A 288,358-nucleotide genomic window follows, 5' to 3' on the forward strand; every position below is an offset into this window, starting at 1 on the left:
AACTATATATTGTATACTAAACCTGCATTTTAAATATAAAGTCACAGACAGGTAAAGGTAAAAGAATAAAATAATACTATACAAACGTGAATCTGAAAAAAATCTGCAAAACATGTATGTGATAAGAGATTTATATTTAAAATATATAATGAATTCTTATAACTCATTAATAAGAGCAATCAAATTTAAAAATCGGCATTATATATTAATAGATATTTCACCAAAGAAGATATATAGATGGCAAAAAGACACATGAAAAGATGTTCCACATAATTAGTCACTAGGGAAATGCAAATAAAAACCATAATTATACACTCATTAGAATAGCTTAAATTTAAAATGTCTGACAATAGCAAGTATTGAAAAGGTTGCAGAAGAACTGAAACGCTCATATTTTTGTGGTGGAAATGTCAAACAATATATTCCAAACTATTAGAAAATAGTTGGGTGGTTCCTTGAAAACTTATACATACATGAATCTGTATATATATTTTTAAATTATGTATAAAACTTATACATAAACCTGCCCTATGATTCAACAATTCCACTCCCAGGTTATTCCTTTATTTATAATAGGCTAAACTGGAAATAACCCAAACATGCCTCAACTGGTGAGTGGACAAACAAGTGTGTTATAACTATACAATGGAATACTATTCAGCACCAGAAGGGAACAATTCACTGACACAGGCAACCATGTAGGTGAATCTCAAGAGCATTATGCTGTGTGAAAAAAGCCATCTATCTGGAGGATCCAGTTCATATGGAATTTTAGAAGAGGCAAAATTATAGTAATAGAAAGCAGATCAGGTGTTGCCAGGGACTGGGTGCGGAGGGAGGAAATTGAGTACAAAAGGGCACAGAGAACTTTTGGGGAAAATAGAAATATTCTTTATCGTAATTGTGGTGGTGGTTATATGACTGTCTACATTTGTCAAAACTCATCAAATTGTATGCTTAAATTGGTAAATTTTATCATATGTAAATTACACCTAAATTAAACTAAAAATAAAAATACAAAAACAATTTTTAAAAAAGCAATAATCATAAGAAAGCTAGAGTAGCCATATTAATATAAGAGAAAGAAGACTTGACCGGGTGTGGTGGCTCATGCTGGCAGTCCCAGCACTTCAGGAGGCCGAGGTGGGCAGATCAAGAGATCAGGAGTTCAAGACCAGCCTGGCCAACACAGTGAAACCCTGTCTCTACTAAAAATACAGAAATTAGCTGGATGTGGTGATGGGCACCTGTAATCCCAGCTACCCAGGAGGCTGAGGCAGGAGAATCTCTTGAACCCGGGAGGTGGAGATTGCAGTGAACCGAGATCACACCACTACACTCCAGCCTGGGTGACACAGCTAGACTCTGTCTCAAAAGGAAGGAAGGAAGGAAGGAAGGAAGGAAGGAAGGAAGGAAGGAAGGAAGCAAGGAAGGAAGGGAGGGAGGGAGGGAGGGAGGGAAGGAAAAAAGACCTTTGTACAAATCCTTCCCAGGAGACTTTTTGTCACATCTCATTAGCCAGAATTTCCCCATATATTCATGCTTAAGCTGATCACTGAGAAGGAATAAAATTGAGAAGAATTGAAGTTTAGAACCCTATAGTGCTCAGGCATAGGGCACTCAGGAATCGCCACTCAGACTAGGTCTTCAGCCAGTCTCCCTTGAGGCAGATGGCTCAACAGAGGTTGGGTGGACCCCTCAATAACATTGAGGTTCTGTTAGAAAACAGGAGAGGTGGTCAGGTGCAGTGGTTCAGGCATATAATCCCAGCATGCTGGGAGGCTAAGGTGGGAGGATAACTTGAGTCCAGGAGTTCAAGACCAGCCTGGGCAATTAGCAAGACCCTGCCTCTATGACAAAAAAAAAAAAAAAGAAAGAAAATAAAATTCAAAGAAAAGAATTCAAAGAAAAGGGAAGTGTATTACTTAGGGTAGCTGTAGCAGATGTAACAAGTAAGCCCCCACATTTCAGTGTCTTAACAGCATCAAAACTCACTTCTCCCTGCCATAACAGAACAATGCAGATGTTCCTGTTTGGGGGCAGCTTTCTTCCATGTGGAGATTCAGGGACTCTTATTTCTCTTCCATCTTGTGACTCTGTTATCTTAGGCCTCTGCTTCTAACTAGCAGTCCGAGGGAGAAAGTATGGAGAAGCCACACAATTGCTTCTCAACCTGCCCACTATCCAAGTTACACATATAATTTCTCCTCACACTCACTGTCAAGAACCAACCATGCAGCCACATCTAGATGGAAAGGGAGCTGGAAATACAGCCCCTGGCAGGAGAGCTGATTCCTTTGATATCACCACACTGTGGAATGGGACACATTGGTATTCTGGTAGACAGTTGGTTGTCTGCCAAGATGGAGGTAGAGGTGGAAGCAAGTTTGAGAGACAACCCAACAGCTTCTATTACATAAATACTTATTTTATTTTATTTTATTTTGAGATAGGATTTTACTCTGTCACCCAGGCGACAGTGAAGTGGCTGATCAGAGCTCACTGCAGTCTCCTCCTGGGCTCAAGCAATCCTCCTGCCTCAGCCCCCATGTAGCTGGCACTACAGGCACATGCCACCATGCCTGGCTAATTTTTTGTATTTTTAGTAGAGACTGGGTTTTGTCATGTTGCCCAGGCTGGTCTTTAACTTCTGGGCTTAAAGGATCTGTATGCCTCAGCCTCCCAAAGCGCTGGGATTACAGGCATGGGCCACCGTACCTGGCCTACATAAATACTTTTTAAAATCCTTTCTCAGTTATCCCCAGAACCATCTTTTGCCATAAATATTATTATTGTCTCCATTTTATAGACAGGGAAACTGCACACAAAAAGGTTAAATAACTCGCCATAAATATTATTATTGTCTCCATTTTATAGACAGGGAAACTGCACACAAAAAGGTTAAATAACTCGCCCAAGGTCAGCAGCTTTTGTAACTGGCAGAGCCGGGATATTCCCCCAGGGTCTGTGACTCCGCATCTGCTTCTCTCAACCTCTATTCTGCATTGCTTGATGAAAATTTCACCACATCGCTCTTCATCAGTTGGCTCAGGTGAGTGTCAGAAGGAACACTTTAAGAACGGGCCACACAGATGAGGAACAGGTGTCTGCCTCACACTCACCAAGTGCTTTTTCATCATGGCATCAAGGATCATGGAAATGCTACACCAGCCCCTCTTTTCTGGAGCAATGTTGACCCATGTCTGGGCAAATAAGAAAGGTTTCATATGAGTATGTCTGTTCAAATAAATTCTAACTTTCTCACTGGGAAGGAATGACTAGTTCCCACGACTCATAGGACACCACCCCCCTATCCCAATATCAAAAATATCACCTCCTTTTTTTTTATACTAGCACACAGTGAGAAGTGGTACGCTTCTGTTTTTCTCAGTTTTCATCATAAGCTTTGGCTGTCCCTGGCATTCTGTATGCCACACATGTGCCAAATGCTGCAGCACGAGGATGGGCTAGGGGCAGGAAGGCTGCACAGGAAAGGGGGAGGGCTGGGAGAGGACTTTTGTTAGGTCAGTGCAAAAGTAAGTGTGGTTTTTGCCATTAAAAATAATGGCAACCAACCTAACACAATTTATTGAGACAGTAGTACATGCCAGACTTCATTTTTAAATTACAAATGAAAATGCTATTATCCCTATAGCCGCCATGTTAGATGGACAGGTTGGAGGAAGAGAATGCAAAATGAGTTCATTCTGATTCAAAGTTCTTGGTACATTACCTGAAAATGTGTTTACAGCAGGTGAATATCTTCCCCTAGAAGAGAGAGCCTCACTCAAGCCATTCACTTCTTTAATCAGAGCTCAGGAACTTTCCAAGCTAATTTGTTTTAAGCAATTTCCTGGTGAAAATCTAGCACAGAGGTGGTCATACCTTCCATTTGAAGTGCTAATAATTCACATTGTAACTCCAGTCGGCTCCCTTGTCTGCATTTGATGTACTTTGTGAGATCATTTTAATATTCCATAATCACTTTAATATACTGTGTAATCTTGGACAAGTTACTTAGGTTCTCTGAGCCTCAGATGCTTCATCTGTAAAATGAGGGGGTTGGGCTGGATCAGTGATTTTGGATTACTTTTTCCTCAAACAAAATTTTATGTGGCACTCCAATATATAAGAGAGATCAAAGCATAAGTATTGTAAGCATAGCTGAAGCATTTATTAAGCAGACCTACTATGTTTCGAATGTTGTGCTGGGTACCTGGGAAACAAAGCTGATGGAACACAGCCTCCACTTTCATTCTAGTAGAGGAGACAGACACATAAACTAGGACAGATACACAACCCTGAAACAAGCATCAGATGCAGAAGTGGTGACATGGACACGGTGGAGACAGCGGCTGGTGAAATAGGGAGAGCTCTTGGGGGAGTAATGAGTAGTTGTATTCCTCGGCCCCTCCCGGGGTTTCTGTGCAGCCATGTGGACAGTTCAGAGTATGCTGGGGTGGCCCACCTCACACACATCTGTCTCTCTACTTGTCTGCTTCAGGGCTCTAGACTCAGACAGGTGCAGACCGGAGACAAGGAGGAGTGAATGCTGTAGGGACAAAACTCAGCTGTTGAGGCAGAAGAATCAGGGAGTAAATACCTGAGCCTCTTGTCCCCTGAGGGACAGTTCGAAGGCACATTCTACACAGTTTGTTCACAGCTGTGCTTACCTCAATAACATACATTTATTGACTTTCTCTTGTTCCCTGACTTGCTTTCCCATTCCCTCATCATTGCTTTTTGAGATCACTTCCCAGATAAAGAACTCACAGCCAAATCAGTGTCTCACGCTTTGCTTTCAAGGGAACCTAACCTACAGGAGTAGCCATGGGACATGTGAAAGGCATTTCTGAGGGAGGGGACAGCAGGAGATGGCAGAGTACACAGGAGCCATAAGCGACTTGGTGCTGGCTGGACCATACCACCTGAGCTGTTGACTGCATGGAATCGGGCACACTCCCATTCATCTATCCTGGACACACAGGCCACTCCAGCCCTCAACCACTGTGTGCTTAGAGAAAGCAAACGAACCCTAATATTTGCTAACCCAGTGCAGACAGATGAGCAGTGCAGTTTTCTAGGGTTAGGAGAGTCAACTGTCTGCTGCTTTTGGAAACAACATCCTTTCAGGAGCTCCTGTGACTCTGGTGGATGGCAGTGCCCTTTCTCATCACACTCTGCCTTGAGTTCTAGGGCGGCTGACACAGCCTAATCACATTCCAGTCTTTCTCTGGAAGCAGAGCTCATTGTGATTATTACCTCATTGCATTTAATCTGCAAATGAGGAGTTAGAATTTAAAATGTCTCTTGAAGGGCAGGAGGTGTGGACTAGAATTTTACAGTAGGAAGGAGTTCCTGCATTGTGCAATTGCATGAACATAGAAAAGAAATGAAAATGAAAAAAAAAATAGTAAATGAGGGAAAGGGAAAATAAGGATGGCAAGGTAAGGGGGAGCTAGCAGGGAGTTATGCAAAACTCATGCTATAAGTCCTCTTCAAGACTTGGCACTGTGGCTCATGCCTGTAATCACAACATTTTGGGAGGCTGAGGCAGGAGAATTGCTTGAAGCCTGAGTTCAAGACCAGCCTGGGCAATACAGGGAGACCCTGTCTCTACAAAAAAATTTTTTAAAAAATTAACTGAGCATGGTGGTGCATGTCTGCAGTCTTAGCTACTTGGGAGGCTAGGGTGGGAAGATCACTTGAGCCCAGGAGGTTGAGGCTGCAGTGAGCCATGATCATACTACTGCACTCCAGCTTGGGTGACAGTGCAAGACTCTGTCTCAAAAAAAAAAAAAAAAAAAAAAAAGTTTTATTCATTTGCTAGAGGTAGGTCATAGAATTGAACATAACCTTCCCAATCACTACCATGAAAAGGAAAACGCCATCAGTTACGATATTTACAGAATCCATAGGAAAAAAGAAACCAGTCACTAAGGAAAAGCACAACTATTTGTGGTACTGAGATGAGAGTAAAATTCCTCCATGCATCCTAAATAGAGAGGCTGCTGTCTGATTTAATGAAGAGCATCTGTAAACCTGTCCTTCTGGGAAACAAAATGATGAAGTGCACAAAGCTGTTTCTTAGGACATCCCTCAATATAGGCTGATGGTACCATGACAAAATGCAATTCAGTAAAAGCAACTTTATGAGGGTGCCAATATGGTATATCCAGGTACTAAGCTCACTGATGTTCTACTTAATTCATAATTTAGGGATAGATTTTTGGGTGTCTAGAAAAATGCACAGACTGCATTTACTTTAATAATCTTCCATAAATACTGTTTTTCCCAGCTGAGCATTTAAAAAATATTAAGGGGCAGTAAGTTTGAAATCCTCATTTAGATGGTGACTGTTCTAGGTGGGGCCACATTAGGACAGCCAGCTGTGACTCAGGACCCTCAGTGTTTTCATGGGGAGGGCGTCCAAGATTCTCCTCAGAAAGTAACTTTGCCTTCCAACCCAGAGGTCAATGGGTGATTGAAACCTCATCAACTTCATATCATAAAGCATGGATACAATAATTTTAAGCTGGAAAAAATATTAAAGCAGGTGCAACAAACCTGCTTCTGCTGCAGGTGGATGAACAACCATTCATTAAAGTAGCCATGATATGACTGACTATGCAAAATGCCATTCCATGTACACCCTCCAAGACAGACAAAGTTGCAAAATATTGCAAAGTGTACCTGGGCAACAAGTGACTGGCTGAAGGGGATTATGAGTTACAAAGTAGATAAAAAATGTAGCCATGTCTACCAAAATGATGGCTCCGTTTTAGAATAATCGTTCTGTGAGTCCTCTCCAGTGGAGAGTACCTGGTGAGCAGGAGTTGTAATCTCAGATTTCATAATAAAACCATGGCGTCTGTCTATGAGTTTCTCTGTTCTCTAGTGCTGCAGAGCACATCTACGGCTCAGCCTTAAGTTAGAGATGGAGAAGTGTAGCAAGGACAAAGGCTGAACTTTGGAAGATGGACTAGAAAAAAGAATTGGCTGGATTTAGGTAAATCTCAAAATCTTGGGATTGGAAAGGATTTCCTCCAAGGTCAGTTTGTCCATGGCTCCACCTAATGTCCCCTTAGAGGGGCATTAACGCCTTAGAGGTAAGCATTCAACCTCAGGCTGGATGCTTTTTAGAGAGGAGAGGATACCACTGTATAATGTAACTCCCCTTATCGTTGAGCTAAGTGGTTGTTACAAACTAAACCAATTTTGTCTCTTAGCAATTTTTACCCAGTGACTCAGAGTAAGACCTCAAATCAAAATCTACTCCTCCCTTAAAGTGCAACAGTTCAAAAACAACTGAAGACAGCTCCTCAGAGCTCCCTGTTGTCTTCTCCAAGTCTTCCAGAAGAACCTCTTTCCATATAAGGTAACTCTTCTCCTGATGAGGGTTGCCTGATTTCACAGATAAAAATATGGAATGCTCGGTCGAAATTGAGTTTCAGATAAACAAGGAATACATTTTTTAGTATAAGTATGCTCCTGTATTTGGGACATACTTATACTAAAAATGTATTTCTTATTTACCTGAAATTCCAATTTTACTGGGCATTCTGTATTTTCGCCAGGAACCCTCCCTACTCTGGATACATTTTAGTTTGTAAATGTTGTACTTAAAATATAGTGCCTGGAACTTAAGACAATATTCTAGTTGAACCCAGAAGTGCAGCTCACGTGGTGTGAGAAAGGCAAGTGGGGAAATGGTAAAAGGAAGAGGACATCTTCCTCCTCCTCTCCCTCCTTCCCCCTCCTAATTTATGTGTGAAGACTGGGATAAACTCCCTTCCTCTGAGGGGAAAAGGCCTCTCCTGGGCATAGCAGCTCAGAGACAGCGTACAATGTTGACGGGGCACCCTTGGGCTCCATCCTACTTGGCAGCCCTGACCTTAGGTAAAGAACTTACTCCAACATCCACAGTGCCTGCAGCTATTTCTAATGTGTTAGCCTCTCTTTTGCACAAGGGACTGCTGTCTCTGTTCATTTGAGGAGATACTTCCAGCCCAGATGATAGCATATTTGCAGAATACAACACATAATGGCTTGTGCCTCTCTTATCTATTTACCTTTCTTTCAATTCCTTTGCTCTTGTGGTTTCCATCTCCTCCCCATCCTTCACTGTATTCCAGGTTTTTCATGCCAGGTTTTTCATGCATTAAATTAGATGATAAGCCCCTCCAGGGCAAGGGCTCTGTCGGCTCCTAACCCAGGAAATAGCCTCAGTCTTGGGGAGAGCTTTTATTGCCAAAGCCTCACCTCCATCCAATTCCTTATTTTCTCCTCACACTTCTCCAGCGCAGTGTTCCTGCAGGCGTGATGCTATGTGGGGTAGGTTCCCAGGGAGACACTTTTGGCCTGGCGGAGGTGGAATCTGGAACAGTTCTAGGTCATTTAAGAACACTTTCTCCACCATGTTCCACTTCAGTCTTTTAGGGCTGAAGAAAAGATGGGGAGGATTGATAGTTGGGTGGTTATGGAGCAGGACCAGCCCTCAGGCAGGACCCTGCTTAGCCCACACCAAACAGATGAGGTCCCTTGCTGTTTTCAAACTTGTCAGATGAGCATTCTACAGCTTCCCACTAATCTCACCAGTATTGCAGGACTCTCACTCATGGGGAAATAAAGGCCTCCTCTCACCACCCCTCCCTTTTTAACTTCTAATTTCATTTTCTAATTCTGTAATTTAATCCTAAATTTCTTTTTGCTTAGTCATCCCTGTTTAACTTTAACCAGGAAAATATACATCTGGACATGGAACAAGGAAGACTGAGGTGAAAATGATTACTGGAATGAAACGTTGCCATGGAACAACTGTCCCTGAGCCCCTGCTGAAGTAGGTAGGGGTCAGGGTCATTTGGAGACTGTGTGCGTGTGGCAGGGCCAAAAACCCCAAGTCTAGGTGAATCTCAGATCAGCAGTTTCATTCACTGGGAACTTTTTAACATTTTCATTCACAAAGTTAAATAATATGATGATGTTTTTGCCTGATCTCAGCAGGGAAACTTGTTTGGCGTAATAGTATGAGGACTCTTGTAAGGTTTTAGGGGTATCATCTGCAGAAGGACATGTGTAACCAGAAGACCATAAGGTCTGACTGCTATGACCAGTGCCCCTTGGGGGCACTATGGTTGGAGAAAAGAAACCTATGTCGGCACTCTCCTTGGGGGTGGGCGTGAATCAATTAGAATTGCTAGAGAGTGAGTCTTCCTGCCCCAGGCAAGCCTATAGACTAAGACAGGAGAACAACTGGTTGGGGCAAAAGCCTTAGCTGTATAGAAGGTTACTCACTCTGGTAAATAAATATCTTTCATAGTAAAAGCATCATCAGATTCCAGAGTCATGAATTAACAAATTGTGCCAGTCTGCTGTGAGTGCTTCTTCCTTTATCCATTGGTAGTCAGGAATGTGCAAAGGGTGTGGTGGTTATAACCAACAGTCTAGAGTTATCAATTTATGCTTATTTTTTGCTTAAAAAAATGGCTCTTTGGTTAACTCCCATGACAGTTAACTGCCAGCCACCAGCAGGCTACCCACTTCAGTTCTCATTCTACCTGCCTTACCTAGACAATTTTATTTATTCTAATCATTTCAACGGTTAACCACTGTTGTTCCCATGATTGTAAGGTGCACCATTAATTTAATAACACCTGGGCGTGGGTGAGGCAAGAAGAATCTCTATCACACTAAATACACAACATGTATTGTAAGCTTATCCCTACACTCCACAGCTAAAGACCTACCAATTTTTCAAGACTCAATGCATAGTCATGACAGCCTCCTCCTGGACTAGCCGCTCCCTTGTGGTGTCATGACTCTACCTTGCACATGCTATCACAATGCACAAACTGTAGGCTCCTCAAGGGCAGGAACTGTCTGCTTCATCCCTGTACCCCCAGGATCTAGCCCAGTGTGTGCCATTAATTCACTCTATAAATATACATTAGGACCTACCATGTGCTAGGCACAGTTCCTGTCACGCATTGTTTATTAAACAAAAGAGTTTTTAAAACATCTACTCTGCCATAAGGTGGGATACAAGGTGAAAATGTGACAGCTTCTTAGGCCCATGCATTATTAGACAGAGATGGGGGCAGTGTATATGTTTCGCTAAAATGAATGTGACCAAGTGCCACAATGTATGGTTCAGACATTAAGTTTTCTAGGTGGTTAAGAAAAGGAAAGATGAAGGATGAGCTGAAATCTGAGCTGCTGAAGGTGCCAGGCCTCACATTTCTCTGAGGCTCCACTATCTTCCAAGGCCTAACATTAGGCTTGCATTCAAGGTTGATTGAATGAAATTGGAAAACTTCCCTGTAAAATTCTAGGGAAGAATTGGGATGGGGAAGAGAAAGGAATTACAGTGTGTATGAACGGAACCAGGAAAGGCTTGGTGGCAGAAAAAAATTTAAAAAAAATTATTGTATAAAATGTACATAACACAAAATTTACCATTTTAAAATTACAACTTTTTTTTTAGAGACAGTGTCTCACAATGTTGCCCAAGTGGTCTCAAACTTCTAGCCTCAAAAACAAAGAAAAAAGAAAAACAAGAAAAAGTTCTGGCCCAGTGGCTCAGACCTGTAATCCTAGTCCTTTGGGAGGCTGAGGCAGGAAAATCGCTTGAGCCCAGGAGTTCAAGACCCGCCTGGCCAACATAGGGAGACTCCAGTGTCTACAAAAAAATAGAAACAATTAGCTAGAGTGTGGTGGCACACATATGTGGTCCCAGCTATTGAGAGGTGGAGGTGGGAGGATTGCTTGAGCCTGGGAGGTCAAGGCAGCAGTGATCCCTGATCGCACCACTGCACTTCAGCCTGGGTGACAGATCGAGATCCTGTCTCAAAAATGAAATAAAGAAAAAAGACAAAACAAATAAAAACTCCTGGTCTCAAGCAACACCATCCTCGCCCCCGCTCCCGGCCTCCCTCTCCCCCCCGCCCCCGCCCTCAACTTCAGTCTTCTGAGTAGCTAGCATTACAGGCACCAGTTACCATGCCTAGCAATTTTAAACATTTCTAAGTGTACCATTCAGTGCCATTAAGTACAATAACGTTGCACCACCAGGAATGAATTTTTAAGACTCTTTCCAAAGGGTTCATACCTGGCTAATCACACATTTGATAGTGGAAATAAGAAACATTTGTTGGTTGAAAGATGGATGCATGAGAGTAAAAGTAGTGTTCTTCCCCAGTGTGAGTGTGGGCAGTTTCTGCATAAGCATCTGTGATCCGTTTTCCACATGTGAATGAAAGCCCAGTGAGGGGCACTGGGCACCAGTCCTGCTCCTTGCGTGTCTGAATCATGCTTGCTAAGTTTCAAGCAAGGAATGCTCCGTTTCTCCCAATACCCGTGGGGCCTTTTGTATTCAAATCAAAAGCACAAAACTCTATTGTGGGGGGAAGTATGAGTCTTTATTGGCAACCAGTGGTGTCCACTTAGAGCAAGAAATATGAAGTCTTAAGAGTACATTCTATATGAAGTACTATAGCTATTAATACACTTGGGTTTCGTTTGTTTTTTAAATGGGTGTCTTTGTGTGGAGCTGTTCTAATCAGTGCCACAGGCGCTGAGGAGAGGGAGGGTGCTGGGTAAGGAGGAGGCAGGCCCACCCAAATCACCGGGGAGTGGGCAGTCAGGACAGCGGGGTTCTGATTTTGCCTCTTCCCTGTGAATCCTTGGGCACCTCACCGAAACACTTAAGGCCTCTGTATGGTAGACGTTGGAATCCGTGGCCTTCAAAAGTCCTTTCAGCTCCTTCGCTCCCATCTGCGTAATTTTTGGCATAGGCCAAGCGGCTGGTTGCTGGGGTGTTTAGCTCAGGACGAGAGGCTGAACGAGCGGGGAGTTGATTGAGGATAGACTAGACACGCGTGGGTGACTCCAGCGTGATGGAACGCGGGGTGTCCCGGGATAGGGCTAAAGCGAAGGGATTTCCAGACGAGTCTTTCCCAGGCCAACTTTTAAAGGTCGGAGGAAAGTTTCTCGTGGGGTGGGGGCCTAGAGGGGAAGGCAGGGTGGGCTCCGACGCCTCCTCGCCTTTAAGCGGGTGGCCCCTGCGCTTCCTCCGTTACCTGGAGCGGGGAGGGGCTTGGGAAAGTTTGTGTTTGTTGCTGGCAAAGCGCCGGATGGGAGGCGCGGGCGGGCGGGCGCTGCGGTTCTTCCCTTCTGTTTTCGGGAAGCGGTCGGGGCTGCACACTCGGATCGGCGGGGCCGGCTCCCGGGCCCGGCCGGCTGGAGGAGGGAGGGAAGGAGGCGGGAGGGAGCGAGCGGAGCCAGGGGCGCACGTACGCCCCAGCGCTGGGATTTATCGGCTCGCGAGGAGAGCGGAGCAGGCGCGCGGCCCAGGCGGAGGAGCGCCGACTCTGGAGCAGCCGGAGCTGGAGGAGGAGGAGGAGGAGAGGCGGCGGGGAAGGAGGAGGAGGGGGAGAGTCGCTCCCGCCGGGCGAGCATGGGGCGCCTGGCGCCGAGGCCACTGCTGCTGGCGCTCCTGTCGCTGGGTGAGTGTGCGCCGGGCTCGGCGGGGCGCAGGGGGTCTGGCAGGGCCCTGGAGGGCTCGGTGGGGCGCGGCTGCAGCGCGGGGCCTGGGTCACTGAGGGTGCCCGGGCTGCTCCCGGGAAACCCGGCCGGGGTGCGCGGGCTGCTTGGCCCGGCGGGGAGCGGCCGCGGGGCCGCCCGGAGCCTGGCGCGAATCCGCCCGGGCCCCGCGCGCGGGGTGCAAGTGGCGGCTCCGCCAGGCCGAGCCTCGCCCCCAACATGTGCCGGGGGGAGTGGCCCGGGCCGGCTTTCCCCAGCCCTCCCTACCTGTTGGCCGCCGGGAGCCCGGCTCACCTTGAACTCCCGGCCCGGAAGGTGCTGCGGTCCCGGCCCGGGTCCCCCGCTCGAGAGCGGAAATGTGAGCCTTTGATATGCCCCGCCATAGCCGCAGCCGGCCGGGTCTCTCTTCGCCCAGCCCGCGCGGAGTTGCCTTTCCAGGGAAGCGAGAGAATCCTCCAACTTCCTTCCACGAAGGTCACAGGGTGGCCCGGAGCGTTACAATGGAAATCGGCGGGCGAGTCCTGCCGTCATTTTTGTCGTGGCTAGATTGTCTGCCTCAGTCTTTTCTTTTAGCTTTTCTTGAAGCTGCCTAGCTGCGTATTTATACACAAAGACCTAAGAGCCTGGCTTCTCCAACTTTTTCTACCTGTTACTTTTCCTCCCTTACTGTCCCCTCATCTTCCACCCTCTGGAAACCCTCGGTGCCCCGTGAGGTTTTGGCCCAGCGCCCTCCCCCCACCCAAGGAATCTTTTGTGGGTTTTTTCCCTCTCCATTTTCCATTCACTCCATACACAGACACCATCTTCACGTAGATCCACATGGTGATCCTAGCCAGCCACGGAAATATGTTTATTAAGTGCCCACCATGGTACCCCAGGGCCGACTCTTAAATGCTTTGATATTCTTGGATCCTTGTGGTCAGTGTCAACCAGGACAAGATGATTCTTGTGACCTGGCCTGGGGTTCTCTTCCAGGCCCCTAGAGAAGGCAGATCTGAGTCTTTTACAGAGCGCATGGTGTGCGGTGTCCGTCCCATCCAGGTCCCAGCTGCACACAGGGCAAATGACTACTCTGCACTTACGGTCGGAGGGTCCCAGAGAAGGCCTTCTACAGCCACTCCCCTACTGGGGACACCGGGGGCCCACACTGCTCTAAGCCCCGTGACTCCTGCTGCTGGTAAACCAGCCTTGCTAGCTTCTGTGTTTTCTTCCTTCACCTTGAAGAGATTTTCTCAACTGACTCCCTCAGAGAGCTCGTCCAGCCACATTGCTTCAGCTTCAGCCCATGTGCAGGAAGCTTCCAGACTTCCACTTAGTTTTATGGCATCTTTTCTATAGTCCCTGATCCTAGTGCTTTGTTTTTATTTTTGAAACAAAGCCTCACTCTGTCACCCAGTCTGGAGTTCAGTGGCACAACCATAGCTCACTGAAGCCCCAAACTCCTGGGCTCAATTGACTCTCCCACCTGAGCCTCCTGAAGTGCTGGGATTACAGGCATGCTCCACCACACCCGGTGGTAGTGCTTTTAATCTTTACTTTTCACTGCGGGACCCTTGTAAGTTGTATGTTAGTGGTGCACTGCTGTTATAGTCCACACACATTTATTGACTGTGTGTGTCTAGGTCAAGCAGGGCCGTGGCCTGGGTTTGCACAGATTGTGCACTGTGCAACTTCAGGAGCTGCTGTTCACTTTGTAGTCTGTGTGAATGACTCCCCCTAGAGTTGTGCAGTTCGTTGAACAACCCGGGTACCAGTTATGAGGGTGGGATGAGGTAGAACTTTGAAAACTTTGAAAACAATGCCCTTCAGTAATCATAATGAGGGGGGAAGAGGGAAGGGGGCGAAGAGAGACTGACAAAAGCAAAATACAAGTGGGGAAAGCACAGCTTGGGGAAATCTTGATTGTACTCCAGCATATCCTGTCCTGGCTGGATGCCTCCTATGAATTACACTGGGAATTTCTGTGGTGTCACTAGCCGGTGCCTTTTCACCTGACAGTTCTCTGAACCATTGATGACCCTCCTGATAACTCTGCTGCCACAGAATCTCACTTGGCGTGACTTCAGCCTGACCTCTGGGAAGGTCTCCCTGTGTTACACTACTCTAGCACTGTACTGATCCCTGAAATGTAATACATTGATAAGCAAGATCATCTTTCCTCCTAGGGAGTAACTTGAGTATAATCTTGGTATCACTGCTCTTTTTGACCTCCACATTCACATAGTCTCTCAATTCTTGCGTCTCCCCATAGCACAGACTCTAGCTTCTTCCTTTCCTTCCTGTTTCTACGGCTACTGTCTTAGCCCAGGTCCCAATTGTTTCCCACACAATTAGTGTCTTCCTGGTTGGTTATTTCCTCCAGCCTCCCTTTTAAGCTCATCCTTTTCCTAAATGATCATTTTTGGGGCTCCCACCTGTTCTCACTGGGTCCTTATGACTTTCCTCCAAGGAGATGTTGCCCCTAGTGTCCTCCCCTACAGTCTTCTCTGGCTCACACACTTTGTTCTATCTAACCTGTTTGCTCTCCTTTATGTAGACTATATTAAACTTTCCGGCCCCTTCTACTTCTCACCTCTTGCCTGTGTATTAGTATTTCCTTTTTCCCCTAAAACTCACTTTCTCCATGAAGCCTTTCTAAACCCACCTACCATGATCGCACCAGAACCCACCCAGCCACATAGGGCAGGTTTCACATCCATTGCCTGTGTCTGATCTGTCTTGCCCGTCCACTCAGTGTGGCATTTCTTGAGTGGCCACTCAAGAAATGTGCCACATTCACAGAGAGAGTGCCACTCTGTGTGCAACCGTGTGTTCAATACTGGGAGTCCCAGACAAATGACCAAGACACAGCATCTGCCTGAGCGACTGGTGGGTGTGAGTGGACAGAGAATAAAATAGCTAACCACAGGCCTGAATGAAATACCTGACGTGGAAACCAAGTGTGGGAAACAAGGAAGGGGATGATTAATTTTGACTTGGGGGTTGGGGCTGGTTTTGCTGAAGAGGTGACATTTGAGCTGAGCCTTGAGGATAATTAGAATTTTGAAAGAAAGGATAGAAGAGCATTCTAGGCTCTGGGGAAAAGCCTAAAGTGTGGATGAGTGAAAGTACATGGCTCATTCAGAAATGGCACGTAAGTTCTATGTAACTGGGAGGAGGAGGAAATGGGGGTGCAATTATTTGGGGGAGGAGGAAATAATGGGGGAGGAAAGGTGGGTTTGAGATAGATCCTGTAGGTTTTGCGTGCTGTGCTGAGGAGTCTGGACTGGGAGCGGTAGATTTCTTGGCGCTCTGGGTGCTGCCAGGCAGTCTGTGCCCTGTCATCAGAGCATATATTTACTTCATTGTATGTAATTGTCTGTTCCCTACTCTGATTGTTTCCCCTGGGGGCAGGGGCCACATTGGTTTTGTTCACTACAATGTCCCTATTACTAATAGGATATATAACCCATACTGGGTGTTTGTTACGTATTGGCTGACTGAATACTTATAAATATATATGTCGTTTTATCTGTGGGAATGGGTAGCCATTAAAAGTTTGTAGGGTGAGATTAGGAGGACAGGGTGATGTGTTGAGGAGGATAAACCCTCAACTAGTGCAACATAAATTGGAGAGTGGAAGGCACAGAGATTGTAGGGTGGGATTAACACATTTTCTTCATTTATGTCTTTATTTGGGTAAATCTATTGAGATACTTTTTTAAGTGTCAAAAGCATCACATCAGTATTTTAGAATTCAAATAATATAAAAGGACTTTGTATTAATCAGGGAGGCTAAACTGCTCTAACAAACTCAAAGCATAGTGGTTCAGACAATAGATGTGTCTTATATAACAATGTGAGGGAGATGCTTCAGAGGGAAGGGTTGGGTGGGAACCCTGCTTTCCACAGTCATTCTAGCTCCCCAGCTGGTGGCAGTTTCGCTGTCTTCAACTCACAGTTTCTAAGATCACTTTGGTAGTCATCTTCACCATTCCAGCCCCTACAAAGGAGGAAAAGAGTATGGAGTAGAATATATGGAGGCTTTGTGGGTCAGACTTGAAAGTGGCACACGTCATTTCTGCACACGTTCTATTGGAGAGACTTTGGGCCCATGCCACACTAGCTGTAAGGAAAACTGGGAAGCCATGTGCCAGCTACTATGGAAGAAGGGAAGGACAGATTTTGAGGGAACAGCTAGCAGTCTCTGTGTTACTTATAAAGGATACAAGGTCAAAAGAAAAATCTGGGCTAAACATGTCAGCTCATGCCTGCAATCCCAGCACTTTGGGAGGCCAAGGCGGGAGGACTGCTTGAGATCGGGAGATCGAGACCAGCCTGTGCAACATAGTGAGACCCCCATCTCTACTAAAAAATAAGAAAAGTTAGCTGGGTATGGTGGCATGTGCCTGTGGTTCCAGCTACTTGGGAGGCTGAATGGGGAGGATCACTTGAGTCTGGGAGGTCAAGGCTGTAGGGGACCGTGATTGCACCATTGCACTCCAGCTTGGGCAACAAAGTGAGACCCTGTCTCAAAAAAAAAAGAAAAAAAAAGGAAAAAAAGTGTCCACCCTCCTGCCCACGCACAACCACTCCTGTCTAATGTGTGTGTGTCTCTGCATACTGAATATTTTGTTTGTTTTTTTCCCTCATAGCTTCTGTACAAGGCTTTGCACCTAATGGGCACAGACTAATAATAGCTACAATTTCTAGATGGCATATCAAGCGTCAAGCTCTGACATACATTCTGGTATTTATTCCTCAGAGCAATACTTTGAGAAAGTCACTATTATTTTCTCTTTTTTACAGGTAAGGAAACTGATGCCTAGAAAAGTTAGTTAACTTGTCTAGAGTCATACAGATATTCCCTAGAAGACCCAGGATCTGATCTCAGGACTCCATTCTGTCTCTTCTAAGGAAAAGTTGACTTATAGTCGCTAAACCTTATGCTGTGTATTGCTTGAGATTAGCTTAGGTGAAGAAGGATGATAGTGGTTTGAAAGTGAAAGTGCATTTAAAAATAGGAGGATCCAGGATTAGTGCAGCCCAGGCACACTTCCTGAAGGGAAGGATAGTGCCAGCATGTACCTCAGAGGTGTGGCATCCCTGCAACCCTAGCAGGTGGACATGTTGGCTCTGAGGATGGGCCTAAATGCAACTGTCTCTGGAAAGCCTGAAGGAGGAGGAAGGCCAGCGGGAGGAACCCTAGTGAATCCATCCAGCTTTAACAGTCTTTGAAGTGTTGTGGCCTTCAGAGATTCCTTGGCACTCATTTTAGCCTTGTTAACAGAATTCCTGTATCTGCCAAGCTGATTAATGCCTGCCCTGGCTATAATTATTCTTATTAGCCTGCTGAATAGGAACTCTAGTTGTCAGTGATCATTCCTTGCAAGGCAGCAAGCTAGTCGACATTTATGTGGCTATTTTGTTTTAGCGATGAACTGCTTTGCTGATTTTCCACCCATAGATTGAATGTGCATTTTCACATTGGCACTGCGTCTGGCAGTTAAATAAGGTGTGTGCTTGTCTGTCGGTGTGTGTCTGCATCTCACTTTATGAAACGAAGTTGGAGGGATGCTGTCCAGGCAGTTCATAGCTGTTTTCGTTTAATTGCATTGGTCTCTTCAAGGCAGGGTTGCAAGGGTCATTTGACTCTGCTTTGGGAAAATAACTTGAACTGGCAAAAATTCTTCATAATTTATCTTCTGGAAAAGGCGAAGTGCTGCAGTTGGCACAGTCGGTGGTTTTTTCGATCTTGGACTATTTCTCCCCACACCAACTGTAGTCTTTGGGAAGCAACAGAATTCGACCCAGTAGTTAACACTGTCGCGTCCCAGCAATATGCGTTTCCATTAGGCTGGAGATCATGGCTCTGTGTATTTGCTTGTGTTCTTTGAAGGCTGATTTCTCCACAATACTCTGTAAGTGTTTGTGGTAGATTATGGAGTCACTAAGCAGCATGATTCAAGTCTAAGTAAAATGTTCTGGGCCCTTAATTGCATCCTGTTTCACACCTTTACAAGCAGTTGGAATGTGAAAATATTTACATCACTTGGGGTATTTCATAGGAGTGGAGAAGAACCCGTGGCTACTGTTGCTCTGTCTAGGATGAATTTGGCTTAGAATAGTGAAGAGTGAAATTGTGCCTAAGGGTTCCGGGCACATTTCAGAGTGGGTGCTACCTTGGAATCCTAATGAAATAGAGATAGTAGGCAGATAGATGAGTTACTTCTTGGAGCTTAAAAGTGACTCCAAGCCAGGAATATTCTGATAATGGCTCTTCCTTGCTCTTCTTTAGAGCTGGGCTAGACAGAACTTCCCAACTAATGGGCCGCAGTAAGGACCCACATGGGTTTCAGGTGGGTTGTCATGATATTGATACCCACAGTGCAGGGGCTGCCTCTAAATCCAAAGGCCTGCTTACCTGGAGAGCTACACAGATATTATCATTTCCTGTGTGTGCTATGATTTGACGAAGGATGGCAGTTCTCTCCTTCACTTGGTGAACTACAGCCCTTTAGCCCGAGCCTTGGAATGAGCTGTTTGAAGATGCAAGGTGAGAAGCTCAGTAACACGGCTAGCAGCTCATTTATTCAGCAAATATTGAGCAAGCGCCTGCTATTACACGCCGGGCATTGTTCTGAGGATTGCTGTATGAACAGAGCAGACTCAGATCTGCCCTCAAAGGGTCGGACAAAATGCACTAGATGTCAGAAAGTGGACGATTGAGATGAGGGTCAAAGGGCAGGTTCTTGGAAATGCCTGCAGTGAGGAGACAGGAAATGAAAGGGAGAGTGCTAGGAGTAGTCAGGGAAGGGGAGAAGAAGTACCGGGAGAGCACAGCTCTCGGAAGCAAAGCAGAGATGGGTGTGAGTGGACTCGTTAAAGAGGGATTGGTCACATGCTGCTGCAGAACTGGAAGGATAAAGACAGAGAAGCCCTTGGATATGGGCACTGTGAAGTCTGCCCAAACAGTGAAGGAGGAAGGGAAATCACAGAACTTGAGAAGTGGGTGGTGTGGGGAAGGAACTCTGAGTCAGAAACGATCGCCCACCTTTTCAGGTGGTGTGGAGCAGAAGACCACTGTGAGGGTAGTGGCTCGGGGCACGGCAGAACCAGATCAACTTAAACAGGATCCAGGAGTCTCCAAGCAGGCCCACAGGCCAGCTGGGAGACTCTCATGGCAAAGGACAGGCTGAAGAGCAGTGAGCAGCCGTGACTACTGGGTGTGGACTCCAGAGAAGGTGGCATGGGGGGTTGGGGTGCAAATAGAAACCCTAGCCTTGAAAAGCCAGAGAGGAGAGAAAGGAGAGGGAGAGGAGAGCGTGCAGAGAGCAGTGTGGTGCTCTCTGCAGTCTCTGCAGTGCTCTCAGACTGCCCTAAGAGTAGCCCCAAAGCTTCCCCAGATGTGCTAGTTAGAGGTTATCTATATGTTCCCTTGTTCCCTGTCTCTCTCTTTTTAGGACAGGGTCTCACGCTATCACCCCGGCTGGATTACAGTGGTGCAATCACAGCTCATTGCAGCATGAAACTCCTGGGCTCAAGCAGTCCTCCCACCTCAGCCTCCTGAGTAGCTAGGACTGACTACACCACCATGCCTGGCTAATTTTTTATCTTTTTTTAGAGGCAAGGTCTTGCTGTGTTTCTCAGGCTGGTCTCAAACTCCTGGCCTCAAGTGATCCTCCTGCCTCAGCCTCCCAAAATATTGTGAGCCACTGCGCCTGGCCTATATGTTCTTTCTTTCTTTATCTGCACACATATAAAATTTCCTCTGTGTCCCTCTGGATGTCTTCTTCCATGTTGATTGGTGGAATTAACTTACTCTCTGATAGCTTTTTGGTCTTTGGCTGTTAGGCAGAATCTCTAGCAAAGGGACTCTTGCATTTTGTAATCCATCTTTCTCTTATATCAGCTAAGAAGATTTTAATAGTTTGTATTACAAATAAGCCATAACATGTGTGTTTTTAAAACCTACTTCTGTTCTTTATACTCTTCCATCCTTACTTCATCTCCCAGTTAAAAGAGGAAACAATGGGGTTCAGGCTTCAGAATCAGCCTTTCATTTGAATCCTGCCTCCCCTCAGCGTGAACCTTGGACAGATTTTCTAACCTCTTTGAATCTCACTTTCTGTTTCTGTGAAATGGGAATAATACCTCTCTTGAAGGTTTTCCATGAAGATTAAAAACAATATATTTAGAAGAATGCAAACATTAGTGTGTGTAAGTTCCTAGAAATCTGCTACCCCAAGTGTGTTCTGTGGACCACCAGCATTGGCAGCACCTGGGGGAACCTCAGGTCCAACCTTGTGAATCAAAGTTTGTATTTGAACAAGATCCCCAGGGGATTCCAATGCATGCTAAAGTTTGAGAAGCATGTCTGGAGGAGTGTTTGGCACACAAATTACTTGGTAGTCTGGGCTTTCTCAGTGGGACTGAGGCAAAGCCATGGTCAGAGTCAGAGCTGGAGGAGAGTGGGCTGGGGCTGGACCCCATGGGAATGTGACAGACATTCAGTTAGCAATGAAGGATGGAAGACAGCTTAGGTCTGTAGTGGAGGCAGTGGGCCTAGTTTCCTGGCTTTATCCCACCAAGTTTGGCAGCCTAAGAGAGACAGCATCATGTGGTCTCTCCATGGAATGAGGGTGGAAGGAGAAGGGGTAAGGGAACCAAGGGAACTGATGAGAACATCACAGGAAAGAGTAGCCAAGCAGTACAGGTGGGATAGGCAGGTGAGTGGGGCTTCCAGGCCTGATGCACCTGCAGAAGGTTTGAGGGCCTGGAGGGCATGATGAGGGCATAAAAGCAGATTCTGAGGTGCAAGGGAGTGGGTAATCTAGAAAAGTAGGAGGTGAGGGTCAAGAGAGGTAACTTCTGAGTTCCAGGTTTTGGCAGCAGAGATCTAAGAGGTGACAGGCTGGATGGCCGGTAGTGACATAAGCATTTATTCAGAATTTTCGCCTCTTCCACCATTTTGACTGGTTGAGCTAATATCTGACTGGGTTGGGCCTGAATGGATTAGGAGAGAGGGGTGTGACTTAGAAGCATTAGCCCCAGGCATCATGGGGAAAAGGCAGTAACCTATGACTAAGATGAATTGGGGGTTGGGGACCAGGTGTGATGCAGAGAAACCAATATGAGGGTTCGTTCCTTCCCAGGAAATTCCTGTCTACCTTTTTTGTAGCATTTATTTTGTGCCAGGCACTATGCTTTTTTTTTTTTTTTCTTTCCTTTTTTTAGAGAGATGGGGTCTCTGTCACCCAGGCTGGAGTGTAACGTTGCAGTCATAGCCCACTGCAGCCTCAACCTCCCAGACTCAAGTCATCCTCCCACTTCAGCCTCCTGAGCAGCTGAGACCGGCTAATGCACTTTCCATAGATGAACTTATTTAGGAGGCTTCATAGTCCCATGAGGGTAGGCACTATTGTTACCCGTATTTAATAGATGAGCAAACTGAGTCACAGAGAGGTGAAGTCACTTGCTCAGGGTCACAGTGTAAGTGGCAGACCTGGGATTCAAACCCAGATAGTCTGGCTCCAGAGCGTGGGTTCATAACCACAGTACACTAGTATGTCTTTACATGTTAGTCAAAATAGATCTTTGAAAACACTGAAAGGAATTGATATAGTTAGCTAAATTGTGATAACATTTGTTTCCTTGTCTTTCAAGACAGAAGGCTTGGATTTTGGCCCTCGTCCTTCTACTCACTAGTTTTGTGACCTTGGACAAGTTGCTGAATAGCTCTCAGCCCCTATAAAATAAGAGCTGGGCTAGCTGATCCCGAAGGTCTCCCCTTCCATCTCCAGAATTCTTTTGAGTTCAGGCTGACCCGTGCTGTTGGCCATGTGGCCTCTTGGCGCAGCCCTGGCTTCCTGCCCATCTTCCGAGCACTACTTATGATTCTGCAGCCTGTGCCTATTGTCTCTCACCTGCCTGGTGCCTCTTCACAACAGTGGGTTGGTGCCTCTGAGGGCTCTGGAAATTGTTCGGTCCTTGTATAGGCAACTGCTGCCTCATTCCAGCCCATTTCCTGTGCACTAAAGATCTTTCCCTGTGGTTCTCTAGGGTACAGAGGTGTCCCCACCACCAGGCTAACTGGGCTTTCAGGCAGACCTCTGGGGGAAGTCACAGAAACGGTAAAACAATAAGCCATTTCTAGATGACAGACTGTTTCTTATCATTACTGATTTTTTGTGTGTGTGCAAGTTTTGATTGAGGATATCAGCCATGAGTAAGCTGGAGCTGACTAATCAAGCCTCAGCCCTCACAAATGTGACTTGTGTCTTCTCCCTTCAGCCTAGGAAAGAGCCTAGAAGATGCTCCACAGGTTGCCCTTTTCCCAGTGTACCCCAGACCACAATGAGAAGAGACACAGACATCTTTAGATATGTATAAATATTGCCACTACTTTGGATTTTACACCCTTCCTGAAGAGTAGAAGAGTTGAAATACTTTAATTTTTTTGAAGCAGGGTCTTGCTCTGTTGCCCAGGCGGGAGTGCAGTGGTACAGTTTTGGTTCATTGCAACCACTGCCTCCCGGGTTCAAGCAATTCTCATGCCTTGGCCACCCAAGTAGCTGAAATTACAGGGATGTGCCACCACACCAGGCTACTTTTTGTATTTTTAGTAGAGACAGGGTTTTGCCATGTTGGTTAGGCTGGTCTCGAACTCCTGGCCTCAAGTGATCCACCTGCCTCAGCCTCCCAAAGTGCTGGGATTACAGGTGTGAGCCACCATGCCCAGCCGAAGAGTTGAAATTCTGACATCTCCGATCAATAGACTCAGCTGGCCAAAAAGTGTGCTCCTAGCATTTGGGGACTTTCTTCCTTTTCATTGCTTTGGTCTGAACAAGGAAGGTTCAAAATGATGCTGGATAAATACCACCTACTAAAAGGATACATTCTAGAAAGCCGACATATTATAGAAGGAACTTATGTGTATGAGCTCAGTCCTCACTGCATCTTGGCTGCTGCCTGGCCCTCCCTGGCTACTTTAAGGTGCTACTGTTGATGCTGCTGCTAAGCCCAGTGATTTTATCTCAGTGGTTTTGGATGCAGATATTTTTGAGGCTTAACAAGAACTCATGAATTCTGGGCCATGTTTGAAGTAGCTTGCTGTCTTGTTCTGTTTCGGAGGTGTAGGGGTGGATAGTGCTTTGTGAAACCATTGCCCGCTTTAGGATGTACTGAGAAGAGAATATTAGCTGATTTGGTGTCTGTCCAGTGTACACTACTTTGCTTATGTTGCAGTGAGGAGTTAAAAACACAGATTTTTGGCACAATTATTCATTTTTCCATTTTCTGAAAGCTGGCACATCCAAACATTTTCTTATTTATTAGAAGACATTACAGTCCATCATCTTGGGTTGAGAAATCCTTACAGTAAGTTTCAAGTTAAGACCATAGTGTCTAACTCACGGCATGGGCACAGCACAGGGTACTTAGTCACATTAGTCAAAGTAAAAAGTTATAACCCTTGAAGAATTAAATTATTTGTGTCCAATTTTACTCTTCAATACAGGACATTGCTGCTTTTCTTTGTGATCTTATTTTTTTAGTACTTCAACAGCATTAATGGAATGTTAATTGTGTTTCTGACATTGTACAAGATTACAAAGTCCAAAATGGAACGGAACCAGTTACAAGTGAATGGCGGAATGGATCATAGGTGTTTTTTAAAGGCCTGGGTGAATGAGTTATTAGATCACTGTACATATGGGGCTGTCAGAATTATAGAGATGGAACAGAGGCCAGGGGCTGATATTATTGAAAAGCTCCATGGAGCAGGTGGGGCTGAAGAGTCGGGAGCCAGGAGCAGGACATGCGTTTCAGGTATGAAAGTGGGCAGTGCAGTTTCTCAGAGGTGGGAGCAGATACATGTGTACAGGTTGGTGTCCCATTTGGGGATTAGCTAACTTAAGTTGGAAAAATAATAGAGACCTTAGAGGATGTGGATATTAAACTCTGAAGAAGGGAGGTTGCTGGAGAAGAGGAATGTGAGCAAAGTCACCCTGAAAGATGTTGGCAGCATCGCCAGCGCCCACAGAGCAGCTAAGAGCCAGCATGTGTGAGGCTGGAGAGGTCCGCTGGGGCTTACAGGAAGCCAGCCTGCTAAATTAAGGTGATCAGTCAGGCCATAATCCTATTTTTGGTCGTTTCTTATAAGGAAAACAACTCACAGAACAATTACGGATGTTCCCCCCAGATAGTTTATCAGAGTGTTTCTTCAAAGGACTATGACCTGATAAGAGACACATAAGTTTTAGAGCAATGATGGGGAATTTTAGTTGGTTTTCTATGGAAACAAGGTTTATGCAATCATGTGATCTATTCATTGGAGTCCCACTTTCATTACCATTTATCCCACAAACAAGTTTCAGCGGAAACAGTAGTATGAATCCCAGAAAGCCTAGTGTCATACCTGGCTCATAAATAATTGGGGTAGGTACCTTTGTTCGCCCATCTAGGGAGGGCCACAGAGGTAGCAAGGTGGTATACACTGCCCAGTGGTACTCTCAGGGACCCCATGTTCCAGGACGGAGTTAGCTCACACCACAGGCTGAAAGGTAGTTATCATGCAGCAGGATGTGAGTTTGGTTGTTAGAAAACAGCAGTGATGAGGCAAGCTCTGCTTTCTGTCCAGTATGTTCATTTAAGGCATTTGGGCCTCAAGACAAGGAAGTGTGAAAACTGAGCATATAATCAAGTGTTGGTGACCCTTCTTGAGGTTTTCCCAAGTATCCCTCACTCCAGTCCTTAGAAATGACTGTAAGATAGATGCACACAACACCTTCTTTGGTTTACATATCTGTCTTGGAGTTATTTCCAGTTATTTGATTCTTTGGATTTCAAGTAAAGCCTCATTTCTTCAGAGAAATGAGGACATGTTTGGATCCAAGAGTGCTGCCGCCTACAGCATGGGCCGGCCTGCGCCAGCTTTTGGTGATGGGCTGTTACTCAGCCACCTTCCTTCAGAGCACAGCCATTGGTTTGTGATTTATTAGGATGAGGGTTTGTGTGTCTCACCCAACCGTAAGCAGCTCCAAAACAGGATCGTGTCTGTTTTTGCTTACCCCAGCATGTAGGAACTTGAATCTTTGAATAATTGAATTAATGTATGTGCTTAGAAACATGCCTGTAAGATGTATATAGTATATATATTTAAAATTGTGAACCTTAAATTATAAAGGGGGCAGAAGTTATCTATGTGTCCTTACTATCTTTCGTATGTGTGCTTATTTATCTTCTTTCATTTGGAAAGAATTGCATGTGACTCCTCTTCTAAGACAGAGGTTTTTGTGGTAGAGTAGGAGAAAATGAAATCTATACATGAAAAAGAAGGGGTGACTAAAGTCTCCATTCTTCCTCCTGTGTGGATTTTCTCGTTTTTTCCTTGGCAGCTTGGGTGGAAGACAGATGACTCATGAGTTCTCATTATTGTCTCTCCACTGCCTCCACCCCTTCCCTTTGCAGGGTTGATACAACCTGTTCCACCCCAGAATGGCATATGCTCCCTTCTTGGGCTTTGTCCTGGTTGGTCATAGTCTAGAGAAGCAGACTTCTTCAGTCCCAGTATATGCGTCAAGTGTCTTATGGCTGGGTTCATTCAAACCACGGACCGTCCGCTTGTCATCACTGTTCTCGGGAGCAGCCAACACTGAGCCACATCTGAGCAAAGGGGCAGTAGTACTGCCGCCTGTAGCATGGGCCTGGGCTCACTGCCTAGTTCATAACCACTATTTATTATCTGCCCCAGGTCGGGCATTATTCCGGATCTGGGAGCACCTAAAAATGTAGATCAACACAGTCCTTTGACTCCTCCAGCAACCAGCCTAAATGTGGAGGCATGACACACACACAGGAAGAGAGGTGGCATAGACGAAGTGTCATCCGAGGAATGTTAAACAAAGGGGAAACAAACAATATTAGAGAAAAGGGAGAACATTCTGGGAGTACTTTAGGCAGAGGTGCTTTTGCAGAAAAGGTAAGCATGATCTTCTGTACCTGTTTATATCACTACCTATGTCTCATCTCTACCTGTGCATGTATTTTTTATTTTATTTTTTTTTGAGACAGTCTCACTCTGTTGCCCAGGCTGGAGTGCAGTGGCATGATCTCAGCTCACTGTAACCTCTGCCTCCCAGGTTCAAGCAATTCTCTGCCTCAGCCTCCCGAGTAGCTGGGATTACAGGTGCCTGCCACCACGCCCGGCTAATTTTTGTATTTCTAGTAGAGACGGGGTTTCACCATCTTGGCCAGGCTGGTCTTGAACTCCTGACCTTGTGATCCACCTGCCTCAGCCTCCCAAAGGGCTGGGATGACAGACATGAGCCACCGCACCCGATCTGCATGTAGTTGTAAAGGCATTAGTGCCATGTCTGGATTGGGGACTTTTGTAAGGATCCAAAGCACCCAGATAGTTGGTTTTTACTAGCCCCAAAGAAGTGTGTAAACAAAATTGATGTGGTGAGTTTTGAGGTTTAGAATCCTGAGTGTGTCCCTTCCCAGGGTGCTGAGAACTGGTCTCTTGATTGATGCTGTGTGTCACAGTTGCCCCAGCTACATGCTCTGTGCTTTCTGTAATGAGCCTGGTGAAGGGCTATTTTTGAAAATTCATTGATGAAGGACTGTTTCTGAAATTAATGAGATTATGTACTTTTTGTCAACCCCCCCGATGATGATCCGAAGATCAATTCTGGCCCTAACATTCCAGAAGCTCATTGAGATAGGAGTGATCACAGTCACTGCATCAGCAGGCATGCTGATGGGCTGGGGGTGTGGTGATGAGAAGCCCCTTCAGAGCCTCACAGGGAGGCTGACAGGCAGTCGGCTCCAGGTGATCTTGGTGGCAAGCAGACCCTCACTGGGCATCTTCTAAGCTCTGCCTGAGCTGGGGGCTGAGGCGGGGAAGGATCAGGCAGGGAAGGATCAGGAGAGCCTTCAGCAAGCTGGACCCATTTGAGCTCATTAAGTCTTGATGATCAGTAGGTTTTTGCTGGCAGAGAAGGGGTGGGTAGTTTACTTTAGACAGAGAAAAGAGCACAGAGAAAGCGATAAACCGGCTGGCATGGTGGCTCACACCTGTAATCCCAGCACTTTGGGAAGCTGAGGCGGGCAGATCGCTTGAGGCCAGGAGTTCAAGACACCCTGGCCAACATGGTGAAACCCTGTCTTCATTAAAAATGCAACAATTAGCTGGGCATGGTGGTACATACCTGTACTCCTAACTACTCGGAGGCTGAGGCACAAGAATTGCTTGAACCCAGGAGGCAGAGGTTGCATTGGGCTGAGATCATGCCACTGCACTCCAGCATGGGTGACAGAGAGAGACTCCCTCTCAAAAAAAACAAAAAACAAAGAAAAGATAAAACCATTCATAAGAGGATATTGGTTTTTAATAAATGAAGAAAACTTTTTGCAACTGTTGTGGAGGGTTGAGTTGTAGGGTCTTTTAGAGGGAAAGGATTGAGACTGGAGAGAAAGTCCTGAGTGTGAAGAGCCTTGTGTGTCACCTGAAGAAACTTAAGCCTAGCATCATAGATGAATTTGTCTGTTTTTTTCCTGATTCTGCCTTCCCTAAAAAGCTGGAGGTCCCTCCTTTCCTTTATTTACTTGATGTTTTAAAAGGTCCTCATCTTATTGGGGACTCATCTCCTTCCAACTTTTCTATAAGTCAACATACTGTTCTATCTTTATCGACTCTGACACTTGGCCAGGTGTTAGCTCATCAACGGTCCGTGATGATGTGTTCTGCACACAGTAGGCATGCAGCAAAGAAATACTGAATGAAGGAATGAAGTATCAGATTGTAGTTAAAGTGTTCCTTAAAGGATCTTTAAAAAGCCAGGGTCTTTTTAAATTTAATTCCCTGCAAGCCAAACTGTTCAATAACACTGTACTACTTACTAAGCCTCACCAGGGAAGCTTGGCATAGACCCCTCATCACCCATGGCTTCTGGCACTGTGTCTACAAATGAGAAGGGCAGGCTTAAAGTGTTTTTGGGGAGGAGGGATGGCTGAGGCAAAGGAGGAGCAGACAATGGATCTAGGGAATAGTCAAATAAGGGGAGAGAGGACAGAGCTGCCTAAGGAAGGGAGTCACGTTGGTGGGGAGTTTCCCCAATTATCTCGGTTGCCTTTTATGCTCATATGCAAGTTTAAACATAATATGCATCTCTAATTCTCTTAAACTAGAGGCTAAAAGAAGGACCAGGTGTTCACACAGAACTTGGCAGATGATGTTGGCCAGTTTGAACGTGGAGAGGATTGAAAATGGCTGAGCAGGAAGGGATGCTGAGCGGTGCTTGGGCCTCTAGCAGCTGTTAATTTTGTAGAATGCGCTAAAATAAACCTTGTGGATAGATCTTGCCTCAGCCTTTTCTATCTCTGGTCCTTGGACAGAGAATTGTTTAAATCATTTCGTGTTATTGAGTTATTTTGGTTAATCATCAGTACAGATTGCCTCTAAGTGGTTTTTGCATCTTTTTTTATTATCGCTTGGTCACATAACTTCTTGGAACCTCAGTTTCCTTATTTAATACACTCAAGGTTGAATATTAAATCATATGAACAGGATTTGCAAACTATAAAGCAATGCTATGCATGTAAGATGTCTTTTTTTTTTTTGCCAATTACTGAGTCCTTAAGGGGAAATTGTCTACTCAATACTTGGTTTACTGTGTTAGGATTCCATTAGGGAAGCAGAACCCTTATAAATATTGTGGAATAACACATTTATTAGAGGAATTAGACCTTACACAATTATGGAAGGAGTTGGGGAAGTGAAGGCCTAAAAAGGAGAGTTAAAGTATCAGGGAAAAGTCACTAGTGAGCTGTCTTGAAGCACTGGCAGGTGGACAAGTTGAAGCGTGAAGAGGAATCTGGAAGCCAGGCAGAATGGGCTGGTTTAGGGTTCTGAAGAAGGGTAATCACTTAGCTCCGAGATTGCAGCCAAGCATCTAGTGGTCTTGGGGTCATGTTGGTCCAAAAGAATAGCATTTGGGAAGAAAACAGCAGAAAGAGCAAGGACAAACAGGTGCCCACTAGCACCTTCACATCTGTCCCACACTGCCTTTAACAACGAGCCATATACCAAAGTATAATGGCTTCCCCTTGACTTCCACCTCCCAAATCTCACATGAAGTTCTGTTTTGTCCAACCCTAACCCGGAACTACACAGATAAGAGGATTCTGGGATATGTAGTTCCAGCTTAGCCAGGTGACAAAACCTCACAGTTTCATAATGTAGAATTAAAGGTTTGACATGGTTCTGGCCTCCCAGGATCTCTCAAAGGCCACAAAACTGGAAGCAACGTCATAGTTATGTGATCTAGTGCTTCACTAGTAAGAAGGAATTCAGTTAGTTAATGATCCAGTCTTGAAGAAGTACCCTACATTTTTGTTCCTCACTTGTTGGTGGCACTGCATGTCTTTCTGCCTTGCTTGCCATTCTTTTTTTTTTTTTTTTTTTTTTTTTGAGACAGAGTCTCGCCCTGTTCCCTGTTGCCCAGGCTGGAGTGAGTGGTGACATCATGACTCACTGCAACCTTTGCTTCCCAGGCTCAAGCCATCTTCCTGCCTCAGCCTTCCAAATAGCTAGGACCATAGACACATGACACCACGCCCAGCTAATCAAACATTTTTTTTTTTTGTAGAGACGAGATCTGACTATGTTGCCCAGGCTGGTCTCGCACTACTGGCTTCAAGCCATCTTCCCACCTCAGCCTTCCAGAGTGCTGGGATTACAGGTGTGATGCAGGAAGGTAATGGTTGTCTTGGCAGCAAAAACTAAGAAAAGTTGCATTGACTGTGAAGAGTGTGTCAGTACTGATGAAATGCAAAGTCTTTGTCGCCTCCTTTCTAATCTTGTTTGATTTGGAGAACATGTGTATGAAGCCTGAAAGAAGATTTCCAGATATAAATGGCAGGATAGATAACATTAGAGCCAGAACTGTCATGTAAATGTTAATTGGAAACAAGATTTAAGTCTCTGGACCACCCTTGTTACCCCCATGACCTGTTGGTCACACTGCCCCTTCCTCGTGTTTCTGTAGCCAGGCACAGGCTAACAAGGACTCAGAGAGTGCCTGCTATGATAATTTTAGCCCCTGGAAGAAATAACAGACATTGTGAGATTTAATGGCCCCACCTGGGCCTTGTCATCACTTAGTATTCTTTCACCTTTTTGATTGTCAACTCTGATATTTCCCTCTGTGACCACAACCTCCTGCTTTACTCCTTTCAGATTCCCTCCTATGTGTTGAACCTATTCTTCATCCTAATTGTGATTCCCTGATCTTGAACATTCCTCCTTTTCAGTCCACCAGGCCATTCTCACTTTACTTGGCTCCTAATGCAGGGCAGACTCTGGTGGTCAGCATTTCAGCAGTGAGCCTGTTAACAACCTGGGACCCTCTGTCATATTTCCTTGCCAGACCTCACATTGTATTATATTTCAGTAATTCACACCAATCGTAGTTTGTAAGCCTGAGCTTTATGATCTTGCTGGGGAAAATCTCAAAGCCTGCCCATTTGAGATTCCAGCAAAGTCCTGGCATCTTTACCGCAGCTCACCTCTCCTTTGTGTTCCTTTTGTGATGGTTTCCTATTATATTTCTTCTGATGCTTATTCTAAACCTTTGTCAGGATCCTTAGCATCTGAACTCCTTTCTGCTATTTTACTGAGACAATAGAGACCTAGCAAAGAAACCTCAAGCTTTTGCCTCAAAACTTTTAAATAGTTTTACTCATCCTTTTCTCCATCTAACCTGAAAAAAAGTAAGGGCTCTATCTTTGGCTCTTTTTCCTCTCTATGGTATTCTTTCCCTAAGTGACCCCCGGCAACCTGTGGCTTTAAATACTCTGTGTGTGCTGATGACTGTCTAGTGAGTATCTCTAGCTTGGACCTCCCCACTGAGCTCCAGACTTAAACATCCAGCTGCCTACTCCACTGCACTTCTACTTGGTGTCTGATAGGGACCTCACATTTAAAACGACCAGAGGATAACTCTTGCTTTCCTTGGTACAGATTTGCTTCCTTCTAATTACTTGGCTGTCTCAGTAAATGGCATCACCCTGTAGGCCAGATGCTCAAGCCAGAAGCCTGGATCATTCTTGATTGCTCTCTTCTTCATTCCCCACATTCAAAAAGTCAGTTTGTCATTTCATTTATATACAAGTTAAGTCCTGAATCTGACTGACTACTCCTGAGAGTCGCCACCACTGTCAACCAAGGCCGGTGTTCATCAGCTTTTGCTTGGTCTACGGAAACTTCCCCGATACTGGTGTCCTTGCTTCCAAATTGGCCCCATATAATCTATCTTTCCCACAGCAGCCAGACTGAAATTTCTACAAAGAGAGCAGGCTCTCTCATTTTCTCATTTATGTGCTTCCCATTTCAACCAGAATCCAGGGCCCCTGCCCCCTCTTTCATTGTAATAGGTCACAGTGATCTTTTTTTCTGTACTTTAAACACCCAAGCTTGCTCCGTCACGGTACTTTTATATTTGCTGTTCTGTGTCTGGAGCAGTTTTGCCCCAGAGCTTCAATCACTGTCTCTTTCTCATTCTGGTCTAAACTCAGACATGACCCTGTCAGAGAGGCCTTTCCTGACCACACCTCATATTGTCATATTTTAACTGAATAGCATTTGCCAGCGGGTCTACTTCATCACTTTATCACTGTCTCTTTCCTTGAACATAGTTTTCTTGCTGGCAGGGACTGGTGGCCATGTGTCCCCAGTGCCTAGAAGGTGCTTTGGGGGACTGACTGGCTGACTTTGCAGGAGGAACCCCCTGCTTGCTGCTTCAGCGCCTTTTTCATGGTTGTGCCTTCTCTTCCCTACATCTCTGTTCCTTCTCTCCTGGCTCTTACTTTCCAGATCCCATACCCGTCATCGAAAATGCACTTTCCTGGAGGTTGCCAGTGATTACTTAGCCATCAGTTCATTTCTGTTTTCTCAACACCCACCTTCCTTGACTTTTCTGCATGTTTGACATTGTTGTTCATTTTTTTCGAACAAAGGCATACAGTAGGAGCCTGCTGTAGATATTGTACAGGATGCAGATATGGGTAGGAAACAACAACTGCTTTAAAGGAGCTTGCAGTCTGCCGGGAGCAAGTAGATGAGTCTGTCCATAAAAAAACAGTAAGTGTTACTGTAAACCCTTTCTTGAAATTCCTGCATCCCTTGGCTGCTAGGGCATAAGCCTTTCCTGGTTTTCTTCCTAATTGGCTACTATTTCTTTTTTCTGTGCTGACTCTTTTTCTTCTGCTCGTGCCTTAAACATAGGACTTTGCTGTGGTTTTGTCCCATTCCCTCTTTTTTGTACAGTAAACTGTCTCCTGGTGGCCTCATTGGCTCCCACATCTTCACTGCTGGGCAGATTTCCTCTTTACCGCTCCCTCCATGCATGTGACTCCACACTGATGTTAGGCTCAAATATCTTCTAGGGGTTTCCATTCCAGCTGCCTCGTGGACATTTCTACTGGTCAGAATCTTACTGTAAGAAAATAAGCCAGGCGCAGTGGCTCACGCCTGTAATCCCAGCACTTTGGGAGGCCGAGGCAGGCGGATCATCAGGTCAGGAGATCAAGACCATCCTGGCTAACACGGTGAAAACCCGTCTCTACTAAAAATACAAAAAATTAGCCAGGCGTGGTGGCAGGCGCCTGTGGTCCCAGCTACTAGGGAGGCTGAGAGAGGAGAATGGTGTGAACCTGGGAGGTGGAGCTTGCAGTGATCTGAGATCGCGCCACTGCACTCCAGCCTGGGCAACACAGCAAGACTCCATCTCAAAAAAAAATAAATAAATAAAAAATAAATAGAAAATAGATTTCACCAGTGATTAGCTTCCCTTTGGCTTCTCTCTCCCATCACAGGTCTGCTAGCTGTCCATTCCTCTGTTGTGGCTCTCAGGGCTGCTGCCTTTTGATTCCCGTCATTGCCCTTGTTTTCATTCTTACTGCCTCTCCCCGCCATGGGTAGAGGGCCCCTGAATGATCTCTGGGCCTCCACGTCTCCTCTCCAGTCTGTTCTTGATACACTGTTTTAGTCACCCTATCTTTACCACTACCTGCCTGTGTCCCCTTGTGGCCCCTTTAGGTCTTTGTTTATGCTACACCCCTTATCTCTGGTCACTTTCCTCCTTCATGTCTTCTGTTCAACCTCCCCCTCATCCAACCATTTTTCAAAGGCTCAATTCGAATATTGACACTGCATGAAGCTTTTTATGAATCCCTTTGGATGGAAATGTCCTCATTCTCTTTTGACCCCTGAGGCACCTGTTAGTGCCTCTCTTTGATTATTTATATCCTTCCTTATACAGGTTGAGCATCCTTAATCCAAAAATCCAAAATTGGAAATGCTCCAGAATCTGAAACTTTTTGAGCACTGATACGTTGTTCAGAGGTTGTGCTCAGAGGAAATGCTTGTCAGAGCACTTCGGATTTTGGATTTTCAGATTGGGAATCCTTAACTGGTAATAATACAAATATTTGAAAATCTGAAATCCCACTCTGGTCCCAAACATTTTGAATAAAGGATATACAGCCTGTATGACAGTTTCCACTGTTACACACCTCCTGACTCTCGGCATACCATACATGCCTTCAAAGAAGATCCACAAGCTGACTAACCTTTCACTCTCACTTATCATCTAGGACAGGGACTTCTTGCTCAATAGCTGTGGGTTGAATGAGTTATTGTATTTTACATTTGTCTGGTGTATCTCAGTGAGGTCTTAGCTGAACTTTTTTTTTTTTTTATAATGATTATAAGCACTGTTCTGGTAGAACCTTGTTTGCTTCTGGATGGGGTTTTGAAGTTCTGCCATATGTGACTTTATTACACATGCTCTGCTGGCTATAGCTTGTTTAATGTGCCTTGCTGCATTTTTATTACTTAGGGACTGTCTAGATGAAAGTTGGCATGATCTTTTCCTGCCACACCTCTCAGTGGCAGACTTGAGGAGACAAAGGTTTTTCATTTGTTGAGTCAGCTACTCCAATAAAGGCACTATAAGGTTTTATAAGTTTGACTTTCTGTGCATTCATTTCTAGCTCACATGTGGGCTGGGAACTCCATGTGGAAATCCTTAGGCCCTGAGTCTCTCCTAAAAGCCTTTTAAGGACTCAGGAAGTGGGAATTAGGCACCCATTTACAAGGCATGCTGAAAACCATAACCTCGTTAGTTTCAGCATTTCAACTCGCTTGTACCACTGGATTCAATAACTGCTGATACTTATCTTACAAATGGTTCAGATTGGAAAGTCAGATTGTTTGCTTTTAGGCAGCTCAGTGAAATGATAAAATTTGAGCAGTAATAGAAACAATTGCAAGAATTTTTAGCAAATATGCTGTACTCTGCAGGTCTTGATTTACAATAATGTTGATGATAACCTGATAAATAAAATCCATTTCCCATGGATATCAGGAGGAAGTGGAAAAGTGTAGATAAATGAAGTGTAGTCTTCATTGCCTTGTCTTTCTTAATGATTCCTCGTGGTTGCCAGTAGCACTTACTGAAATAAACATTGCAGGAGTAGTTGTTTACCTTGAAGAACTTGCCTTTTTCTACCTGTCCCTATCTATTCCACCTGATAGAAGAAAGTCGAAGGCATTTAATTATCTTCCTGAGTATTCCAGAGATAGGGAAATGGTAATCTGGAAACAACTCCTGGTTCTTAATTTTCTACTGCTGAGAAGTCAGAGCAGAGGGCTTCTAAAAGTCCCTCCTGTATGTATGATTTTGGAATAAAGTTCTCTGCACCATTTTTGAGTATAAATATGTGTGATGTTAAAGTTGGTATCGCTTAAAATAATAAAGGTAGTACATCAGAAAAATGTTTGAAGAAATTTTTAATCCAATTTCTCTTATTTCTCTCATCTATCTACTTCATATTGAAAGTACATAATATTTCTTCTTTCAGTGACTCATTTCTGTGTTACTTTGCTGTCTATCTTGGTTCCATTGCCCATGGAGAATATGAAATATAGGGAATTTTAAGCTGTTTCTTCTTGCTACTCAGATTAAAGACAAAAATCGACAGAGAGTGATAATATATAATGCAGTTGAAGGCAAACTAAATTCAACCTATCTTTGGCTTATGCTGCACTATCAAGTTTGGATTTGAGTCCCTCACATTATAGCTGTTATGACCTTCAGGAGGTAATTCAACTTCTTTGATTCTCAATTTCCTCATATCTATGATAGGGGTGGTAATAGCTACCTTACAGTTGTCTTCTGTGGATTAAGACAATTTGTGGATAGTGCCTGGCTCAGTCAGTCAGTGCATGTCATGTAAGAAACACACAGTACATTATTATTTTTCCTCTTACTCGATCCTAATATTGTTGTGGAGAGAGACTAGGAGACTTGATAGTAAATCAAACTGAATACATCATGAAATAAATACTTTGAGAAATGCTTATATGATTATAGCTGAAACTATGGGGTCTTCGATTAATCAAGTATTTTTTATTCTGCCCTCCCCCACCAATTAGCTTGTTATTCAGTCTTTCATTTTTGTGGTTACTCTAGAGATTAGAACACGCATCAGTGACCTGTTAGTGTCTACTCGTGATCCTTTTAACGCTTCCAGGATAATGAAAGACAACATTTAAGCTCCAGTGTATTCCACCCCCCCTCACTTTTTCTGCTATTGATGTCATATATTTTAATTATGTATATATTTTGAATTCCAGAAGACATTACTAATATTGTATTTATAGTCAATATTCAGTAGGTTTAGCCACATAGTTATTCTTTCTGTTGCTCATTTTGCCTTCTCACATTTCCGTGATTTCAAGTGGGATTATGTTTCTTCTATTTGAAGAACTCCCTTTAGTATTTCTTTTTGGTGCAATTAATTCTTTTTCCCTTGTTGAGAATTGGTTGAAAGCATGTTTATGTTGCCTTCCTATTTGAGGATTTTTTTTCTCTGTACAGAATCCTAGGTTAGCAGTTACTTCCTTTCATCACTTTAAAAATGCCTTTCTATGGTCTTCTCATGAGCATCATTTCTGTTGAAAGTTAGCCATCAGTTGTACTCCTGTTCCTTTCTTTGCCTTTCAGCAGTTTTGCTATGATTTACTGAGGTGTGGTTTTCTTTGTATTTATTCTGTTTATGATACATACCTTATCTTGAATCTGTGGCATGATGTCTTTTGTTGGTTTAATAAAAATCTTAGCCATTAGCTCTTCAAAAATTATGCCTAATTCTACTACAGTCTCTCCCTGTCCTTCTGGACCTCTGTGACACATGTGTTTGGCCTTTTTACCGTGTCTCATAAATTCCTGCTGGCTTTTTTTTTGTTCTTTTTTATACCCTGGGCTTCAGTTTAGATAACTTTTACTGACTTTTGTTTTATTTTGTTTTCTTTTTGTGATCGTTTTGTTTTTCTGAGATAGGGTCTCACTCTGTTGCCCAGGCGGGAGTGCAGTGGCACAGTCATGGCTCACTGCAGCCTCTGTCTCCTGGACTCAAGCAGTCCTCCCACCTCAGCCTCCTGAGTAGCTGGAACTACAGGTGTGTGCCACCATACCTGGCTAATTTTTTTTTTTTTTTTTTGATAGAGACAAGGTCTCACTATGTTGCCCAGGCTGGTCTTGAACCCCTGGGCTCAAGCAGTCCTCCTGTCTCAACCTCCCAGTGTTCTGGGATTATAGGTAAGAACAACTGTGCCTGCCTGCTGACTTCTTTTGTGCTGCATCTCATCTGCTGCCAAACCTGTTTATTGACCTCTTAATTTCAGATACTGTATTTTTTTTTTTTTTGTAGTTCTAAAATATCAGTTTGATTGTTCTAATATATTTCAGTTTGGGTGAAATCCTGTTTTCTATTTCTTTAGTAAATTAATTATAGTTAGTTTACAATCTATGTCTGATAAAACCAATATCTGGATCCCTGCAGGTCTGTTTCTATTTGTCTATTTTTTCTCTTTTGTTTTTACTCATTTGGTTCTGTCATCTGGAATACCTGGTAAGTTTTGATTGAACACTGAAAAATTGTAGTGGCTCTATATGATGTTATCTTCTATCTGAGAAGATTTACTTTTTTCCTAACAGGCCTGTAGAGTAAGAGAAGCTCATCTTTATCCAGTGAGGAACTGAGATGCTTTGAGACTGTCTTTCCGTCTTGATGAGAGCTAGTTGCTTTTTCTGCTTTGCTCTTATTCCAAGAGCATAGCCCTTCCAGGGTTGTAACTGAAAATCTGAGTGTTTACCACCTTCCTTTGTGGACTCAGAATTCTAGTTTTTGTTTCCCCATATTGTGAGATGGTCAAAAATTTTACTTAAGCTTTTAGCCCCCTAGTGTTTATTTTCTGCTTAGCTTCTCAGCCACTTGCCACCTCCCCATACCCTTCAATGTATCTTTCATAATGTCAGTTACCTTGTGGGGAAAGCAATGTAGTATGTCAAGCTCACTTCTCTGCTGTTGCCTTTTTTTTTTCCTAGGATCTTGCTCCTCAAACTCTGACCTTCTTAGTATCCCTGAACTCCAGTTGTCTTCTTGGCCCCACAAGGTGCTGGAAGCTCTGAGTTACTAACTTCTACTTGGTTTCTAGCCTGCACCACTTAAAAATAGCAAATATCTGAAGAGAAAAGGCAGTGGGTATTGTTGAGTCCACCTCAGAATCTTTCTGTGATCTTGGACCCTTGAGCCTGGCTGCCTTGATTGTTCACCACTGCATTCAGTTAGCTTTTATCTGTCTTTTATGGTTTCTGTAGTGGGAGTGAGGGTAGGGGCGGGGGGTGCGGAGTGATCTGATATTAGCTACTCTATCATAGCAAAAAGCAAAAATCTAAAAGTAGAAATCTCAAGTATTGGTCTTTTGAAATTTAAACTCTGCTTACCACCCCCAAATATTTGAGTCAACTTCCAATGAAATACACATACATAGACGGAAACACTGCACAAAGCTGATAATCAAAGTGCCCTTATTTTGTCTTGGGTATCAAAGGTACTCTGAGGCTGTGGTAACTGCCCTGAGAGGTAAGAGAAACCTGTGTAGTTCTTGTTTTTTGGGAAATAATGTACAATGGTCCATCAACAGGTATTTTTTTTTCTGGTATTAAATTTTAATGGAATTTTATTATGTGGATTTTTGTGTCATTGAACCACCCAGTAGTGTCCTCAATAGGACTTTTAAGACTGACAAATGTTTTTCCTATGAAGGTTTCTTATATTGACTCCTGAAAACAAACGAAGCCATAATTCAAGATTGTTACTTAGTAACGATGTTTTTATGGGGATCTAAACTAATACAGTTCAGGTAAAGAAGTGTTTGGGACTTTCAGTTTGAACACTGGTAGAACTTGGAAAAACAGAGAAAAATTTTCTTTTCCTCTTTTTCCCTCAGTTATCAACTGTTACAAAAGGTTTTGACAAAAATTGGCAACATGTGGCTATGTAGATATTCTTTTTGATTTGAAAAGAGCCATATGCTGTATTTTTTCCAAGTTATATTTATTTTTAAATACCATTAGCTGTTATTTAACAATATTACAAGAAATCTGTGCTAAATACCAGATTACTTGGTGGCAATTTGAAATTCTGTTACCAAAATTTAAAATCTTGATTTGCATGGATGAGGGAGGCATCCTAGTTCTGCATGCAAGACATTGCTCAGGTTTATATCTTTTCAGATTAGAATTTGATCTTTCAAGCATCTGTTCATATCTGCTTTACTTTTCCCAGTGGCGCTATCATATAGCCGATGTTGAAGGTACTTTTGCAGGTTGAGTTGGAACGTGAAGGAAGGAATACCTAAGTGATCCTAGGGGAGTTGGGGAAGGCTTCACAGAGGAGGTGGTGCTGCAGCTGCCTCTTGCGAGAGGGTGAAGAGATTGATGAGAGGGTATTCCAGGTGATGGAGGCATGAAAGCAGAGGCCATGAAGCACTAGAGAGCATGGCATTTCCAGAAAGTGAAGAGATGTTTGTTTTGTGGGATAGAAGCATCAGAGAGTGGGAGAACAGTCGGAGATGCAGCTAAAGTAGTAGCCATGAGCCAGATCATGAATGGTCTTGTATGTCTTTTATTCATTCATTCATTCAACAAATATTTATTGAACAACTACTATTTTACCAGGTCCTGTTCTAGGCACTGCCATTCAGCAATGGACAGAACAAAAATCACTACTCATATAGAACTTACATTCTACTAGGGGGAAAAAAAATAGTAAAAACATAAATGTTCATAAAGTATTTTAGTAATAATGGATAAGGAGAAAATTTGGCAGGAGCAAGAATGGGGATGTGCCACTTTAGGGTGGTCAGGAAAGGCCACATTAAGAGGGGACATTAGAATACAGATCTGAAGCTGGTGAAGGAACCAGTGGGATGAATGTCTGAGAGTGTCCTGGACTGAGGAAATGTGCAAGGGCCTTGAGGTTGCAGTGGGTGAAACCTTGGGAGCAGAGCATGGCTGGAGTATAGTGAAGGAAGAGGAATAGACAGGAGATCCAAGAAACAAAAAAGGCCAGGTCCTGTAAGGATTGCCTCTGTAAGGATTTCAGCTTTCATCTGAATGAGATGGGAAGGGATTGGAGACCTCTGACCAGAGTAAGATATAACCCAACTTAAATTTTTCAAAGATCACTTAGCTGTGTTGAGAGTAGAGAACAAGAATGGAAGCCAGGAGACCAGTAAGGGACATTGCAGTAATGCAGATGAGAGGGGTGCTGGCCTGGGCCGGGGTGACAGCGATGGGGGAGGCTGATAGGTTGATTTTGTCCTATAGGTGATAAGGAGCCATTAGAGACTTTTGATCAGTGAAGTGACATTGGATTTGTATGTGGAAAATATGATTTTGGCAGCCCTGTGGAAGGATTAGAGAGTCCAGACAAGGAGATGAATCAGTTTCTAAAGCTCTCATCACTAAGGATAAAGATAGAGACCTTACAAGGATGCAGTCTCATGCTTGTGGATAGGTTGTCCACCCTGGCCAGCTTCTTGACAACAGATAGGAATGGAAAAGATGAGCACATTAGGAAATTCCTCTGTAAACCTAGCCGAGGAAGCAAGGTGAATGATTATGATCAGGTTTATCTTAGAGGTGGCCTGCCCAGCACATAACCGCAGCCCCTTGCCACAGGCCAGGGATCGTGAGTGTTGTAAGTGCATTTCCTCATTTAATCCTTACCACAGCCCTCAGGGAGTGTGGTGACCATGGTCTTCATTTCACACATGAGGAAACTGAGGCACAAGAGGGTTAAGCACAAGGCTGTTTTGCCTCTAAAGAGTCTCCACCATGATGCTTTCTTCTAGAAGATCTCTTTGGGAGATTCAGAATTGTCTGGTTGTCTCAAGAATTAAATGTAAAAAAGTGATCACCTCATTTCTTTGTGAACTGTGGTAATGATGGCTTCAGAGAATTAGTCACTGCTGGGTAGTGATATATTATTTCAATGTTCTTTGAGTTGCCAGTGACAGAAATTACCTTTACTTTAAGAAACGTAAGTAGGCTGGGCTTGGTGGCTGTAATGCTATAATCCCAGCACTCTGGGAGGCCAAGGTGTATTAGTCCGTTTTCACGTTGCTGATAAAGACATACCCAAGACTGGGCAATTTACAAAAGAAAGAGGTTTAATGGACTTATAGTTCTATGTGGCTGGGGAAGCCTCACAATCATGGTGCAAGGCAAGGAGGAGCAAGTGACATCTTACGTGGATGGTGGCAGACAAAGAGAGGAGCACTTGTGCAGGGAAACTCCCCTTTTTATAACCGTCAGATCTCATGAGAGTACTCATTATCATGAGAACAGCACGGGAAAGACCTGCCCCCATGATTCAGTTACCTCCTGCTGGGTCCCTCCCACAACGTGGGAATTCAAGATGAGATTTGGGTGGGGACGTAGCCAAACCATATCATTCTGCCCCTGGCCCCTTCCAAATCTCATGTCCTCACATTTCAAAACCAATCGTGCCTTCCCAACAGTCCCCCAAAGTCTTAACTCATTTCAACATTAACTCACAATTCCACAGTTCAAAGTCTCATTTGAGACAAGGCAAGTCCCTTCTGCCTATGGGCCTGTAAAATCAAATGCAGGTTAGTTACTTCCTAGATACAATGTGGGTACAGGCATTCGGTGAATACAGCTATTCCAAATGGGAGAATTTGGCTAAAACAAAGGGGCTACAGGCCCCATGCAACTCTAAAATCCAGTATGGTAGTCAAATCTTAAAACTCCAGAATGAACTCCGTTGACTCCATGTCTCACATCCAGGTCACGCTAATGCAAGAGGTGGGTTCCGATGGTCTTGGGCAGCTCTGCCCCTGAGGTTTTGCAGGGTACTGCCTCCCTCCCGGCTGCTTTCACAGGCTGGCATTGAGTGTCACTGGCTTCTGCAGGTGAATGGTACAAGCTGTTGGTGGATCTACCGTTCTGGGGTCTGGAGGATGGTGGCCCTCTTCTCACAGCTCCACTAGGCCATGCCCCAGTAGGGACTCTTGTGTGGGGGTACTGGCCCCACATTTCCTTTTCCGCACTGCCCTAGCAGAGGTTCTCCATGAGAGCCCCGCCCCTGCAGCAAACTTACGCCTTTCATCCAGGTGTTTCCATACATCTGAAATTGAGGAGGAGTTTCCGAAACCCTAATTCTTGACTTCTGTGCACTCACAGGCTTGACACCACGTGGAAGCTGCCAAGGCTTGGGGCTTGCACCCTCTGAAGCCGTGTCCCAAGCACTGCATTGGCCCCTTTCAGCCATGGCTGGAGCAGTACCAAGTCCCTAGGCTGCACACAGCACAGGGACCCTGGGCCCGGCCCATGAAACCACTTTTTCTACTCTGGTTTGTAATGGGAGGGGCTGCCATGAAGACCTCTGACATGCCCTGGAGACATTTTCCCCATTGTCTGAGGGATTAACATTAGGCTGCTCGTTACTTATTGCAGATTTCTACAGCTGGCTTGAATTTCTTCTCAGAAAATGGATTTTTCTTTTCTATTACATTGTCAGGTAAATTTTCCAAACTTTTATGCTCTGCTTCCCTTATAAAACTGAATGCCTTTAATAGCACCCAAGCCACCTCTTGAATGCTTTGCTGCTTAGAAATTTCTTCCACCAGATACCCTAAATCATCTCTCTCAAGTTCAAAGTCCCACAGGTCTCTAGGGCAGGGGCAAAATGCTGCCATTCTCTTTGCTAAAACATAACGAGAGTCGCCTTTGCTCCAGTTCCCAACAAGTTCCTAATCTCCATCTGCGACCACCTCACCTGGGACCTTATTGTCCATATCGTTATCAGGCTTTTGGTCAAAGCCGTTCAACAAGTCTCTAGGAAGTTCCAAACTTTCCCACATTTTCCTGTCTTCTTCCGAGCCCTCCAAACTGTTCAACCTCTGCCTGTTATCCAGTTCCAAAATTGCTTCCACATTTTTGGGTATCTTTTCAGCAACACCCCACTCTACTGGTGCCAATTTACTGTATCAGTCCATTTTCATTGCTTCCGTTAAAGACATACTCAAGACTGGGCAATTTACAAAAGAAAGGTTTAATTGGACTTACAGTCCACATGGCTGGGGAAGCCTCACAATCATGGCGGAAGGCAAGGAGGAGCAAGTCCCACCTTACGTGGATGGCGGCAGGCAAAGAGAAAAGGGCTTCTGTAGGGAAACTCCCCTTTTTATAACCATCAGATCTCGTGAGACTTATTCATTATCATGAGAACAGCACGAAAAAGACCTGCCCCCATGATTCAGTTACCTCCCACTGGGTCCCTCCCACAACACATGGGAATTCAAGACGAGATTTGGGTGGGGACATAGCCAAACCATATCACAAGGCCAAGATTTTGAGACCGACCTAGCAAGACCCCATCTCTACAAAAAATTTTTAAAGACTAGCTGGGCATGGTGTTATGGCGCCTTTAGTCCCAGCTGCCCAAGAAGCTGAGGTAGGAAGATCGTTTGAGTCCAGGAGTTGAGTGAGCTACAGTTGTGCCACTACACTCCAGCCTGGGTGACAGAGTGGGACTCTGTTTCAAAACAAACAAAAATTTTAGAAAACAAACATAAGTGGGGATGAATGGAATTGCAATAAACTAAAATGTCCAGGGAAAGGGGTGTGGGGTTGTGTGTATGTGTGGGTGTACATTCTTGCACAAGAGAGTGCGTGTTCGATTGCGTTGGGAATGGTATAGAAGGCATGACTGGATCCAACAGCTCAGATGCTGCCATTCGGCAGTGACTGGGGTGGCTTTCTGACCTCTGTCGTTCAGGTGCTGGGTCCTGGGCCTGGGTCTCTTCTCCTATGGATGACTTCTCCTCATGGTCAGGAGACCCACCTATGTGCAGTTTAGAGTACATCATCTTTATATTACCTTGATTCCACTGGAAGCTAAAGCCTCTAAGAAGCTTCAGCAAAAAAGAGCCAGGAGAATTCTGATTTACCTGGTTTTAGCCCCAGTGCCCATATGTGGGACTGGGGGTACTTGTCAGCCTCATCTAAGACAGTTAAAGCTGGGCAGCCACTGCGGGTCTGCCTCATGGTTGCCAGAATTAACAGGTGTGAGGTCAGGGTGTCATCCTGAGCCACTGAGTTGCCTTAGAAGTAGCATGGGCTAGGTGGGCTGGCTCATGCCTATAATCTCAGCACCGTGGGAGGCCAAGGTTGGAGGATTGCTTGAACCTGGGAGTTTGAGACCAGCCTGGGCGAAATAGCGAGACCCCATCTCTACGAAAAAGTGGAAAAATAGCTGGGTGTGGTGGTGTGCACCTGTGGTCCCAGCTACTCATGAGGCTGAGGTGGGAGGATCGCATTAGCTCAGAAGGTTGAGGCTGCAGGGAGCTGTGATCATGCCACTGCACTCCAGCCTGGGCAACAAAAAAAAAGAAAAAAAAAAAAAAAAGGAAGGAAGGAAGAAGGGAAGAGAAAGGAAGGGAGTAAAAGAAGGGGGAAAGAAAGAAAGAAGGGAAGAAAAGGAAGGAAGGGAAGATAGATGGAAGGAAAGAAAGAAGTATCACATTCCAGCACTACTCCTCAACAGTATGTGGGGTTGGTTCAATCATTCTCTGCAGAAAGATATGTGACCCATAGTTCTTCTAAGTTGCCAGCACCCATAACTTTATTTTATTTTTAGGGAGAGTAATGTGATTTAGGGTTCAGCAACTTTTCTTTGAGCTGGAGTTCAGTCTGGACCTGCCCCCCAGATGGGCTGGGAGGGGAAGGCAGTCAGTTAGCCCCTTCTCAGAACGCACACTCTTCCCCATCACCTTTTTTCTTACATGGATACTTCCTGTTTCGCTTCTCAAAGTAAATAATAATAGGTGGAGAAAACGAGATAGCTTTAACACGGTGATCTTTTTTTTTTAACCGTGACTCAAATTAAGGTATAAGGTTTTCATCATCTTCTGGTACACACATACTTTTGTTAACTTAACAAAATGTAATGAAACAATATTTATCTCTTACTAAATGCAATGTACTAATATTTAGTATTTTCTATTTGGTTTAATTTTGTCTTTAAAAACATGCACATGCTGGTCACGACTACTATAAATTCATTTCACAAGCCACTAAAGGGTGGCAACCCAGAATTTGAAAACATGAATTAAACCCGTGAAAAAACAGTGGCAGTAGTAGATTAGTTTGCTAGAGCTGCCGCAACAAAGTACCATGAACCAGGTTGCTTAAACAGACATTTATTGCCTCACAATGCCAGAAGTCTAAGATCAAGGTGTTGGGGGCGGTTCCTGCAGAGGGCTGACAGGGAGAATCTGTTCCATGCTTCTCCCTTAGCTTCTGGTGGCTTGCTGGCAATTTGTGGCGCTCCTTGGCTTGTAGCCATATCTGCTTAATCTCTGCCTTATCTTCATGTGGCTTTCTCCCTGTGGGCATGTGTGTGTCCAAATTACCCACTTTTTAAGGATACAGTCATATTGGATTAGGGGCTCACCCTATTCCAGTATGACCTCATCACAACTAATTCTATCTGTGACAACCCTGCTGCCAAATATGGTCGCATTCTGGGGTACTGGGGGCTAGAAGTTTCACATAGGAATTTTGGATGGGGACACAGTTCAACCTATAAAAAATGATAAACATACAATATTAATAAAAGGTTCCCGTTTCCTGGAGCCCTTATTACATGGCAGACTCTCACCTAGACATTTTATTTCATTAACTCAGTGAAGCCTTCTTGTCCCAATTCATAGTGGCAGAAGTCAAAGGTAAGAGAGGTCTCAGATTGAAACTTAGGTCTCCTTGATTTCAGACGTACTTTCTCTTTTATATATTGTTGCAAGAACATCAAGAAGGAGCCATATGTGTTTATTTGGTGCAATTGAAATGCTAAACAGGTAGTAAATACACTGCAAAATCATGCTGAAGTTGATTGCAGTGGAGACATCTTAAAGGACTCACAGGTGCCAGTCGTAGGGTCCCTACCAGAGAGGCCTGGGAATTGCACACTCTTAGGGAAGGAAAAGCTAGTGAAGTCTTGTCTGTGTCCACTGGGCTTATCCCTGGCAACCAGCTGCTGCATTCCTAAGAACACCCAGCAACCAGCCTGCCTCTCTCCCTTTGTGCTTCCCCATCCTCATTCTGAATTTAGATCAGAACAAAGAGTAGAGAAGGAAATGAGCCAGAAAATAGAAAATTAATACTTGGTAAAATCATCATATTTTAAAATTAATTTATAGGCAATGTCAGATAACAGGAGTTAAATCATTTTATCAGCAGGCTGCTCTAGGATTTAAAAATTGGCATCCGTCATTGTAAATCAGGTCTCAGGAGCCCCAGGGAATAATGGTCTCTAGGGATGAGGGCTGATATAGGGTGGGCAGAAATGTAAACACTTGACTAGCTGTGCGCTTTTCTTTCACACAAAACCTAAAATATTTTTACATCACATCGAGTGGTTAGGGTGTGTTAAATAGTAACTGGAGGGAAGAAACTATTGAGGTTTACGGTCAACCTGCTTTTAATGCTTATCTTCCTCCCTCTTAGTCCTGGGAAACTGGTTGTGTGAGAGGTGCTCATTTTGAGGTTGCATTCCTGGCTCATTATTTAAGGGACAGGCTTAACCTTCTGCATAGACACATTTTCCCTGGTGGTTTGGCTATCATGTTTCTGCCATGCCTGTGAGCAGGAGCATCCACAGGTTTGCCACATTTGTCCTGAGAAGACTTTCTGTGATTAAAGACCTGCCTTTCATCTCTTATCATTGCAGCTCTTTGTCGAGGCCGTGTGGTGAGAGTCCCCACAGGGACCCTGGTTCGAGTGGTGGGCACTGAGCTGGTCATCCCCTGCAACGTCAGTGACTATGATGGCCCCAGTGAGCAAAACTTTGACTGGAGCTTCTCATCTTTGGGGAGCAGCTTTGTGGAGCTTGCAAGCACCTGGGAGGTGGGGTTCCCAGCCCAGCTGTACCAGGAGCGGCTGCAGAGGGGCGAGATCCTGTTAAGGCGGACTGCCAACGACGCCGTGGAGCTCCACATAAAGAACGTCCAGCCTTCAGACCAAGGCCACTACAAATGTTCAACCCCCAGCACAGATGCCACTGTCCAGGGAAACTATGAGGACACAGTGCAGGTTAAAGGTACAGTCCTCACATGGGCTTGTTATGCCAGGGGCCACACCTTTCTCTGCCCCTGGGCTGTGGTTGACTTTGTCAAGAGACTTAATTTCTCTGAGGCTCTCCTCCCTCCTCTGTCCAGGGGAATAATCATGACTTACCTGATTAAAGGCAGGGATGGGCCAGATGACCTTAGATGGCCCTTTCTCTTCACTCCAGTATGGTTCTGAGCCACCCTATGCCCAGTGAGGTGGAGGCAGCATGATGCAGTGGTGGAGAGCTGGCTCTGGAGTGAGGTTGCCTGTGCTTGTTTAGTCCAGTTGCTGGCTCTACTACTTGTCAGCTGCATGGCTGTGGGCATGTTACATGCCTCAGCTTCCTCCTCTAACCTTAAAGGTTGTGAGGACAGGTGAGTTACCAGGTGTAAAGCCTTAGAGCAGTGCCATGGTAAGCATTCAGTGGTTAGTGACAGGAAGGGGATGGTCATGTTAATGATGCTCAGGTTTGTGGGAATAACAGGCACTTCAAAGTTCATGTCTTTCTCTGTGACTTTCATGATTTAAAAGTACGTGTTTGTACCAGAAGTTGTATGTGTTATATGTAGAGAAAGAAGATGTGGTCTCTACTAGCTTATTGACCTAGCTTTGCAAATAATTACACCTTATGTACCTGGAATGTTTTGGGATTTGTTTTGGGGGTTTTGTTTGTTTGTTTCATTTTCCAAGTCCTTTTAGATGTACTCACACATTCAATTCTCTGAACCCAATCAAAATAGGGCAGAATATTTCCCTAATTTATACATGAGAAAATGGAAGAGCATAGGTTAATTACTTGCCTAAAATCACACAGCTAATTAGTAAACGAGCAAGAACAAATCATTTTAATTTGGGGCTAAGAAAATAGAAACATTATAATTTGTTGTTATTGTTACTTAATTGTGCATTTATTTGTACCCTGCCTTGTTCCCAAAAGGATTTATGTCTGGGTCAGAATGTATGTAATTATCAGAAAGTAGAAAATGCACATGGTGATATAAAAAGCGAGGGTTGATTGAGGCATTCATTCCCTCATGACTTGTACAACCCTACCATAGCTCAGAGACTGTTCCCTCACTAGACTCATCAGGGGATAAAACTGCCATGTCCATTAAAGAAGTAATGAAACACCCAACCTACCTCTTTATTCCTATAGAAAATCCCGGACATGTTTTTTAGAAAAAGACACTCTGGTATTGGAGCTAAATAATGCCACATGCCACCTTTTCGTTAAGCCAGACGCACCCTTGTATCCCCTTGGAGTCTCCTCTTGAGTGGGAGGGATGGTAAGGGGAGAATTCCCCTACCCCCATCCCACTTCCTCCAGTGTCTTTCAGCCTCTTCTGCTGTCTGTGGAAGGCAGGAGACACAAGAGGAGGCCTTTCTTGGGTGAGGAAAGCAATGGATGACCATGAGAGAGACTGACTGCTGCCCAGGTGGAGCCTCTGATGGTTGCCATGTGTGGTCCAGGGTCTGCCTGGCCTGCAGCTTCATGGCTCTTGAAACCATTCATCTGTGCTCTGAGAGATGAGCTGGCCTTGAGAACTGAGTCATATTAGCCAGACTCACAGACTGATATATATATACTAGAAGGTCATTATATTTATTTTGCAGTAGAGATGGGTCTTCGGGATGCGTCCTCCTAAAAATGTAGCAGCTTTTAAATGTTATCTAGAATAGCCCCTTCTCAAGGACACTGAATTAGTTTCTGAGTGTGGAATTGGGGGAAAAAAACCAAAGAGATGATGAATAGTGGTGTTGGAGGGTCCTCTTAGCCAGCTCATCGACAAGCCTGATAGATGTTTCCTGCTCCTTGGTAGTGGCCCCCTTTCTGGTTACCAGAGTAGCAGTATCCATCGCTTACTGCTTTTTTCCTGAATACACCAGCGATACTTACTTGATCACCGCCCCCTTTTTCTAGACTGTAGAAGTGCCTGGGCCGGTTCCTATCATGTGGATATGCTGTGTTCACCCTGGACATTCTTGGTCATTCCCCAGGCTGCAAGCCACAGGCAGCTCATGCCATCCTTTCTCCCCGGTGGATCTTGCTACTTTAAGTCTAGAAGGTCACTTTATCTGCAGATTCTGCGGGCTCCCTACCCTAGCCCTAGTCCTAACCAAAGAAATGTTTGACAGTCATACCCAATGTTTTATCATGACTGCTGAGTGCCAGGCACGGTCCTGGGAACTTGCCCTGTTTAACTTAACTCTCGTGCCAACTCTATGACAAAGGTCCAGCTGTCATACCCCTTTTAGGAAACTGAGGCACAGAGGGGTAAAGTAACTTTCCTTAAGGGTGGCAGAAGCACATCCCATCCCCAAGGCACGACTCCCACAGGGAGTTTTCACCATCCACTTCTAGCATGGGGTTTTTTGGTACCTTTATTTTTCTTTTTCAAGTCAGAAAGTCAATTGAGATTACAGATAAATCCAAATGGGAAAACGTGCCCATCCGGGCCCTGGAATGGGGGAGGAAGGAGGAAATTGTGGTTGCAGCGGTGGACTGGCCCTTGCTGGCTGGGGTCGGTGTGGATGGGCTGCTGACCCAGCTTTGTGTCTCCGCAGTGCTGGCCGACTCCCTGCACGTGGGACCCAGCGCGCGTCCCCCGCCGAGCCTGAGCCTGCGGGAGGGGGAGCCCTTCGAGCTGCGCTGCACCGCCTCCTCCGCCTCGCCGCTGCACACGCACCTGGCGCTGCTGTGGGAGCTGCACCGCGGCCCGGCCCGGCGGAACGTGCTCGCCCTGACCCACGAGGGCAGGTTCCACCCGGGCCTGGGGTATGAGCAGCGCTACCACAGTGGGGACGTGCGCCTCGACACTGTGGGCAGTGACGCCTACCGCCTCTCCGTGTCCCGGGCTCTGTCCGCCGACCAGGGCTCCTACAGGTGTATCGTCAGCGAGTGGATCGCCGAGCAGGGCAACTGGCAGGAAATCCAAGAAAAGGCCGTAGAAGTTGCCACCGTGGTGATCCAGCCGACAGGTGAGCTGGAAACGATGCATTATAGGTGCTGTTATTTTGTGACTAATGATAGTGGTATAAAGAACTGGGCCAGGGAGCCCCATGGCCTTCTGACAACTGTTTCTGCTTCCCATGTGAGGCCTTATTTTTAGGGGAGAAGGGAGTAGGGTGTTGAGAGGCTGGAGGTGTGTATGGGGGTGCATTTGTTTTGTGCTGAGGATGCCTGTTTTGCTTCGCAGCTGTTTTTATCTAAATTCATGTCCGTGGAAAACCACAGCCTGCACGTAACACGAAGGCAGATCTTTCATTCAGAGTTTAGGTGCCGCAGTCCCTCAGCCAGATTAGGTGGGGCTTGGTGTTCAGTGGGGCTTTGGGGTGAAGGTGCCACACCCTGCCCCCTAAGCTTTATCGGATTTGGTGTTTCCTGAGTCCTTGGACCTGCCTTTCTCTGCAGCTGTTGGGGTGTGTGCCTGGCTCATCCCAAAACCTTTCATCTAACTTGTATCCTGTAGGCCTGCCCTTCGGTCCCCTCAGATGTGCCTTTCCTGGTAGTGGAAGGAGCTCTCCAGAGCAGGGCCACTTGCTTTCCTGTGTCATACAGACCACAGGAGCATCCAGTCATGGGGTCTATACAAGAAGCCCTTTGTCCTGTCATCTGTGAATCAGCTTTTTTTTTTTGTTTCCCAACCATCTACTGCAGTTATAGAAGTAATTAAGAAAATACAAAATGCGTTTTAGAAAACACATAAAAATAAAAGGAAAATATGCTATTGTTGACTCATTGTCCAGCCAGCATCAATGGAGAACCTACTGTGTGCTCAGCTCTGTTCTGGGCCCTTAGGTCAGAGGTATTTGAGGCTTGTTCCCATGGACTGTGGAGCTTCAGGCTTCACAGAGACAGTGTATAGAGACCAAGGCAGGGCAATGTCATTGCTCAGGATGAATGGATATCCTTGGTTTTCTGCGAGTCTGACATCTTCAGATCTCAGAGTACTTTGCTGCTGTTGCTGCTGCCTTCTGTTTTTTAAACTGGGAAGACCTTGGTGGACTCATTTCCTGAGCATGAATGTGAATATGTGGCATCTCTGTTGTTCAGACGGGAAGGAAAGCAGGAAACAATATGCAGGGGGAATATTTTGTCTCTGAAGCTGCATTGTCCTGAGCTCTTTACTCTGCACTTATACCACAGCACAGAACCTGGATTTGGAAAAGTGGGTGGTGTAAAAGCAGGTCTGAAGTTCTTGAGTGACTGTGGCCATCGAGGAAAGGAGCTGCTCATTACCGGTCAATCTGGGCTCCAGTGGCTGCAGAAATCGCTTTCCAGATGGACTTAGGTTACCTTCCTGATCAGAAGTGATTGCTCTGGAATCTGCCCTAAGAAACCTCTGTATATTAAACTTGCATCAAACAACTCTTTTAATGAGGCAGAAGAGTTAAGAGTTTCAGCTTTGTAGAAAGTTACACTTTTATGAAAGAATATGAATTGTAAAGACATTTCTTTGTTTCAAACACACCACAAGACCTGTAATATCTACCTAAGAGACTTGAACACTCTGAACTTATTAGGCAGGTAATATCTGGCTCTCAGATGAAACAGCGTTCGTAATCTTTCCGTGCCATGAGACTTTTCGACAGCCTTTTGAAACCTGCAGACCTTTTCTCAGAATTACCATGTTTTAATTCATAAAATACAGTACACAAAATGACAAAGGAAAATAATTATATAGAAAGTTATCAAAATGCTTGTAAAGCAAATTGGTTTTGTAGTAATATTATGTAGCTTTATTAGTGCATTGATAATAAGATAGTGGCAGGCTTAATGACAACTGTACTTTCTGAATAGTAATGAGTATACATGATATTTCAGGATGTCTGCAGCAACTGTAATGTGATGGGAAGGTATCTGTGATTTCTATTTGGGGTAGTCCCAGACACAGGCAATACTATACTGGTTTGTTGCTTACTTTCACAGTGGGAGGAGATGCTATATTTCAGGTGCAGATTAATAAAAACAAAGATGGAGTTTTTTCCCATCCAAGTTCATAGACTCTCTGAATTCTCTTTGTGGACCCCAGGCTAAGAACCGCCACACTAGGCTTATGGTCCTTCTCTTCTTGTGCACACCTGCACTATCCGTAGCTGGCTGCTTATATATTCTTATCACATTGTTATGATAAATGGCACAGAGTGAAGCTGTGCTACCCATGTGGCAGTGAGCCTCCTCTCCAGCCCCTCCTCCCTGTCATGGGAGTGGTCTGGTTACTGCAAACTTTGTGTCTGATTTATGGATTTAGTTATATTCACGGACAGAGAACCTGCCCCACCACAGGCTTTGTCTGAGGTCCCTTCTTTCATTACAAATACTTAGAACTGGTCCTTTATTTTCCTTTAACCTACTCCATCCTATCTCCCAGCAGTAAACTCCCAAATCCAGAATGTGTGGGACCTCTGGTTAGTGATGTGACAAGATATTGAGCCACTTACACAGAGAAAATTACAAAGTGAACTACACAGCTGAAGAGACATCCCTGCCAATATTTTCTGAACCTGAGACTCTGTTTTCTCCATCCAAAGAGTCCACAGCTGCTTGTTAAGTACTTCTTCACTGACCCGACTCCCTCCTGAGTCGTCTTTTACTTCCAGTAGCTGAAGTCCTGGCAGAGGTGACTGCAGCAGGATTCCAGGGTTTCTGGCCACAAGCTTTGACTGTAGAATGGTTCAAACTGCAGAGCCTGGCTAAGGGCAGCAGTTTCCATACTTAGTCCTCTCAAATGATACCCTCAGGTTACTTTTGGCCCCTTTAAAGAGGTGAGGGAGAGAAAGAATAAGACTAGGTGGAAGGAGAAAATGAACTTTTAAATTCCCTTTTCTAATACTGTGCCCACCTCATTTTCTGTCTTCTGTCTAGATGGATCTTGAACTTGACTTGAAATATTTGTTTGAAATATTGTCAGGCTTTGGACATATTCATATGAAAGTAATTTACGCCAAAGAGCATGGGCTTTGGAGTTGGTCTTTTCTGAATTGGGTCCCTGAACTTACTGGGGCCAGTGCAATGCTGTTGATGCCAGCGACTTGCTAGAAGGCCAGGGCCGTGCCTCTGCTTGAATCCCCTGGGAGGTGCTTGGTACTTGTCATCTAAGTAATTGTTCCCGGGCATTTCACAAGTTGATGTTTTTCTACTCAGATTACAGATGCTCTTTTAAAATCTTCTGAATAGAATAAAATGTTTCCACGTGAAAGCTTTGACAGGGGAATGCTGGAACTAGATCTGTCTTGAATCTGTGACACTAAATACTTCATCTAAATATAGTCTGCTTTTAATTATCCACACAAATGAGAAAGGACAGTAGTGCAGATAATCGAAAAATCATCGTATTTTAGTTTTAGGATATGTTTTATGATTGGCTTTTATGTGGGTATAGCTAAGAAATAAATGATACTCTCAGTACATTACATTTTGAAGACTTGACTCAAGGAAAATTGTCTGGTTTCACTTTCCTGGCCCTTCTGTTAGGATTTTTCCCATTTATCCCTTAGACAGTTTCACCCTCACTTCTGCTGCCCTATTCCCTAGCCCCCAGTTAACAATATGTACCAGTCAGAACCAAACCTTCCTTTTCTGTAAAATCACCCAAGTTTCATCATGCACATGGAGAATGTATAATTTTAGTTTTATAGTCTTTTTTTTTTTTTTTTTTTTGAGACAGAGTCTCTGTCACACCCAGGCTGGAGTGCACTGGCGTGATCTCGGCTCACTGCAAGCTCTGCCTCCCAGGTTCACGCCATTCTCCTGCCTCAGCCTCCTGAGTAGCTGGGACTACAGGCGCCCGCCACCAAGCCCAGCTAATTTTTTGTATTTTTTTTAGTAGAGACAAGGTTTCACCATGTTAGCCAAGATGGTCTCGATCTCCTGACCTCGTGATCCACCCGTCTCGGCCTCCCAAAGTGCTGGGATTACAGGCGTGAGCCACCGCGCCCGGCTAGTTTTGTAGTCTTCAGTAGACTGCTTATCAAAAGATAGCGTAACAGTGAAGAGCAGAGTTTCTTTATTATTATTATTATTATTATTATTATTATTATACTTTAAGTTCTAGGGTACATGTGCATAACGTGCAGGTTGGAGCGGAGTTTCTAAAGGCAGATAGCCTGGATTTGGATTCCATCTGTGCCACCTATCAGCTGTGTGACCTTGGGCAAGTTACTTAACTTCTCTGTGCTTCAATTTCCTCATAGTAAAATTAGGATAATAGTAGTACCTATCTCTTAGGGTTCTTTTGAGGATTATTATATGTAAAACACTCAAAACACTGCCTGGCATATATAGCAGGTATATATAAATGTTTGTGGCTATTGTTTTTATAAAATAAAAAGAAATGTGGTATGTTCTGTTAATTTATTCATTAAATAATTCTCAAGCACTTACAACTGTACAAAGCCTTCTAACTTTAATACTGTAAATAAGAACTTAAAAGGAGATGCTCTAAAGAGGGTGGAGAATAGAAGGGGCAAACATAATCGATTACCTAGATGTATTTGTTTTTCATTTTCAAGTTCTGCGAGCAGCTGTGCCCAAGAATGTGTCTGTGGCTGAAGGAAAGGAACTGGACCTGACCTGTAACATCACAACAGACCGAGCAGATGACGTCCGGCCCGAGGTGACATGGTCCTTCAGCAGGACACCTGACAGCACCCTACCTGGCTCCCACGTGTTGGCGCGGCTTGACCGTGATTCCCTGGTGCACAGCTCGCCTCACATTGCTTTGAGTCATGTGGATGCACGCTCCTACCATTTATTGGTTCGGGATGTTAGCAAAGAAAACTCTGGCTACTATTTCTGCCACGTGTCCCTGTGGGCACCCGGACACAACAGGAGCTGGCACAAAGTGGCAGAGGCCGTGTCTTCCCCAGCTGGTGTGGGTGTGACCTGGCTAGGTGAGTGGTTTGGAGAATGACTCTTAACCTCTCCAGCTTAACCCCTCCTCGGAGTTATCTGAAGGAGTTATCTCAGGAGGCTCTGCACTTTGCATTATTTTGACATTATTTCTGTTGGTTCATGCATACTTTGGCCCAGATAGATCCCAAGCTGGGGATGAAATAGAATCTGGCAGGCAAGGGAAATGTTTAGATAATGTGGCCTCAGTTGTCTCAATACCCTCATTTGAGAGTATATAGTTTCCTTTTGTTGTCGACATTTGCAGGGTCAGGGCACTGCTGAATGGCTCTTTGAAATGAATCTTTGTTGGAGGGAGAACGCTGCCATTCTTCGTTTGTTTCTCTTAGACTCCTAGGTGCTCCCTGGCAGGAGCTGGTGCTTTTCCAAAGCCCAGTGCAGAAAGAGAATTCCTTCAGTTATTGGAAAGCGTGTTTTTTTTTTTTTTTTTTTTTTCACGTCACACCCTGGAATCCCACAATATATCTTTATATACCAGTTACAACTAAAGGGCCCGCCTGCTTCTGTTGGCTTGTTTTGTGGGTGCTCTCACTCCGGATTATAATTTCCCCAGTGGAAGAGCAGCGTGGCTCTCAAATGTTGACCACCTTGCCACCCATTTTATAACAACCTGCTGTATATGTGAAGATCTTTGGCATGTCCTCTTATTTTATACTAAGCTCCTCTTCCCCTACCTCTTTTTTCCCTAAATGTTTGCCCTCCCGGCAAAATGTACACTAACTTTTCCTAATTTTTGTTATGCCTTATAATTGCAAGTAATCAAAGGAGGGATGAGGTCAAGCTGGGTGTGGAAAGCTTTGCTCCCCACCTCCATTATTACAGAGATGGGACAGGCCTACCATCACATTCTCCCCCGTTTTGCTCTCTCTACTGTCCATGAGTGCCTGAGCCCTGATGAAGGCATTTGGCATTGCTCTGATTATTAGCAGGCAAAACAGATCTTTAAAGGCCAGGAAACCGTTTCCTCCTTTGTCTGATCCTTCTGCTATGACCTTCAACTCATACTTATCTCTTCCTTATCTCTGCATGGAAATCTGCTTTTGGGTTAGTGGCATATTCACTCTCTTTATTCTCCCCCCTAATAAGCCTTTATTTGGCAAAGATGGGGAGTTGGCCAGTGGAGACAGCGGGGGCAGGGAGAAGAGCAATGAGAGTAAGCAGAAGGGACAATCCGATTCCGATGGAGACGAGGCAGGGTGTTCATCAGCCCTGTTAGCAAAGTGATCCTTTGATATCTGAAAAGAAAGAAGCGGGGTTTATCTGGTGAGCTTTTTATTCCTGCCGTCTGAACCCCGTGCAAGAGAGTCACTATGAAGTACTGAACTGGAACAATGTTGGCCCAGCTAGAACTCTCCTTAGCAACCTTCAAAATAAAACAGATGTTGTCAGCACCAAAAGAAGATTTTTCATCTCTGGAGCTGAATTTGTCTCACAGCTCTGATCCTTGGTGTATTGTATGGTGCTGTCAAATCCCAGCACTGGCTCTCCGTACCCGCTCCCCCTTCAACTTCTGAATCCCAGCTCGAGGACTTTTTTTTTTTTTTTTTTTTTTCATTGAAAGTGCTGCTTGCACTCCAATTTGAGGCTTCTTTGAAGTACTTGTGCATTGATCCCGGCATACCCGGGGGGAAATGCAGGGACTGTCAGACAACAGGAGGGGAGCTCTGGGAGAAATGGGCTCCTTTAACTGGAAGGGATTTGTTGGTAGCTGTGTTCTCCAGAGGGTGAAAAGAAATAAAGCGACTAAATTGTGGAAGAGGCTCAGTTATTATCCAAAGGATCCTGTCATTTGTTTTCCTATGGAGTGCCACTGCCATTGTGAAAGTCATCAGTGTGCTTTTCCCTGACTGATGCTAACAGATATAGAACCTGCATCTTCCCCGGTGCTTTGCACGTAATAAGCACTCAATAAATATTAGCTGAGTGGGTAAATAAACCAGTACCCACACATGAATCTTGTTAAAATTTGTGCATAGGAGAATTAGAATTGCTAGGAAAGCAGTAATGTTCAACTCCTAGGATATTCAGAGATATTTGCCCCTGAGTAAACCTAACGAAAGTGCGAGTGGTATGAAAAACAATTGCGTTCTTCTTTTGTGTTCCTCTTAAATCTTCTCCTCCTTCACTGTGCCTATGACTCAGACCACTGCAGCTGCTTGGACGCTTGTCAGGAGCGGGTAGGGCATGAGCACAGCAGCAGGTCCTTCTCAAAGAATTCCCCGCTGGACTCTGTCCAGAAGCCAGTGAGCCTGGCGTGACACTCCATGGTTGTCTCTAGATACGTAACGTGCACGTATATGCATATGGATACCGTACCACATACAACTTGGGACAAATATAAGGTAATTGAGAAGTGACCAAAAAAGATAGACAACCTGCCAAGCACTCTGTTTATATAGATGGTCTCAGGTCGTGTAACTCTGGACTGTTGTCACAGAAAAGTTCTCGAGAGGGCTGGTTTGCCACACAGGTAAGATGCAAAACTCAGTTTTGCCACTTGGCAGATTAAAATGAGTAATTACGGCCGGGCGCAGTGGCTCAAGCCTGTAATCCCAGCACTTTGGGAGGCTGAGACGGGCAGATCACGAGGTCAGGAGATCGAGACCATCCTGGCTAACCCGGTGAAACCCCGTCTCTACTAAAAAATACAAAATAGCCGGGCGAGGTGGCGGGCGCCTGTAGTCCCAGCTACTGGGGAGGCTGAGGCAGGAGAATGGCGTGAACCCAGGAGGCGGAGCTTGCAGTGAGCTGAGATCCGGCCACCATACTCCAGCCTGGGCGACAGAGCGAGACTCCGTCTCAAAAAAAAAAAAAAAAGTAATTACCATTTATTATCTACTGTGTGCCAGGCACTGGACTAAGGACCTTATATGCATTAAATGTTCAATGTGAAAATATTTTTGGCCTTGGAACTCAGCTTCACTCCTGAAACTCCAGAGCATAGTCCTAAGAGCTGGGTAGTTCTTGGCTTCATTTGCTTGGGGCTTGTGTACTGAGCTAGGTGAGGGGGTTGAAGCTGATTGGGGTCTTCTAGAATTCCACTGTGCTAAGCAGGAAGAGAGGGCGATGACGTGAATGGGTCTGGCAAGTCCAGAGCACTTGCAGCCATTGAGAGGATCATGATAATTTTTTAGAGGGTGAGAAAAAACCTCTTTTACTTAGAGTGTATGTCCTACTTTGAAGGGAAAGAAAAAAGATTTAAGTTGGCTTGCAAAATGAAGTACAATTTAAAGCAGGAAACATAAAAATCAAGATCAAAAGGGTAAAAGAAGAATAGATATTGCAAGGTGGTTGGTATGAATTAGTTATTATATTTGAGCACTGAAATTGCCTCTGAAATTCTGAAGAGTTGAGACAAAAAAAAAAAAAAAAAAAAAAAGATGTGATTATACAGTTCTCCTCTGAGGAAGGAAAACATAAACTCTCTCAGAGAGACAAACTTTCTCTTGGCACTGAATTTATCATGTGCTCTTTCATTCTGGGGCATTGGAAAACATAATGGACAGGGCTTTCAACTGTTCTTTTACAAAGGGCCCTAAATGATTGTTTAAATGGATGTTTCTTATATCCACCCTCTATAAAAGCTGAGGACATAAATCTTAAGTGTGTGAAGGGTTTCTGTAAGAAGTTGAATTACTGTGGGGGACAAATGATGCTTTGTGTTGATCCAATTTAGTACATGTCTAAAACAGAGAACCTAGCAGAATGGCTAGTTAATCTGCACATTAAGCCATCTCCTTCTGCTATCAGATGTCTTAAATGAGCCTTTGGCAAGAGTTGGATACTAATCAGTTCATGGTTGAGCTCTCTGCCCGAAGTACCAGACTTCTGTGGTGTTAATTGGAAGGGGTTCCACAGGCTTTGGATATAAGAGCTGGAGGAGGCAGAGTTGAGTTCTGCTGTTCAGTCTTAAAAACCTGATTTGCATTCTTCCCCACTAAAGGACTGGCCCCTCTTCAGCAGTGCGCCAGCAAGGAAGGTAATTATTTTCTTTAAAAGGAGCTGTTAATTTGCTAAGTACTTAGTAGAAACTTTAGAGTTCTGGGCCATTTATAGGAGATAAAATTTAGACCTGTAGGTTTTTTAAGGATAACTATTATCGGCTGTCTGTCCAGGATTATTCTGGAAGGCAGACGAGCACGTGGCCAAGTGTTGGAGTCAGGAGACCTGTGTTAGTCCTCCTTCACCACCTTCTAGGGATGTTGCCTTGGGTGTGTTGATGAACATTTCCAAGTAAGTTTTGGTTTCCTGGTTTAATATGATAATGCATATAAAGCGCTTAGTACAGTGCCTGGCTCTTAAATGCTCACTGCATTTTCTTGGTGGTGGCGATGATGATTTGTTTGTGTTTGAGGGTCTTCCCCACCAAGTTCTTAACCAGTTAAGACCTAAGAGTTTGTCTTAGGGCACGGAGGAGCCCAGCGTAGAGGACTAGGAACATGTGTGTCCTAAAGGCAGCTGCTCCCAAGAGGAGCTAAAGAAAGGTGTTGAGCTGACCACATCCAGCCCTTTTCCTCCCCGTCAAGGCTGGTAATTCACTTTTCCTTCTCTGGAAGGAGCAAATGAGGATGAAGAAAGAAAAACTTCATGAGTATTTCTTCTTTTTGTTTTTGAGATGGAGTCTTGCTCTGTCGCCCAGGCTGGAGTGCAGTGGTGCAATCTTGGCTCACTGCAACCTCTGCCTCCCGGGTTCAAGCGATTCTCCTGCCCTAGCCTCCTGAGTAGCTGGGACTACAGGCGCCCACCACCATACCCGGCTAATTTTTTTTTTTTTTTTTCAGTAGAGATGGGGTTTCACCGTGTTGGCCAGGCTGGTCTCAAACTCCTGACTTCAGGTGATCCGCCCACCTTGGCCTCCCAAAAGTGCTGGGATTACAGGTGTGAGCCACCGTGCCTGGCCCTTCATGAGTATTTCTTTGGGTGCAGGGAATAGATGTTGCATTCAAATAATGTTATTATTATTGCTCTGAAATGGCTAGTGCTCCACACATCCTCATAATGGTTCTGCCACAGTAAGGTAACGAGTCCCCCCTCCCACCCCCTCCCAACAACAATAGCGCCGTATTTGTAGCCTTCACTCATTAAATGTTGGTGAATATTTAATTGTTATACAAATGATGATCGTGGTGTCATTTTGACAATTGGTCAATATGCTTTAGCTGCCTCTAAAGTACCTACCAATTCAAAATAATAAAACCCTGTCATTAGCAGAGGCTGAGTACTCCTTCTGTTTCTTTTAACTGGTGCATGCAGCCATTCCTATAATTAGCTGTGCCAAGTTAACTAAGTGTCAGAGGGGGTATTAGACCATGGTCCTGTTGTACACAGTTCAGGATTAGTACTTCAGCTGTTGTTATCACTCTTGTCTTCCGGGACGTGGCAGGCTTTGAGAAAGATTAATAACCTGGGTGTGTAAGGAGGTTGCACAATTTGATCATACTAGGAGCCAGGCCATGGAGCCAAAGCCTGTCCTGTAATACTGCTCTCACACACTCTGCAAGGCCTTAGTCTTCTAACTTAGCTCCTCTGGGCTTCATTTTTGCTTTTTGTTTGTTTTTCAATTGGAAGTGTACATGAAAATAGTACCAATTTTATAAGGTTGTTATGGAGATTAACTGAAAACACAAGGAAAGTATATAGCTTGGTGCCTGGCATATAGAAAACCCTTGATAAAAGCTCGTTGTTTAGCATTATTATCATAAAATGGGGATAATACTACCTTCCTTACAAAATTGTCATGAGAGTAAAAGGAGGTATTTTGTGTGAAAGTCTCTAGATCAGGCTCCTGCACATAGTAGGCACACAATACTTGTTTTTAGAAATTAGCCAGTGATTCTGAAAGCTTTTCATTGTTTTGAAAGTTGTGACAAAGGAGTTTAATGAGCCATTATTTTTAAAGCCTTTCTTTCGGGGAGGGTCACTCTTTTGGAGTCTGTGTGTCGCTTGAGAGATGGTGTGGACATGAGCAGACGCCTTCCTGGCATCCAGATTAGGGGGCAGATCCCTGGTTCTCAGAACGTCAGTGATGCCGCACTTGGACTGGCCTCAGTATTCTGTGAGAGGGCTTACAATGTGTGTTGTTGTTTGTTTTTAACTTTCAAAAATAGAAATTTACAAATATTCACAGGGAAGAAATAACCACCAACTTCAACAATAATCAATATTTTGCTGATCTTATTTTATCTCTCTTCCCTATTCCAGACACCAGACACACACAGACACACACACACACAAACACACACTGTTTTCTTCTGGAAGAGTATAAAGTGTATCCCAGACATCATGTCATTTCACTGTTCAACACTTTAGTATGCATCTTTAATGATAAGCAGTTTTTAAACATAACCACCATTGCATTCTTAGCTGATTTCTTGATGAGATCAAGCAGAATGTAGCAGTAATCAGTGGTGAAATGCTTGTGCCCAAAATGAACATTTTAATGCAAAATATTAAATTTAGTTCAATTCAGCCAGTATGTTAGTATTTTTTATGTACAAGGCACTGCATGCACAGCACGTACAGAGAATCAAGGTGGCAGTCCCTGGCCCTGGGAAGAGTCCTGTGGAAGGCCGCTAAGACATACATACAAATAACCAAAGTTCAAGGCAGGATTCACATAAAATCCTTAGAGAGCTGGGAGCTTGGCAGGTGGTGGGATTTGTTGAATATGAAGTAGGAGTGTGACATGCGAGTTCAAAGGAGGCATTCTCCGTTGAGTAGGAGAGGATGCACAGAAGAGGTGTGTACATGACAGGCCTTGAAGAAGGGCACAATCTCTGCGAACCATTTTTAAAATTGTAAAACAATGTTAAAGGACAATCTCTGTCCATGCACCAAAACAAAGAAGAAATCAGAACCCACTCCTACTCCTACCATTCTGACATGGTGGAATCGTATCTCCTCCAGGAGTGTAAGTCTAAAGATGACATGCAAGGCTGGTGGATAGTTCAAATGAACCTGCCCCTCATAAGTTCACAAGCCAAAAATCCACTTGTTTTTGTTTGCCTTTGCATGAAAACTGAGACCTCCTTTTCTGAGGCCTAAGGTTAGTTTTAAGAGACAATGAAGAGACCAACTGTTGAGGTCAATGAAGAGATTATTCTTTCCTTCCAAGCTGGAATTCCTATAGCTAGATGCACACATTGTGCAAGTCCCCCATACTCTCATTCCGCTATGTTTGGATACGGAGGATTCAAACAGATTCATTTCAGGGTGGAGAATGGAGTAGAATGAAAGCATCTCTTCAGTGATTATTTGAACTACTTACTGAGCAGGGCCACACTGAGCAGGTGGCCCAGGTGCTGAGGCAGACAGAACAGCAGGAAGGCAGGCAGAGAAACTGGAAGCATAGGATTAGCTAGGGAATGGTGAGAGGTGCTGTCTGAGTGGAGTTGAGAAGGCAGTGGGTGCTGCGGCTGGGTGCATGCAGTGGAGGGCCTTGAAGCCAGGCTGGGAAAAATTTTCTTAACTCAGTAGGTGGGGGAAGAAGCCACGAGAGGCTTATAGAGCAGATGCCCGAGCAGTCATGTCAGTCATGTCAGTCATGTCAGGTGGCATTGGGAGGTTGTTATTACAGTCTTGGCTAGAGGGAGTGAGGGCCGGGGTGAAGGGGTTCTTCATGAGGTTTTTACTTCTATTTGCAAATATTCATGAAGTGTCTACTCTGCATCAGGCCTGGGAACAAAGAAATGGAAGAGACACTGAGGAGGTAGGATGTGCGAGACTTAAGAACCCTCAGAGTGGAGAGGTGGAAGGGAAGGGAGAGTGTTGAAGACGGCACACCTTTAACACTGAGCGACCTTGAGAATGAATGGCAGGAATGTGGTAGCAGGAATGGTTGTTGAAAAGTTTGGAGGTGGGGCTGGCTGTGTTTGGAGCAAGGTTTTAGCGCTCTCTATCTCTCTCTCTCTCTCTCTCTCTCTCTTGCTTGCTCGCTCTGTGTGTGTGTGTGTGTGTGTGTTTGCAGAGGCAGATGTGGAGTGAGGTGAATTTGGTTGTGAGCATGCTGAGGTTAAGATGCCATGGATGCCCGGTCAGAATGCCGAGACCTCAGCTGAGGCCAGCGTTTGGGTCTGGAGGCTAAGGAAGAGCTGGGTTTTCATGTCTGGGGGAGTGAGCTTTGGGGTGTGAGCAGGCCAGGGAGTGGGAGGAGAGAGAGAGCTGCCCAGGTGGTTGGCACAGGAGCTAGTTTTGACCCCTTTTCTGTGTGTTCTGTGATCTGACCACTAATAGGTGAGTCAAGTCACTCGAACATGTTTTTTTTCATTGACAGATTAAAATTATATGTGTTTATGGTGTATCACATGGTGTTTTGAAATATGTATACATTGTTGAATGGCTAAATCAAGCTAATTAACATATCCATTACCTCATATACTTATAATTTTTTGTGCTGAGAATGTTGAAGATCTATTCTCTTAGCAGTTTCCAAGTATACAATAAATGGTTATTAACTATAGTCACAATGTTGTACAATAGATTTCTGGAACTTATTCCTCCAGTCTAACTGAAATTTTGCATCCTTTGCCTAGCATTCTCCCCTCCCCATCCCCCAGCCTCTGGTAATCACCATTTTACTCTCTGTTTCTATGAGCTCAGCTTTTTGAGCTCCCACATATGAGTGACATTATGTGGTATTTGTCTTTCTGTGCCTGGCTTATTTCACTTAACACTGTCCTCCAGGTTCATCCGTGTTGTTGCAAATAGCAGGATTTTGTTCTTTTTTTTTATGGTTGAATAGTAGTCTATTGTGTATATATACCACATTTTTTTAATCCATTCATCTGTTGATGGACACGGATTGATTCCATATCTTGGCCCTTGTGAATAATGCTGCAATGAGCATCTCGTGTCTTTCATCATAATTTTGACAGCCTTTGAAAAGGTGCCACTTTGAAAGAATCTGCACGGGGGTGGAAGTAAACCATGAAGGATCAAAGGGTCTGTCACCTGTGAGGAGACAGAAGAGGAGTCCCCACAGGCAACTTCATGGTGTTTTGGATCACACTGGTCAGTGAGGCTGAGGCGACGGCCTGCGGCGAGTTGTCTTCTGGGTCAGATTCCCTGTGGCAGTAACTTAGTGTCATGGCAGCACTGCACTCAGCATTCCTAAAAATCATATGTCAGTCAGTGGAACTTAGAAAATACAAAGTTTAGAAGACAGTAGGTTTGGTTCATCTGTGAGCTAAGGATGCACTTGAAAGGTGGGAGAAGATAGGGCTTGGTAGGGCTTCATTCCCATCTGCCAATTTTGAGCTGTGTGGGCCAGTCACTAACTTATTTAAAGGCCTCCCCTCAGAAATGGAAACTGTGAATAATAATCACAAATATATACACGTGTCTGTATATATGAATATGTGTGTACCTGCATACACACACACCAGGCATCAGTCTAGGCATTTTAAGTACAGTATATTTTAACTCTTAACCCTCACAATAACATTATGAGCTAATTACTGTCATCCCCATTTTTATGGGTGAGGCACCAGAGATCTGCGTAATCCACCCAAGGTCAATAGCAAGTAAATGGCAGAACCAGGATTTGAACACAGTCTGACTCCAGACCTCATCACCTCACCACTGTTCTCTGCTGCCTCACAGTTCGCTGTGCAGGGTTATGGTTCTCCAGTCTCCACACAGTCTCATGCCACACAGGAAGGGTCTTATGTGTTGTGCTTGAAGTGGACTTGAGGCTCCATGTAACAGCCACTGCTGGCTGCTGCCTGCAGATAGTTGATGTTCAGTGTTCTGGGGCAGTCTTGCTCTGTGCACAGCTGGTGCAAATCTGCCCTTTCCACATGAGATGGACTTAGTTGTCCTGCTCTGCACCCACATTGCTGCATCCAGAATTCGACATGAAAGTTTAGTTGTGGAGTCATTTGAGCATTCCTTATCTTTTGCATATGATAGTATAAACACAGCTGGGTGGTGTGTGTCCTTCGGTCAGTGTTTGCTAGGGTGATGTGTGGTGTGGTGTGTTAGCACCATGCCCAGGAGCAGGATGTCCCCTAGCAGTGTGACAGCACACGAGCCTGTAAATTGAGCAGTCAGGATGGCCGCTGGATTCCTCTCTAGCCCTGGCAGTCCCACAGCCTGTGGATTTCTCTACGGTGTCCACATCACAGTACAGTGTGCTCCCATGGATGGGTGCAAGCAATTAAATACTTGCGAATATGACATTGGAGGATTTAGGATTTTGAGTTCTTTCCATTTCCTGGCCCACTGAATCATTCTTAGAGAAATCATGATGTTATAAATTCCATTAGAAGTGTAAATCACAAGAAAAGTTCCTTGACCTCAGCAGCTTGTAGTCTGTATGTCATAAATGAAAACAATGTTAAATAAAACTAAACTTTGATCAAGATGATGCAGATAAAGATAGTGTTGATAAATGGAACGTTCTGTTTAGGTAGTGTTATTTTTCTCCCAGAAGGCAAAGTGCTATGGAAGAAAAACGTGTAGCCTTTATAGGCCGGGCGCGGTGGCTCGTTCCTGTAACCCCAGCACTTTGGGAGGCTGAGGTGGGCAGATCACTTGAGGTCAGGAGTTTGAGACCAGCCTGTCCAACATGGCAAAACCCTGTCTCTACTAAAAAAATATAAAAATGAGCTGGGTGTGGTGGTGTGTGCCTGAATTCCCAGCTATTTGGTTGGCTGAGGCATGAGAAATGCTTGAACCTGGGAGGCAGTTGCAGTGAGCTGAGATGGCGCCACTGCACTTCACGTAGGAGACACAGTGAGACTCTGTCCAGAAAAAAAAAAAAAGAAAAGAAAAATGTAGCCTTTTCTAAAAGCCTGAACATTAAGGCAGTAAACATTTACTGAGTGCCTACTGCATAAAAGGCAGTGTATTTGGAGCTTGAGGATGAGACTGTAAGCAAAGAGTCACTGTGGAGTGGGCTAACTGGCATCCAAGGGTGCATAGATGGCTTATGGGAGCACAGAGGACATCCCTTCTGGGGACCCAGGTGACATTGAAGAATAAGTGGAAGTTTGTAGAGCATCCCGAACAGGTCATCACAGTGGCGTGAGACTGTGTGGAGACTGGAGAACCTCAAGTAATCAGGTGTAGAGGAGCTGGGGGAAAGGAGAGGAAACCACAAGAGGATTCCAACACCAGCTCCTTGGCAGGTGTGGAGGAAGTCTTGGGGCCAAGGAGGACAGAACCATGGAGGTGCAGATGGATTAAATTGATGCAATGAAGCCAGAGGAGGGAGGGGTTTTTCTCACAGTGAAAACAGGACTGTGGCGGAGGAAAGGGATTGCTAGGAGAATGCTAGCTTCCCCCCAACCCTTCCCTGCAGGGTCATAGGGTGCCCGCTAGGGCCAGATTCACAGTGACGCAACACAGATTCCACAGAAAAAGGCAGAGGAACAGTAAAACGAGGACAGGAATATGTAGGGGGAATGATGACCTGAGGGCCTTGCATTTGGGGCATGGCCAAGGATGACGGAAGCTGAGCCACTGTGAGACTGATGGGCCTAGTGTTGGGTGGGGTTTTCCAGTACTGCTCCAGTGGGGGCGTTGGAGGTCTGTGGTCTTGCTTGGCATTCCAGAGCAATCTTGGTAGAGGGTGAACACTGACCTTCTTAAGAGATTCTTCTCAGAAGACCTTAACCTCTTGGGGAAACTGACAGCAGACCCAGCGCCATGGAAAGATCAAGACTTTGGCCGAGGACATTAGGCTTCTGCCCTTGGGAGGTTTCCTTGGGGTGGGAGGTATGAGAGGTGGTGTTTTACAGGTTTTGCAAGAACACTGTTATAGGATCCTATCCAATGCAATGACTGATTTCTGTCTCTGTAGTCTGGCAGGAGAAGCTTTTAATTGTCCAAACAAGAGCAGTCCTTGTCTCATTCCTTTTGCTAATTCTTGCTACGTTGCTCTAATTATTTTCCTATCCTGGCCTTTCTGTCTCTCTTGTTCAGAACCAGACTACCAGGTGTACCTGAATGCTTCCAAGGTCCCCGGGTTTGCGGATGACCCCACAGAACTGGCATGCCGGGTGGTGGACACGAAGAGTGGGGAGGCGAATGTCCGATTCACAGTTTCGTGGTACTACAGGATGAACCGGCGCAGCGACGATGTGGTGACCAGCGAGCTGCTTGCAGTCATGGATGGGGACTGGACGCTGAAATACGGAGAGAGGAGCAAGCAGCGGGCCCAGGATGGAGACTTTATTTTTTCTAAGGAACATACAGACACGTTCAGTTTCCGGATCCAAAGGACTACAGAGGAAGACAGAGGCAATTATTACTGTGTCGTGTCTGCCTGGACCAAACAGCGGAACAACAGCTGGGTGAAAAGCAAGGATGTCTTCTCCAAGCCCGTTAACATATTTTGGGCATTAGAAGGTAGGAACTTTTTTCTTGTTATTCATTTTTGTTTTGTGTTTGCTTAAGTCGTGCCTCTATGTGTTTTCAGATGCACAGTCACCCTCTGCAGGTTATCACTTACACTGGGAATGTATGTCCTGGACATTGATCGCCATGCAACCTGCTAGACCTCTTTGGACTCACTATCACCCCTCCTCTATCCCTAAGCCCCAGAGAGGTCCCTCTCCAACTCACTGTCATCAGCCAAGTCTCTTGTTTCCTGAACTTTACCTCTGAATGTTCCTTTTCTCTTTCTTGTGTTGAACCTGATGACTCTGAGGACACTCTTTCCCCTGGAGAAACAGTTACCTCTCTGAGGACAGTTTCCCCGAGAGCCCACCTAAGTGGTGCCCATTTTCTTCCCACAATTCTCATAACTGGGCCTAGAGGTGGGGCAGGTGCCCTCCTTGATCCTCCCTGCAGCTTCCAGGCTGTTTTTGCTCACTCCTAAAAATATCTAGCTCCGAATCTCATGTCATCATCACAGCATACCACCTCTTCTCGTTACTATTGCCTGTTGCCTCCTAGATCCTTCATTCGTTCTTTGAAGATGTTAGCGTTTGTTTCATGGCCACTCTGACACTGCTCCCATCTTGCTAACTTCAGTATCTGTGTAGAGCACCGGGTCACAGTTGGAAGCACCCTAGGAACTTAAAAAAAAATGCTGGTGCTTTGTCCCACCAGAAATTCTCCCATCCAAATACTAACCAGGCCCGACCCTGCTTAGCTTCCAAGATCAGACGAGATCGGGCGGGTCCTACCAGAAATTCTATTTTAGTTGGTCTGAAGTATACGCATTCTGGGCACTGGAATTTTTAAATGCTCCCATAGTGATTTTCATGTGCAGCCAAGATGGCGAACTGTAATATAGTTAATCCTGTCATTCTCAGTTGCTTGTCCTCCTCTCTCTAGTCATCATGTCCTCTATCCTATTTTGGTCCTACACTCCCGTGCTTATATGCTACATTAGACCGTCTCCCTTCTGATAACTGAAACCCCTCCACAGTCTCAATTACAAGCATCCTGTTCTCTAAACAGATCTCAGGTGTCTTTCTACACCGCTCCCTCTAGTACTCCAGCAACAATCCCTGAATCCTACTGGGGCCAACAATCTGTTAATCTTACCACCTGACATCATCCTTCACTCCCATTGTGTCTTCATGTCTCTCTCACTAGGGTGCCCATTTGTAGTCCAGCGTACACCTGGACTGGTGTACATTATGATAGCACCTTCTTTCATTCTCAGAGCTAAGGGTGGGAGGTAGGGGTAAGTTATGTGGTCACCTACTGTTACCTAGCCTAAATTCCCAGTCAGTCTTAATCACTCCCTTGCATACACCCCTAGCTCCCTTCCTTTCTCAGTTTGCATTAGAGTCTGGCCAAACCACAACCCAGTTCAAAGGCAGCTTTCTGCAGCCTCCCTACCCATGCCCACAGAGCTAATGTGGTTGAAGAGAAACATTCAAACATGTTGACTGGTCTCCCTTTAAAGTAGTGGTCACTTGTGACAAGTGGGCTCTCAGCACTGCCTGAGAATTTTCTGCATTTCGTTAGTCTGTTCATCTCCCCACTCTCCTAAGTGATTACTGCACACAACCGTCTGTCTCTGCAAACCTCCTCCCACAGCTTCTTTCTCAGCTGTTGGCCCTGCTTCCTGTTCTCCTAAAAGTAGAAATAATCAGGAGAATACTCATTCATGCTGCCCCAGGGCTGAGACCAGGTCACCCGGCATACGACCTGGCAGAGGCCAGCCGCTCTCACTACTTAGACCATGGCTGCTCTCTCTTACATCTTCAGTAATTCTCTCCCTTCTGGACCTTTCCCATTGGTCTGTCAATGTGCTGTTAGATCCAGGTTTCCTTGGGTTTTTAAGAGGGGGTGGGGAGTGAGGGTTGTGGTATTTTTTGTTGTTTTAGTTTTGTTTTGTTTTTAGGGACAAGGTCTCACTCTGTTGCCCAGGCTGGAGTGCAGTGGTGTGATTGTAGCTCACTGCAGCCTCGACCTCCTGGGCTCCAGTGATCCTCCCACCTTAGCCTCCTGAGCAGCTGGGACTACAGATGCTCACCACCACATACAGCTTATTATTATTATTATTATTTTTGAGACAGGGTCTTGCTCTGTTACCCAGGCTGACTTGCAGTGTCATGATCATGGCTTACTGTAGCTTCAGCCTCCTAGGTAGGTTAAAGTTATCATCCCACCTCAGCCTCCCGAGTAGTTGGAACTAGAGGCACTACAGGCCATTACCATCATGCCTGGCTATTTTTTTAGGGGGTGGGAGTAGAGACAGGGTCTCAGTGTGTTGTCCAGGCTGGTCTTGAACTCCTGGCCTCAAATGATCCTCCTGCCTTGGCCTCCCAAAGTGCTAGAATTACAGGCATGACCCACTGTGCCAGGCCCCCACCTTTTTTATGCTAATCTTGATCTTGCTTCTTCATCCATCTTTCTGTTGCTGACACCCATTTGTCTACTTATTACTTTTTCCTTTTATAACAATAATATTTGATGTATACATACTCAGTGTGTCTGGTTTTTCTCCTTCCATTCTCTCTGGTACCTACTCGAATCAGGCTTTCCCCTCAGCTGCTTGTGGTAAGGTGGCCAGTAATCATCATATTGGAAAATCCTATTGTCAGTTATTTTATTTGACTTAGCAGAATTTAACACAAGTGATTCCCTCCTCCTGGGAATCCTTTGGTTTTTCCCTTGGCTTGTGGGACACTGCCTTCTCAGGGCGTTCTTCCAACTTTATTAGCTATTTCTCAGCCTCCTTTGCTGGCTTCTATTCATTTTTTGAACCCTGGAACATTAGACTACCTCAGGACATAGTCTTTGGACATAGTCCTTGGACTTGGACTTCTTTTCTATTTAACCTCACTTTCTTGGTGATGTCTCTAATCTCATGAATTTAAATACCCCCTAGACACCAGTGACTCCAGATTTACATGTCTACCCCGGACCTCTTTCCAGAACTCCAGACTCAATATTACATTGCGTTCTTGACACTATTTGACTAACAGGCATCTTAAATTTCTGTTCAAAAGGACGCTTCCCATTGCATCTGCCAGCTCTCTTCTCCCAGCCTCCTCCAGCACCATTGTTCTAGTGGCTCAGCCCAAAACCTTCATCCTGGACTCCTCGTTCTTAAAATTGACTTAGAATCTGGCTACTTTTCACACTCTGCCATTTACGGCGCCACCCTTGCCTGGATTACATCCCTGGCCTCCCAGCTTGTCTCCGTGCTCTGCCCTAGCACACGGCAGCTGGAACAATCCTGTTAAATATAAGTCAGGTCCTGCAACTCCTCCGCTCTGAATCTTCAAAGCCTCACTCAGAGCAAAACCCAGAATCCTCTAAGTGGTCTTAGGTGTTCTGTACCAACTCAACTGGTCCCATTACCTTCTGGCCTCACCTAGCACCCTTCCCAGCACCCACTCCACCCAACCACTCTGCCCTTCCAGGCTCCTCAAATATACCAGGTGTGCTCCTGGCTTGTAGCTTTCTGCCTGCTGTTCCATCAGCCTAGAATGCTCTTCCCAAGTAGATAGGACTTGCTCCCTCACCTCCTTCAGGTCCTTTTTATTTATTTAATTTTATTTTTAATTTTAATTTTATTTTTTTAGAATCTTGGGCCTGCTCTCTCACCCAGGCTCTCTCACCCAGGCTGGAGTACAGTGGCACCATCACAACTCATTGTTGCCTCAAACTCCTGGGCTCAAGCCTCCCAAGTAGCTGGGACTATAGGCACATGCTCTGTGCCTGGCTAATTATTTAATTTTATTTTTAGAGACACAGGGTCTTGCTATGTTGTCCAGGTTGATCTCAAACTCCTGACCTCACGCAGTCCTCTCGCCTCAGCCTCTGTAATCACTGAGATTATAGGCGTGAGCCACTACACCCAGCTCAGGTTCTTTTTAAAATGTTGCCTCCTCAGGGAGGACGTCCCTGATCTCTCTATTTACAGTTGCGGCACACACACCTTCCTTCCATATACAAATCCACGCTTTTTCTCTTCCTTGGTTGCTTATCATCTCTTAAACATTTATCACCATCTAACCATACCATATATTTTACTTGTGTATTTCATTTGTCTTCCTTCACTAGCATATAAAGGGAGGGATTTTTGTATTTATTTATTCACCGTTATGTTTCCAGTACCTGCAGTATGGAAGGCTCTCAATAAATACATGTTTAAATTGGTGAATGAATGACCGAACTCACAGGAAAATCAAGAAAGGCTGTGGTGGCTCAGTAGAAGCTCAGCAGTCAGTGGTTCTGGAGAGAGTTCATAATGTATATGCTCTGCTAATCGGTTTGGTAGAACAAGTGTTCCAAAAAATCTAACGTAAAAATCTCATCTTGTAACTGGACGGATTATAGGATTCATCATCTTATTAAAGGATAAAAAGAATGTGTCTAATTCGTTTATTCATCCACTCAACAAATATTTAAGCACCTTCCAAGTGCCTGACATTGTGCTACTATAATAGATGAATTCTAATGTGTACCTGCGTAGGCATTGTTGTTTTGACAGAGACGCAAGGAGTAATCCGCTTAAACCTAAAGTTAGCATAGCCATAGACACCTCTCAAAATGTTTAAATAGCATTTCTGAAATTAAAGTGTAAACCAAGTGGAAATTATTAGATCTGCAAATATATACGCTATAGTCATTTTAGCAATAAATCTGTAATGTCACTATCATATGATTAAACAGAGAGAGCTCATTTCTCCCTTGCTGTATTCCTGCCTGCAGGCTGGCTTAGCTAGGGGCACTTTCCCTGCATTTAGCAGACCCCTGGGGAGGAGAGGCAAATTGTATGGCCAGGAGCCTGGCTTGGAGGTCATGGTGTTGTGTTCAACCATGTCTTTCCCACCTTGCTAGCAGTGCCCTCTGCCTTGCATCTTTTGCAGCACCAGTAGTGGGTTCCCAAACTCTTCCTGGTGAAACTTCTTAAGGACTTAAAAATCCTTAAAACTGGTTCTCACCATAATTTCCTCTCTCCTGACACCCACTGATTAATTTCAGACTCTTACTTCCAATGGGGTGGTTTTAGCCTGTTTATAGATACACATGATTTTCTTTCTGAGTGTCCCGATTTTCATAGGTGCTTTTGTGTGGAAATTTGCAAATAAATTTCTATTTCTTGGTTATTTTGCTTTTAGTTGCATTTTTATTTTAAGTGATCTTGTTGGAAATCACATCCTTCTGGTCCTTCATTCCAGATTCCGTGCTTGTGGTGAAGGCGAGGCAGCCAAAGCCTTTCTTTGCCGCAGGAAATACATTTGAGATGACTTGCAAAGTATCTTCCAAGAATATTAAGTCGCCACGCTACTCTGTTCTCATCACGGCTGAGAAGCCTGTCGGCGACCTCTCCAGTCCCAATGAAACGAAGTACATCATCTCTCTGGACCAGGATTCTGTGGTGAAGCTGGAGAATTGGACAGACGCATCACGGGTGGATGGCGTTGTTTTAGAAAAAGTGCAGGAGGATGAGTTCCGCTATCGAATGTACCAGACTCAGGTCTCAGACGCAGGGCTGTACCGCTGCATGGTGACAGCCTGGTCTCCTGTCAGAGGCAGCCTTTGGCGAGAAGCAGCAACCAGTCTCTCCAATCCTATTGAGATAGACTTCCAAACCTCAGGTGAGCAGGGAGTCCTGTGGAATCATAGATGGAGCTAGAAGAGACCCTAGGGTTTTGATCAGATGCCCTCATTTTTAAAAACAGCTTTGTTAAGATGCAATTCACATGCCGTACAATTACCTGTTTAAAGTACATAATTCAGTGGCTTTTCATATATTCACAAAGTTGTATGACCATCACCACAACCAGTTTTAGAACATTTTCTTGACCCCGAAAGAAACCTGGACCCCTTAGCCAATACCCTCCATTCACACTCCATTACCTACCTCCCATTCTGCAACAACCATGATCTACTTTCTGTCTCTAGACATTTTGCCTATTATGGACATTTCACATAAATGGAATATAATATGTGGCCTTTGTATCTGGCTTCTTTTTTGGAGCAAAATGTTTTCAAGGGTCATCCATATTGTAGCATGTATCAGTGCTTTGTTCATTTTTATGACTGAATAAGATTCCATTGTATGCATATGCCACATTTTGTTTATCCATTCATCAGTTGATGGACATTTGGGTGTTTCCAGTTCTTGGCTATTATAAATAATGCTGCTGTGGACATTCATGTACAAGTTTTTGGATGAATGTATGTTTTCATTTCTGCTTTCATTTTAAGAAAATGAACTGAAGCTCAGCTACTTCAGATACTTTAGGGGACATGGTGGAGTATAAAGAAAGAGAGGAGGGAATCGAGCCTCCCAAGGTGTTAAATGACTTGTCAAAAGTGGAAGATTTTTAACATTCTTTGTGTATGTGTGTGTTTCAGTAGGAAGATGATTTGAAAGTATTTCAACCCCAATCTTATTTAGAATATCAATGCAAAGGATTATCATTTGTGAGTTTAAGACTAAATGTTTTCACTAACTCTGCCCTGGGTTCCTGGGTTTTAATTAGAAATATGTGAATGTATATATTGATACTCCTCTGTAAAAATTCAGGTATCAATTGAATCAGTATAATGACTGCAAGATATTTATTGAATTAAATAATTAGTATTTATATTAAAGATAAGCTAGATTCTAATACAGTTTGTTTTCTATTAATATTATTTGTAGTATTATAACCTTTTATGGTATATAGTGAAATAATCTTCTAACATCTCTTGACCTTTAAATTAAAGGGTAAATATTGATTTAAGCCCTTAGATTTGGAAAGAGCAGAGAAAGCATAGGCTTCCTTTATTGTGTATCTGTTTGTTTTTAATAGCAGCTTTATTGAGATAGAACTCACATACCATAAAATTCACTATATAAAGTGTACAATTTAATGGTTTCTAGTATAGTCACAGAGTTGTGCAACCATCAGCACTATCTAATTCTAGAACATTTTAATCACCTCAAAAAGAAACTCCGCTCTCGTTAGTAATCATTCCCATGCCCCCATGCCCCCGCCCCTGGCAACCACTAATTTACTTGCTGTCTCTATAGATTTGCCTCTTCTGGGTATTTCATATGAATTGAATCATATTATATGTGGACTTTCGTGACTTGCTTTTTTTCACTTAGCATAATGTTTTCAAGGTCCATTCATGTTGTAGCAGGTATCAGTACTTCATTCCTTTCTGTGGCCGAATAATATTTCATTGTATGGATATGCCACGTTTGTTTATCCATTCATCTGTTGATGGACGTTTAGACTATTTCTACTTTTTGGTTATTATGAATAGTGCTGCCATAAACATTGTTATTTGAAAATATCTTCTCCCATTCTGTGTGTTGTCTTTCACTTTCTTAATGATGTCTCTTGAAACACCAAATTTTTAAATTTTGATGAAGTCCAGTTCATCTGCTTTTTTTTTTTTTTTTTCTCCTTTTGCTGCTTGTGTTTTTGCTATGTCTAAGAAATCACTGCCTAATCTAAGGCTGTGAGGATTAACACCTATGTTTTCTTCCCAGAGTTTATAGTTTTAGCTCTTACATTTTAGGCTATGATTCATGTTAATTTTTGTATGTGGTTAAGAGGAAGGGATCCAACTTTTATTATTTTGCAAGGAGATGGCCAGTTGTCCTGGCACCATTTATTGAAAAGTGTGTTATTTCTCCCATTGATTTGTTTTCGTACCCTTGTCAAAAATCATTTAATCATAAATGTAAGGTTTATTTCTAGACTGTCCATTCTATTTCAATGATCTAGATTTCTGTTCTTATAACAGTATCACATTGTTTGATTACTGTAGCTTTGTAGTTAGTTTTGAAATCAAGAAGTTGGAGACTTCCAATTTTGTTCTTTTTCAAGATTGTTTTGGCTATTTTGGATACCTTGCACTTCCATGTGACTTTTAGGATCAGCCTATTAATTTCTACAGTCCAGGCATCTGGGACTTTGATGGGGATTGTGTTAAATCTGTAGATCAATTTGGAAAGCATTGCCATTTAACACTATTGTTTTTCAGTTGATAAACATGGGATATCTTTCCATTTATTTAGGTATTAAATTTTTTCTATGGTGTTTTGTAGTTTTCAGTGTACAAATCATGTTTCTTTTGTTAAATTTATCCTAAGTATTTTATTCTTTTTGATGCTATTGTAAATAGAATTGCTTTCTTAATTTACTTTTCTGCTTGTTTATTCATTGCAGTTTTATAGAAGTACAACTGGCTTTTGTATATTGATCTTGAATCCTGTGACCTTGCTGAACTTGTTTATTAATTCTGATTAATTCTAAAGTTTGGGGACTCATTACAATTTTTAAAATACAAAATTATGTCATCTGTGAATAGAACTAGTTTTACTTCTCCCTTCCAAACTGAATATCTTCTATTTCTTTTTCTCGAGTAATTGCCCAGCCAGAACCTCCAATACAGTGTTGAATAGAAGTAGCACAAGTGGACATTCTTGTCTTGTTTCTGATCATAGGGGGAAAGTGTTCAGTCTCATTCACCTTTAAGTATCATGTTCACTGTGGGATTTTCATGGATGCCCTTTATCAGAATGAGGAAGTTTCCTTCCACTCTTAGTGTGTTTCCTTCTATTCTTAGTTTTTTTTTTCATTCCTAGTTTGTTGAGTATTTTTGTCATGGAAAGGTGTTGAATGTGGTCAGATGCTTTTTCTGTGTCTATTGAGATGAGATGATTATGTGGTTTTTGTCCTTTACTTGTATATTTGTTTTGCTGTCTGTAGGAATCTGTTCCATCTTGTTTTACATTTGTTATTTGATCTTTATTTTAAACTCTTATGTGGAAAAGGGGAGACACAGAGTCTTTTGTATCTATTTCTGGGTGAGGAATGGATGTTGAATCTCTTCCTCAATTCTTTAAATCTCAGCATAACAGATAAAACCACCGTAGCTTCCAGGTTGAATAGATTGCCTAAGGTTTTTATTTTATTTAATCCACAGAGTTGTCATGGCCAGTTCACATTTTAATTAGAAGAAGCTGCCATCAAATTCACCACCCAGCACAATACTGTAGCCCTGAATAGCCACCAGTAAACATTGATTTGAAACTGAACAGCCTTTGCTTCCTAAAAATCAGTGACATACCTTAAGACACGCAACAAAGGGGTTCTTCAATGTTCACCTCCCTGTCCCCTGATTTCAGGGCATCTGCTTTTTGGTATTGAAAACCAAGGAGCCCTACTGAGTGCTAGCTTTTACTGATTCAAAGTGTCAAGAGGAAAATGGTATTTAAATATGATAGTGTAGGCTTTGACCTTTTAAAAGAAGAATAATAAAGTTTTTTCTTCGTAATATATATAGAAAATTTGAAAATATAGTAATGTAGAAAGAAGGAAAAGAGACTCATCCACCCTCCTACCAGAGACTGTTAATTTGTGTTGTTCATCTTCCTAGAATGTTTTTCTTGTATGTTTTCTTCATGACTTTGAGATCAAGCTGTACATACAATTTTAGGACCTGCTTTTCTCCCTTTAGTGTTATAAGATCAGCACTTTCCATATTGTAACCAGTTCTAGGTAAATATTAGTACCACCTTTAATGACTTTACATACTTGAATTTGCTTAGCCATTACCTTATTGATGGACATGCAGATGGTCTGTAACTTTTGCTTTCATTAAAAAAAGGACCAGTAGCAGCTTTTTTTAGAGGCCAAGGTTGGAACATGGTTTATGTCAATGTTTGTATTTAAAAGTTAAGTAGTTCCTATACTCTCTGCAGACTAGGAATTGGGGGACCCCTAGTGACTCTGGTTGTTCATTTAAACTCTCTGTACCATACCCTGTCATCTGTGAAGTAAACCAGACAAATCCCCTCACAAAAACAGCATTACCACAGAAATTGACCATAATGAAAATATTTCTAAGCCTGGGATAATGACCCATATTAACAGTGAGCTGCTGATTTCATTAGGAGGAAATCCACTCCTGTGAATAGCTCACCACAATGCAGGCCTTTTCCCCAGTCCTTGTCTGCCTTGTGAGCTGCAGCACAAATGCTCCGTTGATTCCCACGTCCAGTAGGGGAAGTGAGAACTGTAACGTGACCTAGGAGGTATTTGGGTTTTCTTTGGAAACATAAAGAAAAAGTGAAATTTATTTGAATTAAGTAAGTCTTCTTTACTGCTTCAAATTAAATAGATAAATCCATGAGAATTTCTTAATGTTTTGTCATTTTATGTTCTCTTAGGAGGGGCCTAAACACTAGAAAAGCCCCTCAGTGTAGTTCTGTGTATTACCATGACATTTCTAATCTGAGCAAAATATGACACACCCCCGCCCTTGCTCACCATAGTTGCTGCTAACCTGTACTCACTGACAGATGGCCGCCTATGGCATAAGTGTCCCCAGTCACCACACAGAGCCAACTCTGGGCAGTTTGGCTTAATCCTGCCCCACCTCACCACTCCAGGCAGAGCAAGTCCAGGGTATAAGGCCTGAGGGAGCCAGAGCTTAGAGCTGAGTTAATTGAAGGGGATGATGTCCAGAAATAGGTCAGGCTTCCCTGTCTCTGCTTTCATCCCTTTTCCCATTTCCTGGAACAGCCATTCTGTCAGTTCTTTATCCCCTTAGAGTTACATACGCCCCTGCTATTCCCTGAATAATCAGAACTCTCAGCAGTTCCCCACCCAGAGCTGCCTAACCCCCCTAGGGTTCAATATTCTGTAACCATCCTTCACCTTTCTCCCAGGAACGCACAAAGTATTTATATACTTGGTTAGGAAAGCAGTCTGATGAATTCGTCTTATTAGTCATCATGTCAAAATGAAAATATAGCCCTTTCATCATGTTACTCCCTCTGTCATGGCCATTTCTTCTGCACGTTTAGAAAAGGTACTTTAGGATACTTGTTTCTTTCTGGCAGTCTGAACGAGAAGTAGTATTACTTATATTCTTAACTTCTAATGAGTTTTACAGTCAGCACCTAGGGCCTTCAATCGTTGCTTCCCAGGAGACCCAAGGGGAGTCCCATAGCATTGATGTTCTGTGAATTTCTTTTAGGTTTGCCTGTTCCTAGATTTTAGGAGTTGGGATAAAGTAAACATTGAACTCTTAGGATTAGCTAAGCTGGAAGCTATGGAATGTTCTCACCTAAGAGGAATTCATAAGTGAGTTAAAAATAATAATTCTGCCTATAGTGTTCTCAGGGAGGCATGTAAGACAAATCCAGTTTGGGTAGGGTTTTTTTTATTTGTTTTTGTTTACCAGACTTTATTTCAATTTTATTTATTTATTTATTTATTTGAGGCAGGGTTTAGCTCTATCACCCAGGCTGAAGTGCAGTGGCACGGTCTTGACTCACTGTAGCCCCAACTTCCCAGGCTCAAGCAATCCTCTTCCTACCTCAGTCACCTGAGTAGCTGGGACTTCAGGTGTGCACCACCGTGCTCAGCTAATTTTTGTATTTTTTTGTGGAGATGGGATTTTGCCATGTTCCCCAAGCTAGTCTTGAACACCGGGGCTCAAGCGACCTACCTGCCTCAGCCTCACAAAGAGCTGGGATTACAGGCATGAGTTATTGCATCTGGCCCAGACTTTATTTTTTAGAGCAGTTTTAGGTTCCCAGCTTTTGAGCAAAAAATACTGAAAGTTTCCATATATTTCCAGCTCTCCTACAACACACAGCCTCCCCAACCTGAGTAGTCTTTTAAAGGCATATCCACCTGTAATCTCAGCACTTTGGGAGGTGGGCAGATCATTTGAGGTCAGGTGTTCGAGACCGGGCTGGCCAACATGGTGAAACCCTGTGTCTACTAAAAATACAAAAATCCACAGAGCATAGTAGCGTATGCCTGTAATCCCAGCTACCCAGGAGGCTGAAGCAGGAGAATCACTTGAACCCAGGGAGTAGAGGTTGCAGTGAGCCACGATCACACGACTGCACTCCAGCCTGGGTGACAGAGCAAGACTCTAGCTCAAAAAAAAAAAAAAAAGAAAAGAAAAAAAAAGGAAAAAGGCATATCCAGGCTGCCTCCATTTTCCCTGGCAGACTGGAGCTGTGCCTTGAGTTCTCCCACCATACCTCATAGAAACATCATTGTTGGCATGTCTGTCTCCTTACCAGATTTCAGCCTCTTGGTAACAAGGCCCCTTTCCCCAGCACCTAGCATAGTGCAGTGAGGCCACTCACTCCACTGGGACCAAAAGCATTCTTGCTTCAGTCCCTGTTCCTCTGATCCCTGAGCCACCCTGAACTACGTTGAACTAGAACCAGCCCAGGCTGTTCCAGCGTGGAGGGTAGCTTTCGAATGAGGTCACTGTGGCCATCAGAAAGAAAAGCCAGAGCAAAAGTAATTCTTTCAGAAGAGTTCTATTTTGGTTGTAATCTTAAGATGAAGCTCACTTGGATGTGCCTAATGCCCATGTCTCTCTGAATAGAAGAGAGGCAACCTTGGAACACCTATTTTGTGAGTTTCTAGACCAGTTCCCAGGGAAGAGAACCACATTTTGATGCCCCTTAGAGTGCAAAGAATGGAATTTGACAAAAGCATGAAAGAATAATGAGGCTGGCATTACTTTTTTTCCAGGTCCTATATTTAATGCTTCTGTGCATTCGGACACACCATCAGTCATCCGGGGAGATCTGATCAAATTGTTCTGTATCATCACTGTCGAGGGAGCAGCACTGGATCCAGGTACCTCACTCATTCTCACCCCTTCACCACGTTGCTTTCTGTAAATGTTTCTCATATCGTCCGCACTGTGTTACACAGATGTAGGTTAGGGGTAGGATTATCTATTTATCCCCTAACTGCCTGGCTCAGTACTTTGTACTCATTAAGTGTTTAGTAAATACTTGTTGAGTGGATGCATCTATCTGCTAGATGGTGTGGGAATGCATCCAGACATTTGAATCTGAGCTGTCAAGACCGTTGGTGGGTCACTTGCAGGCCTGTTTCAAGCTGATTCAAAACCCATTGGCAGAATCTAGCTCCTCCTCTTGTGTCTTTCATTCATTTATTCATTCGGATATTTATTGAGTTCCTTTGGTATACAGGTGCTGCTCTAGATACTGGGAATAGAGGAGTGAACAAAATGCCCGAAGTCTGTCCTCATGGAGCATGGCAACCTAGATGAGGACATGGGCAAGAAATAAAGTGCTCTATAATATCACAGCAATTAATGCTATGAAGACTTACAGAGCAAAGGAGTAGCCGGTGACCAGAGGGTGCTATTGTAGTTAGAATTCTTAGGAAATCATTATACATCTTTTCTTTGCAGGAAATATTAGCATCGCTGACAGGATGCCTAAGAGTTGTGGGATGCATCAGTCTTACTCCTTTTCTGCTTAGCCCCATTCAGTGACCAGTTGATGTCCCTCTCTCACTCTTCCACCCTTAAGGCTTGAAAGAACATTAAATGCACTCAGGGATCTCCGTTACTGAGCAGGACTGTACCCGCCTCTGCCTTTTCCTAAAGAACTCATGAAGAACCTAATTCCCTATGGGCTTCCCTTTTCTCCTGCATGTTTGGACCCACAACACTCTGTATTGACCCACCCCATCACAAGTAGAGCCATGACTGCCGGCAGAAATCTGCACCTTGAAAAGGCCAAACTCTACAAAGGTCACAGGTTTCTGTGTGGAGACTGCTGGAAGTGTGGCCCTGGGGAAGAAACTAAAATTAGCCTTCCATTCTGTGTGAAGGGGCAAGCTCTAAGCAAAGGGTGGTGGCCTGCAGTGAATCCAGTGAGCCCCTGAGCAGGGGACTGGGTAACACTAGCATCTGGAAGCAGAGACCTGGATGCCGCCACCATCCAGGTGGGCATCTGGCTTCTGCAGGACTCCCAGTTGAATGTTCAGTTCAGCAAATATTTTCTATAAAGGACCTGGGTAGGAAATATGTTGGCCCTGTGGGCCAGATGGCCTCTGTGGCAACTATTCAACACTGTCATTGTAGTGTGAAAGAAGCCGTAGATAATAGTATAAGCAAATGGGCATAGCTGTGTTCAGTGAAACTTTACAAAAACAGGTGGTGGGCTGGACTTGGCCTGCAGGCTGCAGTTTACTGACCCCTGGACTAGTTGACTGATACCAAAATTGGCTGTAGTAGGGAAGCTGGACATGGTTGATCTTTAGAGGTAGGAAACAGAAGGAGAGTTTGTGGGAGATGTTAGAAAAGGAAAAGAAACAATCCCATCTGCATCCATGGAGTTGGTCAGCTCCATTCACAGGGGAAGAGGAATGAGAAGCCACTCCTGTACCTGAGATGGGGAAGATTGAGGACAGAAAGCAGGATTCAGAAGAGAAAATGAAGCTAAAAGTAGAAGAGACTACCAGGGAAAAGGGAGGAAAATCCTTTTCAAAAGTTGGAAAAATGTAATACCATGTTTGCCCTTAAAGCTCATTTATGATACATACAAAAATAAATCCTTTAAATGCTCTTTCTCAGTAAATTAATGGGTCACCAGTTGTGCCCTTAATGTAAAAGTCTTTTCTTCCAATGTAATTAATTGCAAAAGGTATAGGTAGCTGTTATCTTTCAGATTACAATTTTGCAGAACTTTGCACTCTTGGACTGTGCGGGTGGAAGATTCTGAATTATTAAACACAAGTTGTAATTTAGTTTTTCCTCACACATGCTGTGGGCTGTGAGGGAATGCTCTTTTGTGAAGGACACGTTGCATAAGTGATTTGTGGCCCAAGGTGCTCTGTGCCGAGCCGGGGTGGGGACAGCGGACTGTGGCCCTTCTGAGGCGGTATCTTAGGTCAGGTTCTCCCCAAGCAAAGACAGACAAGCATGTGAGTGGTGGATTGAGGGAGTGCTCTCAGGAGAACACACTGAGGGAGGCAGGGACTTGAGATAGAGCTGGAGAAGAAGGCTGAGGTCGAGGCATGAATTCGGAGCAAGTCCACCTCCCCACGGGGAGCTCTGGAGCATGAGTGTACTGCAGAGTAGGCCCACCGGAGGGAAGGGGACTGGGCTTTTCTGTCCCTTCACGAGTCAGTCATTGTCCACAGGCTGAGTGGCCAAGGAGTGAGAGTGTTTCAGAACCTCCAGGTGGTGGCTTCTGTCAGCCTCAGCCCGGCCTCTGGAGAGGGGAAGGGTATGGGTGTATGAGTTTTAACAGCCAGCACCTGCAGCAGCCAGAGGCTCAGCCTACCAGCTGGTGTGGACCGGCCACCAACGGCATTTGCTGCAGCTGGTAATGCCCTTCCCCTTAGCAGGTCTGTGTGTAGGAGCATGTGTGTTGTACTGTGGAGGTAATGTTCATGGTGACCAACTTTTATTGAGCACTTAGTGTGTTCCAGGTGCTGTTCTAAGCATTTTAATAAATGTAGTTAATTTAACCCTGGGTGCTGTCATTCTCATTTTGCAGATGTGGATACTAAGTCTCAGTGAACTTGGGGAACTCGCCCAGGTCACATGGTTCATTAGTGCTGGTGCTGGGATGCTAGCCCAGGCAGACTGGCCCTGGAGCCTGGCTTCTATACCGTAAGGCACAGTGGGGATCAGGGCTTAAGAGTCTGGGAACCTGGTTTGGCTTTTTGCCTTCAGCAACCACCCAGCACCTGCAGGTGACAGCAGCACTGAGTTAAGAGTTTTCATTGAAGACGAGAGAGTGATGCGGGTGTCCACTCTGCCCTTGGCACTGTGAGAGCCTCAGGCTGTTTATGGCATGCCCTCTGCCCCCAGGGAGGTGGTGGTTTCCTTGGAGAGATACTGGGAACAACAACAAAAAAAGTTATGCTCAAGTGCCACAGTAGGTCAATGGGAGAAAAAGAGAAGATATTACATGTTTAGAGTGAGCTAAAAAGGAATTACCATTTGGATAATTTCATAGAAATTCTTGCTTTTAGTTCTGCTTACTTTTTTAATATGTAAGCATCTGAACATAATTTATTTGCCTTATAATGTGCTTTTTGAGGCTATCAGTGTGTTTTTACTAAATGAATAAATGTTATCTCTTGTTCAGCAAAAATTGTTATTTGACATTTATACAAAATCCTTTTTCAAGTGGATTTAAGAGAAAACAGTGTTGTGGCTGTTGTCTTTTGTTGCTGGATGAGTCTCAGAGCCGACACAGCTGATAATGGTTGGTACCAGTCAAGGGAAGAGGTCAAGGGCTTATGATGTGTGCTCTGTTTTCACATTCCATGAGAATTACCACTTGTGCCAAAGTCTTCTTTCTCTTATGCCCGTATTAATTTATTTGAGGCTGTTAGAACCTTAATTTTGCAGAGTACTTTACGATTCAGCGTTACTCTCTGGGACTGTTAAACTGTGTTCCATTTTCTCATCTTGACATTTTTTTTCCTCTTGTTTTGAACTTAAGCACTTCTGCAAGGAAAGAAAAACCGTAGTGTACAATAAAACCTAAACTGTTTACAGCTCTAAATTTGGTGCGATTCATTTTATGTACATTTTGTTCCATATGACTTTAGTGTCCTTCCAGTCTTGGGTTCTTCTGCCTGAAATGTCAAAGGAGCTGGCTTTCTTTGGGAGACAGAGCCTGCAGTGTCCCCGCATACCAGTTTTCGGATCAGTGTTCTCTGTGGGAGACAGTTTTTGACCCTGACTCTTCTTCCTGTGGCCCCTGAGTCTGGGTGGCAGCAGTGCAGTGGTTAAGAAGCTGGGCTCTGGAGCTGTACTCCCTGGGTTAAGCTGTATACTCTGCTACCTGCTGGCTACATGACCTTGAGCAGGTATATAGTCTGACAATAATGACAGAATAAAAGTATGATAGTGCCTTCCTCATAGGGCTGCTGTGAGGATTCAGTGAGACCGAAGGCATGTAGTGCTGTGCTTGCCGTACGTAGTAAGGGCTGCATACATGGATGGTGGCCATACATGTGACTTCTGCCCATTGCACTGACCCCAGGGTTTTGGCTTGGTAATCCACAGATGACATGGCCTTTGATGTGTCCTGGTTTGCGGTGCACTCCTTTGGCCTGGACAAGGCTCCTGTGCTCCTGTCTTCCCTGGATCGGAAGGGCATCGTGACCACCTCCCGGAGGGACTGGAAGAGCGACCTCAGCCTGGAGCGCGTGAGTGTGCTGGAATTCTTGCTGCAAGTGCATGGCTCCGAGGACCAGGACTTTGGCAACTACTACTGTTCCGTGACTCCATGGGTGAAGTCACCAACAGGTTCCTGGCAGAAGGAGGCAGAGATCCACTCCAAGCCTGTTTTTATAACTGTGAAAATGGATGGTAAGAATGTCACCCAAATTTCTCAGTGTTTGGGAATGTCTTCTTTCTGTGCCAGGCTGTAGCTGACAGAACCCAGGTGGCCACAGTTTGAGGAATGTGCCGTAGCACGTCCTGCTTTCTTTCTAGATCTGGCCTGAGTCTGCACCCAGAAGGAGCCCCAGCAGCCCTTGCTGTTTCCCCAGCTGTGCTATTATGTGCTGGTGGCACCATTGAGAAATGATTTTCAAGACTTACTAGAAAAATTTTCAAGGTGTTGCCTCTTCTATACATTTATAGAAACTGGCTTTATTGTGTCCGAGGGTTGGCATGGATTCTGCCAGGCACAGGCAGAGAGCAGCCTTGAGAGAGAGGGTCCAGGTCGATAGGGGAGCTGTAGCTTAGGGATCTGCTACTCTCACTACCACTGGTTTTGCTTCTTAAAGAAGAGAGACTCACAGCTGGGCGCAGTGGCTCACGTGAGCCTGTCATCCCGGTACTCTGGGAGGCTGAGGCGGGCAGATCATGAGGTCAGGAGTTTGAGACCAGCCTGGCCCACATAGTAAAACCCCGTCTCTACTAAAAATACAAAAAAAAAAAAAAAAAAAAAAAATTAGCCTTGGTGTGGTGGTGGGCGCCTGTAATCCCAGCTACTCAGGAGGCTGAAGCAGGAGAATTGCTTGAACCCAGGAGGCGGAAGTTGCAGTGAGCCGAGATCGCACCATCGCACTCCAGCCCAGGCGACAGTGCAATACTCCGCATCAAGGAAAAAAAAAAAAAAAGAGAGAGACTCCTCCTGGAGTCACTGGCACAGAGTGGGTACTTCACAGAGCCCCAAGATGGGAGGATGAGCTCCCAGCCTCACTGGACCATGACGAACACCAGGGTCGACCTAACTAGACAGTCAGAGCTTTGTTCCCTGAGCATCCCAGAATGGGGACAGTTGTTCCTTGGTTTACAACAAACATGTCTCCTTTGTGGAAAATTTCAGAAAGTACATGTTAGTTGAAATAACTCCATAAAGAGAATTAAAGTCCAGGGGCCTCCAAGGATGAGTAGAAAGCTTTTGAGTAGAAACCTAGTGATTGGTCAGATGGAAATTAGAGCCCTTGCTCTTCCACAGACTACTTAGCCTTTCTGATCCATTTTCTCCGCAAAATGAGCTAATAGTCTTATGGGGCTATTTTGAAAATTAAACCTTAGCAAACATAAGGCACCTGGCCCAGTGGCAGCATCCACCCAAGGAGCATGGGTACTTATGGGAAGGGAAGGTGGGATTTCAAGGGTGGAATCTAAATGGTGTTTGTGCATTTCTAACACTTAAGTCATCTGTACCATATTTTGTATCTTAGGAATTCCTTGCTTGAAGTAACTCCGTATAAAAACCCAGATTTAACAAACAAGGGAGTAATTATTCACTTTGCTAGATAATTTACTATAGTGTTACTTAAAATAGCTCCCTTAGTACACTTCAGTTATTTGATGCATAGGATTGATTTATGCAGTTTTTTTAAGGATGCATCTGCTGCTGAATGTGCGATGCCCTTATACTGACTTTTAAAAATCAATCTTTTGCCAAAACCCTAAAAAGCAAGTTGACATTCAAAGGCATCGAGTGAAATCTTCTTTATGGTTTTTATTCTCTCCACAGAGCTGGGTGGGAAGACATTTGCTCATTTTTGTGACAGATAAGGCTGAGCTTCTCCTGTCTCCAGTCGTGTGCTAGGTGCTAGATGCAGGAGGAATGAGACCTTATCTCTCGGGGAGATCCTGCTCCAGTGGGGAAGGGAGGTGAGGATGCCCCCAAAGCAGCCTCCCTCGCAGCACTGACCGGCTTCCCCTTTGATCTCTCCCTCCCAGTGCTGAATGCCTTCAAGTATCCCTTGCTGATCGGCGTCGGTCTGTCCACGGTCATCGGACTCCTGTCCTGTCTCATCGGGTACTGCAGCTCCCACTGGTGTTGTAAGAAGGAGGTTCAGGAGACACGGCGCGAGCGCCGCAGGCTCATGTCAATGGAGATGGACTAGGCTGGCCCGGGAGGGGAGTGACAGAGGGACGTTCTAGGAGCGATTGGGGCAAGAAGAGGACAGTGAGATTTTAAAACAAAGTGTGTTACACTAAAAACCAGTCCTCTCTAATCTCAGGTGGGACTTGGCGCTCTCTCTTTTCTGCATGTCAAGTTCTGAGCGCGGACATGTTTACCAGCACACGGCTCTTCTTCCCACGGCACTTTCTGATGTAACAATCGAGTGTGTGTTTTCCCAACTGCAGCTTTTTAATGGTTAACCTTCATCTAATTATTTTTCTCCCACTGGTTTATAGATCCTCTGACTTGTGTATGTTTATAGCTTTTGTTTCGCGGGGTTGTGGTGAGGAAGGGGTGACGGCATGCAGAGTTCTTTATCTTCAGTGAGAATGTGCCTGCCCGCCTGAGAGCCAGCTTCCACGTTGGAGGCGTGTGCTCAGAGCGCTGCTGAGCGCCACCCTCTACCGGGCTGACAGACAACACAGACCTGTGCTGAAGGCTAATTTGTGGCTTTTACGACCCTACCCCACCCCCTATTTTCAGGGGTTTAGACTACATTTGAAATCCAAACTTGGAGTATATAACTTCTTATCGAGCCCAAATGCTTTTTTTTTTGCTTCTCTGCCCCTTGTCCATTTCTTTTGTATTTGTTTTCTGTGAGAGCGCTGAAATGGCGGCCCTGGAATCTAGAATTTGGCTCTCCACTGAGCACCTTATCTTGCCACCTTAGCCTTAAGAATGAATATGAAGAAAAATACACAGCCACCTCTGTCCAGGGCAGTAAGAAGGGGGCTGCAAGGAAGGGGAGATTGGGGATAAGGAAAGGAACAGATACCTGCTCCAGTAGTTGTGAGGCCACTGTGCCTCAGGGGACCCCAGGAAGAGCAGAAGAGGGATCCCGCGAAGTTATTTTTTATGCAGCTGGAGCCGGGAGGGTCAGAGTGGTGCCAGGTGCAAATTAGACTAAAGAAGCCACCACTACTCCTCTGTCTTGCCCACTGTGGGAGGCAAAGGCCTTGGTCACCAAGAGACTTGCAGGGGGACCCACAGATACGCCATGTCCTTCACACGCTGCTTGGGCTCCTTAACCTGAAGGCATATTGCTACTTGTGAGACTGACTGACTTCAAGGAATCAGAAATTACCTAGAAGCACCATGTATTTTCTATGACCTTTTCAGTCCATCAGGTCTTTTGAAGGTCCACTGCAGGGGGTTAGTGAGAAAGGGTATACTTTGTGGTATGTTTGCTTTCCTAATAGGGACACGAAGGAAACCTAGCAATTTGCTGTCATGTGAACGGCCTATAGAGCAGAGTCAAGAGCGGTCTGCTTTGCCCGACTGCTCCCATCAGGAATAGGAGAGTAGACAGACAGAGATCTTCCACATCCCAGACTTCTGCTGCTGCTTTAAAAGCTCTCCCCTCGGAGCCTCCTGCTCCCTGAAGCGTCTCGCCCCCCGTACAGCACTGGCCTTTCGGAAGCATCCCAGTGGAGTTTTCTGAGGCTTGCTGGTGACTCATGCCCTAATTGCAATCCTCTGCTTTCATCCTGGCTCTGAAGGATGTAACACTGCTCTCTCTTCCAAAGGGGAAAAAAAGATTCATTTGTTTTGAGCAATAAACTAATACAAAATGATGGCCATTCATGTGCAGCTCTTTGTCACCATGGGCCGGGAGCTGTGCTCCTCCTGGCTCACCTTTTCCCCCTGCTCCCCAATGCCCAGTCGCCCTGGAGGCAGACTCCCATTGAGTTTTCCCCCGCCAAGGGGACCCTGCACGGGATAGAAACATTAGATTCTGCATTGACAGTAGCCTTTCCTTGGCCCGGGCTTGTGGTGGGAAGACGGGCAACAGGTATACCCCACCAGGGCCTGAGTGACTAGAGGAAGAGGGTGAGGCCTTGTTGGCACTAGATTTGGGTATTTTCTGCATGTTACATCCTAACTGCTATTTCAGAAGAGGCAGCTTGTAGGTGATTGTACAGGTGAGAATTAAAGAGAGAACAAATATATAAACAGGTGCTGTATTAGTAACAGCCAGTGCCCTTTCAGCCCTTGCATCTATTAAAAGGAGATTCAGGATTTTATTGGCACAGGCCCTTCTTAGTAGGAAGAAAGGGTGCTTAGCTTTGGACATGACCAGGTGTGTGTAAAACCATGGACTGAGTCACAGCAGACACTCGATGGTGGTAAATGTGACAGGTGCTTACACACTGTACCTTTTCCTTTCATACTGATGCTGCAGTTCAGGGCTGGAGTTGTTAAGGCATTGACCTCCACCCACCTGCCCCGTGTCCATTGGGCTACCCAAGCTGCATGTCACCTGGGGGCTGGGAGGAAGGGGCAAGAAATCCCAGGGCATTGTATCAAGGACCTAGTTCCTTCTAGGGATATAAATTTGCCAGGAATGTGTATTTTTAATGTGGTGAGATGCACTCTTTTGTTGTACCAAATAGGGCTCCCCCCCCAACCCCTGCGACAAGTGCTCTTCTAGAAGAGGTTCCTACCAGCAGCACTGGTGTGAATGAAAGAGGGACCCAGCCGCGTCTCACGGGTGGAATTGCACTTCTTAACAAAAAGGAACTTTATAAAAGTTTGGGTTTTTTTTTTTTCCTAATCATAAAAATAGCCCCAGAAAGAGCCTAAGCTATGTTCAGATAGAAGCCTCGAAATTCCTGTACTTTGTTTACTTTATGATGTTTACATACACCTTTCACTTTGAAAAAAAAGAAAAATGCAAATCAACTTTTTAACAACTTTTCAGATTTTTCATGGGACAGTAGAACTCTGACTCACCAACTGGGCTAAATTTTAATTTAAAAATGTATGTATTTGAGTGTCTTTCCCCACCTCACCCCCACCATCTGAGGGGCTCCCTGAGATCTTGGTAGAGGAGGCCCCTCCTGCCCAGACCTTCGTCTGTTTCCCCGGTGGCCCTTGCTTCTTGCTTTGCAGACTGCCTGCAGCCATGATTTTGTCACTGACATCTGTGAGCCAAAGACTGAGCCTTTTTGGCAGGAATAATAAGCAATACTACACAACTTGCTACTTTCAGAAAACTTTTTTTTAGCTTCACCGATGACAACAGAGGAAGAAGGGAACTGGGATTTGGGTAAGTTCTCCTCCACTGTTTGACCAAATTCTCAGTGATAAATACGTGTGCAGATCCCTAGAAGAAAAAACGTTGACTTTCTTTTTAAGTGTGGCACATAAGGATCTGCAGAATTTTCCGTAGACAAAGAAAGGATCTTGTGTATTTTTGTCCATATCCAATGTTATATGAACTAATTGTATTGTTTTATACTGTGACCACAAATATTATGCAATGCACCATTTGTTTTTTATTTCATTAAAGGAAGTTTAATTTAAATTGAAGTTGTGTGAGGAGCTTGATATTGGCCTCTGTTATCCTTTCATATCTTCAGCATGAGGGATTGTGACTGGATTCCAGCAGGAACTTTAGCACCTTCTGATCTCTTTGAATCCTGCAAAAGCACTGCAGATTTTCACTGATGATAAGAGAAGAAACGGATTTGATGGGATCAGTGTTGAAGTTCCCACCAGGTGGAAAGGTGAGGGCTAGGATCCTGTTGTTTACAGAAGGCCTTCTGCTCTTTCAGGGAATTCCCATGACCTTACAGGAGTCCTCTCAGGAAAGAGAGAAGTTAGATATTGTTCCTCTTTGCCGTTGAGGAAACACCAAAGTTCTGTGACGATGTCGTGACTGGAACAGAGTGGTTTTTCTGACTCATGATGCAATCTGGGGCCAGATCAGTCCAGAAGGTAGCAACCCCTGTAATAGAAAAACAATCCTCTTCCCTAGGCCGCTGGCGGCAGCAGGCCTGGGCAGGAGTGAATACCGAGAACCCAACTCCCTGTGGGACCCTGGAACAGCTGCATGCCCTTGGCTGGCCTCCGCCATTCACTCTCCTGTTGGCCTCATTTGTGTTCTCTCTGTCTTTTGTGTCCTGTCCAGGGACCAACTTCATGTTGTGGAGTTATTCAAGGGCTGGGTTCATGTCCCAGTCACTAACATTACCCAATGACTGGCACTCTTCCAGGCCTGTAGAAGGTACTTGCACTTTGTAAATGCACAGTTAATGCTCTGCTCTAGGAAATGAGCCATCATTGCATGCTTCTTAGCGAACCGGGAGGGTTCCACTCATGTCACAATGGTGACACAGTCAGAGCTGGTCGTTAGCAATCCTCTACCTAGTTGTGAACCCATTCCTGCCTAACATTTAATTTAAATTTCAAATTTAAATTAATAACATTAAACTAAATTAAAAACAAAACAGAAACTTACTTGCATACTTATTGTGTGCCCAGGCATTGTGCTAAGCACAGCTGCTGCCGACTTGTCTGTAGGCCTTGGCACATAGTGTCTGCTTGCCTAGAAACTTCTTTCTATCCAGCCTTCTTTCCTCCTAACTTGCACTTCTCTTTCAGGACCCAGGGGTCATCTTCTCCCTCTTTAGGCAAAATGAAGGTCCCTTGACAGATGGTCTGATAGTTTGAAAATGATGGGAGGATAGGAACCATTCACTGCTGTGACTTCAGTACCAAATTGTGAATTGGACTCTTACAATGTGCCATGCACTAACACAAGTACCTCATAGATGTGATTGCAATCTTAAGTGACCCAAAGGGGTTTACAGCAGAAGCACTCTGGCCTGTTCTTCACAAAACTGGATCATTCAAATAATACCACTCATTTCCTGTAACCCGTAGACCAGTGTGCATGACACACTTTTAAAATAAAAGTTTTAGTATTATTTAGGTATGGCAGGGCCAACAGATCAGGAGACAATTACCATAGAAAAGGCAGTTTGTTATATTCATAGAGCCCAAGAGGAGGGACATACCACACCATGGGAGGCCACACAGGGAAGCACCAGGGTCAAAGCACAGGGGAAACATGGGCATGGAGCTTTATTGTGGGTTTTTGCAGGAAGGAATAGGTGAGGCAGAGTAGGCAGGCTTAGGATTGGCTAGGTTGAATAATTCCAGCAAGCTCTAGGACACAGGGGTTGTCCCTAGTTGTCTGGTACCCAATCCTGGGTGATTAGGGAAAGGGAGTAGTGGTCCTTAGTGCAAAAACTCAGTGGAGGAGGTTGTGGAGTGTAGGCTCTGAATTGGTTGGTTTGCATATGAAAGGCTTCTCTCAGGAGAGTCCTTAACTAGCTCTAAGAATTGGCTAGCCCTGGAAGGGGCAGTCTCTCCAGGATTAGCAAGACCCCCAGATGTTAAAACATCAATAAACACAAAATAGAAAGAGGTAATTAATGCATACACTCATTGCTTAGGGCTTGTAGACTACTGAGTCTTGTAGACACCTGGGTGGCTCAGCTCCACCCAGAGAAGTGATGCTCACCTGAGTCCACCCTGTTCTGTGCATTCTCCAACCTACTTGTGCCAACAGTACTGGTTACTATGATTATAATAAGTTTGTTGAATAGTATGTAAACCAGTGAAATATGAATGCCAACGGGCTGTTCAGAAGTGCTGTTGGTAAAACTGGATGTCCACATACAAAAGAATGAAGCTGGACCCTTACCTTAGACCATCTCCAGAAATCAACTCAAAATGAATTAAAGACCTAAACATAAGACTTAAAACTATAAACTCCTAGAAGAAACCATAGGAGGAAAGCTATAATACTTTGGATTTGGCAATAATATCTTGGGTGTGACACCAAAAGCTCAAGCAACAAAATAAAAAAAAAAAAATAGACAAATGGGACTACCCAAACATAATTTCTGCATGTCAAAGGAAAAAAACAGAGTGAAAAGACAACCTACAAAATGGAAGAAAATATTTAAAAATCATATATCTGATAAGGGGCTAATATCCAGAATATGTGAGTAACTTTGTTGTACAATAAAAAGTAACCTGATTTTAAAATGGGCAAAGCATAAAAAGGAATGAAATAATGGCATTTGCAGCAACATGGATGGAATTGGAGACCATTATTCTGAGTGAAGTGACTCAGGAATGGAAAACCAAACATCGTATGTTCTCACTCATAAGTGGGAGCTAAGCTACGAGGACACAAAGGCATAAGAATGATACAATGGACTTTGGGGACTCAGAGGAAAGGGTAGGAGGGGGATGAGGGATAAAAGACTGCACACTGGGTACAGTGTACACTGCTCAGGTGATGAGTACACCAAAACCTCAGAAATCATCACTAGAGAACTAGTCGTGTAACCAAACACCACCTGTTCCCCACAAACATGTAAAAATTTAAAACAAAATGGGCAAATCACTTGAATAAACAACTCTCCAAAGAAGATACACGAATGGAAAGCAAACATGAAAAGATGGTCAGCATCGCTAGTCATAGGAGAAGCGCTGATCAAAACTACAATGAGATATCAACTGATGTGCATTAGGGTAACCACTGTCAAAAGAATAGGAAATAACGTGTTACTGAGAATGTGGAGAAATTAGAACTCTTGTGCTCTATTGGTGGAGATGTAAGATGGTGCCACTGCAACGGAGAATAGCATGGAGGTTCCTCACAAAACTAAACAGAATTACCAAATGATCCAGCAGTTGCATTTCTGGGTACATATCCAAAAGAATTCAAAGCAGTATCTCAAAGAGGTATCTGCAAACCCATATTCATCACAACAGTATTCTCAGTAGCCAAAAGGTAGAGGTAACCAACCTCTTGTTGATGGCAACAGATGAATAAAGAAAATGTGGTATTTACTTACAATGGAATATCATGCAGCCTTAAACAAGGAAATTCTGTCATACATTACAACGTGGATGAACCTGGAGGACATAAGTGAAATAAACCAGTCACAAGGACAAATATGTATGATTCCACTCATATAAAGTATCACAGAAGATAGAAAGGTAAGGTTGCCAAGAGCTGGGGGGAAGGGAAATTAGTGTATAGTGGGTATAGTGTTGCAAGATGAAAAAGTTAGGGAGATCTATTGCCCGACAATGTGAATATACTTTACTAAACTGTACATTTAAAAGGTTAAGATGGTAAGTTTAATGTTATGCTTTTTACCACAATTTTAAAAAGTAAGAAGTATCAATAAAAACATGAATTCTCTGAAAAAAACTCAATAAAAGCAAACTGCTTTTTAAAAAAAAAATGCTATCAATTTTGGTATGAGCAAAATAACTAAAAGATTGAGCAGGGTGGGGAGGATAACAGAAACATGGGAGGATTCTGTACTCCATTGGCTTCACAGATGCTGAAGTTCTTACTCCATTTGAAAGAAATCGAACCTGAAATTTGTAGAGAAGACATTATAGGTTTGGTTTTTGCAAGAAAGTGGCAAGAGACTCAAGGCAGCAGACCCATATTCAACAGAAAGGCTTGGGCCTGTGTCAAGAGATTGGCGAACGAATGTGCATGTATATGTTGAGGTGGAAATAAAATGTCTAAGATCCATGGAAGCCTTTTTATGATTCCCATGTTTACCTGACATGTTCTCTTGATTGATCAACTAACAGCCCAAATTGTGTCAGATAAGAAAGTTTCTACTGTGATTGTTCCCATTTTTATAAAGGAGGAAACTGAGACATAAAGAAGTCAAGTGATTTGCTCAAGATTTGAACCCAAATCTTTCTGACTCCACAGTCTATGCATGTGCTAAATCGTTACACCAGCCTCACTGCCTGAATATGCCAGGCATTTGTTAAGTATTTGTTGCACAGATAGAAAGATGAGTAAGAACTAGCCCCTTCCTTTATGAAATTCGTGGTCTTAAAAGATAGGGAGGTGTATAAATAATTCATTTTATTACTATATAATAAGTAAACTTATAGAAATTCACTGACATAGCACAAATCTTTCTTTGGATTTCTATCCAAAATGTTAAGAAAGTTTTCACTTAGGAGATGCAAACCCAAATTTTAAAATTTTTAAATGAATAGGCATTTACCAGGTAGGAATGGGACAAGATGCTAAGCAAAGGGGATAGCATTTGCAGAGTTAAAGAAAGAAACAATGGTAAGGTACATTCGGAGAATATAAGTGATTCTGTATTCCTGAAGGTTGAAAGTTAAAGGACAGGGTGGTGAGACTGTTCCCCAGGTTCAGCTCACAGAGATCATGTCAAGAAGTTTGGACCTGATCCTCTAGAAATCTTTTGGAGCCACTGAAAGAAAAATTTGGAAAGTGAATGGCTGTGTTTGTATTTTAGATCACTCTGTCAGCAAAGTAGCAGTGAGAGACAAAGCTGGAAGACCAGAGGTGCTGCCTTATTCCAGATGAAAGCTCAAGGCTCTCAATTGTTATGGCAATAGGTAGAATTAATTCATAAAAGATTTTAAGGAGAACTGATAGGATTTCATAACTGAATGTGATGCATGGAGGCCAGCCATGGGTCTGGGTCGATACTGGTGCATTCAACCATGATGGACAATACCAGTGAAAACAGAGAAAACAGTGATTTCAGCTTTAGACTCAAGTTTGAGTTTCCCAAGGAACCTTCAAGTGGAGATACTCAACACCAGCTAGATGGTCTAGAGCTTACGAGAGAACTTGGGGTTGGAGATCTATTTGAGATTGTCAGTATAGAGATGGGGAATGAGATGCAGCAGGGTGAGGAAGGAAGGGCTGAAGACAGAACCTTGGAGAAGATTATAATGTCAAGTGGCCTGGAGAAGAGAAACCAGTAAGAAGCAGACTGAGAAAGAACTTCCAAAGGGGTAAGGGAAAATCCTGGAGAGAGTGGTGTCAGAGGAGGAAGGAAAGAATAGCAAGCAAGTTTGCCAATGGCCAGCCACACCTGATGCCACAGAAAGACCAGGGCAAGTGAGCAGTGTTCACCGTTGTGACCCAGGAAGTCTGTGTGAATCCATGCCCAGATTTCAGTGGGCTAAAGTGGTGGTGAGAATTAGGAAACCTGGTCAGAAGTTTGAAGAGGGGAGGGAAAAGGAGGTGATTTGGAACTAGAATAAAAATTGACTATTTAGTAGAATAGGAGACACTTGAGCTTCTTTATGGGCTGAGTAAGCAATAGATGGGTGTCTGACCCCAAGGGGGTAGGAGGGATCTGGGGTCTAGGTAAAGGGAACTTCCTGTCTCCTCTCCCCCTTTCTGCCTGTCTCTAAGGCCTATTCTGATCCCCTCCCCTAAACTTTTTTTTAATCATAGCTTTTTGTCAACTGACCCTCCATAGGAAATTTAAGGAATAGCCCTTCCCAAAGAAGTGTTCACTTAGAAAACAGGAGATGGCCTAGGATCCCATCTGTTTCTCTTTCTCCTCTTTTGCCAGGAAGCTAAACTCGCCCTGTTTTGCACCCCATGCTTCTTTGCCTCCTCCATAGAAACCTAGTTCATGCTTTCCTCACAGGTAGGAAGAGTCGTCATCCACCTTGAAAACCTCTTCAGCATTGGTTAACTCATCAGCTCCTGGTGAAGCCGGGCCAGTGGGAAGGAAGAGCAAGAAGGCCGGGGAGTTGGGACCTGGGCTTCATCCTCCATCACTGGGGCCAAGTCACAGCTGGGCCTATGCCAGGCCTCAGTCTCTTCCTTTGTTATATGAGGGAGTTGACTGAGATCACTGTGGTCCCTTCTTGTAGTGTGACTGCTTGGTGTTATACACATGCAGAGGGGAGGCTCAACTGCAGGGCCTCCCTCACGTGGGCAAGTCCAGGCCCTGTGGAACAGTAATCAATGTGACCTGAATTCAAAGAGCTCAAGTGGGGAAAGGGGTGAAATAATGACCAGCCTCCTGTTGACCCCTTAGGGTTCTTTCCCCCTCCTCCAGCCATTCACTATCGTGCACTCTGCCTCCTGTAAATCATGAGTAGCTAGCTAGAAGGTTTGTTAGACAGAGCTCTGAACCAAAAGTGAAAAGGCAGCCTTAGAATCCCATCATTTTCTAGCCATGATACTGATATACTCTGAGTCTGTTTTCTCATTTGTAAAATGGGATTAGTAATACCTACCACATAGTGATAAGAGGTATTCTAGAAGACTGTATATGTAATGTGCCTTGCACAGAGCCTGTCCAGTACTCACTCTCTCCCTCCATCTGAATCAGGAACTTCATTTTTACATTCCTTTCAAATGATACAATTGCAATGCAACAATTCCCCAGGTAAAAGAATAACTGTCTCTCTTCCTGGCTCTATTTTTTCCTTTTCTTCTTCTTTTTTTTTTTCTTTTCTTGACAACAGAAAGCTTCTTTTTCCCCCCAGAAAAGAGGCAACATCACCCTGTCAATGTTAAATTCTGGCAGAAATGAAGCCACTAAAATGGAAAGAGAAAAAAATATTTTGGCAACAGCCAGGAATGAGAAATTGCATAGCATTTACTGGGTTATATATATTCTATGGATACAGGATACTCTCTGTTATTGGCAATGATTGTCTCTGTGGTCAATGCTTATTTCTGAAATAATTCTCTTTTCAGTGCACATGGTGGATTGATTGCACTGATGGCCTCAGTTTGTTTGTGTTAATCTCTCCCTTTGCTCTATCACTTTGCAGTTCCCCTCCATAAAGAGGCAGAGTATATATTAACCCATCTCTTGCCTTTGGAGTTGGTCATGTGGCTTGCTTTGGCCCATGGGGTGTTAGTGGTCACGATGTAAATAGAAGCTTTAAAAAATGCTGTTGTATTTCCACTAGTTCTTTTGGACCCCTGACATTACCATGAAAATGTGCCAGTCCAGCCTGCCAGAGAGGTGTGAGAGACATGTGGAAGAGAACTGAGTCATCCAAGCCAAGGCCATCCTAGACCATCCAGCTCCTGTCAGCAGGACATAGCCCCATTGACAGAGCCACCCAGCTGACCCATAGGCTTGTTAACAGAAATAAATGTTTGCTGTTGCAAGCCATCAGAGTTTTCTGATTGTTACACAGCAGTAACTACTCCATTCACACACATTTGCTGAAAGCGTTGGTGCCTGGGGGTGACCCCCAACTTCTGCAACTGAAATGGTGAATAAATTCCTGTAATTTGAACCTCACTGATTTTATAGTTAGCAGCCTGGAGAGTTTGTTTGAAATCTCCATCCTAGGCAGACTGCCCTTTAATTGTTCCCTAAATACAACCTGCACATCCCTGCCTCTGCTTCTGCCTCTGTATGTTGTATTTGTCCACACTGAAATGTCCTTCCTTCTCCTCCCTGCCTATTTGCATCATACCAGATCTCCAAGGACATGACTTTAAAACCAGCCTTTTCTGATTGACCTCCTGCGACTGTTCCCTGCCTTTTCAGCCTATTAATTCAGGTTATTTCTTGCCTGAGCCATAGATTGGATACCAGACCCATGTTTGCCATATATGGCTGCTGTTTTTGTTTGTTTGTTTGTTTTAATCTCAGCTGTTTATTAAACTAGATCCCAAGTTCCTGGAGGGCAGGGCCCTCTTACATCTCTTTTATCTCCCAAGCCTTGTATAGTATCTTGAAAAGGGAAGTACAGGGCCTTTCACTTAAGACTTTAATATTTGTAAGTTGACCATCACTGGGGGGCTAATTGTTACTTATCATTGCTAATGAATAAAACCAGAAGAATGGATGAGTGAATGGAGGGATGGATGGATAGATAGATAGAAGATAGATAGATAGATAGATAGATAGATAGATAGATAGATAGACAGACAGACAGATAGATAATGTTAGATGCTTCCAGATCTGAATTTGTAGAATGTACCCTGTTCTACTATAATTCTCACTAGGAAAATAAATTTTACTTTAAAATGCCACCTTTCCCCTGAAGATTTTACTGACCCCCATTCATTCTCTCCAGATTAGATATGCCCTTTTCCTTTCCTGATATCCCTATGTGACAGTCAAGTTCTTACCTGCTCACCTCCACCATGCCACATGGCACAAGCAGCAGCTCCTGGAGATCAAAGGCTGTAGCTTAATTATGTATGGATGTCCAGCACATGGTAGGGTGCTTACTGCACAAGGAGTACTCAGTAATTATTTGATTATTTTATCTATCCTGCCTCTGTCTTTCTTTTAAATGCCCTACTTCAGCCCCTTATTATTGCTCATAGAGACAACTACAAAAACCTTGTAACTGACCTTCTTGCTTCTAGCCTTATCTCCCTTCTTCACCTTTCAACCTGTTAGCAATGCACACATACGGAATTCAACTTAAAAGGAAAATCCAACCAGGCTATACTCCCACTAAAAATCTTCATAGCTTCCCTCTTCTTCAAGGTATTAATAAAAACCAAGCTCTTAGGCTTGGCACGCAAAGCCCACTAAGATATGCCCATCCTACCTGTGTAGATCCTTCTTTCACAACAGCCTTAAACTTTATTCCAATAGGATAGTACAGCCTGTGTGTACTATTCATACTACACGGTTACTTCCCAACTGTACCTTGTCCCCTGCCTCTCTAGATAACTCACTGACTCACCTGGCCCAGCCCAATCCATCCTGACCTTCCCTCCTGCCCACCAATTTTCCCCACCCCCTGCAACAATCAGTGTTCCACTGATTGTTGACACATTGCGTTGTGATTATCTGATTTAAGTAGAAGCTTCCTGAGAACTCTAGCACTAGTGTAGTATTAAATTAGCCTAGGTTCAGGACCAACTGTTGAATTTAGACACTCCTCTGCCATCCTTGGTACCTGGGTTCACATCTGAGTAACTGCCCATTAGTGTAACTGCCCAATGGGTTCTCCCTGCCTGCTGCCCAGATAGAACAGATTTATCAAGACAGGAGAATTGCAGTAGAGAAAGAGTTTAATTCACACAGAACTAGCTAAATGGGAAACCAGAGTTTTATTACTCAAATCAGTCTCCCCGAAAATTCAGAGACTGGAGTTATTAAGGATAATTTGGCAGGCCAGGGAGTGGGGAGTGCTGATTGGTCAGGTAGGAGAGGAAATCACAGGGGATCGAAGGGGGTTCTTCTCGCAGTCTTCCATCCCTGAGTGGGATCAAAGAGCTGTTGGAGCCAGATCACCAACCTGGATGGTGCCAGCTGGTGCATCAGAATGCAGGGTCTGAAAAATACCTTGAGCACCAATTTAGGTTTTGCAATAGTGATGTTTAGGAACAACTGAGGAGGTTGGAATTGCGTGGCCTCTGGCTGCATGACTCCTAAACCATAATTTCTAATCTTGTGGCTAATTTGTTAGTCTTACTAAGGAAGTCTGCTCCCCGGGCAAGAAGGGGGTTTGTTTCCAGAAAGGGCTGTTACCCTCTTTGTTTCAAGATTTAACTGTAAGCTACATTCCTCCCAAAGTTAGTTCGGCCTACAACCAGGAATGAACAAGGGCAGCTTGGAGGTCAGAAGCAAGATGGAGTTGGTTAGGTCGGATCCCTTTCACCGTCATAACTTTCTCACTGTTATGATTTTTGCAAAGGCAGCTTCGTAGGGCAGATGAAGATAAACTTAAATGTCTCATGATGGTAGCTAATATTCATTGAGCACTTACTATGTACCAGATATTGTTCTAAGTGCTTTAAATAAATTAGCTCATTTGGCATTCACAGTAATCTTATGGGGTACATACTATTAGTATCCTCATTTTAGCAATGAGGGTTAGGAAAGGTTAATTAAGTTTTCTAAGATTACACAGCTACTAAAACTAGAATCTGCATGCAAACCCAGGCAGCCTGACTCTAGAGCCTGTAACCTTCAGCACCACCTCGTGTCGCCCCACGTTCATGTTTTCCAGGGGCCCTCTCCCATTTCTCAGTCGTTTCCTCTCCCAAGAGCGGAGGAGAAGGAAAGGCCAAGAAGACAACATTTCTCATGGCTTTTTAATGTATTCAGTTTACCTGAATTCTCTCATCATTACTAAATGACACATACTGAGCCAGGTTGAGGCCTATCTTTTCTTAGTTTTATCTGTATCTGTTTACTTAACCACGAAGATAACTTTTTTACTCCCAAATTTGAGTGATTAGTAAAGAGCTATATAATGTAACCAGTTTTGCTTTTCGCAAGCCATCTCTGTTTCTCAGTGGGCTGAAAACCACACTATTGCTTCCTCTTTACTTTGCAGTGAGAGCACAGCATTTGTCACTCAACCTCTGAATGTTAGTGACACTGCTAGGACGGGAAAGGACTGTGCTGGCCCCAATGGCAGGCTTCTCATATGTGGCATCTTTCTTTCTCTTTCTGAGTAAGTTTCATAATCCTTTATGTTTCTCTTGTCACAGGAGGTAGTCACCTCAGGGTGCTGGGTGATGGAACAGGACAATTTGGTCTCTGCAGGAACAACTATGCCATATATTTCTGATGTTAGCAATGATTTTTGACTTATTGATGACAGTTCTTGGCTTACCTAGACATCCTTGAGTTCCAGGGAGGTGCGATGCTTGGTTGAGTCCCATGCACATGATTCCATTGTTTTTTACATTTGTGTGTGTTGCCAGATCTATCAGTTTTGCTTGGCCCTGTCTTTACTCATCTTCCTGGGCTGATCATCCCAAGAGACAATAAAAAAGCCTTGTGTGAGGCTGGGCGCAGTGGCTCATGCCTGTAATCCCAGCACTTTGGGTGGATCACGAGGTCAGGAGTTCCAAGACCAGCCTGGCCAAGATGATGAAACCCCATCTCTACTAAAAGTACAAAAATTAGCCAGGCGCAGTGGCAGGCGCCTGTAATCCCAGCCACTCAGGAGGCTGAGGCAAGAGAATCGCTTGAACTCAGAGGGCGGAGGTTGCAGTGAGCTGAGATCAGGCCACTGCACTCCAGCCTGGGCAACAGAGTGAGACCCCGTCTCAAAGAAAAAAAAAAAAAAAAAGCTTTGTATCTCAAACTGAGAGGAGACTTTAAGGTTTGTCTGATATTAAGGCTTGATGGAATAAATATGCCTTGCAGATATGACTGGATGGAAAGAAAGGTTATGAAAGTACTTAGTAGTTTTAGACTATGCTAAAAGAAGGTTCTAGATTTCATCTGTGAGTGGAAGTGGAAATTGACTACTGAGAGACTGAGAAATGGGCAGGAAGATTCACTTGGCTCTGCTGAGGGCCATGCAGAGGGGCTTGCCTGATCTAGGGGCATTTATGTGTGTTAGAATAGGATGGAAGAAGAGGAAATTTGGAGGTAGAAGGGAGAATCAGATGAGTTGAGCAGGTAATGGAATAGTTTCAAACCAGATAGCAGGTACTTTTTAATGCTACAGTTTTCATTAACATCTGGTAAAGAGAATAGACCCCCATCTCAGAATAATGTGTAAAATGTATGAAATAAAGTGCATAGAATTATAGAGGAAATCAATCACATTGAAATACAGGTATCAAAATATTTTAAATACGTTGTAATGCAGTAATTTATTTGCTTCTTATTTATGGATTACATAATAAGATCTACAGGTAGGTCTATTAACCACCAAACTTCAACGTAATGATGAGTATAAATAACATTTCAATATATCTTAAGTAGTTGTAATGTGATATGAAGATATCTGTGGTTGTCTACGTTCGTAACTGAAGAAAATACTAAATTTCCATTAGAGGTAAAAATGAAAATAAAGGTGTAAGATTATTTTTCAGCCTGGTTTATGGACCCTTTAATCCTACATGTGGACCCAGTTAAGAACTCTTGCTTTATAGCTGGGCATGGTGGTGCACACCTGTGGCCCTAGCTACTTGGGAGGCTGAGGTGGGAGAATCGCTTGAACCTGGGAGGTGGAGGTTGCAGTGAGCCGAGACTGAGCCACTGCACTCCAGCCTGGGTGACAGAGTGAGATTCCATCTTAAAAAAACAAAAACAAAAACAAAAACAACTTCTTGCTTTAGAGAGACTGGATGGAGCTAGTGCAGGGACCCGAATGGCTGGGATGATTGGGGAAGTAAACCAAGCTGTATTTGATGTGACCAGGACTATGGCTGAAGAATTAAAAGAAAAGAATACAGCATTCAGCACAAAGAGGTTGCTTCATAAACATTGATTGAGTTAATTGTGCTCTTGTCTCTAGGTACATATGATAGTGTGAGGTAAGAGTCAGTCCTAGGGCCTGCAGGAGAAGTTGCCAGGACCACTTGCTGGGTGATGGATGCCTGCCAGACTGACTTGGCAGGTGTTGATGGATAGGTGCACTGGTGGGATCCTTTGGGGGCTGGTGTGTTTCTGTTTTTTGGTTAAGTTGTCTGAGTGTGATTCTCAAGTGTATGTGCTTTGTGTATTTGAACTCTTATGTTTGCTACATATATAGGAGGAAACTGGGTTTACATTGTGCAATAATTCATAGAATTGCAAATTCTGTCTCTTTTTTTGGTAGGCAGGCTAGAAGGCCTGGGGGAAGGAAAGTAGTAATCAAGGCTCAAAAAGGGGAAGCTGGAAGCTTTTCCTTAACCCATTTAAACAATTACCTAAACTGGGTTATAGATTTACTTCTTCTAAATTCTGACTCATCCCAAGCACTAATTTTGTGTAGAAGCACAGTTTCTATGTGAAGAATACATAAATCAGGAAGTTACTTGAAAAAGCTTTGGAAGTCTGCTGTTTGTCATTACAAATATAGAGGGGAAATGAAAGAAATTATTTAAATAGTGATCAATTGATCAATTACATTGGTTAGCAAATGTATACTTTGTCCCAATTTTTTTTCAATAAATATAAGGACTGAACAATCCTGATAGAAAGTGGTGCCATATGAGATTAATGTCATGGGTAAATGAGTTCTCGGAGTTAGCAGTTAGCTTTGTCTGCCTGTCTATTTCCCCCACCCTAACTAGCTGCCCTACAAATAACGGCCATTAACGTGGCAGGGTTTGGGGGAAGGGCTATTGTCTGTCTTACTGAGATTGCATTCATGAAAAATAAAACAGATTCCACTTAGTATGGATGGAAGCTGTCTCAGCCTCCAAGCCTATAGGGTTTTTGAATGTGTAAAGAGAAAGAAGCTGCTTGTTATGTTGGCTATTCCTGAGGTAGGTTTTGTATAAGGTAGCGTTATTTGAAACTGCTCTTTTTTTGGTATCAAAAATGGTCAAGTATGGGCCGTTTTATAAGGTTCAACCTAATTGTTTTCATTCAAATAATACTGCAATGGTAAATTTGACAATTCAAGTGATATTTTTAAAGAAAGTCAATACCATCGAGGAATTTTTAGTGTTTTGAAAGCATGATTGCAATGTCAGTATGTCAGTGCCAAGATTTGTACTCATCAGCCTACAAGAATATGAGCTGTTATTCAAAATACCCTCTGCCCATTGAAAGAGAAAGCAAGAGGGCAGTCCTCACAGGTGTTTTTCGGAGGGTGGATGATACGTACTTGAAAAAACTCAGAGAGAATATATTTATAATAAGATCCTTAAGCTTATGCCCCAGTGCATAGCCATTTGAGTTGATCTCTGCCAGTCATGCCTTCCACCTGAAAAATACCTTTGAAGTCTCCACACTATTTCTTTCAGTTTTCTGAGAAAGTAGTATGTCTTAGACTGTTTGGGGTGTTGTAGCAAAAGTACCATAAACTGGGAGGCTTATAAACAACAGAAATTTAGTTCTGGAGGCTGGGAAGTCTAAGATCAAGGCACTGGCAGTTTGGTGTCAGTGAGGGTCTGTTCCTCACAGCGCCTTCTAACTGTGTCCTCACGTTGTAGAAGGGGCTAGCGAGCTTCCTGGACTCTTTTATAAGGGCACTAATCCCATTCATGACAGCAGAGCCCTCATGACCTAACCGCTTCCTAAATGCCTCACCTCGTAATACCTTCACCTTGGGAATTTGGTTTCTGCATATGAGTTTTAGGAAGACACAGACATTGATGCTATAACACAGCACCCTCCCCGTCATCCCTCTACTAAGACATTATTTCATTCATCCGCCTTGCTGGCTTCACCCATTCTCCATCCCACCCCTTCCTACCGCTCCTCACCTAGCTACTCTCTCTAGCTGCCATCCTGGTCTTCATTTTTCCTTTTCCATGAAACTCCTGGAGGTAGGTTACACTTTCTGCAGTTACTTCTTACCCTGAAAACTGCTGCTTCCACTCTATTGAAATCCCTTTTACAAAGATCTTCATGGACATCCTCCTCATTGAGCTAACAAGACTGTCCTCTGCCTTCAGAGTCCCCAACCTCTTGGCAGCCTTTGGCAGTGCTGACAAGCCCTTTCCTCTTAGAATGTTCTTCTTCCCTTGGTTTCCAAGCCGCTGTGTCCTAATTGCCTTCCATCTAACTCTTCCCTCTGTAGGTATTGTTCCTCATCCCATCCCCTAAAGAGATTCCGTAGTAATCTCTCCTTAGCCCTCTGCCTTCTGTTCCCCAACACTTCCCAACACTTGTATATAACTGGCCTAATCGACGTCTAACAGCTCAGAACTCTCCCTAGTTACAGACAGACATTTACAGGAGCCAACAAGAAACAATGGAGACAGCCATGGATTTGACACTTGCAGATCTATTAATATGTTCAAGTCTGGCTCAAATTCTAGGAGTTTTTGCACAACTAAATATGGGAATGTCAAATGGTTTTTGAAAGGTTTCGATTATAAATATTTTCAAAGGGTTAAATAGACCTTAACCCTTTGAAAATATTTATAATTTATATGTAAATATAAATATATATTTAAATATTATTTCAAAATGTTTGCTGAATATCCTTCCTGTCTATTCCAAGGTCTTCAAATTTAGTATTTCTAAAATTAAATGCATTATATTTTCACTCACCATTATACACACAACAGTAACTCTGCCTGGTATCTGTATTTCTATTCAGAGTATCAATATTCTCCCAGTCAGCCTTATCAAACTTATGATCTTTGATTTCTTCCTATCTCTCATCTCGCCTACTACTCCCAAGCATCCAAAACACTGAAAACTCTACAGATTTTGTTTCCACAGTAGCTAGGTTATAGTACCTTTATTTTTATCCCTATTGCTTTTGTCACCTCTGCCCTGAGCTCCTATAATTACCTGATACCTATTTCTAACTTCCATCATCCTACACACAAACTGTCAGGTTCATTTTCCTAAGACCTTTCAAACACTTTCAGTGGATTCCCCATTGCCTAATGAATCAAGTCCAGACTTTTAAATGTGATAGTCAAGTCTTTTCTGCTCTGGACCCAAAATTGCTCTCCAGTTTTACCTCTCTCTATTAATCTTCATGCAGCGCCCCCACCATCCAGTTGATTACTCCTTATTTTTGAATATGTCTTTTGATTCCTACTCAGAGTCTTGCCATGAAATCTCTTTTACCTAAAATGCCCTGTCTCCCCATTTACCTTGTCATAATCTTCCCAATTCTCCAAAATCCATTTCTAATGCCATCTCTTATGCCATCTCCATAAACCTACTTCCCTCCCCTCAAAACGTAGTCCCTCCTTTCTTCAAAATTTTTGAAGCACTTTTATTATATGTTTTCCATAGAGAGATGACTGCTGTCCACTTGACTGGATTATAAAATCCAGAACAGAATCTAGCCTAAATTCATCTTCATATCTTAGTCCGTCAAGCATGAGAAATACTATAAGTGGTTGAATAAATATTTATTGAATTGGCAAATAAAGCAGCAGAAAAAGAAGTATGTGTTTTCACAATAAAAATGTTCAAATGTGGTACCCATCTTGCTGAAAAGTGATGGGAAATGTTGGAGAAGTGTTGCCTAGCCACCAAAAATAACATCGTTTGTAGAAACATGCCTTGATATAAGTAGGTTCATGGTACCTGAAAAGCCACATTAAAAAATATTTTTATTGTGAAATACAACATAAGAAAATATTAATAAAACATACATTTTCGGTTTAACAAATAAGTAAAAAGTAAAATCTATATAATATCTACCCAGGTCAAGAAACAGAATATCACCAAGACCTAGAAGCAGCCACCCAGCCCGCAGTGTGCCCCATCAAATCACAGACGCTCCCCCGACGCAATCACTTTCCTAACTTTCATGATAACCGCTTCCTAGTTTGCTTTTTTTTTTTTTGAGGTGGAGTTGCCCAGGCTGGAGTGCAGTGATGCAATCTTGGCTCACTCCAACCTCTGCCTCCCAGGTTCAAGCGATTCTCTTGCCTCAGCTTCTGTAATAGCTGGTATTACAGGCACCTGCCACCATGCCTGGCTAATATTGTATTTTTAATAGAGACAGGGTTTCACCATGTTGGCCAGGCTAGTCTTAAACTCCTGGCCTCAAGTGATCTGCCCACCTTGGCCTCCCAAAGTGCTGGGATTACAGGCATAAACCACCTCGCCTGGTCATTTCCTAGTTTTTTGCTGATGATTTTACCCCTTATGTATGCATCACTAAACACTACAGTGTGGTTTTACCTGTTTTTAAACTTTATAAACAGTAGGATTATTCTGTATAGAGTCACAAGGGTTCAGAAGTGTTTTTGTATCTTTCATTGAATGTAGTCACTCATGTTATTGCAAATAGTTGTAATTGTTGATTTTTATTTCTATAACATTCCACTTTATGACTGTACCACAGTTTATCCAGTGTACTGTTGATGGACATATGGGTTGTATGTTGTTTGGGGTTTTAATGAGCAGTGTAGCTGTGCATATTCTTTCACACATAGCTTGGTGCACACATTTCTCTAAGATGGCATTGCTGAAAAGTGTTTTAAATTGCCACTGTAGTATAACTGGTTGGTAAGTTATAATTTACATTTTCCCAAGGTGGTCTAACTTCTATTCCTGGCTTCTTATTACAAAAAGAGCATGATATAAATATGTCACATTAATTTGGACTTATGAATAAATTAGTATATTCTAAATTATTATAGAGGCTGGGTGCAGTGGCTCACACCTGGAATCTCAGCACTTTAGGAAGCTGAGGCAGGCAGATCACTTGAGGTCAGGAGTTCGAGACCAGCCTGGCCAACATGGTGAAACCCTGTCTCTACAAAAATACAAAACTTATCCGGTCATTGTGGTCCATGCCTGTAATCCCAGCTACTCAGGAGGCTGAGGCAGGAAAATCACTTGAACCTGGGAGACAGAGGTTGCAGTGAGCCAAGATTGTACCACAACACTCTAGCCTGGGTGACAGAGCAAGACTGTCTCAAAAAAAAAAAAAAGAAAAAAAATATTATTACTAGAAATGTGTGTGGTTGGCTGACTAGTTGGTTGAGTGTTGGTTGGTTTCTCAATTTTAGATTGAGCATACATGTATGAGATATATGCACCTGACTGCCTCAGGTGACCACTTACCTTTTCTTCCCTTTTGCCCTTTGTTGTAGTTGCCTTCTATCCCTTAGAACTAGTTTCATTTCATCCCAGATTCCTATACTCAGTCTTTTTGTGTTCTCTGTAATGTCCTTTTTCCTTTCCCTCACTTGTTTTTTCCACTCTAGTCTCCTTACTCTTTGTCCCTGGAGAGTCACAAAATGCAGCAGAGGCTCTGCTTCTTCCTCATCTTCTTATGAACTCTGTTCAGTTAACTCCATAAAGCCAGCAATCTCTCCCTGTCTGGCCCTTCCGATGTCTTCCAATCCGTCTTCCCTTTTACTGTACCCTGGGCCCCTAGTAAAAGAACTGGCCACCCTTGTGGCATGTCTTTGTCCTTTCTGCAACACAAAATGAACTAGCCTTTAATATCAATCATAGTAAGTAAAGATATGCTTTTTGGTTTCTGAAAAATGATTGATTTAAAAAACTTGTCAAATGAAATGTTACCATTTAATCATGTTTTTTCCTTTAGACCTAATACTTGAGATTTGTTCTAATAGAAAACATTTCCTAGTAGTCCCAACGGAAAACTTTTGGTAAGAACAAAGCTAAAATAAATTCGAATCCCAGAACCTGCTGGATTTTACAGCCATCTATTAGGAGGCTTTTCAGTAAAAACGTTTCTTTAAGAAATGACAAAACAAAACCAAAAAACCCTCCACAGAATAGAAAGGAAGTGCTGCTACCTCTTCAGATGCTAATTTTGGCTAGTCTTGCAACAGACCTGGCTAGGAGCTACAAATAGTTCAACCAACCAGCTAGAAAAATCATGGCACCAAGGGCAGAGCCCTAGACCTTGCATCTCCAGCAACTACTTCTCTGGAAACTGCCCGACAATGGCAGCAGGCACCCTGGAATTTGAGGCTTGAGGAAGTATATGCCAAATTTTTTCATAAAATAATGTAAAATTGTCATACATTTATTTGCTTTAAAATAAGTACACTTCGATAAGCAGATGTTTTATAGAAGTGGTCATGTTATATTGATGAAGCTAAACTTTTTTTTTTTTTTTTTTTTGAGACGGAGTCTGGCTCTGTTGCCCAGGCTGGAGTGCAGTGGCCGGATCTCAGCTCACTGCAAGCCCCGCCTCCCGGGTTCACACCATTCTCCTGCCTCAGCCTCCCAAGTAGCTGGGAGTACAGGCGCCCGCCACCTCGCCCGGCTAATTTTTTTTTTTTTTTTTTTGTATTTTAGTAGAGACGGGGTTTCACCGTGTTAGCCAGGATGGTCTCGATCTCCTGACCTCGTGATCCGCCCGTCTCGGCCTCCCAAAGTGCTGGGATTACAGGCTTGAGCCACCGCGCCTGGCCGCTAAACTTTTTTTAAGAGACTGAAGATTACTATAGAAGTTAAAGTTATAAAAGAACAATTAACTCATCAAGCAATTCCACTGCTGCTCAGCCTGAAGATGATGTTGAACATTTGAGTTGATTATAGCTAACAACCTGAGATCTCATTTACCAGAATTGTAATACAAGGAAATACATAATGTGGTACACTGGGAACTGAAACACTAATCTCTTTTTATTCCCCTTTCTTTCTCCTACTTGCAAGCTAAGCTCAGCATTGGCCAGAGAGAAGTAACAGTTCAGAAAGGACCACTGTTTAGAGCTGAAGGTTACCCAGTCAGCATTGGCTGCAATGTAACTGGCCACCAGGGACCTTCTGAGCAGCATTTCCAGTGGTCTGTTTACCTACCAACAAACCCGACCCAGGAAGTCCAGATCATTAGCACCAAGGATGCTGCCTTCTCTTACGCAGTATATACGCAGCGGGTGCGAAGCAGAGACATCTACGTGGAGAGGGTCCGGGGCAACTCAGTCTTGTTGCACATCTCAAAGCTCCAGATGAAGGATGCTGGCGAGTATGAGTGTCACACACCGAACACTGATGAGAAATACTATGGGAGCTACAGTGCAAAGACTAATCTAATTGGTAAGCTGCTTGTCCACTTCTGCTCGCCAGCCCCTGAGAAGCCGGAGTCTCCACCATCACAATATCTTGCAATGTGACCTGGCTTTATATTGTTCCATGTTCTTTGGGAAAAGAGCCCACATACCCTTGTGGATATTTTGGAGATATGTCACAAGGGGGTATCTCATATTCTCTAAAATTATGTTTCTTTTTCTCAATTATCTTTGCCATATGTAGATGGTGTGTGGTTTTCCCAAGGCCTTGTCCACAGCTATCCATAGGTTGCTAATAGCAACAGCATTCAACAAAGCTATGAGAGTTCTCCCTGTGTTGTCTCTGCTTGGAGGCAGAAGAGTAATTTGACAAGAGAGCTGCTGCCATAGGTGATAAGTCATTAACTTAGAAATGATTATTCTCAAACTACCATTCTCTAGCATATTTACATATTGGGAAAGGGTCATAGTCTTTGCAGTTGTCACTTTGTCCCTTTGCCTGGAATATCTATCACCCCCTTTTCAGCTTAACAAACTCCTACATATACTTCAGGACCCAGTTTAGATACTACCTCTTCTGTGGAACTCATCTTGACTGCTTGGGCAGAATTCCCACTTTTGTTTCTTTTAGATTGTCTGTTCATACCACTACTGTCAGCATGCATCCAGTTATATGGTAACTAGCTGTTTGTATACCTCTCTCCCACCACATCCTCAGCTTCAACTCAGTGGCTAGCACTGAGTAGATGCTCGGTCACATTGGTTGATTAAATCTAAGTGTTGCTTTCATATAAGCTTAGGCTGTGTGATTTCATTTTAAGAAAACAAGAACGGTAGGGTAGTAAGACAGTTACCAAAACTTTAGTAAAGAATGCATTTGGGCTCTAAATGATACATTTTAACAGACATTATTACATTATTACATAGCCTTATAGAGGAGCAGGTTAAGGCCCAGGGAGGTGAAGTGACATGCCCAAGTCCATGTAATAGCGACGGATGTAGGACCAGAATCTAAGGTTTCTCTGTCCCAGTGCTTTCTTCCTTTAAATACATGGTTTGTGTCTGAGTAGCTAAATTGGTTACAGCCTATGCTAGTGAAGCAAAGTGAGGGTCAACACATTGGTGAGACATTTACTTTGCCAAGTTCCGTAGACTGTACATAGATGCCAGTGTTCCCATTAGCAATAGAGAAAGCATATGGATAGGAAGGCATATGGCAAGTGGAAAACCAACTTGAAGTCTGTGTGCTTTACATATGGTAGCTCGGGGCACCATTTTCACCTAAGGAGGCCCACTGGACAAGCACTGGGCCAGTCACATTATTATCACTCCTTTGTTTCCAGTTATTCCAGATACCCTCTCTGCCACCATGAGTTCTCAGACTCTCAGTAAGGAGGAAGGTGAGCCATTAGCCCTCACGTGTGAGGCATCAAAAGCCACAGCCCAACATACACACCTCTCTGTCACCTGGTACCTAACACAGGATGGAGGAGGAAGCCAAGCCACCGAGATTCTCTCTCTCTCCAAAGATTTTATATTGGTCCCTGGGCCCTTGTATACAGAGCGGTTTGCAGCCAGTGACGTACGGCTCAACAAACTGGGGGCCACCACGTTCAGGCTGTCCATAGAGAGGCTCCAAGCCTCAGATCAGGGTCAGCTGTTCTGTGAGGCAATGGAATGGATTCAGGATCCAGATGAAACCTGGATGTTCATCACTAAAAAGCAGACCGATCAAACCACTCTGAGGATCCAGCCAGCAGGTAATTATCTTCCTACGAAATTCATTAATACACTAGTATTAGGTAGTGGGTATTTATGAGGTATGTTTTAATTTTTGTTCTAATCCTTTGTTGGCTCTAAACAAATTGGCTAGAAAGTTTGATTTGATTTTGTATTTTTGTCATCTGAGAAGCATAACTAAGAGGGAGGACATTCAGTTTTGGCTCTGCCCACAGATTCTTCGTGGGATAAGGTCTACTCAAAGGTTAGATCGATTCCACAAGCCAGTCATGGAAGTAGTTTTGTTACCATTTTTGCCAGTCTCTGTGTTCGCACATTATCTACATTATCTAATTTAGTCGTAACAACCACCCTGTGAGGCAAGTAGTTGGGTCTCCATTTTAAAAATGAGGACTCTGAACCTCAGACATGCTAGATGCGCTGCGTAAGCCCACCCAGCTGGTGAGAGTGGGGCTGGTATTCAGAGGGAGGCCCGTCTCTCTCCAAAGCCCACTCAGCACAGACAGCTGGGCCTCAGAGTAGCTCCAGTTTCCAACATGAAGCCTTGTCTTCGTCAGTGCTAGGATTTCCTTCCACCTGCCCCCTTTCCCAACTTGGAATGCAGTCACTTTCCTTTTTTATTTTTTTTTTAATTAAAAAAATTTTTTAAGGACAGGGTCTTGCTATGTTGCCCAGGCTGGCCTTGAACTCCTGGGCTCAAGCAATCCTCCTGCCTCGGCCTCCCAAAGGGCTGGGATTTCAGGCATGAGCCACCACACCCGGCGTGCTGTCACTTTTCATAATCTTTTGGCATTTTTGTCAAAGCAAGTATAAAGGCCTTGTCTGTGATTCTTGGTCTCTCCCTATAGGCTTTTGTCCAACAGGATTGGTTACTAAACCATATACTGTATACCCATTGCTAAAAGCAATGATCCAACGGTGGATCATTAAAGTTTTTTCTTTATTAAAAAGAGTGTTATTGTGTTCCACTAAAAATTGTCCTCTTGGCCTCAAGTATCCAAGTTACACTCATGAGTCCTATGGAGCAATATCACATGTGCTTTTTAACTTCAGAAAATTCTGCTGGAGATTCTTAGCCAAAAAAGAGAGTAAGAAATCACAATTTACAGCAATTCAGTATAAAATATTTAATTTAATATATCTATTTAATTCAGTATACAATATTTTAATTTTTAATTTAAAAAGCATACATTACTATATGCATCATACGTTTGTGCATTCATCTTGCTTACTAAGAGTGCATTCGGAAAACCATGCGTACTGCCCTTTCTGGGTGATTTAAGGAAGAGTCATGAGTGTTTTTTACTCTAAGGATTTTTTTTTTTTGGTTTACCTACCAGTATAGAGCTGAACTCTCACATAAAATGTGATCCCTGTGGCATCCTTACAGAGGGTATCATCTCTCTCTTGTACTGAAAGGACAGGGGCTGTGGGCTCTCTAAATACCTGCCTTGCTCTTGTTTCCCAGTGAAAGATTTTCAAGTCAACATTACAGCTGACAGCTTGTTTGCTGAAGGGAAATCCTTAGAACTGGTTTGCCTGGTTGTAGGCTGTGGCCGTGACCCACAGCTTCAAAGCATTTGGTTCTTCAATGGGACTGAAATTGCTCACATTGATGCTGGTGGAGTCCTGGGCCTGAAGAATGACTACAAAGAGAGAGCAAGTCAAGGAGAGCTCCAAGTCTCAAAGTTAGGCCCCAAGGCTTTCTCTCTCAAGATCTTCTCTCTGGGCCCAGAGGATGAAGGCACCTACAGATGTGTGGTAGCAGAGGTCATGAGAACACGCACAGGTTCCTGGCAGGTGCTTCAGAGAAAGCAGTCACCAGACAGCCACGTGCACCTGAGGAAGCCAGCAGGTATGTGAAGTCAAGACCCGGCATGCACTGGGCTGCTTTCAGATGCCCCTTCGTCAGTAGAAGACCCCTTTGTGGATACAATGGGGATCTTCATGAAGAGCAGGTTTCAATCAGATCATATTGGAGGTGGAGTGGAGTGGAGTAAAGGAAGTCACCCAAACTAGCTGGAGACCCGAGTCCTATTCCTGAGTCATTACTTAGGCTGCGACCATGAACACACCACTTTACGTCTCTAAGTCTCAGCTCCCTCATCTGTAAAATGATGGCACACAACTAGATGGTCTTTCTTTCAGCAAGTTCCTTCTTGCTGGCTTAGAGTCTAAGCCCTCTGCCTTGTGTGTGTGTGTGTGTATGTGTGTGTGTGTGTGTGTGTGTGTGAGATATGAATAGGTTAAGAGTAAAAAGCTACACTTTGTCCTCCTTCCTGGGGAATGAACACCCATGTTATCCTACCTTGAGACTCTGCAGGCATTTTTCAATTGCCTTCTGTTAATCTCCTACTATGTCAACCTGGTGTGGGAGATAGTACTTAGTCATAATTCTGACTCACAGTAAGAAACGAAGAGGTAATTGATAGTGGGCAGACTCCATCCTCTGCATTTTGCTGTGATGTGGTGAGACGCCGGTCCAAATGGTTCTGAGTGTCTGCAAGCACAGAACTGAGGAAACCACGCAGTTTACCTTTACTTTATGAAGGTTGGGCGACTTTAAACATGTTTGAATAATCATTGCCTTTTGTGTGGAGAAAAACAGACAAATCTACAACTAATATAAGGATCCACTAGGCTGGGTTTAAATTCAAAGTCCAGAAAGATTAATTGCTCCAAAATTTTTTTAATGTTTTAAATGTTTAAAAACTGAGCTGAAAATAAAGATGTCCTTGTTGCACTGGCTTATTGGAGACATCTCCAAAGATAGATAAATTTTCCTTTCATGTTCTCCAATACGCCATTTACTAGGAATGAAGATGCACTGATTTGGCCTTGAGTGGCAGGCCAGGAGGTGTGTTGTGTTCGCTTTCACACTAAACATTTGGTCTGACTTTCTAGAATTAAGGAAAAACAATATAGGTAGGGTTTACATATTTATGCAGAGATAAGTTTCTGCTTTATGCATCTCAGCCTTCTCTGGAACATATCTGCAGGCTTTTGTAAACCTGGTATGTGGGAATTTCACCCAAAGGGGAACTTCAGGGTACACAGCTGATAATCCTATCAATAGGGTCATCTTCTAAAACTAAAAATAGTTCTTTGTATAGGCTGGAGTCTACACTGGGCTTACTATGTAGACGCAGAAAAAGTTATTAGCAAATTTATTAAGGATCCTATTTAGCATTCTGTTTTGAAAGTCAAACGTTACTCGAAGTATTAGCAACATTTCATCATTTATGAATATTTTAATCACCCATTACCGTTGTGAATGTGTAACTTACATACATTTCATAAGTTTATTACTTCTTACCAAAAGGCAGTAATGGCCACAATGAACTAAGGAAACATCATTAAAAAAAAAAAAAAAATCATGTTAGTTTAAACTAATCATCATGGTTATCTTAAAGTGGTGAGATTATGAGTAATAATTTCCCCTCCAATTTCTAAACTTCAGTTATGAGTCTATTTTTAACTTGAAAAAAATTAAATTTGAAAACAGATTTGCTCTTTTAAAAAACATATTTATGGACATTAACCTTCATTCTGTCTTTGTTACTTATGTATATGTATGCATAAAACAGTCAAAGACTGAACTCCTTCCTCCGCAGGGAAGAACAATTTGCAAATTCATTTAGATCCTATTTAGATTTCTAATGCCAGTTCTATTTTATTTTCCTCTTTTGCTTTGAATTACCTCTGCTTTTGCCAGAGCCTATCATTAAACACTAATGCTAGCAGCTAACCTTTACTAAGTACTTTCCCTCGCCATCCAGGCTAAGCTCTTTGCATGTGCCATTTGTTCAGTTTTCTCAACAATGCAGCAAGGTGAGCACTATTATTATCTTCATTTTTACAGAAAAGAAAACTGAGGCTCAGAGAGGTCAAATATGTTGCCCAGGGCAATTCTGACTCCAGGAGCCGTGGCCTTAAATTAGTGCTGGGCTGCCTAGAATGTACAATCTCCTGCTGTATCTCTACATTGTTCACAAAGCAACCAGGACAAGACCTTGCAGAATTCATGTTTGTTGAATGAATGTGTTTGTTGAATGATGACTTGAATTTCCCATCTGAGAGTCAGATTTACATTTATGGTTTTACACTGTAGTTTAGACATAAGAAGCCTCTCTGTTTACAACAACGTGTATATGTATATATACATGTATTTTCCCCCCAAGTAATTATTTTTTATAGTAATATTGTGAACAGAGATGTAATTAACAATGTTTCTTCCTCATTCAAAACACTTACTAAACCAATTAGCTTGATTAGGGAAAGATAAGAAAGAGGAAGATCTTTTTGAACTCTGAAGGTCCGAATTCTAAAAAACTAAAAATTTAAATAAACACAGCTTTATTACTTTCAGGCTCTTATATCTACCCTAATTAATATACTAAAACATTACCAGATGTTTGGCCAACTAGATATCCTTAAGGAAGAGTTGATTTAACAAACTAATAAAAAATACGTGCAAGTGATAAATGGCTTAAGTAAGCTGGGCACAGTGGCTCATGCCTGTAATCCCAGCCCTTTAGGAGGCTGAGACAGGAGGATTGCTTGAGGCCAGAAGTTCAACACCAGCCTAGGTAACAAAGAGAGACCCTATCTCTGCAAAAAATTTAAAAATTAGCCAGCGTGGTGGCACGTGCCTGTAGTCCCAGCTACTGAGGCACGAGGCAGGAGGATTGCTTGAGCCAAGGAGTTTGAGGTTGCAGTGAGTTAAGATCACAGTGCTGTGTTCCAGCCTGCACAACAGAGCAAGACCCAGTCTTTAGAAATAAATAAATTGTTTAAGGGTAAATACATCCTCCGATATTCTTTCTGCTATCTTGTTTCCACTATTTAAGTGTTTGGCAAATCTTTTGCCGGAGGGTGGTGCAAGAGGAAACAGCCCGATTTGACTTGTCACAAACTAGTCAAGTCCTAATTAATGAGATTTCACTGTATTTTAGAAAATTTCTTATTTACCTAAAACAGTTTTTTTCTTCTATAATCTGTAACAGCAAGAAGTGTGGTCGTGTCTATCAAGAACAAGCAGCAAGTTGTGTGGGAAGGAGAGACCCTTGCCCTTCTCTGTAAGGCTGGTGGAGCTGAAAGTCCCCTGTCTGTGAGCTGGTGGCACATCCCACAGGATCAGACACAGCCCGAGTTTGTGGCTGGCATGGGGCAGGATGGCATTGTGCAGCTGGGTGCCTCCTATGGGGGACCCAGTTACCATGGCAACACAAGGTTGGAGAAAGTGGACTGGGCCACCTTCCAGCTGGAGATCACCTTCACTGCCATCACAGACAGTGGCACATATGAGTGCAGAGTATCTGAGAAGTCTCGGAACCAGGCCAGAGATCTGAGCTGGACTCAGAAGATTTCAGTTACTGTAAAGTCTCTGGGTAAGTGTCAGAGGAAGTCCTTTTTTGCACCTGTATATCACTCAATTCATTCTGCAGTGGAATTGGATTGCGTGTTATCCTGAATCCCCCAGTGATGGTATGTGTACCCTAGGACACAGAGCATAGTCTCTGGCTACCCTCTCTGTCAATCAATCTTTAAAGTTTCTTCATCTTTGTAAAGATCATCTTTAGGGTGCAGCTTGTAAATTGTTCAAAGTTAAAAACAAAACCCTATGAATCAGCTTATAGATGAGTATAGCTGAGCCTCATATCTTCTGGCTTTTGAGAGCTGCAGCCCTGGGATTGCAGAGCCCATTGGAGCATGTGCAAAAAAAAGGTTCTGATACTGAACCCACGCATGGGGGTAAGGGAAGGAGGCCAGACATCTGGGGTGGGGAGTGCTCCACCCACTCAGCAGCAGCTGTCTAAGTAGCAGATTGGGGAAACACTGCCTATTTGTTGTGGCTGCTGGGAACAGTCTTAGAAGAGGATCAACTTTGCAAAATTGAGGTCAGAGTTCAGGACAGACTGTACTGAGAATCAACTTCTACTCTATAAAATATAAAACTCCAGATGTACAAATGCATGGTCCTACTCAAAGAGGTGGCAACTAGAAAAACCTGAAAGTGCTGTATTTTAATCTGGTACATATATTAGAAATTATGTTTCATTTTTCTGTCTAGAGTCAAGTTTACAAGTTAGTCTGATGAGCCGTCAGCCACAAGTGATGTTAACCAACACCTTTGACCTGTCTTGCGTCTTGGGGACTGGTTACTCTGACCTCAAGGTGCCACTCACTGTGACGTGGCAGTTCCGGCCAGCTAGCTCTCACGTCTTCCACCAGCTTATTCGAATCACCCACAATGGCACTATTGAATGGGGGAATTTCCTATCCCAGTTCCAAAAGAAGACGAAAGTTTCACAGTCTTTATTTCGTTCACAACTCCTGGTGCATGATGCCACTGAGGAAGAGACAGGAGTGTATCAGTGTAAAGTAGAAATTTATGACAGAAATTCCCTATACAACAACCACCCTCCGAGGGCTTCTGCCATCTCTCACCCATTGAGAATAGCGGTCACTTTACCAGGTAAGTGTGACTTGAAATTAATCCCTGCTTTAAAAACAAACAAATAAATAGCAAGCCTCCCATTCTGGGTAAGTTATAACAATACAACATAAAATACTTTCTCCCATATTTGTTCTATCTAAGTAAGCACCACATAATGAATGATACCCAGGTTAACATTGAGTTAGTATGCACGGGTTGGCCATACTGGTGGTTAAAACATTGAAATACCTTCCATGTCGGCTAATTGCTGCTCTCTATCCATTCCCCATTTTCCTCTAAGTTCCCACCATCCAGCAACTAGAGGGTACCACGTGGCACAGCAGGGGGCCTCTAGGACCTGGCTCCGGGGGAGAAGATACGTTTTGGATTGGTCACGGTCCAGGCCTTACCAGTTCGTAAACATTTGCAATGTCTCTGCTGGTGGTAGGGATAAGGTAAATTCCACTGGAATACATCCACCTACTTATTTGTAAGGTGTTAATGTATAAGAGTCAGAAAATTTGTTATTACAATCACATATAATCCATCTCATCAACTGATAATAGAGCACAGGAGATAAAAGTGAGATACCACCTAGGCAAAGTTCTGCTGTGTCATGTATCTTCTCTCTCATAGTCTGCATTCTCTTAGGACAGAGTGATGGAGAGACATTGAATTATTTAGATCTGACAATCACTGGATAGCAGAACAGCTTTGGATGAGCCGCCTGATCTGCTCAAGCCTTAGTAGTTACCTGATCTGTAAATTGTTAATGTGCAATTTAAATATGGTAACATATATAACATGCTGAGTACCTGACATACCAAGATGATGCTCAAACGTGGTCGCTGTCATTCTCGCTGCCGCTGTGCAACATTTTTGGTAATAGTAATGATCCCCTTGTTCTTGAATTCATGCTTAATTAATTTGCCCTCTCTGTGGTATTTGCAACTGCTGCCCCAATCTGTCTTCTTGAAACTTCCTTTTTCCTTGGCACCATGACACAAGATTTTCTCCTCCACTGATTTATTCTTTAAAGAAAATAGTTTCTCTGGATTTTATTCTTAGCTTTGATCTCTTTTCATTCTATACGCTTTCCTGCAGTGGACTCATCCCTACCTATGGATACAACCTGTATGTTCACAACTCCCAAATTCATTATCTTGACCAATTTCTCCTCTGATCTCCAGACCCATATATCCAGCTGTCTCCAAGACATGTCTGCACTCATTATGTCAAAACATAAACCCCCCATTATCATCCACAGCTCTTCCTTCTACATTGCCCCTTATGTCCCCACTCCCCATCAGTGACCCAAGTTGAAAACCTGAGTCATCACAACTCTTATGTTCACCTTGTATCTAAACTCCCATAGTGTGACATGCAAGGCCCTTTATCACCTGGTACATTTGTGTCTTTCCAGCATCATCTCCTTCAACTTTCCATCGTGAATTTGAGCTTCAGTCACACTGAATTACTTGCAGCTCCTCAATAGTCCATGTTCCCTCTCACTTTCAAAATCTTTGGTCAAGTTGCATCTTTTGTGCAGAAATCCTTAACCTCTTCTCTATCAGAATAATTCCTATAAACCCTTAAGACTCAGCTCAGAATTATCCCTCCAGGAAGTCTCCCCTCACTCCTGTATTTGGGCTAGGAGACCCTGCTGTGTGCTCAGATAGGCACTTCTACATACCTCTGTCTTAACATGAGGGACATGAGGAACAAAAATTGTACACTGAGGCCAGAGGTGGCTCACACCTGTAATCCCACACTTTGGGAGGCCAAGGCAGGCGGATCACCTGAGGTCAGGAGTTTGAGACCAGTCCGGCCAACATAGTGAAACCCCGTCTCTACTGAAAATGCACAAATTAGCCAGGTGTGGTGGTGTGCACCTGTAGTCCCAGCTACTCAGGAGGCTGAGGCACGAGAATCACTCTGCACAGGAAGTGGAGGTTGCAGTGAGCCAAGATCATGACACTGCACTCCAGCCTGGGCGACAGAGCAAGACTCCATCTCAAACAAAACAACTGAAAATTTCACACTTGAGAAAGGTTTCTCAAGACTTATTTCAGCTCCACATTGTAAATGCGGAAGACAGTGATCAGGGCAAATATCACTGTGCTGTGGTAGAGTGGCTGTCTGTCTACAAATGGCACTTGGCACTATCTCTAAGCCTCTGTCCCTGTACTTGTCTCCCTCTAGAGTGTGAGCCACTGAGGGAAGATATCCACAGGGCCTGGAATTGTCTGGCACATAATATAGTGTGTGCTTCATAAATGTTTGCTGAAGGAAGAGTAAAGAGACCTACTGGCAACACCAATAAGCAGTTACAAAAGTAGAGTGGGTGATGTGAGCAAGACGTGAGAAGAAGATTTGGGAACAAGGATGGTCACTCATCTTTCTGACAAAGCAGAAAAGCTGCTGGGGTCAAAGATTAGTTGACTCCACATCCATACGATGTTTCCACAGTTAAGTGGCTGCAAAGATGCACACAGTTTTAATCACTCATGTACAACTTCCTTTTGTTTACCCATGTTTGAAGGCAGATACAACTAGAGTTTGAAAATTGTGAATCCAGAAGTACTCTGCATAGTAAACACACAAACACAGCATTAATAGGGCCACTTTCTCCCAATCTGATACATAAAATGTGACAGAAGAGATGCTTGTGCTTAAATACTGAAGCAGTATCATGTGGAAGAGAGATACTGGGCTTGTCTGTGTGACACTCCCTCTGCCACACCACCCCTACCAAGCACAGGTAGCACTAGGACTAGTGGATGGTAGTCATGAAGAGATAAAATTCAAGTTGATATCAGAAAGCATTCTGGAGTGGAGAGCTGTCCAAAGATGAAATGGGCTGCCTTGTCAGCTAGTGATGTTGTTCAAAAGCTGGATGAGCAGTGAGCGGGGCTACGGTAGAGGGAGTTCACCCATATGATGGCGGGAGGATGCAGTGTCATACTTGACCTCTAATGTCTCTACTACCTTAACTTTCTGTTTTGTAGCAAAGTAACTGTTTCCATTTTTTAAATTTAGAGAGCAAGCTAAAAGTGAATTCAAGGAGTCAAGTCCAAGAGCTCTCCATCAACTCCAACACTGATATAGAATGTAGCATCTTGTCCCGGTCCAGTGGAAACCTTCAGTTAGCCATCATTTGGTATTTTTCTCCTATTTCCACTAATGCCTCCTGGCTAAAGATCCTGGAGGTGGACCAAACCAATGTTATAAAAACTGGGGATGAGTTTCACACCCCATGGAGAAAACAAAAATTTCATACTGAGAAGGTTTCCCAAGACTTATTTCAGCTGCACATTCTGAATGTGGAAGACAGCGATCAGGGCAAATATCACTGTGCTGTGGAGGAATGGCTCCTGTCTACAAATGGCACTTGGCACAAGCTTGGAGAAAAGAAGTCAGGACTAACAGAATTGAAACTCAAGCCCACAGGTAAACCTTGAGGGTGTATCCTCACCATGTCTGTCTGTCCGATGGCTGTTTTTTCTTGGGCAGCTCTTCTATGGAGTGATTATGTGGGAGTAAAAATATGACCTAAAGTCATAGGAACAGTGTCCACCTACAAATGACTGCAGGACCGGGTAGTCCACCAGAGGAGGGGAGGTCACTTAAGGTGATTCAATCTGAGGTTTTGGGGAGCTGAGGTAGAAGCAAGATCCCTTTGATTGGTTCGCTTCTCAGCCTGGCAGCCTAGTCTATGCAGCTACCCAGGGTATGGTATCTCCAGATCTCTATAATAGCAAGCTGTGTCATTCCAGTGGGGCTCTACTGTAATTTGGCAGAGAAAGAGTAATACGAAGCATATTTCTCCCACTGTGAACAGAAACTGTACAACTCTATGGGGATGTGTGGAGAAATTGCTTCTCAACATTTAGCTGCCTAAACATAAGGCAAATAAGAGTAGTTAACTGTTGGAATGGCTTACTGAAGGAGTCTCCTCTTCCTCAGGAGATCTTTAAAAATGCAATGGAAGTTCCGCACTGGTCTAAGAGTGCTGCTGTCTAAATGCGGGCAGGGTGATTAGGTCTCTCAGCATAGGTTAGGTCACCTCCAGTGTTGATTACAATTAAATGAACGTCACAACCAAGGTTCGGGAACTGGCCAAGATCCAACAGCACAATGCAGAGAAGTTGATCTAATTTGGTGCTTAAAATATTATTTTCAAGGTAATGTTAAAAAAAAAAAAAAAAAAGGATGATAATTCAGCATTACTATGTATTAGGCAATGGAATACAAAGATAAAGAAGGCACAGCCCTGGCCCTTAAGGAGCTCCCAGTCTGGTGGGACAACAAGGGCAAAACAGCAGCTTGGTATGGGATCTCTTCCTGCCCTCTGGCTTCCCTTCTCTATGTTCTTCAAGCCCCTTCTTCTCCCTGCTAAATGCATGTGTTCCTCAGGGACAGATTCTGGGCCTGTTTTGCTTCTTATTCTCTGCTTTCCTCAGAATTTCTTAAATACTGCCCTGGTTTCAACTACCATGTTCTGGATGATAACCCTGAGATTTTGTGCTTAGTCCTGATCTGAGCTCCAAGCCTTCATACCCAACTGCCTGCTGTACATTTCTACTTGGATGCCCCCATACTCAGCATGCCCTGAATTGCACTTAGCATCTCTGCCATCTCACCATGCTCATTTGTACTTCTACATTTCCCATCTGTGTGATTGGCATTCTGTCTCCCAGTCATCCATGCCAAACCCTTGACCACATGTGCATGCCCCTCGTCAGGAGGCAGCCACTGCTTAGCTCAAGTGCCTCCCATGTACAAATGTGGACTCCGTGTTGTCAGATCTTTTTGCATATCTACAGATGCCTAAAATCTTTTTTGGTAACATTTCCCAGTTTGAGAATGTCCACAACTAATTCACTTCTTTTTTTTTTTTTTAGACAGTCTGGCTCTGTCACTCAGGCTGGATTCAGTGGTGTGATCTTGGCTCACTGCAACCTCCATCTCCCGGGTTCAAGCAATTCTCCTGCCTCAACCTCCAGAGTAGCTGGGACTACAGGCGTGCGCCACCATGCCCAGCTAATTTTTGTAATTTTAGTAGAGACGGGGTTTCACCATATTGGCCAGGCTGGTCTCAAACTCCTGATCTCGTGATCTACCTGCCTTGGCCTCCCAAAGTTCTGGGATTATAGGCATGAGCCACTGCGCCTGGCCTAGTTCTTTTAAAATACTGCAAGTGTCCAGCAGAACATACCTGTGGGCTTGGTGTGGCTGTGGATTTCTGGTTGTGCACGTCGTTTAGGGAACAAGTTAACAAAGAGGCCCCAGAAAGATGCTGAGAATGACTGGTCAGAGTTGTAAGAAGGATATTTTATCTGAGATCGGGAAAAAAGAAGTCAATTTCAAGGAGAAAATGGACTCCAGTAACAAAAACCACATAGAGAAAAGGACTAGAGGGTCCCTTGAACTGGGAAATTAGGCCCTGGCCAAGTATAGTGATGGGATTGGAAGCCAGATCACAATAAAATAGGAAGTAATGTGAGGCAAGGAAACAGCAACAGTATCACATAAGCTAATATTCCATGTGCTTTTCCATGAAGGAGAGAGTAAACATGGTAACTAAGAAAGAGTCCAAGATCAGACAGAATTATTCTCTTAAAGACAGATTAATAAATGTGTTAGGGCCGGGCATAGTGGCTCATGCCTATAATCCCAGCACTTTGGGAGGCCAAGGCGGGTGGATCACCTGAGGTCAGGAGTTCGAGACCAGCCTGGCCAACATGGTAAAACCTCGTCTCCACTAAAAATACAAAAATTAGCCCCCTGCCTGTAATCCCAGCTACTTGGGAGGCTAAGGCAGGAGAATCACTTGAACCTGGGAGGCAGAGGTTGCAGTGAGCTGAGATTGTGCCATTGCACTCCAGCCTGGGCGGCAGAGTGAGACTCCATCTCAAAAATATATATAAAAATAAATAAATAAATAAATAAATAAATAAATGTGTTTGTAGTAGAATTGTAGTAATGCACGCTATAATTTCTTTATTTTGTTTGTAACTACTTTAGCCTTCATTCTAAATCCTCACCTGCTGGTTAGTAAGGGGGAAAAAGGTAAATGTCAAAATCTGTTTAAAACTTAGTCTAATCCAATCATCTAAATAGTTCCCTTGGCTGGCTTTCTAACACTTGCATCAAATGTTCAGTCTCTCGGATAGCCTCCTCTCTTTCTGCATCTACACCCAGGTAATATCTGGGTGGATGGGAGGAGAGTAATTTGCTAAGAATGAGGGGTCCTGGTGGAATACATGGCTTGAGGGAGCTGCTAAAAGTTGTGAACGACCACTTTGGGAAGTAGAGGAGGAGTGAATCAAGGATAAATAAAAGCAGCAGGCAGAGGGCCCTGCAGCAGCTGTGTGGTTTTCAATGGCAGGGTCCAGCAGGCAAGCAGTTGGGCTAAAGAAGGAAAGAGACTGGTTTCATTCCTAGCAGAGAATGTTCTGGCAAATGTGAAAAACAGGGACCAAGGACAAGGATTAAAATGAATGTGGCCAGGCGCCGTGGCTCACGCCTATAATCCCAACATTTTGGGAGGCTGAGGTGGGCAGATCACTTGAAGCCAGGAGTTCAAGAGCAACCTGGCCAACATGGTGAAACCCCGTCTCTACTAAAAATACAAAAAATCAGCTGGGCATGGTGGCACACACCTGTAATCCCAGCTACTTGGGAGGCTGAGGCAGGAGAATTGCTTGAAACCAGGAGGCAGTGGTTGCAGTGAGCCGAGATCGTGCCGCTGCACCCCAGCCTGGGTGACAGAGCAAGACTCTGTCTCAAAAAATAAAAATAAAATAAATGCACTGATGTCTAAAGAATATAAGAGCTTCCCAGTGAGAACTAGATTTTTCAGAGGTGGTATCCAATCTGAACATCTGCATTCTCTAATTTACTGCCATTTTATTGTCTAGGAAGTAAGGTACGTGTCTCCAAAGTGTACTGGACCGAAAATGTGACCGAGCACAGAGAGGTGGCCATCCACTGCAGCCTGGAGAGTGTAGGCAGCCCAGCCGCTCTGTACTCTGTGATGTGGTACTGGAACAGAGAAAACTCTGGAAGTAAAATGCTGGTGCACTTGCAACATGATGGCTTGCTGGAGTATGGGGAAGAGGGGCTTAGGAGGCACCTGCACTGTTACCGTTCATCCCCTACAGACTTTGTCCTGAAGCTTCATCAGGTGGAGATGGAGGATGCAGGAATGTACTGGTGTAGGGTGGCAGAGTGGCAGCTCCATGGACACCCAAGCAAGTGGATTAATCAAGCATCCGATGAGTCACAGCGGATGGTGCTCACGGTGCTGCCTTCAGGTAACCGGGGGTTTATCTACCGTGAGCTCATGGTCAGGAGGATACATGGCTCTCCTCTTATGCTCTCCCTCTCACCTATCTTTTGCTCCTTCTTCAGACTGAAGACAATTTTCAGGTTTCCTAAAGAAGATGACTTTGCTATCTCTCTCAATAGTAACTCATTTGAACAAACAAGGTTCACATGAGGTTTTGGCACAGACGCTTAAGTATCAGGAGCATCTGACAGGTCCATGTCTTTCTGCTGGGGTTCAAGGAGAAGGCGGGAGGTGAGCAATAAGCTAAGCTTACTGAGGGAAAGGGCCATTGGAGAAGTAGGGGTGTGGTCTTGGTGCCAGACACCAGGAAGCATAAAGGGAAAATCATCAATAAAGGTAACAATCCTGAGACACCAGCTAGCTTTAGTGACACTCCTTGGGAAGGACAGAATGCTGTTGAGAACATATGGGAACATCTAAGAAGTAGGGATAGGTGCATCCCAGCCCAGCAGGGCTTCCAGAGGGGAAGGTGAGGCTATCCAATTTGTTCCTTGAGGGGGTTCATCATTGTTTTTCCGTGTTCATTCTTCAGCGAAGTTTTCTCCTGAGTGCCAGGCAGAAATGTTTTTTCTATCAGCCTTTTTTTTTCTTTCCAACAATTACAGGAAGTCCCATACTTGTGAGCACATTCCGTACATGTTTTCCCAGTGGAATTCATAGACTCTGTAGAATCGGCAGTTTTTGCAGTAGAATAAATAGATAAGAACCGTAAAAAGTATACAGTCTGTGATGAAAAGCATGTCTTCTCTGAGGCAGATGGGATCCTTCATAGCATACATATTGTTAATCTTTGTGAGATCCTTGTAAAACAGGTATATGGTTTTTAAAAGATAAACCTGGAAAGAAAACATTAAAAATTGAGTGGCCTTTGTATTCTTCAGAAAGCCTTTGTCATGACAAACTGAGGGTTTTGAGGGTAATGAATGTTGAGGATTTCCAAGGAAATCCCTGTAATGTAGCATCTGGGCTCCTCTACCTGGCTGTTCCTTTCTGGTAGTCAGGGAGGCAGTGTGGGTGATAAAAAATCCCAGGGGCTGGAATCAGACCAGCCTAAGCTCAAATCACAGCTCTACTACCAATACCAGCTATGAAATCATACTCTGGTTACTTGCTGTGAGCCTCATCTTTCTATAAAATGAAGATCATAATATAAATATATATATAAAGTATCCAGTACAGTGCCTGGCACATGGTCAGTACTCAGCAAATGTAATCTTCTTCTCCCCTTATGCCTCCAAACATGCAGCACATACACATACACACAGGTATACACACATCTACATGTGTACATCTATGTGACAAAATAATGGCATTTGTTTAATAAATAACTATATGAGGTTCTGAGGGCACAAAAGTGTATATACAGAGTCTGTTCCCACAGAGCTTAGAGTCCAGTGGGAGAAATCAAGTCCAACATAATAGGTGTCTTCAAAGAGGTATTTCCCGTAGACTATGGGAACAACAGAGGCAGGGCTGGGGTGAAGGGCTAGGTAGGGAGGCGATCTGGGAAGGTTCCCCAGAGTCTGGGGCTCATGAAAAGGAAGAAACTTATTTTAGGAAAATGAAAGAGTATGCAAGATGATAATAAGATGTAAAATGTCATGTTATATTCGGGGAACTCCTGGTCATTGAGAATGGCAGGAACTGCAGTCTCTATGGTACAATAGCAAGAGATAAGACCAGTGAGGTGGAGAAGGTACAGATAGATCCCAAATGTGTCTAGAGTATGAAGCTAAGAAGAAAGAACTTTATCATGACAGTGATGAAGTTTCATTGAAAAAGTTTAAGCAGGGAAGTGACATGATCAGGTTTTCCTTTTAGAAAGTTCCCACATTAAAATGAACTGGAGGCCGGGCACGGTGGCTCACGCATGTAATCCCAGCACTTTGGGAGGCTGAGGCGGGCAGATCACCTGACGTTGGGAGTTTGAGACCAGCCTGACCAACATGGAGAAACCCCGTTTGTACTAAAAATACAAAAAATTAGCCGGGCGTGGTGGTGCATGCCTGTAATTCCAGCTACTCGGGAGGCTGAGGCAGAAGGATCGCTTGAACCCAGGAGGGGAAGGTTGCGGTGAGCCGAGATCATGCCATTGCACTCCAGCCTGGGCAACAAGAGTGAAACTCTGTATCATAAAAATATATAAATAAATAAATAAAGAATTGGAGGGGAGGCCAACAGTGCAGGGAGAAGTATATGAAATGTTGGAAACCCAGTTGGGAAAAGGTGAAGGCCTGAGCTAAGGCAGTACCCATGATGACTAAGAAAAGAACAGGCATTAGGTATTAGGAGATGTCATCTTCAGGATTTAGAGGCCGATTCATTGTATATAGAGGGCAAATGAGCAGAAAGAGAGAATTAAGGATTAACATCTGGATTCTAGCTTAGATGGATAGTAGGGCCATTTACCAAGCAAGGTAATATATGACAGGGGTTTGGAGGGGAAGATTAGTTCAGTTTTGAATAAGTTGGGCTGGAATTGAGTTCAGAGTACCTGTGAGTTATTGATAAAGATCTGTCCAATAGACATCAAGACTTCCAAATGGGATCTGCACCAGAGTTGTAGATTAGAAGTCATCCATTGGTAGCCAATAATGATGCCCAAGGGTGGAGCTCTGGGATAAACTACCGTTTCTCAGGGAGTGGAGAGCCTGTGAAGGAGACTGATAGAAGTGATAGGTTGCTGGGAAGAGAATCAGGATTTAGTGGTACCACAGACACTAAAGGCAGAGAGGGTATCAAGAGGGTGAGGAGAGTTGACAGACTCAGCTCTTGCAAAGAGGTTGATTAAGGTAACAGTGGGAAAGTATCCATTGGATTTGATATTGTGGAACAATTACAGAAAAGTAATCAGGGAAGTCAGACTGCAGCAAGTTGAGGAGGGGAGAGTGGGCCCGTTAATACAGATTGCGCTTTCAAGAGCTTTGATGTCAAGGGGAAGAGAGAAGAAAATAAAATGGTAAAAGTTATCCAGAAAAAGTGAAAGTGTTTTAGTTTTGCTTTTTTTCTGTTTTGGTTTGAAGATGGTACAGATTTGAGCACATTTATGTTTTAGAGGGGAGAAAGCCAGCAGAAAGAAAGAGAAAGAGAGATGGAAGGAAGGAAGGAAGGAAGGAAGGAAGGAAGGAAGGAAGGAAGGAAGGAAGGAAGGAAGGAAGGAAGGGAAGGAAGGAAAGGAAGGATTAATAGAAGAGTAGATACGACTGACAGTCCAACATCTCACCATGCATGCGCCATCTCCTTTCTGGAATGCTCCTGCATGCCATCTTTCCCTGGTCAACACCCTCACCCAGCAACTTAACTGCCACTGCCTCAGAGACTTCCCTTATTCTTTTAGCCCTCACACCTGCAGTTACCTGTTTAACATCTGTCACACTGCTAGACTATACTATAGGCAAAGATGATGAGTGTCTCATTTGTAGCACTAGCACAGTGCCTGGCACATAGGGGATGCTCAAATGTTTACTGAATCACTGTGTAATTGCACTCCTGGTGAATACCAGGTCTATGTGTTATCAAGATCCAGTTCAAATATAATATGCTACTTATGGTCACTTATCAGATGATTTTTCGTGCTCTCTATCTGGCTATCCCAGCTTGGGCTGGGTTTAGGGCCACACAATAGGACTGTAGAGCGTGTGGCTCAAATGAAGGCAGGAAAGTTAAGAGACATTTTTTCGGAGAATGGACCTTGACTTTTCTTCTCTATCTCTCTATCTTATTTCTTTACCAATGACTAAGCCATGGCAGGGACAACAGCTGCCTCAGTCTTTTTACCTTACCCTTAGACCCTAGACATAAATGTCTTATTCTAGAGAATTGTCTGTGATTAATTGATAGGCCAGGCTGTAAGGCTTCCTGGGAACTGAATTATTTGTAGTGGTGTGGTACTTGTTACTATTTCCGAGCTTTTATTAGGGTAAGAGTCTATTTAGAAAGTAGAGCCTTGGGCCAGATGTGATGGCTCCCATCTGTAATCCCAGCACTTTGGGAGGCCGAGGCGGGAGTATTACTTGAGCCCAGGAGTTCGAGACCCCTGTCTCTAAAAAAATTTAAAAATTAGACACATGGTTGATGCACACCTGTAGTCCTTGCTACTCAAAAGGCTGAGATGGGAGGATTGCTTGAGTTTGGAGGTCAAGGCTGCAGTAAGCCACGATCATGCCACTTCGCTCGCGTCTGGATGACAGAGCAAGACACTGTCAAAAAAAAACAACAACAACAACGAGAGAGAGAGAGAAAGAAAGAGAAAGAAAAAGAAAGGAAGAAAGAAAGAAAAAAGAAAGAAAGAAAGAAAGAGAAAGAAAGAAAGAGAAAAAGGGAAAGGAGAGAAGGGAAGGGAAGGAAGTGGATTCTTGAAGGAGCTGTCTGTCTCTATCACACGGAAGTTTTTGGAGATGCCAGGCTACTTACCTGTGCTTCCCAGTGCCTCCAGCAAGGCCAGGCACATGGCATTCAGCAAATGCTTAATGAAAGAATGAGCAGGCAAATCTTCAGTTGGGTTGAAACAGGATGCTGTCAGTGATTCACTTATTCTGGGATGCACTTGTTATCAGGTTACCTTACCCTACTTTTATTTCTTGGCAAGAGCCATCTCCCACATGGCTGCATGTTTGGGGTTGGGTAGTGGGTAAGAGTTGGCAGCCCCCTCCTTATCTCACACCTCTTTTCTTCTGAAGTCAGTGTCTCTGAGGAAATATCAAAAAGGAGTGCTCCTTTTGCTGTGCTTGGCTGTGGGTGGAAGCACATTCTAAACTAAGCCTCACGATGAAGTGCTCTCATTACATTTTTGGCTTTGTTTTGAAGGCCTTGTACTTTGAGCATTGGCCACTGACTCAGATTGATTCAAAATGCCAAACCTTAATGGTTTGAATGTCACTAATTCTAATCCAGATATGGGTGAGAGGCAGATGGTGGGAAATGGTGACTGTGGGATCCAGAACAAACACTGCCCTCCCAGGAGAGGTGATTTAGCAGCACAGGTGGTAACAGTTGCTAGCTGTTGGCCACTTCAGCATGGTAAGGGGCACACCTTGCCATCCTTTGATGGTAGATTGCGCTAAGCTGAGCAGCCTCATCCCCACCAGGATAGCCAAGCCCTCTGGCTGTTCCTTCGTGCTGAAAAACAAGAATAGTAGATTTATTTCCACCTCCTGTGTAGTGGCCCCATCTCGCCATCATTACCCCACCATTCTAGCAACTGTAATACCTGGTGCTGTGGACTTTCACCTCACAATTCTCTGCCTCCCATGAGTAGAAAAGGAAGCCAGAGCCCCTGGATCCACTTCAGTCTTTGCTGAATGTCACCCAGATTTGAGGACGGGGGACCAGAGATCTAAGGGAGAGAGAGCCTGTGGAGGAAGATGGCCAAGCCTGGGGTCCCTATGTGAGGGATCTGTAGGCTCCAGCCCTGTTCTCTCTCTCTTCTCTTAGGAGAAGGTTTCCTGTGATTTTCTTAGTTTTTTCAGTAGCATTCTAGATAATATTTATCGCTTGCTGACTCCACAAATGCTTTAGGCACTTCATTAGATATTAGATGCTTTATTATACATGATCTCATCACAACTGTAGAAATTGTTATCCCTATTTGGTTGATGAGGAAACTAATGATTAAGAGAGGATAAGTAACTTGTCCAATGTCAGTAACAGCACATTGAAGACTGAGGATTTGAACTCAGCTCTCTTTGAAACAGAGTAGGTGCTCATTCATTACTCTGCACAAATGCCCACAGCCAGTGCTTATAATACCTGGACTCCGTGGCTCCATTCACTTGCATCATTGCAGTCTATGCTTCCTTCTCACCGTGGGCCTTTAGATGTACTCAGATAAGACCGGGTGAGAATAACTGTAGTCAAGCAGGGTCATTGGAAGAGGGGTCAGATAGGATGTGGAGCAGAGGGATGGTAAAGAATTCAAAACCTAACTTTATCATTGCTCACCAATTCAAAAAACAAAACCAAATTTAGGATGAAGGATACAAATGAGGTCAGAGAAAATCCAGGCCACGAACCTCTGCAGCTCTTTGCCAGCCTCATTCAGAGTTGCCAGCCGAATGTTCAGTGATGATCTGTACTTTGTGTAGCATGATGGCAGCCATTCCTGGGTTCCCATGTGTGGAATGTGCTCGTGCAATTGATTCATTCATCAGGCTCCATTGAGACCCTGTGAACAAAGAGTTGAGGAAGATAAAAAGACACACAAGACACAGGCCCTACCCTCAAGGAGCTCACAGTGCAGGAGGTGAGCGAATGTCTAGATTCTTTCTTGACTTCCATCAAAGAGATGTTCTTCAACATGTAAGATTCATTGGCAATGCCAAAAATGGAATTCTTGAAGCAGAAGGTTGGTCAAGATGACCTCTAAACCTCTTTTCATCTCTAAGCATCTATAATCCCATGAATCCTGCAGCTTAACCTTTGAAGAAGAAATTGCTTATGTCATTACAATTTTCCAGTAAAAGCACAGCTACTGTTAGCATTGAATATTTCAGAACAGCCCTGATTTCGGATATCATGTCATAAATAGATGTGATTGGAAGACTACATTTAGTAATTGGTCTCTTTAAGCATGTGTCTTTCTTCTTCAATAGACTGTTCCCTGAAACCTGTGGTGTTTGCAGTCCTCTGGGCCTTTGCTTCCCTGGCTGTGTGGCCAGGAGCCACTCGGGCTGCTTGTGTGTGCTCCGTGCGTGTGTCTGCTGCTAGTGCTTCCCGGCGGACTGCAGCTGTGGGATGATCATATGTTTCAGCATGCCTTTATATAGTATCTTTTGCCCATGTGGTTGCAGTCAATCCAATTTAATTCAGATCAGCAAAAGTTACTGAGCACATGTGCTAGGCACTGTAGGGGATATAGAAACAAATGGCACTATCAGACATACTCGAGTAACTGTAATGAACAAAGGAGACGAGTAAAAGGGAACTAAAGAGGCCTAAACAAAGGACTGAGTGAGAATGGGATGGAAGAGAAGAACTGTGTCTGCAGCAAGGTAGGAAGAGCTGGGAGAGTGGGAAGTGTGATGGAGCTAGCCTAGAAGGACCTAGAGGCTCAGATGCATGGAGCATGTCAGGTGGTGGCCACAGCCAGAGCGACAGAGGAAAGGAGTGGAAGGGAGGGGGCCAGGGAAGGGGGAGACCCACGGGGAGGACCAGGCTTGGGTCAGCGGGGCAAGGGGCTCCTCATTGTGGGTGCGATCGTTTTATAAGGGCAGTGCAGAGTGCAGGGCAGAGTATGTGTATGTGTGTGTGAGAAAGAGTGTGTGCCTGTGTGTTGGAGAAGCAGCAGTGGGAATAACTCAAGTTAAAAATTCAGGACTGGCAACACTGTTGAGAACGAGGGTTGAATTATAGATATCTTTTCTGAGGAAAGAAGATTAAAGGAGAGGTTTTCTTTTTTGTTTTGTTTTTCATTTTGGCTGTTAGTTTTAAGTAGGTCATTGGAACCTCCAGTGGTTGGAAACTGCAGGGCAAGGGGGTGTTGCATTAGAAGGGCCCGTTCCAGGAGCTCTCTTCCCCCGGTGCTCAGTCCTGTGCTCCTCGTGATTTCAGGAGCACACTATGCTATTTGGCCCCATTATTTTTACATATACTTGCCCGTAACAATAAATCCCAGGAGTGTTTGTAATTGATTAGTACAAATAAGTTGGAGATGAATTACTCTCTTTCTCCCTTCGTCGCAGAGCCCACGTTTCCTTCCAGGATCTGCTCCTCGGTCCCTTTACTCTATTTCCTGGTCATCTGCCCTTTCGTCCTGCTCCTGCTTCTGCTCATCTCCCTCTTCTGCTTATACTGGAAGGCCAGGAAGTTGTCAACACTGCGTTCCAACACACAGAAAGAAAAGGCTCTCTGGGTGGACTTGAAAGAGGCTGGAGGTGTGACCACGAATAGGAGGCAAGACGAAGAGGAAGAGGAAGGCAACTGAACCCCAAGAGGTACCTGCAGTCAGTAAGGAAAGGTGGGGGTTTTTTAATTGGGCTAACCGGGGGTAAATGAATCTTGGTTCTGTTCTCAATGATGTCTGCGGCCCTGGGCAAGTTACCTAGGAATCAGAGGGAGCGTTCGCTGAGTGCTTATTGGTTCTATGCACTGTTAGGTGTTCCTTTGTCTTACCTCATCCACCTCTTGTATCTCCCTACCTTGGAACCAGATAGCATCCTTACCCTACATCTCTTGAAGGTTCAGGTCCCTGGGCTGCAAGGAGATTAGAGGCTCCCTCACACAGCCTCTGGAGAGCTAAATGAGATCCTACAGCTATGCCCTGGCAGGGCTTCTCTCTCCTTCTTGTGTCACTTGTCACACCTGCTCTAGGTAATCATTTTCCTCCAGATGAGAGGTGTAGGAAAGGGCCTGATGCCAGCAAGGCAAAAGGAATTGGGAACATGCTCTTTGTTTACCTAAAATCTGTCCCCCCAGCAAGAATGTAACTTCCTTCAAGGCAGAAATCCAATTTTCTTCTCCCAGCCCACCTACAAAGGCCCACTCAAGAGCAAGCTCTGAGTAATAGGTGCTTAATTAATATAGGTTCTTTGACAAAATGATAAAACATTTGTAACCTGAGTTTGGGTTTTTTTGTTTATTGTTTGATAAGATTTTTTTATTAATTAATTGCTGAGCAAAAACTTTTTAAAAACTCATGTAACAGTACTCCAGTCAGCCCCCCAAGGCCTCGTACCCCTGCTTCCCCCCACACCTCCATACCCCCACCAAAAGGTCCATCTGGTTCCTGGTGCTCAGCCAGTGCCTTATTTTCTTTGACCTGACAGCACTGGGTGGTACGGAAGGCATTGTTTGGAGGAGCGGGGTTGTCAGTGCCACCGTTCCCTCATTCTCCTGCAGGGCTGGGGTTCAGGGGCAGCAGTAGGTCAAGTCTGGTTCCTCAAGGTCTCCTATTCTCAGTTGCAAAAAGCAGGCGGTGGGGGTGGGGTGTAATGGCTTAAAGCTTTCAACAGCTGTCCCCACTGGGCCTGCAGTCCCCTCATCTTTGTTTCAAAAGCCACTCAGGCCCTGTTGTAGCCAGAATTGGAAATCAATCAGTGCCACCTAACAGACTTGAGAAGACACATCTATTTATTATCTATGTGACCAACCGAGTTGCTTTAACACTCGTTAATTTGCATTTCCAAGGAGAGCAATTTAGTTTTAATTATTTGATCAGGCACACACGTCCTCTCCAAACATAATTAGTTCCTTCGTAAGGGGATTATTGGTGGCTATCAGCACTCCTACTGTGGACCTACCAGTTCCTTAAACTCATGTCCCTTCATAGCCTGATTTAAAATACTCCAAATCCTTCCTTAAACATGTCAGCACATTTGTTTCTTGTCACCCAGGTAAGGGAGCATATTTTTACAAACAATAAAGCTGAAATGAAGACTTCTTTTTTTTTTTTTTTTTGAGACGGAGTCTCACTCTGTCGCCCAGGCTGGAGTGCAGTGGCGCGATCTCGGCTCACTGCAAGCTCCGCCTCCCGGGTTCACACCATTTTCCTGCCTCAGCCTCCCCAGTAGCTGGGACTACAGGTGTCCACCACCACGCCCGGTTATTTTTTTTATTTTTTTTTTTTTGAGACGGAGTCTCGCTCTATCGCCCAGGCTGGAGTGCTGTGGCCGGATCTCAGCTCACTGCAAGCTCCGCCTCCCGGGTTTACGCCATTCTCATGCCTCAGCCTCCGGGTAGCTGGGATTACAGGCGCCCGCCACCTCGCCCGGCTAGTTTTTTGTATTTTTTAGTAGAGACGGGGTTTCACCGGGTTAGCCAGGATGGTCTCGATCTCCTGACATTGTGATCCACCCGTCTCGGCCTCCCAAAGTGCTGGGATTACAGGCTTGAGCCACCGCGCCCAGCCTATTTTTTTTTTTTTTTTGTATTTTTAGTAGAGATGGAGTTTCATTGTGTTAGCCAGGATGATCTCGATCTCCTGACCACGTGATCTGCCCGCCTCGGCCTCCCAAAGTAGTGGGATTACAGGCGTGAGCCACCGCGCCTGGCCGAGACTTCTTAGAAAGTATGATGACCCTCTGCCACTATTTTTTAGAAACCTGTATTTTAATTCAAAGGGAAAGAGCGCAGAAGGGAGCCTGGGCCAAGGATCTTGGATGGACTCTGCCGCAGCCCTCTGTGGGAGCACTCTTCCCCCCCCCCCCCCCTCACATGGACACCTCCTTCAGCTTCTAGCTCAAACACCTCTTCCCCTTTGAATCCGGCACAGACATAGCACAGAGGAGATGTAAGCAGACAGGGAGGGTCTCCTGGGAATGTAGACATTTAACCAACTTGAGCAATCGGCTTGTTTTACAGCTTCCTGCCTCGCTGCCTGTTTCTTCCCAAGCCCCGTGTGGAATGTGGTGACCTAGTCAGCTGGAACCAGCTCCTGACAGACCCTGGCAACTTCTAGATGAACCCGAATGAACTTTCCTCATTACCATCCTGAAGTCACTACCCCGGGAGGAGCTACAGCTTCATGACCATAACATGTGACCTATGCGCTGGCAGCATGACTCACTGAGGCTGCGCCACTGGGACCCCTCCCTACATGCACCGATGCACTCTCTCCCCTCTCCATCACCCCATGAAACCCTCCTGTCACTTTCCTTCAGAGACACCGCTTTGGAGAATATTCCCAGCGCTATCCTTGCTTGTGACAAGTGAAACAAACTCCTTTTGATCAAAACTCATGTTCTTGTGGAGTCATCTGTTACCCACCAGGCAAACAAACCCTGGTTTTTTCAGGGAACAGAGACCCTCAGATATGAAACTGTCCTGGCCAGAGCAGAGCATGGGGAAGTATGAGTTCCCAGGGGGTACCTGCTGCACGTCAGGCCCTGTGCTAGGAGCAAGGGGTCCTGTGGTGACTCAGACACAGTCCTGTCCCCCTGGGATGCTCACCTTGTTTGTCCTGGATGCTCTGCTTTCATGAATGGGACTTAGAGCACCTTCAATAGTCTAACCAGCTACATGGCACTGTTTGTCCCATAGGCATCTAAAACCCTCCAGAACTAAAACACCCCCACAGTATTTTCTTCCTTTTAAACTTAAAGAATAAAATTTGCCCTGATGCATTTCGGCAGACATTTTATGCCTCTTCTCTCTCCAATTACATACTTGTTGACTTTTGGTTTTTGAAACTTACTGGAGAGCTTTACTTTTACTCATTGATTTCAGCTTTTCCATTTCATGCCACCACCTGGTTTTACTTTTGGCTTTTTTGTATTATAAATCCTCCTTGGCAAAAGGACAAGCCTCTGTCTCAGGAGTTGACCAGCCAGGGCCTATGGGCCAAATGAAGCCCACCATCTGTTTGTTTTTTAAAATATAATGTATTGGAATATGGTCACTCCCATTCGCTTACATACTGTCTGTGGCTGCTTTCACGATAAAAATGACAAAGTTGTGTAGTTGCCACAGAGACCATATGACCTACATTGCCTAAAATGTTTATTACCCGGCCCTTCACAGAAAACGTTTGCCAGCCCCTGCTGTCCTTTAATGTTCTGTCTCTCTTAGCCATGTATTATGTCCCTGGGAAACTGATTCGACCTCTTATATCTGAATCTCTTATATATCTGATTAATCTAATAAATAATCTTAGGCTTTCAGGATTGGCATCTAGTCCCAGCCATTCTGAAGTTCCACTCCACTGTACCAGGCCCATACTATAGATGGGAAGCTTATCAACCCGCAGCATTTCACATCATCATACTGAGTACCTACTCTGTGCAAGATAAGCTGACACAGAGATGATTAAGGCGTGGTTGCTCTGTTCATTATTTTTATTGTATTGAAATGTATAGAAAAAAACAATTTATGGCAGAAGATGAATACAATGGTATAAAGTCATGTGCCATAATTTCTTACAATTGTACAGGATTTTTTCATCATCTCAGAATTTTACAGCATCTCTATACAAAAGGAATTGTTATTCCTGTCCAACAGGTAAGGAATTAAAGCTCAGAGAGGTTGGGATTTATCCAGGATCACCCAGCTGTATGCAGAAGAGTAAAAGCTCAAATGTAGGTCTGCTGACAAGTCCTGGACTCTTTCCACAATAAACACTATGCTCAAATCCATCGCTATGGGGGAAAATCTGGATATAATAATAGCCACCTTGAGTGGTTGTTATGGTGATCAAATCAGATAAATCAATGGAGATAAGTTTTAAAACCATATCAAGTCATAAATGAATGTCAGCATTAACCCAAGTTTTTCTAGGACTTAACCTGTCCATGTACACAAATAAAATATAATCAATAGTAATAATCCAAATTCTACAGGCTTTTCCCCCAGGATATTTACACAGGGTCTTGACCATCTACAGTGTCCTTTAGATGTTTCTGGGGGATTCCCCAAAACTCTGGGAATTTTTTTTTAAAGAGAGGAGGTCTCACTATATTGCTCAAGCTGGCATTGAGCTCCTGAGCTCAAGTAATCCTCCTGCAAGAGCCTTCCAAGTAGCTGGGACTGCAAGTACACACCACCACGTCTGGCCTGGATTCTGTGAATTCATATGAGCTCACAAGCAAGTCCATTCCCATGTGGTTCCCTGCAGCTCTCTTGGGCTCTGCAGGCTCCCACTGCAGCTGGCGTGCTGGAGCACATGAGATGCCAAGCTGAGTGGTGTTCAGAGGTAAGCAATGAAAAGGGTCTCATTCTCTTTCTGTCTTTACATTACATTCTTCTGTAAGGATATAAATTCAAGATTGTTTGCACCCCTGTGTCTCTAAAGATTATCTTGTGAAAACTGTTCCATTAACATTTGCCCAGTATCTCCTTCCTCCATAGAGTCCAGACACCACTAAGTCTGTGGCCAGGCTGGGAGAGACTTCATGCTATTCTCTCCATTTCCCATTCCCTGTTCCCAGCAGCCTCTGCACTAACCTCCTCATCACAGGTCCTCTTCTCCTCCAGCAGGAAGGTTATACAATTGTGCTGTTGGGGAGGCTCTACCCGTTGGCAGACAGAGCCTGAGAAGTCTGCATTCCCTGTAGGCTCAGGTGGGACTTCTGTTACACTGGCCATTAATTTTTACTCCTAATAAAGTGCTACAGGCCTTTAGAAAACAGAGACAACTTCATAAAGAAGATGTAAGTTGAATTGGGCTTTAAAAATAAGAAAATATTTTGACAGGAGAAGGGTTAAGTAGGGGTCTGGACAGAGGAAGCCCCATGAAAACTGCAGTGCACAGAATAGCTTTGAGGTTAAGCATCAGATGTATGAAGGGAAGCAATGGTAGATAAATCTGGAAAGGAAGGTAGAGCAAAATTCTGGGGTTGGGGAAGGACAGAAGAACAGATCTTGAACATGCATAATATCTTGAACTTCATGTGGTGGACAACAGTGAGCCAGTGAATGTAATGTAGTAGGGAGGGAGGATTGAAAAGCAACAGCATAGATGATAGGTGGGGTTGGAGTAAGGGCGGCAGTGGTATGAAGGTGAGTCAGGGAAGCCAGCTGGAAAACTATCTTCACTCTTAATTTGTGTAATGGCTATAACACCAATTTTGTGAGCATTTTGAGTATAGAAAAAAATTATCAGAGAGTCTCAAGTATCTTATCAAGCTCATAGAGGTACCTCCTATATATTTGTTAAACACAATGACACATTATGAGACTCTTCTTGTGTCTAATAAATGTTTGTTAACCTAGTTTCTACTAGTAAGTGTAGAGATAACAGACAGTTCCATCCATTCATATTAACTGGCTTTCCATTTTTTAAATTTATTCACCTTTACATTTAATTTACTTGTTAGAAATTTGGAGTTTCTACCATATTGTCTCTTAATCCAAGGCTCCTTCTGAACTGGCTCTGACTGCCAAATAGAGATGTTTTGAGTTGAAGCATAATTATCACATTAAACCATTTACCGAGACAAGAGACTATATGGGATGAGGACAGTGATTAAGAAGTTTCTATGTTATAAATAACCAGCATAGGAAAATCCAAATTTATTACTCCTATAAGGTCACATTGGCAAGGGCACCGAGAGGGTGTGTGCTTCCATTTTAAATTGGCTTTTCAATAATAGGATTCTTGGTGGACTTATCTCACCCTAGTCCCTTTCTGGGGACCTTGTGCTCCAGCCACACCAAATTACTTGCCAGGTAATTACTCCCCAGGTCTCTACCAAACATGCCCCTGATTTTGTATCTTTCACTTGGAAATTTTCTCCTCTTGTGTGATCCTGTTCATCCCACTCAATTGACTTCAATATGTGTTTATGCTAAGTGTGTCCACATAAGATACCAGGGAAAAACAATACTGTTTGTCCTTTCATTTGCATCTTCTGGGCTGGATCATGTTCATATAGAAAGTTGTGATGCAAACCAAGATCTCAGAAAGCTCCCTACCCTATCTCATGCCCTTTGGTAATTATAAGATTTTGAGCTCCCACAATCTTATCTTGGGTCCTGTCTCCCAAAACCACACTCTGCTGGGAGGCGTTTCTTGGTGGCCTGATGTGCATGTGTGGCACACAATTACATGAAAGAGAAAGTAATATGGAAGCTATCCTATGGCACTGGTGCAAGTTTAAAGCCTGCTACCTTTTGCTTTTTATTATTTACATAGGTACTTCTTCAGTGTGAGGGGTTTTCAACATTTTCCTCATGATAACAGTCATTATTGAGAGGCTCAGGCCAATAAAACAAATACATACTACGACAATAGCAATAAATGTTCTTTGATGACACGCATATGTATATATGCAGTGAGTTTCTAATCAAAACATATATCAGTAATAGTTACTTGGGTACAATAATACTATAGACCAGGGATCATAAACTTAGATGTTTCCGCATCTAAGGTAGGTAAATGAAGAGAAAGTATCGGTCTGGAGAAAATCCTTAGAGAGGGATGAAGATTAGAGCAATTGGAGCATGCATATCTATTGAAAGGCACTTAAGTTCAACATAAGATACAAGGCATTGTGCAAGGTAATCAAAACACTTTGAGGGGTGGAATTCTGTTCCCCTGCATCACATCCTAAAGCCATCAATAAATGCTAAAACTCTGCCACCAAAATAGCATCTGAAGGTTATGCCTATATCTTAAAATTGTGAGTTATTGGCCTATGGTTTCTTCTAAAAGCTTCCCTGTCTTACCATTTTAAAATAGTTCTAAAATACATGTCAAATTGATTTTTATATACGGTAATTTTTGTATAAAATATGAGGTAGAATTCTCATGCACTGCTGATGGGAATGTAAAATGGTACAGCTGCTATGGAAAACAGAATGGCAGTTCCTCAAAAATTAAAAATAGAATTACCATATGAGCCAGAAATTTCACTTCTGGGTATATACCCAGAATAATTGAAAGTAGGGGCATGAAGAGATATTTGTATACCCCTGTTCATAGCAGCATTATTCACAAAAGCCAAAGATTGGTAGAAGAAACCCAGTGTGCATCAATGGATAAATGGATGGATAAATAAAATATGGTATATGAAAAATAATACAATATTAGTCATCTTTAATAAGAAAATAAATTCCAACACATGCTATTGACATGGATGAACCTTGAAGATATTATGCTAAGTGAATAAGCCAGTCACAAAAGGACAAATGCTATATGATTCCACTTATATAAGGTACCTAAACCAGTCCAATTTATAGAGACAGAAACTAGAATAGTTGTTGCTGGGCCTGAGGGAGGGGCGATAGGGAATGATTGTTTAATGAGTTATACAGTTTTAATTTGGGAAGGTGAAAAAACTTCTGGAGATGGATTGTGGTGATGGCTGCACAGCAATGTGATTGAACTTAATACACACTGAGATGAACACATAAAAATGGTGAAAATGGTAAATTTTATGTTACATATTTTACCACATTATAAAAGTGAGATAAAGATCATGGTTTATTTTGCTCCATATGATTATCCCATTGTTCCAGGACCATATTTTTAAAAAGAGCATTCTTTCCCCACTGTAGTGGCATCCATAACATAAATTAGGTGAATGTTATGTTTTTATGTATTGTTCAAGAAATCTTTGCCCATCCACAATAGTCTGCAGTAATACATTAAATCACAACCAATCATGATTTAATAACAATTTACTACTGAGCATGATTTCTTACTACTAACCATGATTTCTTACAGGGAATGCAAGGTTGGTTTAACATTTAAAATTTAATCTATGTAAATCAGTACATTAACACTTAAATCATCTCAATAGATCAATAAAAAAAGAATTTAATAACATTCGATACTTCTGTTTTTTGTTTTTTGTTGTTTTTTTTTTAGACAGACTCTTGCCCTGTCACCTGTCACTCAGGCTGGAGTGCAGTAGCATGATCTTGGCTCACTGCAACCTTCACCTCCTGGGTTCAAGGGAGGATTCTTGTGCCTTAGCCACTTGAGTAGCTTGGATTACAGGTGTGTGTCACCACACCTGGCTAAATCCATATTTTTAGTAGAGATGGGATTTTGCCATGTTGGCCAGGCTGGTCTCAAATTCCCAGCCTCAAGTGATCCCCTGTCTTGGCCTCCCAAAGTGTTGGGATTATGGGCATGAGCCACCACGCCCAGACTTAACACTTATTCTTAATAATATTTCTCAGTAAACTAGTAATAGAGGGGAACTTTCTAAAATTGATAAAGTATATTATACTTAATGGTGGAATATTAAATGCTTTCTCCCATAGTTAGGAATAAGATGATGATAATGTCAACTATCACTATGTCTGTTGAATATTATACTGGAGGTCCTAGCCAATGCAAAAAAACAAGACAAATAAACATAAAGTAAAAGGATTAGAACAGAAGTTAAACTCTTTATTTGCAGGTGACTTGATTATATTTGTAAAAAATCCAAAAGTGTCTCCAGACAAGGTTGCTGAACACATGATGAACATGTTGATCAAAAATGAGCAAAAATGCACTACGTTTTTGTATATTAAAAATCAAAAATTGATAAACTAATTTGAAATTACATTTATAGCAGAAAATATCAAATGCATTGGAATAAATTTAACAAAAGTGTGCAAAAACTCTACATTGAAAACTAAAATATTTTGCTGAGATAAAGAAGACCTAACTAAACAGAGATTCCATTTTCATGGATTAGAAGGTTCAATATCATTAAGTTGTCAGTTTTCTCCAAGTTGATCTATAGATTTGATGCAGTTGTTATCCATGGGGAGGGAGTGGCAATTTTGCTCCCAGAGGACATCTGGCAATTTATGGAGACATTTTGGCATGTCTTTACAACTTGGAAAGTGCTACTGGCATCCAGTGAGTGAAGACCAGGTCTAGTACTGAACATCCTACAATAAACAGCACAGCAGCTCTCCCCAACAATGAAGAATTGTCTGGCCCCAAATTTCAATAGTGTCAGGTTGAGAAACTGTAGTTTAATGGAATCATAATGCAAATCTCAAGCGTTTTTTTAAGAAATTGACAAGCTCATTTGGCATTAAATGGAAATACAAATTATCTAGAATTGACAAAACAATATTTAAGAATCAAAACTTGGAGGAATTATATTCTCAGACTCCAGAACATTCTACAAACTATAATAATTAAGACCATGTGGAATAGGTGCACAAGTAAACAAGGAAACCTAAGAAGCAGAATAGAGTTTAGAAATACAGATACACATACACATTTCCATTATAGGTGCTACTATAGTGGGGAAAGGATGCTCTTTCTAATAAATGGTGCTAGAGTAATTGGATACTCATATGGGGGGAAAACAAACCTTGACAGCTATCTCATGTTATAGGATAAGAGAAAAAAATAGAAACATTGGACATCATTAAAATTAAACTTTTTTTGTTCATTAAAAGACAATATTAAGAAAGTGATGGCTGGACATGGTGGCTCATGCTTGTAATCCCAGCACTGTGGGAGGCTAAGGTGGGAGGATCACTTGAGCCCAGCAGTTCAAGACAAGCCTGGGTAACATAGTGAGACTTCTTTACTACCAAAAAAAAGTTTAAAAAAATTTAAAAGCCAGGCTTGGTGGTGTGTTCCAGCAGTCCAGCTACTTGGGAGGCTGACATGGGAGGATTGCTTGAGCCCAGAAGGTAGAGGCTGCAGTGAGCTGTCATCACACCACTGCACTCCAGTATGGGTGACAGAGAGAGACTCTGTCTCCAAAAATAGCAATTACATCACAGACTGGGAGAATTATATTCATAAAACATATCTGACAAAGGCTTATATCCAGAATATATACCAAACTTTTATAAATCAATTTTAAAAGAGGAGAAGCACAGAACTCAATTTAAAAATGGCCAAAAGATTTAAATATGGTTTGAAAAAGAAAGAAAAAAGACTTGAACATGGATCTCAGAATCGCCAATAAGCATATTGTTAGTTCAGGTGCTTTGAGAAGCACATGCCAAGATCACACATGAAAGGGATCTACTGGGGGCAATGCCAGTGAAGAAGAAAGTGGGTGGAGCAGAAGAGGGAAAGAACCCTTGTCTGTCCTGCAGGTCTGACTTCTGTGAAAGGAAACAGAGAAGGAAGGAGGATTATATAAGAAAAGCTTCAGATTGCACAGCAGTTCTGAGATAATCTGGGTCAAGCTGATAAGGAGTCTCTGAGCAAAGCTTGCTTATTGAAGAAGTACTCCATGGGGCAGACATTGCCCAGCTCTAGTAGCTCTGCCATGCTTAGTCCTTGGCGGGGAGCAGCCCACGCGAAATGTGGCCTTAGCATAAACATTTGAAGATCTGGATGCTGGAGGTTGTCAATTAGCTATGGTCTTTGCAGCAGGCTCCCTTTAAAGGAGATATGAGTGGTACAGCTCCTCAGCCACAACATATGAAAGATGTTCAATGTCATTACTCATGAGAAAAATGCAAATTAAAAGTGAGATAACTTTATTCATATACCAGGATAGAAAATATAAAAGACTGACAATAACAAACAATGGTAAGAATTTGGAGCAACTAGAAATAGAGTGCATTGCAGGTGGGAGGGTAAATGTATTCAACTATTTTGTAAACTAGTTTGGTAGTTTCTAATAAAGCTAAACATATACCTACTTTACGACCTACAATTCCACTACTAGCATTTTCCCAAGAGAAATAAATGCTTATGTCCACCAAATGACATATACAAGAACATTCATAGCTTTATTCACCATTCCTAAAAACTAGAAACAATCCCCTTGTTTATCGAGAGATGAATGAATAAATTATAGTTTCTACATATCACAGAATACTACACAGTAATAAAAATGAACAAACTACTGACATACATGACAGCACGAATGACTCTCACAGCATTTGTTGAGTGAAAGAAGACAGACACAAAAAGTACAAAATTCAAGAACCAGCAAAACTAATCTATGGTGACAGAAGTCAGAATAAGGATTTTCACTGGCAGAGCAAGTATTAACGGAGAAGTAGCATGAAGGAACCTTCTGGGGTAACTGAAATGTTCTCTTTTTTGATCTAGGTTGTGGTTTCATGGGTGAATACATATGTAAAAATTCATTGAGCTGTCTTTTTAAGATTTGAGTATTTTTTGTATGCAAATAACTCAATAACATATAACTTATTAATAACACATAACTTATTATATGTAAATAATTTAAACCTGAGGGTTTTTTTAAAGCATTTTTCTTTCAAAAAGTAGTTGAGAACCAAACAGATGACCAATATAGAATGAGGAGTTTTAATATAGACGGGAAATTGTAAGATTTATGTATTCAACGAGCATTTTTCTGGTACTTAGTATGTGCCAAAACATACGTCAGGAGGTAGGCAGGCAGAAATGACTGACATTGTTTCTTCCTTCAACAAAGAAAGGAGAAAGGAGTTAAGGTTTACTTTATTGAGCAGCCATCATGTGTTATAAGGATTGAATCCTTATGACAATATTGTCAAGAAGCCAAGATTAAACCATTGTATTCATCAGGGTTCTCCAGAGAAACAGAAACAATAGAATATTGTTAGGCTATGTATAGATATATAAGAGGAGATTTATTCTGGGAATTGTCTCACACAATTATGGAGGCCAAGAAGCCCCACGATATGCCATCTGCATGCTGGAGAACCAAGACAGCTGGTGGTGTAATTCAGTCTGTCTGAAGGCCTGAGAACCAGGCGAGTTGATGATGTAACTCCTAGTCTGAGGCAGAAAGCCTGAGAACTGAGTAGGGAGGGGATGTAAGTCCTGGAGCCTGAAGGCCCAAGAGCAAGGAGCTCCAAAGGCAGCAGAAAGAAAATGGATGTCCCAGATCAAGAGCAGAGAGAGAATTTGCCCTTTGTCTGTCTTTTTGTTCTATTTAGGCCCCCAACAAACTGGAGGATGTCCTCTCCACATCGGTGAGGTATCCTCACTGATATAACCAAAAATAATATTTTACCAGCTATCTGGGCATTCCCTAGCCCAGTCAAATAGACACATAAAATTAGCCATCATAACCATAAGTCAGGAAAAAGCAGTTAAATATCATGATCATTAAGTGGCATTAAAGATTATGATCATCAAGCCCAGATGCTTTGATTCCAAAAGCAATGATCTTTCTATCACAGTAGACTCCTCAAGTCATAAAGAGTCTACCATTTCATTATGGGCAAAGATCTGTAAACATAAGGTCATGAGAGGACCACTGGGACAGAACACAATACTAGGTGCTTGTGTTGTCACAGAGTCTCTAAGTGCTAGCGTGTTCTGAAAGCGGGGGATAAATTTGGACTTGGGGAGCAGGGACCCCTTTGCACTCTTTGCTCTGGTTCCGACAGATTTCCATTCAGCCCAACACATGTTGACTGAGTGACCACTCTGTGCTGCCTTCTGACGCTGTTCAAATAGATATATAAGAGCATGTTTTGTTATGGTCTCCCCTGACTGAAGGCAGATGCTACAAGTTCTTAAGTCTGTCTTTAGGGAATCTTTGTATTGTTTAATGGTCTGTCTGACAGCAGCTATTTGTACCACTCTGCTGGCAGCAGGAAAATGAGGGTTCTTCTGTTCTTAATGCCCAAGATGTGACCAGCCCAATAAAAGGGTGCTGATGTCAGAAGGGCCTGTATTCTCTAAGCATGGACCAAATACCTTCTAGCCCTAAAATTGACAGATGGGGCTGCTGGTGTAGGAAAAAAAAAAAAAACAGAACAGAACAGAACAAAACAAACAAACAGAAGACACTGAAGCAAAACATTGAGTGGTGTTACAGGAGTCTAAAGTAACTGGGCTTTGCTTCAATATCAAATAAAGGTTACTGGCTCAGCCCAACATTAGCTCCTAACACACATAGGTGTCCAAATATTTCCCTTGAAGTTCTTTTATTGATTGAGGAAAGGCATTGTTAGGATTAAATGTGGATCATTCAAATGCAGTAAACCAGTAGATTTTCCACCTGGCAACAGAAGGCTCAATGGCAACTCTGGATTTAATAGTAGTCTTTCCATACAAAAGAAACAGTAAATATATGAGCCCTCAATCAATGAGATGAAATTGAAGCCACTAACTACTATCTCTTACACTCCTCTACTTAGATTTTTTTGCTTCTTTTAGATGGTGTGCCAAATGAATACATTCAATAAATTAATACTCAGGAATGTGTGCTCTGGATTCAGACCGCCTGGGTTCAAACTCTGACAATGTCACCCACTAGCTGTGTGATCTTTGCCGGTTAATCTTGCTTTGCCTCAATTTCTTCATCCATAGAATGGGGATAATACCCATTACTTCAGAGTTGACTACGAGGATTAAATGAGATCTACATGTGTGGGAGTCAGAACCCATGTTAGGTGTCATCATCATTCTTAACAAGCTAGCCATTTTAATTCTTCCTACTCCTGAAAAGAAAACGAGATACCTGCATTTTACTTCTTAATTCTTAGCACACTAGTAGAACAGGATGTGGAAACAGAATGCAAGCATGGGTTTTGCCACGAGATAGGATCATTGCTTGGGTTCTCAGCTCAAAAGGATAATTTAAGGCATAGGTAAGTATAAAGTTTCAGAAGTCAAGATATCAAGGCAGTGTGAACAGAGGAGCATGTGGATAGAATTATCTGAGTGCTTTACAGTTAAATGCAAAGCCAGGGTAGTTTAATCCAAGAGTTCCAAGTGAAGATATATAGTATATGGGAATTAATGAGAAATGGAATCACCAGAGACTCCTATTCTGAGGTACATTTTACCTATGTTAATTACCTGTTTCAATTTACATGTAGATTTGAGTGCAAATGGCACATTTGGAGAACAACTGTTATGGAAGATACCAAATAATTAGTTTGGGAATCTGTATTAGTCTGCTTGGGCTGCCATAACAAAATACCACTGATAGGGTGGCTGAAATAACAGATACTCATTTTCTCACAGTTCTGGAGGCTGGAAGTCCCAGTCAAAGTGCCAGATGATGTGGATTTTGGTGAGGACTCTCTTTCTGGCTTGTAGACAAGCCACCTTCTCATTGTGTAGTCGCATGGCATAGCAAAGAGGGCAAGCTCTCTGGTCTCTTCTTAGAAGGGCACTAATACCATCATGAAGGGCCCATCCTCATGACCTCATCTAAACCTAATTATCTCCCAAAGCCTCCATCTCCAAATACCATCACACCGGGGGCTAGGACTTCAATATATGAATTGTGGGAAACATCATTCAGACTATAGCCAAATTGACAGCATAATTAATGAACTGGACTGTGGTTTGTCCTGTCCAAGGTGTGCACTCTTCATGTCTGTTAACATAGTTCAGATGAAGTAAGTTATCTGAGTGCTACATGTTTGGCATTTTTTATTGTGCATGTATACACTTAGGTAGGAGGATGTACAACTCAAGAGCAAAACCAGTCAAGTGAACTGAGTAGAATTTCCCCAACTGCCACTTAGCAATGCTCCAGCTCTTCCATCAGAAATAGGCGATCACTGAAGTGTCAGAAATGGTGTCATCATCAAAGAGTGTAAGGATGGAAAGGGATTGCTTAAACATGCATGCGGAGCTCTGGGTGGGAATACAGAAACCCTGGACACCTCCTCCCCCACAGCTGATCATTAATGCTGTTTCTGTCTGCCCTGAACTCAAGGAGAAATGTGGAGGGTTGAGCAGGGAGGAAGTGGGGAAAGCAGGAGAAAAAGAGAAACAAGAGAGAAGAAAAAGTGACAATTAGCACATAAAAGCGAGAAGGCAGAAATAAAAGCCAACAAATCACAGAAAAAAGAACTGACCAGCCTCTGCCCCACCCAGCTCTGCTCTGGGGCTCAAGTGGGTCTCTCTGATCCACCGTGCCAGCAGCGCTCACAGCCCCCGAAGAAACTGCTGGCCCAGAGAAGGAAGAAGGCTGAGTGCTTGCAGGAAGAAACCCTTCAGACACCAGGGGAGGCAGCAAGCCCCACCACACTGAGGCAAGGCCTCACTGTCTCTGTGGGACAGCAGATAGGATAAGTCCTGTCTTACTGTGTGTGGAAAGAGGTGTGTGGGCTTCCGCTTAGAGTTAGGTGGAAGTTCAGCCTGAAAGGGAGGGTAAGAAAGTACTAAAGAGGAACAGAAGAGCTGAGAGGAGCTAGATCTTTTCAAGGGGATGTCTGCTTCTGCACCACGTGACAGTGGAGGATGCCTTGGATCTTCATCAAAAGAGGCAACTTCCTCTTCTCCTTGAGAGACAGAGCAAATCCCTCATTTACAACATAGAACCTTCCTAGCCTTCATCCAAATGCATGCAAATCTTGAGAGAGCACCAAGAGGGAAAGGAAGGAGGCAACAGATTCTATAAGAAGTGAGACGTGACAGACGTTGTGAGGCAAATCGACGCAGGAGATGGTAGTGTGACTGAATGAATCACTAGCCTAGTGTGAGGCAAGGGCCTCTGTTCTGAAGAGCCACCCCCCTGAGGCCTCTGGGCTGCTTCCTGTGCTGCTCACCAAGAAAATGCCATGCCAGGCTAGGTGTGGTGGCTCACGCCTGTAATCCCAGCACTTTGGGAGGCCGAGGCGGGCAAATCACCTGAGGTCAGGAGTTCGAGACCAGCCTGGCCAACACAGTGAAACCCCATTCCTACTAAAAATACAAAAATTGGCTGGGCGTGGTGGCGCACACTTGTAATCCCAGCTACTCAGGAGGCTGAGGCGGGAGAATCACTTGAACCCAGGAGGCGGAGGTTGCAGTGAGTCGAGATGGTGCCATTGCAGGCGGAGGTTGCAGTGAGTCGAGATGGTGCCATTGCACTCTAGCCTGGGTGACAGAGTGAGACTCTGTCTCAAAAAAAAAAAAAAAGAAAAGAAAATGCCATGCCAAGTTAAACTCACTTTCTTTTCTGATATGCTGCTTTCTGCTAGGCTGGTAAGTCATGGGACGGCTATATCTGTGTGCATGAACTGCAGCAAGGCCTTTGAACAAGAGGAACAACATGCACACTACGTGACTGCATGCTTGAGTGAATGACCATACCCAAGGCGTAAAGACCATGGCGCCATGTTTACCTGGAGGGGCTCTCTCCAGGTCTTGCTAAAGCACTCTGCCTTGTTGGGCATTTTTATTGGCAACTTGGAAGAACGGAAAGAGAGCAGGCTTGTCAAGTGTTCAGTTGACACAGAATTAGGAGATGGCACTAATAAGTCAGTTGACAGGAACAAGATTCAAAGAGATCTAGATAACCTAGAATAATGAATCAAAATTAACATGAAATATAGTTAAGTTTAGGCAATTAGGTGCACCAAGTAGGGGAGATGAGCTCATGCATGAAAAATGAAAACAGTAGGTTTTGGTTGATTGCACACTTGATATACATTATTAGCAAAACATATTTATTTAAAAACAGAGAAAAAAATTTGGAGTTTTACACTGCATATATAAAATGGTCATATCCAAAATAAAGGAGATAATTACCCCACGGTATTTTTCATATTGCATTCTCTTTGGGATGCCTCAAATTAAGCATATATTCATCAAAAAATACTGGTGAAACCCCATCTCTACTAAAAATACAAAAATTAGCCAGGTGTGGTGGCATGTGCCTATAATCCCAGCTACTCGGGAGGCTGAGGCAGGAGAATCGCTTGAACCCAGGAGGCAGAGGTTGCAGTGAGCTGAGATCGTGCCACTGCACTCCAGCCTGGGCAACAGAGCGAGACTGTCTCAAAAAAGAAAAAACAAAATACTGGTGAGGGGGTGTCGGGGGGAGAAAAGTAATCGATGCAGTTGGACAAGTTTCTCTGGGGAAAGAGAATGCATGTGAAGTGCAGAGAGGATGAAGTAGTCATATTCATATATTTTAAAGTGATGTAAAAATGGATCAGGTGTATTTTGTTTAACTCCAGATGACAAGAAAGTAGAAGTTTCAGACAGAAAGATTTCTGCTCAATATGCATTAGAATTAACTGACATTTTGACACACTCAAAGCGAACTTGTTATAAACAGAAGTTTCTATGCTGAATCCATTAGGGACGCTGTGGAAGGGATTTGGGAGGACACATTAGGTGGCTTTAGGGTTCCTTCTACCCTGTGATTTCATCCATTCCATTTCACAGATACGTATGCAATGTTTACATGCTGTGTATACAGTGATTAGTGAGGCAAAGAGAAATAAGTCCCTGCTTTTTTGGCACTTACATGTATAGTCTATGGGGCAGACAGACAATGAACAAGTCAACAGACAACTATGAAATAAATGTTACATGGAAAGCAAACCGGGTACTGAGAGAGAACAAGGAAGAACCTTTGTAGATAAAGTAGTCAGGGCAAGGCTCACTGAGATGGTGCTTGCTGAGACCTAAGGATGAAGGGCTAAGGTTTTAAAGAACTGAGGAAAGCATTCCAGGCAGAAAGCACAATATAAATGCAGGCCTTAGGGTAATATGAAGCTTGGCACACTGAGGAACAGAAAACAGGTTAGGGCGGCTGCAATATAATGGTTGGGGAGTGGGATGGCTGTCTGTGAGAGGGGAAGCAGGTAGGGCCAGATCATGCAATGCCCATAGGAACCAAAAGGATGACTTCACCTTTTTCTCTAAGTGTAATAGAAAGTCACTGAAGAGTTATAAGCAGAGTAACAGAACCTGATTCATGTTTTAAAAAGTTGATGAGTTCTTTAAGGCCATTTTCATACTAAAATATAGCAGCAAAAACCAGAGGCTGCTCTGCTCTGGCTCCCAGGCTAACTCAGAAAGGAAAAGGAGGGAGAACCAGGAAGAACTCTGCCAGAGTCTTCTCAGCTACTAAGATCCCAGCATCCAAGGAGGCTCACAAACTTCATGGCAAAAGTCTTCAGAGCATTGGGTAGTATTGTCTACGCTCAACTTGAGAACCTGGAATCCACCTTAGTGCCATTTGTTGCTTTCCAGAAGAAATGCAACTCAGAAACAAAAAGAAAACAAAACAAAACAAACAAAAAGAGGCCGGCTGCAGTGGCTCACGCCTGTAGTCCCAGCACGCTGGGAGGCCAAGGTGGGCGATCACTTGAGGCCGGGAGTTTGAGACCAGCCTGGCTAACATGGTGAAGCCCCGTCTCTACTAAAAATGCAAAAATGAACCAGGCATCGTGGCATGCGCCTATAATCCCAGCTACTCGGGAGGCTGAGGCAGAATTGCTGAAGGCTGGGAGGCGAAGATTGTAGTGAACCGAGATCACACCACTGCATTCCAGCCTGGGCAACAGAGTGAGACTCTGTCTCAAAAAACAAGGGGGAAAAAAAAAAAGAAAGAAAGAAATACAACTCAGGGTGGCCACCAGAAAACAAGTACATAGCCAGTGGAGGCCTTGAGGCTCAAGGTTATCTTGAATGTGTAAAGCGGCGAAGGGTTTAGGGAACAAATGAGTAATGAGGGTTGAGAAGAAGGTTAGAATTAAGTAGAATAACTAGTATAGGGTTAAGGGGAAGAGGGTAAAAACAGCTTGGGATAAAACTTGAATTAGATACCAAAACATTGGGTAGGAGGGCATGAAGAAAATAAAAGAAAGAAAGGATTAATTAGAGGAAGGTTAGGATTGAACAGCTAAGATGAGAACTAGGCAAGTTTAAGAGCTGTTCTGATGAAGGTACAGAGACGTGGCGCCTATGACCACTCTACTGCTGATAGTATAATACCATTATACGCCATATAAAACAATGGGAGAAAAAGAAGAACAGAACACCAATAATCCTACCATCTTAAATAAGCATTGTTATTCTTATTTTGGTACATCCTCTTTGTTATTGTTTTCTATGTGTTTGCGTTTAATATCTTTATTGGATTTTAAAAATCAGAGCAATACATGCTAGTTGTAGAAATAAAAACTGCACCAATCTCCCAACCCAACCTCCCAGAGGTATATAAATGGGATCATACAATATGCAGTCTTGAAAGTTAATAGTTTGTTGTGACTAAACATATTTTTCATGTCAGGTGCGATGGCGCACACCTATGATCCCAGCCCTTTGGGAGGCCAACGTGGCAGACTGCTTGAGCTCAGGAGTTTGAGACCAGCCTGGGCAACATAGTGAAACCTTGTCTCTACAAAAAATACAAAAATTAGCCAGCTGTGGTGGTGTGCTCTGGTAGTCCCAGTTACTTGGGAGGCTGGAGTGGGAAGACTATTGGAGCCTGGGAGATGGAGGCTGCTGTGAGCTGAGATCGCACCACTTCCAGCCTGAGGGACTGAGTGAGACCCTGTCTCAAAAAAAAAAAAAAAAATGGACATGACTATAGTCATAGTACATAGTACATTGTATAATGTTTGTTGCTTAACATTATACAAACGATTACGATGTCTTTCATCTCTTTGTATTAATAATAATTAATGTCATTTTAACTTAGGTTTAAGTTCCATACAAACATTAAAGAGACTTTCAAGACCATTTAAAAAGAGGAAGATGATGGCTAAAAAGCACATGAAAAAGAGTGCCACATCAATAGAAAAATCCAAATTAAAAAAAAAAATCAGATACCACTTCACACCTACTAAAAAATGCACACAATAACAAGCATTGTTGAGGATGTGAAGAACTGGGAACCCTCATACGTGGCTGGTGGAAATATAAAATGGTATAGCCACTTCGGAAAGTGGTTTAGCAATTTCTTAAAAAGTTAAACTAACCATATGACCTAGCAATTCCACTCATAGGTTATCTGCCAAAGAGAAATGAGAGCAAATGTTCATATAAAGACTTTAACGTTAGGCCAAGTGTGGTGGCTCATGCCTGTAATCCCAGCACTTAGGGAAGCTGAGGCAGAGAGATTACCTGAGGTCAGGAGTTTGAGACCAGCTTGGCCAACATGGTGAAACCCCATCTCTACTAAAAATATAAAAATTAGCTGGACATGGTGGCTCAAGCCTATAATCCCAGCTACTCGGGAGGCTGAGGCAGGAGAATCATTTGAACCCAGGAGGAGGAGGTTGCAGTGAGCTGAGATCGCGCCACTGCACTCCAGCCTGGGCGACGGAGCAAGACTCCATTTAAAAAAAAACAAAACCAAAAACAAAACAGACTTTAACATTAATGTTCATAGCAATATTATTCCTAATAACTCCAAAGGAAAATGATCTAAATGTCCACCAACTGGTGAGTGAACACAGTGGAATACTACTCAGCAATTAAAAGGAGTGAAATACTGATACATGTGCAACATGGATAAACCTCAAAAGCATTATGTAAGTGAAAGAAGACAGAGGCAAGAGTCTACATATTACATGACACTGTTATATGAAATGTCCAGAAAAGGCAAACTTATAAAGACAGAAAGCATATCAGATGTTGCCTTGGGACTAGCTGGGGGTGGCAGTTGGAATTGACTACACACAGCTTTGAGGAAAGTTTTTGAGTGATAGAAATGTTTTAAAACTGGATTCTGGTGGTGATGGCACAACTTCATAAATTTACTTAAGAAGTGAATTGTGGGCTGGGCGTGGTAGCTCACACCTGTAATCCCAGCAATTTGAGAGGCTGAGGTGGGTGGATTACCTGAGTTCAGGAGTTCGAGACCAGCCTGGCCAACATGGTGAAACCCCATCTCTACTAAAAATACAAAAATTAGCTGAGCGCGGTGGCACAAGCCTATAATCCCACCTACTCAGGAGGCTGAGGCAGGAGAATCACTTGAACACAAGAGGCAGAGGTTGCAGTGAGCCAAGATCCCACCATTGCACTCCACTCTAGCATGGGTGACAGACCAAGACTCCATTTTTATATATATATATATATATATATAAATAAAAAGATAAATTTTAAAAAAAAAAAAAAAAAGACAAAGATGAAGAGCCTGCTTTGAACCACTTTTGGAATAATATTTCAAGAACAGTGAAATTTGGAATCTAATACTGAAAAAGTATTGGTACAACAAAAGAATTTGTAGTCTCTTGGCTTTACAAAATATAACCACATTTGTTCTCATTACAGTATCATCCTGATTGAGCCTATGTCAAAGAACAAGTTGAAAACAGTCATATGTTTGAAAGGCACGAAATGAAATGAAATGAAATTGAATTACCATTACCTATCTTCAAACAAAAAGAATGAAACAGAAGAGGGTGGGCCTCAGTTTGGTTTTTATGTTACTATGCTGCTACCTAGTGGTCATTTAGAAAATGGCAGGACTTGGGTTTTTCTTTTTTGTCTTGGATTTGTTTAGCCACGTCTGTACACCACAGCAAATACCTAAACGCTTACCGATGTGTGGGTTAAATATCTGAATGTATTGCTGAATAATTTATGCTTTATAAAAATACTATAGTGGCAAGAACTGGATTGAAAGTTTTGAAAAATGGCTTTTAGTCCCTGATCAGCTGGTGTCAGCTTTGTGACTTTGAGCCAGCTCAAAATTAATCCATGGGTACTATCCCGTTCCAAAGTTTTAGGGGCAGCTCTGTAAGGTCAGCTCCTTAACTGCTCTAAACTTTAGTATCTTCATCTTGAAAATGGGGATAAACAATCCCATCCCTAGGCTAGTTGTGACAATTAAATGTGACAATGCATATACAAGTACTATCTCAGAACACACCTCAGGAAAAGTTAGAATATGACTTTCCCTCTCAGAATGTGCCTAATGGGGAACAATCCTTTATCTGTCAATTAAAATTAGTTACTGCTTCCCATCATATCCCAAAGCAACAAGCAAAAACACCAGAAGTTCAGAAAAGTAAATATGATTCTTAAAATGACCCACTGATTGGAAAAATAAATTTGAACAATTTAAAAAATAATCAATAAAGCATAGCAGCTGGAATTTTACAAATCACTTGAAACTTGGAAATGCTGATTATTTTAAAACAATAAGGTAGTGACCAAGATGTCAAAAGGTGAATACCAATGGTATACCTCTCACCAATGGTATCTTATGGAGGTCTGACATGTTTAATGTATGCCAGTCAGCACAATGCTGACCACAGAAAGTATAATTCTTTCACTTTCCCAAGAATTAAGCCCCGCTTTTGTGGGGTTGGACTTGTTCCTGGGTGTGGTGGCTCACACCTGTAATCTCAGCACTTTGGGAGGGTGAGGCAGGAAGACTGCTTGAGCCTAGTAGTTCGAGACCAGCCTGGGAAACACACCAAGACCTCCTCTCTACAAAAAAAAAAAAAAAAAAAAAAAAGAAATCAAAGAATCAAAAAATTAGTTAGGTGTGGTGGCACATACCTGTGGTCCCTCCAGAGGCTGAGGTGGGAGGACTGCTTAAGCTCCAGAGGTTGAGGCTACAGTGAGCTATGATTACACCACTGTACTCCAGTCGGTGGCAGAGCAAGACACTGTCTCAAAAAATAAAATAAAAATAAATAAAAACAAAATGAGTGTCTGTACTAGGCGGGAGCACAGTAGTTCAATCATGGCTCACAGAAGCTTCAACCTCCCTGGGCTCAGGTTATCCTCCCAAGTCAGCCTCCCAAGTAGCTGGGACCACAGGCATGCTCCACCAAGCCCGGATAATTTTTGTATTAGATGGAGTTTCACCATGTTGCCCAGGCTGGTCCCAAACTCCTGGATTCAAGCGATCCACCTGCCTCAGCCTCCCAAAGTGCTGAGATTACAGGTATGAGCCACCTTGCCTGGCCCACCCTAGATTTTATTCAGTATTTCACAGGTCAGAGAACTAGTTTTCTTCTGTAACTGAAGGGTTTCTACTACCACTTTATTTCTTCACCCATTAGGATATTTCCTTAGGATGCCAACATATCTAGATGACTAATTTTAGTTATTACTTTCCATGCAGCAGATAGATGTTTTGGCATTACTTAGTTTTTAAAACAGCTTTATTAAGGTATAATTTAGATATCACAGAATTCACCTATTTAAAGTGTAAAATTCGACGAGTACAGTAAATTTAATCAATTGTGCACCCATTACCACAGTCCAGTTTTAGAACAATTCCAACATATACTTTGCATTTGACCAGCTCCATACTGAAAAATTTATTGGATAATTAACCTGTGCATTTTAAACCATCTAAACCTAGGACCCAGCCTAGACATTATTTTGAATAAATCAAGCTTTAAGGAAAAACAAACTCTAAACTTTACTCAAAATAGAGATCCAGGCCGGGCGCGGTGGCTCAAGCCTGTAATCCCAGCACTTTGGGAGGCCGAGACGGGCGGATCACGAGGTCAGGAGATCGAGACCATCCTGGCTAACACGGTGAAACCCTGTCTCTACTAAACACATACAAAAAACTAGCCGGGCNAAAGTGTAAAATTCGACGAGTACAGTAAATTTAATCAATTGTGCACCCATTACCACAGTCCAGTTTTAGAACAATTCCAACATATACTTTGCATTTGACCAGCTCCATACTGAAAAATTTATTGGATAATTAACCTGTGCATTTTAAACCATCTAAACCTAGGACCCAGCCTAGACATTATTTTGAATAAATCAAGCTTTAAGGAAAAACAAACTCTAAACTTTACTCAAAATAGAGATCCATAAAGCACATTCTCCCAAGGTCTCTCCAGGGGTCTGTAGGCTAATTAAGAATACAAATTTAAAATATAAATTAAGAATAAAAAATAATACACATACACCAATACACGTATGTATTTTGAAAAGTGTATTCATTATAGTTTATTTCAATAGGCATAAGTTTTTTTTTTTTTTTTTTTTAAGAGACAAGGTCTCACTCTGTCACCAAGGCTGGAGTGCAGTGGCATAATCACAGCTCATGCAGCCTCGAACCTGTGGGCTCAAGCCATCCTCCCACCTCAGCCTTCTGAGTAGCCACAACCCCAGGTGCCCACCACCACACTCAACAGGCATAAAAATTAATTTTAAAAATGTTTCCAGTTATGACCATCTTTTATCCAATCTCAAACTTATTTTTTTCAATCTTTTAAATATGATGAAGTGGAATAAGTTGCCCAGAGACTTAACATTTTTATCTAGTATATTTTAAATTTATGGAAGAAATATTCCCCATTTGTGATTTGGCTGTGCACACTTTTACCGGGTTGGACTGGAGATACTGACTTGGGTACTTGCAGAGGAGGTGCTTCTTCCTTAATGGGATATTTAAGAGGCCCCGATTTTGCCTTATTTTAAAAATTATTCAAGAAATAATTAATTACCATGCCCCTCTTTCTGCAAATCCTGTATTCATGGTGTACTACCTCCAATACAGCATCTATTAAACACGTACAAATACATCAATTGCAAGAATAACAATCTCAGAATAATGAAAATGCCTCTACCTGTTTTTTGTTCCTGTCTTATCTCTAAGTTCATCTAAGTTTCAGAAGGGTAGTTATGTATAAATGAACTCCACTTTGGAAATTCCATTTTTCTCTAGTCCTGGAGAGTTGCTAATAACTCCATTCATTTTGACATTTAAATACTATTTTATATTTTTATGTAAGTGTTCAATATGCACTAGTTCAGTCTCCTCAAAATACTGAGTAAGTTTCTTGTGGTTAGAATAGTTGTTTCAAACTTTGTGTGTGTAAATGAATAAATTTTACATTTCTCAAGCACCTAGTCCACATCGGGCATAAAAAAGCTATTTAACAAGTACTGTTTAATTAATAAATGATACCTCAGGCTTGTCTCCCTTTCTCTGGATCCCCATAAGATGTACGTTTATCACATCGCCGAGATTTCCTAGACATTACAGATTTTCTGTTCTACGGCCCCCATAAGAACAGTGCAGGTGCCACACCATATGTCTGGGACATATGGTCCTCAATAGCTGCAATATGAAACTATTTCTATTGCAATAAATCTGGTATCTATTCCTCTCTTTTTGTTTACTAATAGTTTTGATTACAACTTCAAATTTTAAAAATCGAGGATGAAGCTAAATAGAAGGGAACTGTCCCCTTTCTTCTATTTAACCTCATCTTCCACTTTCAAAATTACAAAAGAGTATTAGGAAAAAAAATTTGACAGTACAAAATAATAAAGCAAAATTCGCCTTCACCAAAAGTCATCTATTTCCCCTTCCGTAGTTTCCACGTTGAGGCTGGTAACTCGGGGCTTCCACTCTGGGCGAGCCTAGAGAACGTCCAGTACACACAGGAAGCAGCTGCGCGGGCCAAATGGCGCTGAGACCTGCGCACCTGTCCACGGACCAGCCCACTCGCCAACTCTTTGACCTTGGGTGAGTCTCTCAAATTTGAGTCTCCGGATCTTCCATAAAATGCTACCCATCTCATCAGGCTGAGTGAGGAGAGCCGTGTATGTGTAAGCACTTTGTGAAATCTAAAGCACGAGGCAAACTTAAAGCATTGTTGGGGGGAGGGGGGTCCTAGAGAAGTCTTTGTGCCTGCCTATGAGAGCCTTTTCAGTTCCCCGCAGCAGCTTCCAGGGACTTCCCACCACCCCGGCCGCTCCGGCTCCTGCACTGCAAATCTCGCGGCTCCGCCTGCAGCTGCGGCTTCCCCGGGCCTCCCCGCCAGCGACTGAGCGAGGAGCCCAGCGCGCACGAGCGCCAGCCTGGCTCAGAGACGCCCGCGAAGCCAGGGCCTTTCAGCGCCTGCTAACTGGCGTTACCCCTAGGGCCGCCTCTCGGTTTTAAACGTAAACAAGAGCTGCCCTTCCCTCTTCCAAGACCTGCAAATCCAAGATTCCTTTCCTCCGGAAGCCCCGCCGCCTTCTAAGTTTCTCCCCAGCCTCAGCCACGCCCCAGCCAGCAAATGCCGGGTCTTCCAAGTCCGCTCGCTTAGTATTTGATTTCGGCGCGCGCCATACCTGAGAGCGGCTGTGATTGGTTGGAGGTTAGCGAAGTTCCTATATGATTGGCTGATGGCGGGTAGGATGGAAGAAGGCCAAGGGCGGAGAATTGTGGGCGGGATTAAGACTGCAAGAGCTGAGTGATGGTTGGTTCCTGAACAAAGAGGGCGGAGTAAAAGGCGGAAGCAGAGTTTGGGGCGGGGCCTTGTGGAACTTGGGAGACCCAGCGAGATGGAAGTAGTTAGGTGTCCGGAGCACGGTAAGGGACCAGGGTCTCAGCATCCCCTGGGGCCTGTTAATTTAGCGTGGCGTAATCGTTCACTTTCTTCTCTCTTCAGGGACTTTCTGCTTTCTTAAGACCGGCGTCCGCGATGGCCCGAATAAAGGAAAGAGCTTCTACGTGTGCCGGGCAGACACGTGCAGCTTCGTGCGGGCAACCGAGTAGGTCTCGACCTGGGCCCCACTCCCTGTGGCTACCTCCCGAGAGAAGCTGCCGGCTCCCCGCTGTCGGGGGCCACAGAGACGAGGAGTGGTGGGGCCCTGGTCTGCGTTGTCAGGACCCTTTAAGCAGTTGGTGATCCCAGGGCAGCGTGGCGTGTTTGGAAGACGCCCAGCTAATTCTGGCTGTGTGACCCGAGGCTGGTTACTCTCCCTCTCTGGGCCGATGGTTTCCCTACCTGTAAAATTGAAGATCGGTGTTTTCCAGCTCTGGGTTTCTATTCACTTGACAGGACTTAACCACTCCCTTCTCCTGCTCAGACAGTCCCTCCCCCTTTAAAGGAGTAAGGACACACAGCAGACATGGTGGAAAATAATTTATCTGTGTTTTGCACTAGTTTTAGGCCCGACTGTTTTTTTTAAATGTTTGAGCTTAAAACACTCTAGTGATTAGTTGTTAGCCTTTTTATTTTAAAATAGGAGTCTCTGCATCTAAATAGTGAAATTGATAATTCAAAGAAATTAGCGCTGGAAGAAACAACGGAGGGCCTGGCGCGGTGTGTGAGGCCTGTGATCCCAGCACTTTGGGAGTCCAAGGCGAGCGAATCGCTTGAGCCTAGGAGTTCGAAACCAGCCTGGGCAACATGGTGAAACCCCGTCTCTACAAAAAATTTTTTTAAAAAATTGGGCATGGTATCACACGCCTGTAGTCCCAGATACTCGTGAGGCTGAGGTGGGAGGAGAGAGTCAGAAATGTTAAGCATCTTCTCTAAAGTGAGGAAAGTTAATAGTTTGTCAAGTGTTAATGTTTTCACAATACCAAGTGTCTACATCTTCTATGTGAATTTTAAAACTACCATCACATCATTAAAGGTTTGCTCTCCATTCAGCGGAACTTGTTAGAGAAAAGTTATTTTTCCATGTGTCAGATGTAAAGTACATAATGGATATCAGTATTAGAAAAGTGTCCTTTCAACATGTACACTAACTTCCCATGTTTCTGTTTCATGAGTTAGATGATTTACACTGAGCCTCTCAGGTCAAGTTTTGTGAGATAGAAGCATTTTTACGTTTGCAGGAATTCAGCATTAATGGTGGCATAAGATTTGGTTTTACATTAAGAGAAACACTCTTATTTAGGTCCCATCTACACAAATGCTTTGCTATACAAACTAGTACAGTGGTATTTGAAGACAATTATTTGATAAACTTGATTTATTTGGAATATATCTGATAACCAAAATATAGGCCAAAAAAGTGCCATAGGTATAGGAGAGTACTTTAAACTTTCACTCAAACCTGTTTACTCTCAAATGTTATATATATTTAAATTTTTTCGTAGTAAGTTGGGAGTGATTAAAAAATTTACCCAAAACAAGAAGCATATAGGACATATTATTAGAAGTAGGCATGTGAATAACACTAATTGACAGCTCTCAGGTTATTACAGGGAAAGCATGAAGGAAGAGCCTGGGGAAAATTCATACAGGGCCTCAGCCAGTCCTAATTATGTCATTCATAGGGGGATCTCAGTGTAGAGGTTATACAGTGCAGTGTAATTTTAAACTTTTGAGTCATCAAGAAATAGTTATGCTTTATTTGAGAAAGTGGGTAAAGATGAAAGCTAGGGACCCCTTCCCCAAAGGAATGCCCACAGCCGTGATAATGAGTGGGAATTACAAACCCAGTAGAGGTTATACATAGATTCTTGATGTAAAAGCCTATAGTTTTGGTTTGACTTTAGGATATTGATCTCTGTTCCTGGCCTAAAAATGTTTTCAACTTTTTTCTTTTCGCTAGCCTTCCTGTTTCTCATTGCTTATTGCATGAGGACTTTGTGGTAGAGCTTCAGGGTTTGCTTCTGCCACAGGACAAGAAAGAATACAGGTAAGGGTCCAAAAGGAACATCTAAGTATATTTGCTTTTTTTTTTCTCCCTGAAAGAGTTGCAGCCAGGTATGTATTAGGATTGTTCTTTAAAAGTCATTTTAAAAAACAAACAAAATTTGTGTATGTATTAAGTGTCTTTTGGGCTGTTACTCCGTAACTGCTGAGCAACTAGTTAATCTGAGAAGTCTGATTTCTGGTAATTTTCACGTAAATGTCTCCACAATCATCCCTCTCCAACTGTCAAGTAGCTTATAATGTCAGCTGACCATTGGCCACTAACTTGCAGTTAACTTGTCAACCTTCCAATTCTGATAATAGAACAAGGTAATGGGTAAAAATGGCTGACAGATATTTAGTACTCAATAAATGTTAGTTTCCTTTCCTTTCTATGGGAATTTGGGAAGGGCAGAGAAGTCTATAGAGATGGGAGATATTTGTCATGAGTATTTAAAGATAAAGGAGGAATTCCCTAAGTGTTACAGAGAGGTCATATTTAATGGATTAATATATTGCATTAGAGTACTGAGGCATGAATTAGCATGGCGTTTTCAGGGAAAATTTGAACAGAGACTTTAGGAGATAAGGCTGGTCAGGAAGGTAGGGGTCAGGATGTGATAGTCTTTGTGTGATATTCTATGCACTTCAGAATTTATATATTCTAGATCCCCCCCCCACCCAATTGAAGGCATTTGAGTACCACCTACAATTTTTACATACCTGAGTACTGTCCATACTTCTATTTTTCTTAATTTAGTTATGTGTATAGTAAGATACACAAGTCTTAAGTTTTCAGCCAGTTGAGTTTTGAGAATGTATGTACCTGCTCATAAAACCAAGCTCCGAGTCAAAATATTACCCCAATAAGTGCCATCAGTCCCCTTCAAGTTAATTTCAACCCTCCCATCTCTACCCCCATCAGCAATCACTGTTCTGATTTTTATCTCTTTAGATGTGTTTTGATTGTTCTTGAATGTTATATAAATGAAATCCTACTGCATGTACTCTTCTGTGTCTGACTTCTTTTACTTAACGATGTGTGAAATTTATGTAATATGTATCAGGAATTCATTTTTATTGTGGAGTTGAATTTCATTTATAAATGCACCACTTTGTTTCTTGTGCCTATTTGCCATCAGAAAATCTCAATGTGTTTAAATCTTTTGTCCTTTTTTTTGCATTGAAATTTTTATCAAGTAGTTTTAGATTCACATACAGTTGTAAGAAATAATACAGAGTTATCCCCTATAGACTTTATCCAGTTTCCCCCAGTGGTGACATTTGCAAGGTTTAGAAATAGATCACTAACAGGATATTAATATTGGTGCAACCCACCAGTTTTATTGGTAAAGGTAGTTTTACTTGAACTAATTTATATGTGTATGTGTGTGTATATTTAAATCTATACAATTTTATCCTGTTGAGTCATGTATCTACCACTACAGTCAAGGTACTGAAGAGTTCCCTCACGGGACCTCTCTGTTGCCCTTTCTATAACCATACCCCCTTCCCTCCCTTCTACCCTCTTCATCCCGGCAATCAGGAATTTGTTCTTCATTTCTAAAATTCTATCATTGCACAATTGTTACATAAATGGAATCATACAGTATAACTTTGGAGATCTTTGCCTGTTTTAAAAATTATGTTGTCTTTTTTAAAAACTGAGTTGGAAGCGTTCTTCATAAATTCTCTATACAGGTTAGGACAGGCATGGTGGCTCACGCCTGTCATCCCAGCACTTTGGAAGGCTGAAGTGGGCAGATCACTGGAGATTAGGAGCTCGAGACCAGCCTGGCCAGCCAACATGGTGAAACCCCATCTCTACTAAATAAAAGAAAGCAAAAAAACAACAAAAAAATTAGCCGGGCGTGGTGGCACACTCCTGAAGTCTTAGCTACTCGGGAGGCTGAGGCAGAAAAATCACTTGAATCTAGGAGGATTCAGTGAGCTGGGGGAGGTTGCAGTGAGCTGAGGTCCCACCACTGCACTCGAGCCTGGGTGACAGAGGGAGACTCCCTCTCAAAAAAAAAAAAAAAAAAATTCTCTATACAAGTTATTTGTCAGATATTTGTATTGTGAGTATTTTCTCCCAGTCTGTGGTATGTGTTTTCTTAATTGCTTTTTGAAAAGCAAATGGTTTAATTTTTTATGAAGTCCAGTTTATCATTTTTGTATGGTTTGTGCTTTTTGTCTGATATCCAAGAAATCTTTGCCTACCCCAATGTCACAAATATTGCCATGAATTGTCTAGAAGCTTTATAGTTTTATTTTTGTTTGTTTGTTTTTTTGAGAGAGAGCGTTTTGCTCTGTCTCCCAGGCTGGAGTGCTGTGGTACAATCTCAGCTCCCTGCAACTTCCGCCTCCTGGGTTCAAGCAATTCTCATGCCTCTGCCTCCCAAGTAGTCACAAGTAGCTGGGACTACAGGTGCTCACCAATAATTTTTTTGTATTTTAGTAGAGACGGAGTTTCACCGTTTTGCCCAGGCTAGTTTTGAACTCCTGAGCTCAGGCAATCCACGCATCTCGGCCTCCCAAGGTGCTAGGATTACAGGCGTGAGCCACTGTACCTGGCTTGTTTTTTTTTTTTTTTAAGTAGCTTTTTCATATAGGTCTATTATCTACACTTTAAATTACTTTTGTATAGTATATAAGGTAGTGTAGAGGTTCGTTTATTTTTACATATGTTACCAATTGCTTTAGCATCATGTTTTGAAGAGTTTCCTTTTCCCATTGAAATGCTTGGCATCATTGTAAAAAAATCAATTGATCTAATATATGTAAGTCTATTTCTGGGGTTGCTAATCTGTTCCATTAATCCATTTGCCTATCTTTACATAATTAATCAGATAAAATGTGTGAGTCTTCTGACTTTATTCTTTTGCAAGATTGTGTTGGCTATTCTAGGATCTTTGCATTTCCATATAAAATGTACAATCAGCTTTTAAAAATTTCCACAGAAAACCCTGTTGGGATTGCATTGAATCTATGTAGATCAATTTGGAGAGACTTGTCAATATTGAGGCTTCCAATCCATGAATGTAGTGCATTTATTTATGACTTTAAAAATGTCGGCCGGGCGCAGTGGCTCATGCCTGTAATCCCAGCACTTTGGGAGGCTGAGGCAGGCAGATCACGAGGTCAGGAGATCGAGACCATCATGGCTAACACGGTGAAACCCCATCTCTACTAAAATTACAAAACAGTAGCGGGGCGTGGTGGCGAGCGCCTGTAGTCCCGGCTACTTAGGAGGCTGAGGCAGGAGAATGGCGTAAACCCAGGAGGCGGAGCTTGCAGTGAGCCGAGATCGCGCCACTGCACTCCAGCCTGGGCGACAGAGCGAGACTCCGTCTCAAAAAAAAAAAAAAAGTCTCTGAGCATTGTTTAATGTTTTCATTAGAGAGTTCCTATACATCTTTTGTTAAATTTATTTCTCAGTGTTTATGTTTTTTAATGCTGTTGTAAATGGAATTTTTAAAATTTCATTTTTGGATTGTATTCTGCTGGTACAGTGGGGCTGGTAAGGCTTTATTGCATGAAGTTATACTCTACTGATACTTAAAACCATTTACATGCTACTGGAGGACCTTTAGCATACAGACACACTGTGGTAGGTGTTAGGAAGCCACTGAAGGATTTTTGATCCAATTTGCATTAAAAGAAGAACTATGGAGGACAGATTAGAAAGTGAAAATAGAGCAAAGAGACCACTGAAATACTAGCCAGCATTGAAAGCCCACTACATACTTTTTTTTTTTTTTTTTTGTAGAGACAAGGTCTCACTCTATTACCTAGGCTGGTCTCAATCTCCTGGGCTCAAGCAATCCTCCTACCTCAGCCTCCCAAAGTGCTGGGATTATGAGTGTGAGCCACTGCACCTAGCCTGTTCATTATCTTTTACCTTCATATAATTTGTTGTGATAGATGTCAATATCCCTGTTTACCAGACAGATGAAGAAACTACCATTGAGACAGGTCAGAAAGGGAATCTGGTTATAAAGTGGCATTGCTGGGATTTAAACCCAAGTCCAACTGATTCCAGACACACCAACTTTCTCTTAAGTGAGAGGTGATGGGCCTGAATTGAGGTAGCAGCAGTGGAATTGGGTGCAATTAGAATGGAGAAAACTTGCTGAAAGAGCACTGATAAGATGTATTTCCTGGCAGGGCATATAAGCGTGTTCCTTCCTCCATTTTTTCATCTGGAATATTGCTCACAGTGACCCTAACTTCCCTGGGTTGGAGGACTCCGAGAGAGAACGTGTGTGATGGCCTCGGTCTGGTGTATGGCACATTGTCAGTGCTCAGTAGGGAAATGGTTGCTAAGGTGGGACTTCTGGGTAATGTGTTTACATTAAGCAGGACAAGGAAGAAAGGTCAGGTTGGTAGAGTATTGGGATGTGTGGCCAACATGTACAGCTTTGGACTAATCATGTCTGTTTGTTTTTTTTTTTTTCTTTTTAAGAGTCTTGCTCTGTCACCCAGGCTGGAGTGCGGTGGCACAATCTCAGCTCACTGCGACCTCTGCCTCCCAGGTTCAGGTGATTCTCATGTCTCAGTCTCCCGAGTATCTGGGATTACTAGTGTGTGTCACGATGCCTAGCTAATTTTTGTATTTTTAGTAGAGACGGGGTTTTGCCATGTTGGCCAGGCTGGTCTCGAACTCCTAGTCTCAAGTGGTTCACCTGCCTCAGCCTCCCAGAGTATTGGGATTACAGGCGTGAGCCACCACACCTGGCCAAATTGTGTCTTATTTTCATGTGAAACCAGCTAGAAAAATGAGTGTGCAGCTCTGAAGAAAGGCGTGATTGAAGTCAGAATTTTGAGAACTTGCTGTTAACATTCTTTGTACTAGATGGATGAGACTGAGAGGGGATTATTATTTTAAAATAGAACAAAAAAGTATGTTACATGTATTTCTCTTAGCCCAAATCCAGAACACTATTACTAGGAGGTACTTACTGGAGCTTTAAAAAGGTTGTCTTAGGGCTAGGTGTGGTGGTTCACACCTGTAATCCCAGCACTTTGGGAGGCCAAGGTGGGCGGATCACTGGAGGGCAGGAGTTCAAGACCAGCCTGGCCAACATGGTGAAACTCCGTCTCTACTAAAAATACAAAAAATAGCTGTGCGTGGTGGTGGGTGCCTGTAATCCCAGCTACTTGGGAGGCAGGAGAATCACTTTGAGCCGGGAAAGCAGAGGTTGCAGTGAGCCAAGATCACATCATTGCACTCCACCCTGGATGACAGAGCAAGACTCAGTCTCAAAAAAAAAAAGGTTGTCTTAGGACAAATAAAAGTAAAAGGCAGTTCTCAACACACAACAAATTAAAAAACAATAACAACAGAAAACCAGGTACCCTGATAGGTGGTATGGACTGGACATTTAAACAGAAATAGATAAGCCTATATATGGATGATGGCTTCCGTAGTGAACATTAAGGGTGTTGAGCCAGAACCCCTGGAGAGTGACCTAGGGGAGTACAGCCTTTCCCTCACACAGTCTGGGTTTTCTTTTTAGGAACTTAAGTATTTTACATCCTCTAATTCATAGTATTATGTTTGGCTTAATATAGCCAGGAGACAGGTGCAACAGAGTAATGGAAGGGAGGTGTAAACTGAGGTGAAGATGCCCATTTTTTTCATCCCTTGCAGTGTAGCTGCATTTGTGTGCAGATCTCTAACTGAAACACCAGATGGCACCACTCACCAGCATTTGACTGGCCGTTTGGCGATGGCTTTCTGTGTACAGGCAGTAAAGGAAACTGATAATCTCAGTAGAACCAGGGGGAAGAAATCTTGCATTGACATGAATGATGTGGCGCACCCTGGTATACAAATGTTGGACATTGTCATTGAGCTGCTGAGTTCACATTTTCCTTTCTCTCTGTTTCTCACAGAGCTTTCACTCTCAAGGATACAGGGTCAAAATAAATGGAAATATTTCTTAGTTGTGGGTAAAACAAGTTTTAGTTCTTTAAATAATTGGTTATGGTATCATTCTGAGCAAACTATCGCAAGGACAGAAAACCAAACACCGCATGTTCTCACTCATAGGTGGGAATTGAACAATGAGAACACTTGGACACAGGAAGGGGAGCATCACACACCGGGGCCTGTCGTGGGGTGGGGGGAGCGGGGAGGGATAGCTTTAGGAGAAATACCTAATGTAAATGACGAGTTAATGGGTGCAGCACACCAACATGGCACATGTATACATACGTAACAAACCTGCACGTTGTGCATATGTACCCTAGAACTTAAAGTATAATTAAAAAAAAAAAAATTCACCTCCAAAAAAAAAATTAATTGGTTGTGGTGAGATGTTCAAAATGTTTTACTTTTAATAACCCTTGAAACTTCACATGTGTAGATAACTCCTCGTGTTGTTAACTATTGGGTGAAATTGACCTGCGGATTATCTAGCCCTAGTATAGTGAGCAGGCTGATGACAGAGAGGCAACCAGGCATGCGCCAGACCCGGCCAGAACCTTGGGCCCCACCAGCTGTGAAGGACCCACTGAATAAAGCCATACTTATGAGGCGGTGTACAGTACCATGCATTGCACTGTGCAATAATGGGAGCAATCCCTGTGTATAAGGATAGTAACCCTTTGTAATATGTGTAGCAATTACGTTTTCCCAGTTTGCTTTTTGTCTTATAATTTTGCTTATAGTATTTTCATCATATGGAAGTGTAAACTTTTAAAAACTACTAAATTCTTTCTCACCTCAGTCAAAATTACTAAATTCTTTATTTCTCAGCTTCAGAGTTTTATCCCATGCTTAGAAAAGCCTTCTTCACTCTAGGACTACAAGAATATTCATCTCTGTTTTTTTCCTAGAACATTTATAATTTTGTTTTTTACTTTCACATTTTTTTTCCATCTTGAATGTTCATGTAAAAGAATGAGGTAGAAATTCGGCTTTATGTTTTTCCAGAGCTGGAGCATGTAAAGATGTGAACTCATAATCCCCAAGGAGCCTTTGACACAACTGGAATAAGAGTTAGACGTACTGAGATTGGGATGCAGTCTCCTCTGCACGTTAGAGTGCTAAATTGAAGACGTTCAGATGCCAGATGGTTCTCTGACTCTCAGACATACAGTTTGGGGCTAGGAAGGTTACATAGAAAGTGGACGAGTTGAGACCTGAAGTTGTCCTTGAATGACCTTGACAGTTTTGATGGAGGAAAGGACAAGGAAGTGTTGAGGCAGAACAGCTTCAGCAGAAGTGTGGATGTAGGAATAAGCAGGGTGATCAGCCAGAGTGAACTTGGCATTTCTGTTGTCTGTCAAGACCTTGGTATATATCAGGCTTTGCTCTGATTGTATTTTGTCTTCATCATGACCGTATGAGGTATGGACTATATCATTTTGCCATTTTACAGAAAAGGAAACTGCCACAGGGGGCAGTCAGTTAAGGTGTCTGATGTTTCAGAACTAATTCTGTGGTAGGGCTGGGATTCGAACCAAGGAGGATAGTTCTGGAGGCTGAGAGAACCGCAGCCTTGCTAAAGTGAATGTACTTGGCAATGTGATGTTGAGTTGGACAGTTACCTTTAGGAAGATGGGAGGATTTGTGTTTTGGTGAAGAAGTCAGGATTGAAGAGGTCTGGCTTCCTCTAGCTGGTTCCTTCATCGTTATTGCCTATCACCTCTGTCCTAGAAAACAATTAATAAACATACTGCAGAAATTAATGCTTTTCTTTATAGTGGAATTGATATTTGCTTTGTCCGCAAAAATATATTTCCACTGCATTCTTTGTTGATTTACAATATAATAAAACATAACAAACAAACTTTTTATCCTAAAATCAGAAAAGCCCATCCAGATTGATTTTAATTAAAAATGTAAGGGAAAGCATTTTTAGCACTGTGCCTAGCACATAGCAGATGTTCAGTGTGTTTCCTTCCTTCTTTCTCCAACTTTTGCCCTTCTCCTGAAAGTCTACATGGCATGAGTTTTAAAGTAGACACTACAGTCATGAGTCATTTAGCAATGGGGACATATTCTGAGAAATGCGTCATTAGGAGAGTTCATTGTTGTGCGAACGTCACTGTGTGAACTTACGCAAACCTACTTGGTATAGCCTAATACATACCTAGGCTACAGACCTGTACAGTATATTACTATACTGAATACTGCAGGCAGTTGTAACACAGTGCTAAGTATTTGTGTATCTAAACAAAGAAAATGTACAGTAAAAATACAGTATTATCTCATGGGACCACAGTTGTACATGCCATCCACTGTTGACTGAAACATCATCATGCAGCATGTGACTGTACTTATGAAATATTCTTTCAGTAAAGATTTCAAGTACTTGATATGCTTTAAACAACAGCAGGGATTTGTTCTTGATTTATTTCTGTAAGTAGTAGCACCCACTGATGGCAGCTGGTACTTTGAATTTTATGCATTCAAAGCATTTCAGAAATTGTATTACATATGTTTAATATAATATCCTATTGCAATGAGAAAAATTAAAGAAACCAGTAAGGTTTTAAAAATTGTGAACTTGGATGGGAAAATCGTGTTTGTACAAGAGGGAGGGGCTGGACCTATTTTCTCTTTAGCTTAACTTTTATGGACTACTTGTCCATTTGGGCTTGTTCATCTTTGTTTATGTGTCCTGGTGAAGTAGTGGCATCAAGGGACTGGGACCTGCTCAGGACTCCTGAATTAAGATGCAGACTGTTGTGATTCATCTTGTACATCGTGGGACTAATTTAAGAAGTTAGAAAAAGAACAATAAATTACACTGAAGGAAAGCAGAAGGAAGGAATTAATGTTGGTAAAAATTACATTTAATGAGTTAGAAAGCAGTATATAGATAATTAATAAAGAAAATCAGAGGCTTACCTGGTCAAGAAGAACAGCACAAATACATAATATAAGAAATAAGGAGCTGCACCACAGACGTATTGAAACGTACATGAAATGACGTATGCGTAGTTTCACTCCTTGTGCCACTGCTTTTAATAGTAAAGGATAAGAAACAGATGAACTGCCCACCAAGAGGGTTCTGGTTAAAGGTAACGAAACATCCTATACAGTGGAAAACTGCAACTGGAAAAAAAATAATAAAAACAAGGGCCTTCTTTACATATATGTTACTATAGAAAAATTTTCAAGGTACTAGGTAAAAAAAGAAAGGCAAGGTATTTAGCAGTATGTATGTTATGCTACCCATTGTGTAGAGGAGGAAGAAAGAATGTATATTGACTTGAATACGCATTTAAAAATCTCTTGGAAAGGTAAACAAAAAACTAATGAGCAGTTACATGTTGGGAGAGAAGTGAACCGGGCAGATAGGGTGTGAAGGGGCTCCTCACTGTGTTTTTAATACTTATGGATTAAATACGTTACCTATTTCAACAAACAAAATATATATTTTTAAAATTCTTATTTAATCAATTAAATTTTTTGAGGAGTTATTTTAGGTAATGACATAAATCAGTTCTATTTTATGCAGCAATACTTAATTGTGTACAACAGGCAAGTCAGAGTTGGGAATAAAGAGATCATATATGGTTTTTGCCCTCTAGTAGCTGAAAATATACCTGGACAGTCAGCTATATTTTATAGCTGGACAGTCAGCTTTATTGGGTTGCTGTAAATGTAATAGTGTTTTTTGCCATTAAAAGTAATGGCAGAGAGGCAGTTCATGGATTAAACAGGGAAGGGAATGTGGGGAAACCTTGCCAAGCAGGTATGACTTAAGCTGGGCCTTGAGGGACCAGTAGGACTTCCATAGCTGGAGATGGGGAAGATGGTAGACAGATCGGGATGATGAGGGTATCCTTTGGATGGAGAGTAGTACCCATGCAAAGTCTAGTAGACTGGAGGGTGCATGGCTTAGTTCGGCAGTGGAACAGCATAGATACCTCTGGATAGCTGGACTATGGGCTATGTTTGTGTGTGCAGGGACTTTCTTGCACTGGGATGTTAAGTCTGTATTCAGCCTTCTTTTTTTGGTGGAAAGAGTGTAAATATATACAGAAGTAAGATAGGGTTCTGTAGCATGAACTTCAATAATTGCCAGCTCATGGCTACTCTTGTTCTGTATGTATCCTATCCACTTCACCCCGTAACCCCTGCCCTATTTTGAAAGAAATCCCAGATAACATTATTTCATCTGTCAATATTCTAGTATGTAGCTTTAAAAGATAAGGACTTTTTTTTTTTTTTTGAACAGAGTCTCACTCTGTTGCCAGGCTGGAGTGCAGTGGCGCAATCTCAGCTCACTGCAACCTACCCCTCCTGGGTTCAAGCGATTCTTCTGCCTCGGCCTCCTGAGTAGCTGGGACTGCAGGCACACGCCACCATGCTGGGCTAATTTTTGTATTTTTAGTAGAGACGGGATTTCACCAGGTTGGCCAGGATGGTCTTGATCTCTTGATCTCGTGATCCACCCACCTCAGCCTCCCAGAGTGCTGGAATTACAGGCATGAGCCACCATGCCCGTCCAAGATATGAACTATTTTTAAAAATGTATTTTTATGTTTTAGAGAAGGGAGTCTTGCTGTGTTGCCCAGGTTTGAGTGCAGTGGCTATTCACAGGCACAATCTTAGCACATTGCAGCCTCTGGCCTCAAGTGATCCTCCTGTCTGAGGCTCCTGAGTAGAGGGGACTGACTACAGGTGTGTGTCACTGCATCCAGCTGGACTCTTAGCATACCAGTTGGTGTACATATTTTCAGTGGATTCATAAACTATCATAAATAGTTTTATTAGTTTTTATTTGTTTAAATCAGGATCCAAATAAGGTTCACAAATTGGAATTGATTAATATGTCTTTTAAGTCTCTTTAGTTTTCCCTTCATCCTTTTTTCTCCCTTGTAACTTATTTGTTGAAGGGATCAGGTTGTTTGTCCTGTAGCGTTTCCCACTGCCAAGATTTTGCAGATTATATTCTCCATGGTCTAGTTTTACGCGTTCTTCTGTTGTTTCTATTTCCTATAAATTGGTAATTGGATCTAGAGGTTAGTTTTTTGTTTGTTTTGGCTTGGTTGTTTTGAGTTTTTTTGGGCAACATTGCTTTATAGCTAGTGTTGTGGCCCCCCTTCAGGGACACACAGTGTCTGGCTGTCTCTCATTTCTCTGATTTTAGTAGCTAGTGCTGATCAGTGTTTCTATTTCAGTCATTCGTTACAGACTAAAAAGAATAAACCTGTGTGCATTCTCTGGCGACCATGCCATATTTATTCTTTGACTTCTTAGCCCTTATAAATGTTCTGTGCAGTAAATAATTTTTAAATGTGTATATAAAAGTAATTGGTTTCAAGTGACCTCCCAAAGCCAGTATCAAATAGTTGCAAGATGTTTTCTTGGATTAAAAATAAGCTTATCTCTTGTTCTAATGGATTTTCATAGCCTTGATTATTTGTGTTTTATACTTCATTAGATTGTTCTTCCGATGCATTAGAAGTAAGGCAGAGGGGAAACGCTGGTGTGGAAGTATTCCATGGCAGGTAGGAATTATTCATCTGTTTTCAAACCTGTTGTGTTAAGACTTTTAATATGCAGCATCACCTGAAAGTACCTTGAAGTTCACATAAACGAGTTGGTCTTCATCAGACTGTCTTGAAAGATAGTTTTCTTTAAGCAAGGTAGGCCCTGTTGGGACTTTAATTCAAAGGAACATTTGGTTGTAATCAAGATTAATTATTTGCATCCTATTTCACTTAGTAAATATAAATATTTACTAATACAAATATTTATTTGAGGTCTTAAATGCAGTCAGCATTCTTTTACTTAAGAAAAAAAATAGATTTCTTTGACTAACTCTTGTATCTTTTTATAGAGGAATTTCTACTTGATATTGGTATAAGCTCCTAGAATGTTCGAACTAGGAGGAGCGTCTCCTCTGAATAGGAGAAGCCCTATAGATATTCAGTACATAAGGAACTAGAACCAGGGAGATGATAAGACTTGTTTTGGCAGAGGTATGGCTTGAACTTACGATTCTGTGTAACCACAGTAAAATCTTCCTAAAGCCAAAATCAAAGCAAGTGTTTTAAGACAATTAGGTTTGGGGAAAAGTTCATCTTTTTTTTTTTTTTTTTTTTAATTGAGACTGAGTCTCGCTCTGTCGCCTAGGCTGGAGTGCAGTGGCGCAATCTCGGCTCACTGCAAACTCGCCTCCCGGGTTCATGCCATTCTCCTGCCTCAGCCTCCTCAGTAGCTGGGACTACAGGCGCCCGCCACCACGCCCAGCTAACTTTTTGTATTTTTAGTAGAGACGGGGTTTCACTGTGGTCTCGATCTCCTGACCTTGTGATCCACCACGCCCGGCTAACTTTTTGTATTTTTAGTAGACAGGGTTTCACCATGGTCTCCATCTCCTGACCTTGTGATCCGCCTGCCTCGGCCTTCCAAAGTGCTGGGATTACAGGCGTGAGCCACCGCGCCCGGCCGTAGTTCATCTGAAGAGAACAGTTTTTTTCTGAAAAGTATACACTGTGGCCATTGTGATTGTAAAAGCACTTTGGTTTGTCACTACTTTTCCTTGAGGTCTGGAAAAGTGTGATCATGGACAGAGAAGGAATGAAGCATTGAAAGTACCGTGAAGAAATGAGTCTTTTGTGGGTTTGGCATGTCATCTTTTCTAGACGTGGAAATGGTATCAAGAATGTTCAGGAAATATTGGACTGCTTTTACTGTGTTTCCATTTCTTCTGCAGAATAATCCTAAGTGAATTAACGCAGGAACAGAAAACCAAATATCATATATTTTCACTTACAAACAGGAGCTAAACATTGAGCACCCATAAACATAGGAACAATAGATACTGTGAACTACTGGAGAGGGGAGGAGGGCATGGGTTGAGAAACTCTTGGGCACTATGCTCACTGCCTGAGTGCGATATACTCATATAACAAAGCTGCATGTGTGCCCCCTGTATATAAAATAAAAGATGAGATGAAAAGGAAAGGCATTCTAGATAGGACATTTGCATTAATATTTTATATGAAGATTAATTATTTTGTCTTTAGGATCCTGATTCCAAAGAACATTCTGTCCCCAATAAGTCTCAGCATGCATCTGAGACATTTCATCATTCTTCCAGCCGGCTGAGAAATCCATTCAAGGTACTTGACAAGAATCAAGAACCAGCTCTCTGGAAACAGCTCATCAAAGGTGAAGGTGAGGAAAAGACGGCTGATAAGAAGCAAAGAGAAAAGGGAGATCAGCTTTTCGATCAAAAGAAGGAACAGAAGGCTGAATCGATGGAGAAAGATCTCTCATCTGGCCTGGTACCAAAGACAAAACAATCTGTAGTTCAAGAGAAGAAGCAAGAGGAGAGAGCAGAGATTCAGTGTGAGGCAGAGGAGACTGGAGGCACACACAAAAGAGACTTTTCTGAAGTTAAATCTCAACAGTGCCAAGGTAATGAGCTTACAAGACCATCTGCATCTTCTCAGGAGAAATCAAGTGGTAAGAGTCAAGATGTCCAAAGAGAATCAGAACCTCTGAGAGAAAAGGATACCCAGCTTTTGCCTCAAAACGTTCACAGTCACAGCTCAATAAGCAAGCCCCAGAAAGGGGGACCCCTCAACAAGGGGTACAAGAACTGGGAGGCTAAAGAAACAAAGGCAAAGGATGGCCCTAGCACACAGGCCACCCAGAAAAGCCTGCCTCGGGGGCATTTCCAAGAGCGGCCGGAGACCCACGGTGTGCCTGCTCCTGGAGGACCAGTGGCTCAGGCTGCACCAGCAGCACCAGGGCTTTCCCTGGGTGAGGGCCATGAAGCTGCCACAAGCAGTGACGATGAGGAGGAAGATGATGTTGTTTTTGTTTCCTCTAAGCCTGGGAGCCCGCTACTCTTTGACTCGACTCTGGACTTACAGACGAAGGAGAACCTCCAATTCCCTGATCGAAGTGTGCAAAGAAAGGTATCTCCGGCCTCAGGTGTTTCCAAGAAGGTGGAGCCCTCAGACCCAGCAGCCCAGCGTGTCTACCTTACAACACAACTGAAGCAAAAGAAGGTAACTGTTGACTCGTGTTTTGTTTTTGAGGTCAGAGCATTGCTTGCTATGGGCAGATAGGAGATCTCATTGCTACAGAAGGGTTAAATATGTTCCTATGAAGGTTTTATAGGTGTGTGTTTAGTTTCTGCCTTTTCCCCTATTTATATTTTCAAGATTGGTAAGCCAGCTGGGTTAAAATTTTTAAAAGGTTCTGGTTTTTACACACATATTTAAAAGAGCATAATTTCAGAGTTTGGGCGTTTCAGGCTATTTTAATCTGAAACTATTCATCTAACAGTGTGAAAGGAGAGATCCATTTGATGGAATCTGTTTTGCAGAGCACACTGGCATCAGTGAACATCCAGGCTCTTCCAGACAAGGGGCAGAAGTTGATCAAACAAATCCAGGAGCTGGAGGAAGCGCTCAGTGGTCTTGCCCTTTCCCCAGAGCAAGGTAAAGTGGCTTATGCCTGAGAACTCCGGGTTTGCGTGGACTTTACAAGAGACATTTGGAAGCCCTTTTAATAAAGAATGTGTTGATTCATTCACTTTTCCATTTTATTATCTGCTTCTGAGCCTTCTTTCACATTACACCTATGGTTCATAAAAAACCTTTCTCCTATTTCCTGTGGACTCTACTTTCTTCCCCCATTGTTCAAGCAACTGTTAAAATGCTACATTCTCTAGGAATCCTTCACTGGAATGGTGATGATCCCTCTCTCTTGACCTCACCTCCACACATACGATCCCTTCACTTAGTTTGCTGAACTTTAATCTGCTCTTCCCTTGTTTTCTGAGCAGGAACTAATGAGAAGAGTAACAATCAAGCGCCACAGCAGAGTCACTTCACCAACACTACCACTGACCCTCCCCACCTGGTGCCTCCCCAACCCCTTCCTGGTTGTGGTACCCAACCCGTGGGTTCTCTAGAACTAAAGTCTGCCTGCCAGGTGACTGCTGGAGGATCCAGTCAGTGTTATCAAGGTAAGACCCAAGGGCCTGGCCCTGCTGTGAATAGCCACCCCTGTGAGTTATGGGCCACCTGGTACAGTAGTCACCTCTTATCCACACTTCCAGTTACCCTTGGTCACCTGTGGTCCAAAAAGAGGTGAGTACAGTACAGTAAGATATTTGGAGAGAGAAAGAGACAGAAACCACATTCACATAACTTTTATTACAGTATATTGTTATAATTTTTCTATTTTGTTATTATTGTTAAACTCTTCCTGTCCCTAATTTATTAAAGTTTAAAATAGGTATGAATGTGTGGGAAAATAACAAAACAAAACATCGTGTGTATAGGGTTCAGTACCATCCACAGATTCAAGCATCCACTGGGGGTCTTGCAACATATACCCGGTGGATAAGGAGGGACTACTGTAGATGTCTTTGTGCCCACCTGAGGGGAGAAGCCATTCTTAAGTTGCCCATATAATAAAGATTGTGCAGCTCAGTAGAGCTTTGCATAGTGTTACTTAGCTTTCTGTGAGCGCACAGACTGTGTCTACCTTGTTCACCACTGTATGCTGATTAGTCAGCCCAGTGGCTTGCACACAGGAGTCATCCAGTCAGCATTTGTGGATGAAAACTCTAGCTCACATCATTATGAGGTAGGCAGACCTGCAGATATGCTCTAATTCCTTCGCGTGTGTAAGTGTGTGTAAGACCGAGGAGAGTGTGTGTGTAAGTGTGTGTAAGACCGAGGAGTGTGTGTGTGTGTATGTGTGTGTGAGACCAAGGTGTGTGTGTGTGTGTGTAAGACCGAGGAGAGAGTGTGTGTGTAAGTGTGTGTAAGATCGAGGAGAGTATGTGTGTAAGTGTGTGTAAGACCGAGGAGAGCGTGTATGTGTAAGACCGAGGAGAGTATGTGTGTGTAAGTGTGTGTAAGACCAAGGAGAGTGTGTGTGTGTAAGTGTGTGTAAGACCGAGGAGAGTGTGTGTGTATGTGTGTGTGAGACCAAGGTGTGTGTGTGTAAGTGTGTGTAAGACCGAGGAGTGTGTGTGTGTGTGTATGTAAGTGTGTGTAAGACCGAGGAGAGAGTGTGTGTGTGTGTATGTGTAAGACCGAGGAGAGAGTGTGTGTGTGTGTATGTGTATGTGTGTGTAAGATCGAGGAGAGTGTGTGTGTGTGTGTGTGTGTATGTAAGTGTGTGTAAGACCGAGGAGAGACATGAGTCAAGACTGAAGACTAATAGATCCACAGAGAGCAATAACACCCTATTAGCTAAGTGTTTCCTTCCTGAACTTTCTAGGCAGCTTTGAATTCAGAGGTAACTGCAGAATGAAGATTCCAAGTAGAGCCTGAAATGTGTAATAGGATCAGTTGACAGGAGACTGATCAGGAAATAGGAGCTTGGGTTGGCTGGCAGTGACTAGAAAAGCAAAAGCCAGTTGTCTCCCAATAGAGAACTCCTAGTTGAGGAGAGTAGTTAACAAGGAGGGTAAGAAATAGATACAGGGCCATTTCTAGCTAAGTTCACTCTAAAGGGATTAAAAAAACATGCTTGTGACATCTTTTAGGTAACACCTATTTGTACGCACGCCATACAAACCAAGATCACGTTCACGCAGTGTGGAAAATCACAAGTGAAGCCATCGATCAGCTGCATCGCTCACTTGAGTCATGTCCTGGTGAGACGGCTGTTGCAGAAGATCCCGCTGGGCTGAAGGTGAGCCAGGGAAGACTCCCGGTGCAGTCCCCTAGGACAGTGCTCCAGCAGCCCCATGAAACTGCTGACAGAGAGACTTTCTGAGATACCTTTCCTACAGATAGATGCTTGAATGCCTTCCCTTGCAGAATCCTTTCCTTTTATGCTTAATGGCCAAACAATAACAACAAAACTCCTTTTTTAAAAAAGTCATAAAGTTACATATTTCTATAGCAGTAAAGGATCCATTTGTTGAGTTGGTAGGTGCCACAAGAATGTGAAAGAATTGCTGCTTGGGGCCGGGCGCGGTGGCTCAAGCCTGTAATCCCAGCACTTTGGGAGGCCGAGACGGGCGGATCACGAGGTCAGGAGATCGAGACCATCCTGGCTAACACGGTGAAACCCCGTCTCTACTAAAAACTACAAAAAACTAGCCAGGCGAGATGGCGGGCGCCTGTAGTCCCAGCTACTCGGGAGGCTGAGGCAGGAGAATGGTGTAAACCTGGGAGGCGGAGCTTGCAGTGAGCTGAGGTCTGGCCACTGCACTGTAGCCTGGGCGACAGAGCAAGACTCTGTCCCAAAAAAAAAAAAAAAGAATTGCTGGTTGTAATGAACTAGTTGGGGTGATAATACATATACAATATATATAAAACAGCAAAGGCTTTAAGACAGAAATAAGTTGTACCTTGTAATATACTATAAAGTACAAAAGGGATTCAGAATAAAGGAAACATCACTCTAGGTCAGTGATTATTTGTCGTCTGCCTACTTTGTGCCTTAAAGGAATTGAAAGCCTTTAGATAGCAGAGAGGAAAGGAACAAAACACCACAATCTGAGTGTTGACTAGTGGGAAGATAAAGAGATTGGTAGTCAGAAGTGGTGATCAGGTGTCATCAGTACCTGAGCCAGCAGTAGCAGGTGATGTTACTGAGTAGGAGCCTGGTGTTGGTGAAGGATTAGATCTGAATAGCTCAAGATATAGTGTGGAATTGCTGTAGCATTTAAGCAGGGATGGCCGATGAGGATTAGTTTTTCTCACAAAGTACAAGGTAAACTGGAGTACAGAAGGACTAGAAGGGGGACTCTGGTCAAAGGGCTATTGAAATTTATGACCGGCAGTGCAGACTGGGACATTGGCTGCAGAAAGGAGAGGCAAATTTAAGAGATAATGAGGAAATGATGAAATGCCAATGTAATGGCTGCTGAAAGTAGGGTCACAGGTCTTGGTTAAAAGTATAGAGCTGGGCGCAGGGGCTCACACCTGTAATCCCAGCACTTTGGGAGGCCGAGGCAGGCAGATCACTTGAGTCCAGGAGTTCAGGACTAGCCTGGCCAACATGGCGAAACCCCATCTCCACTAAAAATACAAAAATTAGCCGGGCATGCACCTGTAATTCCAGCTGCTCGGGAAGCTGAGGCAGGAGAATTGCTTGAACCTGGGAGGCGGAGGCTACAGTAAGCTGATATCACGCCACTGCACTCCAGCCTGGGCAACAGAGCGAGACTGTCTCAAAAAAAAAAAAAAAGAAAAAAAAAGGCTGTAGAGATGGATTTTGACTGCTTAAGCAGACAAATCAGGACTCTCACTTGGGGTGTAGGGGGACTCTTAATAGAAATGCCGAACATTAGATGCAACCCAAAACAAACAGGGGCAGACCAGGACAGTATGGTTGCATCTAATGTTAGGCATTTCTATTAAGAGACGGTGCTGTTAAGGACTTCAAAGTGAAATGAACGGTCTACATGAGAACAATTAGAATACTGAGGGGATCACTTGCAGAAAATAAAAGAGTAGAGTGTAGAGTTGGTGTAGCCAGGCTTGGTGTAGCCAGGCTTGGCGTAGCCTCTCATTAGGAATTTATGCTTAACATTTGGTTATTACTTTTGTCAGGTCCCTTTGTTACTACACCAGAAGCAGGCATTGGCTTGGTTACTGTGGCGGGAAAGTCAGAAGCCACAAGGAGGGATTCTGGGTAAGTGTGGTATTATAAGAGCCAGCCTTTATTGAATGCTTAGGCATTGTGCTAAACACATAGTGTTGTTTTATTTAATTCTCTCAAGAACTCTATGAGGCAGGTACTATTATTCCTCATTTTACAGATGATGAAAGTGAAGCGTGGAAGTGTTAAGCAACTTGCTCAAGAGTACACAGTTGTAGGATCAAAGATTTTGGTTGCCAGCAGTAGAAGCTGACTGGCTGATTAAATAGAGGAGGAGTTTATTTTTTGGCAGCCCCCACAATCTCTGGGAGATATGGAGTGCCAGGCTCAAGGCCAATTTCAGGAGCCATGGCTACAGTCAACACACAAGCAGTAGTCTATTGCCTCCCTCTTTTTTTTTTTGAGATGGAGTTTCACTCTTGTTGCCCAGGCTGGAGTGCTGTGGTGCGATCTCGGCTCACTGCAACCTCCACCTCCCAAGTTCAAGTGATTCTCCTGCCTCAGCCTCCCGAGTAGCTGGGATTACAGGCCTGTGCCACCATGCCTGGCTAATGTTTTGTATTTTTAGTAGAGGTGGGGTTTCGCCATGTTGGACAGGTTGGTCTCTAACTCCTGACCTCAGGTGCTCCACCCGCCTTGGCCTCCCAAAGTGCTGGGATTACAGGCGTGAGCCACTATGCCCAGCCTAACAGTAGTCTATAAAAAGCATCATAGCTCCTTTGCTTCACCAAGTGCTAGAGGCAACCAGTGCCACCCCAAAGTCAGTTGTTTCTATAGCCACTCTTTCCTGCAGAAAGGATTTCACAGGGAGTCTCTTTCTGAAGCTGTTTATACCTGAATTAAAGACGTTTATGAGTACATCTGATATATAGAGCTAGGTCATATTGCTAGTGCCTTAGCTGCAACAGAAACCAGAAAGCAAGTTTTCCACTCTGCTTTGGGGACTTGTCAGGCTAAAATTTTCTAAGGTGTTCAATTTTCAGAAGCCATGATAGATGTCCACTATGGCTAGTAAGTGACTGTGTCAGTGGTCCTCAAGACCACCCCCAGGTTCGATGATTTGCTAGTAGGACACAGCATATGGTCATACTCACAGCTATGATTTATTACAGTGAAAGGATATAGATCAAAATCAACAGAAGGAAAAGTCGCAGGGGCAAAATCCAGGGGAAACCAGGTACAAGCTTCCAATATCCTCCCAGTGGAGTCCCATGGGATATGCTTAATTCTCCCAGCAGGGAGTTGTGACAACAGGCGTTCAATGTTCCCTAGGAAGCTCATTAGAGATTTAATGCCCAAGGTTTTTACTGGGGGCTGGTTACATAGGTGGCTTCAGCCTGGTATCTACTAAGTTTTCCTGCTCCTAGAAGGAAAGCAGGTGTTCAACATAAACCATATTGTTTGCACAAAACAATTTAGGCAGAGTGATCAACTCTTACCTTACATCCGAGTTTCCAGAGGCAACCTTGTAAGCAGGCCTTTCAAAGGATAGCAGACAGGCCTAGGGGCCTGTTTTTCTGGACAGTAGCAGGGCCAGAATTAAAACCGAGCCCATGCTCTGACATTCTACTTCTGTTACGGCAGAATGGTTATTTTGAGTGGGTCAGGATTGCAGTCTGTTAAAATGAGGATAACAGTACTCTGTAGAGTATGAATAATAAATTAGATAAGCTCAGTGATTGGTACAATGACAGTACCGAAGAAGTGTTCATTTATGTCCTTTTTTGATGAATAAGTTAAGGGAATGGAAGGCTATTGTAACTCCAGGAATGTTCTGGTACTGGTAAAGTAAGTAGTAGGATATATCTACTGGACATTTTTTACTTTTGGAGGTAACGGATCATCAAACTGTAATAGATACTGCACATTGTGCAGGTAACACCATAACATAGGGACTAGAATAAGATTCAAATGGTAAGTTTTAAATTTTACAAGACTCATAGTAAATGTCTTGGACCTAGATCTCAAAGAGCAAGTGCTAGGGTTCCGCTGAATAAGGAAGATAAAGGAGCCATTAAGGTAGGCACAGAGTAGTGACTGGAGTGGCACTGACAGCAGAGAGAACAAGGGGTAAATGTCTGCCAGTGGTTTCTCCTCTTGAAGTAGGGTTGATTCTTTGCCCTAAGCAATTAACTCTCTTAATTTTGCTTTTATTTTCTAGCGGATGATATGGGCTTAGGAAAAACCCTGACAATGATTGCACTCATCCTGACCCAGAAGAATCAAGAGAAAAAGAAAGAAAAGGAGAAAAGCACAGCTTTGACATGGCTCTCCAAAGATGGTAGACCGAAGTGCCTTAATAGCTTGCCATTCCCTACGTCATTTGAGTCACCCAAGAGGGGAACGTTTTCAGCTAAAAAAGGATACCTTTGGTCATATTTAATTATTCTACTGAAAAATCAGTATTAGATTACTCACCTATCGTATCATTTCTGATGCTGAGTATACTAATTATAAGTGATCATTTTTTCCCTTTTAATATAAACTAGGCAGAATTTTATGGAGAAAGGTGAGGCTCTAGAACACTTAATTTAAGCATAATAATAATTCTTATTTTTTGAGACAGAATCTCGCTCTCTTGCCCAGGCTGGAGGGCAGTGGCATGAACACAGCTTACTGCAGCCTCAACCTCCTGGGCTCAAGCGATCCTCCCACCTCAGCCTCCCAAGTAGCTGGGACCACAAGTGTGCACCACCACACCCAGCTAATTTTTTTATTTTTTTGTAGAGACAGGGCCTTACCGTGTTGCCCAGGCTGGTCTCAAACAACTGGGCTCAAGCAATCATCCTGCCTCAGCCTTCCAAAATGCTGGGATTACAGGTGTGAGCCACCATGCCTGGCCAATAATTATTATTTTTGTAAATATTGGGGAAATAACCACAGGGTAGATTCAAATTAATTTTTTTAAAGGAAGATCTGTCACAAATTCACATTTTAGTCACTATAGTGGAAGCTATTTTCCATGTTTCTGAAATTCTAGAAGTTCTAGATTATAGACACTTTCTATCTTAGCAAATGTTTTTAGAATGTAGTAACTTTAGCCAGGCACAGTGGTATGCACCTGTAGTCCCAATTGAGGGAGGAGAGTCAGGAGAATCGCTTGAGCCTGGGAGCTTGAGGCCAACCTGGACAACATAGCAAGACACTGTCTCTTAAAAAAAAATTAAATAAAAAGTAAGAACTTTACAAGTACTTTAAAGATTGAATATGTTATGTATAGATAATACTACATGTAAGTTGCCATGTATTTGAATACAGTTCTCAGTTGCTTAGATAGATCAAAAATCTATGGCATCTGCTCTCAGGGCCTCTAATGAGCACTGTTGCAGCTGGGTCCTGTATCCCTTTGTGTGTAGTAGCAGCATGTGTGAGTAGCACAGGCATACACACGCAGAGATGAGGGGCCGTGGTATAAACAAATCATCACTAATTGGTTCCAAACCAATGTTTGCTTATTTTTTAAAAAAGGTTTCTGTACTTAATTTTAAGGTAGAAGTACATACAGTAAGTTATGCTTTTCAGAAAATATAACAATACTCCATACGCCTGTATAATGAATCAACTCAAGAGGAGTTAGGAAATGATCCAGCTTTCACCTCCAGCCACTCTGAAAGCACATTCCTTTTTCACACTGAGGTCATGTGCCACCCACTTTCCTCCCCCTATTTAGCCTCTCTGCCTGTACTTTTAGCGGAGAAAATAAGTAATTAAGTGTTTCAGTTTAAAAGACCATTTCTTGGCCGGGCGCGGTGGCTCAAGCCTGTAATCCCAGCACTTTGGGAGGCCGAGATGGGTGGATCACGAGGTCAGGAGATCGAGACCATCCTGGCTAACACGGTGAAACCCCGTCTCTACTAAAAACTACAAAAAACTAGCCGGGCGAGGTGGCAGGCGCCTGTAGTCCCAGCTACTTGGGAGGCTGAGGCAGGAGAATGGCGTAAACCCGGGAGGCGGAGCTTGCAGTGAGCTGAGATCCGGCCACTGCGCTCCAGCCTGGGCAACAGAGCGAGACTCCGTCTCAAAAAATAAATAAATAAAATAAAAAATAAAAGACCATTTCTTCCATTTCCTATTTCACTGTAGGCTCTGTATAGAAATAAGAGCAATGGTTAAACATATTAACTGAAGGAGTAAAGTCAGTCAGTAGGAAGAGGTAATGCCCTTAAGTTAAAGGCCGGTCAACCACGGTGACTCACGCCTGTAATCCCACTGAGGGAGGCTAAGGCAGGAGGATCACTTGAGCCTAGGAGTTCGAGACCAGCCTGGGTAACTCAGCAAGACCATGTCTCCATATATTTAAAAAAAAAAAAAGTTAAAAGCCATTTGGTATATGTAACTAGGCACTGATTTTTTTTCCCTTCTCAAGACTCTTCTGAGTTGACTTCCCATGGAACACTAATCATCTGTCCTGCCTCCCTGATCCATCATTGGAAAAATGAGGTGGAGAAACGGGTGAACAGCAACAAACTAAGAGTCTATCTCTACCATGGGCCAAACCGGGATTCACGTGCCAGAGTGTAAGTGCAGGAATACGCAGTTGTGGGACCATTCAGCACCTCTGCTCAAGGGCCTGTGGGCCTTTACTCCCCTCCCGAGATTTCACTTAATCAGGAAGCATATTCGTGAAGGCCAAAGACAGATCTTCAGTCTCGTCACCATACAGCCTTTGCCTTGTATCCTGAGATCTATTAGTGATCTTTTGCTGTCCTTGTCATTGTCCTCAATGAAAGCTGCCCTGTGAGGAGGCCTGAGATGCCTGAGCTGCCAGTCAGGTGGCAGCAGCATTCCCCTAGTCAAAAGAGATGTTTCGCAAGGCCCTTATGGCTGCTGGACTTCTCATTCCAGGTGTATGTAGTGTGAATGGAACCGGCCCAGTTCTACAGAGCATCTTGATAGAATGCTAATGATTAGTTGCTATAGGTTGATTATATTTTTATGACTTTTTAATATATGAACCATCTAAGATGCTTTAGACTCAATAATTTAGGATGATTAGAGCTAACTGTAAATTCTTGAAGAGGGATGCTCAGAAAGGAGGAAAGAAAATGCTTCCCCACGTGGCAGTCTTAGTCTTAGTCTTTGTCTTTTGGTTTTAAAGGAATTGTTTTCTGTTCTTAATAGCGAAGTGAAGATCTAGGTTGAATACTGGCTGCTGTAGTCAAGGATGAGAACAAAGTTATTTTTGCTTCTAAGTAATTTCTCTCCCCAGCTTCTAATCTGGATATTTTGTCTCCTAAAGAACAGGGCAGCAGTCTTTCAGGAGTAAGTTGTTAGATCGGTGCCCCTCTGTCTATGACACACCAGTTCTCATGACTGAGAGTCGCTTCTGCAGGCAAAAGGCATCAGGGTGGCAGTGGCAGGCCTGCAGGCCTTCCCTGGCATAGATTACTGTGAGTTGCCTGCCTTTGTTCTAAATTTTTAGTTAGAAATAAATTGAATCTCACCTGATTTTTACTTTGAGCATAACTTGTTTGGTATTTAAAATGTACTAGTTGACCGATTAGAATCATTCTCAATTACACTTCTTTATATGATGCTAGGGTAACTTACAGACACTGCTGCCTCTCTGAATCAGGCATATCATTTTTATCAAAAGTATTTATTGAGGTTCTCTTAGGGCTGGACATGGTGGCTTATGCCTGTAATCCCAGCACTTTGGGAGGCCGAGGCAGGCGGATCTCTTGAGGTCAGGAGTTCCAGACCAGCCTAACCAACATGGTGAAACCCATCTCTACCAAAAATACAAAAATTAGCAGGGTGTGGCAGTGTGCACTTGTAGTCCCATTTACTTGGGAGGCTGAGATGGGAGAATCGCTTGAGCCTGGAAGGTGGAGGTTGCAGTGAGCCGAGATCACTCCTCTACACTCTAACCTGGGTGACCAGGGTAGGTTACTCACCTATCATATAATTTCTGATGCTGAGTCTGATAATTATAAGTGATCATTTTTTCCCTTTTAATATAAACTTGGCTTGATCTATGATTAGCAGAATTTTAATTACTTTATTTCCACAAATACTTTATTACTTTACTTTTGAGACAGGATAGATTGAGACCCTACCTTGTCTCAAAAAAAAAATAAAGTATTTATTGAAGTTCTCACAATATTAAGCTTCACTGGAAAAAGATTTGTGTTTCTCATTAAGAATCTTTATATGTAATAAGTATAAGCAAGATACACTGAAAGCTTACAGCGTGTATTTTTATATCCTAATGTCAAACTAGATCAGTGAATTTTCACAAATCTATTATAGAGTGGTGGGAAGAAAGCACCATTGATATAAAGTGAACAGTGCTCTGAGGGTATCTTTCTCCCCTGGACTTTGGTGTCATCCATCTCAAATCATGATTAAATGTTAATTCCCAACTCTATCTTACTTTCTGTTCTGGCCAGATCATATCAAGCGTTATATTATCCCAGCCAGAGATTTTTCTTTCTGACTCACTGGATGGTAAGAGGGAGGCTGTGGTAGCTATAGAGAGCAGGTGGTAAATGATCAGAGGTAAAAGATAGGGAAACCAAGTGGGTAAAATTTACCTCCAAAAGTGTGTGTGTATGTGTGTGTGTTAAGGACACAAGTTAATGAGTTCTGCTGTTTGTCCTTCCATTTGTAGGCATTTTTATTGAAAGATCAACTCTGTCCCTCTCATTGTCATTCTATAGTGGGACCATTTATTGATTTCTTTGTTATGTCTATGCAGCCTCTCTACATATGACATCGTGATCACTACCTATAGCCTCGTGGCCAAGGAGATTCCCACAAACAAGCAAGAGGCAGAGATCCCAGGTGCAAACCTCAGTGTGGAGGTGAGGCTGGGGGGCGGCCAGGGAAGTGGAGTTGGAGCCACAGATGGTTTAATGGGAGTGTTTCACAGCCTCTGTGATAGAAAGAGGACCTTCCTGGAGGTCAGGAATGCTGTAAATGATCTGCATATGGAAAGGAATTGTTCTTTCCTCTATCCCATCGCCCTTATTCCAGACAACCACCTCAGTGAGAAAGGTCAGCATAGGCCACAGGATTCACCTGCCTTTTAGAACGAAAGATGACTACGTTGTATTTGTGGGGGTAATGATCACCTGAATATATAAAAGCCTCACTTGTTGCTATTTTTATTTTAGAGTATTTGATATTTTTAATATTGATTGTGCAGACTAGCATTTTACTACTAGTGTTTTGATTTTAAGCCATCATTCCCTGCCTCCCTTTATTTCCCAGAAAAAAAGCGTTGCAAATAATAGGGCTATTATGGGCCAGGGGCTAAGTGACAATCATGAAGACCTGAGGGTCTTCTAGGGGGTCCAGGGCAGCCTCAGTTATGTGATGTAGAGGCTTTATCATGGAATTATACTCTGAAAATACAGTGTCATCCCAAGAACTCATCTTTCCGTATGTTATCCTTTTAGCCCAACAGGATATTCACAGGTTTCTTTATTTGGAGAGATCTCTAGAGAGAACATCTCTCCGGCTTATAATCAACTCTGACTTACAGATGATGAAATTTTCAGATTCCTCACTGATTTTCCGTTGCTTTTGGGATACACCCTAAATTTCTTTTCATGATGTATTAGGCTTTAGTTATTTATTTATTTATTTGAGGCAGAGTCTCACTCTGTTGCCCAGGCTGGAGTGCAACGGTGCAATGGTGGCTCACTGCTACCTCCGCCTCCCAGGTTCAAGCGATTCTCCTGCCTCAGCTTCCCAAGTAGCTTGGATTACAGGTGCACGCCACCACACACTCAGCTAATTTTTTGCATTTTTAGTAGAGATGGGGTTTCGCCATGTTGGCCAGGCTGGTGTCGAATTCCTGACCTCAAGTGATCCACCCGCCTCGGCCTCCCAAAGTGCTGGGATTATAGGCATGAGCCACCGCGCCCGTATTAGGCCGTATTAGGCTCTTTATGATCTTGCCCTACCTGTATGTGGTTCATCTCTCTGACACCCTGCCCCTCCCCAGGGCACCTCGTGTTCAGTCATACCAAGGGATCTGTAGTTCCCGCCATGCTCTGTCACAGCGTTGTGTCTGTTCTCCCTCTGAATGAAATGCTTTACCTCCACTGCTTCTCCCAGGTTAATTTTTTTAAACCTGCTTCAAGAATCTTTTCTGGACCACTCCCTTCCCACCTTCCCCCAATTTGCTTGAATGCCTCTGTCAGCACCTCGTGCTTACATAAGTTGTAGCGCTTTGTTTCTTCAGCAGACATTGAGTATCTGCTATGGGTCAGGTGCTGTCTCGTCAAGAGCAGCCAGATTCCCACTTCAGGTATTGAATTAGACAGTAGGACTTACTGTATCTACATCATATTGTAATTATCTTTACACTTGTTTTTCTCCCCTGCTAGATTTTGAGCTCTTGAGGGTAGGAACTGTTTTTTATATCTGGCTTAGCATCTCACATCTAAAAGTAGACTTTTGGAAAACTTTTAGTAAATTTAGTAAATATTTTATTGAGTGAGTGAATTTGCAGGTTCAATTCCTAGTGTAGTCCTGGTCTACAGCCATTGCTTAAGTGTGGATTTAAAGAATAAAAGAAAACTCAAATTTGATCATTATCTTTTTTTTTTTTTGAGACGGAGTCTCGCTGTGCTCCCAGGCTGGAGTGCAGTGGCGTGATCTCGGCTCACTGCAAGCTCCGCCTCCCAGGTTCACGCCATTCTCCCGCCTCAGCCTCCCAAGTAGCTGAGACTACAGGCGCCCGCCACCACGCCCGGCTAATTTTTGTATTTTTAGTAGAGACGGGGTTTCACCATGTTAGCCAGGATAGTCTCGATCTCCTGACCTCGTGATCCACCCGCCTCGGCCTCCCAAAGTGCTGGGATTACAGGCTTGAGCCACCGCGCCCGGCAAAAACTCAAATTTGAAAACATTTTACTCTTAGCCATCTTATGTTCAAAGACTGAGACTCTCAAATGACTTATTTATTTGAACCAGTTGAGAGGTTTTACTCTTAGGTTTCTTAATTCTTATTTCAGTGTACCTGATCTAAGCAAATTTAAAGGTAAAGGTGGGTCCTCCATACTTGGCTGCTAGTTCCCCTTGTTTCCTTGAGGACATGTACATTTTCCCATACTGTGGCTAGATTTCACTTGTGATTCTTCCAGCGCACCTCAACACCTTTGCTTCAAATAGCCTGGGCTCGAATCATATTGGATGAAGCTCACAATGTTAAGAATCCCCGAGTGCAGACATCCATAGCTGTGTGTAAGCTACAAGCCTGTGCCCGTTGGGCTGTCACTGGAACCCCCATTCAAAACAACTTATTGGATATGTATTCACTGCTGAAGTGAGTAACTTCTTGTGATTGTGTAAATATGACTCCTGTCTGTATCCCTTCATCATTATTTCGTGTCTCATAATAAAGCCTTAGTATGTGCCAGATTATCTTGTTTAGCAGATGGCAAGCCTGTCAACCTTTAAAGGACAAAAGAATAAATATTTATGAGAAAATAGCTGTTGATTGGTTGATATAGGACTTTGATTACATTCAGCCCTAATAAATATGCAAACATATAGGACAGCTTGAATTAAATTATTCTTGAGTCCAGTGAATGTTTTTGGCTACTTCTGCTTTGAAACATATGGTCTAGGGCCAGCACTACAATTTATTTGAAGCAAACAGAAAAGAATGCTGATTTTAAAATATTTCCTTTTGGCTGAGTGTAGTGGGTCATACCTGTAATCTCCACACTTTGGAGGGCTGATGTGGGAGGACTGCTTGAAGCCAGGAGTTCAAGATTAGCCAGGGCAGTAAAATGAGACCCCACCTCTACAAAAAAATTAAAAAATTAGCCAGGTACAGGGGTGTGCACCTGTGGTCCCAGCTGCTCGAGAGGCTGAGGCAGGAGGATCGCTTGAGCCCAGGAGTTCAAGGCTGCAGGGAGCTAGGATTATGCCACTGCACTCCAGCCTGGGTGGCAGAGTGAGACCTCAGTCTCTCAAGAAAAAAATTAAAAATAAATAAAATACTTATTTTTATTCGAGTCAGCCATAATAGGATGTGAAATTTCTTTCTTAGCCCCTGTAGCTTGAGGAACAAATTCTAGCTGTTGGTTATATGTCTTGTTGTGACAACGTAGGTGTTGTTACTAGGAAAACTCACATTTTTATAATGTGGTTTTGTTATTGACTTACATCCTTTTGATCTGTCCAGCAGAGGTTTGCTATGAAATTCACTTTTTAAAGTGATTGGATGACAGATGTAACAGAAAATCTGATTTGTGTTTCATCTTATATCTTACTTTGAACCTTTATTCCATTCTCCCTGACTTCTCCTTCCCTATTCTGTGCCCTTCTTCCTCAACAAAAAAGGTTTCTCCGTTGCTCTCCATTTGATGAGTTCAATCTGTGGAGGAGTCAGGTTGACAATGGCTCAAAGAAAGGAGGAGAACGGTTAAGTATTTTAACCAAGAGCCTTTTGCTGAGGAGAACAAAAGACCAGCTGGACTCTACTGGCAGACCTTTGGTAATCAAGTTTATACCTGTCCCTGGGGGAGGCCAGGAAGGAGCATGACTGTCCTTGTCTTGGGTTGAACAGCCATCTACTTTGCTTCAGGAGCCTCTGACTCTCCCATCCTCCCGTGCGGAGGCCCAGGGTTGCAGTTCCTTGCCTAGTGTCACAGCAATCCAGTTGTACTGTATGTTGGAGCAGTCCTGTGTTTAAGAAAGGGTGGAAGCTGCATTCCAGGGGTTGACTAGCTCTGCAGTGTCAGTATGTGGGGAATTTGTTCTGTAATAGGTAATTTGTATAGCTTCATGCCAGCTTTTTTTTCGTTTGTTCTTCCAGGTGATACTGCCCCAGCGTAAATTTCAGTTGCACCATTTAAAGCTTTCTGAAGATGAAGAGACTGTTTACAATGTGTTTTTTGCAAGATCAAGGTGTGTGTATTAAAGAAGCACCTTCTCACACACACTGTTTTATTCCTGTCTTTTCTTGGGAGTGAGTTGAAGGTCAAATTTCCACAAACTTTATTTGTGGCATTATTGATTAGTTAGATGTCTGTATTCCTTTTTTTTTTTTTTACTCCATTTTTCTGCTTCTCCCCTCCCCAGCTTACCTCTGTCTCATACACACATGGAAGGCAACATTTTGAATCTATTCTTCATTGACTTCTTTGCATAGAAGTCATAGGGTATGGTCACCATATACTCAATCTGTCTGGTCCTCATGGGGCTGTACTGAATGATGATATCTCTTCGACATTTGACCTGTCAGCCAGCATCTCACTGGAACTTTAAAGAGACTACTTTAATCCTTTGTGTCATCTGTTCTTTGCACTGTCTCTTGAACTGTTATCCTTCCCTGAATTCCAGATTTACTGTCTCCTATTTGATACCTCTCATTTACATTTCTGATGTAAATATATTTTTTCTTCTTTTACACCTTATATTTATTAGCTTATTTTTTTAAAAAAGATTTGTTTTTAAAAATAACTCTTTTGCATTACCTTTGGCCATTACTTCTTATGAGCTTGGCATCATTTAACAAGTCCACTTATATAATTTGTCAAGATCCCACTGCAGGCACAGTTAAGCAGGTCTTAGTGATCATTATACCTTTTTTTTTTTTTCTTTTTAATCTGAGGCAGGTCAGCTCTGCAGTCCTATCTAAAAAGGCATGAAAGTAGAGGCAACCAATCTGGAAGAAGCCCTAATAATCCATTCAATAGAGGTAAGCTGTAGAACTCTCATAAATACATATGACTGATGATAATGGGGATTTGGATTCAGTGAAACACAGAAATGTGAGGTTATGAATCCTTGGTATCAGAGATTTGACCTTAACTAAGACCCTCAAACCAGAGTAAAATCTACTGATCTGCGAACATGAGATCTGGTGTTTATTTAACTTCTTTTTAATTGTTTCCTAAATCTGCTTTATTAAAAGGCAGGTAGTTGTATAAGGAAAACCGATATTTCATTTGGCCTAATTGGCATAGAAGTGAGTGATAACTATATTATTGAGTCTGAGATCAAACACGGTTAAAGTAGCCCCATGTAGTTCCCAGCTCTCTCTGTATTTCTCTTTTAAATCCCGTACCATCCTGTGGCTTGTCTTCCCTCTTGGAAGTGGCACTGGAGTTTGGGTCCGAGGAGCCTAGACACCCTGAGGCAGCAGACTCACCAAGATCCAGCACCGTCCACATACTGTCCCAGTTGCTGAGACTGCGCCAGTGTTGCTGTCATCTTTCTTTACTGAAGTCGGTAAGAAAAGCCCTCAGCCTGCTGTCATGTAGCGCTCCAGAGGGGCCACCGAGAAGTCAATTTCACTCTCCTCCAACTGGAATCCAGTCTGCTTGATCAAAGGAAATGCTGTGTTGGTTTTTCTATTTTTGTTTTTTTGGTGGGTTGGAGAAAAGGGAGCTTATTTATTTTGCTTTATTTCATATTAATCTTGATAATTCGTGTGGCATCAAGAATAGTGTATTTCTATTGTTTATTTTGTTTTAGATTAACTGTTTCAGAAAGGAAAATGACGTTTTGTTTAAAAAGAAGCCTTTTGTGAATGCTCTGCTACTTCAGAATGTTATAAAGCTAATTTAGTTCTCGGGGTTTTCTGCTTTCAGGCAGTCTTGGAGTTTTGGGTTCCAGTTATAAAAACTCAGATAGTTATACAAACTGAAAAGTTGCCTCTACATTGGAGAGAGGCACATCCAAAATTAAGAGGAGTATTTTATTCATTTCAGGAGCTGTAATAATGTATTCTGATTATCAATATCTCAACTAACTATATTCTAGCTTGGAAAAATAGAATGATTATGTTATCTGCCTGGCAAGTCTTTAAAAAGTTCCATCATTTGGTTTATCTTTAATCTGGTGAAAACACTTGCAAGATCACACTTTAATCGAGGTGTCTTGAGGTGTTACTGATGACAAATTACAAGACATTTTGTCTGTGAAGTGTTAAACTATCAAAACATCATCAACAAGTAACAAGGTTTGCTGCCTTGACTTCCAACTGCTCCTGTCCTTTTTTATTTGTTCAGGCCCTGGATCCAATGGAACTGAAGGGTGAAGGTCTCGTCCTTTCCCTGGAAGAACAGCTCAGTGCTTTGACCTTGTCAGAACTCCGTGACTCAGAGCCGTCTTCCACTGTTTCCCTCAACGGCACCTTCTTCAAGACGGAACTTTTTGAAGACACGCGAGAGAGCACCAAGGTACTTTTTGTCTCCTCTATAGTAGTAGAGAGACTTCGATTCCTCACACATTTTCCTGTGTGACAGCACCTCATTTGTCCAAGTGGGAACAGCCATTTGCCAGCAGAGCTAGAGCCATCAGATTCTAGCTGATCGGATTCTCCCTCCAGTCTTAAAGCTTCATTTATTTCACAGATAACACCAAAGCCTTACTACATAGGGGGCTTTCAGAGTAATTTGGGACAGCCCCAGCATTGCACTGAAGCAGGTTTTCTGTCGTGGGTCACCGGGGAGCTTGCCAGGTTTGTGCTAGGGACGGGGCCTATGCAAGTGAGCATTTGTTTAGAGAAAGATTAAAAGGAAAACAAAGGCTTCACTCTGGAGACGGTGTCGTACATGTGAGTGCCAATTGCTCTGACTTTGAAAGACTTCCATATGTGAGTAGTGTTTCCTACAGAGCCTTCTATCTTCATTAGTCATTCTGCTCTGTTTTCATCAGAGCTTTTTAAGGCAGAAACATTCTGCTGGAGGAAGGCTGACATATGCCGTAACCTGAGTCCTGCCTATCTGCTGGCTTGAAATGTGCTTCATCATCCTGCCTGTCTTGAAAGTGGGGCTTGTTTCTCTCTCAGCATCTCAAGCTGCCATTCTTGGGCTCAACCTCTCTTCAAAGGCTTTTTTTGAAAAAGTGTATTAATACCTAGAAAGGAGGTCACTTCCAGGGGAATGGCATTATTTTTTAGAAGAAATGCTGCCTTTTAATTAATATTTTAAAACATTTACCTAGGTCTTTACCACTCATAGCTGAGAGAAACATAAGAAGAGCATCCCATGTGGCCAGAACACACATGCTAGTGCCTTCGGAGTGAGCTACTGGGCTAAAACTTATAATATTCCTAATCATTTGTGTTCCTTGTTTAATTAAATGCAGGCAATGTTTATTCACAAGTTTTCTTAACATATGCCCATTAATAGTTGAAACCACGTAAGGTTGTTTCAAGTAGGGAAGGAGGCTTCTTACTGGAATTTGACCCAGGCGCATGGGCCACAAATCCAGCCCCCCTGCTGCAGTTTTCTCAAAACACCATGGCCAGCTTTTTCATGTGGGAGTCACAGCGCCCTTCCGCAGTCTCAAGTTGCCAAGACACCAGGCACATCAGTGTCTCTGTTCTATTGTTAACTAAATAACAGATGTACCTGCTTTTCTGTCTGCTGATTTGAATTGTACAGTTCTGTGACTCACTTCCTGCCTAGGCACCAGAATGTTAAGATTGGAAAGCAGCCCCATGGGGTGACCACTGGAACGACATCCTCGAATGTGGGAGCTCAGGGCACCTCAGAATTTATCTGGCCTAAGTCCTTCTTTTCACTGATAAGGAATCTGAGTCTCAAAGAGGTTCAGCCATACGAGGACAGAGGAAGAACTTCTGTATATTTATCTCCTGATTGATTTACAGTCCAGTTTTCTTCCTTCTCCAGCATTCTGGGGGTGAACTCTGGGGCCCTTAGAGGCTTTTGGAAGGTTTTTCACGTGAGCAGCTGGGAAGAATTAATCCAGCTGCACTCCAAAGTCATGCCCCATGCGTTCTTACTGCCAGCTCCCCTGTGGACTCAAATGCACCCTAAGGGTTCTTGGGGAATATCCAGGGATCCTGTTCAGAAGCTTTAACAATCGTTCCTCCTTCTGGAGAGGTCCTTTTCAACAACATTTGGTACAGGCCGTAAAGTGGGTAAAACTCTTTCACTTTCTTCTTCAGCAAGCATTAAGAGAGTACCTTCTCTGTTTTGGCCATGTGTGTACTCACAGCCCCTCACACATGGCCGAAACAGAGAAGGTACTTTCCTAATATTTGCCTCCCTGGAGTGTCTCAAGTCCTGGAAGCAAGAGATAATAAGCAACTAATATATAGTATGACAAGGACTGTGATAATAGAAACAAAAGGTGCTACGACAGTACATGGGCAGTAGGCATCTAACCCATACTTTGGGGGTTGGGAGGACCTCCACTGACACAAAAGGGTGTTCTAGGCAGAGGGAACAGAATGGATAAGATAGCCAAAGTGTGATTTATGGGAAGAATTTTGGTGTGACTGCTGTGTCGTTTGAGGAGGGCGTAGTGAGAAACGAACCCAGAGAAGCAGAGGCTGGAGCAGCAAGGATCCGACAAGCTGCCTTGAGGAGCTTGGCCTTTATCCTCAGTGGGAAGCTATGGAAGGGCTTTAGCCAGAGGGGTGAAGTGACAGACTCACATTTTAGGAAGAGGTTTCTGGCTACAGAGAGGAGGGTGGAATAGAGACAGGTGAGGCCAGAGCACAGACGCCATCTAGGAGCCTGCTTCGCACGGCAGGTGAGAGGAGATGGAGAAAAGTGAATTGCTTAAACATACAGTGTTGATGTAACCTTTTCCCAGATTTCATCTCTGTTGGCAGAATTGGAGGCAATTCAAAGAAATTCAGCGTCCCAAAAGAGGTAACTGCGTTTTCTCATTATCCAAGTATTGGTCATAATTATGTGAGAAAATTTGATATTGCCGAGAGTCATAAATCAAGGACTGTGAGTCACGCTCAGCAGAAAGCACTGAGGTTATAGCACACATTCCCTGTGATTTCTAATTAAAATATTTTTGGTGCAAATTGAAAAGGACATCCCTACAGGATCGGGGTAAGCTAAGCATCTGAAGAAGAGTTTAAAAGTAGAAAAGCATATAAAGAAAAGCAAGGGAGTGAGCAGGTGCCAGCAGTGCTGATAACGTTCTTAAGCTGGGTACTTGGATACAAGGAGTTTCATTTTGTCATTTGCTATACCTGACATATGTGCTATACACCTGCATTTGTATATGTGAAATAATTCAATATAAAAATGTAGAACTCTAATTAAGACAGCGTGGGGGCAGGGAGGAGCCTTAGCAGCCTGTTGCTCTGGCTGGCACAGGAAGGGTTGTCAGTGTCCATTTTGTGCAGGACCACAGATTTCTGGATGAGCACTAGGCCCCCAAATAAAAGAAGGCTGGAGGCATCACTTTAGTCTAGCCACCACTTTTTTCTGACTTCATTTAGCACTAAATAAATTGTAGCAATGATCTAGAAATAACTGGAAGCATTATAATCTTCAGACATGACCTAAATGTACGCCTTCTCTCTTAGGCAGCAGAAGCCCTTTCCTTGTCAACATTTGATAGCCAATCTTAAGAATGATGGGGGCATTAAAGCCCTGCAGATGAGTCTGTGTAATCTATGTTAGGGTATTTTTTATTTTATCCTTCTTTCCAGTGTCATTGTCTCTCAGTGGACCAACATGCTGAAAGTTGTAGCATTGCACCTGAAGAAGCATGGACTGACTTATGCCACCATCGATGGCTCTGTCAACCCCAAGCAGAGAATGGACTTGGTAGAGGCATTTAACCACTCCAGAGGCCCTCAGGTACAAGCTGGTCACATCAGAGCTGCATAATTAACTGTTCTGAGTTATATAAGAGAATTCTTTTTGTTTGTTTCATTTTTGTTTTTGGTTTTTTGAGATGGAGTTTCACTCTTGTTGCCCAGGCTGGACTACAGTAGTGCTATCTCAGCTCACCGCAACCTCCACCTCCTGGGTTCAAGTGATTCTCCTGCCTCAGCCTCTCAGGTAGCTGGGATTACAGGCTCCTGCCACCACGCCTGGCTAATTTTTGTGTTTTTAGTAGAGACGAGGTTTCACCATGTTGACCAGGCTGGTCTTGAACTCCTGACCTCAGGTGATCCACCTGGCTTGGCCTCCCAAAGTGCTGGGATTACAGGCATACGCCACTGTGCCCAGCCATACAAAGAGAATTCTAATATGGCAACTTAAAAATATTTACAGCCTTGATTCCTCCAAGTGTTTAGAATTTATTAGACATGTATTGGGGTACTTTTAAAGAGCACAAATATTCTAAAAAGAATAAAATAGGCTGGGCGCGGTGACTCAAGCCTGTAATCCCAGCACTTTGGGAGGCCGAGACAGGCAGATCACGAGGTCAGGAGATCGAGACCATCCTGGCTAACACAGTGAAACCCCGTCTCTACTAAAAAATACAAAAAACTAGCCAGGCGAGGTGGCGGGCGCCTGTAGTCCCAGCCACTCCGGAGGCTGAGGCAGAAGAATGGCGTGAATCCGGGAGGCGGAGCTTGCAGTGAGCTGAGGTCTGGCCACTGCACTCCAGCCTGGGTGACAGAGTGAGACTCCGTCTCAAAAAAAAAAGAGAGTAAAATAGGAGGACTAAAAGGAGATTAAGAGCAGAGCTGGTTAGGATGAGGGGAATCTTTGTAGAGGAGGCAAGCTTTGAAGGATAGGTGGGGTTTTGGGATGAGGAAATATGGAAGGAAATGAAGGAACACAGGCATCTAATTATAGATAATAAGGATTTGGAAAGCATTAGTAGAATGATAGGCAGGAGAATTATTGTAACAATGGAGGGATGGGGACTGATGAAATAAACATAATCGGGTTAATTGAAAGTTTATTGAGCTGACCATCCCCAGGGTTCTAAATTACAGTATTTATATATTTTGGCAGGCACTCAGTTAATTTTTGAGGTCGACTCACACACACACACAAAATGTGATGTGAGAAATTTTCTCAAAAGTGAGACATGGGAGATAGCATTATAAAGTTTAAAAAAATTTATAACAGCAGAAGGAAATTTGATAGGAACACAGTGCTTATCTGTATTGATCGTGGACTTAAACCTGAGACCAAGATGTGTTACGAGACCAAGTCTGTTTAAAGTTACTGTTGTGTTTCCTTTTGAAGGTAATGCTAATCTCTCTCTTGGCCGGAGGTGTTGGTCTAAACCTGACTGGAGGAAACCATCTCTTTCTTTTGGACATGCACTGGTAATGATTCCGGATTTGTCCTGAGTTGTCACAGCACAGCAAGGAGGCCAGTGGGCTACAGGGGCAGCAGGAACTGACTTCCTATGTTGATTGCTGTGTTCGTATTGTGGAGATGCCTCGCTTTGTATCTGTCTATAGATACAGATCTAAGCAGGGTAGAGGGCTAGTTGACTCCCCTGAATTCCTGAGCTAGCAAGCCTTCAAATGACTACTCAAAATAGTTCATTCATGTTATTGTTAATCTAACATCTGTTTCCATGGAAACTAGGAGCATAGCTTTTCCTCATGGCTAATAGTTAACGTTGCTCATTTTTACCTCTTCTCCAGAATACTGTATGTCAGACATACTTGTTGGGGTCCAAGGAAATTTCAACCTTCGAAAAGAGGAAGAAGCATTACTCCAAAAAGAAAAGGAATAGGGATTTTCTAATTATGTTAGAAATATACTTAATACCTCACCCTTGGATTCATGTATGTAGTGTTAATACCAGGAGTACAACCACATCTTTTGTGGCCACAAAATGAATGAGTTAGTGTGTTGCTAACAGAAAATCTCATAATTAGTACCAGTTTCTGGTTTTCCGGTTATGCCAATCAAGGATTGCTGCACCAGGCACTGTTGCTGGGGATTGTCGTTGGTCTAGTTCTCCAGACAGCCCAGATTGGTACAAATAGGTCAACCTGTTATCATCTTCCGGGAGAATGGGTTTAGTTCTTACTTGGGACTCCTCTATACATGTGAGTGAGGAAAGCATACTAGGGATCATGCTTTTTTTTTTTTTTTCCTGAGATAGAGAAATGTTATCCAAGGTTTTAAAGAGGTAAGCTGAGAAACTAATTTGGAGTTACAATGGGAATCAATAAAGAAGGAAACAAATTAAGTCTCCTTCATTGAATCACAGAATGTTAAAGTTGAAAAAGGTAGCTATTCAAGATCATTAGCTGGCCCTTCAGTTTCCAAGTAGCAATCTGAAGCCTGGAGGGCTGAGGTTAAAGAACTTGCCCAAGGACATCTAGCTACCTAGAGACCAGACCTGAGTTTTGGTTTCATCTCTGTTACTTAGAGTTGTCAACTGATGATAGCGATAAGAGCTGTTATGAACACTCTGACCCTAGTTTCTCACTAGAAACTAGCCAAGAAGGTATCTGGCACCAGCTTGTCTTAGGCCACTATAACCTAGGACAGGGGTTGACAGATTTTTTTTCTTTGAGGCTTTTCAGGCCACATAGGTCTCTGTCACATGATGTGTGTGTTTTGTTTTGCTTTGCTTTCTTTTCTTAAATCCATTTAAAAATGTAACAATAGGCCGGGCACGGTGGCTCAAGCCTGTAATCCCAGCACTTTGGGAGGCCGAGGCGGGCGGATCACAAGGTCAGGAGATCGAGACCATCCTGGCTAACACGGTGAAACCCCGTCTCTACTAAAAATACAAAAAACTGGCCGGGCGAGGTGGCGGGCGCCTGTAGTCCCAGCTACTCGGGAGGCTGAGGCAGGAGAATGGCGTAAACCCGGGAGGCGGAGCTTGCAGTGAGCCGAGATCGCGCCACTGCACTCCAGCCTGGGTGACAGAGCAAGACTCCGTCTCAAAAAAAAAAAAAAAAAAAAAGTAACAATAATTTTTAGCTACGAAAACAAGCTATCGACTGGATTTGGCCCATGGTCCATAGTTTGCCACTTCTGATCTAGTATGTCGGTTCCTTTGAGCTTTACCTGTCTTCTAACAGGAACCCGTCACTTGAAGATCAAGCTTGTGACCGAATTTACCGGGTAGGGCAGCAGAAAGATGTTGTCATACACAGGTAAGTAATGGTCCCCAGGACCCAGGACCCTTCTCAACTTGTACTTTGTGAAAGTCTTTCTTTGTTAGGTAGTGTCTTAATAGAATTTAAAGTATTTGGTGATGACTTTACTAATGATGCTCCTGAGGCATACCCTCAGGCAAACACCACAGTCAGGGAAAAAACGAGCAGTTTGGGGTAAGCTTGAAGTTGGTCAGTGCAAAAGAAGAGCAAGTTTGTGTATATGGTGAGGGCAGTCCATGAAAGGACGCTCCTCTCTTTTATTTTTCTTTTTAACTTTTATTTTGACATAATTTCAGACACACAGAAAAGGTACAAGAATAGTACCAAAAAGTTCCCATATATTATGTGTGCATGTGGGTAGAAACATTTTTCTGGACCACTTGAGAGCAAGTCATAGACCTGATGCTCCTTTGTCCCTAAGTACTTAAGTGTACATTTCTTAAAATTAAGGGAATTCTCTTACATAACCCCAACAAAATGATCAAAAGCAGGTTATTAAAGTTAACAAAACACTATTATCTGATCTACAGATCTTTTCAATCTCACTTGTCCCAGTGATGTCCTTCACAGCAAAAAAGAATCCCAGATTCTGGTAGCATGCAGTTGTCATAAGTTTGTCTCCTTTGATCTGGAACAGTACCCCAGTCTTTGTGTTTTATGACATTGACATTTTGATGAGCATGAGCCAGTTATTTTGCAAAATGTCCTCTATTTTGGGTCCCCTCGTCTTTAAAAACAACAAAACCTGCCTTAATGCTGCCAATCCCCTCTCACAATGGCCCTGTTTTTCGCCTTCCTTTTCATGACCAGGTTTCCTGAAGAATTAGGAATCACTGCCTATTTTTACTTGATGACTTCCCATTCATTCCTCAACCTTTGCAAACTGGTTTTTACTCCTGTTGCTGCACTGAAATTGCTCTTGTTAAGGGGCACCAATGACTTCCAGACTTTGCCAAATATAGTGATTATGACAGTCTTCCTATGCTCTCTTCTCTGCTTATTCTGTACATTCTTTCCTTTACAAATTCCATGCACTCCAGTAAGTCCAAAAATTCATATCTTTAGTTCCAAGGTCTCCTAAACTTCAGATCTGACTATCGCAGTCCCTGCTAAATATCTGAATCCGAGTGTCCACATACTCATCTGCTATCCTTTCTTTTATTCATTGTTCATTTGAGCATTCAGCCCATAAAACATACCTTTTGAGCACCCACTATGTAGCAAGTATAATAACATGTTTCAGGTATTCAAATGTTACAAATCAAAATTGATTTTCTCTTCCTATTACCTCAAATCTGCTATTCTTCTGTAGTCACTGTCTTTGTGAATAGTATCACTCTTTATCTAATTATATCTAGCCAGAAACTAGACTCCCACCTTTCTTGCTTTTCCATGTACCAAGTCCTTTAGTTGTATTTTCTAAATGTTTCTGATAACCATTTCTTCCTTCGCATGCCCACTGCCAGGTCCCCCCTTCCCACTCCGCTGAATTCTGTCCTCTGCATCACCACCAAAGGGCTCTTCCTAACTAATCAGTCTGATTGTGTCATCCACTTCTCATATTCTTCGGTAGCTCTCACCTCCTATAGGATCAAATCAAAATGTCTTAGCATGACATACACCGCCACCCGTGATCTGGCCCTGCCAGCCTCTTGAGCCTTTGCCATTTTGGACAACATGGTGAATGTGAACTTCCTCCAATACACCATGCTCTGAAACTCAGCCATGGTTTTGCACATGTTCCCATTCCCTGGGGCGCTCTCCTCACTGCTCTCTCTGGCAAACCCTTGCCCATCATACAAGTCTCATATTAAGAGTTAACTCTTTAATGGAGCCTTCCCTGACTACTCTGGACACATTTCCTTTTCTTCCTTTTGCACACAGCACATACTTCCATTATAGCACTTACCAGGTCATATTATTATTATTGTTTATTTTCATGTTTGTCTCGCTTGTGTCCTGCTCCAGAGAAAGACCGTATTCATCTCTCCATCCCCACACCTAGCATAGCGTAGTGAGTGCTTAATCAATACTTTTGAATGAGTGAATGAATGACAACAGTGCCATTTACTTGGTTTGAAAACCCTGTTTTTAGTGTGAATTCACTAAAAAATAGATACTCTACTTAAACTAGCAGAAATTTGATAACCTTTGAGGCCTTATGGACTTACCAAGGTAGAACTTTTCAGGTGAAAGTGGATCTCTATACTTTTTTGGATTGTGGTATCTTTTGCTTATTCTGAGTTTTTTCAATTACCTTAGCTTCACAAAGTATTAGAATGTCAATGTGAGTCACATCCTTTCAAAGGGACATATATCTAGTCAAGGTTGTTTGGATCCCTCAAACAGGGTTCTTAACTGGACCTAAGAAGACTTAAAGGAAGAAATCTCATTAAAAACTGAAGCATAATAAAAGTTTGAATGTATTATTAGATGTGCTGCTTTGGGTTTTTGACAGTTTGCTTATTTTTTTTTTGTTTTTGTTTTTTAGATTTGTTTGTGAGGGAACAGTAGAAGAAAAGATCTTACAGCTCCAAGAAAAAAAGAAAGATTTGGCCAAACAAGTTCTATCAGGGTCTGGAGAATCTGTCACCAAGCTCACCTTGGCTGACCTCAGAGTCCTTTTTGGCATCTAACCTCCCATGGATAAGGGCTCAGAATAGCACCATTGCTGGTTTGTATTAGGATCTGGGAATAACAACCTAATCATGAGCCTTGAACTCTGTTCTTTGCATTTCAATTTCACCATCAAGCCTTTCACCTTCCTCAAAATGAGGCATAATCTTATCCCCAGAATTGAAAAGGGGTTATGTTAGCCAATTAGTTAACCAATTATGTTAATACGTCAATTTATTTAATGAGTGGTATGGAAACCATTTGATTTTTTTAGATAAAAGAAAATATTTTAGAGTTGGATGATTTTGGAAAACAACTCTGGCAGAATTGTACATAAGCTTCGGTAAAGTTCAAAAAGCGGGCCAGGTGTGGTGGCTCATGCCTGTATTCCCAACACTTTGGGAGGCCGAGGCAGGAGGATGGCTTGAAGCCAGTAGTTCAAGACCAGCCTGGGCAACACAGTAAGACCCCATCTCTATGAAGAATAGATAAATGAGCTAGGCGTGGTAGAGCACACCTGTAGTTCTAGCTACTTGGGAGGCTGAGGCAGGAGGTTTTCTTGAGCCCAGGAGGTTAAGGCTGCAGTGAGCTGTGATTGTACCACTGTATTCCAGCCTGGGTAATATAGTGAGACCCTGTCTCAAAAAAAAAGAAAAAAAGCTCAAAAAGTTCTGTGTTGCCTATCTCTTCTTAGCTGATGATGGGAGAACCACTGTTACTACCTTCTGTAACACAGACGCCATCCTATCTCTTCATCTCTTCTTGCCAGTGATGTTGCTCCTGTAACCATCTTTTTGTGGGTGGAGCAGAGTCGATCCCTGCAGCCACCCTGCAACCAGCCACCTCTGCAGTTCTCTCAGTGCAGGCAGTTCTTCCTCTCAGACTGAAGGTCAAGGAGATGCTTTGTACATGAACAGATGTTGAGTATCTGTATCATTGTATTGTTTAGTGTCAGTGTATCATTTAGTGTTGTATATCACTCAGTCATTTAATATTGGTTATCACCATATCGTTTAGTATCATTTGGTTCATTGTATCATTTAGTATTTCTGTTATATCATTTCTATTATATGTAGCATTTGTATAATATTTGTGTCATTTTTAATAGTATTTGTATTTTTACAAATTTACAGTATTTGTAGCATTTAGTATCGTTTCATTTAGTATTTGGTATAATCTAATAAATACTAATCCAGTCCGATACTAATCCAATCCAATACTAGTAATACTATTGGTACAATCCAATACTAATAATACTAACAGTAGTATTGATACAATCTAATAAATGTGTTTGACAGTGTAGCAGAAATAATGCTATGTGTTCATCAAACCCATTTCCTTTTCCTCCCGGGCACCCAGAGAGACTGTATTTCCATCTTGGCTGCAGTTTGACGGGGTCCGTATCAATGGACTGTGGAGAGAAGTGATGTAAGTCACTTCTAGGCTGCCCTCTACCACTTTTCAAAAGATCATTCATGCTGTTTCTTCCCTCCTCAGCCTATGGGATGCAAAGGAACTGATGGAAGATTACAAGGCCCTAGGGAAGGTGAAGCCACTGGCTCAGCAGTTCTTAGCCTAGTTTTTGGCCATCAGCCCTTCTATTAGACTAGTAAAGCCTCAGTCCCGGGATAGCTTCCCCATGTGCACTTCCCCCCTCGCACCAGCTCACCTACACTGGACTATGACATGATCAAGGAATCTTTTTTTTTTAAGCTACTGAGATTTTTGTGTTGTTTATATAGCAGTTTGTACCCTAATATAAACACTTGAGATTTTATACTTCAGGAAACTATTCAGATTTCCTTCTTCTCATTAGCAATTATTCCAAAAACACGTACTCTGCTAATTTCTGCTAGAAAGAATCACAGTTCTTACATAGAAACATTTCTCTCCCTTGAGTTGGGAAACAAGACCCTGTGTTAACCCAGTCACAGTGTGGACTGAGGCATTCGGAGCCTGTTTAAGCAGAGGTTTTATATAAGGACAAGATCTAAAGGCTTACAAAGGTAAAGACAATGGCTTGGTTGGAAGAATTCTAGTCTAGAACTAAGACTTGACTCTAGTTCTAGGCTCATCTTAGCTGGGTGTGTAACGTTGAAAAAAATTGGCCGAATGCAGTGGCTCATGCCTGTCATCCCAGCACTTTGGGAGGCCGAGGCAGGTGGATCATGAGCTCAAGAGATCAAGACCATCCTGGCCAACATGATGAAACCCTATCTCTACTAAAAATACAAAAATTAGCTGGGCGTGGTAGCACGTGCCTGTAGTTCCAGCTACTGGGGAGGATGAGGCAGGAGAATCGCTTGAACCCGGGAGGCGGAGGTTGCAGTGAGCCGAGATCGCGCCACTGCATTCCAGCCTGGCGAAAGAGTGAGACTCCATCTCAAAATCAGTCAGTCAATCAATCAATCCTCACTTTCTCTACATTGTGATTTCCTCATTTGTAAGGCGGGCAGTTTTCAGAACTTAGCAGCAACAAGGTTTCTGATAAGAAGCAAAGGAAGTAATATTGCCTTTTTGAAGTTTTGCTATAAGATCGACACACCAAGGTAAAGATTGAGTCACTTGAGAAGCAGTGACTCCCAAGCCAGCAAGAATGTACAAACCTGGCTCTGCCATTTGCTGATTGAAATTAGGCAAGTTGCAGATTCCTTGGACATCTCAATCCTTTCATTTGTAAAATGTGTGGATTATCATGTATCTCATGCTCCACTGGGAATATCATAGCAAATATATATACTGTAACATGTTTGACCAGATAGATTCAGTAATGTCAACTAGAAGGTGTTGGACGAACATTGTCAGTCTCCAGTCAAGCACTGTTTAGGGGAGAGGAATTCTTTCAGGCTCAAGCATTCTGGCTTTTAGTTTGGAGAGGGATGCAGGGATTGTAACCTACAATCTTCAGATATTGAGGCATTGACAAGTAGTCTACTGCAAGGTGGATGCCTCCTGGTATTTTAAAACAGCTTCTCTAATTTCCCTTGTTATTGTACGCAAGCAAAGCAACCTAGTTATGTCTTGGGTAGGTGTTCTCATAGCTGTAAGATGCTATTGATTTGATGTGGATGCAGAAAGAAATGGAACCACTGCCTTAGTGGGATGGAATATACCAAACATGCATTCTTAAATCCTAGTGCTGGGATGGAAATGTCTCATGAATTAACGGAAGTGGCATTCTGGTATTAATATATCTTACCTCAGGCTCATATTCATTTTAGTGTAAATCAGTTTCTTAAAGTCTAGGTATGACAGGGTGGGTCATTGTACCTTCTAGCGATGGACAGCATCCCACAACATAGTGGTCTAACTGAAGTGCTGCACTGAGTCCTGCCTGTCAACCAGCCTTCCTTCATGTCACACTACTGCTGCTGGATTTGCTTTTTACATCTGCCTGTTGCACCTGATTTGGTCATGGATGATATGAGGTAATAAATGCTTTGAAAACCATGAAGGGCCACACAAGTGCTAGTGTTATTGCTGTGGGACAAGGTCTGGGAATATGAGAACCAGCAGCAGCACGGGTGCAGCTGAGAGCCAGATGGTGAACGTCTGTCACCAAAGTGCAACATTCCTGAGCACCGGATTTACAAGGTATTTCTTACTCGACAGAACTGACTTCATGGAAGGTTTGTAGTTTGACTTTGCCTTAACCATGTTGATCAAATAGGAGTGTGGTGCATGCCACAGCTGGGCAGAGTCCTGGGCCCTTCAACAACCTCGTCAGTGACTCCCATTGCAGGCCCACTGCAGTGGCTCACAGCTGTAATCCCAGCATTTGGAAGGCCAAGGCAGACAGATCACTTGAGGCCAGGAGTTTGAGACCAGCCTGGCCAACATGGCAAAACCATCTCTACTAAAAATACAAAAGTTAGCCAGGCATGATGTTGGGCACCTGTAATCGCAGCTACTTGGGAGGCTGAGGCAGGAGAATCACTTGAACCCAGGAGGCGGAAGTTGCAGTGAGCTAAGATCACACCACTGCACTCTAGCCTGGGCCACAGAGGGAGGCTCTGTCTCAAAAAAAAAAAAAAAATTCTCTTTATGGGAGGTGACTTATTTCTCTAGCAATCCTGTGAGTGATTTAGCATGGCAATTCATGAACACTGAGTTGTTTCTTTGCTCTGATTGTCTTTTGCTCAATGAAATGGCTTTTAGGAGGGCTCAAAGGTGAAGCCAGATTCTCCTGCACTAACAGGAATAAGCATGGAGACACCAGTGCTCAGTGTGGCCTCTGGTGGTCTGAAATTTCGCTATTGACTATAATACCTTGAAAGAATTAGGTTTCCAAAGTGGGATATTGTACTGCTGTTTGTTATATAGCATTTAGCCTGAGGAAAAGGGCAGCAAAAATTTAAAAGCACATCCGTAGGCACAAAGAATTATACTAGAAATTCAGAATTCCTAGACATATGACCTAGACTAAAATGTTTTCATAACAAAATGAAACCAAGGTCATTTATAGTACAAAGTACCACAGAAGTCAGTAGTTAGGGGATGGAGATAGATATGGAAAAAGCAGAAGAAAAAAAAAGCAAAACCCAGCCTAACCCCCAGGGAGGGAAGAGGGGAGACAGGCAGCTACACAATGTTTCTACTATCTTGAGTTCTTTTTTCCCAGATTCCATAGCTAAATCCAAATGTATTAATAGGTAGAGACTACATAAGAAAGGAAGGATGAGACTATTTTCTTGCTTATTCTTACAGTAATTCAGAAATGTATATTGCACACTTTCTGTATGCCAGGCACTCCTGGGCACTGGAAATACAAAAGCAAGCAAAACTGAAAAACTATGCTGTCCTCCTGAGGCTTAGCATCTAAGGGAGACAGGCATTAATCAAATAACCCCGCGTGGCTGTGAAGCAGCCATGATGCTGAGTGAGTGCTACAAGAGACGACTGTGCAGCTGGGAGGGCTTATAACAGGATTGGAGCTAGTCAGGGAAGAGCTGAGGAAGTGATGAAAGAATGGAAATCAGTATGTAGGAGCTAAGAAGGCAGAGTGAGATGCCTCTTCCTATACTGTATCCTGCTTCTAATGAGCATCCACTTCACTGAACCACCTCTTCATTGAGCCAAACCTACCACACAGGGATACATTCTCTAGAGGAAAGTTGAGCAACTGTTGCATTTTGGACATTAGAATATGGGTGGGCTGACAGGTATGTGTATGTTTATTATCCAAGACAGCCAAAGTGTTTATCCTGTTGCAACATCCCAGGGGACAGAGGCTCTTATTTGTGACTCTTTTTTCTTACCTGCAACACCAGAGGCGTAAGTTACATCATAATGCTGCATCTTGTTGATGCTTCAATGCTCACAATTCAAAGGTGATTTCTGAAGCACTTTGTTACGCTGGGGACAGCTACTCAATCCTCCCACTCTTTTTTTGCCTCACCTTGGAGTCTTGGGCGCTGTTGATCACTGACTCTGCCAGGTCTTTCAGCAGGCAAGACAGCTCAGTTAAATTGGGTTTGGACTCCACTGTAGTGCATGCATGAGACAGTGCCCCGATCCCCAACACCCACACACAAACTTTAAGTATTTGTAACAGAATTGTTACCATTAATATTGCTTAAAGGCTAACACATTAGCCAGAACCTAGACGTCTTATGGAAATTTTCTATTGCAATGTTACTTCATCTACATAAAGTTGTCCAATCACTGAAACCACCTCCAACTGAAATAAATGGTAAGCTTTTTGTTCTCAATTCTGAAATCGGATTCATTAAAAGGCACATGGGGAAAGATGATATAATAAACAGGCTTCTTCATGGCAAGCAGTTCCCTAGATGAGGTAACTGGAAAATTCAAGGCTGGTCTCTCAGGTGCATATAATTTATCCAACAGGCTTGAGATAAGGCTGCTTCTTTTCCAAGTGGTATTTGTTTAAATGACAAATACTGAGGTTTGGGAGAAGGGAAGTCTGGCTTATAAAACAGATACCAAGGAGATCCAAACTAAAAATTCTACCAATTAGATCTTTATTCACTGATCATAATATGAAGTCTCTACTATCTGCCAGGAACTGTCCTACATGGGGACAGAATGGTAGTTTAAAAATATCAAATCCCTGCCCTCATACAGCTTACAATCTAGCATGAGAGGGCAGACAACAAACAGAACATACGTATGTTGGCCTGTAATCCCAGCACTTCGAGAGGCTTGAGATGGCCAGGAGTTTCTGAGACCAGCCTGGGCAACATGGCAAAACCCCATCTCTACAAAAAATGCAAAAAATTCACCGGGCATGGTGGGGTGCGCCTATGGTTCCACCTACTTCAGTGGCTGAGGTGGGAGAATCACTTGAACCTCGGGAGGCAGAGGCTGCAGTGAGCCAAGACCGTGCCACTGCACTCCAGCCTCAGCAACAGAGAGACAGAGATCCTGTCTCCAAAAAAAAAAATACAAACCACAAAACATATACATATATGTGAGATGGCGATGAAACTGGGCAACTCTGGGGTGGGAAGTTGCTATTTTGTACAGAGTAGTTAATAGGGTGATATTTGACACTGGAGTGGGAACTTGAGAGGAACATGAACCATGAAGGTATCTGTGAGAAAAGCATTTCAGATGGAGGGCAGTGATTCAGGCCCCAAGACAGTGCGTGGAGAGTTTGAGGAGCACTAGGCAGGCCAGTTTGGCTGGAACAGGGTGATGGAGGCGGATGGGTGGGCAGTAAGAGCAGGGATCCAGATCATGTGGGGTCTTACATGCTGATGTAAAGGCTTGCTTTTCTGAGATGCGAGGCCAATGGACAGTGGTGAGCAGAAGAGTGACATGAGCTGACATGTTTTGAAAGATTTCTCTGATATTGGGTGGTCAAAAAAGATAAAGGTTGGGAATTGAACACTGGATTCTGTAACCTGGAGTTTACCGGTAACCTTGACAACAGCTATTTCAGTGGAGTCTTGAGGATGACTGACTGACTGGATTAGATTTTACAGAGAATGGGAGGGAAACTAGAGATACCAAACAACAATTCTTTTGAGGTCCTTTTAAAGAGGAGCAGAAAAGGGGGGAAGTTGCTAAAGTGGGTTGTGAAATTCTTCTTGAAAACTCAGCCCTAACACCCAATGCGACTCTATTTGGAGAAAGAACCTTTAAGGAGGTGATTAAGGTTAAATGACCTCATGTGGGTGGGGTCCTAATCCAATAGGTCTGGTGTCCTTATATGAAGAGACACCAGGAGCACATGCACACAGGAGAAAGGCCATGTGAAAACAGAGGGCTGCCATCTGCAAGCCAAGGACAGAGTCCTCACCAAAAAACAACCCTGCCAGCACCTAGATTTTGGACTTCCAGACTCCAGAACCGTGAGAAAACTAGTTTCTGTTGTTTAATCCACCCAGTCCGTGGTATTGTTATGGCAGCCCCAGCCAACTAATACAAAAGGGAAACTTGTATTTGAAGAGGGAATATTGTACCATATTTATTTTCTGAAGTAAGCAATCTGGTAGAGGGGGAAATTACTGAAGCAATGTTCTCGGGCAATAGCTACAGAATGGGATTTAGTACACGGGATAGAAGTTGGCTCTTGATAGGAATTTGGATAGATGTGTACATGTGGTAGGGAGGTTAGGGAAATTCTCCTCTGAATCCTTTTATATTCTTGGTGAAATAGGAAGCAAGGTCATAAGTACAGAGTAGAGGTGGGGTAGAAATTGGAGTTTGAGGGGAAGAAAGTATGAATTGTCTAGAAGCATGGGAGAATAAATGGACTGGGGAGATGTTTCAGGTTATCGGGCAATGCTAAGGCCCACTGAAATTAGTGGTCATAAATTTAAAGTGAGGCTAGTCATCACGCTTTTTTTTTTTTTTTTTAAGGATCATTCAGTTGGGTTAGATGGAAAGCTGGATCTAACCTGGGTTGGAGTTTTGCCAGGCAAGAATGATAGAGGGAGACTATGCAATAGAGTGATTATAGTGATGGTCTGTAGAATCTAAGCTGGGAAGGATGAAGGGAAGGACCTGAGGTGGGTGAGAGGAACAACAGGAAGGTGGCAGAATCACTGCATTGTGGGTTCCAAAGAGGTAGACGAATTAGTAGTCAGGTTATTACAGTGGGTGAGCTGGAAAGGTGGGAGGTTGTGGTTGCAGGATGCCTGAAACTAAGACTATGCAGAGTGTGCAGTTGGAATCAAGATCTAGGATATGTAAGGCTAAGTAGGGAAAAAATAACATTGGGGAAATGGTCACAGAACTAAGAAGTCTGTGTAGACAATGAGTTATCCCAAGACTGATAAGGAGTTGTACCGGAGTCATAGCAAGCTCAATGCTATAATCTTCAAGGAATGGAGGGGAACAATTTGGGGCTCAGTAGGTGGCTGAACCATGGAGGAATAGCAAGCTGTATAGCTGAAAGGCATGAGCTCCAAGGCTGGCCATTTTTAGAAAAAAAAAAAAAAAAATGGCTAATGCCCTAGAACAGGGTTTCTCAGCAGTGGAACCACTGACATTTTGGATTGGATACTTCGTTTCAGGAAGCTGTCCTGAGCATTGTAAAATGACTAGCAGCATCTTTGACCTTTACCCGCAAGATGCTAGTAGCACCTTGCCCCAGTAGTGGCAACTAAAAATATCTCTGAGACTTTGCCAGATGTCCTCTTAGGGGCAAAGTCCCTCCTGGTTAAGAACCACTCATCTCGGCCAGGCACGGTGGCTCACGCCTGTAATCACAGAACTCTGGCAGGCCAAGGTGGGCGGATCATGAGGTCAGAAGTTCGAGACCATCTTGGCCAACCTGGTGAAACCCTGTCTCTACTAAAAATACAAAAATTAGCCGGGCGTAGTGGCATGTGCCTGTAATCTCAGCTTACTCTCGGGAGGCTGGGGCAGGAGAATCGCTTGAACCTGGGAGGCGGAGGTTGCAGTGAGCTGAGATCGCGCCACTGCACTCCAGCCTACGCAACAGAGCAAGGCTCTATCTCGAAGAAAAAAAGAAAAAGAACCACTCATCTCAAAGCAGTAGTAATAAGCTAAAAGGACATATACTTCTGGGCTGAGTGACACAAGGAGTGAGGAAGAGCAAATAGCTAATAATTTGAGAGGGTGACGGGCAGGAATGTGTTTTGGAAAGATCAGATTTGGGTTACAGAAAGAGGCTGAAGGGAATGTTTCCAGAAAAGGGTGAGAACACAGAGAACATCTTAGTATTTATGGCTACAATGTAGCCCATGTCTGTCAGCCTCAAGGAGGAAATGTATTCCACAATGATCTGACAGTCATCATCTAATTATTTCACTTCCTTTGCCTGACCCAATTCACCAAAGGCGTCATCCACCTCTTAAGGGATCTTATAATGCAGATTTCGCTAATTATATTTAATATATGCTGAGTTTATTGCTATATAGGAAATCAAGACTCTCAGAAGAACACACGAAATATATACAGTGAAGACCTTGGCAGGGCTGAGGCACTAGTGCTGTATACATCCTCTCCCCAGAATTCTCAAGCAGTTAAGAAGGCACACTATGAGTGAAGGCACATTAAGAGTCAAAGCTCCCAGTTAACTTTCTAGGTATATAAACAACAGTGAAGACTACTCTAAAGACTACTCTACCAAAAACAGACCTGTGAGAAGTATGAAGGTGTCTAGATTTTCTGGCATGAGTAGAACTGTAATAAACATATGAGGTTCTATTTCAATACCACTCTCCTTTATTAACTTTCTATTTGTATGCCCTTGACCAAAGAGTAATCTTCAGGCTTTGGGGCAGAAGGCTGACATGACATGGGGGCGGGGGAGGGGGGACACCACCAAAACAAGATCACATTATCATGATCACGGAACATGTACCAGTAAATCCACTGAAAGTATGCTAACAAAAAGCAGACAGGATGAAAGGAGGTTTCTAATCTCTAGGGGAAATATCTAAATAATGTGTAGCTCAGAGAAAAATAAAAAAGGTCATGATAGGCCAGGTGTGGTGGCTCACGCCTGTAATCCCAGCACTTTGGGAGGCCGAGGCGGGTGGATCACGAGGTCATTAGAAGTTTGAGACCAGCCTGGCCAACATGGTGAAACCCCATCTCTACTAAAAACACAAAAATCAGCTGGGCGTGGTGGCGGGGACCTGTAATCCCAGCTACTCGGGAGGCCGAGGCAGGAGAACCATTTGAACCGGGAGGCGGAAGTTGCAGTGAGCCAAGATCATGCCACTGCACTCCAGCCTGGGTGACAGAGTGAGACTCTGTCTAAAAAAAAAAAGGGTCATATCACAAAGGAACTAACTAAACTACCTAGACCCTTCAGTTCCAATGGAATAGATACCTCCATACTGTACAAAATGAAAAGGAGCCTTGTGTGGTAGAAAAAGAACGTTTGCCAACCTACCTTTAAGAGAAATGTAGAGGTGGTCTTTTGTGCTCAACCATCCACAAGTACAGTCAGTGAGTAACAAAAGAGCACCTGAACTCCATTGCAAGATAAGGCACTTTGTTTTTAATTCTATCAGTCTCTTTAGAAAGAACGAAGGTCTGGGTCCTCTGGAAATCTCAAGTGGTGCTGACTGCAGCTTTAAAAGGCTGAGCACAAAGCCATCAGAGAGCCACAGTCCTAAGTAGACTCCTCGATGCGCTCTGCCCACCTGTCCACGTGCATTCAGACTTCTCATTAAACTTCCCACAGCATGACCAGTGGGGACGACCTGGGTGGCCTTTGTGTCCATGGCCACAGCCTAGGTACCCACCTACATGGGACAAAGAGGAAAGGACAAAAATCAACCATTAGAGTGGAGTCTGGCGGTTACCATTATCGCGGAAATTAGACCGACCTCCTGGCAACATGCAGATTCATGGAGTGAAAATATCTAAGAAAGTCTTGGCAAGAGGAACAAGCTGTCTGACTGCTGTGTAGTCAGGAGGACCCTGAAAATTGATCACAGCAAATCAACCCATGTTAGCCAGAGTTCTAAGAATGCTGTAGTGATAAAACTTACCACCTGAAGGAGGCGAACTAGTTTGCACATTAACTATAAAATAAATTGGTTTGGATTTTAACTGTAAAATCACTGAAATAAAAAAGGATAGGTTGGTGGACATAGAAAAAAAACCGAGGTAGATCCTCAAGTGTTTATACAGAAGGATGCAAAAGCCCATTTTACGGCCCATTATTACAGTAAGGACACAGTAATTTTTTTTTGTAAAGTAATTAGATCCTTTACCTAAACTCCCTATCCTTTCCGTCCCCCTGAAAGACCCAGACCTTGTTCAACTGGTTTAATCATCCACTCCCCCAGCCATGCCTCATTTGGAATTTATTTAAGATACTAAAAGGAGTAAGATGGGTCCACAGTTTTCACACTGCTCAGGCTGCTGGAAAGGGACAAACTGAGAATCCGACATAGAAGCACAGGGCTCATAGGAGCTGTACCAAAACTAACAGAACTCAGAGCTTTTAAGCCTGCTATTTCAATTCAGAACAAGGAAGCTTTAAGTGAAACTTTCAGAATAGTGGTGTCTCTACAATCACAAACTGTGCTTCCTAGAAACAGAGCCTAAGTCCAAATGTCTCGCGGCTGTGTGGTGGGGAAGGGCCCGTCGCTTGATTCCCACTGCTGGCAGAAAGGCCCAGGTAGTGCTTTCTCCTTACCTGGCATGGTGCCTCCACAGGCGCAGCGAGCCGTTTTCTGGCCTCCACTGGAGCAGAAGGTGCAGCAGTGAAACACACCTGGGTGTGGGCGGTGCTTTCTCCTCACGGTCACAGTGAATGGCGAGCCCTTCAGTGTTCAGACCAAAAGCAAAGAACAGCATCTTACAAGTTAACAGGATGTGTTGAGCATCGCTATATGCTAAACAGAGTCTGAGGCACAGGGCCTGCCCTTGGAGGGACAAGGACACCAGGAAAGAAACAGATTAGAGGGCAAGAACCCTGCTCAGCTGAGAGGGGGCAGATACAGAGGCAGTGGAAGCATTACGTGGTCTGTGCAGCCCTCCTACCATGCTTTTCACCGCAGATGCTGAGTACTAGACTCAAGTACTGATTTATTCCGTGTAGCCGAACCTGCTGGGCACTGACAGGAGTCACACAGAGTCAGCTGCATTTTCAGTGACATCTGTATTAGCTGGGGATTGTTCTGGCAAGATGGTAGCAAAAGCAGAAGCCCATGCCACAAGAAGCTTAAGCTTTTCTTAATGGATTCTGCCTCACTCTATCCTTGTATGAAGTATAAGGATCTAGGTCATTCAATACATTAGTAATTTCAGACTGACTTTTCTCTGGGATTCTCAATCTCAATTCTTAAGGAACCTCAGGTATAATAAGTAGAATGTCACAACCACAAAGATAGGACATCCTGTGGTCCCTTCTCCAATTTCTCAGCCATGTACCTCTTTTCACATACCAAGCTAGCCTCTTTCCTTCCATCCTGGACATGACTTATCTGTTTACTCACCCACTTATTCTGTGACAGTGAAGACATATGGAAGGGAGAAAGGTTAAAATGTGTACAGCTAATAATCCTCAAATTAGTAACTCTCCCATATGCCTTTTCCTTTAAGGATAATTTTCATTCTCTAATTTATATCCCATATTAAACAAAAAATATTTATTTATTTTTTAAAGATGGGATCTCACTCTGTCACCAGGCTGGAGTGCACTGGCACAACCATAGCTCACTGCAGCTTTGAGCTCCTGGGCTCAGGCAATCCTCCCAAGTAGCTGGGACTACAGGTGCACACCATCATGCCCAATTTAAATATTTAATAAGTTGCAATGTGCCTATCCTTATGTGAGAACCACACTGTTAGAGAAAACGCAAAGCAGAGAGCCTAGCACCTTAGAAGTCTTTCAGATGTTAAATTTCCCATCTTAAAGAGTTTACAAATCAGTTAAAAAACAACTTGGCATTCAAAGAAATGAGTTCAAATTCCCATTTTGCTATATTTGCTGTGTATTTTAATGCATGTTTGGTCTCGTGGTCTAATTGGACACTGATCCCTGTGCCTGAGTGGTTTTGAGGAAAACTGATATAACATATGTAAAAACACCTAACCTGTTCCTGACATACCATAATTAAGTAAATAAATGGCTTTTAAATATGAGTGTTCCTAAGTGCACAAATCATAAGCCTAACATATCATGATGCTGTATGGTATTTTACTGTCCCTGTCAGTGCTGATTTCTGTGGAGGGAAACCTCTGAGTACTCCAAGGTCAGCAGAAAGATTCTGCTGCACCGGTTAGTATCACCCAATTTTTAAAAACTCATAATCTCTAAAGCGGAAAGTGCTCTACTTGTTTGTGTTATATTTGTTTGTTTGTAGAAACCATGGTAACATAACTTGTTTGGTATATTTGTTTGTTTATAGTAACCATAGTAACAGAAAAACTTATATGTAAAACAGAGTAGAAAATTACGTAAGCAGATGGTTAGGCAGAGAGATGACTAGTCAGTTGTGAGGAGGGGGCATAACTCTCTCAACTGTGTTCATGGCCAGATACAGTCTGGACAAAACTGGAGAATTCTGAGCTAGATTATAATTTTTGAATATGCATGGTTGTCTGCTGGCAGATCACCCCCTGTGATCAAGACATCTTCTCCATATTAAGAATCCTAAGAAACTGACTGGGAGAATGATAAACTATACGCATAACTGCCAGGAAGTGACACAGGGATAGAGGTCAACAGCATCCTTATGGTCAACAGCATATTCTCCAGGAAGAATAAGAGTAGCAAAATCTGGGCTGTTTCTAAAGTGAAGAAGACGACATGGGGATTCTATTCAATCTCTCTGCATAGCTGATCCTATGCGAAACATCTCCAGATCCTAAGACAGTAGAAGCCAGGGAGCTCAGGGAAGCACGTGCACCAGTCTTACCTGCACATGCTGTTCTTTGACGCAGACCCACACAGTATAGACACCAGGCTCCTTGGGGGTGTAGGAAATGTAGTATGTCCCATCCTTGTTATCCTGCACCATTGGTCTGACTGGGCTGAATGGAGATAAGAGTCAAAACACCACTCACTCCCACAAGCCGGCTTTAGTTGCTACTATTTCAGAATGTAAACTACACCCTTCCATTCAGTATTAACGTTAAATATACCCAAACAGGATGCTTCTTCCATTTGCCTCAAAAGTTAATTTTACAACAGAAGGTAAACTGCATAAATTCCAATTTAGTCTGATATTCAGACAAATTCCTTGAATATATTATTGCGTCCTTTTCAACAGGCTTCTGTTGAACCCTCTTGCTCTGTTGTGCCTCCTCCATTCTCCAATTCCAGAGAAATATAAACATGTTCCAGGCATAATTTAGTACCAAAGGGAGACTGATTTTTGAAAAGGGTACCATTCAGTCTAACACAGAAGATTTTTCAACTTATTCTAAAGCTGGAGATGAAAAGAATCTGAGGGGCACACCAACGCTTTGAGAGAGAATTGAATACAAAATCCACACAAGAAAACACATTTGGTCATATAACGTTTCATAGTATTATGGGGAGGTAAGATGTAATTACTTAGTTGCACTCCAATATATTTTTTTTGACCTGGGGTCTTGCTCTGTTACCAGGTTGGAGTGCAGTGGCGCAATCACAGCTCACTGCAACCTCAACCTCCTGGGCTCAAGGGATCCTCCCATCTCAGCCTCCTGAATAGCTAGGATTATAGGGATATGCCTATAATTTTTTTTTTTTTTTTTTTTTTTTTTGTGGAGACGGGGTCTCCCTATGTTGCCCAGGCTGGTTTTAAACTCTTGGGCTTAAGCGATCCTCCTGCCTCCACTTCCCAAAGTGCTGGGATTACAGGCGTGAGCCACCGTGCCCAGTTCCAATATCTTAAAGGACCTCATGTTTCCAGTTTTCTCACTGCCTGCTATCCATGACACCGACTTGTGGCATACAAACCTGTCTTTCTTATCCTTAGGGAGAACGGCAACTTGAATGTTGTCTCCTCCCCTGCCCATGATTTCTCCTGCGGCATCCTTACAAAGCAGGGTGAAAGAGGCTGTCTGTTTCTCCTGGGCTCTGTGGAGGTCTGAAAAAGATAAACACTCGGTCCTCACCTCAAACGTAAACGGCAGTGACTACATCTCCATCTTGCTTTTTCTCTTCAGAACAAAGGGTTGTACTTTCCTGCTTACTGTAACCACCCTGGCTCCCTTTCTTTTCTCTTCCCCTTCTGCCTCCTAGAGTACACCTCTTGGGAGTCCTTCCTGGTTAGCCTGGTTCTCTCAGCTATCAGCTGCTTTGGATCACACAGGATCCTGGACCTTACCTTCAGTCCTAGGAGGCTTTAAAAATACTCAGGACCGACCTAGGTATTCAGAGAAGAAAACTTCTAGACCTTGTGAGAGAGGCTAGTAACCCCAAAACCACCCTCCCTAAACTCCGGATCCCGCTGGGCTAGGCAGGGAGTACAGGTGACCAGCCTCACGACCCTCCATGTTGTGAGATCCTCTGCAACTTGGTAGCTCATGCCAAGGTATTGGAGGGCTATCCAGTAGCTACAGCCCCTACTCCAGCATTCAGATGAAACAGGGTTTCTTAACCTGGGGTTCATGAACTACTATGAGGTCTATGGAAAGGCTTATGAAGAGTCTAAAAATCTGGAATTGTATGCACAAGTTACTGGGTGTTTCTGTAGGAGAGAACATTCTCAAAGAGATCTATGGCTTCCAAACAGTTAAGAATGCCTGTGTCAGAGTCTGATGACCCTTAAGATGCAATCTTCCTATCAGGACTGACCTGTGAAATATGTTTTAATAACATGCTTCCATTAGAAAGGGAACGTTCGTCAAAAGAAACCATTTTTCCCCCAATTAAATGAAACACCTACCATATCCTTTTAAATGCCAGTAAGGTGGATGTGAACCAAAAAGGGCCTAAAGGAAAGGAAACCGTAATCTCGTCTTCCTTACTCCTCTGAAACCCCCTTCAGAACTTGATCTAGGAAATCAGGGTCTGCCATGCTCCTCTCTGAGCAGGCAGAATTTCACCGGGCCTTAGTCACTGCTGTTACCTGCAATGGGCACTGTCTCTGTTCTGCCATCTGATAGAAACAAAACATAATCTATGTGCTTCTCAGCTGTTACTACTTCTCTGAACAGGAAAAGGGTCAAGCCTCACTCCTGTATTAACTGTACCCTAACCAGAACAAACCAGAAAGGGCAAAGGTGAGGGTCACTGTCTTTCGGATCAGTTTATGTCCCCACCTTTGGTAACCTGGTCAGTGGGGCGTGCTTCCTAGCAAAACAAGCCACCAATCTTTACACACCATCTCCCTGTAGACTGCCTTCTCAATGTCAATGGGAAATGCCTTCCTACCTTCTCCTTGTAGGACACACTTGGCTGGATCAACCTCTTTGGTATTAATGGTACCATAAATTTCATAGCCATGGCACTGGCCTGCTTTCTCCTGAGGACAGAAGCGTATCTTATCATTTACTCCAGGACGGGCACTATATTGAACTTTGTTCAGCTTCCTGAGCCGTTCTACTACCACCCCCTTGGTGATGAGAATCTCCAAGTCTGAGCCGCTGGTCAGCAAGTGCTCGGTGAACTCCACTCCAGTCCGCATGTCTGCCAGTAACTGTTCCAGCTGGGCCTTCTGCAGCTGCAGGGAATTTTCTTTCTGGATTCGTATGTCTTCCAGCTGCTTCAGCAGCTTGTCCCGATGCTCCTCAATGGCCTTAATGTAGCCCTCCGAGAATGTCTGGACATCAGCTGCCACTGCCTCCACTCGCTTCTGCAGGGCACTGTTCATTATGTTGATCTGAGCCAGGGCTTCCTCCAGGGCCTCCACGTGGGGCTGAGTACCTTTGAGGAGCTCCCGCACAGAGTCCCCATGCTTGTGGATGACATTGCTGGTGAAGTCACAGGGGTGTTCCCGATGCTCCCCCACCACGCAATCCCGGCACACGGGCCGGTCACAGAACTCACAGAACAGCCTCAGTTCCTCTGCAGGATGAACAGGACACAGGATGGGCTTCCCAATCCGGCTGTAGCCTTTCAGGTCTTTTAGGTCCACCATGGTGTGGTAAGTCGTTTTCTTCTGCCGCCTAGGGGCAAAGAGAGTCAGTAACAGGAAATAAGGGAGTAATTCTAGTTGGGAATAGTTGGGCAGAGATATTTCAGGAGCACAGGCTCTGAAGTTAAACAAACTTGATTTCAGTTCCTTGCTCTAATCTCTAATTGCATGATCCTTTCTGATTCCAGTTTCTTGTCTGTACAGTGGAGACAATCCCTACCTGCAAGAGCTGCTGTATAGAATAACATGTGAACAGACTAGAGCTCTGGCTTGCTACATGTCTATGTAGAAGGTTGCAAGGCTATGACTGCATGCTAGGACTTTCCCCAAAGAGTTTAGACAAGAGCCACAGTCGGCTTCCTAAGGTAAGCTAGCAGCGAGGGCATGGCAGAAAACTAGCACCAAGAAACAGAAACCATGCCAGATAACACAGTAATAAAGTCCAAGCAATTAAACAGCAGATAGCTGATCCTGATACCAAGTCTCATCTAGCTTGCATCTAAGATTTTGGTGAAGCATTTCTGTTGACCAGTACCTATATTACCCAAATCAACAGGCTAGAATTTTTTTCAAGAGACATCGTCAACATTATTAGAAAGCATGAAACCGGCCGGGCGCGGTGGCTCACGCCTGTAATCCCAGCACTTTGGAAGGCTGAGGTGGGCAGATCAACTGAGGTCAGGAGTTTGAGACCAGCCTGGTCAACATGGTGAAACCCCTTCTCTACTAAAAATGCAAAAAATTAGCCAGATGTGGTGGCGTGTGCCTCTAATCCCAGCTACTGCGGAGGCTGAGGCAGGAGAATCGCTTGAACCTAGGAGATGGAGGCTGCAGTGAGCGGAGATTGCATCATTGCACTCCAGCCCGGGCGACTAGAGTGAGACTCCATCTCAAAAAAAAAAAAAAAAAAAAGTGTGAAACCGATGGTTAGTAGAATCAAAGCTCTCTAATTTCTTTCCTGTAGTAGCCCTCTAGAGATGTAGGGAAATCCCTAGGAAAACATGGTGACTGTTCAGAGTTCCTCCATTAGCATTATATCAATTTCAAGCTTATATGCCTATTCTGGCACCAGAAGAGTGGCTGCAGAGAAAATAGGGTCAGCTGGTTTGGCTGGCTGCAAGACAGTTGCAGGGACTATCACATAATTACAAGTTAAAAATAGAGTGAAGTCTACAAACTTGTTCTGTTAGTGTAGCCAGAAAACAAATGGAAGTTAGAACCCAAAATCTATTTTAGGCTAATCCTAAAACTGTGGTCATTTTATATTCTGGTGTCCTAGGATGGGGTAAGGTAGAGTAAGAAGGGACAAAATGATCCATCTGACAAACTATTCACCAAATGCCATAAAAGACGTAGTCTGCACCCCAATTAACACCCCAATTAATACCCGCCCACCTCACCAAGCTCCAGAGTAACTCTAAGGTACAAAGCAAAAGCTGAGGTCCAGCCAATCACCACCTATTCTAGGAGTGTAGCATGGGTTAGTGGAATGTAGTCAGAATGATCTAGATTTAATACTCAGTTCTGTTACACACTCACCAACTGTAGGACCTTGGCAAATCAAATATTGCTGACCTTGTTTCCCCAGTTAATAAATGGGGGTGAAAACAGGGCCTGCTTTTCTGCAAGAGTTGCAAGATCAAAGGAGATAAAGAGCAGGATCTATGCTATTATATTCATTCTCCTATTTCTCCAGCACCCAGTACAATTATTCACTACATGAATGATTGATGATTGAAGGAAACTGTAGCTGCACTTTGTAAATTGAAAGGGATTATGAAAACCTCCATTGCTATTGCTACAGGTACTATATTAGGCTGACCGGGTTAACTGTTGTACTAGAGTATTTGCTACTGCATCGTTATATTGCTCTTTGACCTTCCACAGTATTTGAGAAGGCTTTCCTTTTCATCTGCTCACCAAGGGATTTCTGTCTTGACACCTTTGTAATCTGCTCTTAAGCTACACCGGGTGCAATGTCCCATCTTTACCTATGAGCCTGGCAGCAGAAGTGGCAGAGGTTGGCTTTGCAGGTCTGACACCTCTTCTCTACTTCCCTGTCGTTGCACAGGTCACACACCAGGCCCTGGCCTTCCCCACGCAGGCTCTCCAGCATCACATCATTCACGGCCAGGTGGTCTATGGTTAAAGCCTTCACTCCACCCATGGGCAGGTCCACCTGAGCATCACATACCGGACAGAGGATGCCGATCTGCGACTGCAGACTTCGTGGCTTGAGTTCCTGGAATATTGACCCCTCAGAGCCTGTGTCAGAGTCTCCCCCTCGGATGTCCACTACTGAGAAGGGCTCCAGCTGCTCCAGACACGTGGTGCAAACTGTATGCAAACAAGGCAAGAGCCTGGGGGCTTTGAAAAGCCCCAAGCACAAGGGGCAGTGAGTCTTGCCTGAGTTTCCAAGTGCAATCCCATTAGGGAGTTTGCTTACAATGCCCAGCAGCGGTTTTCTGTTTTCTGACATACTCCCCACGTTTGTGACCAGTATCAGAAAGGGCCCTGGGCAGTTCTACGATGTAGTAGGAGATGATTAAGCCCACCCAAAGAGAAAGTTTCCAGAACTTGAACAGAGACCATGGGGACTCCCTCGCTGACAAATAAAAGGGCAGACGGGAAGACCAGGCTTCCTCAAAAGAACCACCCACAGACCTAATCAGGAGGGCCCCCTCCTTTCCACTGCATCCCATACCAGACACGCCCACGCCCTCCTCTGCCCCGTAAGTCCTCCCCGGATGCGCTTCCAGGTCTAGCTCTACAGCTAGTCCTGCTGCCAACAAAGTCACCCCTGCATCTCTCGCTCCCTCCACGGCCACCCCCCCTCCCGCCGCCCGCCCCACTGCGCCCCACACGCGACAAGCGCCGACCCCGCCCGCGCACGATGAGGTAGGGGCCCTCCTGCTCCTTCCCTCTGCGAAGGGCGCGCGCCGGACGAAGGACTTGCAAGCCCCTGCCGGCTTCTCGGTGGCCACCGCCTCCCCCTCGCCTCGACCCAGGACGCCCGCGGGCTCTCGCCCCTCCTCACACCAATCACAACCCGGTCTACTCCGGCGAGTCCAATCACCGTCCGAGAGGGGCGGCCCTCGCCGCTCCGGGCCCCGCCGCCCTCCAGAGTGACGCCACTAAGCATCCAATAAGTTTTGGTAATTCCACATCTTCGCCAGTCCACTCACGCGGGGGGCGGGACCTGACAAGGTCGTGGGCGGGGCGGCCGAAGGGCTTGGAGTGCGGCGAGAGGAAAAGGCGAAGGCTGGGAACAAGCGGCATAGTGTAGTCGGCGTCACCGTTTCACAGGGACTGTCCCTCTATCTCTGTGGTGACCAGAGAGGCCTCAGGGCCTCTTTAAAAGCCACGCTGATTTGCTGCCGGGACGGCCCTCTTTGTGCCCTCGGACTGGTCCCACGAACGCAGACTGGACTCTCCCATTGGTGGATGGCACTGTCAGTTGGCCCCGTGCTGGGAGTGGGAGACGTTTTTCTGGCTCCTGAGGCCTTGGCCGCTCGGGGGCGCCAGACGTTCCTGCTCCACGCCGGTGTAAGGCTGCGAGGCTCCCTTCTGTCCTCCGGCGCTTATTGTAACTCACAGGTCCATCACGCCTAGCGTGCTGGGTACAAGCACTTCCGCGGCTCCCTGGCTTTGGGTATTTTCCGGGGGTGAGGGCATCTCAGGCTCGCGTTCCGGGAACTGGTTTGGGAGACCGTGGAGCCGAGGTCTGGAATGGAGGGCTTACTTCGACCGGCCTGGCCAGCGCCATCCTCCTTGTTGGGCTCGGGAAGGCTTTGTTTCTCCGTCCGGGGAGAATGCAGATGACCTAAGGAGTTGAATGTCACCCAGGATTCCACATTTCTGTGTAACAGAAACGAGCTGAGCGAGTTGGACCTGCTGTTTTTATCAGTCAATCACGGAGGGCTCCTGCCTGGTCACAATGGGACAATGGACGGTGGCAGTGAGGGACAAGCCCTTTGTGGGCTCAAAACTAATTTGGAAGATGAACACGTCCGACCCCTTTAACTTTATAATTACACGGCCTCCTTCTCTGGCCTTACCGGGCGTCTCCTGATTCTCCAAAATTCCAAAAATGGAAACAGCTGCTCCCTTCCCCTCCACCTGTTCTTATCTCCAGTCGCGTCAGCCTGTCTACTGCTTTCTTTGTTCATGACCTTCCCTACTTAATTTGGACCCAGTGGGCGGCTGTTTCACTCATGCCTTCATTATCCGTTTCATGCTATAGGTGTAGCGTCTGGAGCCTAAGCTTTTAAAAATATGGAATCTGAAAAAGAAAAATATGAAATATGAAAAAATATGAAAAAAAAGCTGTAAAATATAAAACTGAAATGTTTAGCCATTTCCAAAATAAAACACGCCAATGAGTCAAATGCCACCTTTATATAAAATGTGCAAGTAAGTTCCAAATGTTAAGCATATCCCCAAAGATTTTTAAATAGTCCTTACCTAGATTTTTTTCAGCCTCTTGTGCTTCTTGCATCTGCTCTCAAAATCTGCATTCGCGTCTCCAGTAGGCTGGAGGAAGTCACAAAAACTGTGTGGACTTGGGTTTGCTATATATTCTTGCTTTGAACTTCACCTTTACCCTCCCTGCTGCTTGACTGTGCTTTACTTCATCTCTTGTTCATGCTGTATCACATTTCTTGTGGTGGTAGTTTCAAGCTTCTCTTGTTTGAGAAGTGCTTTATAATTTACACGTGCAGTATCTCATTTAGCCGTATCTCATTTAACCTTTAACAATATTGTAAGGAAATGGCCTTAAAGAGGTCTTGCCAGCTCTTGGATGGCCAGCCCAAGTTAACATATCTGGAACTTGAACACAACCTTATGATGCCATATCTAAGATTATATCCGGGTTACCTCACCTTTCCTTTTGTTTTTTGTTGTTGTTGTTTTGTTTTGTTTTTTGAGATTGAGTTTCGTTCTTGTTGCCTAGGCTGGAATGCAATGGGAGGCTCTTGGCACACTGCAACCTCCACCTCCAGGGTTCAAGCGATTCTCCTCCCTCACCTTCCTGGGTAGCTGGAATTACAGGTGTGCACACCCGGGTAATTTGTTGAATTTTTAGTAGAGACTGGATTTCACCATGTTGGGCGGGCTCCTCTTGAACTCCTGACCTCAGGTGATCCACCCGCCTCAGCCTCCCAAAGTGCTGGGATTACAGGCGTGAGCCGCCGCGCCTGGCCACCTCCACCTTTCCTTTCTCAGTTTCTTAAGCATCAAATCCCTCACACATGCTGCAGCTAATTCCCTTCCATTGATGAGAAAAACAAGGCTGTCTGAAGAACTGCCTCGCCTTTCTACTTAAAAAATCCATGATTCCTCACACCTCCTCTCGTACCTCTCCTGACTGCCATTCTTTAGTGCCAAGATTAGTTCCTCAAGATCTTTGCTTTTTATCCCAACCTCTCCTGCTTCCTCAAAACCTTATTCTTCCTATGTTTTATTCAGTCCATTTTTCTGTCAAGAGTTCTGATGAAGTCCTGAAAGGGGAAGAAAATCGTCTTTTGATCTAGCTCCTCTTCAACATATTAATGGTGGTGGTTCTCACCGCTATATTTCTCAAAAGAGTGGTCTCACTGTCTGCTTTCGTCATCTTTTTATAACCATCACCACCCGTTTATTCCTCCCCTCTTTCCTATGGAGACTTTCTTGTAGATCATGAGTGACCATATTGCTGGCCTTTTCTCAATAGGCAATCTCTTTAGTATTTACCTTTTTTGTACTTCCTCTTCCTTAAAACTTGTCTCCTCCTTGACTTCTGAAATACTCTACTCTCCTAGTCTTCTATCTCTTGGGCTGCTTCTCACACCCTCCATCCTCACTAGTTCCCCTTCCTCCACTTTATCTCCTACCTTTGCGTCTACATTTCCTCTTATGTGAATGATTCCCAGACCAGCGCTTCCAGTACTGATGTCTCCCCTGAGCTCTTGTCATAGATTTCTAAATCTGCACTCAAATGTGTTCCTATCACCAAGTCTCACATAGCATAAACTTCACTGAACTTCTTTGCTCGCTGAACTGCACTCTCTGAATTTTCCTATTTGATTCTCTCCAGAGTATCATCATTCTCCTTTTCCTCCTGCATGAAACCTTATAGTGCTGCTGGCCTCCTTGCTCTTGTTCCATATCTAGGCAGACACCAATTTCTTTCCATCCCCACTGCCAACACCTCACTGCATACACTTTTTAAGATGCTATAGCTCTTTATCACCCTCACTTTAAGTATCACAGTAGTGTCTGAATTATCCCTGCCCTTTATTTTTTAATTGATCTACACAGTTCTTCCAAATTGATTGTAAAAACATATACAAACATGATACAAGTCAGTCTTCATTCTAAAACCTTCAGTAGCTCCCCATTTTTGTAGGATAATACCTGGATTCCTCAATAGATTGCTAAAACTGCTTTTTAGTTATTCCCTAAACATTGTCAAGCACATTTCTTGGTCTTTGCCAAGTTGTCGGCAACATTCTCCTTCTTTTATTATTTAAACCTACCCTTCCTTCTATGAAAGGCCTACTTCACACTACACCCTTGAAGCTTTCTCTTATTTCAAGGCCCCAGATTCAAGCTTAATAGCTGTTTTGCCTATATTATTCACTTTGCAGTTTGTGCTACCTTGTGGTATTGTTTTTATTTATTATGTGTATATATATATGCATGTGTATATATTTACACAGTATATATATCACATACATACACGTATACTCTCTCTGTTAAGATGGAAAATCTTGGCAACCTAGACGGTAGTCATTTAATAAAGACCTGTTATTGATAAAGGAGAGAATGGTGATCTCAAGTAATGGGAGGACAAACAGGACCACCTTCAACCAAGAGTTTCGTGGATAGTGAAGACCATAAGTGATACGGGGTGACATCATAGGATGAGAGAGGATTTGTTAAGGATGCTCCTTTCTCAGAATTAATTCGGTGTCTTCTTCCATGCTCACACATTGCTTCATCTGTCTGGGGACCCCAGGCAGCAAATAGTTAAAGGGAAGTGCAAAAGTCATGGGATTAGAGGAACAGGACTGATGAAAGTGACCAGGGTTCATGAAAGTGTCTAAAGATGGCCGGGCGCATGCCTGTAATCCCAGCACTTTGGGAGGCTGAGGTGGGCGGATCACAAGGTCAGGAGATTGAGACCATCCTGGCTAACACGGCGAAACCCCGTCTCTACTAAAAATACAAAAAATTAGCTGGGCGTGGTGGCGGGCCCCTGTAGTCCCAGCTACTCGTGAGGCTGAGGCAGGAGAATGGCATGAACCCGGGAGGCAGAGCTTGCAGTGAGCCGAGATCGCGCCACTGCACTCCAGCCCGGGCGACAGAGCAAGACTCCATCTCAAAAAAAGAAAAAGAAAAAGAAAAAGTGTCTAAAGAGTTTCAGCCCACCCCTGTTGCCCAAGACAGGGATGATACTGAAGGCAAGAAAGACAGGAAGGGAGAATGACTCATCAGGAAATCAGGCAAGCCTGGTTTGGGCACTTTGCTTGATCAATACCACTAGACATTGAGTGGATATATGGAAAGGGACCAGAGAGCTTTGTCAGACTTATCTTTCACCATTCCATCTGTCTGTGTTGCCATCCTTCCTTCTTTCCTTCAAAGGAAGGAGACTCCTTTCTCCTAAGACCTGTGCTCTGAGGTTCAGCCCTGCCTGCCTCCTCTCTCTCTTCTGTCTTTATTTTCTTTCTGGTGGATCTTTTTTTCCTCTCATGTCCATGCTTCAGTCTCTCCTTCTACCCTGTGCCCCTCTCTAGCTCCCAATCTCTACTTCTTTATAGCCAAGCTGCTTGAAAAGAATAGTCTACATTTGCTTCTCTTCTTCTTCTTGCATTTTACTCCTAAACACAGCTCTATCCGGCATTTGCTCTCACCATTCCTCTGAACTTGCCTTTGCCAAAGTTACCAGTAACTTCATATTTGCTAAACCCATTGGATACTTTTCAGTTTTTAACTAACTGAATTCACTATAGCTTTTGACAGTGACAGTTTTTTGTTTCTGTTTGTTTGTTTGTTTGTTTGTTTGAGACAGGGTCTCACTCTGTTGCCCAGGCTGCAGTGCAGTGGTGTGATCACAGTCCACTGCAGCCTCAATCTCCTGGACTCAAGCGATCCTCCCACCTTAGCTTCCCAAGCTGGGATTATAGGTGTGTGCCACTATGCCCAGCTAATATTTTTATTTTTGTAGAGATGAGGTCTCACCATGTTGCCCAGGCTAGTCTTGAACTCCTGGGCTCAAGTGATCCTCCAGCCTTGGCCTTCCAAAGTGCTCAGATTGTAGTTATTAGCCACTGCGCCTGGTCTGACACTGACAACTTTCTTCTTGAAACTTTCTTCTTCCTCAGTTGCCATATGCTATTCTTGATTTTTCTTCTACCTTCTGCCGCTCTGACCACTTCTCTTTTTCTCTACAGGACACTGCTTCTTCCACTTGGCTCTGAAATGTTGCTAGTTCCCAAGGTCCTTAGCCCTCCCTCTTTTTTTTTTTTTTTTCTGAAATGGAATTTTGCTCTTGTTGCCCAGGCTGGAGTGCAATGGCACAATTTCAGCTCACTGTAACCTCTGCCTCCCAGGTTCTAGTGATTCTCCTGCCTCAGCTTCCCAAGTAGCTGGGATTACGGGCATGTGCCACCATGCCTAGTTAATTTTGTAATTTTAGTAGAGATGGGGTTTCACTATGTTGGTCAGGGTGGTCTTGAACTCCTGACCTCTGGTGATCCACCTGCCTTGGCCTCCCAAAGTGCTGGGATTACAGGCATGAGCCACCTCAATGGTGGCTTCTTCTTCCTCTTCCTCCTCCTCTTCTTCCTCCTCCTCTTCTTTTTCTTCTTCTTCTTTTTTAACTTTTTCATCCTCCCTTGATTGATGTGGGATTTGGAGGTGATTTATAAAGCATGAACCCACTTGTTACATGGGGGCTCTTTTTACTGTATTATTACCTCCATCATATCTCCGAATTCACTCCCTGTTTTCAATTCATTCTCTATAATCCTGTTAGTGATCTTTCTGCAATTCCAGTTTGATCATACTCTTTGGTAGCTCTTCCGTGCCTTTGTTTACTCATTTAATGTCCTTTGAGTACCTGGAATATGATTTTCCCAAATGTCTTCACAGCTTACTCCCTACTAAAATAATAAGTTCCTTGACAGCAAGGACTTTTGACTATGTGCCAGGCACCAGAGATGTTTTGTTAAAACAAGCAAAAATTCCTGCTCTCATGGAACTTACTTTCTAGTAGAGGAAAGCAGCCAATAAACAATAAATATGTCGGGCACGGTGACTCATGCCTGTAATCCCAGCACTTTGGGAGACTGAGGTGGGCGAATCACTTGAGATCACTGGCCAACGTGGCGAAACCCCATCTCTACTAAAAATACAAAAATTAGCTGGGCGTCGTGGTGCACATTTGTAATCCCAGCTACTCGGGATGCTGAAGCAGGAGAATCACTTGAGCCCGGGAGACGGAGGCTGCAGTGAGCGGAGATCATACCACTGTACTCCAGCTTGGGTGACAGAGCGAGACTCTGTCTCAAAAACAAACAAACAAACAAACAAACAAACAAACAAAAAACAATAAATGTAGTAACTGCAGAACTATATAGTATGTTAGAATGTGAGAATGCCATGGAGAAAAATTAGGCAGAGTGAAGAGCGTGCAGTGCAGGATGAGGGTGTTACAACATAATTGGAGTGGTCAGGGTAAGTATCATTGAGAAGGTGATATTTGAGCAAATACTTGAAGGTGAAGGAGGGACCCATGGGGAAAAGATAGTTCAGATAAGGGAAGAGTTGGTGCGTGCTGAGAGAGGAATGTGCCTACTCGTGTTTGAGCAACAGTGAGGAGGCCACTGTGACAAAATCAGAATGAACTAGGGGGAGAGGAGTAGGAGGTGCCTTCAGGATAAAACTCCATATGTCTTAAAGTGATATATATAATCTCATATGTATATATGGTTTCCCATGACCCTGCCTCTGTCAGCCCAGTCAACCTCATTTCTTGCACTGCCCCATCCAAACCCAAGCATGCACACCGGGTTTCAGCGTTCTTTTATGATTATACAAGCTACTACTTATTCTGCTTCGGACACCCTGCCCATTCTTCTTTGTCTAATGAATTCCAACCCATTCTTCAAAGCTCAGTTTAGACATCAACTTCTTTAGGAATCCTCCATTCATCAAGTCTTCATTAGGTGTCCCTCTGGGTGCTACCCATGGTACTCCATGATGACCTCTATCAAGTCTTTAACATTCTGCATTTCAATTTTCTACTCGCTTGTCTGATTCAGCCCTCTGTTCTCACTGTTCCCCTCCTTTTCCACACTGGGAACTCTTAAGGACAAGGGACCTTGTCCTGTTTCGGCATCCTTAATACTGGGCCAGTGTCTGAAACTTAATATGATTTAATAAATGTTTGATAGTGAATAAATGGCCAAGATTCATGTTTCATTTCTAAGAAACTGATCATTAGGACAGATGACTGGAGAAATTTATTGTTCATTTCAGACAGATCATTTTTGTCTTCCGATTTTCTTTTTTAAAAGGGCCTCATTCCTAAAACACAGAATCTGTAGTGCCATCTAGTGGAAACAGCTCAATAAAAATGCTATACTATGAATAAAACTCAGTTTCCTTCTATTTTATTTATTTTGAACCAAGATGGACAGAGAAGGGAGGACTAGGTTGCACAGACTCCAGTGCACACTGCAGGCCGGGCATTTTTATTTTTATCTAAAAGTTCACTATACCTGAGAGGACTGTAGTTGTGAGATCTAACAGGTATAAATAGTCCCTTATCACTGACATTTTGTGAAAACGGCCAACTCTTCAACTTTGAGAAGGTAAGAAGGAAACATCTAGAATAATGTGAGTTTTGGAACTCTCCTTGTGTAACTGCTTGTAGGTCAAACTAGAAGTACACAAGATATCAGTTCCATTACTAACAGCTATCCTTTTAGAAAAAAATTCTTTACTGTTATATCTAAGACAGACTCCTTAGCTCTTCTCAGTTGACTCCTAGTTGTCTCATCAATTGTTTGTCATGACCCCAAACTATAGTTGATGTAGTCAGGACAGGAAGCTGCACCCAATCTTAGTTGGTCTGGTATAAATATAAGCGGTTCTTAGACTATTTACACTTTATTCATCTATTTCTCTGAACTCCCTTTTTTATGTTTATTACATAATAGAGCACAATATTAATGTTGTTTGAAATACATGTTTTAAAAATTACCTGCTACATTCTGTTAATGTATTTTATTTTTAAAATGTGGATAACTGTGTTGTGATTATATTATTTTTACATAAATTTATCTTCCATATAAAATATTCATAAGTCAAATGAGTAACAATAGTAAGAAAATGGCACATTTTAGAGACTGAATTTTGTGCTGCATTTGGCAATAATGCTTGTGATTAAAATTAGTACAGTGCTGATGCTGCTGTGTTAGAGAATTGATCATAAAAGGCTCTTGATAATATTGCATTATAATTTAACACTTTTTTCCTTTTAGGATTCTTTCATTACTTGTACTTATTAAACATGTCAACTTTAAAGATTGATTTTGAATGGAAAGTTTTGGTTTAGAAGGGGCCCTTTATTTGGAATAAGTTTGCCCCAGTTATCTTGCTCTCTGTCAGAATGCTAAGTCAATGAGGGCAATCTGTTGAGTTTTCTGTATATCCTCAGTGTCTAGTTGCAAGTCTGGCTTATAGTTGGAGCTCAATAAATATTTATTAAGTGAATATATGAGAAAATTGAAGTGCAGCAAGGTAAAGACACCGATTGAAGGTCACATATGGCATTACTGGCAGAATTAGGGCAAGAATCCATGTCTTCTGACTCCTACTCCATTGAGTGGTTCAATATAACACCTTGTCTTGAATCAGTACTGCTTTTAGATTCAGATGCCTGTGGCACTTGCCCTGGACCCTTTGCTTTCAAAGAACCCACCCTGGCCCTTCTCCAGCCACACCTCTTCCCATGGGCCAAGGAATCCCAAGAGTACATCTCTCCCCTCACCACCCCACCCTCACCTCCTTCAGACTAGGGTCCAGCCACCTACAAGCCCGAAATTCTCTGACAAATAGCCAGAAGCCCACTCCCGGGCCCATGCAGTTGTGGACTGCGAGCATAAGTGTACACACACTTAGGCCTCAGGAGTGGTCAAAGGACAGCTTTTGGGGGTGGTGGAACTTGATCAAGCCTGTTGGAGTGTCCACACACATATGCAAGGGCCTCTGGTAGGATGGAGAAAGATGAGAACAGGCCGTGAGCTGGGTGCCCCTGTTTGTCCTCTTGCTAATGGCCACTCAAATATTAGGGGTAGGCCTGCCTCCTATATTAAATCTAGTTTCTCCACATATTTAATATAATTTAAACCAGCACTAAGTGAATGCCAGTATTATGACAGACACTGTGCTGGATATTTTCAAATGCATTACCTCATTTAAATGTTATTCTTCCATAAGAATGCTCAGAAGTAACTTACCCGACTTACCTAAGGGCAAGCAACTGGTAAGTTACATGCATAACCCGTATCCTCAGGAAGTAAGCGCAGCACCAAAATACAGGGGGGTGTGTGTGTGTGTGTATACATACATATATATATACACACATACTTTTTCTTGAGTAAATAATGTGTCTGATAAAAACATGCAAACAATTTACAAGAATATAAGTCAATAGTAAATCTCCCATGCTAGGCCTCGAGTCAGAGACAGCCAGTTAATAATTTTTTTAAATTAAAAAATCCACATATTTTAAAATTTATCATCAATAATTTTTAAACTTTTTTATTCGGGAAACTTCAGATATATGATATATACAAGCATAGGGAAAAGTATAATTAACCCCTAAGTACCCCTCACTCAACTTCACCAGTTACAGCATTATGTCACTCTTGTTTAATATACTTCCCCAACTTTTATTATGTTTTCTCTGCTGGGGGTTTTTAAAGGAAATACCAGATATCATGTCATATTATTAAATTATATTAAAATATTAGATGCTTAATTTATAAAGGTTTTGATGTAAAGATGGAAAATATTTTGAATTTCCCATGAAGACCTCTTAATTTAAAAAATGCCACATAAGATTATATATACCATATAACATTTTACCAATGTTATTTAAATTTATTTATTTATTTATTTAGAGATGGAGTCTCGGCCTGTTGCCCAGGCTGGAGTGCAGTGGCACAATCTTGGCTCACTGCAACCTCTGCCGAGTTCAAGCAATTCTCCTGTCTCAGCCCCCTGAGTAGCTGGGACTACAGGCACACACCACCACACCTGGCTAATTTTTGCATTTTTAGTAGAGACGGGGTTTTGCCATGTTGGTCAGGCTGGTCTCAAATTTCTGACCTCAGGTAATCCACCTGCCTCAACCTCCCAAAGTGCTGGGATTACAGGCATTAGCCACCATGCCCAGCCCTGATTTTTAAATATTCAATATTTCCTCCTTTGTTCCAAAGGACTCAGGTGAGAGTCAGGCAATACATAATAATTTTGTGACTATAAATTCAACGTGTGCATTCCACCTCATGCCATGCGGTTTTCTTTGCAGCATTCTGTGAGACTGAGTCTCTTTTTATTTTATAGTCCATCCACTTTTTATCATCCTTTCTCTTCTCTTGGAAGAGCTGTTGAAAATGGTAAGCAAATAAATGCCTTTTTTTCTCACTTCTCTGAGAGATAAAACCTGAAAATGATGAATATATAAGGGCAAACTATGATTTAATGTAGTGCCTTTTCTAATTCAGATGACAACTAACTTTTCTGAGCTGAAGTGTGCCCATACCCTGATGATAATATTTAGAGGATGAGTAGGTTATAATGTATCATGGCATGCAGAGAAGCCTGCACATTAGTTCCAGGAATGTTGCTAGGAAATATAAATAAATAATGTTCCTAGATGCAGGGAAATAGAAATAATTCCACCAACTGGGGCAAAGCCTAGGTATTTATTTCTATATTGACAGCAACTATTTTTTCTTAAGTACCTATTTTCTAGATAGCATTTAAATCTGCACTGCATTTTAATACATTTTTCACTTTTTTGCACAGTGTTCAGGACCTGAAAGCTCCTTCTCCTATTATTAATGAGGAGTATATGATGTCTTCAGGAAATTCTGATGTAATAAAGCCCTTCTATTATTCAGTGTTCCGTGTCCCTCTTTTAGACAGAATCCCATCAAGAAAATCTTTGGAACAGTGCTGTCTGGAGCACTGGACTGGGGAGGGCCGGGTGAATCTCTGTGTTTGAGGAGCTGAGAGGCAGCAATCTGGGTGGAAAGAAGGTTCAGAGACTTGTTTGGAAGCTGCCTTTGCAGGGTAAAGCACTGTTTCATATATGCATCTAGTGTGGTCTGGAGCAATGCTGATAGAGATTGGGAGGTAGGAAGAGTTGAGGTGGGTAAAGTCCCTCCAAGCCACCTTTGGTACTGCCATCGCTCTAGACCTGTGTTGTCCGACATGAGCACTTGAAATGTAGTTGGTCCAAATTAAGATGATGCTGTAAGTGGAAAATGCACACTGGTTTTGGAAGATTCATTATGGAAAAAAAAGAATATAAAAATCTTGTTAATAATGTTTTATATTAATTGCATGTTGAAATAATAATTTTTTAAATTTTTACAGTTTTTAAGGTATATACTTTTTTACAGCAGTTTTAGGTTCACAGCAAAATCATGCAGTTTTTTGTTAGAAAATTTACAATTTATCTTACTTTACATTTATATAAGTGATGACTATATATATATATATATTTTTTTTTTTTTTTTTTTTGAGACGGAGTCTTGCTCTGTCCCCCAGGCTGGAGTGCAGTAGCCCGCTCAGCTCACTGCAAGCTCCGCCTTCCGGGTTCACGCCATTCTCCTGCCTCAGCTTCCTGAGTAGCTGGGACTACAGGCACCCGCCACCGGCCCGGCTAATTTTTGTATGTTTTTAGTAGAGACGGGGTTTCACCATGTTAGCCAGGATGGTCTCGATCTCCTGACCTCGTGATCCGCCCATCTCGGCCTCCCAAAGTGCTGGGATTATAGGCTTGAGCCACCGCGCCCGGCCGTGAGGACTATATTAATATTCTTTCTAAAAACTAATTGTAATATGAGTTCATTCTATTATAACCTGATTTATCCTTCTTTATGTTAGATCTGTTTATCTCATACATTCTAAACGGGAGCAATATTGCTGCTAAATGGACAGAACTTGGTTCTTGGATTGTTAAAAAATCCTACTCTTTTAAAAAATTTTTTGTTTTAGATGGGGGGTTACTCTGTCACTCAGGCTGGAATGCAGTGGCACAATCATAGCTTATTGCAACTCTGAACTCCTGGGCTCAAGCAATTCTCCTGCCTCAGCCTCCCAAGTAGCTGGGACTACAGGTGCATGCTACTATCCCTGGCTCTTTCTCTTTCAGCATACAAAGCACAGATATATATGTAGTACAAAATCAGAGACAGATAGATGATTGATTGATGATAGATAGATAGATAGATAGATAGATAGATAGATAGATAGATAGATAGTTTCCTGAGGGGTGATTAGGAAAAAAAAGTCTAAAATTGTTCCTTATGGGGTTGGTCATGAAAGGCTGACAAACACTGATTTATCTACACTTGATACTCTTAGAGTGTGTGCACATAACAATGGAACTTTTTAATGAACTATCAATCTCCAAAGCTTCCTAAGGAGTGAGAAAAGTATAAAATAGATGAAAGATACAGAAAGATTTACATTTACAGATTAGGAGGAAGGAAGTATCTGAGCAATGTTAGAAATCTCTACCACTGGCCGGGCGCAGTGGCTCACGCCTGTAATCCCAGCACTTTGGGAGGCCGAGGCGGGTGGATCACCTGAGGTGAGGAGTTCGAGACCAGCCTGGCCAACATGGTGAAACCCCGTCTCTACTAATAACACAAAAATTAGTCAGGTATGGTGGCGTGCACCTGTAATCCCAGCTACTCGGGAGGCTGAGGCAGGAGAATCGCTTGAACCCAGGAGGCGGAGGTTGCAGTGAGCCGAGATCATGCCATTGCTCTCCAGACTGGGCAACCAGAGTGAAACTCCATCTCAAAAAACAAACAAACAAAAAGGAAATCTCTACCACCAACTAATCACCAGATGTTAACCTTTTTGCCAAATTCATCTCTCTCTCTCTCTGTCTCTCTCTGTGTGTGTGTGTGTGTGTGTGTGTGTGTGTGTATTATCTAGGTGAAGCGAACATAGATGTTCTTTGCATTTATTTTTTCAAATGTTTTCTAGGTGTGAAATTTTTCCAAATAAAAGTTGGGGAACTGCCGAGCGCAGTGGCTCATGCCTGTAATCCCAGCACTTTGGGAGGCTGAGGCAGGCGGATTATGAGGTCAGGAGTTCGAGACCAGCCTGACCAACATGGTGAAACCCCATCTCTACTAATAACACAAAAATTAGCCAGATGTGGTGGCGTGCACCTGTAATACCAGCTACTTGGGAGGCTGTGGCAGGAGAATCGCTTGAACCCAGAAGGCAGAGGTTGCAGTGAGCCAAGATTGTGCCATTGCGCTCCAGACTGGGCAACAAGAGTGAAACTCCATCTCAAAAAAACAAACGAACAAACGAACAAACAAAAAGGAAATCTCTAACACCAACTAATCACCAGATGTTAACCATTTCTCTCTCTCTCTCTCTCTCTCTCTCTCTGTGTGTGTGTGTGTGTGTGTGTGTGTGTGTATATGTATTATCTAGGTGAAGCGAACATAGATGTTCTTTGCATTTATTTTTTCGAATGTTTTCTAGGTGTGGAATTTTTCCAAATAAAAGTTGGGGAAAGGCCGAGCGCAGTGGCTCACGCCTGTAATCCCAGCACTTTGGGAGGCTGAGGCAGGCGGATCATGAGGTCAGGGGTTTGAGACCAGCCTGGACAACATGGTGAAACCCCGTCTCTACTAAAAATACAAAAATTAGGTGAGCATGGTGGCAGGCGCCTGTAATACCAGCTACTTGGGAGGCTGAGGTGGGAGAATCCCTTGAACCTGGGAGGTGGAGGTTGTAGTGAGCTGAGATGTACCACCGCACTCCAGCCTGGGCAACAGAGCAAGACTCCATCTCAAAAAAAAAAAAAAAAAAAAATTAGGGAAAATGCCATACTTCCCCATACCCTGTCTCTACCCATTCCTGTACTCCAGTTCTATACTGGGTCCTATGGAACCACAGTTTCTTGGTAACATGTTTTCTCTCACCTCTGGATGTTTGCATATATTTCTGCCTCTGCAGGGGACATACTGTCTGGCCTCCCACTTTGTCCTTCACACACAGCCTTTGCCTAGATAACTCCCAAAGGTCTTTTAAAGTTTCACTTCCTTCAGGAAGCCTTTCATGATCACCTAACCCCACTAAAGTCTACACTAAGACTCTCATATACATTTCCTTTATTGTAATTGTTCTTATTATTGTCCTTGTCATACAATATTATACATGTACATTAAACTTGTCTGTTTTCACTGCATTATGAGTTCCTTAAAAGCAAGGATTATGATTTATTTTATTCATTCTTTGTCCTCTGCAACTATGACAGGGCCTCTCACAATATTTATTAAAATAATAATTAATTTTTCAATAAAATGCATAGTTGCTTATATAATCCCATTCAAAAGGAAGAAAAAAACAAGAAAAAGGGAGGGAAAAAGAAACTTTGATGTTTTATTTGGTTTGTAAAGCTTTACTGATGACAGCATAATTTCAGGTTAGACTTATATAAAATATTGAAAATAGCTCCCAGATCCCCATTATTAGAAACTCTGGGTGAAATATCCCTGACAGTCCTAGAAAAAAATTGGTTGGTTGTTTCTCTCAGCTACAACCGAGCCGTTTCTCCCTCTATCTTACTCTGCAGGAGCTGCGGTGGGAGGTGGGAAGTCGGGGAGAGTGGGGAGGATACAAAGACAAAGTAAGGGAATTGTTTTTCAGGAATTTGGAGTTTAGCGAGAGATACAGATTCATGAGTAATACCAACAGTTCTACCTTACATTTGTGTCTTTTTTTTTTTTTTTTTTTTTTGCAGTTTACAGTGCAGTTTCCCATCATTTATTCCTCAAAAAGTCCTTTAAAGTAGGCATTATTAGCACCATTTTAAGGGTGATTTTAACATAAGCCAGAATGTGCTATGAAAGTAAGACGTTCTTTTTGTTTGGTTGTTTTCTAGAGTCCAGACATTTCCCCTGTATCTAGAATCCATCATTTAAAATCTACTACTCCTTACCATATTCTGCACCTTTCCTATTGTGTAAAAGTGTGTAGGTATAACCCAGGCTGCAACTTCAGCCTTCAACAGCAGGAACTATTGTCTAATGAAAGTTGTACTCCAGATGGAAAATTTCTCAAGTGAAATGGATGGGATTGGTAAATCCATTGTTTTCTAAATTAGCAAATATTTGGGTATGTAATAATATACATTTATTCAAGACAAAGGCTATGATCACAGCTTTTCAAAATATGTGTGCAAACGGATGAGGACTAAAGCATACACATTCTGATCATTATTAAGGAGGTGGATTTAGGAGTAATTATTTTCTCTATAAATTAAAAATCATCAATAATTTTTAGCATATGTACATACCCAAGGTTTGCACATTAATTAAAGAAAGCTGAGAATCACCTATTTTTCAGTCCTAAAGGATTCTTGGTTTATTTAAACCACTAGTTGAGTAGCCATTTTTCCTCTGTCTTCCTAGCTCCAATCAAGTCTTCCCACCTTCTCTCAAGAACATGCAGAGGACTTTGCCAGAATTATTGGATCAAACCACCGCACCATGACACATTGACCTGGGAAAGAATTGTTTGTCTATTTCTCAACTTCATCACTCTTCTGTTTTGAACCTGCAGGCATGATGAATGCTTGCTCTCCCCTTCCTGATTACTTGTATTTGTATTAAAGGGGTGATTCTCGGGCCAGGGGTGGTGGCTCACGCCTGTAATCCCAGCACTTTGGGAGGCTGACATGGGCAGATCACCTGAGGTTGGGAGTTTGAGACCAGCCTGGCCAACATGGTGAAACCCCCATCTCTACTAAAAATACAAAAAATTAGCCAGGCGTGGCAGTGGATGCCTGTAATCCCAGCTACTCGGGAGACTGAGGCAGGAGAATCACTTGAACCCAGGAGGCGGAAGTTGCAGTGAGCTGAGATCACGCCATTACACTCCAGCCTAGGCAACGAGAGCGAAACTCTGTCTCAAAGAAAAAAAAAGGGTTGGGGGTGGGGGTGGTTCTTGGATCACAAATTGAAAGTCTGAGGGCAGGAAGACTAGTCTTGAGCCTATGTCAATTGTTCACTTGAGCGCTAATGCAAATCTGGGCAGCGTCCTGCAGGCCTCTTCTTCCCATATGTGGCAGGGAGCTGGCACCCTGCACATGTGGCCACACCCAAGTGCTCACCCTTTGTGCTGCAGTTTCAGTTGATCAATAGTTCAATGACATTTGTATGTAGGGAGGATTGCCTGACCGTCCTAATGGCTGTTAGGGAGGTCTGATTATTCCTTTTCTTTATCTGAGCAGATATACATCTGAAAGGCCCTGGAAGTCCTTGGAAGAACAACCTAATAACAGCTCCTGAGCTTTGGAGGTTCCCATTTCCAACAGGGCTATTTCTTCAACTGGAGGCTTGCATAGCATCATGGTTGCCTACTTTTCCTGCAAATATAATATAGACCATTACTGTGGGGAAGGGTCACTCTCTACTGGAACACTTGAACCTGATGAGTCTAGTATAGCTATGCCCAGCCTAAGTGCTGTAAGGGCCCAGAGGATTACCCTGCTCCTTGAAATTTGATTGTGTTTCCCCAGAAAAGCCCTCTTTTATGTTTATACTATGTAGCTCTAGAAGTAAATGTGTCTGTATCCCTTTTGCCTGACTGGCCAGCACACAGGTGTTTTCAGTCTTCAAGGACTACAAAAAGTTAAGAGTGAAGGAAAGAAAACACACACACACACACACACACACACACACACACACACACACACACCGGTTTCTATCCTGAGAGTCCCAGGACAGAAAAGATTGTAATCTACCTCTAGCCTAAAAACATCCTTAGCACTCAGCAATTTAGTTTAGTTATATGGAGACAAACTGCTCCTTTATCACTCAATTCTCTTCCTTTGAAGATTGGACCCACACTAGTTTATTTTTTATCTTTTCATGATCTATGGTCTTTTGTAACATTTAAAATAGTAACCTGTGGTTTGGGGAGGCCATTAGCCAATTCTCTTCCCTTAACAGCATCTACCTGCTGAGCCATTGTGCTCTCGTTTTTAAGTGTCCTCTGACCTGGTTTGCTATCAGTAGCTATTTGGATAAGACTTTCTGTTGTGCCCCAGCTGTTCAAGCATTAAACATCTATTCTTGGTTAAATGGAGGGAAAAAAACAAAGTTCATATCTTTCCTTTTGTGGTTCCTTGATATTCATTTGCTCTGACCACCACATGTACTTAATAATAGCTAATTTTTATTAGTTCCTTCATATATGCCCATGTTATGGACAGAATTGTGCCCCCCCCACCCCATATTTATATGTTAAATTCCTGACCTCAAGGATACCTCAGAACGTGACTCTATTTGAAGAATCAGCCTTTAAAAAGGCAATTACGGTCAAATGAGGTCATTTGGGTGGGCCCAAATCCAGTATGATGGGTGTCCTCATAAGAAGAGGGAGAACTCCATGTGCCCTCCCCTCCCAACCTCCTTCCGCCATCTCTCCATGCTGCCATAATGGAATGCATGAATGCCCTGGCTGATGCTCTCAAGAACATAAACACTGGAAAAGGAGGCAAACACCAGATTCTTACTAGGCTATGCTCCAAAGTCATCATTGGGTTTCTAACTGTGATGATGAAGCATGGTTACATTGGCAAATTTGAAATCACTGATGATCACAGAGCTGGGAAAACTGTTGTGAATCTCACAGGCAAGTTAAACAAGTGTGGAGTGATAAGGCCCAGATTTAATGTGCAACTCAAAGATCTAGAAAAATGGCAGACAAATCTGCTCCCATCCCTCCAGTTTGGTGTCGTTGTACTGACAATCTAAGCTGGCATCACGGACCACAAAGAAGTAAGACAAAAACACACAGGAGGGAAAATCCTGGGATTCTTTTTCTAAGAATGTGATACATACTTGCTAATAAAATGCCTCAGTGGAAAAAAATAAAAAGAAAAGGGAGCGACATCAGGAGTGCACACACACAGAGAAAACGCTGTGAGTACACAGCAAGAAGGCAGCTGTCTACCAGACAAAGAGAGACGCCTCAGCAGAAGCCAAATCTGCTGACACCTGATCCTGGACTTCCAGGCTCCAGAACTATGAGAAATAAATGTCTACTGTTTAAGCCACACAATTTGTGGTATTTTGTTATGGTAGCCCTAGCAGACTAACACAGGCAGGCAATGTAATAACTGCTTTTTATGAATTATCTCATTTAATTGTAGGTACTATTTAGACAGGCACTCCCAATATCAATTTTGCCCACAGCAGGAACTCTGTTGAGAGCATGGTCAGGCTTGACCCTGAAAGTAGGTAAGTAGAATGCTCCGGCTCATAAATGGATGAGGTGGGGAGAGAAGTTTAATGGACACAAGAATTCCCTGACACTTGTGTATCTTTATCGAGATTGTATCTACCTGTTTGCTCCTTGTTCATTAAAGGAGAATGGTAATACCCTAATTTACACCAGGAAGGCTTCTGACAAGGGTTTGTTTATTTATTAAACTGATAAGCCCTTTCTGATTATTCACTAACAATTTCAAATTTTTTTCCTCTATTTTGTTCTTTCTTACCCATCTCCATGGAATGGCTGGGTGAATGTATGTGCACATAACATTTTCCTTTCTGTATATGCTGGCTAAAACTGTAGGTCTCAAAGGTTATCAAAAGTTCAGAAACAGATACAAGTATATGTAAGAAAAATATACGGCCGGGCGCGGTGGCTCAAGCCTGTAATCCCAGCACTTTGGGAGGCCGAGGCGGGTGGATCACGAGGTCAGGAGATCGAGACCATCCTGGCTAACATGGTGAAACCCCGTCTCTACTAAAAATACAAAAAACTAGCCGGGCGTGGTGGTGGGCGCCTGTAGTCCCAGCTACTCGGAGGCTGAGGCAGGAGAATGGCGTGAACCTGGGAGGCGGAGCTTGCAGTGAGCCGAGATCGCGCCACTGCACTCCAGCCTGGGTGACACAGCGCGAGACTCCGTCTCAAAAAAAAAAAAAAAAGAAAAATATACATAATAAAATATTTTAAAAAGTCAGTGGGGGTAAGGATAAATTAATTAACAAATGGTATTATAAAATCACTTGAAAAAATAATAGTTAATTCATCTCATCGAATATACAAAAAATTAATTTCAGATTGGATTAAATATTTAAATGTTAATAAAACATGGAAGCATTAAAATGTAAAGATTAATTTTTTGTATAATCGAGGGCTGCAGAAGGCATAAGTACTAAAGGAAGTACTTAAATATAAAGAAAGAAACCAAAATAGAAAATATTGGTAGATTTGACTACATAAAAGCAGTGTGGTGGGTCATGGCAAAGAGGCTAGAACCATATGTAATCTATTCTCAACATTAGCGCACTCAGGAGGATTTAATAATTAAATCTGTTCTTTCCAGGTATACTTAAGGCCAACAAGAAGGAACACATAATCTGGTCTCAGGAAACATTTTGCATCATCTGGTTAAGACTTCTGCCTCATCAGATTACAGACTACAGGTGAAGCCTTGAAGAGAGCTCCAAGGAGCTGCATGGGCACAGGGCAGTGTCCTCAGAGTGAGCTAGGAAGAGGCTTGCACTGTCACTGCCAGACGCTTTGGGCATCAGGGAAGGCCTGAGCGTAATACTTGAGCAGCCATTGCTGTCTCCTCCAGGGAATCATCCTCCTCACAGACGGCTGAAGATCTTATGAAGCTGAACCTCCCAACAGATCCTCATATTTTGATACAAATAAGAATATGATTGTCAATATTCATGCAATGTTTTAAACCTTATGTAGCAATTTTGCACATTCTTGTACTCTTTCAGAAATAGTGTGGGTTGTGATGATAGATTTGGGTTTGAATTCTGGTTAACCATTTGGCTATGTGATCCTGGGTGACTTACTTAACCTCTCAGAACTTATTTTCTCCTCTATAAAATGATGATGGTGATGGTGCTAAGGTCAAAATGATACCACCTTATGGGATAAGGATTTGATGACAGAAATACCTAGTTTGACACGTAGGAGGCACTCCATTTCCTTCCCTTCTATAAAAGTGGTTAGTTGCATCAGTAGACCTCAGATTTCCACAATAGTTACATGTTTATATAGTGATGTGTTCTCTTCAAACGTGTCTCATCTTACATGGTGATTTTTTAAAAAAGATAGGGTCTCATTCTGTCACCTAGGCTGGAGTACAGTAGTGTGATCCTAGCTCACTGCAGCCTTGAACTCCTGGGTTTAAAATATCTTACTGCCTTAGCCTCCTGAGTAGCTGGGACTACAGGTGCATGCCACCACACTTGGTTAATTAAAAAAAAAATTTTTTGCAAGGACAGGGTCTTGCTATGTTGCCCAGTCTGGTCTTGAACTCCTGGCCTGAAGTGATCCTCCTGGCTTGGTATCCCAATGCACTGGGATTATAGGCATAAGCCACCACACCTGGCCTCACAGTGATTCTTAACTCAGCAATGTGTCATGGAGGCATTAATATCTGTATTGCTAAAAAGCACCCCAGAGCCTCCTGACTGAGAATTGTCAGTCTATAGTATATGATACCCCAAGTATCTCTCATGAGTTTGATATTTTTGTGATACCTTATTATTCACTCTTAGTAGCTTTATTTCAATAAAGTAAGACTTTGCTTATATGGGAAGGCAGTGCATTAAGCTAATGAAAAATTATAGTTGATAAACTACCATCTCATATATAGCTGGATGCCAGGGAGTATTTTTGTTGGGGGTGGTGCTGGAGGGAGTTTTGATGGAAATAATAGTAGAAAGATGGAGAGTACACAAGACCTAGAGGAGGGTTGATTGAACCATAAGAAAAAACAGATAAAAGGGAAGGTGAGAGGAATTGAAGACAATTATCATTTTTCTCATAGAGCCTCATTTAGCAGGCTGAGACTTGGCTGTTTCGGGAGTACCGGCTGTCTCTCACTGGAAACTGCCATCTTTATGCTATCACCCTGTCTCCCATCCAGTCTCACCTACACGAGGTATAAGACCTGGACTCACCACTTGATCCATCTCATCAAAGGCATATTAAGTACTATAAGATTCTCGGATTTAATCTGTCAAAACCTAAATAGTTCTCCCTATAATGATACATGAATGGTTACAAATAAAGTTTGATAACTGCAAATACAGAACACTAGAGAGAAAGGAAGTGGTCCCAGTCTACCATGAGCAGCTCATAACCTAGATGAACTGAACATAGCTTTCGGTTTGTTGTAAGGAAAGGATATAAGACCAAAGTGTCCATAAAGTTCTTAAAGTAACTTTTAGAGTTTGGGGTAAGAGATCTTTCAATTGAAACTACTAAGAATACTTCTTTTTTTTTTTTTTTTTTTTTTTTTTTTGAGACGGAGTCTTGCTCTGTCGCCCGGGCTGGAGTGCAGTGGCCGGATCTCAGCTCACTGCAAGCTCCGCCTCCCGGGTTTACGCCATTCTCCTGCCTCAGCCTCCTGAGTAGCTGGGACTACAGGCGCCTGCCACCTCGCTCGGCTAGTTTTTTGTAGTTTTTAGTAGAGACGGGGTTTCACCGTGTTAGCCAGGATGGTCTCGATCTCCTGACCTCGTGATCCGCCCGTCTCGGCCTCCCAAAGTGCTGGGATTACAGGCTTGAGCCACCGCGCCCGGCAACTAAGAATACTTCTTAGGCTAGGCAATTAGATTTGAACTGAAGAGATAAGATAAAGCTGAAGGTCAAAGTTATGACTTTGAGAAGAGTCAGGCAATGTCATCATCAAGGGAGGCAATCTTCCAGTAGACAGGGGCTTCTGGAGTGATAACTACAGACCCGCTGTTTCCAGGCTGCAGATTAATTGCATTGGCCCAGCAGACACCATCAGTAAACAAGCCTTCCAGGGAATATCTACTTGATCCTCTTTCACAGAGCAAACTTCCAAGGGCTGCCTGGGTCCAATCCTTATTTTGTTATCATCTTCGGGGAGTCCAAGTGCACAGCAATGAAAAAAAATTGTGTGATTTTGTGCTAAAATGCATGTGTAGACTAAAGAAAAGAGTAACATCACGGTGCGTTGGACCATGAAGTGATAGATAGCTTCATGAGGAAAGAAGAATTTTGGAGGGAACTTGATGATGGGTAAAATTTATTTATTTATTTATTTATTTATTTATTTTTTTTTTTTTGAGACGGAGTCTCGCTCTGTCACCCAGGCTGGAGTGCAGTGGCCGGATCTCAGCTCACTGCAAGCTCCGCCTCCCGGGTTCACGCCATTCTCCTGCCTCAGCCTCCCGAGTAGCTGGGATTACAGGCGCCCGCCGCCACGCCCGGCTAAGTTTTTGTATTTTTAGTAGAGACGGGGTTTCACCGTGTTAGCCAGGATGGTCTCGATCTCCTGACCTCGTGATCCGCCCGTCTTGGCCTCCCAAAGTGCTGGGATTACAGGCTTGAGCCACCGCGCCCGGCGGGTAAAATTTAAAGAAAGATGGGAGACAGCAAATGTATCCATACTTCTGGAATGTTTTAGCTTTTGGCACTTAGGTTTGAGTATCCCCAGATGTCTGTGGTGTGTACCTCAAAATCTGGTCATTGCAGTCGGGCTGATATGACACATCTGTTGTCTAATGTATCTACTGTGTACTCATGGGCAAAGCCAAATAATCTGGGCCAGGATTGTTTATGCTTTCACAGTTTGCTTTCTCAGTTTGGTTCGGCATTGATCTCTTCTTGCAGAAAGCCTATATTGGGACCAAACTGGGAATGCAACAGGGCAAAGTTGGTCTAAAAATCCTCCGGGAACTTACCATTTGGCAATTAAATTTTCTGTAGATTACATCTCTCTACCGATTACCAGTGTGACTTTTAGAACGTTATAAAATCTGAGCATAGCCAGTTACATTTCTTTTACCTTGAGCCTCTGGGTCTTGATCTGAAAAATTAAAGGACTAGAAAAGATGACTTTGAATTTTTTACAGCTCTAATATTTGAGAATTTAATAATTGCTCAGTAGTGAAAGTCAGATTTCTTGACACTAGAGCAATTAGTTTGTCCACCTATACGTATTCCTCCTACATTTATCTGCCTGAAGCCCATGGCCACTAGTATTTTCCGAGATGGAAATGTGCCAGGCTGGTATAAGCCGAGTGGATTTTCACCAAGAAACTAGACCCAGCCACCCAGCCCATACTCACAGTCTTATCATTCCTCCCATTCATTTACCCATTCACTCAACAAACATTTATTGAAGGCCTGTTAAGTGCTAGGTACTAATCTTTAGAACCTACTCTATGGCTTTTCAGTCCATCTTGCCTTCACTCACTTTTTTTGACAAACCAGGCAGACGACGGTGTAGGAAATGTATATTTAATCATTCTCTTGAACGATCAGCACTCTAAAATCAGTTTTCCATAACAATATGTAATACAGTCACCGTGGCTCCAAGGTCCAGGAAGGCAGTGGTTAACACATGAAAAGTGTGGGAAGGGGGCTGGAAACATATTCTTTTCCATCAAAGCTTCATTCCTCAGGGCCTCAATTCCAAGTCATTGTCTTTGCTTTCAAAAGTCTCTGTGTGCTTCGTGAAAAGTATATGTTTGTTGCCTTAATTTGAATCGTGGCCAGGCAGGGTCTGGAGATCTAAATTCAGAGTAAGAAAACCTGAGCTAGAACTCAGGCAGCTCTCTTACAGAACTGGGCTTGCAGGGTAGAATGAAAGGAAAGAAACTTAGAAGCTCAACAAGCTGAAGATAATCCCATCAGGCATTTCCCACAGGCCTTGTCAACTCTGTTCGCTGAGAGATGTTATCCTGGTGCCTGATAGAGTTCTGGCTCTCTGTGCTGAGGCAGCAGCCAAACAGACAGAATGCTTACTTGCCAGTAACTAATGTGAGGAAGCAGACAGCTTTGTTGGCTCCCCTCTTTCTAGGCCCTTTTCTACTCGAAACCAGGGTTTCTTAGCCCTGACACAGTTGACCCTTCGGATTGGGTAATTGTAATGGGGAGACATCCTGTACATGGTAGGAGGTTAAGCAGCATCCCTGGTCTGTATCCGCTAGATGCTAGTAGCACTGTATCCTCCTCCACTCCCTCACTGTGGTAACAAAAATTGTCTTCAGACATTCCCCTGGGGATGGGGGGGCGAAATCACCCCAGCTGAGTCCCACTGCTCTAGATGCTATTGAAAACTGAGGTCATAGCTGTCCATGCAGGACGGAAAGGAGAAGCCTCAGAGCTTGTGATGACATAATGCCATCTATTCAGGGTGAAAGGTCCTTCCCTGGACCATTCACGGATGAACATCATTTGAGAAATAAATCCACATTTGTTTAAAAAGAAGGTGCTCAGTTTATTTATAAAATCAGTGTTGCCGACTGCTTTGTTTATGCTAAAATTATGATCATTTTTCTTTTCTTTGGCATTTGTCAGTTGGGAAGGGAAGCTGAGACACCTTTGGAAGCATCATAAAAAGTAAATCGTTTGACCCATTACTAAAATGCAGCTGCCCCTGAGTTGCGAAGTGGCAGTCAATTAGCAGCATCTTAGAGTACCTACTACAGCTTAATTTGTGGAATATAAGATGTGGATATATTGGGATAGGCTTTCCAGGAGTTTCCTCAGAGCAGCATTACAGCACATATAACTAAAAATTCAGAGACAAAGGACATTCACTCTCCTATCCTCTCACTCCCCAGGTGATAGGTAGGGGGAGGTCCCTGAGATCTGGGATCACTTGTTCCATGTGCACTTTACTTATCACTCTTAACACACTTGCCTAGTTCAGATGAATTATTTTCCCAACTTCTAATATGCCTCTGAAGATAGATTTATCTTGTTCATGTTGGAGTCTTTTGCTTTTGGCTTCCTTTTGTTTCTTGTTCTTGTTTGTTCACTCCAGACTTCCAGATATGAATTCATTTCCTCCCAGAAATATAAAACTAGGTCATATCTGGTGGTGAAATACTTGTGTAGATCCCTGGGATTGTGGAAATAACAGCAATAAGATACCATTATAGCCATTTACAAAACAATTATTGAGAACTGAGGGCTTCCCTGCCACTGCGTGGTGTATCTCTTGTTTAGAAAGGGGCTTATTTTTCAGTATTTTGATGTTGTTCTATTGAGGCCACATGGTCCCATGGGTTGCTGGGGAAAAAGAGATAGCTTGAATCTCTCCTTTGCGGGGTATCATCCCAGTGGCAGTCTCAAGGAAGAGACGGGTCCTCATAGTAAATGAGAACTGAAAGGAGTCTGGGCAGTCTCCTGAATAGAGGTGGAAGGGTGGTTTCTGCCGCAATTCCTAACCAGGGAGTGTGTGTGGCCTAAAATGCCATGACTCATTATATTGTGTGTCTCAAATAATGTTCTATTCATTTACTTTTATTAATTTTTTTTGAGATAGGGTCTCACTCTGTTGCCCCGCCTGTAGTGCAGTGGTGCAAACAAAGCTCACTGTAGCCTCAGCCACCTGGGCTCATGCAATCCTTCCACCTCAGCCTCCTGAGTAGCTGGGACCACAGGTGCACCTCCATGCCTGGCTAATTTTTTAATTTTTTTGTAGAGATGGGGTCTCACCATATTGCCCAGGTTGGTCTTAAACTCCTGGGCTCAATCAGTCCTCCCATCTTGGCCTCTCAAAGTGCTGGGGTTATAGGTGTGAGCCTCTGTGCCCAGCCTTATTCATTTACTTTAAAAAATCTACTTGATTTATGGTTATTCCTCTATGGTGCCAGGGAGGAAGAGGTGGACTGCAGCTAACTGGGTAATTGTATGTAAGCCTACATGCGCTGCCTGTGAATATTATCCATTAGATGTATGTCATGGCTTTTTTTTTTAAGCTGTCAATTATTACTGTAAGGGAATACAAGGTAAAGATGAGTCAGCTATGTTATATAGGACATTTTATTTAGTTGCAGGTTATTAAACACTCATTTGCAGTGTTGTGGGGAATCAGCGAGAGAAAAAAGTGCTTTTCCCTGTACTAGTGAGATTCCCAAGTTACAGTTTCCTTAGGGAAATCTCTGCTGACAACTGCGGAGGATTGGAAATGATGAAAACTGGCGGGTTTCCTTACAAAGAATCTCCTTTGTTCGCTGCACTATAGTGAAATCTTGGAGAACAAGAGAAGGAATGAAAAGAAGCAGATCAACAGATCTTTACCTGCCCCTGAGGACTTAGCAATGTAGGCAAGGAATACATGCGCCTTGGAGAGTGTAAGCTATAAATCATACATGCATGCCAAGAGGATGTAAAATACAAAGACCCTCGGGAAGGTGGGATATAAGCTAGGAAGCACTTTCCTAAAATGGATAAAGGAAGTAGTGGGTATAAATTGCCATAGAGTAGAGAAGATTTTCAGGAAAAGACAGTGAGGGAGGGAGCAAGACCAGAAAGTAACGGTAGGTAGCAGGTAGTGGTAGGCAGCAGTAGTGGTAGGTAGTAATGGTGGGTAGGTATGTGTCTGTGACTTTAACTTTGATATAGTAATACCCAGAGAGTCACTTTAGGCTCTGGAGCAAAGGAAGGCTATGATGAAATCATGTTTCAGAATACTTCGATTCTGGCACCGTGTTTCCTATCAGCTAAAATAGGGAAAGGAAGGAGCAGGCACAGTGTTTCAAAACCAGTCTGGGTGTGAGATGATGAAGGCTGGATTAGGGTCCATCTGAGAGGCAACATGGGAAAATGTGATAGGTAGGGGTTAAGAAATTGACATGAGGGACAGAGGGGAGACAAAAATAGCTCTGAGGCTCTAAACCTGGAGGCTTGGTGGGGATGCCACTGAGTAATATGGGAGTATCAACTGGAATTTCATGATCTCAGCTTTCTACACATTTCATATGCAGAGGAATATTCAAAAGGAAATATCCTAACAACCATTGGAGCCAGAGGACTGAAGTGAGAAGGAAATCTCAGCAGGAGGGCTAGTTGGTGAGTCATCTGCCAACTGTCCACGGGGGCCGGCTGGAGGGGCAGGGAGGGGTTTTCATGTGAATGATGATATGCACGTCATTATGCTTTATAAATAACAGTGAAATTCAGGGTCATTAGTCAGGGCTAAATATCTCTTTCTCTTCAATAAGTTATTTTGCCTTCATTGATGACTGAGTAACTGATAAGGTATTTGAATTTACACAAATACTTGAATTGTATGTTATTTTTACTGTGGGTCTGTCAATGAAGTCTAGGCTGTTTGCTTACCTAACAAATGATTACCTTTCCCAGTACTAGTGGAAATAATTTTACAGCCCTGGTGTCATTAAATGTTTCTCTGTGTGGCTGATGCTGAAGGCTATCCGACTCTCATTAGGAGCACAAGCACCCACAGAACCAGTCTCCCACACTATTTGTGATTAATCTCACCTGTTGTAACAATGACTTTGCATGCTTTTTTTGTGGCCGAGGCACATTATTTTAGCATCAGGTAAGGGGCGAGAGGCAGAAGTGCCCAGCTGATGGCAAGGAAAGAAGAGACACACAGAGAAGCCTTTGAGTTTAGCAGCTGTAGGTGACTCCGTCTTTTGATCTCAGATTCTGTGAAGGGAGAGAAAAAGTTAAGGGTCAGCAGGAGAAGCTGGATATCTTCTTCACATGACTGGTTAGCAAAGAAAAGTACCTGAAAAACAGAACAAGTTGTTCCTAATACAGGCAGTTTTTTACCCTTTGCCCACCTTTCCATAACTGGCTTAAAAATAGAGTTTTCTCTTTCTTCAAAGAAAATTCCATTCTGTGGTCCACTCCAGTGAACATTCAGCCGAATGAAAAACTATACCAATAGAGAGATTGTTATTGGTTACCAAATAAAGAATAGGCTAAACAAATAGCCATGGCCAGTTCTTGGCTTGAGATGCATTTTTCCTCCAGGCAGTGATCTTTAAAGGATCCATGTCATTACATTAGCTTTCATCATACCATTATAAAGTGTCTGGGAAGTATTATTCCCATTCTGAAGTAGAGAAAGGTAGATGTAAAGAAATGAAATAATACTTCTTTTGCTCGATTTCCTCCCTAGACAATCCTATCTCTCTCTCTCTTTTTTTTTTTTTTTTTGAGACAGAGTCTCGCTCTGTCGCCAAGGCTGGAGTGCAGTGGCCGGATCTCAGCTCACTGCAAACTCCACCTCCCGGGTTTACGCCATTCTCCTGCCTCAGCCTCCCGAGCAGCTGGAACTACAGGCCCCCACCACCGCACCTGGCTAGTTTTTTGTATTTTTTAGTAGAGACGGGGTTTCACTGGGTTAGCCAGGATGGCCTCGATCTCCTGACCTCGTGATCTGCCCGTCTCGGTCTCCCAAAGTGCTGGGATTACAGGCTTGAGCCACCGCGCCTGGCCCCAATCCTATCTCTTTTATTTCATTTCAGCTCTGTCACTTACCAGCTGTGTGGCTTTAGGCAAGTTACTCAATATATGTGCTCCAGTTTCTTCATCTATAAATAGGGCTAAAATACTAATAACCTACTTCATAGGGTTCTTACGAGGATTAATGAGTTAATGCATGCCAAGCACTTAGAACAGTGTCTGGCCCATAAGCACTCCATAAGTATTGGCTGTAAAAACGACAATGGAACCAACATCACTCAAGCCTACTAAGCATCACTTTCATGCTGGTCATTTCCAAGTCTACCTCCTTAGTTTGAACTCTGTCCTGAGTTCCACATCTAGATTTCCAGTTGCTGCTAGATATGTCGTTTAAAAACATAATTATTCAGTAAATATTTCTGAGTACCTACTATTGGGGTTCAAAGGAGTCCAGTAAATAACAGCCTCTTCCCCAGCTTAGCTCTGAACCAATTAAAGAGAAGGACAAAAAAGTAAGGCAACTGGAAGATCAAAATATCAACTTTAGTGCTGAAAATCTGTTAATAGAGAATGAGGCTTTGTAGGCAGGCAAGTGGGCTACAGCCTAGACTCCCCAGTCAGACAGAACCAGACTGGCACAAGTCTACTGCAAGAGCAGATTCTACCCCTGAACAACTGACGGCCTGGAGGAGCACAGCAGAATGGACACGGGCTTCCTAAGCGTTAGCAAAAACGAAGAGAAAAAGAAGGAGCTGAGCTACTTATGTCCAGCTGCTCCTAATACACTCATCAATCAGATAAATTAATTCCTTGTTCTCCGGGGAAGAGTGAAAGAGGGAGGAAGAGAGAGGCTAAAAAGATTACACTGGTGGGGATCCCTTCCCATAAAAGGAAATATATGGAGTAAGGGTGTAGTGTTTTCCTCAAAACCTATCACATGCCGGAGTATTGTGCTAAGCACTGGGCATCTCTACCTGGGTACACTATGGGCATTTTAAATTGAACATCTCTAAAACTCTCATCTACTCCTCATACATGTTGCTCCTATGTTTTGGGTTTCTTTTTTTTGCTGGTAGCATCACCAACCTTCTAAGTATCCTGGGTAGAAATATCAAACCCATTTTGACTTGTGATTTCTCTTGACTTTCACATTTGCATCACCAAGGACTGCACATTATTTTGTTTAAGCAACTTTTGATTCTTCCCCCTTTTCTTTCCCATTGCCCCTGCCCCAGTTAACACTCTCACAATTTCTCCCCCAGACCATTACTGTAAGCTCCTGACTTCATGTCTTCCCATTTTATCCAAACCATTTTTTGTCTTCCAGCCTGAACTCTGCCTTATCTATGGATCCACTTCAGCCATAATTAACAACCCTTTCCCATAAGTACTAAATCTACACTGTGATTAATTTCTCTTTTGATACTTACACTATTCATTTCAGTATCTCAGGGTGCTTAAAAAAGTGCTGTGAACATACTTGGCACACAATAGATATTTGTTAAATGAATGACCTAAATTAGTAGTATAAGCAGAGAACACAGGATGTAAATCCCATGGCCCCACTTAATTGTTTAAAAACATGTATGGAGCACCTACTTTGTGTATAACAATAAGAAATTCTGCTATTTTCTTAATTTTGAGCTACTAAACGTTGTATTTCATCCTAGACTGACACTTCAAACACTTGTTTTGATGTATCCAACAAGCATGTAAAGAAGAAAGATCTATTAATTGAATAAAAGGTGTGCTCAATGTCTATGTCTTGTTCAGTTATGGCTCTTGCTACTAGAAGACATTATTTACACAGTTTGGAGCTTTTTACTGAGAACTGGACTGAGATACTGTTGTCAGCACCCATTGTTTTAAATGACCAATACTTCAGTCCCTCCTTCCTTGAGTCCCTCCTTCTCTTCTGGGAAGGCCTTTCATCAGATACTGACTCATTGGCCTAGGTATGGGCAGCTGACCCAAGTTGAGTCAAAGTCCTTCTTGGGAATGTAGCATGAGACTGATGAATTGAGGTTCAGTCTCATCACTCTCTTAAGAGATTTTTAACTATAGGTACGCTTGGCAACCACGTCTTGCCATATGGACTAAAACAAGAGAGAGTAAAGAAAGAATTAAGTAGAAATGAGAGACAAAGAATCTCAATGGGATTTAAGTTCCTGGTTCCAGCTGTTCCTGAAGTCAACTGAACTTCCTGTCTTTGGTTCCATGACATTCCAGTACACTTCATACATTTCCCTTTCAGCCTAGGTTTATTTATACCCGTTTTCTGTTACAGGCAACTAATAATCCTAACCAGGATAGTTGCCAGTTTGTTCCTCAAGATGGCGCAAGAGCTCTCACTCTCACATACGATTTTTTAATTAGATACTTTTAAGACATTGCAGTAAAAACACAACAAATGTACCATCTTAACCATTTTTAAGTGTACAGTTCAGTAGTGTATATCCACATTGTTTTTTTTTTTTTTTTTTTTTTTTTTTTTTTTTTTTTTTGAGACGGAGTCTCGCTGTGTCTCCCAGGCTGGAGTGCAGTGGCGTGATCTCGGCTCACTGCAAGCTCCGCCTCCCGGGTTCACGCCATTCTCCCGCCTCAGCCTCCTAAGTAGCTGAGACTACAGGCGCCCGCCACCACGCCCGGCTAGTTTTTTGTATTTTTAGTAGAGACGGGGTTTCACCATGTTAGCCAGGATAGTCTCGATCTCCTGACCTCGTGATCCACCCGCCTCGGCCTCCCAAAGTGCTGGGATTACAGGCTTGAGCCACCGCGCCCGGCTATCCACATTGTTATAAAACAAATCATTAGAACTTTTTCATTTTGCAAATCTGAAACTCTATACTCATTAAACAAAAACCTCTTTCTCCTTCAACTCCTCCACCCTGCCCTCTGCTAACCACCGTTCTACTTTCTGTTTCTGTGAATTTGACTGCGTTAGGTGCCTTGTTTAAAACATACAGTATTTGTCTTTTTGTGACTGGCTTATTTCACATAGCATAATGTCCTGAAAGTTCATTCATGTCGTAGCACATAATAGGATTTCCTTCCTTTTTGAGCCTGAATGTTATTCTATTGTATGTGTATACCATATTTTATCTAGTCATCTACTAATGGACATTTTGGGTTGATTCTACCTCTTGACTTTTGTGAATAGTGCTACTGTAACCACGGATGTGCAAATAGATCTGATTCAGACTCTGTATTCTTTTGGAGGCATACCCAGAAGCAGGACTGTTAGATCATATGGTAGTGCATCCAGAATTGGTTGCTTCTGGTGGGTTCTTGGTCTTGCTGACTTTAAGAATGAAGCTGCGGACCCTCGCGATGATTGTTATTTTTTTTATTTTTTATTTTTTTCCTCTTTGAGACGGAGTCTTGCTCTGTTGCCCAGACTGGAGTGCAGTGGCACGATCTCGGCTCACTGCAAGCTCCACCTTCGAGGTTCACGCCATTCTCCTGCCTCAGCCTCCCGAGTAGCTGGGACTACAGACGACCACCACCACGCGCGGCTAATTTTTTGTATTTTTTTTTTTTAGTAGAGACGGGGTTTCACTGTGTTAGCCAGGATGGTCTCAATCTCCTGACCTCGTGATCCGCCCGCCTCAGCCTCCCAAAGTGCTGGGATTACAGTTGTAAGCCACCACGCCTGGCCTGAGTGTTACAGTTCTCAAACACGTTGTGTCTGGAGTTTGTTTCTTCAGATGTTCAGATATGGCACGTCTGGAGTTGCTTGCTCCTCCTGGTGGGCTCCTGGTCTCGCTGACTTCAGGAATAAAGCCACAGACCACTTCAGTGAGTGTTACAGCTTTTAAAGGTAGTGCAGACCCAAAGTGTGAGCAGCAGCAAGATTGATCGTGAACAGCGAAAGAACAAACCATCCACAACCTTGGAAAGGGACCCCAGTGCGTTGCCGCTGCTGGCTCGGGTGGCCAGCTTTTATTCCCTTATTTAGCCCTAACCACATCCTGCTGATTGGTCCATTTTACAGAAGGCTGATTAGTCCATTTTACAGAGTGCTGATTGGTCCGTTTTTACAGAGTGTTGATTGGTGCATTTACAATCCTTTAGCTTGACACAGAGCGCTGATTGGTGCATTTACAATCCTCTAGCTAGGCAGAAAAGTTCTCCAAGTCCCCACTTGACCCAGGAAGTCTGGCTGGCTTCACCTCTCAGTAGTTATTTTTTTAAATTGTTTTGATGACACTTTATACTATTTCCTATAGCAGTTGCACCATTTTACAGTCCCACCAACAGTGCGTTAGGGTTCCAATTTTTCCACATCCTCACCAACATGTTATTTTCTGTTTTTGCTTTATTTTGTTTTGCTTTTAGAGTAGCCACCCTAATGGGCATTAGGTGATATCTCATTGTGGTTTTGACTTGCATTTCTCCGATAATTAGTGATTAGCATCTTTTCATTTGCCTTTTAGTTATTTTTATATCATCTTGGGATGAATCTGTCTTCAAGTACTTTGCCCATTTTAAAATGAAGTTATTTGATTTTTGTTGTTGTTGAGTTGTAGGAATTCTTAATATATTATGGATTGAAATCCCTTATTTAGATAAATGATTTATAAATATTTTCTCACATTCCATAGGCTACTTTTGTGTGTGTGTGTGTGTGTGCGTGCGCAATTTATTTTTAAAATTGATATATCAGAGTTGTAGATAATTTTGGGTTCATATGTATAATTTCAAATTAAAAAATCATAAGAATATGATTTATTCAGTTAGATTCAGCAAACATTTATAGGGTACTTATAATGTGTAAGGTATTTTGTGCCCAGTGCTAGGTTTGATTTAAATGGCGGCCTCCTGACATACTCCTTTCACTACAGTTTGAACCCAGTTTAGCCCCAGGAAGGATGGTCTTAAAAGTCATAATTCAGTCTATGCATTCTCTTGATACTAGCTCAACCTAAGGTTTTGTATGCACTAAAGCACTGCAGGGAGACTAGGGTGCTGGGTCTTCTCAGCCAGTTCTCAGCTAGGGTGCTGGGAGACCAGTTCCATCTAAGGGTTTCAGATTAATCCTGAGCCAAATTAGTGGGATCATGAGTCAGTCCCATGAGGGATGAACAAAACTAAGTCAGACTCCAGACTTTAGTCTTCAGATTCACAGGCTTCTCAAAGTCAGGATGGAACCAAACCTTGGTTTCTAGCCTAAGATTTGGAGGGCTTGAAGTCCAGCTGAACATATCAAAGATGTCAAGTAATTAATTATCACTTCCCCACTGCTATGCCAAGGTAGTCCTACCGAGTTACACAGAGCCTCAGAATCCTAAACACTGTTCCCCAGACAACCGGTCAATGAGAAAGCATACAAGATGAAACCTAATTGCCATCTTCGACCTATATGTCATACATATTGTTTTTGTGTTGGGCTTTCTCTTATGTAATACAATCTTAACTGGAATTGAATAATCAAACTCTTAGTGAAGAGGACTCTATAGAGATTTTTTTGCCTTGGTATATATATATATCTATTAATGTAATTAAATTTTAATTTAGATTTTACTCTTTCCCCAGTAAATCCATACAAAAGTAGGGAGGAACCCACCTGTCACTTTGATATCCCCTGTTGCTTTGGCAATGTCATTTTCAATCATACAGGAGTATGTGTTGTTGATCGTAACATTGTACAGCACAGACACAACCTTCATGGTCACATTCTCAGAGTTCAGCTCAAAGCTGGTATTGGAGACTTCCGAGAAGTTGGCTCCCTGGTCAACTTGGGATGCCCAGACCACTGTGGGCTGGGGGAACCATCGGGGAGCTTCACACCGCAAGGTCTCTGAGCTGGCGTTATAGTCCACATTCACCTCTGGCATGCTGAAGGCTGCAGGGTCAAAAGTCAAAAAGGGCAGATGCCAAAGTCAGACACATAAGACAATACAGCCTTTGAAGTGCTAGGTCTTAAAAATGCAGTCTTCTTTTTTTTTTTTTTTAACCATTGAAGCTACTCAGTACTTCCTCAGAGGTCCATCTGTGTGTGGCCAATTGTATTATAGGCACGAATAATTATTTGTTCATAGTATTGCTATACATCACAACCCTTTGGCCAATCACAGACCCCAAGGACCTAGATTCTAGGTATATTATTGTTACAATAGATAATTTTCTCCAAGTAAGAGGAACTTCAGTGGTCATAAAAAAGCTTATCCCTTAGGAAAACTAGGCATTTTCCTAGGGACCTATGAAGCTTCCGGATTTTATGTATTTTTCTCCCTGGAGGATAAAGTTAGAGTGGGGAGGGAGAAGGAGAAAGAAGAAACAAACAGCATTCATCTATCACCCAGAGAAATTCCATCTACAAGCTTTGTCATCACAGAGATTTGGAGTTTGCTTGGGTAGAGACTGTCCAGCTCTGGTATCCAGGGATAGAAATAGAAATTTGTTTTCCTCCAAGGTAATTCTCCTCACTGGAGAGGTAACTGCATTTTGAAATTAAGACTTAGCTTCCCCCCATATCCAGGCAGAGAGACAGTTGTGGAAAAGTTAAAGCCTGGACTTTTTATGGGGGCAAAATATAATTTATTAATTTATTTGGCATCTTCCTTTACCTGGGACTGAGCTGGTGCTGAGTAGGTAGTAAAAGGAAAGCCCTTGCCTAACCCTTAAGGAGTCTGTTATCGAGCAGGGGAGACAAGACTCATATGCTCGGAGCAGGCAGGGAACACGCTCTTGGGAGATGATGTGGGAAACTAAGTTTACATGACAAGGAACCACCATTCATTGAGGGTATACTCTGTGCCAGTACTGTATTCCAGACCTTATTTCATTTGTTCCTCACAACACTCCTGTGAATACTATTATCCCCATTAAAAAACAAATCAACTTTTAATTTTGAAATAATTTCGGGTGTACAGAAGAGTTACATAGAAGGTATAGAGTTCTGGCATAAGCCTCACCCAGTTTCCTCTAATGTTAACATCATAAATAACCAATGTGCATTAGTCAAAACTGAGAAACCGGCCAGGCGCAGTGGCTCATGCCTGTAATCCCAGCACTTTGGGAGGCTGAGGTGGGCAGATCACCTGAGGCTGGGAGTTCGAGACCGGTTGACCAACATGGAGAAAGCCAGTCTCTACTAAAAATACAAAATTAGCTAGGTGTGGAGGCACATGCCTGTAATCCCAGCTACTTGGGAAGCTGAGGCAGGAGAATCACTTGAACCCAGGAGGCAGAGGTTGTGGTGAGCCTAGATTGCGCCATTGCACTCCAGCCTGGGCCACAAGAGCGAAACTCCATCTCGGAAAAAAAAAAGAAAAAACAGAGAAACTGTCATCGGTACATTACTATCAATTAAATACCAGATTTGATTTGTATTTCAAGTTTTTCCACTAATGTTCTTTTTCTGTTCCAGGATTCCATCCAGAATACCACCATGCTTTAGTCATCATGTTGCCTGATTTTCTTCTAGTCTGTCATGTTTTCCCAATTTCTGTATATTCCATGACCTTGACTGTTTTGAGTAGTACTGGTTAGGTATTTTGAGGAGTACTGGTTAGGTATTTTCCATGACCTTGACAGTTTTTGAGGAGTACTGGTTAGGTATTTTGTAGGACGACCCTCTGTTGGAATTCATCTGATGTTTTTCTCCTGATTAGACTGAGGTTACAGGTTTGAGAGAGGAAGAGCACAGGAGGCAAAGTGCCCGTCTCATGACATCATATCAGAAGGAACATGCTGTTAACATGACTTATCAATGATGTTAACCTGGATCACCTGACTAAAGCAGTGTTTGCTGGATTTCTTTGCAAGCTGGATTTCACTAAGTCCAATATACCCTGAGTGGGGTAGGGAAGGTTTCAAGCTCCATTTTCCGGAGGGGAAGAGATCTAAATAAATTATTTGGAATTCATCTGTAAGGGGAATTTGTTTCATATCCCTCATTTATTTAAAAAGTATGAAGTCATATGTATTTATTCTATACCTTTGAGTTATAATTCAATACTGTGTTATTTATTTTATTGCTTAAATTGCTACAGCTTTGCCATTAGAAGCTCTTTCAGTTGGCTCCAGTATCCCTTTGACATGACCCCATTTTAAGATGAAGAAACTGAGGCTCAGAGAGATTGCTTTGCCCAGGTCACTGTACGTACACAGGTCTGAGTCTAGATCTGAGCTTCGAATCATTGCACATACATGTTATGAGGTGTGCAAGAAAGGCCTGTGTATACTAGTTTAGGCTGGAAAGGCCCGGTTTCGGTCTATCCTTCAAGGCTGCCCTCCAATGCCAGCTTCTCCAGGGGGCTTTCCCGTGCCTCCCCTCCTATGCATTTGAACGGGATCTCTCTCTTCCTCTCAATCACTCTATTTATATTTCTCTTAAAGCATTTGATACACTTTACTAATTATTATCATTTACAGACTTTTATTATCTCTGTCTGGACACTTAACTCTGTGAGATCTATACTATGAGCTCTGCAAGGGTAAGGGAAATCTGTTTCATCGTCTTTGTACTCCTCACAGTACCTGAGTCCCTTGTATATAAATTCAGAAAATATATGTTAAATTGGGTTGGCAACAAAGGGTGGATTTCACTGTTGCCGGGGAAGGGGAATTAATAAGTTTAGAGGGCAGTGTTGTTTTCATTTTGGTTAGTTCCCTTTGAACTTCTAAAATGTGCGCACTGTCATGAGTCTCTGAAGGTACTGATTTCAGGACTGGACTTGGGTCTACTTAGCATGGAAATGTCTCAGGCTAGGCTGCTCTTATTAGCTATACCAGGGGCTACCACAAAAGAGACTACATTTATTTTGTCAAATAGAGAACACACCGGGAAATTCTGAAGCAGCGAGAACCCAGAACAAAAGATTTTTAAGGCCTCTCTTATAGTTGGCTACTTTTGGGGTTGGTGTGGGTCTTGGCCATAAAATGGCAAAAATAGCTGTTAGCAGAATTGGGAGCGTCATTGACTGATACTGGTCATAACATGATGTTTCATCAGCAACTCGTAATATTTAGCCTCAAATACTTTTGGTGCTTTAAAAAAATGTCTCTCCAAAAGTAACTCACCTCCAGTTTTATACTCAAGGTTAGCATTCCCCTTGCCTTTAGAAGTGATTATATAACATTTGTAGGTGCCAGCGTCTGTAAGTTGTACATTTTTCAGCCGCAGAGAGGCATTGCCAACTATCACTTGATCAGCAAACACTGCTGTCCGGCCTCTGAACATTTCATCCTGCTCCGACAGCTCATCTTTGCCTTCTTTGAACTCATGGACCAAGCCTATAACACCTTCCTTCAGCCATTGTATCACGATATCAGAAAGTTTGATGTCAGGTTCAAAAGTGCAGCTCAGGATTCCATCCTCCCCAATGTTCCCAGCTGAGGCAACAGTAGTGACTGTGATGGAGTGTCTCCCTGCAGTTCAGGAAGCAAAGATCAATGCTAAGGGAAGCCTTGGAACTTCTACAACAAAACCCTTCATTACTGAAAGCCAGACAGAGACTTCTGTGATAAATTAAAAATACAGAAGAACATGAGAGGCATTAAGAAAAAGAAGACAAGAAGAGAAAGAGCAGGAAGACAATCGTTTTGATATATATAGAGAGCAGATCTGTCATATATAATGGCTTATGTAAGACCAAGTAACCCAAACCCTGAGAACACATTGGACTTGGGGTTTGAAGATGAAAATTCAGGTCTTGATTTTGTCACTTAATAGCCATGTAACCTTCAATAAGTCATGTAACCTTCTTGGATCTTAATTAATTGGAGGTAACAATATCTGTCTTACCTACTGTATTAGTCCATTTTCACGCTGCTGATAAAGACATACCTGAGACTGGGAAGAAAAAGAGGTCTAATTGGACTTACAGTTCCACATGGCTGGGGAGGCCTCAGAATCATGGTGGGAGGTGAAAGGCACTTCTTACAAGGTGGTGGCAAGAGAAAAATGAGAAAGATGCAAAAGAGGAAACCCCTGATAAACCCATCAGATCTCATTAGACTTACTCAGTACCACAAGAACAGTATGGGGAAACTGCCCCCATGATTCAAATTATCTCCCACTAGGTCCCTCCCACAACACATGGGAATTATGAGAGTATAATTCAAGATGAGATTTGGGTGGGGACATAGCCAAACCACATAATTCCATCCCTGGCCCCTCCAAATCTCATGTTCTCACATTTCAAAACCAATCATGCCTTCCCAATAGTCCCCCAAAGTATTAACTCATTTCAGCATTAACTCAAAAGTCCACAGTCCAAAGTCACATCTGAGACAAGGCAAGTCCCTTTCACCTATGAGCCTGTAAAATCAAAATCAAGGCCGGGCGCGGTGGCTCAAGCCTGTAATCCCAGCACTTTGGGAGGCCGAGACGGGCGGATCACGAGGTCAGGAGATCGAGACCATCCTGGTTAATATGGTGAAACCCCGTCTCTACTAAAAAGTACAAAAAACTAGCCGGGCAAGGTGGCAGGCGCCTGTAGTCCCAGCTACTTGGGAGGCTGAGGCAGGAGAATGGCGTGAACCCGGGAGGCGGAGCTTGTAGTGAGCTGAGATCTGGCCACTGCACTCCAGCCTGGGCGACAGAGCGAAACTCCGTCTCAAAAAAAAAAAAAAAAAATCAAAATCAAGCTAGTTACTTCCTAGATACAATGGGGGTACAGGCATTGGGTAAATACAGTCATTCCAAATGGGAGAAATTGGCCAAAAAAAAGTAGTTACAGGGCCTATGCAAGTCCAAAATTTTAAAGCTCCAAAGTGATCTCCTTTGACTCCAGGTCTCACATCCAGGTCATGCTGATGCAAGAGGTGGGTTCCCATGATCTTGGGAAGCTCCGCCCCTGTGGCTTTGCAGGGTGCAGTCTCCCTCCCAGCTGCTTTCATAGGCTGGCGTTGAGTGTCTGTGGCTTTTCTAGAAGAATGGTGCAAGCTGTCAGTGGATCTACCATTCTGGGGTCTGGAGGACAGTGGCTCTCTTCTCACAGCTCTACTAAGTGGCACTCCAGTGGAGACTTTGTGTTGGGGCTTCAACCCCATATTTTCCTTCTGCACTGCCCTAGCAGAAGTTCTCCATGAGAGCCCCACTCCTGCAGCAATCTTCTGCCTGGCATCCAGGTATTTCCATACATCTTCTGAAATCTAGGTGGAGGTTCACAAACCCCAATTCTTGACTTTTGTGCACTCACAGGCTCAACACCACATAGAAGCTGCTAAGACTTGGGGTTTGCACCCTCTGAAGCCATGCCCAAGCCCCTTTTGGGCACAGCTGGAGCAGCTGGGACACAGGGAACAAAGTCCCTAGGCTGCACACAGCATGGGGACCCTGGGCCCGGCCCACAAAACTGTTTTCTCCTAGGCCTCCAGGCCTGTGATGGGAGGGGCAGCCATGAAGACCTCTCACATTTTCCCCATTGTCTTGGGGATTAATATTCAGTGCCTCATTACTTATGCAAATTTCTGCAGCCAGCTTGAAATTCTCCTCAGAAAATGGGTTTTTCTTTTCTTTCACATTGTCAAGCTGCAATTTTCTGAACTTTTATGCTCTGCTTCCCTTATACAACTGAATACCTTTAACAGCACCCAAGTTACCTCTTGAATGCTTTGCTGCTTAGAAATTTCTTCTACCAGATACCCCAAATCATCTCTCTCAAGTTCAAAGTTCCACACATCTCGAGGGCAGGGGCAAAATGTCGCCAGTCTCTTTGTTAAAACATAACAGGAGTCACCTTTCCTCCAGTTCTCAACAGGTTCCTCATCTCCATCTGAGACCACTTCAGTCTGGACCTTATTGTCCATATCACTATCAAGTTTTTGGTCAAAGCCATTCAACAAGTCTCTAGGAGGTTCCAAACTTTCCCACATTTTCCTGTCTTCTTCTGAGCCCTCCAAACTCTTCCAACCTCTGCCTGTTATCCAGTTCCAAAATTGCTTCCACATTTTCAGGTATCTTTTCAGCAGTGCCCCACTCTAGTGGTACCAATTTACTGTATTAGTCCATTTTCATGCTGCTGATAAAGAAATACCTGAGACTTGGAAGAAAAAGAGGTTTAATTGAACCTAACAGTTTCACATGGCTGGGTAGTCCTCAGAGTCATGATGGGAGGTGAAAGGCACTTCTTAAATGGCAGTGGCAAGAGAAAATGAGAAAGATGCAAAAGCGGAAACCCCTGATAAAACCGTAAGATCTTGTGAGACTTACTTACTACGAAGAGAACACTATGGGGGGAACTGCCCCCATGATTCAAATTATCTCCCAACAGGTCCCTCCTACAATACAAGGGAATTATGGGAGTATAATTTAAGATGAGATTTGGATGGGGACACAGAGCCAAACTATATCACCTACTTTAAAGGTTTCTTATGAGGATCAAATCAAATGGATATTAACTTGATTTGCAAACTGTAATTACACATATAAGGTATTGTTATTCTCAGTTAACCAGAAGTGGCACAGAAGTAAAATCTCATGTTAGCTAAATGTGGCTAGTCATTCTGAAGAATGCTGAATTCTAAAGTGCTATGACTTTTATCTCAATTTGAATGATGAAGAAACTAAGGCATTGAGAAAATAAGTGATTTGATCAAGTTTACAGTGCTGGCTGTAGCATAATGAAGAACTGTGTTTAATTCGGTTGACTTTTGGTTTAACATGAAAGCCACCCTCTCCTCTCCAAACATACCACCAGTAGAAATATTAATTATGTGCCAGCTGTATCCAACTACTTCTTCCTCACTTGGCCAGACTACAGCCCACCCAGTCAGGGAAGGATCAATCAGCTGTTCATTGTACACTGGGGGCTGCTGACTGAGGACACCTACTGGGGTGATTTAATTAACTGAATCTTCTTGAGAGGCTCTTTCTGTGACTTGGATATGAAACTAAGGGCAGATGGCCTTGGAGCCCAAGAAGAGAGTGGAGGAGACACAAAGAAGTATGGGGGAGAGACCATGGGAGAGGAAAATGGAAAGAGTCTTCTATCCCCAGAGCTGTCTTGGATCCTGGGGGTGTTCAGGTCTAGTTCTTGTCCTAATCTCTGCATATCCTTTAGACAAAACCTGATATTAAAGTGGCCTGCACAAATCTCTCTTTCTTACAGCCAAAAAAGCCCAACATAATGGGTCCTGAGCACTTCTTAACTGGACTTTTCAGCTTCTTTTTTTTTTTTTTGAGACGGAGTCTGGCTCTGTCGCCCAGGCTGGAGTGCTGTGGCCGGATCTCAGCTCACTGCAAGCTCCGCCTCCCGGGTTTACGCCATTCTCCTGCCTCAGCCTCCGGAGTAGCTGGGACTACAGGAGCCCGCCACCTCGCCTGGCTAGTTTTTTGTATTTTTTAGTAGAGACGGGGTTTCACCGTGTTAGCCAGGATGGTCTCGATCTCCCGACCTCGTGATCCGCCCGTCTCGGCCTCCCAAAGTGCTGGGATTACAAGCTTGAGCCACCGCGCCCGGCCTCAGCTTCTTTATTGATATTTCTACCTTTCATCTTTGCCTCCATCCAATCCACTTTACATGCATTAATCCTACAGGTAGACCTTCTTACAATATAATTTGAACATGTCTGTTTCCTAATCACTCATCTTTAATGGTTCCTAAGAGCTGTGGAATGGATTTCACATTTTCCAGCCTGACCTTCAAAGCCAAATACTGCCTGGTACATAGTAAATGCTCCATATATATTAGCTCTTATTGCTATCTTTGCAGCCCTATCTCCAACTACATCCTCTCATAGTCCATTCTGTCTATCTGTATCAAATTATTTGTTGATTTTCTGCCTTCAATAAAAAACACACAAACAAAGCAGACCTGTGTGTTTTTTTTAATGTAAGAGGTAAACATTATCGGCATAAGGATATCCTTGGCTCTTCTCCTTTTCCAGCCTATTAGGGGTTGGAATTACCTCATTGACTCCTAGACCTCTACAAAGTAAATGAGGGTAATGAATGAGGAAGAGAGAACTGGAGAAGCTAATCTAGATGGATTTGCAGCAGAAAGAACAGAAGGCTACTGATGGAAGAAAAATTATAGCTAGAAAAGGAGGAAGAGGAGACAAAAATAAGTACATAGCCTGTTTTGGAAGGATGTTTTAGAGGCTTGAGATTCTGAGAAGAGAGACTTTGGAAGCAGCTGCCATGCATGGCCATTCCTGTAGGAGATCTGGGAGAGGAATTATAAAAGGGGACAAAATGAAGTTTTTGTGGTGTAATAAGAACACAACACACCTCCATTCCCTGCGTTGGTATTTTCTTGAACATTGATTTAAAGATTCAGTTTGCTTTTCAAGTATTGTTACTTAAAGACTGATATCCAAGGCATCCCAGGCTAGCATGGGTTATACAATTACACTATGCGCCTTCACACCCCTGTTCATCTTGCACCTTTTAATTCACAGCTCACACTTCTTTACCACCAGTTATCCAAATTCTACTTATATTCAAGTCTGTTCAGATGGCAGCCCTCCCATGAAACCTTCTTTTAATTAACGAAAGGAAAAATTAGTAGATTCTCTCTTTACTTCCTTGTAACCTTTTTTTTTTTTTTTTTTTTTTTGCCTTTATTATAGCAGCTATCTCCCTCTACCTGGTCTCTAGTCTATCTCTGGAACTAGTTTGTGAGTGTTTCAAGAGCAGAGACTGTCTTAATCCTATCTGTAAGTCCTGTAGTGCCTACAGCTATGTTTCTGCAGAGAAAAATAATGTTTGTTGAGTTTATGAATAAATGAATAAATAAATGGAAATCAGTAGAAATCAAAGCATTGTTTGAGATAGGCTAAAATTATTGTAGGGGTAAGGGATGTTTGGCGAGATTACCACATCTAAGTTTTGGGGAAATGTGAGCCAGTGAAAAGGAAGGCAATAAAAATACAGAGAGGTTCACAATAAAATCATGAATCAAATACAACCATGTTAGAGCAAGGGTAAATTTGAGGGTTGTTGATAAAGTGCCGTTAAAGTTGAATTGAAAAATTACTTCTCAGAAAAAAAATACATGATTAGCATGGTTTATGGAAAGAATGAAATGGTAATGACATATCTTAGTTCAGTAATTGTATTACTGAATTAATTTTAATATGTTGGCCTTGAGCTCACAGGTAGGAAAACTAGCCACCTATCTCCCAGAGAAGTTAATGATTAAAAGCAGCAGCTGTAGAGTGCCCCAGGGACCTGCTGCAGGTTCTAGTCATTTAAGGTTGCATTAATGATGTGGCAGATGGAATGAGTGTAATGTTGATTAAATCCCCTCCACCTCAATGTCAAATAAAGAGAAATAAGAGCCAGTGAGAACTTAAAAAAACCACAGGGACCTAGCCATTGCTTTGCACCCAGAAAGCAGTCAATAAAATACTTGTTTGTTAAGTGAATAAATGATTGTTAAAAGTGATAAAATTTAATTTGCAAGCAACCACATGTAAATATTACTTCTCACAAGAAAAGAAACTATTCAGACTTGCAAACAAACATAGGCTCAAGGAGGATTATACCATCTGACCTCGTATGGCTCTCCAGGCCTATTGACCACCAGAGATTCTTTCTTATTTTTGTTTTTTGGAGACAGAGACTCACTCCACCAAAGATTCTTGTGTGATTTGTTGAGTCAAAGGACAAAAGGGCCCCATGGAGATGGGTTAGAGGCAGGTACCTATTGATAGAGAATTTATTAAATGGGCACAGATTTTAAGCATTTCATTAGCCTCTAAGATTTCATCAAACCCCTTTAAAATTGGAAGACTGAGCCACTTACTGAAAATTAATTATCCAGCTTGTGAGGGCTAATTACTACCACAGTTCCTGTCTGCATGAGGAAAGTGGGGCTGTTAAAGCGGGGGCAAGAGGAAACCTGAGCAGCTCTGTGTTCACACGGCAGGAGGGAGTACTATTCAATCAGTGCTCCGTTGTAGGAGCAGGAATATCCTGAAGTGGGGGTACGGGTAACACGAGGCAAGGATTCTTTGCAGAAACTATGATGCTAGGGCAGCCTACAGCACTGGATGAAACCTGGAAAATGAGCTGTCCTTTGAAATGACTCAGAAAGACAAGTTCTGTACATTCCAATAGCATAGAGAGCATGCTAGATGTCTTCAGCAGATGGTCATCAGCATCTGCTAAAACTCAGCTGTCCAGATGGGCACCACAGCACACGGCTTACAAAGTGGAAATGCAAAGATTAACCTTGGGATCACACCTGTGAGTGCCACTCTTGCCAAAGAAGACGGTGGGGTTGAGAGAACAGTTCGTTCTGTGAGAAGAAATTTAAAAGGACACTGGGCCAGGCCAGATACGGAACAATGTAGGAAAGCAGCAGAACATGGTGTTTGAGAACATGGCACAGGTACAGGCTGTCTGGGTTCAAGTCCCAGCTCTGCCACTTATTGGATATGTAACCTTGGTCAAGTTTTCCAACCCTTTATTTCATAATTTTTTAAAATCTGTAAAATGGCGATACTTCCTTAGAGAGTTCTTGAAAGGACTTAATGATACGATGCAGGTAAAGTGCTTAATACAGTACCTGAGTTGCCACATGCTAAACCTTAAATCAGTATTGATATTGATAACCATTATTAACTAGAATCATTTGGAAAGATTGCAGATCAGAGCCCCAGGAGGTAAGGAAAGCAACATTTCACTAAATGTTTGCTTACAGTGACTCATTTTAAGCCATGAGAGAATAAGAATGACCATTATGCCCATTTATGGATAAGGATAGAGACTCCGTGAGGTTAAATGGCTTGCTGAATGCCTTGGATCTAACTGTTAGTGGAGTCAGGGTCAGACACAACCTGGTCTGGTCCTGAGCCTATGTCCTTTCTACCATATTTTGCTGATACCCAGGGCCAGATTGAGACATGTAGAGTGCCAACCCAATAAGAAGGTATCCCTACTTCACTTAAAAATCCAAACAACTAAAAACCACAAAATAAGTGTAAGAAAGGCCCATAGCTGTTTATTTTCTCAGATGACTCAGAGTTTTTTTTTTGGACAGATCAAATATTTTCTAAATAAACTGTGCGATGTTTCCGTTTTGGTGTCATCAGCACACACCTAGTTGGTTTATCCAGTGTCTGAAGCTGGAGCATTACTATAGTGTGATGGGTCCTTCACCAGGTTACTTAAGGGTTTGTGTCTGCTGCTTGAACCCCAACAGCTGGGCGGTGAGCCAAGGCCTTGGTGCCCAGCTGAGGAGCAGATGTCCCTGAGAACCTAAACATCCCAGACAGTATCTGAGAACACACCAAGAAAAACAGTCTCATTGCAAACACACCGCAGGCAAAGAGCCAGAAAACCAGCTTAAATGCAGCTTACACATGGGAGATGGCACAGATCTCTAGGGCTGTCTTGTGCCGCCCAGGAGTGCCCTGTATGTAAGTCCTAATAAACTCAATTACTCACCAGACTGGACTTGTCTAAGTCATTCTTTGGTCTTTCAGCTGCTTCCCAGTTCTGGCAGGGGGGTGGGGATTGTGGGGGCGATGCGGGACACATATTACAGTTCCAGGTTTTGCTCCTAACAATTATTAGGAGGCAGCATCCTGTGGCTTCAAAGGAGGCCTTTCCTGGTGTGACCAGGAAATCGTGCACTTCCTAGGAGGTGCTATAGGAATGCGTTAATAATAGCAAATTTTTACTAAAAGCATTGATGGCATCAATATAAATAACAATGGCAGTTGTTTATCACACACAGGTGTCAGGTACTCGATAAGAACTCTCCTTTAATTCTCACAATGACCCTGCCTATTTTACCAGTGAGGAAACGTTTAAGTTGTATCCCAAAGGACATACAGTTACTGTGAGCCCTGAGATTGGAATGGCTCTGATTCTGAGATTCCTCCATTATACAGAGCTGTTCAAAGTCACTGAGAGAGTGGGTGATAGCACAGGGACTGGGCTGGGTATGGTTAGGGGCCTTTCCATCACGTCTCCTTCCTTCTTGAAGGCTTATCCACAAGAGCTGTCCTTTAACCAGGGGCTGATTGGAACCCCTCCACCTCTCTTTCAAATGGTCCACCCCAAATGCATTTTATGTTTTATGGGGTCTTTATTTAGAATTTGTAAGGAGCAGGATGGCTATGCAAAGGTGGCCTATACAGCATCAGGAGAGTTACAAAAAAATAAAATTTCTTTCTGTATTGGGGAAAAGTTTTACATTTTCAAAAGCTATAGTCTCAGGAATCATGCCTGCAAGGCAAACCACAAAACACCCTTCTCCACCACAACTCTGTGTGGACGTTGTCCTTGGTATGGGGTGATGGGTAGGAGTGTAGGTTAGGGAAGCAAATTCCCAAGGCTGGAAATACAGCCATGCTCACTTGCTGACTGTGTGTGTCCTTCCAGAAATTTCTCATCTGAACATAGTAATAACATCTACCTCCTATTTGTTGTGTGTGGTAAGACAAATCATGTATGCAAAGTTATTTAGTACAGTAGAGTGCATGAAGAAAGGATTCAAAAGATGTTATCATCATGATAAAGTTTAGATATTTGTCTTCACCCAAATCTCACGTTGAAATGTAATCCCCAGTGTTGGAGGTGGGGCCTGGTGGGAGGTGTATGGGTCATGGGGGCAGATCCCTCATAAACGGCTTGGGCTATCCCCTTGGTGATAAGTGAGCTCTTGGGCTCTGAGTTCACATGAGATCTGGTCATTTAAAAGTGACCACTCTCTTTCTCCCTCTTGCTCCTGCTTTCGACATATGACATGCCTGTTTCCCTTCGCTGTCCATCATGATTGAAAGCTCCCTGTGGCTTCACCAGAAGCCAGGCAGATGCCAGCACCATGCCTCCTGTAAAGCCTGCAGAATCGTGAGTCAATTAAACTTCTTTTCTTCATAAATTACCCAGTCTCAGGAATTTCTTTATAGCAGTGCAAGAATGGCCTAATACACATCATTGTCTGCTTAATGCTTTTTTCTTAATTTCAATGTCTTATATATTAAACCAGCTAACATTTTATTGAATTCATGTAAAGTGTGCTCATATGATGATCTCTGATAAAGGTTATAGTCCTTTTAATAGAGGCAATCAAAAAAATCGAACTAAACAGTATTAAACTAATAAACTGCCCATTTTATCCAAATAACCAGCTGTCACCCAGTGAAATGGGAAGGAGGCAGAACACCTTTTTATTGGCAGTAGTAGAGTTTCAAATTTTTAATGGTACATTACTGGATTGAGTAGACTATTACTTCTATCTATTCACACCTCCATGCATCCATCCAACTGTCCATTCAAAAAGCACTTAAGGAGCACCCTGTGCATTCAAGGAACTGAGTTCAGTTCTCAAGGTGGCTGTCGCTATGCAACAGGAAAAGATATGAGTAGCAAACCTGTTGACTAACACAGGGAAGTTATGACATTGTGAAAATTCTTGCTAGGGTAGTCAACACCACTAACAACCAAAAGATAAACAACTCTCTGAGTTCTGATGCCAAGTCAGTGAGCCTCAGGTCCAAGAAAGTTTTGTCATTAAGATTTAGAGTGACAAACAAATACTAGGGTTTTAATTGAAGGCGATGTATTAGATCAGGAATAGGGTAAATTATAATTAAGAGTTAAACCTTAGTGAGGAAGGTACCAAAATGTACTTTAGCATTCCTATCTTTAAAACTTATTCTAAAATACTTGGTTTATCAGTCAATATTTTATTTCCTTATAAAGAATATATATGTAAATCTGAGAGCAGTGGCTCACGCCTGTAATCCTAGCACTTTGGGTGGTTGAGGCGGGCAGATCACTTGAGGTCAAGAGTTCGAGACCAGCCTGGCTAACATGGCAAAATCCTGTCTCTACTAAAAATACAAAAAATTAGCCAGGTATGGTGGTGCATGCCTGTAATCCCAGCTACTCAGGAGGCTGAGGCAGGAGAATCACCTGAAGCTGGGAGGCAGAGGGTGTAGTGAGTCAAGATTATGTCACTGCACTCTAGCCTGAGTGACAGAGCAAGACTCTGTCTCAAAAAAAAAAAAAAAAAAATCAGCCAGGCGTGGTGGTGCATGCCTGTAATCCCAGTTACTCGGGAGGCTGAGGCAGGAGTATTGCTTGAACCCAGGAGGCAGAGGCTGCAGTAAGCCAAGATTGTGCAACTGTACTCCAGCCTGAGCGACAGAGCAAGACTCTGTCTCAAAAAAAAAAAAAAGAATATATATGTATATAAACATAAAGTGTATATATACATTCATGACATTATATACATATTATATTTATATACATACATTTACAAAAGTTTTTGTATGTCTGTATTGAAGTATACAAACATAACAATCCACACATCATAACTGTACAGCTTGAAGAATGATTATAACTTTATTCCAGGTAACCATCATCACACCAAGGAATAGAACCTTACTGCCCTCCCAGCAGTGCGCTCATGCCCCTCCTCACTGCTACCCGCTTACTTGTCCCCAAAGGTAAGAACCATTATTATTATTCTACCTTTTACCAGCAGAGATCATTTGCCTGTTTTTCAACTTCATACGCATGGAATCATGCAGAACTTACTCTTTTGTGCTCTTCTGTAGTTCCACATTATGTTTTGCATATGAAAGTGTACTCAGTCTCTGTCACCAGGAAACAGAAATTAAAACCACACAATTCTACAACACCCAGTATTGGTGAGGGCGTGGAGAGCTCGATCTCTCATGCATTGTTGGTGAAGAGTAGATTGGCTCAACTTTGAAAAACGGAATGGCAGTATCTACTAAAAGCTATTTATTGGCCTTTTGTACATACTCCTTGTGAGCTGCTTTAAGACATTAGAAAAAGAAAGATGGCCAAATAAAGCAGGAAGAGGAATATTAATAAAGACAAAAGCCAAAATTAGTAAAATAGGAATACAAATCAGAGAAAACATAAATAAGCTAAAAGCTGGTTCTTTCAAAACTACTATAAAGATAACAATATCTTATAAATCTATTTTAGTATATGAGAGAGAAAGAGAGAACAGAAGAAAGAAAACGAGAGAGACAGAGAAGAATAGAGAGAAAAACAGAGAGAGAGAGAAAAAAAAAAACAACCAAGATTATGAACAGGAAAAGAAATAAATTAACATAGGAAATCAATATTAGAATGAAACAGGCTAGTGAATTCAGAAACAGATCCCCACACATCTGGATACGTGATTTACGAACATGATGGCACTGGAGGGAAGTGGGGGAAGGACAGTGTGTCCAATAAACGGTGCTGGGTTTACTGGATACCATAAGGAAAAAAATGAAACTTGACCCCTCTCTTGTACTACATACAAAATTAACTCGAAACGGTTTGCAGATATAAATGTGAAAGACAAAACAATAAGGCCTCTACAAGATAATCTAGAAGAACATCTTCATGACCTCACAATAGGCAAAGATTTCTTAAGCAGGTTACGAAAAGCTCCAAATATAAAGAAAAGGATCAACAAAAATTAAAATTAAGAACTTCTGCTCATTGAAAAACATCATTAAGAGAGTGAAAAAGCAAAGTGTAGAGTTTAAGAGATTTGGCGATGCCTATAACTAGTTTGCATCCACGATATACAAGGAATTACCTACAAATCAAAAAGAGAAAGACAAATATCCCAATAGAAAAAAATGAATGAAAGATAAAATACACATGTTATTTATTTTTTTATTTTTAATGTAGAGACAGGGTCTCTTTTTTTTGCCCAGGCTGGTCTTGAACTCCTGGCTTTAAGCAGTACTCCCACCTTAGCCTCCCATAGTGCTGGCATTATAGGCATGAACCACCACACCTGGCCTAAAATGTACATGATTGATGATGAAGAAAGTGGGAAAGGGATTAATGTCTTTTCTAGCAAACAACTCTAGCAAGTTTTCTTAGCTTTGACTTTGTGACAAAATTGAGTGGCAGCATGTCTACACTGGAGAAGTGTGGCAGAAAGGTCTCTGGAATATAGAAACTAAAGTTACAGAGCTTTGGTCATGACTGAGTTAAAATGAATGTGTTGGACTGAATCAGGTGGTTTATGAAAAAAAGAGCAGAAAATTCGCCTCAGAGAAGACAGCTGCCAGCCTTAACTCACTCAGTGTCAAAATTAAAGCAGCATCCATAAAAGATGCTTCAGAGGAGTGACCTAGGCAGAAGAGGAAAGTGAAGACTCTTCTGCAACTGACATTGGTTAGCTACGTTCAGAAACTAGCCATCTGAGGCCGGGCGCGGTGGCTCAGGCCTGTAATCCCAGCACTTTGGGAAGCCGAGACGGGCGGATCGTGAGGTCAGGAGATCGAGACCATCCTGGCGAACACAGTGAAACCCCATCTCTACTAACAATACAAAAAATTAGCCGGACATGGTGGCGGACGCCTGTAGTCCCAGCAACTCGGGAGGCTGAGGCAGGAGAATGGTGTGAGCCGGGGAGGTGGAGCTTGCAGTGAGCCGAGATCGCGCCACTGCACTCCAGCCTGGACAAAAGAGTGAGACTCCGTCTCAAGTGGGGGAGAAAAAAAAAAGAAAGAAACTAGCCATCTGTGCTACAGTGGTATCTGTTTTCTACATGGTACAGTAGTCATGACCAGTTTTCTCTTTACCCAAGACCCCTGTGTACAAAGATTTGACATTCTTTAACACTTCAGTTGAAGCTTCGTTGCAAAGAAATCATCTACCCAGGCCAACCACTGACAGAATGGCTCAGAGGCAGCACTTTACCTGTGATCCCAGAATGACATCTTCAGCACTGACTGATAGATAGACTACTGATAAACATGTCGTTTGATTATCTCAACTAACTGGTGATGTTGACAGTATCTCCCCACTCAAAAATGAGGAAACTAGGCTGGGCACGGTGGCTCAGGCCTGCAATTCCAGCACTTTGGGAGGCCAAGACAGGTGGATTGCTTGAGCTCAGGAGTTTGAGACCAGCCTGAGCAATATGGCGAAACCCCATATCTACTAAAAATAAAAATATTAGCCTGGCGTGATGGTGCATATGCCTGTAGTCCTAGCTACTTGGGAGGCTGAGGTGAGAGGATGGCTTGAACCCAGGAGGTGGAGGTTGCAGTGAGCTGAGATCATGCCACTGCACTCCAGCCTGGGCAAGAGAGCCAGATCCTGTCTCAAAATAAATAAATACATAATGAAAAATGAGGACACTGACGTCGAGGACTTAAATGACTAATGTGGAGAGAGCACAAGAAGTAGAAGAATGAATGCTATAGTCTGAGGTTTTCTGGGTCCAAGCTCTGGGCTCTTTCCATGCTACCACACTGAGTGATTAGGAGTTTAATGGTGAGGGGTGAATAGATTGCAATAACGCAAGAAATCACATACCTGAAATACCAAAGCCAATGATGAGTGCAATTGCTCCAGCCAGAATAAAGATGATGCTAATTATGCTACGGGAAGAGAGAGAGAAACAGAAAATTACTTCTCCGTTCCTCTTGATGTGCTGCTTTGCAACCAGGGTACGAATCTGTTGTGGATAAGATGAGTTACATAAAGCATCTCAACTTTTTCTTCCACATAAGCTTCTTCCTAGAAATGGGTATCTTAGAAAGGAATTTCAGCAATTCCATCCCCATCCCCCTGGGGCTCTGTGATCAATGAAAAGAGTGACCCTTGCCTCTGACTGTGCCATTTACTGTCCTATTTCCAGATCAGGGAAGACCATATATGAAGGCTATTGGGGCAAGAATGATGAAAACACATCTTCAATGCCAGGTGCCACTTGAGAAGGACTGGTCCCTTTCCCAGCCTGCCCTGAGCATCACTGTCCACCCTCTTGTGTCATTTGTCTTCCTGTCTTGTCTCCTTCCATAGACTTTAAACTCCATTAAGGACAATGGCCACATCTTCTTCACTTTGTACCCACTCATGCCTCATTTACTGCACTCTACACGTCCTCAGTGGGAGTCTGTTTTCTCTTATTAAAAAAACAAAAACAAAAACATATTTACTACAGAAAGTTTAGAAAACATAAAAAAGCAAAAATGAGACAAATAAATCACTTGTAATCCCATCATCTAAACACAACCACTGTGTTTTGATATGATCTTCACCAATTATTTTTTATCTTAAGTTCTGGGATACATGTGTAGAACGTGCAGGTTTGTTACATACGTACACATGTGTCATGGTGGTTCGCTGCACCTATCAACCCGTCATCTAGGTTTTAAGCCCCGTATGCATTAGGTATTTGTCCTAATGCTTTCCCTCCCCCTGCCCCCTAACCCCCGACAGGCCTCAGTGTGTGATGTTCCCCTCCCTGTATCCATGTGTTCTCACTGTTCAACTCCCATTTATGAGTGAGAACATGTGGTGTTTGGTTTTCCGTTCCTGTGTTACTTTGCTGAGAATGATGGTTTCCAGTTTCATCCATGTTCCTGCAAAGGACATGAACTCATTCGTTTTTATGGCTGCATAGTATTCCATGGTGTATATGTGCCACATTTTCTTTATCCAGCCTATCGTTGATGGGCATTTGGGTTGGTTCCAAGTCTTTGCTATTGTAAATAGTGCTGCAAGAAACACACGTGTGCATGTATCTCTACAGTAGAATGATTTATAATCCTTTGGGTATATACCCAGTAATGGGATTGCTAGGTCAAATGGTACTTCTGGTTCTAGATCCTCGAGGAATTGCCACACCATTTTTCACGATGGTTGAACTAATTTACACTCCCACCAACAGTGTAAAAGCATTCCTATTTCTCCACAACCTTGCCAGCATCTGTTGTTTCCTGACTTTTTAATAATCACCATTCTAACTGGTGGATCCTCACTAACTTTTAATGAACAGATTAACAAATGACAGGTGGGAAACTAAATAAATAAATAAGGAAATATTGCTTACATGTACTAAGTGCTAGAATTATATGGCAGACATGTTGTTCCAAGCAGCATTTATAACTTATATCAATTATCCATTTAGTAATCTTAGGAGGAGAGCAAATTTTATTGTCTCCATTTTATAGATGGGGAAGTGACACAAGGAGATAAAGCATCTTCCCTAAAGTCACAGTTGGCAAGTGGCAGAGCAGAGTTTAGAATTTAGAATTTGTCTCTTAAATCTGTACTCAACTCCCTCCAAATGTACCAAGGGTAGGAGCTCACGGATGGGGCGTGTCCCTTTCTTTTGCCAAGGGGAACATGCACTCCTTGAGGGGTCACCTGCTTTAGCTCGTGAGAGTGACTCAGGCAGAGCAGAAGGCACAGGTCAAAATGGTTCCTGGGAAGCTCGCCCGTTGCTGCCTGTCCTGGCGCATACATCATCGGTCAGACGTCCTCAGCCGCCCTCTCACACGGCTGCCAATTCACACGCTCCCAACACCCACGCTGATGTTACTCAATAGGCAGGACAAAAGAAAGGCACAGGGAGGCAAAGAACGATGCTATAGAGAGGAAAATGAAGCACGGGGCATTGCACTTTCTGCCCTGAATAGGCTTATTGTACCCAGCCTCCTATGGCTCAGGGATGGACCCACCAGACACAAACAAGAGTACCCTGCAGGCCAAGCCCTCATGAGGTGCAGCCACAGGGCAGCAAGTGAAGCTCTAAATAATAGGGCATCTGCTAAACTGATTCCAAGGGGAGACTACATTTGGCCACTGCTCCTCTTTTTCCACACCTCAGTGCAGCCTCAGTTCTTACTGGTCCAAGAGAGTGAGAACAGCTAGATAAAGTTATAGCAAGAGGCACCATCCTCCGGCTGTCTTTGACTACTGAGACACGCAGCTGACTTGTGTGTGACCAAGGGTTTTCATTCACTTTGGGTAAATTACTTCATCTCTCTGAGGCTCATTTTCTTTTTTTGTAAAATGGGAAATAAAGTAATTCCTGCTTTACCTATTATAAAGGTTGCGTGTGTCCGCCCCCCCCCCCCCTCAACATTCACGTTGAAGTCCTAACCCCAAGTACCTCTGAGTGTGCCTTTACTTATTAATAGGGTCACTGTGAGAGGTGAAGCCAGCTGGACTTCCTGGTCAAGTGGGGACTTGGAAAACTTTTCTGTCTAGCTAAAGGATTGTAAATGCACCAAGAAGTACTCTGTAAAAATCCACCAATCGGTGGCTCACGCCTGTAATCCCTGCACTTTGGGAGGCTGAGGCGGGCGGATCACGAGGTCAGGAGATCGAGACCATCCTGGCTAACACGGTGAAACCCCGTCTCTACTAAAATACAAAAAATTAGCCGGGTGCGGTGGCGGGCGCCTGTAGTCCCAGCTACTCGGGAGGCTGAGGCAGGAGAATGGCGCGAACCCGGGAGGCGGAGCTTGCAGTGAGCCGAGATGGTGCCACTGGTGACAAAGTGAAGACTCCGTCTCAAAAAAAAAAAAAAAAAAAAAAAATCCACCAATCAGCGCTCTGTGTCTAGTTAAAGGATTGTAAACACACCAATCAGCACTCTGTAAAATGGACCAATCAGCAGGATGTGGGTGGGGCCAAATAGGAGACTAAAAGCTGGCCACCCCAGCCAGTAGGGGCAAACTGCCCGGGTCCCTGTGCACACTGTGGAAGGTTTGTTCTTTCGCTCTTCACAATAAATCTTGCTGCTGCTCCCTCTTTGGGTCTGTACCAACTTTAAGAGCCGTAACACTCACCATGAAGGTCCATGGCTTCATTTCTGAAGTCAGAGAGACCCCGAACCCACTGGGAGGAACAAACAACTCCGGACACACCACCTTTAAGAGCTGTAACACTCACTGCGAGGTCAGTGGCTTCATTCTTGAAGTCAGCAAGACCAAGAACCCACCAGAAGGAATAAATTCCGGACACAACTGCAGATGTAATTAGTTAAGGTCATACTAGAGTAGGGTAGTGGTGAATTCCTAATCCAGTATGGCTGGTGTCTTTATAAAAAGGGGAAATTTGAACGCACATGAACACACATACCCACACACACACACACATGCAACACCATGTAAAGATGAAAGCAGAGATCTACAACTCAAGGAACACCAAAGGTTGCCAGCAAACCTCCAGAAGCTAGGAGAGACATGCAACGGATTCTCTCTCGCCACTCTCACAAGTAACAAATCCTGCAGACATGTCCATCCCGGCCTGCAGCCTCCAGAGCTGTGAGAGAACACATTTCCATTTCTCAGCCACCTGATTTTTGGTACTTTGTTACAACAGCACTAGCAAACTAATACAAAAAGGTCATTTCAGGATCAAATTAGATGATGAATGTGGCATTATTCAGAAGGGGCTATTCATACACACTTTTACTATAAATACATTTTATATATAAGCTATTGCTGTAAGTTTATTATTAAAAGTTGTGACTTTTACGGGAGGGGACCTGAACAGCGACACTAAAAAGATATGTGGGCACTCTCCAAGAAGAGGGGGACAATGGAATTTGTGTATTTCAGCCAAAGCTCCTAGCCTCTCCATCACACCAGGCCCACGTTTCCCTCACTGTGAAAACAGAAGCCTGCCATCTGTCACCAAATTCCCTATCGGAGCAGGAATCACCTTGAGGTTTGTTCTGAACTAGTATTCCCTTGGGAAACAGTTCAACTTCCAGAGCCTTGGGAAGAGAAGCAGGAACTATCAGAGCAGCCAAATTAATTCCTGTCTGCTGCTTATTAATTTTTTAGAAAGATGAAAAAAATATTTCACTGTAGGGGTTCTTACATTGCTTTCTGATCTTTGCTTTCCCCTCAATGATTTCCAATAACTATGCTACAGGAAATGTTTAATGCAAAACTATGTCTTCTAACCACTGCATTGGGATTCACAGTGTACTTTTGGTACCCACTCATTACAAAAGGGCCCAAACAACAATCAATGCTTTTAGAGGGCTTGCTCATTTAGTAAACATTTATTAAGTACTTACTATGTGAAAGACATAGTGCTAGTCAATATGAAGGAAATGGAGAGATGATGTAAACAAAGTCCCTGCCCTCAAGAAGCTTATAGTTAAACTGAGGTGACATACACACAAACCTTTGTAATAATCTGAGGCAGAATGTGATCAGGGCTTTAGTAAAGAAACAAACAGACCAGGCGCGGTGACTCACACCTGTGGTCCCAGCACTTTGGGAAGCCGAGGCGGGCGGATCACCTGAGGTCAGCAGTTCGAGACCAGCCTGACCAACATGGTGAAACCCTGTCTCTACTAAAAATACAAAATGTAGCTGGGCATGGTGGTACACACCTATAATCCCAGCTACTTGGGAGGCTGGGACAGGAGAATTGCTTGAGCCCGGGAGGTGGAGGTTGCAGTGAGCCGAGACCTAGGGAGGTAGGAAGAATTTAAACCCAGGGGAAACAGAGATAATCAAAGTGCATTTCCATGAACAAATTTCAAAGAAAGTGAAGAGAAAGGCTTTATTCAGAAATGTATTGAGCTGATCCATGCTGCTACACACTCTCTGTCCAAGGCAGAAACACACAGAAAAGGTATTATTTCTGCTGACTGGGGGTGCAGGGGGTCAGGATCTAAGCATTGCACTTTAGTGCTCTGGGCTGTGGGCTGGGAAGGTGCTTTCAGAGGCTGCAGAACCCAGAGCCTTCCAGGTGAAGGAGCAGCTTTGCAGCCTGGAATTCTGTCCCCCTTCCTGAGGAGGGCCTGGTTCGGTTCCCTCACATGCCTGCTTCAGCTGCTGCTGCCTTCTCTGGCATGTGAAAGAAACTGGGCCTTTGTTAAAACATGATAAGCACATTCCTGAAAAGCCTCACATTCTGTGAAATTACACAATAAAAGTAACAGGCCTTATGGGGAAAAATAGGGTTAAAGGCAGACCGCTCGAAACCTATGTGACTTTGTAATTACTCTACTAACAGAAACAATAACTAGTACCTTGGGAGATAACTTGGACAGACAAGGCAGGCAGCTCAGTAGGGCCGGAAACTACTTCAGGGGAATATATAAATATAAAAATGAATATAAAAAATGCACAGATATAATGAAATAAATACTCCGGCTGCTGGGTGCTGTGAGCCGGCGTGGTTGCTGTGAAGGTGGGTGCGGCAGATGTGCAGCCTAGAACTCGCAAGGGTAGGATGTACTTCCCTGGTGAGGGAGCCCGTGTGCAGATGTTCATTCAAAAAAATTCTTTTTAATAAAATAAAAATAGAACTGAAAGCCATGCTAAGCCTTTCCCACTGAAGTTCTCATTCTATTCTGCTATTTCAACTCTCCTTGCTTTGGGGAAAAAAAAAGGCATGTGAACCAACACAACTTCCATGTTGTCCTGCCATCATTCCCATTTTTAAACCATACATGAGCTCATTGATGCTATAGAAACATATACTGCAGCAGACAGTCTGTATTACTGTACCAAACACCAAAAAATAAAGCAGAATAGAGACAACTATCTCTCCCTCTCTCTCTCTTTTTTTTTTTTTTTCGAGACGGAGTTTCACTCTGTTGCCCAGGCTGGAGTGCAGTGGCATGATCTCAGTTCACTGCAATCTCCGCCTCCCAGGTTCAAGCTATTCTCCTGCCTCAGCTTCCCAAGTAGCTGGGATTACAGGCGCGTGCCACCACGCCCAGCTAATTTTTTATTTTTAGTAGAGATGGGGTTTCACCATGTTGGCCAGGCTGGTCTTGAACTCCTGACCTCACGTGATCCGCCTGCCTCAGCCTCCCAAAGTGCTGGGATTACAGGTGTGAGCCACCGCAGCTGGCCGGAGACACCTATCTCTTAAGGACAACCCTTCATTTATCAGAGGTCCATGGAATGGCATAACAGTAGCTGATGCTTAACAGGCATATGTGGTAATTCTTCATTATATGGTATCTCGTTCAACCCTACAGCAACCCCATGAGATAAGTACTACCCTTATTACCTTTTTACATGTGGGGAAACTGAGGTTTAGCTTAAGTAACAGATGAAGCTGTCATAGCTGGAAGGTGGGAATGTCAGGTTTCGATTTGAGGGAGTATGACTTACAGACTTGAGGTCTTAACTACATGCTATACTTCTAGAAAAAGTGGCAGGAGGCCTCATGTTTGGAAGGCTCCTGTCACCTCCTCAAGTTCCTTTTCTAAAAACAAGAGCTTTCTGCATCTGCTACACAGTGTATAGAGCCCTCAGTCTGGAAAACATAAAATGCTTTTTGTTTTATTCAAACATGAATGGCTTCTATGTTCTCGAGTTTCTGTTTCCTTCTCAAATACTAACAGAACTGGGAGATACCACATTCCTTATAGATCATAGTTCAGCTCCACTCGTGTGATTGCTAAATGTTTAAAACTGAAAACTAGATTAGTTTTGCAAATGTGTGATTTATTTGAATATACCAAGCAGGATATTTGAGTAAATCAAGTTGCAGCAAACATATTACATTGTTCACAAACCAACGAAGTGACTCGGTTTATAAAGAATGCTGAAATTAAAGACATTTACTTCAGCCTATCCAAAGAGGAGATTAAGGCTGGGTGTGGTGGCTCATGCCTGTAATCCCAGCACTTTGGGAGGCCGAGGCGGGCAGAGCACTTGAGGTCAGGAATTTGAGACCAGCCTGGCCAACATGGTGAAAGCCCGTCTCTACTAAAAATTCAAAAATTAGCTGAGCCCAGGGGTGTGCATGCGTAGTCCCAGCTACTTGGGAGGCTGAGGCAGGAGAATCGTTTGAACCCAGAAGGCGGCGGCTGCAGTGATCTGAGATCGTGCCATTGCACTCCAGCCTGGGCAACAGAGCAAGACTCCATTTCAAAAAAATCAAAAAATCAAAAAGCAAAAAGGAGAGTAAAAGCAGAAAAGGAAATTTATTTATGGGGAAAAAGTATTTCCTATAAAGGGGAAAAGGAATTATTTTCAATGCTATGTGGAATAAAGCACTGGGCTTCAAGGTAAAACTAAACATTTTCCAGATATTGATTAGCATAGGTTTCAGGTTTCTGAGAAGCTTAGATTGTTGTCCACTCCAATTTTTGTTTTGCTGAAGAATTCAAGGTGTAGTGTATGTTTCGGCCGGGCGCGGTGGCTCACGCCTGTAATCCCAGCACTTTGGGAGGCCGAGGTGGGCGGATCACAAGGTCAGGAGATCGAGACCATGGTGAAACCCCGTCTCTACTAAAAATACAAAAAATTAGCCGGGCACGGTGGTGGCGCCTGTAGTCCCAGCTACTCAGGAGGCTGAGGCAGGCGTGAACCCGGGAGGTGGAGCTTGCAGTGAGCCGAGATCGCGCCACTGCACTCCAGCCTGGGCGACAGAGCGAGACTCCGTCTCAAAAAAAAAAGAAAAGAAAAAAAAAAAGGTGTAGAGTATGTTTCCTGGCCTCTACTCCTCTCCCTGTATCTCTTTATACTGGTAAAGTCAAGGCCTGCTTTGGTCCAGGAAACCAAGAGCAGAAGCATGAGGAATGGTGAGTATAGGCTTGAGGAGAACTTGGCAATGAGGAGGAGTCATTACATGAGACTTGAGGGGTGTGTGTGGAAGAGGACTTCCTTTCAGGGCAGCCTCTGCTCCATCAACATGGCAGTGAATGGCCAGGCTTTGTATTTGGGAAAGGAATTTTGGGGAATTGCGTACAAGAGACTTGGCTGCTGTTGAGTATCAGGTTGAGGCATCCTCTTTTCTTTCTAGCTACCCCCAATAATAAGAGCACAGTTTAGTGGATTCCTCCAAAGCACAGGCCCCAGAATAAATCATGACCTGGGTCCCAACACTGTAAAACTAGGGTAACATGGCTGGCAGAAAGATTTCATCTTGTATGCCAACAATCATTTGAATGACTGGCAGTTGTGGCTTAGAATACTGTGTTGAAAAGATTGCAAGATTGCCTCTGTGCTCACAGGGAAGAGTGCCACCACTAATGAGTGTTTTCTTTCTTTTTTTTTTTGGCGGGATGGGTGGGTGGGGTGGGCGACAGCATGTTGCCCGTGCTGGAGTGCAGTGGTGCGATGATGGGTCACTGCAGCCTTGACCTCCCACACTCAAGCAATCCTTCCACCACACCTCCCCGCAATAGCTGGGACTACAAGTGTATACCACCACAGGTGCACACTACCCAGCTAATTAAAAAAAAAAAAAATTTGTAGAGACAAGATCTCACTATGTTGCCCCAACTCCTAGACTCACGTGATTCTCCCGTCTTGTTCTCCCGAAGTGTGGGGATTACAGGCACACCTGACTGCGTGTTTTCTTTCTTTCTTTCTCTCTCTCTCTCTCTCTCTCTCTTCCCTTCTTTTATTTCCTTCCCTTCCTTCCTTCCCTTCCCTCCCTTCCCTCCTTCCTTCCTTCCTTCTTTCCTTCCTTCTTTTCTTTTCGAGATGGAGTCTCTCTCTGGGACCCAGGCTGGAGTACAGTGTCATGATCTCGGCTCACTGCAACCGCCACCTCCTGGGTTGAAGCAATTCTCCTGCCTTAGCCTCCTGAGTAGCTGGGATTACAGGCATGTGCCACCACACCTGGCTGATTTTTTGTATTTTTAGTAGAGATGGGATTTCATCATGTTGGCCAGTCTGGTCTCGAAATCCTGACCTCAAGTGATCTGCCCGCCTTGGCCTCCCAAAGTGTTGGGATTACAGGTATGAGCCACGGCACCCAGCCTACAGTGTTTTCTTTTCTTTTCTTTTTTTTAGAGACAGGGCCAGCTGTTCCCCTGGCTGCAGTGCAGTTACACAATCATATCTCAATGTAGCCTTGAACTCCTGGGCTCAAGCAATCTTCTCGCTTTAGCCTCCTGAGTAGCTGTGACTGCAGACATGTGCCACAATGCTCAGCTAATTTTCTTTATTTCATGTAGAGACAGGGTCTCACTATGTGGCCCAAGCTGGTCTCAAACTCCTGGCCTCAAGCAATCCTCCCACCTTGGCCTCTAAAGTATTAGGATTACAGGGGTGAGCTACCACACCCAGCCTTGTGAGTGTTTTCTAAGTGAGCATGCGGGCCCCATGTATTCCATCCCTGGGTTAGCAGAAACACATGAAAAGAGGCTTTAAGTCACTCCTAGCTACAAAACCAGGGGAATCTCAGGCTAATTTAATAGCAATGTAATGGCAGTACAATAGCAATGTTAGCCGACACTCCTCCATGCACACTTTTGGCTCACACTTTAAGAAGAACACTGATTAACATGCATACTTAGAACAGGGTTTCTCAAACTCCGCACTACGAACTATTTGTGCTAGATAATTCTTTGTTATTGGGGGTCATCCTCTGCACTGTAGCATGTTTAGCAGCATTCCTGGCCTGTGCCTTCCAGATACCAGTACCACCACTACCCTTGTTGTGACGACCAAAAATGTTTCCAGACATGTCACCCCAGCTGAGAACCATTGATTTAGAAGAAGTGAAATCAGGGCAGTGATATGACTAGAAGTCATGTTTTTTGAAAAATAGTTGAAGGAACTAGGGTGGTTTAACTTAAAGAAGACTAAATATAGTGATGTCATTTCAGTATTTGAAAAGTGGTGTTTGCAGGAAGGGGAACATCACACACCAGGGCCTGTTGTGTGGTAGGGGGAGGGGTGAGGGATAGCATTAGGAGATATACCTAATGTAAATGACGAGTTAATGGGTGCAGCACACCAACATGGCACACGTATACATATGTAATAAACCTGCACGTTGTGCACATGTACCCGAGAACTTAAAGTATAATAATAATTTTAAAAAGAAAAAAAAAAAAAAAAAAAAAGAAAGAAAGGTAGTGTTTCGCCTGTTCTCCATCACTCTGGAGGAAGAAACAGAGGCACTGAGTGAAAATTCTAGGAGATTAGATTTAGACTCAAAATACGGAGAAACTTTCCAACAGAGTTCGCGGAGACTGGCCTGCAATTTCATGTGCAAGCAGGGGCTGGGTAAACACACAGTGGGTGGGAAAAGTTTCTAGTACCAGATAAAGCTTCAGAGAATTTTGAAAGTCCTTTTTAAATAATTTGTTATATGATTCTGTAATTTGATATTCCCTGGGATTTGCTGCGGCCTTGGCTTTGCCTGCACATGCCTCCTAAAACCTTTGTTAATAATATAAGAATGATTGCTAATATTTATTTGAGTACATTGCCTCATCTATCTAATATAATCCATAGGACAACCTATGGAGATAGATACTATTATCTTTGTTGTATAGATGAGGAAGCTGAGGCCTAATGTTAAGTAATTCCCCTAAGGACTCAGTCCTGGGAAATTAGAGAGAGCAGGATTAGACTCAGGTCTCAGATGCCATCATCATTGGTCTTCATCATTATACCGTATTTTATATTAATCAAAAGATTTGTAAATCTTAGGATTTGAATCAGGGGCGAGGCTTGTGTTTGTGCAGTTGTAACTGATGGAAGGACAGTACACACAACCTTACATAGATTGAAAAACATTTCTCTCCCCCACAGGAGGTGTCTTTCATCTCGGACTCTGGAAGGAAAACTGGAAGGGGCGTGAGTATCAGGTGGAAAATTTCACAATGTTAACAGTAGACACCTTTCCTTAAACCATATTTGAGTTTTCAGCAAAGCCATTCTATTTTATTCTTAAGCCTGTCCTATATATAAGATCACCCTGATTGCCGTAAGCACACATTAGCATTTCATCATCATCCTTGAGCACACTATTTGTCACTGGCACAAGCGGAGCGAGACAAAAGGCAATGCAAGGTTGATTACCAGTCCTTTTCGTAATCATACCTGTATTTCCTGTTCCTCCTTATTCTCACTGCAGAGAAAAAAAACATTTCCACAAGATTCCTTCAGCAGCATAACTGATCCCATTGTGTTGAATAACAAACCCACTCCAAACCTTTCATGACCCTCCCACAAAGGGCCTGTACTATTAGAAAAGCCGAGTATCCCATAAGCAGTCTCTGTGGTGTAAACAAAATCAGCCTAATTGTGTGTCATCTGAAGTGGAGGTTAAGAGAGATTGCAGGGGTGCCCACAGCACCTGGGGGAGGTCTGGCTGATAACGAACACTTCTTTTCATGGTTGGCTATTGTCCTGGCTGCTCTCCCATTCACCAACTCCCCCCACCATAATCTTGGCATCCCCTTGCTCTCCCCACCTCTCTCCACTTCTGTTCACCTCTCCTCCTCCAGTCCAGCCATAGACAAGGGCAGGAGCACCGCTCAGGGACAGCCTGATCATTTCTGGAATGGATGAAACAAAAAGAAGCTGCTGCTACTCCTCCCTTTATCCACTCCATGGAGAACCCAGCATTTCCTACCAGGGGCTCCACAGGAGCAGGAGACATGAACAGCTGGGCAACACTGCAATTCATCCTGTACCTGCCTCCAGATTCAACACGACTTTTTCCACAGGGCTATTGTGAGGGTCCAAAGAAACAAACTATTCCTTACAAAACGTAAATATTAGCTGTTATTTTAAAACCATAAACGTTAATTCTTCTCTAGGCATGGTGGTTCATGCCTGTAGTCCGAACACTTTGAGACGCCGAGGCAGGAGAGCTGCTTGAGGCCAGGAGTTGGAAACCAGCCTGGGCAACATAGTGAGACCCTGCCTTTACAAAAAAAAAAAAAAAAAAAGTAAATTCTTATTTTTACTTTTCACTATTCCCAAATTTAAATAACTCCTGATTGCTTATCAAAGTTCAAACTGTTCTTGTCTGCTGGTCATGGAAAAGAAAAAAGAAAATTGAAACTGATCCTAGAATTTAAGATCACCCTTAAATGCCCCGAGCTATTTTTCTAACCCTTCTCCCTTTAGGAAGCCCTGTATTCTCATCAGACTGTTCACTGCCCTGTTGCTCTCTGCTTAGAATACACTTCCACCTCTTCCCAGGTAATCAGAAGCAGGCCCATCCAGAGCCCAGCTCAGCTCTGACCTGCCTCAGGCTCCTTCCTGAGGGCCAGCCTGGAATGTGCCCTCCCTTCTCTTTTTTAAATGGATGTAAGGCGCCGGGCGCGGTGGCTCAAGCCTGTAATCCCAGCACTTTGGGAGGCTGAGACGGGCGGATCACAAGGTCAGGAGATCGAGACCATCCTGGCTAACATGGTGAAACCCCGTCTCTACTAAAAATACAAAAAACTAGCCGGGCGAGGTGGCGGGCGCCTGTAGTCCCAGCTACTCGGGAGGCTGAGGCAGGAGAATGGCATAAACCCGGGAGGCAGAGCTTGCAGTGAGCTGAGATCCGGCCACTGCACTCCAGCCTGGGCGACAGAGCGAGACTCCGTCTCAAAAAAAAAAAAAAAAAAAAATGGATGTAAGGGAGTGGGAAGGCAGGTGAACCTCAGGAGGCTGAACCCGTGTGAGAAGAGAAGGAAGGGCTTGAGTGGCACTAGGGTTTGAGACAGGAGCTGGGAGGGGGAACTAGGCCCCGAAAGGGCTGACGGGAAGGACAGGGCAGGCTCCCTGTGAGGGACTTGCATTTCTATTTAGCCTGTCCTCCCCATCAGTCAGCGAGGTCATCAGTCAGTGTAGTCATCAGTCAGCATGCTCATCAGTCACCCTGGTCATCAGTCACCCTGGTCATCAGTCACCATGATCTGGGCCTCAGGCAGATGGATGGCCTGACAGGGAGAGTGAGCTGTAATCTAGATTACCTTTGCAACACCCTAAAGCCACCGCGACTGTTTTGAATTTCATTCCTTTACTTGCCTTCAGGAAATCTGTGCCTGTCACTGAAGAGATTCAGAGAAGCACTTGGGCTGGCTGCTTCTCAGAAAGCCTCGCCCTGGGATCAGTTCACTGTTTATTCATTAATAAAGCTGGAAACAAGTACATCTATTACCCTCAGAGCTTTTCTCTACGAAAGCCTATACACCTGTCTCAGGCAGTCTGTGAGTTCTCCTATGTACTAGGTCACATTTGTACACTCCAAGGCTTCTGTCATCCACTGTCTTTATTTTATAATGCCAGAATTATAGTTTTCCCAGTGAAAAGCAGACCACTGTATCCTAGAAGTAAGTAGGGGATGTATTATTCAGTCTTCCAAAAGATCTACCATGAGTTCCAATGCAAATCCTCGCCTGCTGGGACCCACATTCTCTTAGTTTATACTGGGGCCCAGTTCTGCAGGTGTAGCCATGTAGAGCTTGTGAGAATTCAGGTATGAAAATCAGGCTGCCAGATCCACCCCTTGAGGGCCTGGCTTGCCTGAGCAATTCCCCGGCTGCAGCCCCTGGGGCCGCTCTGTACCATAACAACCCTTGCCTGCCTACATCAAGGGGCATTCTGAAACCCAAGGCAGGGGAGATGCTCCCTGTCCTAGGGTGGAGGCATCCTTAAGTAGAACCCTTCTGTGGTCCTGACCATCTGTAGCAGACACAGAGGAAGCTTCCCAGGCCTTCCAGCCTGGAATCTGTAGTTTTCTTACTCCCTGGAGCTGCCTTCCACCCAGGGCCTGCCTTGTGATTTCAGATTCCGTTACTTGGTCTTTTCTCTCTGGTCCAGCCTGACTTCCTGGGCACCAATCTTAGCTTTCTCCTATAGATTTCAGCATTTCCCCGGTAGAGACTCCCAACCTGATGCTATGTGCTACGTCCTGTACCTACCCCACCTCCGGTCGCCATTCTGACCCACTGAAGCCCCGGGCCAGACACTGACCTGGAGATGGGCTATGGGGCTCTTATGAATCACAAGAAGTCTGTTTTATTTTCTAAGACTTCTATACATTCTGATACCATTTCTTAAAGAAAAAGAATAAGATTAAAATATAAAGTATTGATTTAAGCATGGAAAGCAAAGAAAGC

General features: G+C 43.2%; 5 protein-coding genes and 1 long non-coding RNA gene across 14 annotated transcripts in view; 3 read left to right on the forward strand and 3 right to left on the reverse strand.

Moving 5' to 3' along the window:
* Window positions 1-12,181: 12,181 nt before the first annotated feature.
* Window positions 12,182-89,909, forward strand: PTGFRN (prostaglandin F2 receptor inhibitor). Its single transcript, XM_025386965.1, has 9 exons — window positions 12,182-12,503; window positions 46,690-47,058; window positions 49,635-50,048; window positions 54,582-54,962; window positions 66,907-67,332; window positions 72,579-72,998; window positions 79,917-80,024; window positions 84,235-84,540; window positions 86,377-89,909. The coding sequence occupies exons 1-9, from the start codon at window positions 12,455-12,457 to the stop codon at window positions 86,541-86,543; spliced, it is 2,640 nt and encodes an 879-aa protein (XP_025242750.1). The 5' UTR covers window positions 12,182-12,454; the 3' UTR covers window positions 86,544-89,909.
* Window positions 89,910-100,510: 10,601 nt separating this feature from the next.
* On the forward strand, window positions 100,511-135,737 carry CD101 (CD101 molecule). Of its 3 annotated transcripts, none has more exons than XM_025400895.1 (10): window positions 100,511-100,621; window positions 109,180-109,560; window positions 110,876-111,292; window positions 112,741-113,127; window positions 116,279-116,662; window positions 117,346-117,750; window positions 120,751-121,161; window positions 124,635-125,030; window positions 132,745-133,019; window positions 135,362-135,737. In XM_025400895.1, the coding sequence occupies exons 1-9, from the start codon at window positions 100,534-100,536 to the stop codon at window positions 132,984-132,986; spliced, it is 3,111 nt and encodes a 1,036-aa protein (XP_025256680.1). In that variant the 5' UTR covers window positions 100,511-100,533; the 3' UTR covers window positions 132,987-133,019; window positions 135,362-135,737. The 3 variants fall into 3 exon arrangements, with proteins under 3 accessions (XP_025256680.1, XP_025256691.1, XP_025256698.1); XM_025400906.1 differs by having other exon boundaries at window positions 135,393-135,737; XM_025400913.1 differs by having other exon boundaries at window positions 111,062-111,292; window positions 135,393-135,737.
* LOC112634011 lies at window positions 124,608-158,464 on the reverse strand. Its single transcript, XR_003121715.1, has 4 exons — window positions 158,347-158,464; window positions 149,450-149,624; window positions 131,006-131,228; window positions 124,608-125,901 (listed from the first exon to the last, which is right to left on the reverse strand). It is a non-coding gene; the product is annotated as an uncharacterized LOC112634011 (long non-coding RNA).
* An 812-nt stretch (window positions 158,465-159,276) lies between these two features.
* On the forward strand, window positions 159,277-203,689 carry TTF2 (transcription termination factor 2). Of its 2 annotated transcripts, XM_025389965.1 has the most exons (24): window positions 159,277-159,357; window positions 159,437-159,539; window positions 161,337-161,423; window positions 172,828-172,894; window positions 174,419-175,411; window positions 175,732-175,846; window positions 176,194-176,376; window positions 177,913-178,061; window positions 179,933-180,014; window positions 182,143-182,262; window positions 184,348-184,498; window positions 186,682-186,787; window positions 189,080-189,261; window positions 190,287-190,440; window positions 190,762-190,853; window positions 191,564-191,646; window positions 192,046-192,179; window positions 192,962-193,132; window positions 195,522-195,580; window positions 196,381-196,531; window positions 197,882-197,964; window positions 199,690-199,764; window positions 202,259-202,441; window positions 203,078-203,689. In XM_025389965.1, exons 1-23 carry the CDS (start codon window positions 159,330-159,332, stop codon window positions 202,401-202,403), a joined length of 3,513 nt encoding a protein of 1,170 aa, XP_025245750.1. In that variant the 5' UTR covers window positions 159,277-159,329; the 3' UTR covers window positions 202,404-202,441; window positions 203,078-203,689. The 2 variants fall into 2 exon arrangements, with proteins under 2 accessions (XP_025245750.1, XP_025245741.1); XM_025389956.1 differs by lacking the exon at window positions 203,078-203,689 and having other exon boundaries at window positions 202,259-202,487.
* Window positions 203,690-211,703: 8,014 nt separating this feature from the next.
* Window positions 211,704-222,482, reverse strand: TRIM45 (tripartite motif containing 45). 2 transcript variants are annotated; one of them, XM_025397073.1, is made up of 6 exons: window positions 221,348-222,482; window positions 218,708-219,387; window positions 217,235-217,364; window positions 216,207-216,321; window positions 213,980-214,106; window positions 211,704-213,077 (listed from the first exon to the last, which is right to left on the reverse strand). In XM_025397073.1, the coding sequence occupies exons 1-6, from the start codon at window positions 221,833-221,835 to the stop codon at window positions 212,929-212,931; spliced, it is 1,689 nt and encodes a 562-aa protein (XP_025252858.1). In that variant the 5' UTR covers window positions 221,836-222,482; the 3' UTR covers window positions 211,704-212,928. The 2 variants fall into 2 exon arrangements, with proteins under 2 accessions (XP_025252858.1, XP_025252848.1); XM_025397063.1 differs by having other exon boundaries at window positions 218,654-219,387.
* A 23,436-nt stretch (window positions 222,483-245,918) lies between these two features.
* VTCN1 (V-set domain containing T cell activation inhibitor 1) overlaps window positions 245,919-288,358 on the reverse strand; it is a 71,728-nt gene continuing 29,288 nt past the window's right edge. For 2 of the 5 annotated variants that reach the window (XM_025393534.1, XM_025393547.1), the window contains exons 2-6: window positions 274,087-274,151; window positions 259,896-260,243; window positions 256,435-256,713; window positions 249,933-250,103; window positions 245,919-247,545 (exon numbers count right to left, since the gene is read on the reverse strand). In XM_025393534.1, the coding sequence (XP_025249319.1) occupies window positions 249,979-250,103; window positions 256,435-256,713; window positions 259,896-260,243; window positions 274,087-274,151 (817 nt within the window). In that variant the 3' untranslated portion in view covers window positions 245,919-247,545; window positions 249,933-249,978. Of the gene's footprint in view, window positions 247,546-249,932; window positions 250,104-256,434; window positions 256,714-259,895; window positions 260,334-274,086; window positions 274,152-277,458; window positions 277,527-288,358 lie in introns of those variants that run through there. The other 3 variants (XM_025393542.1, XM_025393558.1, XM_025393569.1) reach the window with 3 other exon arrangements.

The sequence above is a fragment of the Theropithecus gelada genome, chromosome 1 (genome assembly GCF_003255815.1).
Source record: "Theropithecus gelada isolate Dixy chromosome 1, Tgel_1.0, whole genome shotgun sequence".
NCBI lineage: Eukaryota > Metazoa > Chordata > Mammalia > Primates > Cercopithecidae > Theropithecus > Theropithecus gelada.

What these genes read in the sequence shown, in the direction of transcription:
- CD101 (XM_025400895.1), top strand. Translation starts at nt 100,534, where the DNA reads ATGTTAGTGACACTGCTAGGACGGGAAAGGACTGTGCTGGCCCCAATG. An exon ending in TCTGAGGATCCAGCCAGCAG is followed by an intron (nt 111,293 to 112,740) that starts GTAATTATCTTC and finishes CTTGTTTCCCAG; the next exon opens with TGAAAGATTTTCAAGTCAAC. An exon ending in ATTGAAACTCAAGCCCACAG is followed by an intron (nt 121,162 to 124,634) that starts GTAAACCTTGAG and finishes TTTATTGTCTAG; the next exon opens with GAAGTAAGGTACGTGTCTCC.
- TTF2 (XM_025389965.1), top strand. Translation starts at nt 159,330, where the DNA reads ATGGAAGTAGTTAGGTGTCCGGAGCACG. An exon ending in CGGGATTCACGTGCCAGAGT is followed by an intron (nt 184,499 to 186,681) that starts GTAAGTGCAGGA and finishes ATGTCTATGCAG; the next exon opens with CCTCTCTACATATGACATCG. An exon ending in ATCTTTCTTTACTGAAGTCG is followed by an intron (nt 192,180 to 192,961) that starts GTAAGAAAAGCC and finishes TTATTTGTTCAG; the next exon opens with GCCCTGGATCCAATGGAACT.
- PTGFRN (XM_025386965.1), top strand. Translation starts at nt 12,455, where the DNA reads ATGGGGCGCCTGGCGCCGAGGCCACTGCTGCTGGCGCTCCTGTCGCTG. An exon ending in CATATTTTGGGCATTAGAAG is followed by an intron (nt 67,333 to 72,578) that starts GTAGGAACTTTT and finishes CCTTCATTCCAG; the next exon opens with ATTCCGTGCTTGTGGTGAAG. An exon ending in GGGAGCAGCACTGGATCCAG is followed by an intron (nt 80,025 to 84,234) that starts GTACCTCACTCA and finishes GGTAATCCACAG; the next exon opens with ATGACATGGCCTTTGATGTG.
- TRIM45 (XM_025397063.1), bottom strand. Translation starts at nt 221,835, where the DNA reads ATGTCAGAAAACAGAAAACCGCTGCTGGGCATTGTAAGCAAACTCCCT. An exon ending in TTCTGCTGCCAGGCTCATAG is followed by an intron (nt 219,388 to 221,347) that starts GTAAAGATGGGA and finishes CTTTGCCCCTAG; the next exon opens with GCGGCAGAAGAAAACGACTT. An exon ending in GTGTGTCCTACAAGGAGAAG is followed by an intron (nt 217,365 to 218,653) that starts GTAGGAAGGCAT and finishes TATCTTTTTCAG; the next exon opens with ACCTCCACAGAGCCCAGGAG.